A 243793-nucleotide genomic window follows, 5' to 3' on the forward strand; every position below is an offset into this window, starting at 1 on the left:
TTTCTTTTCCTCAAATGGTTGGAGGTGCAAGGGAGTTAACATGAGCCAATATAGGGCCTCCCTGGTGGGTTAGGGGTTAAGTCTCAGCACTATCACTGCTATGGCCTGAGTTCAATCCCTGACCAGGGAGCTAGCCCACATATGGCACAGCAGACCTCTCCTGTCTCTGGTGAATCCTCTCACACCCTGTACCTCTAGCCTACACCCCAGTTCTTCTAGGCGAAAAAAAAAAAAAAAGCCAATTTAGATCCATTCATGATACCCTCATGACAATCACATCTCAAAAGACCCAGCTCCTAATATTATCTTTTGAGATAATATTTCAACACATGAATTTTGGAGGCAGACAGTCTGTAAGCATGGTAGTCACTTTGTGGGTGTCAAACACTGGGCATATTACTTCAGGCTTGTCTCCTTATCTCTAAATTGTCTCCTTATCTCTCCTTATCTCTGAGAGAATATGTGGTCGGGATCAAATGAGATAGTTATATAAAAACACCTAGTACAGTGCCTACCTAGTAAAATGTTCAGTGATTCTTGATATTATGTTGTTAACTAAATGAATACTTTTCAAATTAAGTCGTTGTTTCATTATTAGGTAGGGACAATAAGATAGTTGTCCAAGATAAGATCCTTGAAAGAAATGAAATTATAATCTTGCTCAGAAAGAAATTTTTAGATTGAACTCCACTTGATACTAAGAAATGTCTATTTGACATTTGAAGTGGTAGGGATGAGGGTGGTTAATAAAAGAAATGTCTACTTGATACTTAGAAATGTTTTATCAGGGCCTCCCTGGAGGCGCAAAGGGTTAAGATGCAACCTATGAAACTATCCACAGCCACTGCAGCATGAGTTTGATCCCCTGGCCAGGGAGCTACCCACATGGCGCAGCAGACCTCTCCTGACTCACCCGCTGCTCCCCTCAGCGGTGTATTTCGGTCACTCTGCCTGTTCTGTTCCCCACTCTGTCTCTAGTGAATCCTCTCACGACCCCCACACCTCTGGCCTGTACCCCAGTTCTTATATGCATAAATAAATAAATCTTAAAAAAAAAAAGAGGGGCCTCCCTGGTGCCTGGTGGCACAAGGGGTTAAGATGCAACCTATGAAGCTGTCCGCAGCCTCTGCAGCACGAGTTCAATTCCCCCGCCTGCCAGCGAGCAACCTACATGGCGTAGCAGACCTCTCCTGACTCACCCGCTGCTCCCTTCAGCAGAGTACTTCGGTCAGTCTGTGTATTCTGTTCCCCGCTCTGTCTCTGGTGAATCCTTTCACCCCCCATACCTCTAGCCTGTACCCAGCTCTTGTATGCATAAATAAATAAATCCTTAAAAAAAAAAAAAGAAATGTTTTATCAGATTCATGACATCTACCATAATGACTTAAGGCAAAAGCAAAATTCTTCAAATGACTGGACAACACCTCTACTTTGATAAGATGGGGTTCCCAAGGTCTTCCCTACGCAATCCTGCATGTGGCCATTCCAGAAGCCTCCATGTTTAGGAACCTCTCTAGTTTCCAGACCCTCATACTCTGTTTTTTTCTGGTTTCTTTTCCTTCCTGCTCTCATTAAATGGTAGCAGTCATTATCATGTCAATTTAATTAGTCTTCCCTTGATTTTTTTTTTCTTTTTTTCCCCAGAGATTTATTTATTTATGCATACAAGAACTGGGGTACAGGCTAGAGGTGCGGGGGGGTGAGAGGACTCACTAGAGACAGAGTGGGGAACAGAACAGGCAGACCCACCGAAATACACTGCTGAGGATAGAAGCAGGCGAGACAGGAGAGGCCCACTGCGCCATGTGGGTAGCTCCCTGGTCAGGGATTGAACTCGCGCCTCAGCAGCTGTGGACAGCTTCATAGGCTGCGCCCCAACACCCTGTGCCACCAGGGAGGCCCTTCCCTTGATTTTTTTTAACACAACTTCATCTACCTTAGAACATTTTTGGGAGTATAGGCTATTACTCCACCTGACCTAGTTGCAAATTAAATGTCTGAGAAACACTTGGGAAGCAAGCTTCACTTTATTCCTAGAACTTAATTAATGTATTTCTGCAGTTTAAGCCTTAGCTAAAACTGCAGGTACTTTTTAGAGTTTATTTTATACCTCTAGGGTATAAAATATGTGCTGAGTAGACAGCCAAATCTGAACATACTTCTTTGTCCTGTGGGTCTTTTGTTGTCATTCTCTTAGATACTAAAAAAATAGGGAGCTGGATCTACATTTTCAAAGTTTGCTAGTCTTTGGAGTAAACATTGAAGGAAATATAAAACTTATAAGAGAGTCTGCCACTTTCAAATGTTCATGAGCTAAGAAAGATCTATTTATTGTTTGAGTTTAACAGTCATTCATTTGGGCCTCCCTAGTGGCACAAGGGGTTAAGTTTCAGCACTACAAAGAGTTCGATCCCCATCTTCTACAACAGTTAAATGCCTATAGAGAGCAAATCCATATGGCTCAGCAGACCTCACCTGTCTCTCCTGCTGCTCTGCTCAGCAGTGTATTTCAGTAGACCCCACTCTGTCTCTGGTGAATCTCTCACCCCCATACCTCTGGCCTACACCCCAGCTCTTATATGCATAAATAAATAAAAAATATTTTTTTTAAAAAATGTCATTCATTTGTACGAGATTGGTCATTTTTCATTTTCTTATTCTCTCACCAGGGCCTACATTCATCAGTACACAAAATTTGGAATTGAAGAAGAGGATTTTTTGGACAGTTTCACATTGTTAGAACAGGTGATTGCCAGTTACTACAACCTCTAATCCTAAACAAAGGCAGAAAACGACCTACAATCAACTTTTGGACTAAAATATTTACAATACTACATTTCTATAAAGTTTCCAAAGTCTCATTTATAAAAATAACCAAGTCAAATGCTGGTTTCTCCTGCATACTATACCCACAAAAATGGAGGAAAACCTTTTAAATGGAGAATAATATGTTTTCGATGAAAACATCTACTTGGTATTTTTGTAAGAAAAATCGGTGCTACTATATAAAGAACTTTAGAAACACTTTACTGAGATGTTGGCACTCTGGAACTATCAAAAAAAATTGCAAAATTCTGTTTTCTCTTTCCGTGTTCCTAAATCTCTCTTTATCCCATTCACTAAATATGAGCTAGACTATAACAGCATGATTTTAAGCTAAAAACCAGTTCTGTTTTTAAATGTATTCATCGTTGAAGTGAATGCATTGAACCACCAGAGGGAGCTATTATCAAATGCTACAATGTGAACATCTATTTTGAATATTTTATAAATGTAAAATTTTCCACTTTAATCAACTATTTAAAAAATTAATATCAGGGGCCTACCTGGTGGCCTAAGGGGTTAAGTCAGCATATCCATTGCAGTGGCCCACCACAATGACCTGCTTTCGATCCCTGGCCAGGGAGCTGACCCACATGGCACAGCAGACCTCTCCTGTCTCACCCACTGCTCTCCTCAGCAGTGGATTTCAGTAGATCCTCCATAAAAAAAAAAATAAAATCTTTAAAAAATTACCACCAGGATGTTGTTAATAAATACTATGTTCATATACAAAAGTAAATAAAAAATTTATCTTGTTTCCTTTTCTTAAATTTCCTAGGCATCAGAAAGTTGGGTCAGTTTTTCTTTTATATCTTGGGATGCCAGAGCACAAACTGATTTTACTCAACTAGTGTTTGAAAATTACTTATAGGCATTTAACTGTTGTAGAAGATGGCTATATGCTTTTCAGCAAAACGGGTGAGGGCTTTCAGCCCAATTTCACTAAGAAAATTATACCAAGGAAATACTGTGCTTCATGAAATTGACACACCGTGGGTTTCACACAGGACAAAACACTTAAAAATTGGCAACTGAATTTGAGAAGAATGGTGTACTACAATAAATCACATGTGTTATTATATTAACAAATGTAAAATGGGAAACAAAGAGGAAAGTTTGCCCTTTCTGCCAAATCTACCAGTGGTGATTTATTTTTATATGGAAACATGACAATTGAGTTTCACTGGTTTCTTCTTTTTCTTTGCATATGGTAATGATTACCTTTTTACTGTTGTTCTTATCAACTGTTGCTATGATTTAAAATACTGAACCATATCTTATTTCTAAGGAATGTAAAAAGTGGTCTGTTCAGCTCTTAAAAGGCACACCCCACTGCTGTATTTTGTTAACTCAAGTATACTTGAAAAATAATTAGATAATTTTTACAAAACAAAGTTGAAAGTAATTGTTTAGCATTAAAGAAACCAAAAAACTAAAATAATTTCCCCAAACTAAACCAACATTAATGTGAAGATCTGTAACTGAATTATCTCAGTAGGGGTTAAACTGATTCCGAAGAACACTGCTAGAAGTTAATCTTAAAGTCTTAAGGTGAGGGCCTCCCTGGTGGCGCAAAGGGTTAAGACGCAACCTATGAAGCTATCCACACATGGCACAGCAGACCTCTCCTGACTCGCCCACTGCTCCCCTCAGCAGTGTATTTTAGTCAGTCTGCCTGTTCTGTTCCCCACTCTGTCTCTGGTGAATCCTCTCACCCCCCCAACCCTGACCCCTCTGGCCTGTGCCCCAGTTCTTGTATGCGTAAATAAATCTTAAAAAAGAAAAAAAAAAAGAACCAGGATTCATGCCTGCTGGCTTTGAGTACAGTATAAATTCAAACTGCTTATTTTCAAGCTTTTTCATTCTCCCTCATTGGTGGTTTCAAGAGCTCTTTAAACTGTAGAATGTGTTTTTTCCTATTCATCCCCTCTTGCTTCTAGCTTTGCTCCTGCCCACCATCCCCTTGTTAGCCAGTCAATCTGCAGCATTTTGATCTTTTTAAAGAATCACCTAGAAGTCAGTGTACCCACAATTCACTGTGCTCAGTCAATTCATACATTCAATCAATATCTACTCAGGGTCAGGCACTGAATACGACTAAAGAGATAGGGTCAATATCACATAGTCTAGGGCCTCCCTGGTGCCACAGGGTTAAAGTCTCAGTGCTATCAAGTTATTGCCAGCCACTGTGACATGAGTTCAAACCCAGCCAGGGAGCTAATCCACATGGCTCAGCAGACCTCTTCTGTCTCTCCCACCGCTCCCCACTCTGCCTATGGTGAACCCTCTTACCCCTCCCAACCTCTCCCCCACACCTTTGGCCTATACCCCAGGTCTTCCATGCATAAATAAAAATAAACCTTTAAAAAAAAAAATCACAAAGGGCCTCCCTGGTGGCGCAAAGGGGTTAAGACGCAACCTATGAAGCGATCCACAGCCACTGCAGCAAGAGTTTGATCCCCAGCCAGGGAGCTGCCACATGGTGCAGCAGACCTCTCCTGAGTTGCCCGCTGCTCCCTTCACCAGTGTATTTCAGTCAATCTGCCGGTTCTGTTCCCCACTCTGTCTCTGGTGAATTCTCTTACCCCTATACCTCTGGCCTGCACCCAGTTCTGGTATGCATAAATAAATAAATCTTTATTTAAATAATCACATAGTGTAAATGAAGCTTACCATGTGATTAAGTTTGTTTGGCTATCTGGTGCTACAAGTATAGGTCCCCTGTGATGGCTTGTTAAACTTTCCTATTTCCATGTTCAACTTTTTACAGGTAAGATGTGGTCTAAGAGAAACAACAGCACTGGGAGCTTTAATTTAGATGTAAATTTGTCTGCAACATCTGACTAGACTCTTGTCTGCAGAGTACATACCACTGATTCTTCCCCTGACCACCATGTTTATCACATTTGAACTCCTGCCCCAAATTTTGTTTTAAAACATAGTTCAGGGCCTCCCTGGTGGCGCAAGGAGTTAAGTACCACACTATGAAGCAATCCGCAGCCTCTGCAGCCCGAGTTCGATCCCCGGCCGGCCAGGGAGCAACCCGCATGGCACAGTAGGCCTTTCCTGACTCGCCCACTGCTCCCCTCAGCAGTGTACTTTGGTCAATCTGCCTGTTCTGTTCCCCACTCTGTCTTTGGTGAATCCTCTCACCCCCCCCACCCACATCTCTGGCCTGTACCCCAGCTCTTGTATGCATTAATAAATAAACCTTGAAAAAAAAAACATAGTCCATGTTTCTATCTCACTAAACTCTCTCCATGAGCCCAAAGTTTGGTGGTCAACCCTTTCTTGTTCTTCAACCTACTTAACCACATATGACAATACTCGCTAACTTGTTTTTTTCTGGCAAACAATCGGTTATTTAAGAAATACTTGCTCATCTCCATCAATCACATTGTTTCATATGGGTTTTAGGAATGTGAGCTAAAAAATGTGGCTTTACATTTTTAACTAACTTCCTACTCCTACACTCTGAAATGTCTCAGAGGCTGCAATGTCAGCCTTATTAATAAATCCCATTTCAGTAAGCAGGAATGCTTCCACAAGATAAACAATGTAAATATTTCAAGTTTCTGGGGAACGCAGTGTCAAGTCGGCACTGGTGGATAAATGGAGAAACTATGTTGAAGAGAGAAAGGACAGAAAAAAATATAGGTTGGATTTTGAAGACAATATGAAAAAAAAAAGTAAAATATTAAGATGTTTAGTTGCTATATTATTTTGGACATTTTAAGTTAAATAAATTATTCAAATTGGTTATAACTGTTTTCCTTTGAACTTTTCAAGTATAACTCTTAAACCCGTTTAAACTAGATATATGGCTTATGTTTCCAGTGAACAGGGCTGTTCTAGACATTTCAGGAGCAAAGTCCTGAGAATTATAAAATTGGAGTTGAGCAAAGTTTGTCCTTACTAAGTGAGAGGTCATGGAAACATGATAGTAAGAAACATGACATAAGGCAAAAGATGGGAGTTCCCCTTTTGGAAAAGAAGTGGCCTTTGCTTAAGCTCAGCTCATGTGAACAATATGAAAGAAGCAGGATATGAGCTGAATTCAACAAACAATCCTTGAACACCTGCAAGGAAAGACACTGCCATGACAGGGAGACAAAAACAATGAGTGAAGCCTGGCCCCTGTCCTCAAGGAGTTCACCATTTGGTATATGTTTTACTGCAAAGCATATGCCTGAGTCATGGTAGGAAATCCATGTTTACTGAACAGATTGATAGAAATGTCTGAAAAACTATGGAAGGCATGTAAAACCACAAATCTACAGGTAAACAGTGAAATCCCTTAAGGTTCCCATAATTAGCAACAAATCTCATAACCATTAAATAAAAGCAAGGGCCTGAAAGTACAATTCAAAATATTTTGTTTCTGGTGGGGCCTCCCTGGTGGCCTAGGAGTTAGGTCTCAGCGCTATGTCTGCTATGGCCTGAGTTTGATCCCTGGCCAGGGAGCTGACCCACATGGCACAGCAGACTTTTCCTGTCTCATCCACTGCTCCCCTAGGCAGTGTGTTTCAGTAGACCTTCCTGTTCTGCTCCCCACTCTCTCAGGTGAATCTTCTCACCGCCCTTCACCCCTGGCATATACCCCAGTTCTTCTATTCATAAATACATATTTTTTATTTTTTTTAAAGATTTATTTATGCATACAAGAACTAGGGTGTAAGCCAGAGGTGCGGGACGGTGAGAGGATTCACCAGAGAGAGTGGGGAGCAGAACAGGCAGTGCTCCCAGTGCTGAGGGGAGCACTGGGAGAGACAAGAGAGGTCTGCTGTGCCATGTGGGTTGCTCCCTGGCTGGCAGGGGATTGAACTCGTGCTGCAGAGGCTAGTGATAGGTTGATGGCACTGTCTTAACCGCTGCGCCACTGGGGAGGCCCAAATATATACTTTAAGTGTTTATTAAAAAAAAATATTTTGGGCCTCCCGGGTGGCGCAGTGGTTGAGCGCTGGGTTGCGAAGCTGCCCGCAGCCTCTGCAGCGCCGGTTCGATCCCCGGCTGCTCCCCGGGCCACCGGAGAAGGGTCCCACATGGCGCGCAGACCTCTACTGCCGCCCGCTGCTCCCCTCAGCAGTGTACTTCGGCCCTTCTGCCTGCTCTGCTCCCCGCTCTGGCTCTGGTGAATTCTCTCATCTTCCAGCGCTTCTGACTGTACCCAGTGTTGTATAAATAAATAAATAAATCTTAAAAAAAAAAGTTCGAAGACTAGAGCGTAAGTCAAATGAAGTAGAAGGTAGTAACAAGGGGTGGAAGTAGGAAGCAGCGTCAGTGCTCAGTCAGCTTCACAAATAGGGGGTAGGAAGTGCAGGATGCTCCCGGTTTGTCCAGCGGCAGAGGAAGAAGGGGGACATGAAAGATGAACTTTGAGGGCCTGTTGTCTCAATCTATTCGAAAGGACGTTACCTGCTCCAGGGAAGACCAGTAAACACACATACAACCCCACACAGTCACAAAGTCTGGGGGACGCCTAAGAAGTCTCCAAAGTAGAAAAGCTTTTGTACAGGAAAGACCTTTTAACTTTCTCCTTACAGAGACATCAGGGGTATTTTTTATGCTCACATTAATTCTATACATTTGAAGAAAACACAGACCATCTGAGCTCTTCTTTGATCTCCACATTTTTCTAAAGACAGTATTTTCCAGCTTCCCCTTTTCTTCTAAAATTGTGCAAAGCCCTCCCACGCACATGCTTCTACCAGACAGGCATCTAATTATGTCTGATTCCCTCAGAAATTCAGGAAGAGCGACATCCCAGTTCTCCCAGCCTTCGAAAACTGCACCCAACCGAGTGGAATACTCAAGTTTTATACCTCTCGCCACCAAAGGCAATCTTTCCTTGTGAACTCTGGTGCTCCTGCAGAGTGGTAAAATTGTGGTCATAGGTCATTTATTCCGAATTCCTACCCAGCCAACTTCAATAAGCATAACTTGTCTACTGAAACATGTAAACAACCCCAGCACCAAAGCAGCCAAATGGAAAGCCGCCTTGACCACATGCTCGAAAAGGTGTCATGAAGCTGTGATTCTGCCTTTTGGCTTGGCAAAGGCAGTTGAGAGGATGCCCTGGCACTTAACTTAGGAATGTTTATGACATCTGGGTACTAGGTGACCGCCGCTGCTGTCTAAGCTAACGTTACTGGAATCTTGGACTCTAGGAGACGCATACAGGAAATCACATAGGCAAACTTTTCTCCTTATAAAGACAGACCATCTATCCAGGAATTACCATCCTCCCAGTTCTCAAAGGGAGGAGCCACTGGTTAAGCAAGCCGGATACAACTGGGGAGAGGAATTTTATAGCAGTTTCCTGTGGCCCCAAGGTCTAGTCACAGTGCCTCCTCTTTAAGAACAGTTCACAAAACAAGTTTCAGCTCAGATGATCACTTATGGAAAAGCACAGGCATGTTAAAGAATGCTCTGAAAAAGTCGTTTATTCTCTGATGGGGAGAAGTTACAGAGTGGATAGCATTCATATGCAATAGTTCAGGAATTAGACTTGTTATTCGGACCCACATGAGACCCGATGATTCTATGGGTAGCTCCCTTCACATATTCAAAACAGATAGTGTCTCCCTCAAGCTTGCTCCTCCTCCTGTATTCCTGCCCCAGGGAAGGACCACGCTGCTGTCTTCTCATGGTTATTTATTCCACCTTCTTATTACTGTCAAGTACCTTGAATTCTACTTAGGTAGCATTTCCTGCCTGCCTCTGAACCTCCATGCCTGCTGCACCCAAAGGATGGCTGTCTCCCTTCAGCAAATACTCTGAGAGCCTACCAAGTGCATGGCTCTGGGCGAACAATGGAGAGCATCACAGTGCCTGCCCTTTCTGGGCCTTACAGTTTTGTTTTGTTTTTAAAGTTTTATTTATGCATACAAGAGCTGGAGTGTAGGCCAGAGGTGTGAGAGTGTGTGTGTGTGAGAGAGGATTCACTAGAGACAGAGTGGGGAACAGAACAGGCAGATCGATTGAAATACACTGCTGAGGGGAGCAGCAGGCGAGACAGGAGAGGTCTGCTGCACCATGTGGGTAGCTTCCTGGCCCCAGATAGAACTCAGGCCACAGTGGCTGGTGATAGTTTCATAGTGTTGAGACTTAACCCATTGTGCCACCAGGGAGGCCCTCTGGGGCTTATGCTTTAGTGAAGAGAGGAAACAATAAAATAAATCAGTTGTGAATTATGTAGGAACTCTGAAGGAAACAAAATGGGCTAAGGCAAAATATAACAGAAGAGGTAGGTGGGAAGACTAATTTTAGATGGCTCATTGGTCTTGTCTCTTCTCCAGCTTCTAACTACCTACACATAGCTTTCTTGTGTCTCTCACTTTCTCAAGTTGGATTATCTTCCCTCGCCACACCCCTACCTGGCAATCCAAATGCCACATCATCACGAAAACTATTTACTTCAGAGTCAGCAACTCTCTTCCTCTTATCTTTTTTTTTTTTAATGTTTGCATAGAACTGGGGTGTAGGTCAGAGGTTCGGGGGTGGTGAGAGGATTCACCAGAGACAGAGTAGGGAGTGAACAGGCAGATTTTTACTGAAATACACTGTTAAGGGGAGCAGTGGGAGAGACAGGAGAGGTCTGCTGCACCAGGGGTGTTAGCTCCCTGGCCCCAGATAGAACTCAGGCCGCAGAGATGATAGTGCTGAGATTTAACCCTTAGGCCAATAGTGAGGCCACCTCAGTTCTTTTCTTATGGCAGCATCTCACTTTATACTGTAATTATCTGCAAATATGTATAATACCTGTAAGAAAACCACAATCTTCTAGAGGGAAGAGATCATTTATCAACAGTTTTGTCTCTTCCACACAGTACCTTAAATCAATAGATTTAAAAAGTGAATACAGGGCCTCCTTGGCGGCACAAGGGGTTAAGTCTCAGCACTATGAAGCTATTGCCAGCCACCACACACAGGAGTTTGATCCCTGGCCAGCCAGGGAGCAACCCACATGGCACAGCAGACCTCTGTCTGAACTGCTGCTCCCTTGAGCAGTATATATCAGACAGTCTGTCTGTTCTGTTCCCCACTCTATCTCTGGTGAATCCTCTCACAACTCACACCTTTGGCCTGTACCCCAGTTCTTGTACGCATAAATAAATAAAATCTCTAAAAATAAAAAAGTGAATACAAAACTCACCTCTCCCCACAACTCCACTCCACCCAGAGTGGCCAATGTCACTACTGGTCCTATTTCATAGGTTGTTATGAAGAGCAAATAAAATGGGAGATGTGAAAGTGCTTTAAAAAAGAAAAAGTTAAATAAGGGACCAGGAAAATGAATAACCATAAGAAAGTGAAAATCAAAATCAACAAAAAACTATGAACCAGAGACACATATAGGGAGTGGGGGGGCAGAGAGGGGAGGGATTGGGGTCAAAATAAGGGGATTGCAATTGTATGGGGAATATAAAAATAAAATTTATTTTAAAAAAAGAAATTAAAAAAAAATAAAAAGAAAAAAGAAAAAAGTCTGCACAAATAAAAATTGCTTTGTAATCACAATCACAGCAAACACCACTCCGGGAACCTGCCCACACAGAACAGCTAAGAATGAAGCTTGGCTTTTCCAACCCCGTGATACAGGCAAGCACAAAGGCTGCTCATGTATTTGAAAGGCACAACTTTTTAGGCTGTGGCCTTAATTTCCGTTGTCTCCTCCTCCATCACCTACCTTCTTTGTTATTGCAAGATGGGAAAAGTACGCAGAAGCTTGGACTTTTGCACTAGACTTTTCTGCAGAAATGACTGGCTAAGAGCCAAAATGGCTAGGCTTGAATCCTTGCTCTGCTATTTCCTTGTTTCCTCCAGCAAATTACTGAACCTCTCTTATTTCCTCATGGAGTTGTCGTAAGGATTTAATGATTAAATACAATACACGTAAAACAGCGCTGAAAACTGCCCAGCACAAAGCAAAGCAAGCAATCGTTATCAAGGTTATAGTAATCCACTGTTCTTCCTGGTTCAGGGCACATTAGAAGGGGTTCCTGGGAGCTAATCTTGACTTAGTGTTGTGTACAAGGCCCCAGACAAGGAAGAGGTTGGTACAATGGGCAGAATGGAGATGTCTGAAGAACTTCAACAGTGTGGCCAAAAAATGTGGGGCTATATAGAGAAAGTTTGACTGTTGTAATGGTTTAGGACTGTCACTCAAGTGAAACTGACTTTATAGAGGCTGTGATTTAAAGAATCAAAAGCAGAGAAAGGCCTCTTCTTGTTTCTTTTTGGCCTTCATCTTCATAACTAATGAAAAGAGGTTGAGAAAAACATGGTTCTTGGGTGACGTGGTGCTCTGGGCTTCAGTACTACTGCCAAGAGGAGTGAACCTGAGCTTCTCTTTTGTTTTCAACACAATCTGGTGAGGAGCCAGGGGAAGACAATAATCTGAAGAGTCATTCCCCACCTACAGAGAAAGGCGGGCCCATCCCTCTTTTCAAATCCCAAACTGCCACTTACCCTGAAGCACCCGTTACCACCACCACCACCATCGGAAGCAGACTGGGACACAATTAAGCAGTGCTGTCTGGTTGGTTCAATCAACAGTGGTCTGAAGGAAAAAGCTGCTAGTGCTGACCCCCAAAAGGAAGGGAGGGCAGCAACAAACTAAATGCCGCCCTTGAGATTAGGTGGAAGTGGAGAGGAAAGTGGTCTACAGAGGCCTCTTTGAATGAACAAGGCTTTTCCTCAGAGTTTTCAGTGGAAGGCCATCAAAGCAAGCTTCAGATACTCCTTCCTGGAAATGCACAAAAGTAGGTGCTCTGGGGTCCCTTTTAGTTAAAGAGGCCCAAAATGAGACAGAGCTTTTCCTTCAAGGATTCAGGAATGTGGTTTCCAATGCAAATAAAGACTACACTGTAGAGATCCCGCTGGAGTGTGTCCAAACCCTCCCTGGATGTCCTTTGAGTCATTTGGAAATGGTTAAACAAAAGGGTTGAACACCTGGGCTGATTACCCTGAAGGGGATTTCCAAACAAACTCTATACTGTAAAATCATCTTTTCCCTTCCCGACGCAATTCAGTCCCAAACTTTCTGAAGTGACCTAAAAATTCCACATTTTGTTTCCAGGCTTCCTAAGTTAGGGCAGCGACATGCTGCTGAGACAAAGAAAGAAGCAGCTAAGCAATTTTGTGCTTTTAAAAAAAGTTTATTTTAAATTAAGAGGAACAGATGTCCAATGTTTCAAAAAGCCACACATTTGTGGATTTGGCTGACAAACCCTCTAAGCTGGATTTCATTTCTGTTCCCATAGAGTCAGCCAGCCACTTACAACTGACTCACTCTCTCTGGGCCATACTTTGTTTGGGCCTGTCTCCCAACTACAGAATTAGAATCCCAGGTCTCAAATGAATCAAGGGTGTTTGGGTGGAGAACAGGGGCCATCTAAAACAATTTTTTTTTTCTTTTAGCTTACTAGTATCAACACCCACACAGCAAACTGCAAGGCTAGTAGGTCAGAGAATGAGCAAACAGTTGGCACCTGCCCATCCTAGCACCAGGCAATTCTAAAGGCAATGAGTAAGCAGCTGCCCAGAACAGGTTTTGTTCTAACCCCTTATGAGTACTAGTTAGATAGGCAAATACATGTAGGTTATTTGCTGCAATTCAAGGCCTCACCCCCAAGGCAAACACATTACCTGAGGTGAACTCTTGGCCTTGCTGGGAAGAGAGGGACAGGAACCACAGCCCAGGTCTATCAGAGACTAATGACTAAACTACTTCTAGAGTTTAAAAGTACATTATGTACTTTAAGAGAAAACAACCCTTAGAGAAAACAACCCTTTAGAGGCAACAGTTTTGCATAGAAATTAATTTTCTTGTTTAACTTTGATCAACATGTAGTAGAGACAGAATGCTACGTGGCTTTCAAAAATGGCTATTAGGGCCCTCCTGGTGGCACAGGGTTTAAGTCTCAGTGCTATCAAGCTATCGCCAGCCACTACGACATGCAACATATGTTCAATCCTCTGCAAGGGAGCTACCCACATGGCTCAGCAGACTTCTCCTGTGCCACCCGCAGCTCCCCTCAGCAGTGTATTTCAATAGATCTGCCTGCTCTGCTTTCCACTGTCCCTGGTGAATCCTCTCACCTCTGGCACTTCTGGCCTACACCCCAGATCTTGTATGCATAAATGAATAAAAATAAATCTTTAAAAAAATGACCATTAAACTGTTTGTGGTGGTGGAACTTTTTGCAAGGACATTAATAACTATTTATGAATAAACAAGTCTTTTCTTGTTTTTTTTTTTTTTTCCCCCTAACAGAAATAAGACTTAGGTCTATTGAGGAAAATCTTGCAGGCCATTAAATCAATTTTTTAAAAACATGTAAAACTTATTCGCATCCAGCAAATCTCACTGGACAGTTGTAATAGAACTTTCTTGCAAGGTCTTAAAAGTTGGTAATCCATTTCTCCCAACCAACCTTCCAGATTTCTTTTATTATCCATCTTTATAATAAAAAATTAGAAAATAACATTTTAAGGTGGAAAGATTAAAGTATCTTCAACAATTTCATAATAGAAGTAGTGTACTTGTGCTTTGTACTTTGAGTAGCATAAGGGCTTACTTTTAGATTTGTTTTGGTCTTATTAATCATTAGATCGTTATTTCCTGATTTCTCTTTATTAATTTGTATCTTGAATTTAACCTCTGCAGACAGAGCGCATCTGCTCTAAAATAAGAGCATATGTTGAGAGCACTTAGAAAGATTATTTTGCTTTTGGAGTGACAAGGCTGCAAGTTCTTGTAATTATATCAAATGTTACTGGTGTTTGATGAATTAAAAAATTGGGAATATAGGGCCTCCCTGGTGGCGCAAGGGGTTAAACACCGCATCATGAAGCAATCCACAGCCTCTGCAGCATGTGTTCGATCCCTGGCCGGACAGGGAACAACCTGGTGCAGCAGACCTCTCCTGACTCGCCCGCTGCTCCCCTCAACAGTGTATTTCAGTCAATCTGCCTGTTCTGTCCCCCACTCTGTCTCTGGTGAATCCTCTCACCCCCCGCATTTCTGGCCTGTACCCTAGCTCTTGTATGCATAAATAAATAAATCTTTTTTAAAAAAAATTGGGAATATACCAGCATTTATCACAGCACTTTACATTTTATCTGATTTAATCTAACCTAGCCACAGACTCAGAGTTAAAAACTGAGGGTCACATGTTACAGGGAGAAATCCAAAGCTTATTAATAGACTATTGCAAATGGTAGCAAGTGGGTTTCTATGGAAAGGCTTTTTGACACTTTGCCAGGAACTCCTATGGACTCTTTACTCATGGGCCAGTCAAAATTCACTACAGTGTACAGGAAGGTACTGGTTATTTTTACTTAGCTTACGCATTATTCATACTCAAGTTACCGCTGAGTGACTGGTTAAAGCAGTCAAGCCTCACGCTGTCTTAGTAAAACTACAGACCACACTGGTAATACAGGTTGAGCTCGTTTGTAGAGGCATAGCACGTTTCAGAAGCTTCACTCCAGCTCTCTTTTTTCATTTCTAGAGAATGGGATAATGGTATAGTGGTCAAAATCTCCCTTTCATCCAAACCCTACACTCCAGATTATGTAACAACTCAGAATATTGAAAACACTACATGATTTTTCATCCCATTTCTTTAAGGGAGGTGCTTCTCAGTGGTTAAGTGTATAAACTGTTGATGTATTGTACCGTACTGCTCGACGGTCAGTCACTGAGTTGTGACATAATAAAACACTGCAGATAATTAAAGTCACAAAATGAGACTCAAACAAAACAGATGGAATCAGAATTCCCAGCCCCCCCCTTTTTTATTTGCAGTAATATCAAAGCATCCATTTACAAATTTTCTGGTCTCCAATCAGCTGGAACTGACTGGGTCATGTCTTTGAGATCATGTAGCTGTGTTTGTGTCTACTTTGGTCAATACAAGAAAGGAACCAACCAACACTGGAATAGGCTAACACACAGCTCCAGCTGGAATTCAAGCAGGAACATCCAGGCACGCCACACCTGAATAGTGGAGGAAAGGACAGCTGCTTTTCCTTTTTAAAACAAATTCAATTGAAGAGGGAGCGGGAGCAAACACTCATCCAAAGTTAAAAGTACCAATCACTTAGAACTTCATTCTAAGATTTTCTTTTTCTAACACTACCCTGAAATAAACTTACTAATAAATCCCAAAGATTTAGTACGAAAAAGCAGAATTCATATTTCTTTTTTTCTTTCTTCAAACACCAAAATAAATTGCAGGTGAAGATGAAATACAACTGAAAGCTGACTTAAAAGTTTATAATTAATCCTAAAGAATCTAAAATATCATGGTGGTTAATATGAATCTATTTAAACTAAAACATTTGGGTACTGCTTTTCAAGTAAGAGAACAGTCAAACTGTTACAAAGTTCCTGGGTGGGAAAATGAAGGGAAAAAAAGAAAAGAAAAAAGAAAAAGGATTGTTACGGAAGCAGAACCTCTTCAGAAGCTGTGAGGCAGGATACTTGTCCTTTACTCAGTTGTGGCCATGGAGGCTATCCCAATTTTTTACAAAATCTTCTTAGTTCAATAGTGCTGCAACAGCATGGCATAAAAGAGTCAACATGCCACTAGACCTAAGGACCAGAATTTTTCATCATAAAACCATGATGCTAGGTAATGTTTGAATGGGAACATTTGATATGGATGGTCAGATGAAAGATACCAAAATGTCAGACAGCCCATCGACTGCTGTTGCCAGGAGATTCAACAGTCAACATCAGTCTGATAAGCTACCCGACAAGGTGGTACAGCCATGGAGATGTCACGACGGTAGGCAAACAAGCAGACATTCAGGAGGGATTTGATAAAACAAATCAGGCTTTTCTGGCCTGTTGAAATATAAACCCAATTCTACTCTCAACATGACAGTACTGATTTTCCTAAAGAAAAAAATGAAATTGTTTACTTTCTTCCCAATAAAAACAAAATGATCTAGTACAATTAGACACATCTCAAAAGAAAAATCATGTGAGAACAAAACACTTACTGAATAAAGGTTAAAAATCAGATTACATGTAAAAGTAAATTTCTGTTAAAACCAGAGTACATGCTGAGCTAGAATTAACAGACATGAGAAAGCATGGCTTTAGATGAGTTACTTCCTTCTAGAGTGTGTCCTTGACTTAGCATACTGTCATCTCTCCTGTTACCACAAACCAAGAAATTCCCTAGCTACCCCAATCCCTAAAGTACCATTTCAGCAGTGTAGCTAGCTGTTCAATTTCAGTACAACAAACAGAATGCCTTGGTGGTAGCTCTCATGCAGTTAAGTGCCAGTTTAAGAGATTATGGCTATAGGTGGATATGGCAACGCTGCCATTCAGTTGGTAGAAGCCAAAGCTAAAAAATCAAAGCGCTCAAGAAAACGGACACAATTTTGGAATGATCAAAGATGTCTTTATAAAGTTTTTTCATGACTTCATTCTAAATATACAGAATAAAAAATGGTGTCAGCTCATTCGTGAGACATCAACCAGATTCTCCTTATACTGTCATAAAATTTAAAGATCCGTTTCCCAAGAGGATGTGCAATGCATCATAAAATGGCCTTTTTTTGCAGGTAGGAGGAAGGGTTGGGCAGGATGGCATATTAAATTTTACCATGATAGACATGCAAAACTGTTATCCCAATCTAGTATAATTTATATACATTTTGATGACTTAGAAAAACAAAGTAGTCATTTGTGACAAACCTTAAAACCTTGACAAATTTAACATACTTAGGAACTATATTTTTTGTTGTCTGGAATTCTTTAATTGTACCATATGGGCCTCTTCAAAGCAATAAATTGAAGGCCGGTTTCTGCTAAGTTTGCTGCTGAACATCACATTCCACCCTAATAAAGTACAACTTGGGTTGAATCGAGGGTGGATACCTTACCTTAACACACAAAGGAAAAGTATGTGAGTGTGAAATAGGGACGAAACTTTGAGGGAAAAAAAAATTAAATTGATACAGCTTGGAAAAGGCAATTTTCCTTTCTGTTTCAGAGTCCTCCCAATTTAAGGGTAGAACTCGTTCATTCTACTTTTTCTGCTGTTAAAACCTTTTCCTGCTTATTTAGTTTTCTCCTCGGAGTTCAACCGCTGCTGGATTCGTTTGGCATAACTTTGTGCCATGGAGTTAATGATGGATAGGATGAAGTAAAACACCATTACAACCACCAACTTCTCAAACATCCAGGACAACCAGTTTTCTCCCTGCAGGAATAAATGCATAACAATCCACAAGACTTCATTAGTTCAGTAGCAAGACAGCAGATCATCTACAATGTTTTACGGGAAATAATGTGTTAACACAATTTAGAATGGGGAGAGGATGAGGTCATCTTGTGTCTTTTTACTACTTAGTAAAAAGTCTGATTGAAATTCTACTCTCTGAAGTCACCATGTAGATACTTGTATAGAGTACTGCCCACAGAGTCACACATTCTTGTTCCAGTAGTGGGAGCAGCTCTTATAAATGTTAGAGATTTCTGAAGTCGTGTTTGGTCAACTGAGGGCAGCAAAGGGCCATGTAAAGAGTGTAAGGCCATCAGAAAAAACCAACTGTGCTTCCTCCAAGTTTCTCATTTCAAGTTATTGCTTACTCATCCTCTTCTAGTCTTTCCCTTTGCCATAGAACTGTTTTACAGAAAGGGCAGGCTGGGTTTAAGTTAAAAACTTCAAGTTCAGCTAAAACGTCTATTTATTTCCCCACCTTCATATGAAAAAGAGTAAAAATGAAGGAGATAGTCAAATGACCTCAGTTCAAAACGTTATTATGTAAAGATCACTTTACATAACAATCAAATATTTCCTGTAAGTCCTACTTTTGTTTTTTTGGAAAAAGATGCTTGAAATAGAAGTTATATATTCTGATGTAGAAAAAGACAAATTTCCCAGCAGAGAGTAAAAAGCCTCAACGTTAGAAGGAAGAGAGCCTAGCACTTGTAATTTCAGTTTTAAGCAGTGCAGGTGGGGAAGGGGTGCAGGGGGGGCGGTGAAGAAGAAAACAGTAAAATCTCACCTGTGGTGCATCCATTTCACTTTTGTGATGAAGTTTCTGCCGCTGGGCCTCCAGGTATTCCTGGAATGGCTTCTGTAGAGACGGACCTATGCCGGGGACAGCACTGGAAGCAGGGTACAGTAGCCCAAGGGAAATGATACATTTGGGAAGAAAAGCAAGAAAGACATTAAAGATAATCCACTTACCACCAGGAATCAAAAAGCAGAGATTGAATAGGAAGAGGAAAAAAAAATACATCAGCAGAGCTGCTGAAATCCTTTGAATTTGTTTTAGTGAATAAAAATTCAGCCTTTAGAGCCCCTTAAAGGAGAAAAATCTCTCCTGTTAACATATTTGCGAGGCATTAGGAGCTGAGCCCTTCCTAGCATTTAGAGTTCGTTCTCAGAGTGAGGACAGCAGAGCTGATGCTGCGCACTGGTGTGGTACAAAGAATAAAATGAATGACTTCTGAGAAGTCCCACATTTATCACCACCAGTTCCTGTAAGAACTGGTTTGAACCGATTAATAAGGAAATGACTTATGCTTGTGTCATCCTTAGTTGAAAAAGAAACTGCCCGCCCTCTCTCAGACTTGTCCCATCTTCTCAGAGGGGGCGGTCCTTTCTCAATCTAAGTCCTTATTAGGACAATCTGTGCGTCATCCTTATCCAAAAAGAATGCATTAGCAAATTTGGGAGGCACCTCCCACTAGTCAGAAGTCAGTGATTAACAAAGGAACAAAGAAGGAACTATGAACCTTGAATCACTTTGTGGTTTATGGTAGATGATTTGCACAGAAACTACAGTACATTACTAAACAACTTGTTCTGAAATGACTGGGATAGTGATCTCTGATAAGTTTATGTACTTGTAGCTCCTTCTCAGCCAGAATACGTGGAGGCTGTGCTGTTAAACCGGTTTGGCAACTCTAGCTCCCAGGCTCCCGTTTTAGAAGTGATAGCAGGCGGTTTTTTTTTTTTTTTCTTTCTTCATTTAAATGGTAACTTGGGGGCAACTTAGAAAAAGCAAACACCTCATTTTCTGTACCCTTTATTATCTCATCTGTCATAACAGGGTTAAAAGGTGAGTGAACCCAGTCTCCCGAGGCTAGCTAAAGGCTTTTCAGTATGTATTTGTAGCAGTGCCTAATGCTCTCCCTATTAAATTAACTTCACTTCTTTTCTAGAACAATTTAGTTGCTGCTTTCTACAATAAAAAACAGAAGTGCAGAGGAAGAGAATTTTCTTCCTACTATATTTATCCTAAACTAACAAAATACCTAACTCCTGGTTGATATTTTTCTTTGACTCTATTAACGATCAGCCACACTGAATGAAGTCCTTCCTAACTTTGTGTTCAATGGGTAAAAGGCATGACGCGGGGGTGGGGAACTGCAAGAAAGTGTCCGCTCACAGGAACTTAACTTAAAATCGTTGCAGGGATTCAAAATATCAATATTTGCTTACAAAAGAATTTACAAATCAACACTAAAATTTCTGGTTCTGAAGATACACTGGAAGGAGAAAAACGAGATCAGTGTGAGATGAAGTTGTCAAAAGGTCCTTTTTATGAACAATGAAGGACATGAAAAACGGCCTGCATATGTAGTAGAGGAAGCAGCTACACTGATTACATACACCAGAAGACACACATGATATCAAAGATGGAGAAGCAGAAGTCTCAATCTGTCTTTTTCTCTCATTGACTTTTACCTGATCTTACAAGAGCTGTGTTGAGCTTTCAGGCTGTTTATCAGTAATGACTCTTTGACTACGTAGGTACAATAGTACAGACTTTTTCTCTTTAGAAAAGAGATTTTTTTCTTCTGGTAGTTCCTTATGTAAAACATATGAAAATGCAAATAGTATCTATTCACATTTGAAAAATCATATAAATATGAAAAAAGAAAAAACAATTCCAGCAAAATACATGGACAAAGACTGGCTTTGAAGAATGCAAATTTATCAGACCTTTCCTTCAGAAATTGATTCATTCACCCTTAAAAACAATACCTTATATGTCATTATCTCAAACTCTCAAGGATAGTCACAGACAAGCAATTTATTTCAAGAGGAAATTAAGAATCAAGATTCAAATGTAAGAAAGATCCTACTATTTTGTTGTTGGGTGGAATAAGGAAGGAATTGGGAACAATCATTCTAACCTCTGGTCAAAATAATTTGAAAAAGTAAGTATTTGCCATTGTAAGTCCACTGTGAGCTATATACTGTAGCTGATAGAGAATGTATATCATTATATATTTACATGATGTACAATTTTTAAATAATTATATTGGGCTAATGTTGAGATTAAATTTTCAAGGTGCTCTGGAGTTTTTAGTGGTGGGATGGGATCTATCTCTATGAAGTTTCCCATAAGAGAAAACAGTTGAAAATAGGCAAGTTAAAAGTTTTTATAGTAATATATTAACCCAAACTACTATGAACTACCTTCTCCAAAGGTAGATTGATCATTTCCTTATCAGATCCTCTTAATCTTTTTATAGTCATCAAAATTTTAGTTCTATTTTCATTTCTCTAGCTCCACAAATAATGTGTCAGTTTGTACAAAAGCATTCTCATTCTAGATCTTTCCATATGAACATTAAAGATGCTTTACCAATGGACTATAGAAAAACTGATATTACAGTTGTCTGTCTTAACTTGTATTTAAGGTAAACACAGCAGTCCATAACCTCGTCCCTCAAGTTATTTTCAAGCAGCAGACACAAGCTAGAGTCCATTTTGACATTTAAGATTAATTTAGGGTACATGAGGGGTAGGGATATGGGATTCTGGGAATAACGTGCCTCATAGTTCAGTGACTTTTTATAGTTAGCATAGCAAATAGCTTAAATACCATTCTCTAAAAGTCATTAAAATTCACAGTATCCTGTGCACCCGGATAAGAGTGTCATCTCAACCCATAGTGAGTGGGTGAAGTCCTCTGTGGAGGCAGTAGGTGCTAGGTATTAAATTCTAAGTGTTATAGTGTTGTGATATAGAAGAACATAAGGAGGACAACAAAGACATAGAATTATTTTTCATTCAACTGTTCCACTAAGACTTGTAAATAGTCACTTTCCTAGGTGAGAAAATATTAAATAAATAAAAAAAAAAAAGTTTGTGGATAGTAATACCTTGATCTGTTTTCCTGGCATATACATTTTCTAGCTTAACTAGAAAATACACATTTCTAGATAGTTTAACTCATTACAAACAAATTTTCAACAAATTACTTTTATTACAATTTTTGCACGTTGGCTCCAAATTTTAATAAAGGAAATAATCTCAGAAAATGCAAACAAAAGGAAAAATCAGTAATGAAAAAAAAAAGCACAAAAGTCCAAATCCACACAAAGTTCAAAAGTGGTTCATGGGAACAAAATTTGCCATGCTTACATACCTTATTAAAACAGAAACAAGCTAATCATCCTTGCAAGTTTCTGTCAACTGTTCTAAACAATTTGCAATCAATATCTGGTATTTTCCTATGGTTTTAAAAGTTACTTTTGCGTTGGAAATCACTTTTTTAATCGGGAATCTGTATTTTAAACCCTCTTTATATTTACTCATATAAATAAAGGTCTGCAATATTCTCTGTACCCACAAAAACCAGAAAATCTTCCAGAGGAAGCATCACAATTGGCAGAAGTTACATAGAGAGTGGGTGGAGGATTACTCCAGTTTTTCACAATGCTTAAAATTTCATTTGTTGTTTAGTCCCGAGTACACACCCAACCCAAAAATTCATCAGTCATTATATTCTTGTTTTCAAGGGAGTTCTTTTAAATTGTGTAAGTCTCAAACAATTTGGTTTTCCAGATAGAAAATATACACCATCTGATTTACTTTGAATTGCTTCTCATCATGGAGGTAATCATTAAATTAGGACTTGCTGTTAGAAGAACCGAAATTTTCCTGTTCATGAATCTGTTTGGATTTTTCCAATGAGGTGTGTGTTTTTTTGTTACTATCTACCATCACAAAACTGGGAGACAGTGCTTGCTTAATAACAGAAAAAAAAAAAAAACTTAAAAAAAATAGTTGATTTGTCTTGTATAGCACTTGTTTCACAGTGCGTATATTAATTCAAAACAGCTAAAATGTGCAAAAGGAATTAAATGGCTATTAAAAAAGTAAAACTTTGTGTTTAATATAATTTAGAAAGTATAACAAACAGCTTCTGAAATAAACTACTAGTAAACTAGTATTTTTTAATGGCAGAGCAGCTTAGACCAATGGTCAACAAGCATTTTTGATATATGTATAATCACATAAGTAGTACACAAATACAAATTGAAAAGGATTAAAATAAAGATGGAAGTTGAAAGTTAAAAATTTTTTAAATTTAAATGTTTTACTAATTATTATGGCCTTTGTGCTATCATTAGCAAACACTTCAAGGCATATATATGCTTGTCCTTTATTAAGATTGATAACTTCTAAAATTTTTGGTTAGTTTCTATAGACATATATTAGTAACAGATGAAACGTCAATGCTGCATCGTTTTTTGCTATTCCTTGTAAAGGTATTATCAGTATTATCTTCCTCCTACTGTCTTACTTTTTTATTTTTTTTGTTTTTTTTTTTTTGTTTTTTTTTTATAGAGGCATGCTTTATTTATTTATTTATTTGTTTGTTTGTTTTGTTTATACATGCACTGGGTACAGTCAGAAGCGCAGGAGGGTGAGAGAATTCACCAGAGCCAGAGCGGGGAGCAGAGCAGGCAGAAGGACCGAAGTACACTGCTGAGGGGAGCAGCGGGCGGCAGGAGAGGTCTGCGCGCCATGTGGGACCCTCCTCCAGTGGCCGGGGAGCAGCCGGGGATCGAACCGGCGCCACAGAGGCTGCGGGCAGCTTCGCAACCCAGTGCTCAACCGCTGCGCCACCGGGGAGGCCCCTGTCTTACTTTTTTAATAGGAATCTTTTATTTTTTTTTTTTTAAGAGAGGCATGTATTTTTATTTATTTATTTATGTATTCATTTGTTTGTTTTGTACATGCATTGGGTACAGTCAGAAGCGCGGGAGGGTGAGAGAATTCACCAGAGCCAGAGCGGGGAGCAGAGCAGGCAGAAGGATCGAAGTACACTGCTGAGGGGAGCAGCGGGCGGCAGGAGAGGTCTGCGCGCCATGTGGGACCCTCCTCCAGTGGCCGGGAGCAGCCGGGGATCGAACCGGCGCCACAAAGTCCGCAGGCAGCTTCGCAACCCAGTGCTCAACCGCTGCGCCACCGGGGAGGCCCCTGTCTTACTTTTTTAATAGGAATCTTTTAAAGCCAGTTATCTGATTTGTGAGAATTAGTTTGGTTAAAACTGGGAATTATAAGCTATAAATCTGATTAAAAGGCCATACAAAAAAAACCACAATACATTGTGCCATGCCCACTCTCTTTTGTACTGTGAAACGCTCACTGTTTTCTAGCCCCATTTTTTAAAAATTTATTTTATTTATTTATGCATACAAGAGCTGGGGTGTAGGCCAGAGGTGTGGGGGTTGAGAGGATTCACCAGAGACAGAGTGGGAAGCAGAATAGGTGGATCTACTGAAATACACTGCTAAGGGGAGCAGCAGGTGATACAGGAGAGGTCTGCTGCTCCATGTGGATCAGCTCCCTGGCTGGGGATTGAACTTATGCTGCAGTGGCTGCTGATAGCTTGATAGCGCTGAAACCTTAACCCCTGTGCTACTAGGGAGGCCCTCTTTAGAATCTTTTTGTTTGAGACAAAGTCACTGTATATAATTAATGAATTTATCCTCTGACTGCAGAGAATAATTCTTTCAGTTCAGACTTGGCTCAGGAACATAGGAATAGAGACCTAAACAGAAAATGGTCTTTCAGCTGAAGCTCAGAGACTTGCTGAAGAGAGTTTTACAATTAAGGTACTTGACATATTTTTAGGGATGATATAAAAACTCTTCCCCAACCCATCCCCATTACATGCTGACCTGTCTTCTGTACAAAGAGGCAATGACAGTATGATAAAGTTCAATAACAAGTTGGAATAACAACTCCCTTTCTCTGATCAAAGTCTTATAGATAGTTCTGTTTTCAGAAATGGGCACATTTTAGTTAAACATTGTAAAATTAAATTTCCCTCTGCTTCCTCCAGGCAGTGATCTAAACAGCCTTAACGGTTAATATTTTAATGAGTTGTCATTTCCTGTCTGATAAAGATTCTCACAGTATTTAACCACCAGTTTCCCTGGGTGCAACCAATACTAAATCTTTATTCACAGTGACTCAGAATGGATCTCTGACTCCTGGCCTGATGCAACAATGATAGATCGCCCTCCAAGTGAAACTGTCTTTTCTCCAAAGGTAGATTGCTCTGAAGAAAGGGGTTAGGGGGTAAGCTTATCATGAAATCTCTCTAAAGAAAGCAAAGACCATCATGCTGACTGCCATTAATATTTATAGCCTTACAGTATAGCAATTAGAGTGAGGATAAAGACAAAAAAGAGATACAAATTGATACCCAATTAACCAGGAATATGACAAGTAAATGAACTGACGGCTAATAACAAAACAATTTATATTTAATCTACTAAGAATGGGATCCAGTCATCCTGTGTAACTAGAATGAAAATATTATTAACTTTCCCATTTAATTAATGAATCTTCGAAGCTGATAGTCTAAGGAAAAAAACTGGTAACTGATATATTCTACTTGCTTTTGGCTCTCAAATGTGGTAGCCCATTCAAATCAAGTTCCTTTACATTTCAAGGATCTTGCAAGAGCACCCCAAATTAAAACAAATTCAAGATGAAAATTATGCTACTCTAAAAAGTTTACGACTCTCTCATACATACATGTTTGATTTGATAGTCTGGCATAGTCTAAAATTCTGTTGTGATTCAACCTCAGGATTTGGGATTAAAACAGCTTGAATTTCATTCACATCTGTGCCTCTTTCAAATGATTAAAACCTCTTTTGTATTCAGGTTAGTCCGTTGTGTGCTGAGTGGTATTATAAACACATGACACCATCCGTTTTTTACTGGCTGTGTAGAAGGAAGACCATTGCTTTATCCAGAAATGTCAGGTGTGTTGTTGCTATTGCCTCAGCGCCTATTTCTATCACAGGTTTCGTTCAGAAAAAGAATTCACAACTGCCCATACTTTTGAACATTTGGAATTGTTTTCTGTAAGAATCAGAATGGAAGTAAGACCTACTGGTAACTAGCAGCTACTCTTTTAAATGTACTATCAGTAAGGGAAGCTTTTGAAAACAAAGCCTCATTTAGAAAGTAGACTTGAGCCAAGCATGCATTTATGTTAATGAATGAGACTAGAGGGATCTAGAATTGAGTAAAAGTGATTGGCTGCCAAAACAAAACCCTCTTAAAAATCTACTGATTTCTGTTACAGAAAATGAGAGTGGTGTCATTTTAGATGACAAATCTGGGACTGGCCAACACCCACTGAGTTCTAAGAATAAAATCACTAACAGGAACCCAGACTCAAAAGTCAAGAATAAAGTGTAGTCTGCAGAATTTAAAATTTAAGGTAAAATAACATGGAATTTATTGGCCTTTAGATTATTCTCAATGGCTGATAACATGGGGATTAAAAAATATATTCATTGGAATGTAATCTCATATAAGAACAATCTAGTTATTCCAATCATTAGTTTAGGCAGAAAAATCATTAAATGCAGTAGATAGCTAAAATTAAAAATCTTTGCCCTCAATAAATTTAATCTTGAAGGGTGATGAGAGAGAAATAATGCATTTAAACCTACAGAACAAATCCAGAAGCTTTCTCACACACAGTAACATGGGCAAGAACTACTTACATAGCTGCACAAGGTAGATACAAGTATGAGGAGGAGAGTGGACAAAGCAATTCAGTCTGACTCCCCATGAAATTCACACAGCAGTGCCATTTGAAACTGGCATTTTTTCATCCAAACCTCCAACTCAAGCAGACTACCTCACTGCTTTTGACAGTGCTCCCACGTCCCTCTCTTTTCTACTTCTAAAGATCTTCACTCCAGTATTAAAGGAACATTTGATTAGGAGGATATCAACCTACTCAGGCTTTTGATCTTATTTCCTTTATCTCTTACCATTTATAAGAATTAACATTTTTTGTTTTGTTTTTCCAACTAGACAGTGATGACAGGTTTTGCTATGCATATTTAATAAAAATGTACAAAAAACATCTGGCACAGTGAATTCTTACGATTCGCGACTTTCCAACTCCCATACTTTCTTGTTTCCCTTTGTATTTTCCACTCTAGTTTTTGCTAGTCTTTCTCTCAGCCTACAATACACAAAGGTCTGTCCTAATAATGAATTAATGAAATAATGTAGCCAACAAATATATATAGAACACTTAAAATGTATTAGGCATGGGCCTCCCTGGAGGTGCAAGGGGTTAAGATGCAACGTATGAAGCAATCCGCACTCACTGCAGCACGAGTTCAATCCCCAGCCAGGGTGCTACCCACATGGCACAGCAGACCTCCTCCTGATTCACCTGCTGCTCTGCTCAGCAGTGTATTTCAGTCAATCTGCCCGTTCTGTTCCCCACTCTGTCTCTGGTGGATCCTCTCACCCCCCACACCTCTGGCCCCTCCCCCAGTTCTTGTATGCATAAATAAATAAATCTTTTAAAAAAAATGTATTAGGCATAACTTTGGCCTACTTTTCCTTTCCCTAACAATTCTATTATCTGATATAATCGGGTTTTGGTCTTCATTCGATGGAAATGCGCTAAATATTGTCAATGGTAACTTCTAATACAATGTCCACTCCTCATCTAACAGTCTAACTTGAGTTTCTGCTTTAAACCTTAATTATGCTGTCCCCAATATCTATAACAAAAATATACAAGTCAAGGGTCAAAGGAGAAGATAATATACTACATGATGACATGAAAAGAAAGGAGTTTTTCTGCCTACACTACAGAAGATTATGTTAAAATCAGCAGCTGGGGTCTCAAAATATCTACTTTCAGTTACTACAAATACTTGTGTTCCACATTTCTATAACCTTTTCTGATTTTACAATGATCACAGTCAAAGAGAATTAGTACATAAGCCATTTTATACTTTAAAGTGAAAGGACAGATTTTCTTTCTCTGGAAGAAAAAGTCAAGGCCAACATAGCTCATTCTGACCACTTGTCATAGAGCAAGGAACAAGAAACAACATTAAGATTCAAGCATTTAATTACTCACTGGTTAAAATGATCTCTCTTGCCACAGGCAAGTTCGACTCTGAGGTCAGATATCAAGTTAACTCAGAAACAGGAGACAGCAAAGAAGAGCATGGAACATTCTGTATCTGGTTAAAAAGTCCCTGTTCTAGCTAACCCCATCCCCCAAATTCAATGATTGAGTTATGGAAAATTTCTTGTGTGGTAAAACTGGGGACTTTGTCTTCCAATAAGGCCCTGGCAACCTGACAACAAGCCAACGTTCTGCATATGGTTTGTTACGAGTCATATGCTTAATTTTATTTTCTGGGAATTCTCATTCTGTGTTTGGTGGGAATACAGAACATGTCATTTTAATCATGATTTTAAAGTTAGACTTGGTCATGCTCTCTCATTGGAGAAAGTCTAAAATTAAATAAAAATTATTTTAAATTGTAATAATAGTAATAATAATAATAATGAAAGATTGCAACAAATGCGATGCCTCTGAAGCTCTAAAGTTCTGTGGTTCTTTGGTTCTGTTCCCTGGCTTATTTCAACTGAGGAGATGAAAAAGTAAAAAACTCCATTACATGCTTAATATTTTTTTTCAGAACCCTTTCTCTGTCTTACTGCCAAACATACCATAAACCAAAGGGCTTTTTCTCAAGGGTATTATTTGTATCCTAGCCTCTCTCAAAATATGTAATAGCTTCATTACATCTGTTCGAATGTCCATTTATTAGAGCTATATCAATCCTGATTTAGGAATAGAAAATAGGGATAAATTTCCTTAAACCTAATGAAACTGTCCAAAAGATAAATCTAATAATTATTATTTCTGGTTGAGGGAAGGAAATATTCTTCAAATTATAGTAAGTTTTGGAGGTAGGGCTTACATTCTCTATGGGACCTTGGGGCTGTCATACAAAAGACACACTGTACTAAAAATACGACAGGCCAAAAGCATACATAAAGTATCAAATTCAGCTTGGCTACTCCATAACTAAATTGAGATTAAAAGTCCTTTGAAAAGGGATATTTCCTTCAGTCATCAGTATACCATTCAAATTTGCGTAAAATTAACACTAAACCTCACCAGAGGTGTAACAGTCACCACTAACTCTCTTCCACTTGGGGATGAGAATTTGCCTGAATTTGGCTGTAGACAAGACTAAGAGTCGAGTTATCTTGCATATGTCTAATCTCCTTTTGATGCATCTTTCCTCTCTTTTATGTTAACCCTTACATCATACTTTTAGGGTTTTTATAATCCTTATCTATGTTACACTAAGAAATACAGTAGCGGGGCCTTCCCCGGTGGCCCAGCGGTTGAGCGCTGGGTTGTGAAGCTGCCTGCAGCCCCTGCAGCGCTGTTTCAATCCCCAGCTGCTCCCCGGCCACCGGAGGAGGGTCCCGCATGGCGCGCAGACCTCTCCTGCCGCCCGCTGCTCCCCTCAGCAGTGTACTTCGGTCCTTCTGCCTGCTCTGCTCCCCGCTCTGGCTCTGGTGAATTCACTCACCCTCCCGCGCTTCTGACTGTACCCAGTGCTTGTATAAATAAATAAATAAATAAATTAATTAATTAAATAAAAGAAAGAAAGAAATACAGTAGCATTGTTCAAAACAGCAAAACAAACAAGCAAAAACATGGAAACATTCCAAATGTGTTTCAATGGGACAGTGGATGAACAGACTACATAGTGAAAAAATATATAGCAGTCAAAATGAAAAATCTTTAGCAAAATACAGTAACAATAATATGATAAATGAAAAACCCCAAAAGACTTCATACAGTATGATGCTTTTCATGAAATAAAAACTAAAAAAGGGCCTCCCTGGTGGTGCAAGAGATTAAGTCTCAGCACTATGATGCTATTGGCAGCCACTGCAGTACAAGTTCCATCCAGGGCCAGGGAACTAACCAAATGATGCAGCAGATCTCTCCTGTCTTGCCCGCTACTCCCCTTGGCAGTGTATTTCAATAGATTCACCTATTCTGCTCCCTACTCTGTCTCTGGTAAATCCTTTCACTCTCCCCCCTACGTCTGCCCTATACCCCAGGCTCTTGTATGCATAAACTAAATAAAGCTTTAAACAAAAATCACTGATGAGCCAGTTTTAATTAAACTGTAAAATAATTTCATACAGGACATTTCACATCTTGGCTGGAAATTAGAAAGGTTAACAGTGGCTTCCTGAGGGGCACAGCAGGCGAGACAGGAGAGATCTGCTGTGCCATATAGGTTAGCTCCCTGGCCGGGGATCAAACTAGTGCTGCAGTGGCTGCTGATAGCTTCATAGTGCTGAGACTTAACCCCTTGTACCACCAAGTAGGCCCCTAACACATTTTTTAGATAAAGGGAATTTTTTACTTCTTTGGAGGAGTTATAGTCTCAAACTCCAAAGCTTCTTATAAATCAAGATTATATGACATGATGTATGACTGACTTAAAATTAAAGAAGCATAACCTGAGCTTAACCTTCCTTGCTATAGGTTAAGAAGGGAAAAGATTTTATCTTTCAAATTCTATCCCAATAAAGTCTTTTATATATTTCCTCCCATTCAAACAGTGACAAAATTAATATCAGTCCTGAAAGAATTACTTACCCAATGAAAGCCACCATCTGCTCCACTATGTGTTTGCTGAATGTTATTATAACGAAGATTTTCTGTAAAGAAAATACCAGTTAAAATATTTTCTTTTTCACAAAAGCCAATTTAAATGTACAATTCTGATAACAGTAAAAAAAAAAAAATGAGGTTCTGATTGTTACCATAATGTTCAAAATTCTTAAAAAACAAAAACTCTGGTGTTTCACAGGCAGTTGTCACCTACTTAGTATTTTGAAGATGTTTTTCCCTAGGCACTAGGAAAGATGAGGCTCAAGTCTTACTAGGATATATGATTATCTAAAAATTATTATCATGAAACCCAAGACCGGGTAGATATTCCCCGTGTCTTAGGGATCTTAGAATTGTGGTTACAACCAAAGTCCTAGGTTCCAAGATAATCTCCACCACTGAAATAAAAGCTAATGACAGGGATCTGGCTATGGTTAATCTAAAAGATCTTGATAAGACTGTCATTTAGGAAAAGTTTTTATAGATGTATCATGCAAGTTCCATTCTCAGATTCCAAATGAGCTTGGACTTTCAGGCTTGGAGTACAAGTAAAGGCATCAACAGGTTATTGAGGATCTTTATCAACTGGGGCATTTTCTTTTCATTTTTTTAAAATTTAAATTTTATTTTTATATTCCCCATACAATTGCAACCCCCTTATTTTGACCCCAAATCTCCTTTCCCCGCCCCGCCCCCCCACATAGTGTCTCTGGTTCATAGTTGTTTGTTGATTTTGATTTTTACTTTCTTATAGTTATTCTTTTTCCTGGTCTCTAAGTTTTCTAGATTCCTGCTATGAGTGAGACCATCCGGTATTTTTCTTTTTCTTTCTGGCTTATTTCGCTGAGCATGATCCCTTCCAGCTCCATCCATGTTGCTACAAATTGCATGTGTTTATCTTTTTTGAATGCCAAGTAATATTCCATGGTGTATATGTACCACATCTTCTTGATCCAGTCATCTATTTTTGGGCATTTGGGTTGTTTCCAAAGCTTAGCTATTGTAAATAGTGCTGCTATAAACATAGGGGTGCAGGTGCTCTTTGGAATTGATGTTTCTGTGTCTTTTGGGTAAATAACTAGGAGTGCAACTGATGGATTATGTGGAAGCTCTATGTTTAGTAGGTCCAGAAATCTCCACACAGCTCTCCATAGTGGTTGGACCAGTTTGCACTCCCACCAGCAGTCCAGGAGAGTTCCTTTTTCTCCACAACCTCGCCAACATTCGTTGCTGCTAGTTTTTTTAATATGTGCCATTCTCACTGGTGTCAGATTGTAGTTTTGATTTGCATTTCCCTGATTACAAGTGATGTTGAACATTTTTTCATATGCCTGTTGGCCATTTGCATTTCCTCTTCAGAGAAGTATCTTTTTAGCTCTTCTGCCCATTTTTTGACTGGATTATTTTTTTTGTTGAGTTTCATCAGCTCTTTGTAAATTTTTGTGATCAGTCCTTTATCATTAGTGTTGTGTGCAAAAATGTTCTCCCAGTCGGTGGGGTTTCTCTTTGTTTTTGTTATTGTCTCTTTTGCTGTGCAGAAGCTCTTTAATTTGATGTAGACTCAACTGGGGCATTTTCAATTTGTTCTTACAGAGTTACTCTCCATTAACTAAAAATGTTGATATCTTACTTTACACATAATGTGCCTTTAGGACTAACAAGTAATAGATATTCTCAACTGAATTCAACAAATACTATAAAAAGTACTTAATAATTAATAATATAAGGAATTAATAAAGATTTTTTTTTTTTGGTGGGACCCTCACTGGTGGCTGGGGATCGAACTGGCATTGCAGAGGCTGCGGGCAGCCTCGCAACCCAGCGCTCAACCGCTGAGCCACCAGGGGAGGCCCAGGAATTAATAAGATTTTTAGGGAACACAAAGATGAGGATACTTCTTCAATACCCTGAAGAAATTTACAAAATTTCCTATACATAAGTAGAAAGATGGTAAGTACCTACATATGAATAAAGATAAAACTATAAATGCCATTTAGTGATGAAGACAGTGTGCTATAAAAGTTCAGAGAAAGGGGGCCTCCCTGGTGGCACAGTGGTTGAGCGCTGGGTAGCAAAGCTGCCTGCAGCCTCTGCAGCACCGGTATGATCCCTGGCCACCGGGCAAGGGTCCCACATGGCATGCAGACCTCTCCTGCCGCCCGCTGCTCCCCTCAGCAGTGTATTTCGTCAGTCTGCCTGTTCTGTTCTCTGCTCTGGCTCTGGTGAATTCTCTCACCCTCCTGCGCTTCTGACTATACCCAGTGCTTGTATAAATAAATAAATAAATAAATAAATCTTTAAAAAAAAAAAAAAAGTTCAGAGAAAGGAAAGCCATAAAAATTCAACTAGAGTTCAAAAAAGCAATATTAAATTTATTTTCAATGAACTAATAATACTTTGATTAAATATGAGTAATTCTAGATTCTTTCTCCAAACACTTTAATGCTTTTTAAAAGATTTTTATTTATTCATTTATTTATTTATGCATAGAAGAACTGGAGACCAGGCCAGAGGTGAGGGAGGTGGGGGTGTATGTGTGAGAGGATTCCCTAGAGACACAGTGGGGAGCAGAACAGGTGGATCTACTGAAATACACTGCTGAGGGGAGCAGCAGGCAAGACAGGAGCGGTCTGCTATATCATATGTGGGTTAGCTCCCTGGCTGGGGATTGAACTCAGGCTGTAGAGTGAAAGTGCTGAGTATCCTAGGCTACTAGAAAGGCCTTACTTTAATGCTTTTTATTTTTAAAGATTTATTTTACTGGGCCTCCCCGGTGGCGCATCGGTTGAGCGCTGGGTTGCGAAGCTGCCCACGGCCTCTGCGGTGCCGGTTCGATCCCCGGCTGCTCCCCGGCCACTAGAGGAGGGTCCCACATGGCACGCAGATCTCTCCTGCCGCCCGCTGCTCCCCTCAGCAGTGTACTTCAGTCCTTCTGCCTGTTCTGCTCCCCACTCTGGCTCTGGTGAATTCTGTCACCCTCCTGCGCTTCTGACTGTACCCAGTGCATGTATAAACAAACAAACAAATAAATCATAAATTAAAAAAAAAAAATCTTTAAAAGATTTATTTTACTTACACAAGAGCTGGGGTATAGGCCAGAGTCGCGGGAGGGTGTGAGGATTCACCAGAGACAGCAGGGAGCAGAACAGGCAGATGGGCCGACAACACTGCTGAGGGGAGCAGTGGGCGAGACAGGAGAGGTTCTGCTGCGCCATGTCGGAATCTCCCTGGTTGGCAGGGAATCGAACTGGTGCTGCAGAGGCTGCAGACAGCTTCACAGTGCTGCGCTCAACATGATGAGCCACCAGGGAGGCCCTTTAATGGTTTTTAATTGTTAAATAACTTTAGTCCATGTACCAAAGGGGAGGGAAGGAAATAACAATATTTAAGAGTCCTCACAGTATCCATACAAAAAGCCAGTTACATGATTGGAGCTGTAAATGTTTTTACTAAGAAACAGGCTAATGGTTTTGGTCCCTGGTGATTTCACCTCCCTGAGCTCTCCTTACCATCATTTCCTAACATTCAAAATGAGCCAATGCGTAGATAATTACACAATTTCATTGCTTGAAAACAAAATAAGACTTTTTTTTTAAATATGTAACAGCTTGAAAATTCACTGTGGAGTTAAGACATAAACCTGTCAGACACAGAAGAACATATGTCTCAGATCCCTGAAGCTTGCGGTCTGAGTGAGGATTCTACCAAATAAACAAATGGCACAACCCACTCAACAATGTATACAGAGGAAACAAAAGAGTAGAGTAGGAAGGAAAAAAAAGATGGATTGTGGGAACTACTGATGGCAGAAAGAACAAAGAAACTATCTATAAAAGAAGGATCCTTCAATGGAAAAAAGAATCTTAGATTCATTTATTAAATTAGATTTATCTACTGAGTGAGCACTACATTCAAGATGTGATTCTAGGTACTTTAATACCTCAGTAAGCCTACAAAATCTGTTCTTTTTTTTTTTTTTTTTTTAAAGATTTATTTATTTATTTATACAAGCACTGGGTACAGTCAAAAGTGCGGGAGGGTGAGAGAATTCACCAGAACCAGAGCGGGGAACAGAACAGGCAGACTGATGAAATACACTGCTGAGGGGAGCAGTGGGCGCAGCAGGAGAGGCCTGCATGCCATATGGGACCCTCGCTGGAGGCCAGGGATAGAACCGGTGCTGTAGAGGCTGCGGGCAGCTTTGCAGCCCAGCGATCAATCGCTGCGCCACCAGGGAAGGCCCAATCTCTGTCCTCTTGAAGCATATATATTCCAGTGTGTTCATGTGGTTGTGGGTGGGAAGTTAGAGAAGCAATAAAGAATATACATGATAATTATATGGCATATTAAGAGTAAAAGTGAGTATTGCTGATTTTTCATTATTTCTTCATTATTCGGGAGAAAGGCAATGTCTTTAAGTGTCTTTCTACAGGTACTGGACTTGAACTTATCCAATGCAAGGGGAAATCGCAATCTACTATTATTAGTTTGGCTGATTTGGATTTTTTAGGGGAAGTTTAATAGATAGCAAGATATCAACATATTTTCACCAAGGAAGGTTGTCTAGTTTAAGTTGTGAAAAATGAGGAGATAAGTTCAGAAAAATCTGTGTGTGGGTTTCCCCCTTGTTATTTCAGAAATAGCTAAAATGTTTTTATTACTCATTAATACTGCTTACCCAAGGGCTGAGAAATGTTTGTTACCCCAAGCTACATCTGGATGTACATCAAGTGACATGCTTTTAGAAAGAACGTCTCTATGATACAATGCAACATAACAAACATCTAGGTTCAGTGATGGAACTCAGATGCTTTCCTTTCAGTAACATAGATGGATTTTAGCTTTATTTATATTTTTTTCATCTACAGACATACGGGATGAGTTTCAACATTTTAGAGCTTGGTTTGCATTGCAGGGCTTTAGGTAAGTGTTTTATCTTCCTAACATTCATTTCCACCATTTATGAAACTTCGATAGTTACCACCTCACAACACTGTTCTGAGATAACCAATGCAAACTGCCTGGCACGTCTTTATAAATAGCAGGCATTAAACAATTCAGTTTCTTAATCATATAAATAACTTATAGTTCAGAAGGGTGGGTAAAAGAATGGAAAGAACACTGAACTTGAAGCTGAAAGACTTGGGATCAAATTCCAGCTGTCCTTTCTTAGGCAACTATTACTGATTAACTTCTCTAAATTGGCAGTTACAAAATGGGAGTAGCAATTTATATATCCCAGGATTACAGTAACTAAATCAGATCACATACAATAAATGCTTTAAGGTGTGAAGTGCTAAATAAAAAATTAACATTACTGTAACTTGAAAATATCTTCTGAAACAGTTTAAAAATAGATTAGTTTTGAATATTCTGTAATGAAAGGCTCAGTAAGTACACAACCATTACAGAGTACTTTCAGCAGAATAAATTTCACTATTAAAGTATAATATATAGAAAGTTACTACATAGAGCAGATGCTATGTAGAGAAGCTTATGAACTCCTAGAGAAGATGCTATCAGTAATAACCTGCTATTGTTCCTTAGCTATTAATAGTTTCAAAGTACTGCAGGAAAGTTAAATGGTAACTTCCCCTTTCCCTCAAAAAGAACAAGAATGATTAAAAGAAAAAAATGACCTCAGGTACCCTGCAAAATAATTTATTTACTCACCACAATATTTTATTATTTAAAAAATCTTGTTATAGTGTTTTACATCTTTACCAAAGTGATTAGCACCATTAACATTAAAAAAACCTATGCTCACTGAATAAACTTACTGTATGGGGAAGGAAATATATTCCTTGAAGGGAGAAAAACACATCCTTAAAATTCTGAATGATTAACATGGCAGGAGAGTAGTCTCAATAAATTCATCCCTGGAGGTAGAAGAAACTTGGGAAATCGATGTGCTTTTTATTATTAAAGAATCATACCAGGGCATAGATACCACTAATTAGGTTCTTACTTTTCCAAAGAGGCCAATGTCTCTTTGTTGCAAACTTCACTGATTAAAATTCATTCCTGGTTAATTTAATTTACTCCAGTGACATTTGTCCTTAGAAGAAATAATTCACAGAATAGTCCTGGAAGCATGTATTCATCTCCTCTCATTTCAGTGCTCAGCCTCTTTCCTATACACATACATGAGCACACACACATGTGCACTATTAAAGATTTCGTGAAGTCTTTGAAGGCTAGCAGGCTCTTACATCTCTAATAACATCACTATAGTGTAAAACAACAACAACAACAGAATTAATGAAAGGCAGTGGTCAGTAAAGAAATATTTTTCTATCGTGTGTGAAAATAATGGGCATTTTCCTATATAGGAACATTATTTTTGTTGGGTAAGTCTTGAATAAACACTTTCATAAGGCAAAGAGTGAAATTAAGAAAGAACAAAAGGAAAGGAAAGAAAGAATAAAGAAAACAATGAGAAAAATAAAGGGGAGGCCACAATTTTTTAATAGGGATGGAGAAAACTGCCTGAAATTTACTAACCTCCAAATGATGTTCATGGCTGAATACCTAAGCAACCTACCAACCAAATGAAACAGAGGCAAAATCTTTACAACTTGCTTTAGAATAAACAAGAGAAATATGTTTTAAAGGACTCATCATCATTAGGTAAGGAATTAGAGGGTATAATTACCTGGATATGCATTTTAATTATTGCTTTTCCAATCAGGGTTGCACCAAAGAAAGTCCAAAAAGGTACAAGAAAGTGTCCACAAGTTATTCCAGCCAGATCAAACAGTGGATTTGGAATCTATAAAAGAAGAAATTTCTTTTGATGAGACTTCCATATACAATCCAAAGAACACTTTAGTTTTAGCACAAATAAATAAATACATGCAGAATTCTGTTTTATGCCTGCTTACACTGGAAAGAGATAAGCGTTCCTTGATCAGCACTAGACAGCTCATGTTAGGCAAGTATTTTAAAATGTCTATAAATTGAGTCTGATATTGAATCTGTGCTTTTATTTCTCAACATAATCAAGTGTGGACACATCAGAACACAGATTCACATGCTTTGAATACTCAATCCCAGATAACAGTTTTACAACAAATACCTTTTCAAAACATACCCACATTTCAGGAATGCTAAAGACAATTTCATGTAAAAATACAAAGAAACCACGGTTTTTGAGCACTTCACCAATTTTTCTCCCTTATGGCTGTTGGCTGAACCACTTAAGCCAATTAAATTTAATCATTTATGTCAATTTCACATTCAAAATTTCAAAGTTCAGTTGTTTAAAAAATATTTGTCAATATGTTCTTTTAAAAATAATTCCATGACTGGGCCTCCCCTGGTGGTGCAGCGGTTGAGCGCTGGGCTGCGAAGCTGCCTGCAGCCTCTGCAGGGCAGGTTCAATCCCCGGCTGCCGGGCAAGGGTCCCACATGGTGCGCACACCTCTCCTGCCGCCCACTGTTCCCCTCAGCAGTGTACTTCGGTCCTTCTGCCTGTTCTACTCCCCGCTCTGGCTCTGGTGAATCCTCTCACCCTCCTGCACTTCTGACTATACCCAGTGCTTGTATAAATAAATCTTTAAAAAAAAAAAAATAATGCCATGACTAAATTAGAATTCAAATGTGCTTTTGTAAATAACACTTGAATTCAATAACTCAGTTTTGTTTTTCTCATCTAAATTCAAATGTTTTATGTAACTTCATTTCGGTTATTTACATGGTTATCACAACCATATAATAACAATATCACCTGCACAGACTTAGATCTGTCAGTTCTTGAATTTTCTCATGTGACCCTCACAACCCCATACATTACAATTCTAATTGTTTTATTTTATTATCATACTTCAATTCATGTCGAAATGTAAATTAATTTAACATATATAAGATATTTAAGTCAGAATAGAAAATAATTAGAATTTTATAATATTTTGGACATCTCAGTCTATGTTGGATACTCTAAGAAGAGCACAATCAATGACTATTGTTACAGGTGCTTTTCACTAATTATTTTATCAACTACTAATTAAGTACATAAAAATAAGATTAGAATTAAAATAACTCTTAAGAAATTTTGAGATTTTTTTCCCTCACTAAGTTTTATCTTAGTTTTTGTGTTAACAACAAAATAAATAACAAGCTTCTTTTTACCTTACATAAAGTATGCATAAATATGTGTTAAAAATCTCTAGAAAAGTTTTAGAAGCCCAAATTGATCTGTCAATTTATATTAATACTGATTATGCCTACTCAAATATAAAGAAGACCAGTTGGTATAAAAATGAATTTTTCCAGAAAACAATGATGGGATAATTTCCAAGCATATATCTGATAATTCCATGTGGAATTCAACTATGAGTCTCCTGAACAAAGATAAAAATATTTCTTCAAAAAAAAAAAGTGAATTCTTAGTAGTTAGGACATAAGCATAGATGTGTCCAAGAATATAATTTAAAAAACAATAAATCAAAAGTATTTGTATTTCTTCCAGGAATACTGAAAGCTAACTTTTATTGAAGCTTTGATCTGTAGGTACTTTTCGAAGATTTCAACATCAGCTTACTCAATCCCTAAAACAACGCTATACAATGTTATTATAACCATTTCACAGATGAAAAATATGAGACAGACAGGGTAAGCAACTTCTTCAGTATAAATAACATAAAACCCCGAATTTAACCCAGAACATAAACTAAGGACATTATTGCTCAGTAACTCTTTCGGCTTAATTTCATTCTTCTGGACTTCACAGCACCTTTTATTTATCTCCTTCACTAGACTTCAAAATTCTTAAGGAAAAGGAACATATGCCTCACTTCTTTACTCCAAGTGTGTAGTAGTGGATACAAAGCTGATGAGAAACAAGAAATGGTTGAGCTTTAATGTTGTAGGCATTGTGTTATCAGTTTATCATCTTAAATATATCAGCCTTTTCGTGAGGATCTTATTGCCCCATTTTAAAAATTAGAAAGTGACAATGTTGTAAAAGTACCTCAATAAAAACTAAATAAAACCTTAAAAAAATTGTAAGAATAGGGCTCAAAGATGGTAACTTGACTGAGATTACACTGCTACTAGGCAAATATTGGCAAAAACAGGTAAAACTGGTTTAGAAGTCCCAGTAAGCTATTTTCTTTCCATTATATCATACTATATACATACAGCACCAATAAATTGCTCAAATAGTTGAGATCAACATTGCAAAAAATAACTTCTATATTAAAGAGGAAAGTTAATTATAAAAATTTCTAGAATAGCCAGGCTCAACAGATAGTAATTTCAGGCTTATTTTAGATGGCTGAACATCTTATTTTATTTATTTATTAATTTAATATTTATTTATTTATTTATTTATTTATTTATTTATTTATTTATTTATGCACGCACTGGGTACAGTCAGAAGCATGGGAGGGTAAGAGAATTCACCAGAGCCAGAGCGGGGAACAGAACAGACAGGCTGATGAAATACACTGCTGAGGGTAACAGCGGGCGGCAGGAGAGGTCTGCGTGCCATGTGGGACCCTCGCCGGTGGCCGGGGATCGAACTAGCGCTGCAGAGGATCTGGGGCAGCTTTGCAGCCCAGCGCTCAACCGCTGCACCACCAGGGGAGGCCCTGAATATCTTATTTTAGAATAGCTCTAGAATGTTGACATCATATTTGAAATTTTGGCACCAACATCCTATTTTGGCCATATGCTAAATGGTGAGAAGGGGTATCTTCATGTTCTAGTACACAGTAGATAAAACAGTAATGTATCTGTAAAAGATCATCTTGTGAATTTTAGTTATAATGACTACTTGTATCATATCAACAAGGTGCTTAATAATTCTCATCAAAAATACTATCAAATTACCAATAATTGTGTATAGGTTTTCAGTAAAAACTTCCATCATAATACTCTCTCTCAAATATATGTGGGTCTACTAAATTAGAAAAGGATTAGGATAAATAACTTATCAAGAACTGTCAATTTCACAAATTCTACAAGTTGAGACATTAACTAAGTTTTCGACCTAAATGGGTTCTTAGTTCCCTGTAGTCAAAGATGTCCCTAACTTTGCCATCTTCCTAGATTAATGTCACTTACACAGGGGTTTATATGAATTCTTCCTTGTAACCAAAGCTTGAAACTTTGGAAAACACTACCTGTCTATAATTCTGTAAAGAATGAAGTCATTGTTACTTGTTAAATAACACTACATTATAAATCCTTTACAAGAAGGATGGATTTTTGTCTCTTATTGTTCCTATGGAATCAAGTCATTTCGATCTGAAGTCATCAATGCACGATGAAATGTCTAGAAATCAATAAACAAGATATGAACACATCTAACAGAAAACAGCTCAACTGATTAGTAAGATCAATGTTTAATAAAATCAGATACCCCTTAAAAGTGGTATCACTTTTGTTCATTTGGGAGTGTATCTTTAAAAACAATCAATCAAAATATAAGTCTACCATTTATTGGAATGTCTCACTTTTAACATACTTACTGAAGCACAGGCCAAAATTCCAAAAAATCCAACCTTCTGTACTAGGTTTTGAACTGCCAGTTTAGCTCGAGAGGCAAAGTCCTGTAAAAAAGAAGGATATCAAAAGATTAATGAAAAGTACAATGAAGAAGGAAGTATGGCTCTTTACAGAATTAAAACATCTCACAATCTAAGAGCATGGATTCACAAATGACTTTTAAAAATCGGCAGTCTGTACTAGAAAACATGCAAATAAAATCTTCACAGAACATTACATCCTTAAAGGTAAACTTTCACATTCCAAGAATAAACCAAAACATTGTTACTTTGTTTTTTGAATTCTATTTGGATGATCTCTAAGGATTAAAAAAAAGTTATAAACGAGCCATGAACCAACTCATTCTTTTGGAAATACTGGTTAACTTACATCTATCTCTTTCTCTTTCCTTCTATAACTTGTCAGATGTCTTCTTTGATTAGTATTAGGGTAGGAAATTATTATGTGCCAATAACCAAGCATTTATTACTCCCCAAAGCAAAATAATACAATGCTTGTACAATTTAAGCTGGCTTTATATTTGAGACTTTCAATAACCCTGAGGTATAGGTGGAAGAGCTTCTTCAGACTGTGAAACCAGTGCTTTTTAAAAAAAACAAAAAGATTTATTTATTTATGCATAAAAGAGCTGGGATACAGGCCAGAGGTGTGGGGCGGGGAGTGAGAGGATTCACCAGAGACAGAGTGGGGAACAGAACAGGCAGATTGACTGAAGTACACTGCTGAGGGGAGCAGCAGGCGAGTCAGGGGAGGTCTGCTGTGCCACGTGGGTTGCTCTCTGGCCTTCCGGGTGATCGAACTCGTGCTGCAGAGGCTATGGACAGCTATATAGGTTGCATCCTTTTTTTTTTTTTTTTAAGACTTATTTATTTATACATACAAGAACTGGGGCACAGGCCAGAGGCGTGGGAGGTGGGAGGATCCACCAGAGACAGACTGGGGAACAAAACAGGCAGATTGACTGAAACACACTGCTGAGCGGAGCAGCAGGCAAGTTAGGAGAGGTCTGCTGCACCATGTGGGTTACTCCATGGCTGGGGATTGAACTCGTGCTGCACTGGCTGCGGATTGCTTCATAGGTTGCGTCTTAACCCCTTGTGCCACCAGGGAGGCCCGAAAACCAGTGCTCTTTTTATTTCACTGTGTTGCCTCCTGAACTGAAACATGCATTTGGCTGCTAGCTAATTTCTATTGTTTCATTCTTCTGGCATGTTGATGCTACTATTATATATATGTATATATACTTTTTCTTAAAATTCCTAATTTGAAATTTGACTTGTAATTTTCCAGTTTAAAACAATGTGTACTCTAATCAAATTTCAATGAAAACTGATACAATTTTACAGTATTAGCTGATGTGCCTTTTCAAAACTTCACATCAAAGAAACTCCATTTCTCTCTTTAGTTCAACATTCTAATAGGCAACAACGTTATTGGAAGTTGAGAACATAAAAGATAGAAGATTCCTTCATGAAATAGGAAAGGAATTAAAGCATTTTCTAATTGATAAGAGAATTTGTGTATTCTTACTGAAATAACAACAAATCACATAGTGAATACTGAAATTAAAATTAAAAAACTAAAACAAAACCATAAAATTCCCCCTACTCACATGCTGAGGATGGTAAATAAAAGGAATTAAACCAGAGAGGCATTTTTATTTTATTTTATTTATTTTTTAAAGATTTATTTATTTCTTTATACAAGCACTGGGTATAGTCAGAAGCGCGGGAGGGTGAGAGAATTCACCAGAGCCAGAGCGGGGAGCAGAGCAGGCAGAAGGACCGAAGTACACTGCTGAGGGGAGCAGCGGGCGGCAGGAGAGGTCTGCGCGCCATGCGGGACCCTCCTCCAGTGGCCGGGGAGCAGCCGAGGATCGAACCAGCACCGCAGAGGCTGCGGGCAGCTTTGCAACTCAGCGCTCAACCGCTGCACCACCGGGGCATATTTTAAAAGATATTAATCAATCAATAGAAACACTTCAAAGTTCAAATATATAGTTTCTAAAAGTTAATCATTAAATTCTGTGGTGCAATTGTGTGACTTATTTGCAAAAAAAGTTTTCCTTATGTATTTATTAAGTCAACTATGTCAGATTTAATATTTTATTTATTTATTTATTTATTAAAGATTTATTTATTTATTTATTTATACAGGCACTGGGTACAAAGTCAGAAGCGTGGGAGGGTGAGAAAATTCACCAGAGTCAGAGCAGAGAGCAGAGCAGGCAGACTGACAAAGTACACTGCTGAGGGGAGCAACAGGTGGCAGGAGAGGTCTGTGCGCCATGTGGGACCCTCACCCCGTGGGGGGCCGGAGATTGAACCCGCGCAGCAGAGGCTGCGGCAGCTTTGCAACCCAGCGCTCAACCTCTGTGCCACCAGGGAGGCCCAGATTTAATATTTTTAAAACAACTGAACTACTGCAGCAAATGGGCATGCACATTTTAGTTTTTATTCATATTTCTAATTAAAGATTTAATTTTTTTCTTGAATAACATCTATTGCATTAGGTGTGAAATACTTATTTTGATTTCAAACTTTAAGAATAATGAAATAAATACTTCTACACTTTAAAACAAATTATTTTTAAAAGTTCCAATTATTTTTAACAATTTATACAAATAATCCCTAAATTACTAAATCATTAACTCATTATAAACACTAGATAAAAACTAGTAAGCCAAGGGCCTCCCCCGTGGCGCAGAGGTTGAGCGCTGGGTTGTGAAGCTGCCCGCGGCCTTTGCGACGCCGGTTCGATTCCCCAGCTGCTCTCCGGCCACCGGAGGAGGATCCCACATGGCGTGCAGACCTCTCCTGCCGCCCGCTGCTCCCCTCAGCAGTGTACTTAGGTCCTTCTGCCTGCTCTGCTCTCTGCTCTGGCTCTGGTGAATTCTCTCACCCTCCGGCGCTTCTGACTGTACCCAGTGCATGTATAAACCAAAACAAAACAAACAAACAAATAAATAAAACATGCCTCTATTTAAAAAAAAAAAAAAAAAAAAAAAAAAACTAGTAAGCCAAAATGAAGAGCAATGTTCATTTTGAGTTTTTAAATATCAACTTATTAGATTAGAAACTTAAAAGAGTCTTTTTTTTTTTATAAATTTTATTTATTTTTGCACAGATGAAGTAGGTTGTAGGCCAGGGATATGGGGCGGTAAGAGGATTCATCAGAGACAAGAGTCAAGAGAAAACAGGTGGATTTACTTAACCACACTACTGAGGGCAGCAGTGGATGAGACAGGAGAGGTCTGCTGCACCATATGTGGGCCAGCTCCCTGGCTGGGGATATAAGCATAGAGGTGATAGTGCTGAGACTTAACCCCTAGGCCACCAGGGAGGCCCCAGGTTTTAATTAATATAGCCCAGGAAAATGCCTCCCTTTACACTTCTGACATCTTCACAGCATTTCCACTTTAATGAGAGGTAAGATGGTACTTAATTGCCAAGAAAAAGTAAAACAAAGGAAAAAAACACCTATCCTAATCTAATTTTAAAGACCACACATGCTATATATATATTCAAGTCAGACATAGGAACATTTTCCTATCACAGCATTTAGGTAGTCCTCTATATATAAATTAAATAAAATCAGGGTTTTTTTTTTTTTTTTCCATAAAATGGTGCAGACAAGATCAAAAGTGATTAGAAGGTTTGGTCTCCTGTTTTCCTTTTTCTTAATTTCAAGACTTTAGAATCTTATATTAATTTAACCAAGTTACTATGATAGTGCCATCATTTCAAAATAATGGTATTTTTCTAGTATAGATACACAAACACAAATTGGAAAAGAACGATGATTATACCAACTGGTTTCTATCAAGAAAAAGTGATTAAACATTATCCAGATCAACTGAAGATATTTAAGTTTACAGAGGTCCAAGGAATGTTTTTTAAGACATCCCGAAAGTAAGGAGCCATTTCAATCCCTTTGGGGCAGAACTTCTTAACAAAAACTAGACAAGAACAAAGGAAAATAAACTCCTTGTTCTTTCAGATGCCTGGGTGCCCATCATCAATTACCCTTAAGGGTGCTTCAAGATCTTTGAGTGAAAGGAGTTACTCTAGCCAAATAAGTGAAGTAGAACCCTCTTACCATTTTTTAAAAATTAATTTTTAGCTGGGATGACTAACAAGGAAAACAGGTTAAGTATCTTTTTTAGTGGGGAATTTTACTTTTTTAAAAAGTCTGCAACTAATATTGAAAAATGGATTTCATAAATCTTATTGTGTGCTTTAACACACTCACAATGACCATGCTACTTTCAGTTCCTATAATTTATTTTCCAGGTCTTTCACAACACTCTTGGAATTAAAATGACATTTGATATATTAAGAAATCCATGAACTTTTATTTAACAATAGTAAAATAACTCATATCCAGATTTCATAAACACAAATATATTTTGTTTAAGCTTATTCACTTTTAAAGTCATATTTTCAAAACTTATTGATATGATTTTAAAGATTTATTAACATATTGAAAACATTATTTGTATGACTTGACAGTTCTATCATACGCTGATTTTAAAGTAATATTATCTGGGATCTCCATGGTGGCGCAAGGGGTTAAGATACAGCACTATGAAGCTATTGCCAGCCACTGCAGCACGAGTTTGATTCTCGGCCAGGGAGGTGACCCACATGATGAAGCAGACCTCTCTTGTCCCGCCTGCCCCTCAGCAGTGTATTTTAGTAGATCCGCCTGTTCTGCTCCCTACTGTCTCTGGTGAATCCTCTCACCCCCTATCTCCCCTGTCTCGCCTGCTGCTCCCCTAAACAGTTTATTTCAATAGACCCACCTATTCTGCTTTGCACTCTATCTCTGGTGAATCCTCTCACCCCCAGCACCTCTGGCCTACACCCCAGCTCTTGTAAGCATAAATAAATAAATCTTTAAAAAAAAGTAATATTATCTTATCATAGAAATATTTATATTTCTGCTGGTTTTTAAAAGAGAAAATGGTATAGTATTATATTATTTGACAACAAACCTAACTTAAATAGATACACCAGAAAACAAAAAACACCTTTTAGTAAAGTTTAAAAGAACCATTTTAAACAAAATTTATTGTTCTTTTTAGACCATAAAATAAGTCAAGAAAAGATGTACAACAATAATAAACATTATAAAGAGACAGTTTAACAAACCAGTGCAAAAGGCATTCAATATTCAGGTTAAACATGCAAGAAAATTAGTATTTCGTTGAATGGTTCTTACATATTTGTATATACCGTATGGCAGTTTAAATGTGATTACTTCCTCAATTATTACTTTCATTTTTTTTTTTCAAAAAAGTCATACAACTAAAACCAAATTCCTTTTCATAGTTTCATTTCTCTGCATTCACATTTCATGTTAATCTATTTCTGAATTTAAGAGCCTGAGAGCAATGTTTCATTCAATGTTTCATTCTCTAGTTCTATCTACAGAAGTAGTATGCATTTACAATTAGTAATCATATCACATATATATCATTTATAATCATTTCACATATATAAACAAGATACAAGTAATTAAAATTATCTTCCTCATTCCCACCAAAAGTGATTATGCATGTAACCAATCATTCTTCTGAAAGTATGAGACATTAGGAACATTTTCCTAAAAAAAGACAGATGAAGAATTTCAAGGATCAATAAAGACAAAACATAAAGAGCCTTAAAGTATAAATATTCCTCTTTCCTAAGAAAGAGATTTATGATTAAGGGAGAAAAGAAAATGTAATGATAATTATAATGAGCTTGCAAACTACTAACTTTTGAGATTGAAAATGTTAACTTGGAAGGAAGTATTGTGAAATAACATTTATCTTCAAATGGCAACAGTAAATTTTTTTCATTTTTATGAGAAGTGACCATATTAAAAGACCGCTTTAAAAGTAACAGAAAGTGTCTAGGCATGTTTAAGTGAATGCATTATTACTGAAGAGAAATATATATTTAGTTGAAATCTTATGTTACTTTGCGCTGACCAATTACCATCAATGTGATGGCAACTGGTCAGCAATTTCACAAACTAACCCATTTGATGTTAAAACTTATGCTGAGCTAAGTTCTTTTGGGTTTGCAATGAAGTGACTCCACAGTCAATATTAAAAACCAGATAGCAACTATTTCAAATAATAGTTCCTTGTGTATAAGGGGAATTTATGTTAAAACAAAGTTCTTGTACTATCTTAAATTGACTTAAATTGACTTGCTAGTTCCTGTGTCCTAGTTAAGAAAGTTTTCTCAAGCAAATAAAAGTCTATTAACAAGAAATGATATTAAATAGTAATAAGTGATTTATAATATTATAAGCTACTTCAGGAACTTTGATGATTACTCTGAAATAACTTGTTCTAAATATCCTAATAACCATGTAATTAAATATTTTCTTTTTTTAAAAAAGATGTTATTCATTCATTCATTCATTCATTTATACAAGCACTGGGTACAATCAGAAGCACGGGAGGGTGAGAGAATTCACCAGAGCCAGAGCAGAGAGCAGAACAGGCAGACTGACAAAATACACTGCTGAGGGGAGCAGTGGACAGCAGGAGAGGTCTGCGCGCCATATGGGACCCTCGCTGGCAGCTGGGGATCGAACCAGCACTGCAGAGGCTGCGGGCAGCTTCGCAACCCAGCACTCAACCACTGTGCCACCAGGGAGGCCCTAATTAAATATTTTCTATAATGAATTATTACACAGTAACACAATTAAAGAGTACAATTAGCTTAATAGGAACTGTAGTCTTTTTCCCTTTAAAGACAACAAAAAAAGTTCTTAAATGTAATCTATCTGTTTTCAAGGCCCTTTATTAATTATTTTCAATAAAACCACAGAGCATGAATTCAAAGTGAATAAAATGTTTTATCTTTCTATTGATTTCAACATAATTAATAAAACTGCAATTTTTGATATTGCACATTTGAAGTCTTTTAAATAACATGTATATTTTCAAGAGACATATATCATCTATTCTGTTCTTTAATGCACTCAAACATATTTATGAGATGAAGATTGTGGTTATTAGGAAATGAACTCAGGCATACATGAAAATGTAGGTATTAACTTGATGGAATAAAGGATTGTGACAAAGCAATACACAAAAATCAGTAATCTTCCTGTCTACAAACAATCAATCTGAAGAAGAAGAAATCAAGAAAGCCATCTCTTTTATAATTGAAACAAACAAACAAAAATCAAATACTTGGGAATAAACCAAACAAAAGAGGTGAAGGCCCCATTGTTAAAAGAAATAGAAGGCACAAAGAAATGGAAAGACATCCATCCCCTGCTCATGGATTGAAAGAATTAACATGATCAAAATGGCCAGTCTACCAAAAGCAATTTACAGATTTAATGCTATTCCAATAAAAAATCTCAATGATTCTTCAGAGAAATAGAATAAATATTGATGAAATTCATATGGACCCACAAAAAAAACCCCAAATAGCCAAAGCTCTCCTGACTAAAACAAAGTAGAATGGAGGTATCACACTCCCAGACTTCAAACTATACTACAAAGCCATAATAATTAAAACAGTATGGAACTGGAACAAAAACAGACATATAGACCAATGGAACCAAATAAAAAGTCCAGAAATAAAGCCACACATATATGGACAATAATCTTTGACAAAGGAGCAAAGAATATGCAATAGAACAAGGACAGTTTGTTCAATAAGGGTGCTGAGAAAACTGGACCACTATAAGCAAAAGAACACAACTAGACCACTACCTCACATCATGCACAGAAATCAACTCAAAATGGATAAAAGAACTGAACATAAGACCTGAAACCATAAAATAGAAGAAAATATAGGGGGCCTCCTTGGTGGTGCAAGGGGTTAAGTCTTAGCAGTATGAAGCTATCAGCAGCCACTGCAACATGAGTTCGATTCCCAGCCAGGGAGCTGACCCACATGGCACGGCAGACTTCTCCTATCTCGCCAGCTGTTCCCCTCAGCAGTGTATCTGCCCATCCTGTTCCCCACTCTGACTCTGGTGAATCCTCTTAACGCCCACACCTCCTGTCTGTACCCCAGTTCCCGTATGCATATTGTAATGAGAACTTTAAAGATATACTCTTAGCAACTTTTCAAATACAGAATACAGTGTTGTAAACATTTCATAAAATCACTAAGATTTGGGCCTCCCTGGAGGCCTAGGGGTTAAGTCTCTGAGTTGTCATCACTATAGCCTGAGTTCCATCTTGATCAGGGAGCTGACTCATGTATGGTTCAGCAAACCTCTCCTGTCTTGCCTGCTGCTCTCCTTAGCAATGTATTTCAGTAAATCCACCTGTTCTGCTCCCCGCTCGGTCTCTAGTGAATGCTCTCACCCACTCTGCCCTCCGTACCTGTAACCTACACCCCATTTCTACAAGAAAAAAAAAAATCACCAGGACTTTCTTCTAACCACTTGACCCATTTCATACATCCTCCCCACCTCTACCAACCAATCTGATCTCTGTATCTGTGAAATCATTCCTTATTTAAATTCCATATACTGTTTTGATTACTATAATTTTGTATTATTGCTTAAAATCAGGAAGTATGATGCCTCCCACTTTGTTCTTCTTATTCAAGATTCCCTTTGTTTCCATACAAATTTAAGGATTGAACTATGTGAAAAATGGCATTAGAATTCTGATAAGGATTGCATTGAATCTGTAGATTGTTTTGGGCACTTGAACATTTTTATATTATCAGTTCTTCTAATCCATGAGCACAGAATATCTTTCCATTTATTTGTGACTTTAATTTCTTATCAGTGTCTTACAGTTTTCAGTGTACATATCTTTTGTTTCCTAAATATTTTTCTAGGTATTCATCTTTTTGCTCCAAATGTAAATGGAATTGCTTTCAAAATTTCTTCGATATTTTGCTATTGGCATATTTAAACAACTGATTTTTGTTTTTTGATTTTGTATACTACAACTTTGCTAAATTTACTTATTAGTTCAAACAGTTTTTTGGTGGATTCATTAGGGCTTTTTATATATAATATTTCACCTGCAGAAACAGATTTGCTTCTTTCCAATTTGGATGTATTTTATCTCTATTTTGAGAACTTTGTTGTGAATGGGTGTTGAATTTTATGAAATGTTTTTCTACAGCTATTGAAATTATCTTTTGATGTTCATACTTCATTTTATTGTGGTGTATCACATTTGATTTGTAGGTGTTGAACCATTCTTATATTCCTGGAATATATCCCACTTACGATAATGTATGATCCTTTTAATGTACTGTTGGATTTAGCTTGTAATATTTTGTCAAGAATTTTTGCATTTTTTTCATCAGGGTTATTGGTCTATAATTTTGTTTCTTGTTATTGAGATAGCATTGGTTTACAGCACTACATAATATTTAGGGGAACAGTTTCAAACCTTTTAGATGTTTGTCACTACACCACCCTCAACACCAATTAATCATCTTTTCTTATAGTGTCTTTGTCTAGATTTGGCATCAGGATAATGCTCCTCTCATTAAATGAGTTTAGAAGTATTGTCTCCTCTTGAGCATTTTGGAAGAGTTTGAGAAGGTTTGGTATTAAATCTTATTTAATATTTGGTGAAATTCAGCTGTGAACCCATCTGGTCATGGGTTTTCCCAGTTGAGAAGTTTTTGATTCCTGCTTCAATATTATAACTCATCTGTTCAGATTATATATGCATGAATCAGTTTGATGTGTTGTATATTTCATGGAATTTATACATTTCTTCTAGGTTGTACAATTTGTTGACATTTAATTGTTCAAAGCAGTCTTACAATTCTTTGTATTTCTTTGTAGTATCAGTATAATATCTCCTTTCTTTTCCAATTTAATTTATTTGCATTTTGTTCTTGGTAAATCTAGATGAATGTTTGTTTATATTGCCTTTTTAGTGTTTATTTCATTTATTTCTGCTCTGATATTTGTTAGGTCCTTTCTTCTATTAACTTTGGTCTTAATTTGTTCTTTTCCTTTTCCACTCTCCTTGGTGTGGAGTTAGGTTATTTGAAATCTTTCCTGTTTCTTAATGTATGTGTTTACCTTTATAACCTGTCTCTTCATACTGCTTTTGCAGTATGCAAAATATACAAAACTTACGCATCCCAAAGTTCTGGTATGCTGTTTTCCATTTTTATTTGTCTCAAGATGTGTTTTGATTTCTCTTTTGATTACTTCTTTGACCTGTTGGTTGTTCAATAGCATAGTTTAATCCCAATAAACTTGTAAGTTTTCTAGTTATCTTCATATAATAATTTGTGATTTCATGCCATTGGGATCAAATAGCACCTGATATAACTTTACACTTCTTAAATTTATTGAGACTTGTTTTTGGACCAATCCTATGATCTGACTTGGAGAATCTTCCTGTGTCCCTGAGAAGAATGTGTATGCTGCTGATGTTAGGTAGAATGTTCTGTAAATATTTGTTAAGTCCATCTGCTCTAATGTGTCATTTACATTTTATACTTCACAGATTCTCTGTCTAGATAATCTATTGATGAAAATGTGGTATCAAAGCCTCTTATAATTATGATATTGCTGTCTATTTGTCCTTTTTGATTTGTTAAAATTTGCTTTATATATTTTAAGGGCTCTGTGTTGGGTGCAGAAATATTCATAAATGTTATATTCCCTGCTTGGCCCTTTTATCACATCATTATAATGACCTTATTTGTCTTTTATTACACTTTTTGTGTGATATAACTATCCCACCTTGCTTTTGGTTTCCATTTGCCTGGTATTTCTTTTTCCATTCCATCACTTCCAGTTTTTGTGAGTGTTGAAAGCTGAAATGAATCTCTTAGAGACAGCACGTAATATGGTCTTGCTTTTTTTTTTTCCTTCAGCCTATTCTATGTCTTTTGATTGGAAAATTTAGTTCATTTACATTTAAAGCAATTATTGATAGGGATGTACTTATGGCCACTTTGCCTCTACCAGGGGGGCCCAATTATATATCAGGTTTTTGAAAAAAATTCAGCAATTGAAATTTAAAAAAATTAAGTAAAGGTATGACTGGCAAAAATGACGACTGCAATTGACAAGTGAGAAATTTGCATACTCCAATGTGTAATGTGCAAACAGTTCTATTATTATTATTCTCATATTTAACTTTAGTAGATAGTGACAATTTTCCAAAGAAGTTGTGACATAAATTACTTTTAATATTGCTTCCATGTTATCAACTGGTAATACTTCTAAACTGAAAAAAAAAATCTAAAAGCTTTCTTTCTTTTACAGATGTTTCAAATGCAAGTGTTTGTGGCAAGTGGCAGATCTGTTATTTCAAAAATATGAATATTGAAAATACTGAAAAATATGAGTAAGTTTAAGAAAAAAATTGTACGAAAATAAAAGTTGTGGGGCCTCCCTAGTGGTTCAAGGGGTTAAGTCACAGCACTATGAAGCTATCGACAGCCACAGTAGCATGAGTTCAATCCCTGGCCAGGGAGCTAAATATGGTGCAGCAGAACTTTCCTGTCTCGCCTGCTGCTCTCCTCAGCAGTGTATTTCAGTAGATCTGCCTGTTTTGCTCCCTACTCCCTCTGGTGAATCCTTTCACCCCCCTACCCCCACATGTCTGGCCTAAATACCAGCTCTTGTATGCATAAATAAATCTTAATAAATAAAAGTTGTATATTAAAAAGTTGTATAATGCTTAATTTTTGGGGGCCTCCCCTGGTGGCGCAGCGGTTGAGTGCTGGGCTGCGAAGCTGCCCGGAGCCTCTGCAGTGCCGGTTTGATCCCCGGCCCCTGGAGAGGGTCCCACATGGTGCGACAAACCTCTCCTGCCGTGCCCGCTGCTCCCCTCAGCAGTGTAGTTCGTCAGTCTGCCTGTTCTGTTCCCCGCTCTGGCTCTGGTGAATTCTCTCACCCTCCCGCGCTTCTGACTGTACCCAGTGCTAGTATAAAGAAAGAAAGAAATCTTTAAAAAAAAAAAAAAAAGCTTAATTTTTTAAAACAATGTATCTTTCGCTTACACAAAATATTAAAGACAAATTCATAATATTTTCCAAAGATCAGAATTCTTATTTAAAAGCAACTAAATTCAACCAAATAAATCTGGTAATTACCATAATCAAGGTAATGAAGAACACAAAGATAAGAACATTGTGGGTCATTTGTTCAATTATTCAAGAAACAGTTACTACCTATTTACTACATGGCAAACACCATTGTAGGAATAAAGAATACAACAGTGAATCAAACTGATAATATTCTGGACTCTCATTAAGCTCATATTCCAATGGGAGGAGACAAAAACTATACAATAGGGGTGGTAGTAAAGGTGTAATTTTGAATAGGATGGTCAGATGGAGATGACCTAAGAAATCCACAATTGAAGGGAAAGCATGAAAAACATGATAAAAAATGCCAGAGAGAATAGAATATAAACATTTCAATATGATAGAGCACCCAGCATGTTACTAAGTCTTTAAACTTATCCAAGTCATAGTTTTCTTCATTTTTTTCTGTAAAATGGTGAAAATAAAATCTATCACCATGATAAATATGAGATAAAACTGATTATGGGACAAAATTGTTTAGACTGAAGTTATAATATTTAGTACCTGTCAGAAAATGAAAAACCTGGAACCTAATGAAATAACTTGTTAGAATTATTAGTTAGACATTCTGATGAGCTCAAGTTCTACAGCAACTCAAACTAAGGAAATAAAGGGCTCTGCTTTGTTTCAAATTTCAAAAAGAGAAAAGAAATATGCTACTATCTAGGAAGGAAGAGGGTTGTGAAACAGGAAGATGAGAAGGAAGGAAATGGATTAAGACTTGAAAACTTGAGCCACCAATTAGTATAGCAAATCTTCTGTCAAAAGAAAGTAGAAGTTGATGAGATGACTCATCTTGAATGCTAGTTCTTAACATATGCTTGTCTCTGGAAATTAAAAGGGAATTATTTAGTTATACAGAACTTGTAATGGTCATCTCATTACAATCTTAAAATTCACAAATAATTAGATATAAGACATCTCTTGTGTACTCTAGGAGGAAAGAAGAGATGGAAGAAGTTTCAGAAAACTATCTTAGGGGCTGACCATGAGCATCTGTTAACTTTTTCTTATTAGTAGAGAAGTTTTTGGAAGTTTGGGTAAACAGTGTTTTTCTCTTCCTATTCATTGTACACTAGTTAAAATTAAGTACAAATTACCAGCACTAAACTGGAATCTACTGCTTCCTTTTCATTTGACCCTCACCCTGCCTGTTTAGGTTTCTGTTGAAAAGAAACTATAAGCAATTCTTAGGAATATTACAGGCAGGCAGATATTTGCTTCTATCAGTGACTGCCAAGCCTCTACTTGGATTAAAATGAACTATTTGCCCAAAACAACAATAGTCTAGATACTCAGGGAAAAAAGATTTATTAGAAAGAACACATTATACAAGTAATGCATCTTTCTTGTCTTTTTTTTTTCCTGTCTGAAGCCAATAGTTCCTCATGTGATCTCATGTCTCATCTGAAAGGATGAGTTGATACTAGGGGTGGGGGGAAAATCACCTTTCATTTTTAGCAGTTTATTTTATTTTATTTTTTTAAAGATTTATTTATTTATTTATACAAGCACTGGGTACAGTCAGAAGCACAGGAGGGTGAGAGAATTCACCAGAGCCAGAGTGGGGAGCAGATCAGGCAGAAGGACCGAAGTACACTGCTGAGGGGAGCAGCGGGCGCGGCAGGAGAGGTCTGCGTGCCATGTGGGACCCTGGCCGGTGGCCAGGGATCAAACCTAGCGCCGTAGAGGCTGCAGGCAGCTTAGCAGCCCAGCACTCAACCGCTGCGCCACCGGGGAGGCCCTCATTTTAAGCAGTTTATAACTGATTGTATTTCAGTTGTAAGTAACTAATGAATAACGTTTTTCCAGATTCAAACTGAAATTAAAACAAGCATATGACAATATGCTATATGTGAAGTCAACAACAACAACAGTCTGTGGGAGAAAAAGTAAAAATGGTTGAAATGAATCTAGTTTAGATATTCAAAGCTGTAAAGAATAAATCAATGTAGGCAGATCTTGCTCTAAGACTACCCACCTGCATCTATGCAGATGTTGCTTTTTCTTAATAACCCGGTCCTGTAACAATGCAACTCTTTATCTGTCTGCGTCTATGTAGACGTCTTTTTCCTAATAAGTCTGACCTTTAAAAATGCAATAAATAAATATATAAATCAGCATGGAATTCACAAAACTGTCAGGGACAGGAAACTTAAGAGACTGAAAACAAAGGATAAAGATAAATGGAAAATTCTTTGAGAAATGTAAATAGTGAGATTTTTTTTTTCAACCAAAATTATAAATGCCCCTAGAAAAAGGAACAGAGAGTTTAAGTTCAAAATCTACAAATGAAATTAAAATTTCAAAGTAGGAAGTGCCAAATTCATCACAATAAATTGAAAGATTATGCAAATTTGAGTAAGCAGGAAAGTTGCAGGTAAGTTTCAAAGTAGGTAAATAAAATATAAAATAAAATGGATTATAAAAGTTGTAAATTATGAACAAAGCAAAGGGAATTGGGAGTAGTCTCTCAAGTAAACAGATATAAAAGAATTAAATAAGGAGCCTTAAAAAAAAAAAACAAAGTGACCAAAACTTTAGGGGCTCTTAGACATAAAAAGTAAATAAGGGCCTCCCAGGTGGTGCAGCGGTTGAGCGCTGGGTTGCGAAGCTGCCCGCGGCTGAGCGCTGGGTTGTGAAGCTGCCAGTGGCTGCGGCGCCGGTTCGATCCCCGGCTGCTCCTCGGCCACCAGAGGAGGGTCCCACATGGCGCGCAGACCTCTCCTGCCGCCCGCTGCTCCCCTCAGCAGTGTACTTCGGTCCTTCTGCCTGCTCTGCTCCCCGCTCTGGCTCTGGTGAATTCTCTCACCCTCCTGCGCTTCTGACTGTACCCAGTGCATGTATAAACAAAACAAACAAACAAACAAACTAAATAAATAAAAAACATGCCTCTATAAAAAAAAAAAAAAGTAAATAATTGCATTCTCTAGAAAGGATAACAAGGGAATGGACTGAAAACAATAAAGTTATGAAAAAATTTGGAAAGAGGAAAGGGAAGTGTTTAACATATCTTACAACACAAGAATGGGGGTGGTACCCTTTATAATTTGAGAGGTAAATTTAAAACAAGTGAATGGAACCACAGGCTATGTACTTACTAAAATCTTTAGCTCAAGAAGTAGTGAAAAAAGGGTCTCCCTGAAGGCGCAGGGGTAAAGTCTCAGCACTATCTGAGCACTCTCTCTGGTGAATCTTTTTACCCCCTTTACCACTGGCCTCCACCCTAGCTCCTGTATGCATAAATAAAATAAGAATAAATCTAAAAATAAGAATAAATCTAAATAAAATAAGAATAAATCTAAAAAATAAGAATAAATCTAAAAAAATAAATCTAGTAAAATATAAATTTTTTACAAATTTTGATAAATTAATGCAGATGCATATTAGGGAAAGAAGTCTAGAGTACAAGCCTATTTTTGAAGGGAACAATGGAATAATTATCAAGCTTATTTCCTGACAGCACTACATGGTGCTATAATTTAAAAGTAGGGTAGTTAGAAGGAAACATGGGAAGAAAACTCTACCAAGAGAAATTTCCTTAAATACTCAGCAAGAGAAAACTACACATCTATTATGTCAAACCAAGCACCTTGGCTAATTATAATCAAAAACACCTTTTGTGATAGAAAATGATCAAAATAATGACTCTGCCATCTATGTCTTGCATTAACTCTGATCTTGAGCCAGGACCCCTGGAAACACCCAGCAGTTAAAATAGAGAGCGGGGATGTACTTAGTGTATTACTGATTTGCAAACTCAAGAGCAAAAAACACCGAATACATATTCTGTTGGTCCAACTTTCAAAGAAAGGGGCCTAGAATTTCTAAAGACTTCTTACAAAAGGTGTTTGAAACACAAACCTGGAAAAAAATCTTTAAATTAGTTTAACAAAGGTAACCTAACACCTACCCAACTGCTTATTTTTCTTCCATATCTGTAAACAGGTGTACAAATGAAAAGAACAAAGCAAACATTAAACAAAACTATATTCTACTCCAATATCTAAAGCAAACTAACAAGAAAAAATCTTACATATTTATTATTTACTGTGCTTTGTTAATGACTAAGCTGCATTAATCTCTTATTTTTGTTTTATAATCACTGAGTTGCAATTAGAATTGCTTCTTCATTGAAACAAAATGTTTTTTCCGCTTTAATTTGATCATTGAGAGTTAGTGAACACAGCTAGGATAGAATTTTAAACTTCCATTATTCTGTATTCTTTCATGTGTGGAGTAACTAGCTGAAAAATTTTCTAGCATTTTCTCCCATAAATTATGCCACCAAAAAAAAAGTAAGCATAATAACAAACCTTTAGGAAGTCTGATTTAAATCTTCTCACTAAACTTATCTTTTAAATAAAATCTGGCAAAGTGACAAAGTTAATGCACACATAAAAAGAAATGGATTCAGGAATGCAAATGAGCAGACAAGTTTCCCAGTGGCCATTCATTCAGCAACTTACATCAGTAACCAACCACCAGCTTTCCTGTTCAGTTAGTTAATACTACTATAGGACTAGGCTAATGAAATATGATTCAGAAAAGGAAGACGTATTAAAAATTAGGGGCTGGAGTGGTCATGAAGAGTTCAAAATACAGTAAAAATTTCCTAAGAAAGCATGTGAAATAAGGTATTATGAATTCCACATAAATATTGCTAAACATACTTTAGAAACTATAACTACAGAGCTATTTTAAGTGCTAACTTTTCTTTTTGAACCTAAAGCAAGTAAGTGACCTCTGGTACCAAAGCTAACTGTGCTAGTAGTTGCAATATCCTGCAACAGAATCCTTTAAGAGACCACTTAAAATTGCTTAATCTTGATGGTGCTTTGTGGTAAAATCATGAGCCAGCTCTGAAGGATCTAGCAGGACTGCTTTTACAAAAACTAAATGTTGATGGGTGTGGTTGGCTGATTCTGAAAAGAGAAACTACAAGAAGTCTTGGTAGTTCTGATTAGGCCTTTAAAATGATAAAGAAATGTGTGAATAATGTTTTTCACATAAAGTTTATCAGTTTAACCCTTTGCAAACAAGCAAGAAATCGTGAGCAGAAAGCTTTTCCATGGAACTCCTGACACAACACAAACCATAGCAGTTATTGCAAAGCTTAATGCAAACTCTCTAGAGTCCACGTTGACAAATTCTTTAACAAGCCCTGTGGTTACAGGGAAGCTAGTTTCACTCTGACTCACTCCTGCTCAAACAGTTTACTGGAAATGAAGGGGAGGGGGAATTTTCAGAGAAGTCATGTGATGACCAGACAAACCACAGCCAGTAAAGGTTCAACGGAGTCAAAAACAGGTCCTAGCACAGCTGACACCCAGTTGTGTTAAATGGCACTAAATTGTATAAAAATGGGTCCTGTTAGGTTTCAGATTATCTACACCATGAATGCTTTCATAAATCTCTGTATGTAAAGAAACCGATATTTAACAGGGGAAAAAAACTAGCAGGCATAGACTGCTAGCACTTTTAGGAAAAAGTGCTTAGCAGAATAGCAGCAAAGGAATTTTAGCACTTCAGTAAGTCTAAATAATCATCATTAAATACTTTCCTATAGTCTCTAAATGATCTTAAATGATCAAACACGTATTTTATCATTATCAAAACAAAGTCAAATGAAACTTTTTACATTGCCACCTTGTACTCTGGAGCAATGTTCATTGACTATACTATTCTACTGCATAAAATAACAAAGCAATATGAATAACCCGAAATTTATGAATAGCACGGGATCCTATTAAGCAAAAAAGAAAAAAAAAGGTTTAAAAAATTTAACACAAACTGGAAGGTAAGAGAGATTATTAGCATTTAAACTTAATTGGGGGAATCTAGCATCAATAAACCAGATTAAGTGGTAAGTATTAATTAACCTGAATACTAAAAAACAAGGCAAAAATGCTCCCTTAAAATAAAGTTAAATCCAGAAACTATAAGGTAGCCCTTCAGGAAATACATAACCTATGATGGTACAATGACTCATGAGTTATACTCAATAGAAATACAAGATAATTGATACAAATATGGATGGGAAAATGCATTTGAAAAAAAGACAAAGTTTACAGCAATTAAAATTTCTTATTTTTTACATTCCTATGTTGATAGAAATAATGAGAAACAGTAAATTTCACATTGTCAGCAACATAACATTTTGTGAAAATGAATCTAAGTAGCTAGGTTACTTGGAGAGATGGCATTTAGGAAAGCAAACTTATTCAAACCATATCCTTCCAAGTAAATATGTACAACATTCCTCCTCTGTTGTGTAAGCTTTAAACACAAAAATACCACAACCACCCCCATACTCCCCATTCCCTATTCCCTAAATAATACTGGCTGCCCTAATCTTTTAGGACACATTAAACAAATAAGTTAATTTTTCAAACTTTTATTCCTAACATGTCTTTAATTTTCCTTTTATTTATGGCTTTGCAACTTGTAAACAAGTTACTGCAAGAAACTTTCATTTGTTTCTAAAGTATGAAATTTTAGAAATACTCTCCTACTCAATGTGAATTAAAAGTAAATTGTTTAGCTTAATGGTATTTTCTATATACCTTGCTCTCAGATGACTAATAAAATTCAGATGCAAAATCAGTTCAATCTTTGGTACTTAAAATGATTTCTGGGCATCCCTGGTGGGGCAGGGGTTAAAGACACAGCATTTATCAAGCTATCTATCACCAGCCACTGCAACATGAGTTCAATTCCCAGCCAGGGAGATAACCCACATGGCTCAACAGACTCTCCTGTCTCATCCGCTGCTTCCCTCAGCAGCGTATTTCATAGCTCTGCCTGTTCTGCTCCCCACTGTGTCTCTGATGATTCTTCTCACCACCAACACCTCTGGCCTACACCCCAGTTCTTGTATGCATAATAAATAAATCTTTAAAAAAAAGATTTCTGCATTTTACATTTTATGCAGTGGAGAAGCACTGATAATTAAGTGAACACACTTCAGGTAATGCTACATTTTCTCTCTTAATTGGTATTCCTTAATTTATTTGAAGTATCTACCTCATGAGTAGTATGTTCAAGACCAGGCAGGTGCAGAAAATATACACATTTTTTTATGGACTTTTCTCAAGGAGTTTACAGACTCCTGGGAGAGACAAGGAAAGTCCATAAATAGTTTTAAAAGATGGTAGAAAGTGACAAATGATACAAGAAAGATACTGCAAAAGACAATTTCCGGGGATTGGAAGATTTTTGAGCAGCGAAGTCCCATGACCAGGGATACTTTTCAAAACAGTAATTTTTTTTTTTTTTTAGAACTCAGTAATGCATAAAATACTACTTTTGTTGCTTTGTGTGGGAACAGATTGTGTGGGAAAAGGCTAGTAAAGAGAATATCTATTAGGAAGTCACTGAAAGTTTTCAGGGGATAGTTGATAAACGTCTGAGTTAGTAGAGGGAAGAGAGTGGAGAGGGAAAATACTCAGACAGTAGAATCAATAGGCCTTGAAAAAGGACTGAATATGGCAGGCAAAGAGGGAGTCAGATGACTCAGATTTCGACTAAATGTGATTGTAAAGATGATATCATTAATGGAAATCAGGAACAAAGGCGAAAAAGAAGATCATAAAGAGAATAATTAAACCTGGCATGAAAGAGTCCACAAAAAAGTCCATATAAACAGCTATCTAGAACTAACTTTTATAAACGTTAGAATTGTTCAAGGTCATAGGAAGCTACATTCATTCATGTCTACCTCCCACAGACATCTAGTGAAAACATGACAGAAAGCCAAGAGTAAAAGGAAGTCAGCTTAGTGGAAAAATACTGCCTAATTCAATAATATACTCACAAAAATAAATGAGGCACCATAAGGAACCATAATTTAAACAAATGCATTAATAATCTTTTTTTTTGCTTAAAATATCTATACTATGAAATTTAACCATCAGTCAAAACTAGAATTTAAGCAAATACTTAGCTTTAAAATTGTAACCTAGTAACATTTTTCCTAGCAAAAAGCATATACACCCTTTAACCTAGTTGGACAGCACATATAAAGCAAATGAGAGCCAAGTAATTTTTTCACTCTTCCTGCTGATAAACTGCTACCAAAGAGCTTTACCTTCAAGAATATAAAACACACTTTCTACTTTAGTCTTAGCAATCCAAAATTTTAAATACCCACTCATGATGATTTATTTTCCTTAATTTGCTGTTTTGGCTACAGCTGATCCAAGTATTCTGCATTTTACTGCTCCTATCAAATTAGAGGAAATATAAAATACACATATCTATGAAGAAATTCCAGCAGCAAAGTCAGATAAACTTTTGGATCCCTGTGAAACCAACTACTATAAGAACTTTTATTTTTTTCTTTTAAAGATTTATTTAGTTACACAAGAGCTGGGGTACAGGCAAAAGGCGTGCGAGGGTGAGAGGATTCACCAGAGACAGAGCAGGGAGCAGAACAGGCAGACAGACCGAAAGCACTGCTGAGGGGAGCAGCTGGCGAGACAGGAGAGGTCTGCCGTGCCATGTAGGCATCTCCCTGGCCGACAGGGAATTGAACCCCTGCTGCAGAAGCTGTGGACAGCTCCACAGCACAGTGCTCAACCGGCTGCGCTGCCAGGGAGGCCCTATAAGAACTTCTAAATAATCATTGAGAAGATATAATTAAAAAGATGTCAGTGAGGGCCTCCCTGGTGGCGCAGCGGTTGAGCGCTGGGCTGCGAAGCTGCCCGCAGACTCTGCGGTACCGGTTCGATCCCCGGCTGCTCCCCGGCCACCGGAGGAGGGTCCCACATGGTGCGCAGACCTCTCCTGCCGCCCACTGCTCCCCTCAGCAGTGTACTTCGGTCCTTCTGCCTGCTCTGCTCCCCACTCTGGCTCTGGTGAATTCTCTCACCCTCCCGCGCTTCTGACTGTACCCAGTGCATGTAATAAACAAAAAACAAACAAATAAATAAATAAAAAATGCATGCCTCTTAAAAAAATAAATAAATAAAAATAAAATAAAAAGATGTCAGTGAACTTTTAGCTAAATGAAAACCCACTATTTTTTAATAAGCCATAGTAACTATTTACAAAAATATAACATCCAATTTGTAACAAAATATTAATACAAAACTAACATATGAGACTCATTGGGAAAATAGTGTTAGAACAAGTCACAAATTGCAAATTAATGGAAAAAGAGAAAGTCAGATTCCTACATATAGGCAAGAATATTTCAATATATTAAATATGTAAAGGGAAAAGAGTAAAAACCATAAAAAAATCTATAAGAAAATACAGATGAACATTTAAAAGGGCTCAGAAAAATAATTTCAGACATCGCTCCAAAAGGAAAAGTCCAAGATATTAGAATAGTGGGGGGAAAAATTTAACACCTTTAACCAAACAGTAAAGTAAAACACACAATAAACAAAATAAACATACTGGCAGCATATGACAAAGGACTGTCCTTAAAAATGTCAATCAACAGGAAAATGAAAAATATTACATATAGAAAGCACATGAAGCAGTTAAATGTTTTCATTTTCTTTGTTCATCTACATCTTCAACACTTTATACAATATACTTTGTAATCAGAAAGAAAGCTGTTACAAAAGCAAAGATATGGAAAATATTTGATGACACTGAAAAATGTTCACAATATGGTTTTATGGTCAAAACAAGTCACAGAACAATACAGAGTGTGATTCACTGTTATAAATATTTATAGAGGAAATGACTGAAGGATGGATGGATTATTTTTCTACAGCGAACTGTATCACTTTGTAATAAGGACATAACAAAAAAGTCAGTATCAAATGTCTAGAATATATGTGGAAAAGGAACTTGAGACAAGTATGTATAGTATTAATCTAGTTTTTATTTTAAAGAGTTACTCATACAAAGAAAATTCTATAATATGGTGATTATTATTCTACTTTAGGGAGTAGGTATGTGAGTGTTCACTTTTTACTTTTAATACTTCTGGAATATTTGAATACTAGAAGTACTTATATAATAAAAATATGCATTTCTGGAAAAAAAAAGCAAAGAGTCTAAGGCAAATTTGTTACTGAAAACATTAAAAAGTATTTTTAAGATAGCAGATTTAAAAAAAAAGCCAAAAAACTCTCTTAAATGGCTATTATTTGCTAAATTAAAACCTTAAAACAAAACCAAGAGTGTATCATAACAGTGTGTCAAAATAGCTTTGGCATTATAGATATTTACATTATATCCATTACTTGGGTATAGTAATAACCTTTAGTCTTAGCAAAAACAAACAAAACCAAAAAAAAAAAAAAAAAAAAAAAGCGATTTTGTCAAGCCCCAGCAAAAGACTCCTCTTTGAAAAATGAATTACAACATTAGTACTCTCAGGTAATTATATTGTAACATGGAATACTGACAACAGTTCCCTCTCATTATTCTCCCACCCTCTTCAACCACAAAATGAATAAATAAATGTAAAAAAAGAAAAAAAAAAAAAGTCTCATCACCCCTTGTCTAAACCTAGGAAATAGTAGGTAGAGATAATTATGAACATATATAATGAAATCTATCTCTAAAATGTGACAAAACTGATAGAAACTGGTGAATAAATCATGAGAGGCAAGTAAGAAATATTCCTATATTTCCTAATCAAATATAGGAAAAAGAAAAATACTTTAATCAATTATTTATTTTAAAAAACCTGAACAAGAAATGTTGTTGTGTTATGGTAGTTACCCTAAGCAGAGCACTAATTTCAAAGTCTGAAAATTCGATTGGGTGTTGGCTCTGAGATGTCAATGATGAATTTCTGAGTGTATTTTCTACTCAAATCGGGGAAAATACCTTTTACTTGACTGTTGTACTGAGGCACTTCATTCAAGTGCCTTACACATAATTTTACTGACCTTGAGAAAGAAAGCTGCAATGTGGGATGAAACTTTTAAAGGAAATGTTCATAAATAGTACATAATTTTTAACTAAAGGAGGTAAAACAAAATATGCACATTTTGCTTACATTTTTCAATATAAGGAAATATGAAATTAGAGATTAAGAAATATAGTTTTGGGCCTCCCTGGTGGCGCTGCGGTTGAGCACTGGGTTGAGAAGCTGCCCGCAGCCTCTGCAGCGCCGATTCGATCCCCAGCCGCTGGCGAGGGTCCCACATGGCGTGCAGACCTCTCCTGCCGCCCGCTGCTCCCCTCAGCAGTGTATTTCGTCAGTCTGCCTGTTCTGTTCCCCGCTCTGTCTCTGGTGAATTCTCTCACCCTCCCGAGCTTCTGACTGTACCCAGTGCTTGTATAAATAATTAAATAAATAAATCTTTACATTAAAAAAAAAAGAAATATAGTTTTATCCTACAATAGTGACACAATTATTGGCTTGATAAGGTGAATACAGCCAAACCTATAACCTCAGAAGTATTGTGTGCAATTTGGTTTCCGCGACTCAAAACAGACAAAATAGAATGAGAAAATATAGTCAAAAAGTAACCAATAATCAGGGTCATAAAAGATGAACAAAAAAGATTATTATTCAAATGGGAGATAAAGACTAAGCGTCTTTAAGGCCTCAAATTATATAGATTAATATAATTTACTACTTCATCAAATTCTAGAAGATCTGAGTTGATGGAAGTTCAGCTTTTAGATGGTAACAAGTTCACGAAATGTACTATTTCTAATCCTAGAATAAAAAAATTGTAAAGAATGAAATGACTCATCCAGCTAATATTCTACCCAAAAGAGAGAGTAATATACATGAAGGCATGAATAACATCGGAGTCAAGGAACTCATTCTTTTTGAAAGAATCATTTCATTTGTACAAAATTAAAATAGGATTTGAAAAAATACTAAACCAAGGTGGGCCTCAGAAAACTTCTGTTGACTAATTCTAAGACAACGTTTACCTCTGTAGTTTCTCAGCATGAGTATATCCTCTTGCTACAGGAAAGACAATTTTTGGCATAGTTGACAAGTTCATCATTTCCCCCTTTCAAGGAAATATGTTCTATCCTATTAAAGGAAATTTCCTCCTATTACAGAAAGTTTCCCACTTCAAGATAACTAAATAAGACCTCTGTCCTGTGGCAGATTAGAGGTAGTTACAAATTTTTAGCTACACCTCAGAGAGGTAGAGTTTAATGTCCCTCTCTAAATCTGGACCTTCGTTGGTGAGGGACATGACCAATATAAAGTAGCAAAATTGGCTGGGATTGCATAAGTTATGTCACAAGACACCTTGGAGTTTCAGAAGTTCTTTTGGAACTCAGGTGCCATGACATGAGGAAGCCCATGAATAGTAACTTGAGGACCAACTTCAGCTGAACTCCATGTCAACAACCAGAATCAAATTGCCAGTCATATGAGTTATCTTGGAAGTAGATCCTCCAATTTACAATTAAGTTATTCCACACAAACTGCCTTTCTGTGAGCATTGTAAGTGACTATTCTTGCTTTAAACCACCAAATATTGGGGTTGTTCGTTAACTAGCAAAGATAACTGAAACACCCATTTTATTATTTTTTAAAGATTTATTTATTTATGCATACAAGAGTGGGGGTACAGGCCATACATGTAGGGGGTGAGAGGATCCACCAGAGAGAGAGTGGGGAACAGAACAGGCAGACGGACTGAAATACACTGCTGGGGGAGCAGCGGGCGAGACAGGAGAGGACTGCCTCGCCATGTGGGTTTCTCCCTGGCTGGCCGGGGATCGAACTCGTGTTGCAGAGGCTGTGGATTGCTTTGTAGTGCGGTCCTGAACCCCTTGCGCCACCAGGGAGACCCAAAACACCCCATTTTAAAAATAAACTCCATATATAAAGAAAATAGAAATATGAATTCTTTCATTGATGAAAACTAACATTACTAAATAAAGAAGGGCAGACAGAGGGAAAGCATATACCTAAAAGCCTGCAAAAGAGGCTGAGATAGAGGTGAAAACAAAGAAACTGTGTAAGAAATAAATTCCCAGAACCCACTCCTACTTAGCACAGACAGAAAACTTCCTCCCCCACCCTCACAGAAGTACAATCTCCAGAGAAAGTCAACCAAAGGCTTGGGAAGTATCTGCGCAGGTATTCACAGACTGGATATAAAGTGGGTTAAGTGAAAGTCTACATGGTAAATGGTGATCTCTAATTCTCCTTCTACAGCCTAGCTTTATGTTAGCAGCAAGGCTTATTACCAGGCAAGACACTGGAGGATTCACCACTGCAGAAAAGAAACTATCCCAAAGGAAAGATCCATGGTACTGCTATCTGGTGAAAATAAGGCAGACCACCACCTGTATACTCTGCCTCAACATACACAGCTTCCGTTCAGCTTTTAAGAGTTTAGTTCTTTTTTTTCCTTTTCATTATATGGATATAACTTTATTTAAAGCAGATACAGATAACAAAACCTTCCACATAGCAAAACCAGTAAACTAAAGGCTCACCAACTACCAATAAACTTGCCTATGCCCACACAATGTGATCAGGGATCCAGAATCAGTGCCTCTTATATGTAAACAGAGACATATGATCACCAATCTTTAAGGAAAGTGTGCAACAGGAAAGAGGACAAAAGAAATAATGCCTGGAGCAACAGAAAACTTAAAGAAACCCTAACCTTCAAAAAGAAGATAAACTTTTTATTAGAAATATAAAGCAAATTGCTTTTGGAAAAACAAAACAAAAAAACCTGCTTATAAAGGACTCAGGAGGATATTAATCCTATCAATATCAACACCAAAAGCTAAGACAATTGAGCGTTGCCTTCCAAATACTAAGCTGAAAAAATCATTTTTATCTTAGAATTCTAGAGTAGCTAATTAAGTGTGAATGAAGAGCACAACATTTTCAGAATTTTCCATCTACTTATCCTTTATCAGGAAGCTACCGCAGAACATGATGAACCAAAATGAGGGAGTAACTCAAGAGAGAAGAAAAGGGATTCAAACCAAAAGAGGAGAAACTATGTACAGTGCCAAGAGAACACCAAGTCTAGATGGGAGTGGAAGAATGGAGGGTTCCCGAGTGATGATTCTAAGAAAAATAAAAATTGATATATTTTATAGGTGTAGCCAAGTAAAAAGTGATATGGAGAGGTTTCAGAGGTGGAAGGGAGAAGAGTTTTGCAAAGAAATTATACAAATGAAAAATTGTTAATTACAAACCAAAAAGCTTAATAAAAAAGGAAAATAATCATACTATATTAATTGGCTTAACAGTGGGCCTCCCTGGTGGCGCAAGGGTTCGGATGCAACCTATGAAGCTATCTGCAGCCACTGCAGCACGAGTTTGATCCCCAGCCAGGGAACAACTCACATGGTGCAGCAGACCTTTTCTGTCTCGCCCGCTGCTCCCCTCAGCAGTGTATTTCAGTAAGTCTGCCTGTTCTGTTCCCCACTCTGTCTCTGGTGAATCCTCTCACTCCCCACACCTCTAGCCTGTAACCAAGATCTTGTATGCATAAATAAATAAATCTTTTTAAAAAAATAATTGGCTTAACAGAGAATAATATTTATCCATGTTTGGCATCCAAGCCACAATGTAACAATTTAAAGTTATAAACTATGTTACACTTTATACTATTTCAACTTGCTGATTTTTTTTTTTTTTTAAAGAATTGGCCACTTTATTTTTTGCGTAGAAAAATTAGGATGCTGGTGAGAAGACAGGGGGTGAGAGGTCTGCTGTGCCATATGTGGGTTAGCTCCCTGGCTGGGGATTGAATTTAGACCATAGCAGTGATAATGCTGAGACTCAAACACTAGGCCACCAAGGAGGCCCACTTGCTGATTTATGTACACGGGAAAGGTTTTTGAGATGCTCAATGATATATAGTAATTAGTACCACAGATGACAGAGGTATCAGTTGTTAACAGTGGGGTTATTCAGTTACATCTATGGGTGGATGTGGTTTCAGTAACTGGAAATCACTAGTGATGCTGCCATTCTAGGTTTTGGTTCTAGCTCTACTTCTAACCATGTAAAATTAGGTAGGTAAGAAATTCTACATCTGAAATTTTCTATAAAATTAGAATGTACCTTCTATACCCTCAGTGTTAATATAATTATCAAATTAGATACTAGATTTTAAAAAGCACTAAAAAGAATTTAAAAGTTGCTTATACTAATAACAATGATTAGCATTAATATAAATATTATGTGAGGAAGGGGAGGCATAATATGTGGCTGATAGGTAAGACAAGGACAACTTGCTTCTTTCTATGCAGAGCAGATGTTTTTAGCTTGTTGATTCATTTGTTTTATATTTGGCTATGTGATGTCCGTATTTTAAAGTTTTGTTTTCAACTAAAAATTATAACTATGTTTAGTTGATTTCCACTTAATAATACTTTTCTAAAAATGCCATCTGTATGTTTTTTTTCCCTCTTTACGGTAATAGTTTTTTGAGTCTTAATTATACTGAGAAGCAAATTATGAATTCATTCCTCAAAAAAAAAAAAAAAGTGTGCATTTATGGGGCACAAGTACTTATAAACACACAACAATAAATCAAATTTTCAAACAGATTCCATAGGTTAATGAACAAATCTGGGAAGGGATATGAATTTTATACATAATCTTTTAAATTATTTTTTACATCCTTTTTATTTATGTCTATGTTGATTTCTACTATCATCCCTAAAATGGACACTCAGTCAGTTAATAATGTTCTTAGAAATTTTCCCCAAAGAATAAGTCATCTATTTTGTAACATTAGATACAGGATGATATGCAGTTTGTGCTCAGGTGTAAAAGGCCATAGCCAATTACACTGTAGCTTGCCTAAGCTCAGAATTTAGTTGTCGTGTATTCTAGTCGTTTATCGTGACCATTTTGAGGATACCCTTTAGGGTTAATTTGACTGAAGGAAAGGCTAGTTGACTTGCAGAAAAATCTGGATTGCTAAATATTATTTAAACAGAACAATCTACTATTGCCAAGTATAATGCTACATATTGCTTAGTAGTTTAAAGTGTTAAAGGATGTGATATAATTAGTATATTCACTCATGAACCATTTTAGCAGCCTGATCACTATGGGACAGAAAATGAGGATGAAATCACAATGTTGCTTTTAGGGAAAAAAATTGACCCTATAGAAATAACTATGTTACAAGATTTTATAAGAGAGCTATGAATCTTTGTATGATATTCAGAGAAAAGATAATTTTAGATGAGGTAAATAGGAGTCTTGTTTCTTTCTGAAGGCACCTGAAAAATGCAGCTTTTTTTTTTAAATGTTGAAGAATAGGTAGACTCTATATTTCTGCATATGATTACTTATTTATATATGTCTCATTTACAATTTCCTGTGAGGAAAAATGACTTCTTGCAATTGACTTATGCTACTTTTTTTTTAAAGATTTATTTATTTATGATATAAGAACTGGGGTACAGGCCAGAGGTGCAGGGGGTGAGAGGATTCACCAGAGACAGAGCGGGGAGCAGAACAGGCAGATCTACTGAAATATACTGCTGAGGGGAGCAGTGGGCAAGACAGGAGAGGTCTGCTGTGCCATGTGTGTTAGCTCCCTGGCCAGGGATCAAACTATGCAGCAGTGGCTGCCGACAGCTTCATAGTGCTGCTACTTAACCCCTTGAACCACCAGGGAGGCCTCTTTAAAAAATTTTTTTTTTAATAGGAGAGAATTTTATTTTAATTAAGTGTCATCTAATACTTCGAGGATTTCCATTAAACACGATTAAACATGTCAAAGAGAGAAAGTCATGTTGTCAAAACACCCACTTTAACACATCCAAACATCTCCAATCCAACCTTTTGCTGATCTACTATACCCCCATTGAAAAAATTTATCCTTCTCTTTTCAAACAAGAGAGAGTAGACAGATGTATGTTGTCCATCTTCACATAGAGACATAGTACACTCTCTGAGCCCAATATACAGATAAAGAAGGGAAAAAAACTTAGAATTTTAAGCACTACTGCACAGGGACTAGCACACTCCAGCTTCCAGCAGAGCTAAGGGAGCAGAAGGCTTTTCTTTTTTTCTCACAGAGAATGGTGGTTTTGATTCCATAAAGTTTTTGCTGAGACAAAAAGTGATAAAAATGAATTTGGGCAGAAAGGTGTAGAGATTCTTTCCCACTGTATTGTGCTTATTTCTTCCCCAAATATGTTGAGAATCATGGTATAAAGGAGAGAAAAGAGACCTCAATAACAGGGTGACTGAGCACAAGAGGGAAAAAGAAAGGACTGAAACTTGCTCTTAGGGATTGAAGAAAATTTAAGAAGGTTGGAATCCGTCCATTTTCCATTAGTCAACTTCTCCTTTATCCCCTCGCTTTCTTCCCCCCTCATCACCATCTTCACCTTCATCCTCATCCCTTTCATCAACAGCTTCTAGTCCTTCATCATCATCATCTTCTTCATCATCCATGCCTGGAACCAAGTGGTACTGTAATGGATTTGGCCAAATACCATTTCTGATGAGCTCTCTTAACTCATCTGCAGCAGAAGGTCGGCCAACCAGATAAAGCAGCTCTGTGGTACCTGGTGCCCTCTCTTCCTGTTGGCTTTATTCTGCATTTGACTTGAATATATTGTCAGATCCTTTTCAGATTTCCATTTCATTACAGTGGATGCTGAAGATGGATCATACTCTCATTCAGATGAAATTCTTTGGACATAACTTTATTTTCAAATAAAAATTTCAAAGAAAAATTTTTATTTTCAAACAAAAATTTCACCAAATAAAAATTTATTCTGTAACCTGATGAAACAGGTTCAAATCTGTCACTTCAACTCTTGTCAAATAATGCAGCGCCTCTTCATTCTCCTGCAGCAGAGCACACACTCGGGGATGGCTGACAATTGTTACCCCAAAAGGTGGGATTTTGGTGATCCACTTCAACTTTCTCTGAAAAAGTGGTTGGCTGAATCTGTTGTCTTTCTGTTTTACTTTCAAAATCTCCTCACTGGCTTGTTCATTAAGTCTGTTTCATTTTGTACTTTATCAGTATGTTCGATTGCTTTTTGATGCTCTTTTTTTCCTCATCTGCTTACCCAGGGAGTTTGACATCATCTCTGGCCTGGCCTCAGCAGGAAGTGTTGGTTTTTCACTTGAAACTGGAGTAGAGATTGGTGTTTGGGGCCCATGCTCTGAGGAAAGCTGCAGAACCAGACCCAAGGGAACCAGACTCTGGAAGAGGCTGAGGACTGTCCTTTCTTAGTCACTTGCCCAAATAATTTTCTCTGAACATGGTAAACTATATTTGCTATTATTTCTAAAAAAATAATTTGGAAGTTCTGCTTCTTTGGGCTCTAGCCTGGTTCACCTATTTGTCCACCTTACTTATTCAATAATGTTCTAGGTAGCACTTATCAACACAAAACAGACACAAACGTTTCAGTTCCTTTACCTCATCAGCAATGTGATCTTATCTCATTTCTGGCAAGGTGTTTTAGTGTAGTGTGAGTTGTTCTGTCAACTCTTTTCTGTACTACTCTATTCTAAAATCAAGATTCTAATCACGTACATATTTTACTTTTCTGAATATTCTATCCCAATCATGTATCATTTTGTTTTTACCATGGCAGTTTTCTTCTTCAGAGTAGCTATTAACAATTTTACCTTAATCATAACCTCTTTAGACATAATTAAAGTGTCCTATTTCTTTTTCCCCATTGTTCTTACCTGTGCAGTCTGTGCATGTTCCAGCATCTCTTCAAATTCCTGATACTCTTCATCATCTGGTTCAGCACCTGAGAGTCGAGCTGCCCTGGCCATGAAATACGGAGGCAGTTCTCCGATTGCTGTACCGATACCCTATGTAAAAAACCAAAATATTCACATGAGATTCTGTTCTCAACACAATGATACTGAACAGATCAAATCTATGTTTCTTTGTCACCAAAACCAAGCTGGTTACACAGAATGTGTTAGTGTACATAATGAGGAGCACCTGAGTTTGCATTCTGACAACACTGACCTATGCAATTCTAGGCAAGAAAATATACATAAAACCCTTAGATTATCCTTCTGCATTTCAGACATTAAAGTTAACGTTCAGTCTCTCACACCTTTATGTAGACTATTTTATCTTTGCCAGTTTTCTGCCTTTCTAATATCCAAATAATTTGGTAATGAGAATTCATTCAGTATAGCTGTAAGATAAATATTTTCTAGGAAACCTTCTGGTATTTAGGATGTTGCTTTAATCCCAATAAAGCTTTTTTTTTTTTTTTTTTTGCGTGTGTATTGTTAAAACTTTTAACAAATTGTGGTCAGGAAGTCCCTTGGGAACTCAACATTAGGATGGATAAATTTTCACCACAGGAAAAATGTTTATTTCCTCAGGACATTGAGTGACTCATGTTTCAGTCACTTTTGGATTCTTGTTTTTGAAGAGAATTTTTTTCCCCCTATCAACTTAGAACATAAGGACGAAAACAAAGGTAAAAGAGTCAGGAACATGGTTTGAACTTAAAAGACCTAAACACAGGATAGGTAATGATGAAAGAAGCACATAATCTCTAGGAAAATGTCTCAACTTTGATCCATCCTTCTTGTCCTGAGTTACAGTGAATGAAAAGGTACTGTTAGTTCTCAGAAGCAACTTTAGGCCTGTTTGCTCTGTCCTATGGCTTTGCCTATAACCACCTTGAAATGAATCCTCAAGGAACATTATCAAATTCAAACATTTTGTGTTCACAGTGCTATAATTTAATGTGTGGAACCAGTGATCTGCAAGTGAAACTACATCTTCCCTATGTGAAGTAAAAGTACTGAAAAAAAGGTATATAAATGTCAAAAGAATAAGACTATGTTTAAAGAACAGAGAGTGGATAGACACATACATGGAAGGATATATGGGAATAAAACACAAATCATAATTTGCTGACAAGAAGTTAATGTTAGTTAACTTTGGAGGATGTTAAGAAATCAACTTACTATTTAAAAATTTGGTAAACGAAGGGAAAAATCAAGTAATTGCCTTCCTTATATACACTATAAATTTAAGGGTAACCAAATTGGTGACAAGGAGTGGTTTCTCCTTATAAAAGTATTCTTATCAAGAGCTAAAGAAAAAAAATTATGTAGCTGGAATACCACTGTTTTTAACACCTAATAAAACAATGGACTTTTACAGATGAAAAGTGATATGCTACAGGAATATCAGAAAACTGATAGCAAAGCGGGGTGGGATATAGGTAAAACAATGTTAGTCAGCAGTTACTACTAGCCAAAGTTGGGTGACAATGTAATGAATTATATAATTCTTTATATTTAAAAAATATTTTTTCCAAATGAAAAGTAGGAAGAAAGTTAATTGCAAGATTTTATTCAAATCATGAACTTCTGTGCAGTGTTGGTGGTATAGTGGTGAGCATAGCTGCCTTTCAAAACATGAACTTCTCTAAAACCTGTTAAGTAACTGTTGGAAGCAATCATAAGATTCAAACTCATGACAAGTTTCCTTAAAGTTAAAAAGGAAGTAAGGGATTGAAACGAAATAAAGAGCTGCATACAGTCATACACTTAGCTGACCATATTCTTAGTTACATTTTAATTCTGTTCTAATACATTTAATTTGGTATTAGCAAGAATGGTGATCACAAATCAAGATTCTATTTGTTATGCAAATATATAAAAAGAATACAGTCGGGCCTCCCTGGTGGCGCAGCGGTTGAGCGCTGGGTTGCGAAGCTGCCCGCAGCCTCTGCAGCGCTGGTTCGATCCCCGGCTGCTCCCCGGCCACCGGAGGAGGGTCCCGCATGGCGCGCAGACCTCTCCTGCCGCCCACTGCTCCCCTCAGCAGTGTACTTCGGTCCTTCTGCCTGCTCTGCTCCCCGCTCTGGCTCTGGTGAATTCTCTCACCCTCCTGCGCTTCTGACTGTACCCAGTGCATGTATAAATAAATAAATAAATAAAATATAAATAAATAAATCTAAAAAAAAAAAAAAAAAAAGAATACAGTCATCCAGGCAGGTTCTCTAAAACACATTATGATCCAGACACAGAGGTTTATTTAGTCAATTATCTCAAATTAAGTACAATTTTATAATTCTTACAAAATCAGAACAGAAGACCTAAAACACTAAAAACTGTCAGTCTAGGTTAATTAAGGAGAAGGAATGACTAGTTTCCTTATTGTAAAAGAAAGACAAATAGTATGTGGTCAAGCAAACATTCAGAAAGTTCTACGAAAAAGCATCTATTATCAATATCTTAACCTGAAGTCTCTGCTTCTTGAATTGGAGAATTTTAATATGTGTGTCAATTTTATTAAAAAATGTTGGACTTTTGGAACTTTTTTTGAATTTTGGGACTTTTTTTAAAAAATATTTATTTATGTATACAAGAACTGGGATACAGACCAGAGGTGTGGAGGGTGAGAGGATTTACCAGAGACAGAGTGGGGAACAGAACAGGCAGAATGACTGAAATACACTGCTAAGGGGAGCAGCGGGCGAGTCAGGAGAGGTCTGCTGCGCCATGTGGGTAGCTCCCTGGCCGGGATTGATCTTGTGCTGCAGAGATGGCGGAGAGCTTCATAGGTTGCATCTTAACCCCTTGCGCCACCAGGGAGGCCTAAATTTTGGGACTTTTAAAGAGCTTTGTCAAGTATATTTTCAAACAAATCAGCAATATTTATTTTTCTAGGTTGGAAGTCATCAATTTAATGGTAAATATCTACAGAGTAGAAATTTTTATATATGTTGACTATTCAGAAATTATGGTAGTTTCTGTGTTATCATTGTGTTAATCTTTTATAAGAAAATAATTTTTCTACTAAATTTCCCATTTACAATGTTTAAAAAATGACTATATCAATTGTTTTCAGATTGCTTTGCAAATAAAAAAGAAAATTTGCTTCCAGTTTCCCTTGTGGTTATTTTAAAAAATGGTCTTAGAAAAGAATGAAGTTTTGGGAAGCAAATATTATTTAAAAATGAACAATGCTGTAAAAAAAATAAAAATAATTTAAAAAAAGAAAAAAAAAAGAAAGTAAGTTTGGATACAAGCTACAAAATGGATGAAACTTGAAAGCATGCTGAATGAAATAACTCAGACCCAGAAAGCCAGATACTGCATGATTCCATTTATATGCATTATCTAGAATAAGCAAATTCACTGAGGCAGAAAGTAAAAAAAGGTTACTAGAGGCTGGAGAGAGGAGAGAACAAGGAGTTAATGTTTAAAGGGTATAGTTTTTAGTTGATGACAAAAATTCTGGAAGTAGATATTGGTAATGGTTACACAACACTGTGAATGTACTTAATGCCAGTAAACTGTGCGTGTTAATCTGGTAAACTATGTGCTATGTAAATTTTACCACAATAAAAATTAAGCACAAAACAAAATCATGAATCTGACATATAAATGAGCTTAAAAGGTTATGCTCTCTGAAAATTATCACACATACTCTTCTCTACCCTGCTGTGCTTCTTCTTCCCTTCTTCCCTCTTGTTATCCTTAACACTCAACTTAAGCATTGCTTCTCCAAGGAAATCTTCCCTGAATCAGAGCAGGGAAAAAATGAGTTATACACTAAATTTCTCCTTTACAGCACTCATCTCCATAGGTACTTATAAATACATTTTTCCTTAATAATTATTTCCCTCACTAGAATGTAAAGCTACAAGAGGGTAGAGACTGGTAAGTTCTGCTCATTCTTGAATCTCTTGTGCTTGGATATTTTATAACTAGAATTGAAATTCATGATGGAAACAAAATCTGTGAAGCCTTGCACTGGTGATCTAATCAAACCAGAGAAGATCAAAACAATGCGAACCATAAAAAGATACTCTACTGGTCCATAATATCAAACAATTCATTTTAACATGTGTTAGAGACCTATATAAATAAGCTAAAACTGAGGTTGATCCTATTCTTTATCTTATAATTGAAGTACCATGTATTTTAATGATTCAATATATTTATAATAGTGAAGTCTTTAAAGATATTTTACTTTGCAAAGTACAAATTGTTAGAATATTTAAAAAAGATATCAGTTTTAAACTCTTGAAATATGATTGCAGAACGGAGGCTACCAGAAGGGTAGGACAGAGTAGGATAGGGTGCGGGGAACAAAGATGGAAGGTACACATTTGTAGAGGTGTGAGTGTTCCAGGCTTAAAACATACTGCTATAAATCAGCATTACCTCAATAAGCATAACATATATGTACACACACGCACAATACATAACATAAATATGTAATTATAATTATCTGTCTTTCACTAATTTCACTAAACATTTTTCAAGGTTTTGTTAATGTAATTATCATAGCTTCCTTGCCTTTCATGGTTGAGCAATATTACATTGTAGGTATATACTACACCCTTTTTATCCATTTATCTGTTAAGGGATTCTTTGGGATGCATTTTCCTAATGACCGATTATAGTGAGCATCTTTCTATGTGATTATAGGCCATTTATCTATCTTATTTATAGAAATGTGTACTCAAGTTCTTTGCCCTTTTTTTAAATTTTTTTATTTATTTATTTATTTATTTTTTTTTTGTGGGAACCTTGCCGGTGGCCGGGGATCGAACCGGCGTTGCAGAGGCTACGGGCAGCCTCGCAATCCAGGGCTCACCCACTGCACCACCAGGGGAGGCCCAAAGATATTTTTTAAAAAAAGATTTTATTTACTTTTGCTTAGAAGAACTAGGGTGTAGGCCAAAGATGAGGGGGGTGAGAAGATTCACCAGAGACAGAGTGGGGAGCAGAATAGGGGGATCTACTGAAATACACTGCTGAAGGGAGCAGCAGGCGAGACATAAGAGGTCTGCTGAGCCATGTGGATTAAATCCATGGACAGGGATCAAACTCGTACTGCAGTAGCATGGGACAGCTTGATAGCACTGAGACTTTAATCCCTGTGCCACCAGGGAGGCCCCTTTTGCCCATTTTTAAATTGGGTTGCTTGTCTCTTCATTGTTGAGTTGCAAGAGCTCTTTGAACATTCTTGACTTAATACCCTTATCAGACATATGATCTATAAACATTTTCTCCCATAATGTGGGTTGTCTTTTCACTCCCTAGGCTGCATTGATGTATAAGAATTTTTATATTGGGCCTCCCTGGTGGCGTAGCCATTGAGCGCCACACTGTGAAGCTGTCCGCAGCCTCTGCAGTGCAGGTTCGATCCTGGCCAGCCAGTGAGGATCCCACATGGCGCAGCAGACCTCTCCTGCCTTGCCCGCTGCTGCCCTCAGCAGTGTATTTTGTCAGTCTGCCTGTTCTGTTCTCCACTCTGTCTCTGGTGAATCTTTTCACCCTCCTGAGCATCTGGCCTGTATCCTGGTTCTTGTATAAATAAACAAATCTTTAAAATAAAGTTTAAAAAAAAATTTTTTTGTATTAGTGAAGTTCAATTTATCTGTTTCTTTCCTCTATTGCCTATGCTTTTGGTGTGCTATTTAAGAAACACTGCTGCATCCAAAATTAAGCAGACAAGCAGACTTGTCTATTTTCTTTTTTTTTTAAGATTTATTTTATTTATTTATGCATATAAGAGCTGGGGTGTAGGCCAGAGGTGGGGTGGTGAGAGGATTCACCAGAGACAGAGTGGGAAGCAGAACAGGCAAAATGACTGAAATACACTGCTGAGGGGAGCAGCAGGTGAGACAGGAGAGGGCTGCTGCGCCATAGGGTTTAGCTCCCTGGTAGGGGATCAAACTTGTGCTACAGTGGCTGTGGATAGCTTCATAGTACTAAGACTTAACCCCTTGTACCATCAGAGAGGCCCAGTCTCTATATTTTCTTCTAAAAGTTTTATGGTTTTTGCTTTTCAGTTTAGGTCTTTAAGGCATCTGGAGTTAATTTTTATATATGGTGTGGGGTTAAGGTCCAACTTCAAAATTTTGGATGTGAGTATTCAGTACTCTTAGTACCCTTTGTTGAAAACAACAGGAACTAATTTAAACACTTGATATATATTAAGTTTTTTACTAACAAAGATAATTCCAGGGAAAAAATATGAAGAACAAACAGTCAATATCTATCAACATTCTTATAATGTGCAAAGCCTAGTGCTGATTGTTAGAAAGGTAAATTTAAGGGACAGTGTGTATTTTTTAGGAGCTTAAAATTTATTTGGGGAAGTAAGTTACTAAGTCAGCCAAGTTAACTAATTTAGGGCATGTTTGGAGAAAGGCCAAATGTGCGGCTACAGACAATACGCACTCTGGAGTTTAGAAGAGGCAGTTATCACTGCCAGTTGGGATGGAAATTTTTCTTTGTTGCCATTAGTGCTAATTCAGCCATGTAAATCATTTTTGAAAGGACAAACAGAAAAATAGAAAACCAAAGTGTATATACATATAGCTCTTTTTGAGCATGTTCCAAGAATCTTCTGTTATTTTAATAATTTTTCATCAAAAGACAAATGTGATCAAATTTATAAAACATATGCAACTAGTACAATGAACTTGTTTCCAGTGTTTATAAATGAGTAGCAGGAAACATGACAATTTTTCCTGTCTTTCATATTCAACAAATTTGATGTATGGCATTTCCCTTATAATTCTTTTAAAAACACAACATAATTGCTAAAACTTAAACATGTCTGAAAACTCTGTCCCTTCTGTGGACACAGTCACTCTGTTCATTTTATTTTTTAAAAGATTTATTTGTTTATACAAGAACTGGGGTACAGACCAGAGGTGTGGGAGGGTGAGAAAATTCACCAGAGACAAAGCGGGGAGCAGAACAAGCAGACAGATCGAAGATACTGCTGAGGGGAGTAGCGGGCAAGGCAGGAGAGGTCTGCTGCGCCATGTGGGAATCTCCCTGGCCGGCCAGGAGTCTGATTCGTGCTGCAGAGGCCTCGGGCAGCTTCACAGTGCAGCGATCAACCCGCTGCGCCACTGGGGAGGCCCACTCTGTTCATTTTAGTTAAGATTTTTATGTGATCTATTTCACATTTTTATTTGATCACAAACTAAAAAAAAAAAAAAAAAAAAAAAAACTGGAAAAAAACCATAGGGAATTCGAGAGAACACACAAAAGTATTATAGGGAAAAAAATACAACAATTCAAATAATGAACTAGAAAATAATTTAAATAGTAACAGAAGCCTTTGTCAAAAGAACTATTCCTAAGCGACAGACATTTGAATGAATTTAGGCCAACAAAAAAGGAAAAAGAATATTTCATGTGTATTAAAATAACGTGCCTTTGAACATGTCTAAAACCTTCCCAAAATATACTTAAGCAAACCATAAAAATAATTTGTACGACTATGCACAAATACAAAAGTAAATATTTGTATATGTATTTGATCACCATGTACAATCACAGTCTGATACCTCTATTACAGTAAAACTTGCTTTATTAAGAAATATCCAACCTTGTTTTATTATAATAATAATTCAAAATGTGAAATGAGTCCTCTAAGAATAAACACAGTATTTCAATTTAGGAATTGAGACATATAACATTTACCAATCTGGACCAAGATATAACTACCTGTCATGTGCTTTTCAAATATATAGGCATTGGTGAAATGTTGTAGAGTAGTTCAGTTGCATCATCTATACTCCTTTTCCCTATTGTTGTCTACTTGGGATCAGCTGCTTCATGTTACCTATAATTTCATGCCTACCTTCTAAATACCATTCACAAACAGGGAAAGTTTTCTAAGAGTTATCTTTTTATTGGAAGTAGGTAGCTAGTGATGTCATAAATAATCTACTTAGTATTTATCTGAATTCAATTTCTTTTTTTTTTTGTCTGAATTCAATTTCAATGAAGTAAAATGTTTCAAGATAGGGAGGGTCAATTTTAGACAAAAATGAAAATGAGTATCTTACCCACATGCAGGCCTCAGTTCTAACTTTTGAGATGATGCTCCACAAAGAAATGGCTCCTTCAGTGCTTTCTTCATTTGGACAAATAATCTGATCAGGATAGGGTGGTTCAGGGAAATTAACTGAATTGCATTCATAAGCAGCTAATGTAACTGAAGCTATATGTGGACCCTATAAAACAAATGAGAAACTTTTGATGAGAAAGGAATTATCAATATAGTTATTTTCACAGTACCTGAATTCTACATTAATAGAAAAATGTTAGCTTTTAAAGAATGATACAACAAAATATTTCAAGATGCAATTAGAAATTTGATTTAAAAAAACCCTTCCCAGAATCTCCTGTCTGCTTTAAAAAAAAATTCAGATTTATTGAGGCATAATTTACGCTAAGAATCACTTTTTTTAGGTCTAGAGTTCAATGAGGTATGACGAATGTATTCAGCCTTATAACTTCAACCAATGAAAATACAGGCCATTTCTATCACCACAAAAAGTTCCCTTGTGCCCTTTTGTAGTAATTTCCTTTGCCCAACACCAGCCTCTGGAAACCATAAGATTTCTAGCTTGATTCTTATTTTATTTAGCCCTATTTCTCATTCGTAATTATATCATTCCCTGTGATAAAAACTCGGTGTCCGTTATTCCTTTAGGTTTGATTTAAGAATACCACTTTTGCCCTTCCTTAAAAACAGTTAATGAATTAACCTTATTTCTCCCACTGAGATTCTGAAACAAAAATAAAACTGTGGAACCAGTACCAGGGAGTTTGCTCTTAAAGCTGTTTTTTTTATGGAAGGCTTTGTGCTGCTTTGTACCTTTATTTTGAAAATATTACAATTTAATAATAATCACACATTAAAGAAGATTAAAATTTATATATGTAATAAAGGTTTATACACAGTGCACATTATGCCAACATGGAAGGGAGGGGTCTGTATAAGAATATACTCAGAAGAGAATTTGTTAAAAGTATAAATTCCTGGGTCCCCAACACAGGTTGATTCAATAGGTAGAGGTGGAAAACTGTGTTTTAAACATGCTCCTTCAGTTTCAAATAACTTAGGTCATAATAGACTAGGTTAAGAATCAATGGGAAGGCCCCCTTAGTGGCTCAAGGGGTAAAGAGGCAGCTATATGACGCTATCTGCAGCCACTGCAGCATGAGTTCGATCCCTGCCAGGGAGGTGACTCACATGGCGCAGCAGACCTCTCCTAACTCACCCATTGTTCCCCTCAACAGTGTATTTCAGTCAGTTCCCCTGTTCTGCTCCCACTCTGTCTCTGGTGAATCCTTCACCCCCTGCACCTCTGGCCTGTACCCGAGTTCTTGTATGCATAAATAAATAAATCTTTAAAAAAAGTCAAAGGGAGAATGCTAAAGTTTATGACCCTTTTCTATGGGGACACCCTGATATAAAAGGATCATAAAAAAGGCAATCTCAGCCAAGTTACTTAACTTTCTGGGCCTCAGTTAAACTCATGGTTTTATTTTGCACAAAGTTCAAAAACTCCAAATATAACTAAATGTCAGTAAAACATAATGCCAATTTCCAAAATTCTCATGAGGTGTGAGAGCTGAAATTTGGACATTCTTAATATGCTGCTCTAACACATACGATAAATATTCATTTAAATACATCCTGTAGGGGCCTCCCGGTTGGCGCAGCAGTTGAGCACTGGGTTGTGAAACTGCCCGAAGCCCCCGGAGGAGGGTCCCACATGGCACGCAGACCTCTCCTGCCGCCCGCTGCTCCCCTCAGCAGTGTACTTTGGTCCTTCTGCCTGCTCTGCTCCCCGCTCTGGTTCTGGTGAATTTTCTCACCCTCCCACACTTCTGACTGTACCCAGTGCTTGTATAAATAAATAAATAAATCTTTAAAAAAAAAAATACATCCTGCAGACAAAATTTATCAGAGAGTGATAAGCCATAAGTATAACTTCTAGAGCACATTTGTTCTGATTCAGGTTCTGGCCTTTGCCACTTAACTTCTGAGTCTTACTTTCCTCTTCGGTAAAATGGGAATAATAAAATACCCTCAGGGCCTACATTCTGGGGATATTGTGAAGTTTAAATTAGTTTATATTAAGTGCTTAGCATCTAGTGTAAGTCCTCAAGAAGTACTAGTTACTAGCTGCATAGAAAAAGATTTCATTTGTAGGATAAAATTATACAGTTAATGTATAAAATTATACAGTTACTAGTTGTATAGAAAAAGATTTTATTTGTAGGGCCTCCCTGGTGGCGCAGCGGTTGAGTGCTGGGTTGCAAAGCTGCCTGCGGCCTCTGCGGCGCCGGTTCGATCCCCAGCCACCGGAGGAGGGTCCCACATGGTGCGCAGACCTCTCCTGCCGCCCGCTGCTGCCCTCAGCAGTGTACCTCGGTCCTTCTGCCTGCTCTGCTCCCCGCTCTGGCTCTGGTGAATTCTCTCACCCTCCCTCGCTTCTGACTGTACCCAGTGCATGTATAAACAAACAAACAAACAAACAAATAAATAAATAAAAACATGCCTCTATAAAAAAAAAAATTAAAAAAAAAAAAGATTTTATTTGTAGGATAAAATTATACATACAACAAATGTTTTTTACATATAAATCTTTTAAAATCACATATTGAAAATCTGTAGTTCAAAGATAAAGTGCATAAGATGCAGTGATGAAAGCAAAATATTAATAACCATTGCTATCAAGATAAATGGTGATACAAAACATATTTTGTTACATGTTAATATGAAAGATACTCATAAATCTAAGCTATATTTCTCCCAAAATGTGACAGGCATTTTGTGCTCAAATAAAATCTAAGAAATGAAATTCTGTACTTGGCCCTGAATCAATTATTAGGTTTTTAAAAAAAAAAATTAATTAATAAAAAATAATATTATTAGGTTTCTTCTGGACAGATGAGTCTATACAAATTGTATACTTACATTTATCAGGTACAATTAAAAATATTTGAAACCACATGTAATATTCGAAACCACAAAATGAAAATGTGGTATAAATAAAACAGAAGAAATTCAACAGTTTGTCTATGATATAAACACATAGCTGTCCCCCTATCGGCTATAGGGACACTCTACCCCTGAGCTCTCGAAGCAAATTCTAAGTGAACAAAAATCAAACTGTTTTGGGTCCGAAATAATGAGATTTCTGATATGCACAAAATAGGAAAAAACTACATTTCTATTCCAGAAATACAGACATGCACCCATTAGCTTAATTATTCAACATGATAAAAGACTTATTCTTATTCACAGTTTTAATTGTTTTTTTTTGTTTTTTTTTTTTTTTCAATAGCTGAAATTACTCTTTATTTATTTATTTATTTTTTTTAATCACCACAGAATAGGTTTATTCAGGTAATAATGATACATATTCCTTAGAAATTATATTGAAAATAGAACTTGGATGTTGATTGAACATCTCATTTAATTCATATTCAGCGAATAACTCAAGTATTTATATGTGTTGGACTCTGATGTAATATATGTTTAAAGGGGTACAATGTCACAAAGTCAGAATATTTTGTGAAGAAAAAAAATAGTCTCTTCGGAAAGTGAAATTTTCTTAGGCTGTGAATGGAAATAATATGCATGGTTCAGTGGCTCAAATCTGCTGGAAAATATTTATCTTTTTCCCTCTTTTTTTTTTTTGTCATTTCAATTTCCTTTTTTTTTTTCTTAATATTAAATTTTATTTTTATATTCCCCCATACAATTGCAAACGCCCCATTCTGACCCCAATCCTTCCCCTCCCGCCCCCCACCCCCCAAAAAGTGTCTCTGGTTCATAGTTTTTTGTTGATTTTGATTTTCACTTTCTTATATTCATTTTCCTGGTCCCTTATTTAAGTTTTCTAGATTCCTGCTATGAGTGAGACCATCCGGTATTTTTCTTTTTCTTTTTGGCTTATTTCGCTGAGCAGCATTCAAAAAAGATAAACACATGCAATTTGCAGCAACATGGATGGCGCTGGAAGGGATCATGTTCACAGTTTTAATTGTAACTGATTCTTAAAAAGGAAATTTTCAGCACTCTGATGAGAATTTTTTCCCTAAAGAAAGGACTGTTCGAAAACACAACTGATACATACTTTCCATAACCACACTAATAAGTCATAATTACTCAGCCTTAAAGGCAGATGTGGTGGTTCCCAGACAGAATGAACATGAATAACTCAGCTTCTTGTTCTTTGTTCATTTTCAAAGAGTCCCTTTAACCTGTACCTTGACATTTTAGTTTAAACTCTGGTTAATGATAGGAAACCTCACAAGTTCTTTTCAATGTTATAGGTTAATATTAACCTAAATATAATTCACTTGTCTAAAATAAATATTAGTTTATATGAAAATTCCCAACACAAAAAGTAAAAAAAAAAAATAATTCTGATTAGAAGAATTTAAAGTTATAGTCATTTTAAGAGTGTTTTTTAAAAACTATGAATTGTACCACATCTATCAAACAGGGAGAAGTCCATTTTAAAAATATTAAATGAAGAAATACGGGATAAAGACAAACAGCTATGGTGTAAACAGAAAAAAGTGTGAACTACCATAAAACATAAGAATGTACTGAGTAGGCTCCAACTCTATGGGGTCATGGCTGGTATTAATATGTGTATACCTAAAGATCCTGGCCTATGAATGAAGTTCTACCTCAGATCATGAAGTAACTGGTAACTAACTACAAAATTGGCAATATATACAGAACAATTATTTTCAGACATTGTACCACAGGAATTATAGGACTTCTAGAAATATGCATGGGCATCCCCTTTAGACTTTGGCAAACAAAGTTGCATGTAGGTAACGATAAGCTATCGTGTCCTTGAATTCACACAGGGCTAGAACATTTTAGTTTCAGCCAGTTATATTACAGATTCAGCACTCATGGAAGACGCTGAAAAGAGCCTAGACTACAATCTATTCTTGAAAGGCCATAACAGGTATTTTTTAAGTCTTAGATTAAGCTGATTCACAGGTAACTGTCTACTAAAACAAAGAAAACTGATGCTCTATAAGGAAAGACAACAAAATTTTAACAGTTAACAATTTAATACCCAACATAAAATAACTAGGTATATGAAGCAGGAAAATATGGCCTAGCCCGAAGAAACTAAATTACTCAATAGAGACAAACTTAGAAATGCCAGAGACAGTGGAATTAGCAGACATGGACTTAAAAAATAGTGAATATATATACGCTCAAAAGGATTTAAAATAGCAGTTGGTAAACTTCAGTCCATGGATCTACCACCTGTTTTATAAACTTTCAAAGAATACAGTCATGTACCACAATGGCAAAATTCAAAGGTTCTGATAGAGACTCTAATGGCCCACAAAGTCAAAAATATTTATAATCTGGCCTTTTACAAAAAAAATTTGTTAATCCCTGATTCAAAGGAAAATATAAACATAATGAAGAAAGAAATGGAGAGAGAGAGAGAGAGAGAGAGAAAGAGAGAGAGAGTGTGTGTATAATCCAAAATAGAACTTCTGGAACTGAAAATAAAATACCTGAATAGAAAAATTCATTGTATAAATTATCAACAAATTAAATACAGCAGTAGAAAAATATTCAAGAACTTGAAGAAAGGACAAATAAAGTATTTAAGCTAAAGGACAGAGAAAAATAAAAGCTATGAAAGAAATAATACCAGCATTTTTAAATTCTGGTTTTCTAACCATGTAACTGGAATCCCAGAAAGAGAGGGAAAGAGGAGAAGGGTTTATACAGAAAAATACTAGAAGAAATAATGGTAACTGTTTCAAGATTTGGCAAAAAATATCTATCAATCTAAAGATACAAGAAACTCAATAAACCATGAACCTATATCCTGAAAACATACAGTGCTGTAAACCAATGTTACCTCAACAAAATAAATAATTAAATTTAAAAGAAAGAAAACAATCAGGAGTAACTCAAAGAAAATAAAATACATGGTCAAGTTGCTGAAAATCATCATAATCAAAATTGCTATAACTCAGTAATGATGACAAAATCTTAAAAGTAATCAGAGTGGATAAAGATATACATTATCTATCAGAAAGTATAAATGAGACTTCTCATCAGAAATAATACAAATTGAAATGGAATTACTTCTCTAATGGGTTGAAAGGAAAAAAATCTTTAAATATAGAATCCAGGGAAAATATACTGAAATGTATTTGAAGACTAAAAACATTTTCAGACAAACAAAAGTTAAAAAAAATTTGTTCCAACAAATTTGCAAAACAAATGAAAGAGGTTTTCAAATTGAAAAGTGATAGCAGATAGAAACTTTAATGTGCACAAAGGAATGAAGAAGAATGGAAATGTTCTTCCTTAAAAACTCTCCAAAAAAATAACTGGTTATTTAAAGCAAAAAGTTAGACAACTGGGGCCTCCCTGGTGGCACAAGGGACTAAGTCTCAGCACTGTGAAACAATCCACAGCCACTGCAGCGGGAGGTCGATCCCCTGCCAGGGAGCTAACTCACACAGCACAGCAGACCTCTCCTGTGTGCGCTGGCCCCCTCAGCAGTGTAGTTCAGTCAATAGGCCTGTTCTGCGCTTCACTCTGTCTCTGGTGAATCCTCCCCCACACTCTTGGCAACTCTGGCCTACACCCCAGCTCTTGTATGCATAAATAAATCAATCTAAAAAAGTTAAACAACAACATAAAGCATGGGGAGAAGAAAACAGAATATATTATTGTAAGGCATTATATTGTATGTACTAAAAAAAAAAAGTTCAATCCAAAGAAAGTAGGAAGAGGAAAAAAATAGGTGGGACAAAACAATTTTGAGGGCAGACTTTAATCCAACCATACTAATTGTAAATGAAGGCAGAGAGTGTCAGACTGTATTAAAAAGCAAGAAGTACATGTTGCCTATAAAAAGTCTATTCTAAGCATGAAGTTCTAAAAGTAATAGCCTGAGGGCCTCCCCGGTGGCGCAGCGGTTGAGTGCTGGGTTGCGAAGCTGCCCGAAGCCTCTACGGCGCCGGTTCGATCCCCGGCTGCTCCCCGGCCACTAGAAGAGGGTCCGGCATGGCGCGCAGACCTCTCCTGCCGCCCGCTGCTCCCCTCAGCAATGTACTTCGGTCCTTCTGCCTGCTCTGCTCCCTGCTCTGGCTCGGTGAATTCTCTCACCCTCCCGTGCTTCTGACTGTACCCAGTGCTTGTATAAATAAATAAATAAATCTTTAAAAAAAAAAATAAAATAAAAGTAATAGCCTGAAAAAAAGATAAGGCATTTAAAAACAATCATAAAAAAGATGGAGTTACTATATTAATATCACATAGTGTAGACTTCGGGATAAGGACTATTATTAGAAATGAATAGGGTATGTCATATGATAAAAGAGCTAACTCTCAGGAAGACAGAACACACTTGAATGTGTAAGCACCTAATAGGAGTATCAAACACATAGAAGGCCTCCCCGGTGGCGCAGTGGTTGAGCGCTGGGCTGCAAAGCTGCCCCACAGCCTCTGAAGCGCTGGTTCGATCCCCCAGCCACGGGCAAGGGTCCCACATGGCGCGCAGACCTCTCCTGCCTGCCACGCCCGCTGCCCCCCTCAGCAGTGTACTTTGTCAGTCTGCCTGTTCTGCTCCCTGCTCTGGCTCTGGTGAATTCTCTCACCCTCCTGCGTTTCTGACTGTACCCAGTGCTTGTATAAATAAATAAATAAATCTTTAAAAAAATAAAAAACAAAAAAACACATATAACAAAACCTGAACAACTCAAAGGAGAAATAAACAAATTCACAATTACATTTGTAAAGTTCAAAACCCTTCTCTTGCTCTTTTTTTTTTTTAAAGATTTATTTATATTTGCATACAAGGGCTGGGGTACAGGCCAGAGATGCAGGGGGTGAGAGGATTCACCAGAGACAGAGTGGGGAACAGAACAGGCAGACTGACTGAAATACACTGCTGAGGGGAGCAGTGGGCGAGACAGGAGAGGTCTGCTACACCATGTGGGTTGCTCCCTGGATGGCTGGGGATTGAACTCGTGCTGCAGAGGTTGCGGATTGCTTCATAGTGCGGTGTTTAAGCCCTTGCGCCACCAGGGAGGCCCCAAAACCCTTCTCTTATTAGTTGGTAGAACAATAGGTGAAAAACTGTATGACTACAGAAGACTTGAACGTACAGAACAGTCCACTGAAAAGTAACATACATATTGTTTTCAATTACATGTGGAACAGTCACCAAGATAGACTATATGCTGTAATATCAAATAAGTCTCAGTACCTTTCAAAGATATGCCATATGGAAAGGTAAAGTTCAATATGAAGATTACTATTTAAGGAAAAATGGCAAATGTGTGATCTAAAAGGTTAATGATCCTTACAGGACAGTGTTCTTCAGTATTTGTGGTGGTAATCAAGGGGAGTCAAACAGCTGTATATAGCCATATTGTTATTTCCCTGCATAGGAAGCTCTAGCCAAGAGATGACAAATTAACACTCAAGAACTGCACACTTAGCTCCTGAGCAGTCCTAATTAATGGCAGTGGAAAATCCGTTTAATGACAAGGAGGTTAAACTGTATGATTGTGATGAAATGTTATAGTCGCATCAAAATGATGGGTTTTAGGGACATTTTTAAAGAGTCAGTATAGTCATTCTAAGTGAAGGCAACTCAATAAGATAGTCGGGTATTTGTGACATACTGGACATCTGGTTTTGCTTCAGTTTAAAGCCCATATATCGAGTCTCAGGAGCTGTATTAAATTATACTTTCCAAGATTTTGATAATAGAATAATTTTGCCTTGTCCAGGATAATAGATGTAGTGGTTGGCTATGCAAAAGCATGTCTGGGTGAGAGGCAAAACCATAGTCAGATCACAGGGCAAGATTTCTAATAAAAGCAAATGTAGGTTTCTGTCTGTGGAGAAGTATTTTAACTCTTAAAATATTCTTGCAGAGGGCCTCCCCGGTGGCGCAGCAGTTGAGCGCTGGGTTGCGAAGCTGCCCGCAGCCTCTGCAGCACCGGTTCAATCCCCTGCTGCTCCCCGGCCACAGAAGGAGGGTCCCACAAGGTGCGCAGACCTCTCCTGCCTACCGCCCGCTGCTCCCCACAGCAGTGTACTTCGGTCCTTCTGCCTGCTCTGCTCCCCGCTCTGGCTCTGGTGAATTCTCTTACCCTCCCGCGCTTCTGACTATACCCAGTGCTTGTATACATAAATAAATAAATCTTTAAAAAAAAAAAAAAGTCAAGTTAAGATGTCAAATAGACTATTTAAAAAAAAAATTCTTGCAGATAAATTTTATAAGTTTTATTCCTATAATTTATATTCTTTCATGAAGAGTATGAAAGGAAGGTTTAGTAATAGAAAAACATTAACAGAGACAATTCTAGCTTTGGGAGTAGTAATATACTACTATTAAGAGAAATTTAGAATTTAAAAGTTGTCTTAAAAGATCTAAAATTATCATTCCTAAAATTATATCACACAAAATTTGGAAATCTGGTAGTGAAGAGAATTTCTAAGCAGTGCCCTGATAATGATGTAGTGCATATAGAAGCCCTGAGAAAAGAAGTTCTGGTACCACAAACACAAATTAGGACTTTGTAAGGAGGGTGTAGTATATTCATACCTTAATCTCCCCACCCCCCAAAAAAACCCTTTATAAATGACAAACTATTTGTGTACTGCTGCCTCATTTTTTTCTGGATCTTGAACTTTACCATTGGGTTTATTTTAGGGCCCTTTCTTCTAGAGATAATATCTTAAAAACTAAGTATCTAAGAAGGTCATATTAATCATGAATCTAATTTAGCCAAGTCTCTTATCAACCAAAATGAAGAATATGATATTACACTAAGAGTACAGTATGTGTATGTATGAGTTTCTGTAAGGAAGATGAGCAGACAGACATTCCTCTACCATAGGCGGTTCTCTCAGAACTGATAAAACATTCCTAAAGACTGACGTTGTTAGCACAACATCTGTAATGTCAATTCATAGCCTAGCCCATCATCCATAAACAGAAGTCAAGTGAGATCCCAAAGGCAAAATTTCCAATTAGTTCTGTCTGGAAAGTTTAGAGCAAAGGTAATAAAATCAAGAATTCTATGCTGGGAAAACATTTGTTTGCCACACTCCTTAACTGAGGAAAAAAAGGAGTCAGTGGTTAGTCTGGAATGTGATTCATTAGGAATATCTGGGTGATAAATAAAGGAAAGAAGATGAGAAATTGTTGTCTGTACAACTTGCAAAACCTTTTTCTTAATATCTAATTGTTAGGGGAATTCAGAAATGCTTTTCAAACAAGAATTCTACTTCTCAAATTCTTTAATCATTGTTTTTCTCGTTATAGTCAGAAAACAACTTACCTAAGGTTATGGTGTACAGCAAGTAATTCTAGAAAGCTGAAGCACCAAACTATTGATTCCAAATGGACACTTTTAGTTAATATTTATATCCTGGTCCCTCTCTATAAAATATAGTACAATATGTCAAAAGACAGTAAGGTAGGCATTAGTTAATGAGGGTTTCAATTTTTTCAATCTGTTAATAATTTACAAGGTATAATTAGACTTCTATCTCACATTCCTCAATTGATGAAAAGTCTAGTAATACTGATGATAATGCCTAGACAACCTAGGTAACTGGGCAAAAAATACATGACTTACAAGGTAAAAAGTGTTATAAGAATAAAAAGGCTGGGCCTCCCCGGTGGCGCAGAGGTTGAGCGCTGGGTTGCGAAGCTGCCCACAGCCTCTGCAGCGCCGGTTCGATCCCCGGCAGCTCCCCGGCCATCGGAGGAGGGTCCCACATGGCGCGCAGACCTCTCCTGCCGCCTGCTGCTCCCCTCAGCAGTGTACTTCGGTCCTTCTGCCTGCTCTGCTCCCTGCTCTGGCTCTGGTGAATTCTCTCACCCTCCCTCGCTTCTGACTGTACCCAGTGCTTGTATAAATAAATAAATAAATCTTTAAAAAAAATAAAAATAAAAAGGCTAATCCAAGCAAACAAACAAACAAACAAAAAAAAAACAACTATCAACTTTATGGTTTATGTTCAAATTATAAGAACCTGAGTTTGAAGTAATTTTTATTATACTGAATTAATCCACTCATAAAGACACGTTTCACTTTTCCTCTCTAAACCTAAGCAACTTTTAATCATAAAGTTGATTTAGTGTTTAGGAGAAATAGGCCACATATTTAGAGAGAGCTGGAAAAAAGACTAATCTAAATTGTTTAAAATTTATCCCCAACAGATGAGATTTCAGCTAAACTGAATCTTCTCAGCTTTTATTTAAGTACACTTTAATAAATAGTTGACTTAAAGGCAGGAAGTTATCCAGTCTGTGCATATTCCTTTTGTTTGGCAAAATCCCAGCCTCATGTCCAGGAGACCATAGTTTCCTTCTTTTGATGTGGTGATGCTCATAAGAGTTACCAAATGAGTCATTCCTTGGGGAAAGACAGGGAGAAGGGCTTATCATGCCCTCATCAAAAGAAAAAGAAAAAAAAAGGCAGACTTTTTTTTAAGAAGAGCCTGTTGGTCTTCCTGCAAGAACCCTGAGTCACACTGCATGTCTATATCCACCGTCATTATACGCAGCAATATCAAGTCACACCAGAACCTTACTTTTGGCAACTTCTCTTTTTTGTCTTAAGAGAGGAACAGACAGGTGAGCAATTAATAATAAGCAGGAAAAAAGTGAAGAGGTTGGTTAGGTTTTTAAAAATAATTATTCCACCTCATGACATTAAACAGTCATGACAATATTTCTCTTAATGAATCTACTATTTCATTTCAATCCATATCCAACCAGCTTCTCAAATAACATTTACTTAAGGCAATAAATAGCCAAGAGTCAAAAAAATAAGTGTCTGCAACTCATGAAAAAAATTTTATAATAGCAAATTGTAAAACTACTATAGACATAGTATAATGCTCTTGTTCATTAAAGGAAATCGCTACATACAGAAGTATTTTGTAAATATCTGACAGCAATCATGATGTCAGACTTTTTAAATGTACTTTTTTTTACTACCTGTTTTAGGGATGACATAATCCTAAACCTTAAAGCAGAAATAGACCTCTGAATCTAACACAGGTGCAAATATCTCAAAACTAACCTCCTTTATATTTATAACAAATATTCTGTTAAAATGATTATGTTAAACAAATGACTGATAAATACCTCTCAGAGGATAATACATTGATGGTATAGCTTCTAATAATATCTTATCTATTCTACAATAAAATTAAATAGCTTCAAAACTTTTCCATATCCCACTGCCTTTAGATGTGACAAATTTAAGGATCCCCTCCCCTCTTAAGGCTCAAAGGTTAGGATATCAGTGGTTAAAATATAGGACAGAGAAAACATATCTGCAAAATATACTCAGCTTTCTATCAATATCTGGATGCCTTTTAAAACTGTAAAATGATTGTTGCTAGTTTTTGTTCTTAGACTTCTTTGTCCAAGAGTTGGGCTTATCTGAAAGGGAAAGAAGACTTACATCTTTCTCCAGGAAACTGCTCCACCTAGTGTCCAAAATTGTTCATATCTAATGTCATGTGGAACTTCCAAATTCTTGCCAAGGGACCCATTGTCCTTGTTATTGTTTAACAGTATAGTCTATAAATCTTCAATGGCACATACAGTTTAAAAATGGCTCTTTAGTCATCTGCTTGTCCTGTAATTTGATGAGTAATAATGTGCGTGCATATAAGGAGCAGGTCTGAGATATATTTCTCACTATCAAGTACCAAAGTTCCTGTTTTTGTTAATCTTATTGTTTACAGATTATGAATCATATTTTTCTAAAATGGCAATAATTCTAAGGTGGCTTCTGAAATCCAAGTTTATAACAATCTAAACTAAATCCATAGATTATTTTCAAAATGATTGCATTGTTGTAAAAATTGGTATCTTATAACGGTATACATCAATGGTTAAAACATGAAATTAGAACTGCTGTCATCAAGCAGTTTTTCTGAAAGAAATTCTTCCCCTTCTTTCTTCATAAAAAGTTTTTTCTCTTGATGGTTTTCTGGACTACTCAAGCATATTCTTTTCTAAAACATCATAGTAAGTCTAATATTACCTGGAAGAGAAAAATGATAATCCTCTTTTGGCAGACCAATGAATCAAATGTACAAGAGTCATGTAAAAAATCCTTAGAGGCTGGCTAGCTCACTAAGTCTTGACGGCTCAATATGATTCTTTTGGAGTACTATTGTCATTCCATAAATTAGAGAAAGAGTTAGCACACTACAGCCTACAGATCAGATCCAGTCGGCACACTACCCTTGGATGTTTTCTCATTACAATGACAAATCAGAGGAGTTGCAAGAGATGCCAGAAGACTTAAAATATTTACTCTCTTGCTCTTTAACAGAAAAAGTGATGACTTCTAGCCCTTGGTCAGACCACTCCTAAAATGGAAATTTTTATTCATCCAAAAACACTGTACCTTGATTTCAATACAGCTGCATAAGCCTTCTGTTGCTTGACACTGAATGGTTTATTTTTTCCATATTTTCACTCTTAATCTTTCTGTAAATTCATGTTCTAGGTATCTATCTTATATAGAGCAAATAGTTGAAATTTTTTACATTTGGGTTAGAAGGAATATTTATTTCATTTAGATTTACATAATTGTTGATATATTTGAAGTTAAATCTACCATTTTAGGCTTACTGTTCTGTGTCCCTTTTGTCTCCTTCCTTACCCTCTTTTGGCTTAACTTTTAAAAGTTTACTAAACTTTTACCTCTGCCTACTAGTTTAAGAGTTAATATTACAACAGTGCTTACCCTAAAGATTATAAACTTTTGTTTCTTAAAGTTTTGGTAAATTAGTATCTTACCTTTTCCAGGATAATGCTAAGGTCTTAGAATAACTAATTTCAATTATCCCACATATGATTTGTAGGTTATATATTTTAATTCTCTCTCTACATTGTAAATCTCTCAAGACATTATATTGACATTACTGTTTTAATACTAATATTAATAAAAATTTACCTTTTCTTACTCTATTTGTACTTGAATCTACAGGTTTCCATCTAGAATCACTTTCCTTCTGTTCAAAGAACACCTTTAGTATTTCCTTTAGAGCATGTTTGCTGGTGACAAACTTTGTTTTTCTGACAGTAACTTTCTTTAATTTACTGTTCACAGGTTACTCTGAATGCTCAGTTGGCAGCTATTTTCTTTCAGTTCTTTAAAAATCCATTACAGGGCCTCCCCAGTGGCGCAGCGGTTGAGCGCTGGGTTGCGAAGCTGCCCGCGGCCTCTGCGGTGCCGGTTCGATCCCCAGCTGCTCCCCGGCCACCGAAGGAGGGTCCCACATGGCGCGCAGACCTCTCCTGCCACCCGCTGCTCCCCTCAGCAGTGTACTTCGGTCCTTCTGCCTGCTCTGCTCCCCGCTCTGGCTCTGGTGAATTCTCTCACCCTCCCACGCTTCTGACTGTACCCAGTGCATGTATAAACAAAAACGAACAAACAAACAAACAAATAAATAAACATGCCTCTATAAAAAAAAAATAAAAATAAAAATCCATTACACTGTCAGAAGACTTCTCAACAAAATCAGTGAGAGCAAGAAATCAGTCTTATTGCAGTTTGTTCAAAGATACGTCTTTTTCTCCATCTCTCTTTTTTTGCTTTAGATTCTTTGCACTGGACTAGTTTGCAGTTTACCAGTCCTCTGGTATCTGTGCCAAATAAAGTCCATTGATTAAGCTCATAATTTCAGTTAAATGTGTTTTTCTATTCTAGAATTTCCATTTGGCTCTCCTTTATAGTTTCTAATTCTCTGCCAAAATACTCAAAAATTGCTTTTTATTTCCTGGAACACATTGATTTTGGATTAAAGTAAATGTTTAATAACTTCATTAAATGGATCCTGTGTAGGTCTTTTTTTTTTTTTTTAAAGATTTATTTATTTAAGCACACAAGAGTTGGGGTACAGGCCAGAAGTGTTGAGGGGGGTGAGAGGATTCACTAGAGATAGAGTGGGGAACAGAACAGGCAGACTGAAGTATACTGCTGAGGGGAGCAGCAGGCGAGTCAGGAGAGGTCTGTTGCGCCATGTGGGAAGCTCCCTGGCTGGGATCGACCTTGTGCTGCGGTGGCTGCAGAAAGCTTCACAGGTTGCGTCTTAACCCCTTGCGCCACCAGGGAGGCCCAATTTTATAAACTTTTTAAAGATACTTTCATGAGAAAGTTGATCTAAGTTGCCTAATCTAACACCACTGGAAATGGAACAATGATCAGTGATTTGCAACTATATTATGACATACTATCACATTAAAATGAATTGTGGGAAATGCTGCTTATAATTTCTTAAGAATAGTGTTTAGATGGAGAGTCTCTGGTCATTGAGTACATCAAGATAAGCAAAGCCACCAAGATGTTTTGTAGAACTTACAGAACTCATGGATGAATTAACACTTAATAAGCGTTCTCGGCCACATTGAGGTGATCTCTACTGAAAAAGAGCAGACTATTCCTAAACCAGAAGAGGAGGATGCACAGAAAAAAATAAAACAGGGCCTCCCTGGTGGCGCAGTGGGTTGAACGCAGCTCTGTGAAGCTGTCAGCAGCCTCTGCAGCACGGGTTCGATTCCCGGCTAGCCAGAGAGATTCCCACATGACCCAGCAGACTTCCCCTGTCGTGCCCGCTGCTCCCCTCAGCAGTGTATTTCAGTCGTCTGCCTGTTCTGCTCCCTGCTCTGTCTGTCTCTGGTGAATCCTCTCGCCCTCCCACACCTCTGGCCTATAACCCAGCTCATCTATAAAAATAAATAAATCTTTAAAAAAAAGAAAACAAAATTTATGGCCTGGTAATAAATTCAGTATGAAATAAATGGAAACAAAAGGGAAAAAAGGGTAACAGCTAAAGCATATAAATTAAAAAAAGTCTTCTTTAAAAAAAACTAGAGCATAAATTATGATAATGATGAAAGCAGCTATCATTTACTGAGCACCTAATATACACTAGCCACTGAACTGAAAAGTGCAGGTGTTATTTCACTTAATCCTCAGAACTGCCTTATGAGAGAGGTACTAATAATATCATTCTTACTTATAGCTGAATAAATGAGGTATAAAAGTTAAGAAATTTTCCAAATACCCTACAGTTAAACCCAGCTGTTGGAATCAGAATATATCCTGTTATCTTCCCCCATAGGAATGAAAGATTTTAGTTCCAAACATTTTCGATCACTTGCATATTTTTGAATATTATAGAATAGAATATTTATGGCATTCTATCTGAAATGAGGCATGAAATGGGAGTATGTCTCATATGTAAATATACATGTTACAATGGAGAGAAAGGGTCACTGACAACTGTTAACCTAGTTCATGAATGAGAGATTATTAAGAAAACTCATTTCACTCACATGCATCAGCTGAATATAGATAAACAGACAAATCAGACATGAATATAAATAATAGGACATCCCTCTAATTTAAGGAGAGCTATTTTGTTAATTTCAAAGCCCTCCAGACATACTACAGCACATTGGTTGTCTTAGCAATGCCACCTAGTGGCAGCCAAATATAGACAAACTCAAACAAATAGTCTAAGAGAGTGGGTATTAGGCTTTTAATGAGTTAGAGTCTTTGGAGAATCTGATGAACACTTACAGGTAGTTCTGACAGAAAAATGCATATTTGCAAAGACACATAATAACACATAAGCATTTCAGAGGATTAACATACCTCCTGGAGCCAGTATCTGTTGACTATTAAAAGTTAATGGAATAGGGTGGGTGGCGGGGAAAGGAGGAGTTGGGGTCAAAATAAGGGGGTTGTAATTGTATGGGGAATATAAAAATAAAATTTAAATTAAAAAAAAGTTAATGGAATAAATCAACTAAACTAGAAGTCTAACTAACTCAAGTCTTTAGAAGGAATCCATTCACTTTCCCTTTCCTTTTTTTTAATTTTTAAAAGTTATTTATTTTTGCATAGAATTGGAGTGTAGGCCAGAGGTGCAGTGGGGTGAGAGGATTCACCAGAGACAGTGGGGAACAGGACAGGTGGATTTACTGAAATACACTGCTAAGGGGAGCAGAGGGTGAGACAAGAAAGGTTTGCTGTGCCATATGTGGGTTAGCTCCCTGGCCAGGGATTGAACTCAGGCCGAAGCGGTGATGGCGCTCACATATAACTCCGAGGCCATCAAAGAGGACCTCACGTTTCCCTTCATCTCTTCTGCTTTTGCTAGAATCACTGTTCGTGCATAAACAGTATTTGGCTTTTCATTTGTGACTAGCTATGTCATTTTTCCCTATTAATTTTTTAAACTAATGCAGATTAAACAACTACTCTTCCAATGCTTAAAAAAGTGATGAAGGGCCTCTCTGGTGGTGCAGGGGTTAAACTCTCAGTTCTATCAAGCTATCACCAGCTGCTGCAGCAAGAGTTCAATCCCCATCTACAGAGCTAACCCACATGGCACAGCAGACCTCTCCTATCTCGCCCGCTGCTCCCCTCAGGAGTATATTTCAGTAGATTCTCCTGTTCTGCTCCCCATTCTATCGCTGGTGAATCCTCTCACCAACCCCCTCCCCTCAGCACCTCTGGCCTATACCCCAGTTCTTGTATGCATAAATAAATCTTAAAAAAAAAAGATAATGAGGACTTAACTGAACTGTTATCGATTCTCAATTATATCTGAAAATAAAAATTAAATTATTTACTCATAAACAAACGTCAAGGCAATTTTTCCATTTTAAAGACAGATATGTCTTTTTTTAAGATTTATTTTTATTTATTTATGCATACAAGAACTGGGGTGTAGGCCAGAGGTGCGGAGGGTGAGAATATTCACCAAAGACAGAGTGGGGAGAACAGGCAAAACTACTGAAGCACACTGCTGAGGGGAGCAGCGGGCGAGGCAGGAGAGGTCTGCTGTCTGCTATGCCATGTGGGTAAGCTTCCTATTCCTAGCTCTGGATCGAACTTGTGCTGCAGTGGCTGCAGATAGCTTCATAGTGAAAAGACTTAACCCCTGTGCCACCAGGAAGGCCCCAGACAGATAGATTTTATCTAATAATTTAGGAAATATAGTAACACTTTTGGATTACCACTTAATGAGTTATAATTAACTAAATGAACACTTCCATAAGAGGTAACTTTCATATAGAGAAAAACTTATTTGGGTGTGGGTCTGCTACTCCTAAGCGGCCTGTTTGGCCACCACTTTGTTAAATCCTAAACAAGGTCAACCCTGCAAGGTCCCTTTCAAATCAAACAAGAGCACAAAGCTGGATCATGCTGAGAAGGCTATGCATCACAAGGCATGACCAGGAACGCTGGGGGTGTGCCCCCCCCCGCCCCCCCCCCCCAGGCACGCTGTGCCTGCTGAGGACCATACTCCTCATTTATACATCAGAGGTAAGACCCTGAGGACCCATGTATAACAAAGAACCCCAGAAGCAGATCAGTGGAATGCCTTGTTGATAAGATTAAAATCTTGGCTAGGGAATTAGGGCATGATATCAATGACAATACCTAGTCATCAAGCAGATAAGAAGTGCCTGGAGGGCAGACTCACAATCCCTGATTTTCTACATTCTTCCCCTTTCTTTAATCTCCTTCCTCCTTAATTTCCTTCCCCTTTCCATTGGCTCCACCCCCTTACAGCAGATGCTGTGTATCAACAAAAAGGCCAGGATCTTGCTCTTCAGCAGCATCCTGCATTATGTAGCCTGTGATGTTGCCTGATGCAACATTTGGGCAATTTTGCCTATTTAGGAAAACCTCTGTTATTTCACTATAGAAAGAACATCCCTTGCTCTTGCAAAATGCAGCGCTTGTCTTTTAAGACTGCCTACCTGTGTCTTTTTTCTTTTCCTCAATAAACTTCCCCTGTGTCGATGAATGGGAACCTCTGACTTCTTTCTCAGAGAGACCTAAGAGCCCCATGAACCTAACCCCATCATCTGAACCCCAAACATGGTTTAAGAAAGGACTTAGTTCCACAGATGTAATGCTTCATCAAGTATATGCAACAAGAGTATGTGTGCACAGTGTCTGAGGATCGAAGGGCAGACTTTCTCATTTGCTCATTAATGGAGAAAGCAAATTACCCATATTCATTCTAAGCTTCAAGCAGAATTTTGTACACTTATATAACCTCAACTATTAAAATGACAACTGTACAAGCAAGAGAACTGCTATTCAAATATTTGAAAAGAAAAAAACTTCCTGGCTGAATTAAGTAACAATCTCATATTTGCCTAAGGGATTTTCCCTTTCTTTTTTAAATCTTCAACCCGAAAGGAAAGAAAAACACAGAATTTTAAATTAAAGCACTGAGAGGATAAGCATGCTTATAAAATGCAAAGGATAAATTAAAAAATTCAAAATTTAATTTCTGAAGGAAAATCACCAATTAAAATATAATCTTTTAATCCTGCTTATTAAAAGAAAGATATTCTTACCAGATAAAGCAGAAAGGTGTGCAGCCCTGTTCCAAGTCCAACAGAAGACAAAATTCCTAAGCCTATCCAGTAGGCATACAAAAGGAACTGCTTCTCTATACGTCGCACATACTGAAACACAAAAGTAATCAGGTGAAATAACAAGAAAGAATTCTTAAACAGAAATGTTGCATTTTAAACTAGAATCAAAATAAAGCAAATCAAAGTAAGTTTTTAATAGGAAGCAACTATTAAGATCAAAAACCCTTTGAGGAGGCATAATTTCTCTAATATGTGGTAAAGATGGGGAAAAAAATCTAATTGGAGTAAAATTCTTTAATTCTAAAATTTAAACTGTAAATACCATTCTTATTGGAATACATTAATGATTTGCTATTTTTAACAAAATTTATGAACAAATGTCTTATTTTCCCTTTATTAATGTACTTAACAGACTACAGGACATGAAGTTCCCTTTTTATACACAAAAACCTAACCTTCAATGTACGATGAGCACATTTGTTTGGCTGGATCACAGGAGAATACTGTAGAAGCTATGAAGACTTTCGTAGTGATTAAAGGTAGCTATTTTGATTAAACACCATCAGATAGTTACATTTAAATCCTTGAAGTTAAAAAGTAATGATACAGACCAAAATAAATTTGAGCAACCAAGAACTACAAAAGGATATTTTCATTAGTTTTAAAACACATAAAAGATACCAGTTATGAGATAAATTTAACAACAAAAAAAATAAGCTTAAAAATTTTGAAGGCAGGGCCTCCCCGGTGGCACAGCGGTTGAGCACTGGGTTTCGAAGCTGCCCACAGCCTCTGCAGCACTGGTTCAATCCCCGGCTGCTGGGCGAGGGTCCCACATGGCACGCAGACCTCTCCTGCTGCCTGCTGCTCCCCTCAGCAGTGTACTTTGTCAGTCTGCCTGCTCTGCTCTCCCCTTTGGCTCTGGTGAATTCTCTCACCCTCCCGCGTTTCTGACTGTACCCAGTGCTTGTATAAATAAATAAATAAATCTTAAAAAAAAATGTTGAAGGCAGAAATTCTCTGAAACCCAAAATAGTCCCATTTTCAAACTGAGATTAGGGAAGGTGCAAGATTGGAAACATTGCTGAACTACTTACCTGTTGATGAGCTCCTTCAACATAATACGTAGCTATAAGCACAGCAAGCAGCAGTAAAAAAGACAACACAATGCTTTGACGATGCCATAATCTTAAAAAAATTAAAAAACAAAAAGAAATATCAATCTCATTTTTATGATTCATCACTCTCAAAGCAATATACTGCTGAAGTAGCTATTTACTTCAATATAGAATCAACTCTTTCCAGGTTCAGCTCTCCTGTCCTTAAATACTATGGTGCTTTGAAGTGTAGAAGGGAGATTAAATGGGCACAGAACCCAATTTCTTATCATAAACCCATTGCTACCTTTCTTTTAGCCAAAGACTATCTTTTTTACACCCCAGCTTCTAATTGGGAGAAGCATATAATGGAAAGAACCTTGAAGTCAGAGTACATGGGTCAGAGATCCTTAGGAATTAAATCTTAGCAACACTCATAACCAACCTAATTCTGTTTTTTTGTCTTAAAAATCATAATAATCATACGCTTCCTTTACAGTGTTTGTGGAGTTGCTTTAGTAATCAAATAAACTGAAAAATGTTACAAAATACTATATAAACTCTAAGTACAATATACATGTCAGCTATTATTACAGATAATAACTTGGAAAGGCAATACCGAAAATGATAAGGCATATAAAAGTTCAACTTGCTCTTTATGAGGTTTGAAATAGGGTTTATAAGTACTAAATTTAAAGACAACATATTTCCTTGGCAGAGTCATTTTCCATTGGTTCAAACTATCAGTAAAAGTGCCACGTATCCTGAACCTTGTCCTACTAAAGAATCAGAGTATTAATATGCATTGGTTTGATTTTTCCCTGCAGGTATAGCCAGAAGGAAAAAAAAAATCTCATTTTTAGTCATTGTTAATAACCCAAAGAGCAAAGAGCAATATGTTCTCCTAATCTTTTTTTATCAAACTATAGAAAGGAAAATAAATATTCCTATAACATCCTAAATTTACTTAATCCATTTTGAGAGGGCACATGGCTAAAATTAGTTTCTAAAATTTCTATAATTAGTAAATAAAGTTTGTATAAAAGATTATGGAATGAGCCTCCCCAGTGGCTTAGGGGTTAAGTCTCAGAGCTTCCACCACAAAGGCCTGAATTCAATCCCCAGCCAGGGAGCTAAACCACATGGCACAGCAGACCTCTCCTGTCTGGCCCACTGCTCCCCTTAGCAGTATATTTCAGTAGATCTGCCTGTTCTGTCCCCGCTGTCTCTAGTAAATCCTCTCAGCTCCTCCAACTCTGGCCTACACCCCAGTTCTTCTACGCAAAAATAAATAAAATCTTTTTTAAAAAAAAGATTATGGAAGACTCTTTACTTTGAGGTCCACTCCTTCAAGATTACTAGGATTTCCAGAGAAAAATACTGCAAGGTAATAAGTGGCTGTCTCCACAGGACGATATTTTGCCTTTCTTCTCGATCCCTCCTCTTCTTTTCATTCATTGAAGAGGGGTCTGAAAAACATTAAAAGATATAAAAAAATTTTTCTGACATATATGCTCACTCTTCCCAATCACTTTCAAAATTCATCTCCTTTCCAGTTCCACATTTTGAAAGACTATACATATACCTCAATGTAAAAATGTGGCTCACATATGACAGGTATGGGATAGGTGCTTTTGCTCCACTTTTGCAAGTATTTTATTGTTAGGACATAAGTTTCTATTCTTGTACACCATTGGAATGCTAAATTGGCCCACCTTCAATAAAGTACCATTTTGCAAGTATTTTATTGTTAGGACATAAGTTTCTATTCTTGTACACCATTGGAATGCTAAATTGGCCCACCTTCTATAAAGTACCATTTTGTATCAGATCATAAAGTGGTTTAAAGCTTAAAATATAAAGGTGAACTACTTGGATCATAAAGTGGTTTAAAGCTTAAAATATAAAGGTAAACTACTTGGTTCTAGGGCCTCCTGGAGTTAAAGTCTCAGCAGTATGAAGTTAATAGCAGCCGTGGCAGCATGAGTTCAATCCCTAGCCAGGCAGCAAACCCACGTAGTGCAGCAGATCTCTCCTGTCTCACTCACTGCTCCCCTCAGCAGTGTATTTCAGTGGATCCACCTGCTCTGCTCCCCACTCTGTCTCTGGTGAATCCTCTCACCTGCCACATCTCTGTCCTATACCCCAGCTCTTATATGCATAAATAAAATAAATCTTTAAAAAAAAGAAAAGACTACTTGGTTTTATTTATTTATTAAAAGATTTTATTTATTTATACATACAAGAACTGGGGTACAGGCCAGAGGTGTGGGGGGATGAGAGGATTCACGAGAGACAGACTAGGGAACAGAACAGGCAGATTGACTGAAATACAATGCTGAGGAGAGCAGCGGGCTAATCAGGAGAGGTCTGCTATACCATGTGGGTAGCTCCATGGCAGGGGATCAAACTCGTGCCACAGGGATAGCTTCATAGGTTGCATCTTAACCCCATGCACCACCAGGGAGGCCCAAGACTACTTGGTTTTATTTTTATTTTTTTATTTTTTTTTTTTTATTTTTTTTTTTTTTTTTTTTTTATAGAGGCATGTTTATTTCTTTATTTATTCGTCTTGTTTATTTGTTCTGTTTACACATGCACTGGGTACAGTCAGAAGCACGGGAGGGTGAGGGAATTCACCAGAGCCAGAGCAGGGAGCAGAGCAGACAGAAGGACTGAAGTACACTGCTGAGGGGAGCAGCGGGCGGCAGGAGAGGCCTGCGCGCCATGTGGGACCCTCCTCAGGTGGCCGGGGAGCAGCCGGGGATCGAACCGGCACCGCAGAGGCCGCGGGCAGCTTCGCAACCCAGCGCTCAACCGCTGCGCCACCGGGGAGGCCCAAGACTACTTGGTTTTAAATCCTGTTTCTGACACCTACTAGTCATGTGACATTGGGCACGTTAGATACTTTTCTATGCCTTAGTTTTCTCTAAAATGAAGATAAAAATAGTACTTACTTTTTAGGGTCATTGTAAAGATTAAATGAGTTAATAAAGATAAAAATAGTACTTACTTTTTAGGGTCATTGTAAAGATTAAATGAGTTAATAAAGGTAAAGTCTTAGGAGAGTTTGACACTGCATGTAATTAAGTCATTATCTACTGAAATTACATATGCATATATAGTGTAACCCAGTAACTTCACTTCTAAGAATAATTAGGTGTAAAGAGAGATGACTTCTGTATAAGTTTATTCAATGCAGCATTAAACTTCCTAGCAAAAGTTTATGAAGAACCAATAGAAGACTAAGAAGTGATTAAAATGATGTACTCGTACAGTGATTACTAAACACCCATAATAAAGAAATCCTTTCGACTGTTCTAAAAATGCAGGGGAAAATAATGGCAAAGAGTATGTTATCCTAACATTAATTTTAAATTGGAAGGGGGTGGTCAGTGGGGAAAGAATATATAAATGCATGTGGTTGCTGAACAAAAGGAAAGAAAAATAACACTCAAAAGCTGTTAATGGGAAAAGATTATGATATATGCAATGTCAAGCTCTGAATCCTGAATCTCAATGCAGTGATATAAAATTTAAGTAAGCCAAGTCAGATCAATGCTGCAAAATGTTTTCTGCAAGGCAGTGTAATAAACAAAATAAAAGGAAATTACTATTTAAAATAGCTTACACTTCTAACAGAAGGTAATTTCTATGTTGTAAAGTTATCATGCTGGGGATATTTGCAATGCACTTGAGCTGCCAAGTAATTTAAAAGTTAAAGAAAATTGTTATTATTAACAGAAAAGAAAAAAACCTTGCACTTTCCTTTAAACACAAAGTTCCTCCTTATAGCACCTCTATAAACTAGAGGAGTAATTTTTCGGGTAACTGTATGTATAATTTATGTATGTGTGCATGTATATATGCATGTATGTATAGTATATTTAGTCAGCTATACTAAATATACTAGAATTTACCACAAATTAAAATTTAAGTTTATTTTTTGCACACCCCCCTCTCAAATATAAATGTATTCATCTCAAACCAAATTTTGAAACAAATCTACAACAAACACATTCTGACTTTTTGGATAATTGTCTATTTAGTGTGATATGTAAAATTATAAATATTTCTAAAGTTATATAATAGCATGATAAGGTTGTGCATCAAACAAAACCAAATTAATTAATCATATGTAAGATTCATAAAGCTTAAATAATTATAAGATTATTTTATTAACAAGATAATATTGTATATATTTCTATTTTATTTCAATGAAAAGGATATCATTTAAACCTGTACATTTTCTCCCTCCAAACTATTATACTTTACCTGTGAAGTTTCCATTATATTGTTCCTTATTCATTGCTACACGTCTCTGGTCACAATTTTTTCCATTCTCTGCCATTTCATAGATCAACAACTCTTGAGGAGCTAATACAAGCAAAATAAAATCCAGTGATATGTTATACACTTCTTTGCATCTATGACAGAATATAACTGAATACAAAAATAACAAGATAGTGATACCCCCCATGCTATTAGAATAATGTTTAGAAATCCTAACAGAAGTAGTAAGAATATAAAATACTTTTCCAGTTATTTCAGTGATGTTCCAGATAAAAATTTGTCCATTAATACTAGATATCAAATACAAGAGTAGTAACCTCAAATATTAATAAGTTATAAAGTGTAAGATATCTTGCACTTCTACCAGATGGGAATTTCTGTGATGTAATTCTGTGATGTAACTGCCATGTTGGGGTGTTATTTGCAAAGTCCACTGCACAATTTAATATATGCACTTCTGCTCTAATTTGACCAATCTTTCACAGTCCTTTTAGCATTAGAAGAAAATGGACTGTATTATCAAACATGTCAAAAAATTTCAAATACTAGCTAATAGAATTCAACAGTGCATCACAAGGATTATACACCATGATCAAGTGTGATTCATGCCATGGAAGCAAGGATGGTTTAATATACATAAATCAATTAATGTAACATACTGTACCATGTCAACAAAAAGATAAAAATCATGATAATATCAACAGATGCAGAGAAAATATTTGCTAAGATTCAACACCCATTTATGATAAAAACTGTAAACAAGATGGGAATAGAAGGAAACTATCTCAATATAATAAAGGCCATATATCTCAAACCAAGAGTTAATAGAATATTAAGTGGTGAAAAATTGAATGTTTTCAGCTTTGAAATAAGAAAGATCTGGCAGAAGACAAGGATGCCCACTGTCATCACTTCTGTTTAATTTGGTAATAGAGGTTTTGACCAGCACTAATGAGGCACACATAGGAAGTAAAGGGAATCTAAGTTTAAAAGAAGTGAAACTATCACTATTCACGGACAATATATTATATACAGAAGATCTTAAAGACTCCATCAAAAAGTTATTAGGAACAATAAATAAATACAGCTGGGCCTCCCCTGGTGGCACAGTGGTTGAGTGCTGAGCTGCAAAGCTGCCTGAAGCCTTGCAGCGCCAGTTCGATCCCTAGCTGCTGGCGAGGATCCCACATGGTGCGCAGACCTCTCCTGCTGCCCGCTGCTCCCCTGAGCAGTGTATTTCGTTAGTCTGCCTGTTCTGCTCCCCATTCTGGCTCTGGTGAATCCTCTCACCTTCCCACGCTTCTGACTGTACCCAGTGCTTGTATAAATAAAATAATTTAAAAAAAAAAACAAAAAAAAAATACAGCAAAAAGTGTCACTCACCTCTGAAATATATGACCAATCAAACGGTCATATTAGCCAAGTTAACAATAAACCCTAGAAAGCTGATTATATAACTAAGGCTATATCCTCCCACTTAGCTGTAAATGGCAACATTTTGTCTTTCCTTATGGCTGAAGAGTATTTGATGGTGTGACTATACAGCTTCTTAACCCAATCTTCCATCTATGATCATTTATGTTATTTCCATGTGCTAGCTAACTTCTGTAAATACTGCTGCAATATTATAAAGGATATATTTTTTGAACTAATGGTTTTCAAGTTCTTTGGATAGATGCCAGTGTGTGGGACTGCTGGGACATATGGCATTTCCATTTTTAGTTTTTAAAGATAAATCCAGATCACTTTTCAAAATGGCTGTAAGTTTACATTCCCACACACAGTAGTTCTTCCACTCTTCAGCATCTGTTGTTGGGAGTAGGATGGGTCTTTTTAATATGTACCATTCTGAAAGGCTTGAGGTGATATCTCATTGTAATTTGAACCTACATCTCCCTTATTAGAAGAGATAATGAGCATTTTTCCATGTATCCACTGACCTTTTGGATATCCTCCTTAGTGAACTTTGGGTTTTTTGTTGTTGTTGGACTAGGTTTTTTATGTATCTTGAATATTAACCCCTTGACAAGTTGTGCAATGTGTATTTCCTCCACTTAGTAGAATGTCTCCATTTAGTAGGATGTCTATCTAATCTCCAGATAGATAGATAGATAGATAGATAGATAGATAGACAGATATAGACAGACAAGATTTTTTTGGCTTACATTTTCTTCCATGTTGTAAATACTTTTAAATTTGAGGTAATTCCAGTATTTATGCTTGTTTTTAATTTCCCTTCCCGTAGGAGTCAAGTCTCCAAAAACGTCTTCATCATTGATGTCCTGGATCATATTACCAGTTTTCTTATATATATTTTGCCATTACAGGTCTTATGCATTTGGAACTTATATTTGTGCACTGAGTTAGAAAGTGACCCAATCTTATACTTTTACACATGACAGTCCAGCTTTCCCAGCATTATTTGTTAAAGACACTCTCCCTGCCCCATTAAGGATTGATATGCATCTGGACTCATTTCTGAGCTTTCAATTCTTTTCCATTGATATACTAAATGATCTATGTGTCTATCTTTATACCAATACCATATTGTTTTAAATAGTACAGTGTAAGATCAGATAACATGATGCCCGTGTTTCCTATTTTTCAGGACTGCTTTTGCTTTTTGAGACCCTTATGGTTCCATATACATTTCAATATTTTTTGTTAAATTTCTTTTAAAAACACTGTATTTTGGGATCTCCCTCCTGATGCAAAGTGTTAAGTCTCAGCACTATGAAGCTATCAGCAGGCACTTCAGCACAAGTTCAATCCCCAGCCAGGAAGCTAAACCACAATGTGCAGCAGACCTCTCCTGTCTGGCCAACTATTCCCCTCAGCAGTATATTTTAGTAAATCCATCTGTTCTGCTCCTCCCTCTGTCTCTGGTGAATCCTCTCACCTCCCCCCCTCCCCAACCACCGGCCTACACCTCAGCTCTTGTATGCATAAACAAATAAAATAAATCTTAAAAATACTGTAGTTTGATAGGGATTGCATTAAATTTATATGTTGCCTTAGGTAGAACAGTCATTTTTTATTATATTAATTCTCTCCAGCCATGAGCAGGGGATGTCTTCCCATCTCCTTTGTCATTATCAAACTCCTTTAAATTTTTGTAGTTCTCATTGTATCTGTCCTTTACTGACTTGGTTAGATTAATTCTGAGGTACTTAATTCATTTTGGGAGAGTGTGAATGGAATTATCTTCTTGATTTCTTTTTCTCCTCATTTGTTGTTAGTATATAAAACTGCAACAGATTTTTCTATGTTGATTCTTTAACCTGCCATTTCACTATATTCATTCATTGTCTCTAACAGCTCCCTGGTGAAGTCTTTAGGGTTTTCCATATATAGTATAATATAATAATATATATAATACAACATATAACATATATAATATGACATTGTCTGCAAACAGTGATAGCTTTACTTCTTTTTTGACTCATATTCCTTTTATTTCCTGTTGGTGTCTGATTGCTTTTGTTAAAACCTCTAATTCTAAATTAAACAAAAGTAGTGATAGTGGGCATCTTTTTCTTGCTTCTAATCTTAAAGGGAAAAGCTTTCAGTTTTTCACTATTATCTATGATATTGGCTGCTTGCTTGTAATACATGGTTATCTTTATATTGTTATCGTAAGAGCAAAGATCTAAACTGATAGGCCTGATACCCTACCAGACACTTCTCTACCTACATAGTGAAGAAAGGTCATGTGAGGCCACAGCAAGAAGATGGAAGCCTCTAAGTCAGGGACAGAGATAAATTATCAAAGAAACCAGTAGGCATCTTGACTTTGGACTTCCAGTCTCCATAATTTGAGAAAATAAATTTCTGTTGTTTAAGTCAGCCAGACGTGGTACTCCGTTATGGCAAATAAGTCTCAGCAAACTAAAATAATGCTGATTAGTATAAATAAGGGGAACTGGATTACAAGATAACAATATTTCTCTTGCAAAGATTAATAATCGTTATTCTTATTTATGAATTTGGTTACAATAATTCTAACCCCTGGAGTCCATTCAGGCATAAGTTTACTACTCAAAATTTCTAACTATAAAGCTAAGGACTACACATTTATACCAAGGATCCTGAAGCCCTGTGAGGATTTAACAGCATAGCTAGTCCATCTTTATCCAGGGTATTTCCTGTGAAATTGACCACATTTGTTTGAAACTGCAACTGTGACAACTTAATCTAGCATCAAAACTTAATTTACTCATGATCACCTTCATCGTTATAAAATGACCCATTTTATAGCAAATTTTGGGGACAGCCATCTATACAACCTGTGTGATTTGAAACCCTATTAGATCAAGTAGCATCTGGACTATGTATTTTACCACTACTACTCCATACCCCAAGATTGACTGTATCCATCCTATTCTAATTCAGTTCTCCATCTCAACTGAAGTAGTTTTATTTCTCTGCAGCTAAAATAATCCTACCACCATGACTTACTAGTTGTGTGACCTTGAGTAATTTAAGCCTTTGCATTTGAGTTTATCTGTAAAATATATTGATTTCTATAACCCTTAAATGATTTTTTTGTTGTTGCTTTGGGGACTCTCAGCAAGTTAGTTTCTCTACTTAAAGAGAAATTATATAATCATCCTGCAAAGGGACTGGCACATAACGGGCACTTAATGTTAGTGTCTCCCTGCCCTTTTCTTTTTTTTTTTTTTATAGAGGCATGTTTTTATTTATTTATTTGTTTGTTCGTTTGTTTTGTTTGTACATGCACTGGGTACAGTCAGAAGCGCGGGAGGGTGAGAGAACTCACCAGAGTCAGAGCAGGGAGCAGAGCAGGCAGAAGGACCGAGGCACACTGCTGAGGGGAGCAGCGGGCGGCAGGAGAGGTCTGCACGCCATGTGGGACCCTCCTCCGGTGGCCGGGGAGCAGCCGGGAATCGAACCGGCGCCGCAGAGGCAGCGGGCAGCCTCGCAACCCAGCGCTCAACCGCTGCGCCACCGGGGAGGCCCTCCCTGCCCTTTTCAATGTTACAATTTTCCAAAATAATCATCGTGACTACAACCCAAATATTCACTTACAGACATGTTTCCATATTTCTATATTATACAAGAGCCTGCATAACTAGTTTCCACAGAAGCAGACACAGAATCAGAAAAATCTTAGTCTGCTATGTTGGATAAGAAAAATGAATTTCAACATTTTCAAAAGTACTAAAAAGAACAATCTGTTAAAAATTATTATATGTCTTGCTTCGGCAGCACATATACTAAAACTGGAACGATACAGAGAAGATTAGCATCCCCTGCGCAAGGATGACACGCAAATTCGTAAAGCAATCCATATTTTTCAAACAACTATGAACCAGAGACACTCTATGGGGGGTGAGGGGCAGGGAAAGGAGGGATTGGGGTCAAAATAAGGGGGTTGTAATTGTATGAGGAATATAAAAATAAAATTTAAATTAAAAAAACAGGATATGCAAGATTGAAAAAAAATTATTATATGGTAAAAGGGCTCCAATCTATGTAACCAGGATAAGATGAATTAATCATTTTTAATGAGAGCAACTTTTCATAGTTCAAGGAAGTAGTATTGAATTTGGAAATTTTCTTAAGGTTTATTTGTTAATGCATACAAGAACTGTGTTGTAGGCCAGAGATGCGGGGTGGTAAAAAGATTCACCAGAGACAAAGTAGGGAGCAGAAAAGGAGGATCTACTGAAATACACTGCTGAGGGGAACAGCAGGCAAGACAAGAGAGGTCTGCTGCACCATGTGGGTCAGCTCCCTGGCTAGGGATGGAACTAATGCTGCAGTGGCTGATAATAGCTTGAAAGTGCTGAGACTTAACCCCTGTGCCACCAGGGAGGCTCTGAATTTGGAAATTTATGATGAAAAGGTATCATTCAGATCCCTGGATGTGGAAGTAAATCCAAAATATTCCTTGGTTGTTGAAAGAAATCTCCTCAAATAGGGATTTAGTACATATTCTTGACGTTCAATGGAGCTTCCTTGCAGTGAGAGTGGTGTAATATCAATTTTAACAACGTACATTTTAATATTAGTCTTCTTTCTAAGACAGGCTGTTGAAATAAACTGTATGTCTGTAAAGGAAATAAGATTACAGAAATAGGATAGAAAAGTAACAGATATCAAATAATAATTTTCATTGTTGAGATATATTTAAATATAAGAAATGTTTAAAAGGCTGTAACCAGCAAATTTTAAATGCAGCTGAAACATTTAAAATGAAAGGTTGATATTTAAATATGTGGTGGGGGGGTTGCTTGTTCCTGGCAGAAGTGCTTAGAAAACACTGCTAAAAACAGTTTACAAAAGGCCTTTGTAGGCTGTACATGTAGTGCTAAAATTACAATAGTTCATTCATTTTAAACATTAGCTACGTTTGTAAGGCAAAATCAATATAAAATTCAATTATGTGAGTCTCCTCCCCCCAAAGCAAGACAAAAAATTTAAGGATAACACAACAATAGCAACTCCCTGAGTAATATCAGTTACTGGAAAATTTAACAGATTAAAAGGAAAACAAAGTATGAGCATAAAGCCATTAGTATGAGTTTTCTTTGGTCACTGAATTCTAAAGTAAAATGAATATACTTCCTGTTAAGAAAATCATTTAAGTGGGGCACTTGCTGTAAGAAAATTGGAAAAAAAAAGTAAATCATATATTCAGATGAATTCTACTTTCTCACAAAATATTAAATCAACCTTCTTCACAGAACACACTTTTCATCAAACAAGGTATAAAAAGACAGCCAAAGCCAACTTAAATGTACCTTCAGTAATCTTTCTTGTTTCCCTAAGTGTGCATACTTAATGGAATTATTTAGTATTCAGTCACAGATTATTCCAAAATAGCTGCAGATTTCCCTAAAACTGTTAAGATTAAGAAATTGCAATTTACTCTTGGAAACAGAATCAGTAATCTAAGAGTAATACATAGTCTTCACAAGTGAGGCTTTGACAAGTTTTCCAGTTGTACAGGGATGTAAAGTCAAAGATAATTCAAACACAATTGCTGATAGCAGAGCAACTGTCAGGTCACCTGACTCTGAGCCAGACAGAAACTGGCACATGTTCCTGGTACCTTAAGAATGTGTTCTCTGAAAATTCATGATTTGAATAAGAATACCTGACAAAATTTTTTGAATCTTTTTAAACCTTCTAAGGTTTGGGAGAATTAGTTAAAATCCCAAGGTAGTCTATAATTTAAAAACATTCAAAATCTCAGTAAATCTCCCCAAAAACTGATTTGGCAGGTTATAATTACATATTTCTGGCCTAAAATGTCCACTAATTTAATTTAGCAAAGAGTAAAATATATTCATCAGTTTTCTGATTGTTGTAAAGGCTACTGCTTCAGATTGAATTATTAATTAAAGAAAACTCTAAGCAAACCTCCTCTCCCCCCACTCAGTCCCCCGCCACCAAAAAAAAAAAACAACCCATTACCCTGAAAGATATTTTAAGGACTTCCTTTTTGATACTCTCAAAGGTTGAGGGGAAGGTTTGCTCATCTCTAACATCCAGCACATAAAGGTATCATTTGTTTCTTCTGAGGGCTGGACAGGTTGGGACACAGACATTTTGTTTATGAAATCTACAGCTAACCCTGGGTTTCAACAAACTCTGGCGTCACTGACCTGGAGGCTTCAGGAACCCTCTACGTTACTAATGCTGGCTGCTTATATGCTTATGCTAATTTTTGCAGCACTGTGTTTTCAAGGTATCTTCACAGAACATCAGGACTCTTTGGTCACCAAAGGAGGAAGGAGCAGACCTCAAAGTCAAGCCAGTTAAGATCAGATTAAAGAGTATGCCCAGGGAAGGAAAGTGACCAAAAGTACCAAACAGCTCATACTGTTAATATCCCCACTACTTGGTGGGACTTAGCTGCCGCTTTCTGTACAGTGATGTATACTAATGCATGATCACCACCATGCCAAGAGAGGAATGCCCAAGATCACCACCATGCCAAGAGAGGAATGCCAAGAGAGGAACGTCACAACCAAGGACACCATGCTGTCACAACCATGCTGTCCCCTACTACCCCAAGCACAACTCAATATATCCATCTCCTCTGGTGCCAAATTGGGAGCCTCTTCTGCACAGAGAGGTCTCCCTGGGACTCTGTCTCATGCTTTTTAGCCTTCAAACAAACCTCAGCCCCTCCCCCCATGTCTGGAGTCCTCATTTCATTTCGCACTAGGGTTCTCAAAAGCTGGACAGGTTGGTCTGGTGTCTGGTAATATATGCCTTAACCCATAACCATTGGCTCCCAAGGAGCCAAGGTTCCAAGCAGTCGACAGGCCCAAAGTGCAAATGCTTTTCAAGTCTTTGATTGAGTAACTCTTGCTAAAAGCAAGTCACATAGTCAAGTACAGTGTCAAGGGGTTGAGAAACAAACTCTAAAAGTAAAATCACATTGCAAAGAGGTATGCATACACTGACAAGAAGAATTTGTAACCATTTTGCAAATCAACACTTGATTTTACAATCTGTCACTCCATTCTTTACATACATTCCTTTGGAAAAATTAGGAAGAATGACAACAGCAAAGTATGGGAAACAAAGTATGAAAACAAACAAAGTATAGGAAACAACAAAGTATGGGAAACAAAGTCAAATATTGGCACACCCTATGTTAGCAAGTCTATGCTTTATTATATAGGTTAAAAAAAATCTCTTGCACATGTGCTATAAACAAATCAAATGTCCTTTGTTAGGAGAATAGTTAAGTAAATTGGGGTGTAGTTACCTAAGAAAGTAATACACAGTAGTAAAAATGAAATTTTCATTTACTCATTTAACAAATATTTATTGAGTGCCAGGTATAGCTTGAGATTCTAGAGAACAGCAGTGGAGAGACAAAATTCAAACATGTCAAACAGTGTCAAGTGCTACAGTAAGAAATAATGTATGCATATATACGTGCTTATACATAATTTTTAAAAATATTTTATTTATTTATGCATACAAGAACTGGGGTGTAGACCAGAGGGGGTGGGTGGGAAAGGATTCACCAGAGACAGAGTAGGGAGTAGAACAGGCAGATCTACTAAAATATACTGCCCATGGAGCAGTGGGCCAAACAGGAGAGGTGTGCTGTGCCATGTGGGTAACCTCCCTGGCTGGGGATTAAATTCATGCTGCAATGGCGTCGATAGCTTGATAGCACTGAGACTTTAACCCCTGAACCACCAGGGAGGCCTGCCTATACATAATTTTTAACGGAGTACATAGAGAAGTTTTCTCTGAGAATTTGACATTAGAGTAGAGCCATGAAAAAATATGGGCAAATAACACTGTAGGGAAGAGAAAAAGCAGTGCATGCTTTATCTAGCACATTTGACAAATTAATAGTTACTAAGGATACTGGTAAATTCAAATATTCAAAATTTTTAAAATGGGGTTTGTAGATACAGAGAACCTAGTGATAATTCCATGATTATTTAAAAAAGGTTAAAGGAAATTCCTCTGCTCTATAGAAGCAGTACAAAAGAATCTTTTTTAAAATTTTTAATGAGAACCTTGTATATTTTCCAGAGATGAAAATTTCTGAAAGGAATCAGACTCAACAATGAGGAAAGAATTAGCTCAGCCAATTCAACTTTACTGGACTTTTTTCTGCTTTCATTTCGATCACAGAGATGATCATTTCTTAAAAGAATTCTGAATAAGTAAAAACTTACCTATGCTGAAGAAAATAAGAAAAGTGGAAAATCTTGTCCCCCACTGTCCCTCATTTATCTAGTATTCTTCCAGCTAGATGTCCTTCTGTGTATATGATCATTCTTTCCTCAAATTCTCCTTAGCTTCTTTGCCATCTCTCTTTTCATGACCTGAGCTAGTTCTTCTTTCCAGTCTCTCCTTAAGACTTAACCTGGTTTACCGTTTAAAATACTAACCTGAATTTGTATTCCCACTCCTGATCTCTAGATTTGTATACTTAAGAATACCACTTGCATGATTCCTAAGCATCTCAAATTCAACAGTCCTTTCTTCCCCATCTCCCTTCTAGAAACAAACCAACCTGGTCCTCCCCCAACATTCCCACTCCCAGTACTTGGCACAACCATACATACACCCAGTTACTAAATCCAGAAACCTAGTCATCCTAGAGTCTTCTTGTTTCCTTACTCCTCACATCTAATCCAGGACTCACTTCTATTCCAAATATATTTAGTAGCCACCCACTGCTCTCCACTTCTTTTTTTTTTTTTTTTGCCACCATCCAAGTCCAGAGAGATTCTGTCTTTAGTTCTCAGTTGGACTATTACAATAGACTCCTAACTTGTCTCCATTTCTATTTTTGTCCCTTTAACTCATCCTTTACATAAGAGCAAGAGTGAACTTAATATAAATCATATTGCCCCTCTACTTGAAATGGTATAACAACTTCCCTATCATACTCAAAATCATATATACTCAAAATCATACTCATTTCCATGGCCTGCAAAGTTCTACATAACCTGGACCATAGTGTGAATCCCATCTCATCTCGGGTCACTGTATTCCAGGTATACTCTACTAGTAAAGTCTCAAACATATACATATCCAGCATTTACTCTCTTAGACCCTTGTATGTTTCTTTCGTAACATTTATTACACTGTGTATTCTTTCATTTTATATTTATTTTTTCTCTATCAGTCTCCACTAGCGTGATTGTCTCTATTTCCCACTGTTTTCCCCAGAACCTAGTAAGGGAAACAAGATGTCTGCTCAGTGATTAGATGAATGAACAGTTACGACAAAAGATCGCACTGCAATGTGGTCTTCCCATCAAAGAAAGAAGACATCATTGAATACTAAACCCCACAGTGAAATTCTGTGTTAATGGCATACACAGGTAATGCAAACCAATAACAATCATTCAAAAAAGTTTGAGAGAATGGTCTACATGAATTCCTCATTTGGTTAAGACTCCCACATAGGTTAAAAAAATTCACAATTTATTTATTTATTTGTTGAATCTTCATTAATAAAGACTGAACAATATCAAGCAACATAAAGACATGTTTTCAAAAGAAGGTTGGGAAAGAGTTTTTAACAGGCCTCATGATGATAAGGATTAATCATGATTAAGGAAATGCCAGGCACTGTTCTAAATGCTTTAGTTAAATCTATTCATTTAGACCACATAAAGTCAGAGACTTCACTGCTTAGGAGGAAACTAAGATAGCAAGATGTTTAGCAACTAGCACAAGGGTTGCACAGTAGCAGACCTGGAATTTGAACCAATGTAATCTAACTTCATAGCGCAGGCTCTAAACAATATCTTACCTAGTCTTTACAGAAAAATCTAAAAGACCAATGTTATTGCATACTAAAGAACCTCAGGAACAAGAGAAAAAAATCACAATGAACTACTGAAAAGTTTATGTATTTCTGGAAAACAGACAAACTCTTTAGCAACTGTAATTGGATTAGCTGGGATAAAATTACTCAATGGACTGACCTTGCTTACTTTAAAAATGCCTTAAGCTATCACCTTTTATATGACATAAAAAAGTAACTCCTGTTTAAATATCCTTCAAGAACATTTTAAAAATTGTTTTACATAGGGTCTACATAATACATAACATCAGTTCAGTAAACTATACAAACTTGCTTTCTCAGGGGGAAAAAAAAGGATTTTCTTGAAATAGGTTTTAAAAACTTTATCCCCCAAAATATTTGCAAGCCTCTGTGAAAACACATTATCAACTAACACAACAAACAAGTTATCACTTCAATCCATCCAGTTTGTTTCTGTGGTTAGTCAGGATTGTCTAACCTGAAGTTCATTTCCAAACCAAAAAGACAGAAACAAAGAGCACTTGGGCATAAACAGCAGTGTCAATAGAACCTGGCGCTATCATCTCCAAGAAAGGACAGAGAGCCAACATGTTTTGTAAAATCAATGTAAACAAAAATGGTTCCCAAAGACAAAGAACTCTTCCACAGTGGTTACTGACCTAGAATAAATAACTAGAGAAATTACTCCATATATTAACAAATGGTTTAAAAAAACAGAACATTAAAATTACAAATAGTTTGGGAAACTTTTTCAACAGGGGCAAAGAAATTAACACAGCTTCCTTTATCATTAGCAATTACAACACTCAGCAGAAGTGTACAAAGATCCTGTCTTTTCCACTTGTCGGAAAGAAGACACCTTGGTGGTAACTGAAAGCAATGAAGCAGGAACTCAAAGTAACTGTTCTGAAGCAAAGAAACTAGTTTTTCCTTTCCTTATTCCATTCTACAGTGAGTATTACCAAACACTGTATTTTTGTTTTCCTAGAATTTACAAGACTAAATCTGCTAACAAGGCAGAAAAGAGAACACAAACATGCCTTTGAAACATAAAACATTTTCGTGCAAACCAGGAAATATCAATGCATATAAAGATGTTAAACCTTAGCAAAACAGAAAGAGCACTTGTGATCTTAGTTCCATTTCTGACACATTACTGCCTAAGCCTCTTGAACTCTAGCAAGCAAACACATTGTTTCTGGATCCCAATTTTCTGTTAAATGCAAAGATTTAATATATGTTCACAGAGGTTGCTATAATTAAAAATATTGCTTTCAGTAGGTTTCAGTGAAATGACAAAGTTTCTTACTTTAGTAAAGCTACTTTTAATAGCCTTCAGTTAACAATTTTAAGTACCAAAACTGTAGTTTCTTCTGCACTTGGAAATTCTTAAGTGACAATAATAGATGGTGACCAATTTAAACTCCCAAATGAAAAACTCATTTTACAGTCACCTACTTATTAACCACGGTGACTAATTCAATGGATCACAGTACCAAACTTTTATTATGTTCAAAAGTAGGACAAAGCTCATCTCAGAAAAGTGATAATATTTTCACATAAAAGAACACACTTAAATATCAAATTTTGGAATAATGAAAATAGTTTCACTCTGATAACATTTCCAGCCCTCAGAGTAAAATGACAATATCACAACATTTTATTTATATGGTGATTTCACATATTCTATTTCAAACATTGTGATAACCTATGAAGTGAGTGTATTTTTATCAACACAATTTAGTCCAGCTCGGAATTATGTAGGCTGTCACCCTGCACTGATTAAGTACTGAAACCAACTACAGTCCAGCTCTTCTGATTTAAAGTTTAATAATCTGGGCCTCCCCGGTGGCGCAGTGATTTGAGCGCTGGGTTGCGAAGCTGCCCCCAGCCTCTGCAGCGCCGGTTCAATCCTCGGCCGCCTGCGAGGGTCCCACACGGTGCACAGACTTTTCCCGCCACCCGCTGCTCCCCTCAGCAATGTACTTCGGTCCTTCTGCCTGTTCTGCTCCCTGCTATGGCTCTGATGAATTCTCTCATCCTCCCGCGTTTCTGACTGTACCCAGTGCTTGTATAAATAAATAAATAAATATTTAAAAAATAAAAAAATAAAAATAAATAAAGTTTAATAATCTTCATAATCTTAAAAAGTGGAAATTCAATTAAAGGGCAGGAAGAAGTTGAAAAAGGAAAAAACTGGGCCTCCCTGGTGGCACAAGTGGTTAAGCACAGCACTATGAAGCAATCTGCAGCTCCTGCAGCATGAATTCGATTCCCGGCCCACCAGAGAGAAACCCACATGGTGAAGCAGACCTCTCCTGTCTCGCCCGCTGCTCCCCTCAGCAGTGTATTTCAGTCAATCTGCCTGTTCTGTTCCCTGCTTTGTCTCTGGTGAATCCTCTCACTGCCCCCCTGCATCTCTGGTCTGTACCCCAGTGCTTGTATGCATAAATAAATCTTTAAAAAAAGAAAAAGGAAAAAACTGGGTAATCAGTCCCTGAATAACATCATCAACAACAAACATATATATATATATATATATATATATATATTATAAATATATAATATATGAGATCAGGTTTGGCTATCACAAAGTTAATAAGCAAATTTACCAGATGCCAAAGTAATGATGACACTCAAAACATTTATTTCCACATCTGAAATATCCTATCACTGTTTCAAAGATAAATGTGAAACGTTTTTCTAACTCAAAATACAATATGTAAGTTAAACAACAAGCCGATTAAACTAGCTATAGGTAAACTGATAAAAGGCATCAAAGTACTTATTAAAGTATATCAGAAACTTGGCAATGTTATTTTATTCTGGAATGCAAATCACAGGAGGTAAACTAATTAATGTCATACAAATAGAGTATGTCTATTAAAGAAAAAGCTGTCTTGGTATATTAAAATAATATAAGCAAAGATTTCTATTGTACATTCACACCTACATAAATTGGTCACATTTGGCTGGGCACCATCATTCCTCTTCCGAAGATCAATAAAAAACAACCTATAATCATAAAATGTTGCCTAGAAAAATAACAGTTTCTCATTATCATCTTTTATGCTAAGAATAATTAACTGAAATCAGAGTCAATGAAACACTAAATTCTCTATCGTTATAAAACTAAAAATACTTGCATTAATTTCTCCAAAAGATCAAAGCAATCTAAGAAGCCCCAAAGAAGAAATGAAAGATGCTAAAGTTAGGAAAAGGAGCTATGTTGCCAAGAGAGGTAAACAATGCCAAGGTGATTTTTGCAAGGTGTTTTAGGAAATGAAAGTCAATAGTGTAAAATCTATTAAAGGATTCATAACTAATTTTAGCAGTGGGATACATGGTTTCACTGATTTTAGAAATTTAGACAACCGCTGAGTTTTATTGCAAATACCTCCACTGTAATGAAATACGGAGGTTGGAGGGGTCAGTAGCTTGGAAAAGGCAGAGAACTCCATTCTTTATCACAGTAATAGGAAATGAATGTAGGTCCTCTGCAGGAGATCAGAGGGGCAAAGGCCTCATTCCCTCGGCCACCAAAGCTTTTAAATGGCACTTGCACGCCTGAATTTTGTATATAAGCGGATGCATTTAACATCATGCGCTAGTGGTTGGGGTGGGCAAGAATCCGAACTGACAGATACAGAGAAACAGCCAGGTCATCAGCAAGAAAGACCTTCTCCGTTTACTCCAAGCTCCTAGTCATCACAGGAGAATGAAATGGGTGCTTTGTAATAATCTAGAACGGCTTCCAAGTCCGCGGCGAAAAGACTGAATAGTCGGGAGTCCAGTGGACGGTGACCAACTGTGGAGAGGTGTCCCAAATAACCTGGCTACCGCCAGACTGAGACATCCAGAGTCAGCAGAGCCCTAAAACACAGCTTTAAGTAGAAATCACGATGCCCCAGATCTGTCCGGTGTGGGCGAGCTGCGGAAGCAGCCAAGCTCTGAGGCCAGTCTCAGGCTTTCCAACCCCAGATCCCAGAGCCCGCTTACCTACCGGATCCGACCCCGGCTTCTCCGGATCTCAGGACCGTGTAAGCAGCTCCTGACCGACTCTTCCACCAGCCGCTGGGCTCCGGCCAACCGGAACTAGCATACGTCACTTCCGGTCCGCTTTCCCCCGGGGAGACAGGCTCCTGAAGAGAAACGTTCCGCCTCCTTTCGGCAACTTCGGTTTTAACGTCGCGGCGTTTCCGTTCGAGTCGGCTCGGCCCCCTGTGGGCGGAGCGAAAGGAAGATGACTGTCCCAGCCGCGGTTCCTGACCCGGAACTTGTCCAGGAATCCCGGAAGAGGTTGCTCACGCGCGAGAAGTGTGTTGAGTACACCGTCGTGAAGAGCACAAAGGCGTGAGGAAGGCGGAGGAGGGGTACCCTAGGTAGGTCTGCTCCTCCCACGGCGCTGGAGAGGGATATTTTCCATACTCCAGCTGAAATGTTTCTTCCCACCTCACTGCATAAAACTCTCACCCTTTCATCTCCTTTGTTAACTGTCTTCCGCCCAGGGGCCTTTGGAGCCACTGTTCCTGTTCTACTTGCCCTTCGGTAGGGGGACCAAGCTGATGGGGAGAAGGAGGATCTAGAATTTTTAATTCTTAGGCAAAGCCACCAATCAGGAGTATCCATGCGCCTTCTCCGAATTCAGAAAATACTGAACAGGCGTCACTGCCTTTTTGCTGTGTATTATTGAGTACCCGCATGTATCAAGTTATTGATAGAGATATGGGCAACTTATTGATAGAAGTATGGACAAAGTCGTATGGACAACTAACCAGCCACAATGAAACTTTTGGGTCGGCTCTCCCTCGCCCGTACTCCACCCAATATACATTGTTGACGAGTTCTTTATCTAGTTTGCGTGGGTTTTTAGTGACCCTGATTAAATTTGAAAATGTAAGGCTTTCAATTCTGTCGTTCTTTATCACACAGACCTAACGTCTAGAGAGGTAGTTAATCCTTTAACATTCTCCAGGCTCTGTACTAGACGCTAAGAATGTGATGTATGTACAGTAGTTATGTTTAAGTGCTACAGCAGCTCAGAGGCAGTCTAATTAAGACTGGGGAATGCTGACTACTTAAGAGATAATTGTCATTTGAACTTAAGCTTTTATAAGTTAAGAGGATGTTTTTGTTTGTGTAAGTGGTGAAAAATAGAATTTTGGGGAGCGATTGCTATAGAAAAGGACCATGAAATTTAGTGTGGTTGAATAGTACAGTATGCGGCAGGAGAGGAAATTTAAAGGACAAAGTAAGTTGTTAGTAGACTGTGTAGTGCTTTGAATCCGAGCCAGAATATCTGTTTTATTCTTTTTTTTTTTTTAAGATTTATTTATTTAAGCACTGGGTACAGTCAAAAGCGCGGGAGGGTGAGAGAATTCACCAGAGCCAGAGCGAAGAGCAGACTGACGAAGTACACTGCTGGGGGGAGCAGTGGGCGGCTGGAGATCTGCGCGCCATGTGGGGCCCTCGCCCTGTGGTGGGGATGGAACCGGCGCTGTAGAGGCTGCGGGCAGCTTCGCAACCCAGCGCTCAGCCGCTGCGCCACCGGGGAGGCCCATTTTATTCTTTAGGTCTTTACTCAGTGATAGTTGAGCAGGGAAATTATGTGATCAGATTTGTGTTTTGGAAATATAATTGTAATGGCAGATGGATCAGGGTGAGCTATGTTGTAAGTGAACAAATGTGTAAAGGTTGGAGGTAGAGGAGTTAATTTTGGAGACTTGGCAAGAGATAATTAGGGCATTGGTACTTAGAGAAATTTAAGACTTAATTGAAACAGATAAACTCAACAAGGTTAACTGGTTATGGTAGTATAGAGAAGGAAAAGGTCAGAAACCACAAATGCAGAAACAGTTTGAGAAGGAAGGCAAGGTGCTGGTTTCACTTCGGGACACAGTGTAGATTATGTTCTAGACATTGAAATGGTCAAATCTAGCAGAAATGAGAAATTCAAGTTTGGAGCCTAGGAGAAGCTTTAGGAGTTCTCTGTTTATTATGATTTGGGAGTAAGTGACTTTGTTCATCTGATAAACTATTTGTCTCCTCTCACTAGAATGTTAGCTCAAAACAATACCTTGTTTTGTTCAGTGCTCTCTACCCAGGGTCCAGAACAGTGCCTGCTGCATAATAGGCCACTAATAAATATGAATTGATTGAATGATTGGAAAGAGTATATAACCAGAACTGTCCAATAGAACTTACTGCAATGATGGAAATAAATGTTCTCTCATTTTCTAATGGGTGGCCACTAGTCACTTTTAATATATTGAGCTGTTGAGCACTTGCAATGTAGCTAAATGCAATTGAAGAATTGAATTTTATTTAGTTTTAATTAAAGGTTAAATGTCCTGGGTAATGTCTACTATATTGTACAGTGTATGTATAGACTGAAAAGAGGGCCAAATATGTAAGCTTGGTTAATGCATAAATCAGAGGCAAACAGAAGACAGAAAAGAGGACTGGAAAAAAGCCACCAGAGAGTTAGAATGATAATGTGAAAATTAGGTTAGAGAATTCAAGGGAGGAAAATTAAAAGGAAAGTTACAGTGAATGGTGCAGTAAATTCAGGATAAGGCCTAAAAAGAGCAAACTACCTTTGGCAATTAGCAGGTGTCTTGATTCCTTAGCAATTTCAGTTGAGTGGGTGAGGGAGTGATTGAAGAATTTTAGAGGTAAAGGGTAGGGGAAACTGGTGTCAGTGGCTTAAGGGACAAAGGATTTCAGAAAGTTGGTTTTTTATTTAGATTAGAAAATGTCAACAGAGCACTAGCTCAAGAGGTAAGTCTATTGGGTGGAGCATGGTTCAGACAGTAATGGGATCAAGAGTATTCCTGAAAGAGGTTTAGCCTGAGAGAAATTAAAAAGTACTAAGAGGAAAGGTTTATTGGATTATCTATGAGACTGAGTATTTTATTTATTTATTTTTAACCATCGTCTCAAACAAGGGGCTTTTAGATAGGGTTATAGTAAATACAGCAGGAAAAAGGGACAGGCTGAAATACCTTTTAGAGGAGTGAGATGATAATCTGATAAGGATAATAAAAGATTAGAACAGCCTAAAGACCAAAGATGTGATGTTAGTATTAACTTAACATTTTAGAATTAGAGACTTCATGAGATATGAGACACAAGTGATAAACTTGGTGATTTTTGGAATTTTCTCTACTGACTTACTGGTATGTTTTTAGGTAAATTTGAGAAGTTTTCTGTCATGACCTTTAGATGAGCATATTTTTTGCTGTTATGTTACTGTGGATACACAGCTTCTCTTGTTAGATACCTATTTTTGTTATCTTTAAAATGAGCCTAATAATATCTTTTATTTTCATGGCAACAATAATGGGAGTAAAGGGTTTAGCATGTTATCCAACTTGTAATAAGTCCTCTGTATGTTGTTTCCTTCTCCAGTTAGTATGTGGATCTAGTGTGTGCAATATATGCTTACTTTGCAACCTAGAAATTGGTTAATGGATTAATTTACTTCTTTATATAATTACTGTTTAATTCGGAGTCTGGTTATTAGATTATCAGAAGTTCTACTGATATGTGAGCATCATGCAGTAATTAAATGATAAATGCATTAAGAGATAATGTGAGGTCTAATAAAAATTTAGTTTTTTCTGGCTGCAGACATCTAAAGCCATAAATACTGTATCGGTACAAACCTGTCACAGTATTAGACACACAGTGAAAAAAACCTGAAATGAAGTACTGTGGTATTTATCATTTGTGACTCTCCTACCTCTGGCTACTCCATCTCACTTCTTAGCACCCTTTCTTCATTTCATCTGCTTTATTTCCTTCACTCCATACTTTTCCTAGTGTCCTTACTTTCATCACTTCAAAAATCTTAGTTATGGATTAAGATTTCTAAGATCTGTATTTCTAGCTCTATTTCTTGTTTTATTCTCTGCTACTCTTCCCCACTATCTCTCAACTCTCTGGACTGCTGTTAGGTCATTTGACATAGACTGTCTCTCTCCTGGCTCTCCCACTCGGTATTATTTCTGTCTAAAATCATCTTTCCTCTTCTTACCTTCTTACTCACCCTTTGTCACAGTTTAAATATTTCCTCAAGGATGCCTTCCCTGACCTTCTAAACTGAGCTAAAGCCTTTTTTGTACTCCCCTCATTCACCTCCCTTCTTTCATAACATTCACCACCTTGTAATTATCTCCCTCTTAGAATACGAACAACTATAGTGGCCTTTATTATTCATCACTATATTCTCAGTGCCCCATCAGGAGCCAGCAAACATTTGTTTTATTGAACATGACTTCATTTGACCTTCATTTCTTCATTTTCAATATAGAAATAATCCTGACTTCTCCCTATGATGTGGGTCCATTGATATAGTACAAAGTATCATTGAAACTTTGATACAAAAAAAAATCCCAGGCATGTCTCCTCGGCCATTTGACAGTCCAACTTATTTCCATCACACCTGCTTTTTTTTTTTTTTTTTTTGCACAACGTATGCATTTTTTTTTTTAATAATAAATTTTATTTTTATATTCCCCCATACAATTGGAAACGCCCCATTCTGACCCCAATCCTTCCCCTCCCGCCCCCCACCCCCCAAAAAGTGTCTCTGGTTCATAGTTTTTTGTTGATTTTGATTTTCACTTTCTTATATTCATTTTCCTGGTCCCTTATTTAAGTTTTCTAGATTCCTGCTATGAGTGAGACCATCCGGTATTTTTCTTTTTCTTTTTGGCTTATTTCGCTGAGCATGATCCCTTCCAGTGCCATCCATGTTGCTGCAAATTGCATGTGTTTATCTTTTTTGAATGCTGAGTAATATTCCATGGTATATATGTACCACATCTTCTTGATCCAGTCATCTATTTTTGGGCATTTGGGTTGTTTCCAAAGCTTAGCTATTGTAAACAGTGCTGCTATAAACATAGGGGTGCAGGTGCTCTTTGGAATTGATGTTTCTGTTTCCTTTGGGTAAATACCTAGGAGTGGAATTGCTGGATCATATGGAAGCTCTATGTTTAGTAGGTCCAGAAATCTCCACACAGCTCTCCATAGTGGTTGGACCAGTTTGCACTCCCACCAACAGTGCAGAAGAGTTCCTTTTTCTCCACACCCTCGCCAACATTTGTTGTTGCTAGTTTTTTTAATATGTGCCATTCTCACTGGTGCATCACACCTGCTTTTGTATAACCTTCCTATCCTTCAAATTGTTCTCTGAGACTATGCATTTCATAGTCCTGTTATTTCATTCTTGCCCTTACCCTAAATTCCCTTACTCTTGGCACAGTTAAAACCTGAATATATTCAACTATCCATTGTATTGGGAGTGGAGGATGAAGGAAGACTGTAGATGCAATAGGTTATTTTGTATGTTTGGAGATGGTAATTAGATGTTCATCATTTGGCTTCCATTCTTCTCTCTGAAGTATAAAATTATCTTTTCTATAATTGTCCGTACCTATACTTAGGCTGCTAAGTACTGCAGGAGGAAATCAACTGGTCAGTATGGTGCCACTGTAAAATCATCATCAACCTTAGCCATGTTTTCCAGTCCTCTGTAATCCTGTTGTATTTTGCCACTTTTATTTTAGTCTTCCTCTTCTGACCTCCAGGTTGACTTGTACAAACTACTAGCAACGACTTCCCACATTCAATTTTACAGAGGTGACTGCAGCTAAAACTGTCACATTGAGAAAGGTACTTCATTCCCTGATCAAATCCCTTCATAAGGACTTTAGGTTCCCTCCTCCCTACTGCTTTGTATTGTTCATTTTTCCTCCTATTTTGAACATCTACCTATCTAATTCTAGCTCTATCCATTGATGTTGAAATTATGCTCAATGTTTAAAATATGCTTATCTTTTTATCTTAGCAGAAAAAAAAATAGCTTTCCATTTCTCCATGTCTCCTAATAACCATAGCTTTTTTTCTTGGCTGCTCTTTTGTTTGCCTCTATTTCTTGACATCCAGCTCAAACTAGCTCCTTCCCTTGCCTCTGCAACTACCACACATTAGTTTTGGGTTTTTTTCTTTGCAAAAACTAATGCACAACACATGTTAGACATTGTTCTGGTCTTCCTGCTCTGTGATTGCAAAAGTTGAGACTTTAAGAAGGAAGATCCAGAAAATATAAGGGATGCATGAGCTATAAATGCAGAGTAGGGGGTTGGTAGTGTCTCAGAAACTATCTGAATAGTAAAGGATTCTAATGGACTTCAAGGAAGTGAAAATACTTACAGGTTTTATAATATTAAGGCATTTAAACAATTCCAGGGAAATAATTCTGTTGCAGAGAGGGCAGTGTTTGGATTTGAGATAGACAGCTTGAGAATATTGGGTTGGTTCACTTCTTCTTTATTAACTGCATTTTTGACTTAGGTCCAGCTTTTTTATTAAAAAGCAGTATGTTAAGTACACCAGTATGTTAAATTATACTTTTATAGTTTGGGTACAAATGAATTTAGTTTTTTTTTTTTCCCCCTTTAGATATTGAGTATACTCCATTCCTCTCTGATGATTACTAAAGATATATTGACTCAATTTATTTCAACTTGTTGATATAATCGTACCAATCCTTGACTTCTGGAGATAACCATGACTTCTGTGAAGATGTTTGCAAAGCAATTGTTTTATGTTTACTTTATTTCTAAATTAAGACACTTGAGTCATAAGGCATTAGAGCAGTGGTTCTCAACCCTATCACACCTAATATATACTTTTTACAATAAATCACTTATAGCTAATGTGAAGCAATACAGCAACTTTAGGAAATAGTTAACCAGTTCCTCAAAAAGTTGCAGTGTGCCTTATGACTGAGCAATACACCTCCTAGGAATATGCCCAAGAGAAATGAAAACATTCATGCAGAAACTTGTACTCGTGGCAGAATTATTCATGATAACCAAAAGGTGGAAACACCCCAAATGACCATCAACTGATGGATAAATAAAATGTATGTATCTCTACAATAGAACATTAATCAACAAAGGGGAATGAAGTACTGAGACATGCTATAACACCAACCTTGACCACATTATACTGACAGACACCTGAAATAAAATGCCATGTCCTGGTTTGACTTGTATGAAATGTGCAGAATAAGCAAACCTTTAAAGATTAGTGGTTGCCAGGGCCTCCCTGGTGGTACAAAGAGTTAAGACACAACCTATGAAGCTATAGGCAGCCACTGCAGCAGGGAGCTACCCACATGGCACAGCAGACCTCTCCTGACTCAACTGCTGCTCCCCTCAGCAGTGTATTTCAGTACAGTACATCTGCCTGTTCTGCTCCCCACTGTCTCTGGTGAATCCTCTCACCCCCCCACCATACATCTGGCCTGTACCCCAGTTCTTGTATGCATAAATAAATATTTTAAAAAAGATTAGTGGTTGCCAGGGATGGGGGAGGGGAAAATGGGAAGTGATTGAGCACAGGAGTTTGATAGTGGTGATGGTTACACAACCTTATGGATATATTAGAAAACTGAATTATATCTCAAAAAGTTTAACATCACCTGTAGTATTCTAACATTAACATATTTGATAGTAGCCTACATGCCATAATTAAAATCATTAATGTTCTAATTTTAACAAAAGAAATTTGATACAATATGTACTTCCAAGGTGATTATCTGTGCTGAATTATGTACTGCAAAATTCCAGGGACATCATTTATAAGCATTTACAAATATGGTGACCCATGTATTTCAGCATGTTTGGATACTACTCCTCTGGTGATGGTTATGCCTAAACATAGCATTGAGACCCAGTGCAGACTCGAATGTAGACTGATAGACTCAAATCCATTGAACACCTTCACTAGGAAAATAGGAATTTCTAAAATAATAAAGGATAAAGGATATCTTTGTTTTATACGATAGTTACAATTCTGGTTAATTCAGTGTATATTGAAACTATGCAAAAAACTGTTCCTATGTAAAATGAAATTATTTCACTTGTACTCTTTGCTAGTAAACATCAGAGAAAAAACAACAAATGTATAAGATCCAGAATATATTTTGCGTTTTTTTCTGGATGACTTCATATAGTTCTAAAATACGGCTGCTTATATGCTGTCCAGATACTTTATCTGATAAAGCCTATAACTCCTCACTGCTAGGTAATAATGTTTTTTCTTTCCTTTAAAGATGCTCTCCAAATCCTTGGTTATGGAATATTTGGCTTATCCTGGTGCGCTCAGCTTGGCTGCTGGAGTTGCTTGTGGCATGTGCTTGGGCTGGGGCCTCCGTGTACGCTTTGGGATGATCCCTAAAAGTTCTGTGAACAAGACAGACACAGAGACCGGAACCGAAGCAAGCATCTTAGGAGAGAATGGGGAGTATAAAATGATTCTTGTGGTCCGAAACGACTTAAAGATGGGAAAAGGGAAAGTGGCTGCCCAGTGCTCACATGCTGCTGTTTCTGCCTACAAGCAGATTCAAAGGAGAAACCCTGAACTGCTCAAACAGTGGGAATACTGTGGCCAGCCCAAAGTGGTGGTCAAAGCCCCGGATGAAGAAACTCTGGTTGCACTACTGACGCATGCGAAAATGCTGGGACTGACCGTAAGTTTGATCCAAGATGCTGGACGTACTCAGATTGCACCAGGCTCTCGAACTGTCCTAGGAATTGGACCAGGACCAGCAGACCTAATTGACAAAGTCACTGGTCACCTAAAACTTTACTAGGTCGAATTTTGTATGATGATGGTCCCATTACCATGTGTTTAACAATAAAGGCTGAATTTCTCCCAATTTATGTATTTTTGAGATGAAAAGCCATTCCCGTGTCCTCTCATGTACTTGGCAGTTATCTTGGGCTTTCAGAAGAAAAAGTTGGTTAAATGGTCCTGGTGGTTCAAGTGATATGCACTGAGACAAAAAATATTTGACAGGTCATGACAAAACTGAATTCTTTTTCTTCAAGACCATGTTGCTGTGCTTCTCTTCAAGGATCAGGGGTTTAGAGTATTCCCATTGGGCATAAACTGCAGTTTGCTTTCTTGTCACTTTTTGGATGACTGATAACCTACTTTATAAAATAGATATTTTATATATGTTTCAAAGATGAGGTTTTATAGCATTAATGTAACCTACCTGAATATTGTTTCATGTTCAGTTATCCTAACCCACATTGGGCCAGTATTCTCACAGTGGTTCTATATCAGCACCTAGAAAAAAATTCTTTACTTCCCTTTTCCCAACAATGAGGCGTACTGAAACTTAGGATGTGACTGTATGTATGTAATACCAACATCTCACTGTTTCTTTACCTAGAACTTAAAGAACTATGCGATTCAATTACTTAAGGACACCTTCGTTCCCTTTTGATCTGTATACTTAGTATGATATAATTCCAGTAATTAGTATGCTACATGCGCTGCCCACAACAAGAAGCTGCCCAATTGCTACCTGATCTTAACATTTTCTTGAAAGCTTTCTTTTAGGAAAGATCTCTAAAATATTTCTAAACCCAGTATATCTCTAAGAACTGTGATAATGCTAGGGAAAATATTAACAGGCACATGCTAAGTGGTTAACTTAAACAAGTAGCATGACACAGTAACTTCAGGGTAAGTAGAGTCTGTGGGTAGAACACTATTGAGCCAGGTTCTAATATTTGGTCAGTGTTTATTATATAGTTTTCAGTGGCATTTGACAGCCCAAGAGAAACTGCAACTGTGAATGATGCCACAATAGCAACTGTTTCTACTAAATAGAATGTTTATATTGGACTCAAAAATGATGCAACAACATGTAACTGCTTTGAAGAGAACTCAATGCTAAATGTGAGGCTTGTCACAGAGACTGAGGGCTCCAAGTTCAAAGACTGCATTCCCAACAGGTTGGCCTGCTGTGGCTGATTCAAGCAGTTGTAGTAAGTCATGGCAAATTGACTAGAATGACTAGTATACAAATTCTGATAATTCCTGAACTATATTGTTTTGCACCTGTATTTAGTATTTATAAAGTTCTTAATATTATAGTTCTAAAAGTATCCTTTTTGCAGAGTCTATAGAGTCCTGTAAGACACTTTCAGGGAGTCAAAACTATTCTAAATACTAGGACATTTTTCACCATGTTGAAAGGGCACTGATAGAAAAGCCATGTTCAATAATACGGCTTATACTTCTCACAATCAAGGCAGGGGCAACTATCTACACAAATAGTCATTGATCTTCATGGTCCTACACTCGTGGTAAAACCAAGTTTCATTTAATGCCCTTAATAAAGCAGAAAAAAACCTGATTATTAAATTTAACCTTCAATTATTTTTCTTAATATCCTGTGCCACACTAAATACTTCTGGTACATACTGAAATATGATTGTTGGCTTGAGGGGCAAAGACATTACACGGCTGAATTCTGAGCTAAACTGTTTTTGTCGTGGAACATTTTTACTTACAAGAATGGTAGACAAACTGGTCATCTAGACCGGGTGTTTAGCGGATTACTTCCTCACAAATTAAATAAACTGCCAGGAAAAAAAACTGGCAATATTTTAGAAAACTTGCATCCGCCTCTCCACCAAGCTCCCCCAAATTTAAGATTTCTGATGAGATTGGTGTACCTCATAAATATGATTTTTAAAAATATAGAAAAGATGTGTTGACATTTTGAAGGAAATATGTAACAGTATAATCAGTATTTTCCACCTAACCAGTGCGGGTAAAAGATCCATTGAAAGTAAAGGACATACCAATGGAGTTTACTCTTAACGGTACAAAAAGCTCACTTTCATGGTGTCAGATTGCACATCTCAACTAAGCACAGATACCTGAAAAAGATTAAAAAATACTCCCTTTTCCAAATACCTATCTTTATGAGGCCAGATTTTCTTCATAAACTTAAATTAAAAAAAAAAAACATAACATTAAATATAGAAGCCGATATAAGAATCCAATAGTTTGCTCAGATGAACTTTAAACAAACGTTAAAAAAAAAAAAAAAACATGAGAACTACAATGCTGTTCTTCACTCACCTGACTTTTTTGGGGGAAATAAGGTCAGCACATGATTGCCTGTTAATATGTAATGAGATAATTACTAGCAAATTCAAACAGCCCTACGTGAAAATCTTGTCTTTTGCTATCTTACTAATAATGTCTATGGTGAAGTATCTGTCAATGAATACCACAGATTTTATTTGGACATTAGGAAGGAAGTTAAGTGAAAGCATGTTTATTCCCTAAAAAGGTTCCTATTAATCTCTTCTTATTCCCATTTTAGTTATATTTAGATGCAGTAAGAACTCTTTGTATCATTTTCTGTTTTTAACTCCTTCTGCTAGACTTCCCTCCTATTCAGAGTAATGTTAGGAAAGATAACTTAAAATATAGCTTATTACCAATTATTATACAACATTTAATACTACCCAGTCTTGAACTAGCCCATTTTATGATTTAAACACTCCTGCAAATAATTCAGAAAAGTATGAGTGTTAATATACACACATGAGAAAACAAGCTCAGTTAAGCTTGCTCAGAATTTGAACCTAAGTCACACTATAGCAGTTTCTCTTTCTATTGTAGCCCATTATGGATATTTTAAGTGTCAACACAGTATCACAGAACATACAAAGCACCAATTTGGAAAATGCTTTTTTGTTTAAAAAGTTTACCATAAGATCGCTTCTCGGCCTTTTGGCTAAGATCAAGTGTAAAAAGTTTACCATAAGAGTACCTTCACTAAAACATTCTGGCATGTTTCTACTAGGGCAGAGAAAAGAAAAGAAACATTCCACTAATAAGATGAAAACAGTTAATTCAAATTATGGAAAAAGCCCAAGAGAACAAATCTTGACTCTGAATGAGCTCCAAGGGACCACTACTATTCTCACCTCTTAGTTTTCATAATGATGAAGAGATGGGGTAGATACCCAGTAGGAACACAAATAAAGTCAGGGCTTTGAACAGCAAGATGCTTTCACTATGAGAAATCAAGAGATTTTCCAGCTAAAAAATAAGGGGGAGGTGAACTAGGTAGGTTAAAGGTAGGGGGTTCTAAGTTTTCAAAGTTCTTAAAAATATGGAATTTATGGTGATTTCCCTGACTATTCCCTGAGGAATACTATGTAGCATGCTAACTACATGCTTAATACACTTTTAAATTAACATAACTAAACACCCATAATCTCTTCATTTACATAAAAACCTGAGGTGCCACTTGGTTATAATGGTACAGCTGCATTGTAACCCACCATAGTACTGAGTAGTTCTCTAAACTACTGCTTGTTCCTAATTAAACATAGTGTAATAGTGTTTTCACATGTCCTCTTTCTACTTCTGCCTCAGTAACTAATATGAAACTAAAACCATATTCTTTTGCTTTACGTTTGTGAGGTGTTCTCATTAAAACTGCCATTCTATATGTTATTTCCACAGTCCAGTAATTTATTTTAAATTTGAGTAATTTCAAATTCCACAAACAAAACTGAAGAACAGCCATATTTTGTTTGAGTTCTTTCTTCTGTACACTCAGTGATCTAAAACACCACAATATCCAACATACACAAACCTCAGGGAAGGGTTAGTAAATACACACAGATTGGAATCATGGTGCTCTTAGTTCCTGAACGGAATGGTCCCACAGAAAAAGCACAGGATACAGCACAACATAAGGGCACCTGTTACATATGAAGTGAGCAAAAACACACTAGCATTTTCTTCTATATGCATAATGAGGAAACCTGCATAGGTTAGAGGGTCTTTTATGCTCGTTTAAAAATCAGGCAAGTTGTCTGTAATGCATTTTTCAAATAATTTGGAGAGCACTGCAATCCAAGTTAGGATATGCTAATTAGTGTTCTTTGTTGGCATTGACAAGTCTTACAAAGTCATATCAATATTTTGCCGTAGCTTTTCTTTGAATAAAAGATTTAAATGCATTTAGACAATACATACTGTAAGCTGTTTACATACACTAAATTTAAGAGATTCAATATTAGAGTTTTTTTTTTTTTCTTTAAACACTACAGAGTGCAAATCAGGTTCTTCACAACAGATTGAATATTAAGCAGTTCGTCAAAGAATGGGGAGGAGGGAGAAGAAAGAAAAGCCCAAGTGAATAAAACATTTGAAACTATTCCCCCTTGAAAATAAATTCTAAAATGATGCGGAATGTGAAATAAGCTTTTAACACAGGTGATCCAAGTTTATAGTTAGAAACAAAAAATAGTCCTTCATGAAATAAAGGTTACAAGAACATGTGCCTGTTTTCCCCCATTATAAATTGAGAAGCAGGTAGAGACGATGTTTCTGTACGAAAATAGGCGACTCAGGAGGATCAGCTTTCCATCTCACATGCTGTACCCAAAGCCAGGTTGTGGCTGCCCATAGGGTGGTGCAGAGTAACCATAGCCAAAAGGTGCCTGCGGAGGAACTGCAACACTGGGTCCCGCTGTCAGCATTAATTGGGGCTGACCTAAAGGAGGGAAAAAAAAAAAAAGAGGAGGGGCAGGGATAAGGAGGTGGGAGAAACTGTTAGCACCACAGGATAATAACCCTCTGATCTCCATTATCTGAGCAACAACCACAACTCAACTTAGAATGAGTTATGTGTGGGGCACTTTTGACTATCACAATTTTAGCATGAGTCACCTTAACAAGCCAATTTAAATGCAGGGTCCAGGGGCAGAACTGAAATGGCTATGTTACTTCGTGTCATTTGAAAATGCACGCTTCACATGATGGGGCCCATAAATCTGTCCGTAATTCCATCACCACATGGTATCTGCACATTCTATTTGATGACAATAAACATCAAAGACAGAGTGAGGAACAGAACAAGACAGACTGACTGAAATACACTGCTGAGGGGGAGCAGCGGGCAAGCGAGGAGAGGTGCGCTGCGCCATGTGGGCAGGTCCCCAGCTGGGGATCAAACTCGTGCTACAGTGGCTGTGGACAGCTTCGTAAGTTATGTACCAACCCCTTGCGCCACCAGGGAGGCCCCAAATTCAATGTTTAAATAAATGTTCACCCAACAGTGAAATGGGAAGAGGATGTCAAGTTCAGACATCCATGTGTAAGAAATTAAATTGCCTTAAATATTCACATTAAAAAAAGACATTAGAGGGCTTCCCCGGTGGCACAGCGGTTGAGCGCTGGGTTGCGAAGCTGCGCGCGGCCTCTGCCGCGCCGGTTCGATCCTCGGCTGCTCCCCGGCCACCGGAGGAGGGTCCCGCATGGCGAGCAGACCTCTCCTGCCGCCCGCTGCTCCCCTCAGCAGTGTACTTCGGTCCTTCTGCCTGCTCTGCTCCCTGCTCTGGCTCTGGTGAATTCTCTCACTCTCCCGCGCTTCTGACTGTACCCAGTGCATGTATAAACAAACAAACAAACAAATAAATAAATAAAACATGCCTCTATTTAAAAAAAAAAAAAAAAAAAAAAAAAAGACATTAGAAGACAAAATTCACGTAAGAATTTGAGGATCCAATCTTTCCAGAAAGTTCTCAAATGGAAACTACCCAGTTCTCTGTCCCAGTTAGAATTTAAAGAGAACATGTACTTTTTATGTAAAACATACTATAGGTAGCTGGGTATGTTCTCTCATGTTTCACACGTCTGCAAATTGAATTCACCAATACTTTCTCAGTAACTTGTAAGTAATCAATCAGTGACCAGGCAATAGGAAAACTTAGGTTATCTTCTTAAGTGATGTTTTTAAGATTATCTTTGTATTTAAGTTTATCTTACTGAATGTCAATTCCTACTTTAAGACTATTTCCTGTGTGTGGGGGGGGGAGGGTTGATGGTAGAATTATTCCTCAATTCAGCAAGCATTTTGTACTTGAGAAGTACATATTACATTTCAATTTTGTAATAGAATCCCTAAAGAATGAAATGTTTCATCTACTATGTATCTGTGAGGTTAAAGAGAGAGATTACCATAAACAATAGGTTGTGTCTCTGTAGCTTGTTCTTCTTCTTTTCTCAGTGATTCTGAAGCATCTAATTTATCCACCTGGAGAAAAACAGGTAATGTTAATTAGCACCCCAAAAGTATTATAAACCTAGATTTATGGCAGAAAGTGGAAAAGCCTTAGTATGTTAAATTTTGTCAAATTAAACACACTAGAAAGAACATTCTCAGGCCCCCTCAAATTCAATGGCAATGATCATACTTCAGTCAAGGTGGTTTTTAGCACTGTCATTATAAACCCTCAGGAAGGAGGGATTTATAAATGCCATAAAAGCTCACGCCAGGCTAAAACTGGGCATGCTAGGATGCAGCCAGCCTGAGGGAAGGAGATCACAAGAAGGAACCACTTTTTCAAATGACGTTTAAACCCCATCAAAGATAATAACAATGAACTCATGACCCGGCAAGACTTCCCTCCCAAAAGGAAATGGTATTCAAAAAAGTGAAATGAAGTCTAATGACCGGAAAAGTTCTTGTGCAGTCTAAGCCATCTTTTGCCAATTGCGCATAGCTTTTACAGATATTGGTAACAGATGTGGACTTAAGTTTAAGGCTGAAGTGGCTCCATATTTGGTATTTTAAAAATAAAGACAGGCTGCATGTTTTAATGTTCTACTTTTTATAAAATGACTAGGAATGACTGATTTTTTCCCCAACTCACTGAGGAAGAAATTTTTGCTTTTAATTAAGCTAAATAAGTAAATGGCTATTATATACTAGTTACTCTAAATAAAGTAGATAGCATCAGACAGAAATAATACTGCACAGGAGTCCAAATGTATTAGTAAAAGAAAGGAGCTGGAATACATAGTTCTGTCCACTAATTAGTTGTGTGACTTGGGTAAACCATTGCACTGACCCTCAAATTTCCTTGTCTATATAATGAGATGACTGAAAAAGATAATCTGCAATGTTTCTTCTAGGACTAACATGATTTGATTCTGTAATTCTGTGAAAAAACAGGAGAAGTAACATTAGGATACTGGGACAGGCAATCTCCATGGTGTAGCTTCCATTTGCCTTTTAAACTATAGTTGATCTTTCAACCAAAACCTTACAATTAATCTATCATTATACTTGAAGTAAAACTAAACTTCAACACTCAATGTTTTCTATTAGTGGTTTCAAAGTCAAGTGTTGTGCGTGAGATGGGGGGCAGAGTGCAGGAAGGTAATTTTTATGAATGTTATGTTTACTGCATGTTCTTCAAAAAGGCAACTAGTTGAGAAAAAAATTAGAAAAAAAGACGTGCACTTCAGGGGAAAAGCTATGAAAAGTGGGCCCTAAAAAGGTTAAAACAGTTCCTAGGTTCTACTTGAAATTAATTTTTAAAATGTGTGTTTAAGTCTTTACATACACCATTAAGGTTAGGCAATATTTTTAACACATATATTGTTTCATATTAAATATCATGAATATGGATCAATCCATACTAATTTGTCAGGGAACAAAATTTGAGAAAAGCTGAGGTAGACTCTAGACACCTTCAGATAAAAGTGTTTGCACCACTTTAGGAATATGGGTTAGTTTGCTTTTGCACACTATTTTCCTATTTCATAGCCTAAGTACTCATGTGTTACAAATTACCCCAATATTAAAAGATTACTATGGCATATAAGACCATGAAAAACACTCATGGTTTGGCACCCAAATTTAAAAATTATTATAGCTATAGAATTTAAAGCAGTCTATAGCATCAAGGTTCAGATAGGGTTTTTCCTAGCCTAACCAATATCCAAAAATGAGTTAAGAAGGTTATACAATTAAAAAAAAAATTACATGGATGAGTGTACATTAATAACATCTCAGAAGAAAAATGAAACAACAAAAAACCACAACTGCATAATACATTTCCAGACTTTCAAGAAAAATAATCTACAGTGAACGTGTTTTAAAGTTAATGTCTGAGTTTTAATGTCTGAATCAGATATTAATACAGAAGTGCTTAAAATATAGCAATATCACAATGCCCAGGCATAGACACAGGTTAGACACAGGGAAAAAACAAAAACTCTGAAGGAGAGGCATTGAGTAAAAATCTTTTGATTTTTTTGTATAATGGGACAGCCTCTGGCATAGCAACATCCAATTTTTGTGTCCACTGGACCCAATTTAGGTTGCTCCCCCCACCCCCCCCAAAAAAAAAAAAAAAAAAGGCAGAAGGATTTTATGAACACAAGCTTTTGTTAAGAGCTGTAACAAAAGTTTCTGATCCTTGGATTTAAAAAGAAAAATTACAGGTAAACATGTCACTGAGTTCAGTTTCATCTATGCTATTGAAAATTCACTAAAATGTAAAAGGCTTTTCCACAAAGACTGCAATATGCTGCAGAGGAAAAGTTAACATGCAGTCAGTTATTTTGGTGTATGTGTGCATGAAAAAAAGGCAAAAGTACTGAAGCAAGAAGTGAGGTCTGAAGATGACTGTTGGTATACAGGCTCTCAAGAAACACACACAGCCCACAGCAATGCTTTAAGAGTTTCAAAAGTAGTATGATGTAATTGCAATGACTGTTGTACATGCTTGATTTAAAAACAATGCATAACACTGCAGTTCAATTACCTGTTTTTCACACACACGCTTTCTAACTGCCTTGCTTACTAGCTGCTGAAGGGCCTCACACACAATGCATTTTACTCAGGTTTGCCCTAAGTTCCAATGGTGACTCCAGTTTGGTTCAACAATTCCAAGGCATTTGTCCCCCACCCAAATTCTTTTAAATTTGTTTCAGCTCTCCTTTACCATCCCACCCTTTTCTAACCACAATTGTATGACAGACAAAAGTATATAATACCAGACATAAGTTTCTAAGTTTGTTTCATTTCTACTGGGATGGAGAAAATCCAATGAAGGAAGCAGCAACCAAATAGTGCCTAAATTTGACCTTGGACAAGCCAACAGATGAATAAAGAGGGCAAATTTTAGGTAGCTTCAGAGGTGTGCCTTATTACAGAAAGAAGTTAATATTACTTTGTTACATACAGAAATAATCCATGTTGCTTAGCAACAGTTATAGCAAGCTACTCTTTATGATTAAAAAAGTTTTGATTTCTCTTGAAAATGGACTAGCACCATAAGAACTGGACACCTGGAGAAACATGAGGAAAGTCTCTTCGGAAGCAGCTAGTATCTCTTGTATCTACTTTCAGCAAAAAATTAGTAAGAATCAAGAGATCAGAAACTGGATCACAGTCCTTCAATACCAAAAAAACCCCAAAAAAGCCTTTTAGGGCATATATATATATATACATATATAAATTCAACAACTGTCAGGCAAGCTCACAAATTAAAACCAGAGGCTGTTTTAATTTATTTAGAGTATTAAGAAAATCCTATTATGGTCCAGATACCCTGACAGGGAAGAGAAATTTCCTGAAACTTTGGAATTAATATGGAAACTCACCATGCTCAGTTTTTAATAATATATTTAAGAGAGACTGTGAACCAACTACTGATTTGCCTCCTGCCCTTCCTAAAGCCTATTAGCCGATTAGTAGCAAACATCTACTAATGTCCTACAGCTCTATTATAGTTATGTTTCAAGGGACTTGCAGAGGCTTTAGTGAAAATTTATTGGGGGGAAAAAGCAGCAGCAGCAGTGTAGAAAAGGAAGGAAAAAAAATCATGCAAATTCCTTAGACTTAGTCCTCCAGACTTAAAGATGGAAAAGAATCAACCTTCACCTTTTCCTTTATTGCATCAACCTGCAAAGGAATTCAGAAGGTGCAGCTTAGAAAAAAATCAAATTCCATAATGAGCATAAAAAGGTAGAATCAGCAACAAAGGTTTAGGGGAGAAACATCTAACCACTGAAAAAGGTATAAGAAAAGTGAAAATAAAGGGCATACTGAAAGCAAAATTTAGAATATTTTTCTTAAACTTCAGAGCTTATTGCAGAAGAATTTATGCTAGAATCAGTGTGAAAGAAAGCAGGTAGTAAATATCGCTAGTAAAATTTACAGCACTTTGGTTAACAGCAGCTTAGAGCCAGGTCTCACAAATTGGCATTATGCATAAGAAAAGAAGCTATTCTCATCTATGGCTAAGATCAGACAACTTTTTTTTTCCTCTTGTACTGGACTTTAAGCATTTTATACAAAGGAAATACTAATTCTTAAAAAATTATAACTGAGTACAATGGTACCTAATTAGACAGTAATCTAAAGAAATATTTGATATATAGGGGGTTGGGCTGTTAGTAATTCTGTTTTCCCCCATTATGTAGGAATGCTCGAGATCAGAGGTGAAAACTATGATTTTAATAAGCATGTATTACTTTGACAATGGATCCTTTAAGAACCATTTTTAAATGTTCTATAGCAAGAAAGCTAGTAACTATTGAGAATAGGGTGAGTAAAAAATTTTCTAACATCAAAAAGGATACTGAAATGTGAGTTTTATAAGATGATTATACCCCCAGCTTGTTTAATGTGCTTTTAGAAAATGTGTCGTTAATTGTTAACTTCTTGTATTTTTTTAAATTAGGGGTTAATGTCAAAATATTGTGAAGATTAACAGTGTATTAAGAATATACACATAGCTCCCCCAGGGGAAACAGGGATATATATTAAAGAACTAATCAGAAAAAAGGGTATCTAGTTACACTTATTTAAGGAAGAAATCTTTAAAACAAAGTTTTTTTATCAATTTTTTTAAAAACATACAATATAAAATATTATTCACCTTTAGAAATAGATTGAGGATAAACATTCTGACAACTAATGTTTGAGTTCCCTTTCCATAGAATATCATTTGTCAAATATTCAAAATTTTCTGGAGAACAGGAATTTTTATGATCAGCAAAATTATTTCTAATAGACAAGAAACATTTGAAAAAAATAAATCTTCAAGTGGAATTTTACATATCAAGAAAACTAGTTTTGAATATACTCAGAAGTGCCATTACCTTTGTCAAGTATTCCTTCATGACCTGGATGAAATAGGGCATGGCAAAATCCATGATATTGTGCCTCCATGCAGTTTCCAGGACAACATCTGGCCTTAAAAGATCATAACAAGTAAAGAGACAAGCTCCAAAGCACTCTCTTTTTTCTTCCTGCAAAAACCACTGTAGGAGTTCTTCAGCCAACTCAGTATCTTTTGATTCAGAGGCATACTGCATTGCATCCTATTCAAAACAAAGAATAAAGGGCAAACCTTATAAAATCAAACATAACCAAGAATTGCTAAAACAAATAATAGGCGTGAGGGGGAACACACCTCCCATTTGTATGTTAATTAAAATTTTCAAAGAAAAAGGCAGGGTAAAGGATTATTTTTAAACAGAGGACTTTGACATAGATATAACACAGTCCCTAGATTCAAGAAACTGATGTAATTATCATCTCCAAATGGGGGTTTAAAGGGAATTCTAATATTCACAAAACTAATACTTTATAGAGCATAATCACTTCCAATAAACCATTTTAGGGTTAACACAGATTATTAAGCACATGGTTTAAACGTGCCACCCCCACCAATTTTACCCACCTTGTACAGGCTATCTTTCTTGCACAGCTCTACACTCTGTTTCCAGCGATTGTTGCCTTTGAAGAGATAAGCAGCAATTCTTCTGAACTCAATAAGTTCATGTTTTTCCAAACGCTGGGCAAGCGATATATTGTCAAAGTTGTCATAAGCATCTATTGATGTTCGCAGAGCCTTAAAAAAAAATCCAAATGCCAAAGCAATGTTTCAGTTTAGTTTAAATTTATGTTCTACCTTCTTGATTAATATACTTAATATACTTAATATCCAAGTATCAATATACTTAATATCCAAGTCATTACTGTATATGACTTGGTCAATATACTATGCATGCATGCATACTTCATCAGTGAGTCATTATTGTAACATGATGACCTGGATATTAAGATCATGCTATCAATGCTATCAATAAAATACTCAAAAGTACTGTAAAATTTCTAAATGTGCGATACTTTCCAAGGTTAGTCTTCAAGGACTAATTTCAACGGTTGTAAGATTGTGGGATATGTAATTTGGAAAGTAAGATTTTATGCTCTAGGAAAACTTCTGATACCACTAAACGTGATATTCATTTATAAAAATCAGCATGAAATCGGACCCAAAAAGAAAATTATGTTGACAGTAAGGGAAAGAAAAACAAAGCAGTTTGACCTTAACTCTTATTTCTGTTTTCACATAATCCTTTCACAAGGAAACTGTATTAAAAGACAGATACTACTATAGTAGGCAAGAAAATAGTGAATACAGTTAATACTAAAATTTTGTGTTATTTTTTTCCTACAGAATTCTCTTAAGATCTTAGCAAAATTCTGTGAACTTGGCATTTAATTAGGAGAAATTAAATTCATTAATCCTGAAAAACTCACTAATTTAGATACAAGGAATATTAAATACCAAGAATAATGGGCTTTTTTTTTAACTGCAAAAAAAAAAAAAAAACCACAAACAAACGAAAAAAAAAACCACACACCAACATTAGAACATAATCACAACCTGAGTTTTGAGAATATGTGCAACAAGAGTACCTGATAATCTTCTTCTGTAATAAAGAGGTTGTTCAGCGATTCATTCACAGATTTGTTGTTGTGGTTCTGAACTGAACGCAAATATGGTTTCACCAGTGGTAGCTGTTCAACCTATAACATAAAGAGTTTGTTATAATGGTAGCACATTGTTGAAGTTCCAGGGACAAATATCCAAGTATGTTTTAACTCCTTGATAAGAAATTTTGGTTAAAAATTACCTTGCTGAAATAATTGACTGCACGAGTATGATCCAACCGTGGAGACAGCACCATTAGCAAATCATTTAACAACAGAGGCTTGAATTCTAAGTAGAACTGTATTGCTTTATAGTACAGTTCCACATTGGCAACCTAAAATGGGGAAAAAAGATATTTTAGTTATTTTCTAATGAGCATTCTCCTTCTGAAGGAGTTTTTACCTTCTGAAGATGGTACACACCTTGGTAATGATATCTTTGAACTGCCCCTCTTTCCATGCATCAGTTGGATGATTCATCATGGTAATTATGGCATTATCGTACTCTTCATATTTGTCATACAAAAAGACCAATTCTGCCCAAAGATGAGCTTGTTCTGCAGCTCTTAGCACCTGTATAAGGAAGATTTAATTGCTTTAGATATGGGTCTCCAATTCTACCCAAAGGCCTTAAAAAAGAAAGATATTTTAAGTATTAGTTTTAGCCATAGCATTACCTCACAAATGTTAAAAGGTTAGTTACCTTAGGAATATTCACTCTGGACCAGAACAGTTCCAGGTGCTCTCTCATTTTCTGTGGCTTAAATTTAGAATATAGAATAGCTAATTCGGTAAACATTCCCATATGAGCTCGTTCAAGTCCCAATGCTGCTTCCAACATGGTTATTAGTTCTTCAAAATATCCACGGTCCTAAACAGGATAAATGTACAATTAGAGAGATAAGAATATCTGTGGCAAAAGATCTCAATTAAAATAAAAGACTCATTTTCATTACCTGATAGTAGTTGATAAGCTCCTCCAATTCATCTGCATGTACTACAATATGAAGCCCACACATCTGAGCAAGACGGAACTCTTTCCCATCTACACAGGCAAAGCAGACCTACAATAAAACATTTCAATTATGTGAGCTCAAATGTAAACATGGCTGGTTAATTCAATGCTTCAATTCAAAGACTTTCTAAATAGTATCTTAATTCTTCACTCAAAACTGTGGTGTAAATTACCTCTTTCCATGTTCGAGTACTGTTAGCTTTCCTAGCTCCATCAACAGCTGCCTGATATTCACCCAGATGAACCAGGGTAGAGGCCAAGCGTCCAAAATTAGAAACATTATTGTACAACAACTTAGCAGCGTCATACATTTTTTCATCATAACAACGGTCACCAACCTGAAAAGAAAAGGCAATATATTTTCAGTATGGTATTAGTCTAAGCTCAGTCCTCTTTGCAAAGCCGTAACTCAATTTAATATTGGGAAACAATATTTTTACTGTAAGATTTTCCTTGGTTATCTTCAGCTGTTAAGTGCTGAACCTTTTACAAAGCTAATAACGTTACTCAAGATTTTTTAAAGTGTGGAATAATAGTTAACAGGAAACCCACTTGTTGGATATGAGCATTATTTGGTCCATTGATGAATTCTTCTAACTCTGCAAGGCGATTTGTTTTAGCCAGTGCGAATATCAACTCTGTCTCCACATAGGACTCTCGAGCCTTCTTACGAGCCATCTGCAAGTACTTTACCAATTCTTCCCAGTTTCCTAAGTATGAAGGAAAAACTAAATTCAAACACTAACATCCTAACATTCATCAATTTTCACCCTAGTTAATCAGAATTGCTAATTTTCCTTTTCAAGCTATCATTGTACAAAATAAACACTGAAATGAATCTAAAACAGCAAAACTACTGATTCCATATACTCAATGATCAAATGAATAATTGAATTTCCCCATTCCCTAAAGATAAAAAACTAGAGTGCTATCGGAATATTATGAAATATGAAAACAAAATTAATCTTCCTTATATTTAAATGTTCACAAAAACCACTCTATCTGAACTAAGATGGAGGGCTTAATGTTTTCACAAGTACTAATGGCAGCAACTATTACATAATTCAGAACAGCTAACTTAATGCTTAATTAACCAAATCTTAGGCAGATTTTCAGAGGACACAAACATTTAAAAGATGTCATACCACTAGTATTGGCAGCCTGAACAACTTCCATGTAGGATGAAGGATCATCAGCTTTGATGTAAGAATCAATGGCTTCTTTCACCATTCCTTTCTGCAACTGGGCTTTCGCAAGCTGACTCCAGACTGCTGGTTCATTGCAGCGTTCAGCAAATTCATATGCCCGATCCAAATTTCCAATATGTTCAATCAAGACCTAAGCAACCAATTTTTGAATCAAGGTTACAGTACAATGACTCTCATCACATTTACATTAAAGTTAGGACTTCACGGCTATTCTATTGCCATATAATCAATTATGCCCACCTGCACAAGACAATTCATGCATACAGGGAATCAAGAGAAGGCATTACAAATTATATAATCTGAAGAATTACCTGCACTGCTGAAGTATTGACATCAAATTTCCGGAAGATAGCAAATGCTTCTTCAAATAGCTCATTGCTGATGGCGATATTGGCAATATCTGGAGCATCATAATTATCCAGACGGTTAATATATTCCATAACACGTGTACGGTCAGCCTTAATTGCAGTGAGGATGAGAAGGTTTTGAAGATTCCTTGGGAAAAAAAGGGGGGATAAATGAGAATTTTGAAAGCTCAATGTAAAAAAATAACAACAGTACAAAGCACAACAAAGCAAAAACAGACAATTATGTATCAGACACATACTGCAAGGGAGGAGGAAGGAGAGGGATCAGAGGAAGGGAAAGAGGAGCACAGGGGACTGAGGTGATAGTGCATGGGTGCACTGGTGAAGGAAACTCTATGGGACTACACCTGAGGGGGTGGGGGGAAGCAAATATTGTTTAAAAATGAACAATGATGATGTAAAAAAATAAAAAAAATTAATTACAAACTATTAAGATAGAAAATAAAAAAAGAGTAAATGTTGCAGTTACAAAATGTTCTTTCCATAGTAGGTAGTGTGAGAAGAGGAGGCTAATAGAAGAATAAGAATTCAGACAATATTCTCTAATCTTTGTCTTTGTTCCTTTGGAAAAAGGACAGGCCATAACTAAAGACTGAATAGAAATAGTCAACAGAGCCCCTCTCATATCATACCTGTGTTCACTGAATACAGAGTTATCAAGGACAATTTTCTCCAGCAGTTCAATGAGTTCGTTAGGAAGGTCTGCAGTCATAAAAGCCTTGACAGTTACTGACACTTCTTCAGGGTCCTGAGTCTCAGACAACGCTGTCTGTACAACCTACAGTAGATATGTAGGAAGTAAGTTCTGAGACTTAAGGTGGTCTTGAAGATATTATCTATTAAGAGTAAGTTGGCATCTCAATAAAAAAACTTGAAATAGGCAGACTTATTCCCTAGGCCATCAGGGAGGCCCCTTAAGAATCATTTATAACAATTCCACATTCAGGGTTTTAAAATAAGTCCTTCTGAAAAATGAGTCAATAAAATACATACTTTTTATGTTATAGTACATATCATATTTGCAGTACTATGCTTTGTAGGGAAATTTAACATTTACCCACTTGTCTTTTTGTATTTTCTCTAATCCTTATTCTCTGCCAACTTACCATTACTTTGAATGCTGTCAAACAGCTTAGTCCCTTCTCAGGTACTAATAACAATCCTTACCCATTAACTGCTTAATTTGCTGTTTCCCTTTTAACAATGATGAACCGAGAGGTCTTTATATAATTAAATAATCTCTTTAGCTACATTTCTTTAGGAGGATATAATTTAAACATTCATTTATTTAGTATTTTTTTATCAGCCTTCTCAAAGTTAAATAATTCATTTGCGTATACAGCAAGGGAAAAGTTTTAGTTAAAAAGACAAGCCTTAAACACATTTGCCAATCTTACCTGATCAATTAAGGGTCTCCTGTAAGGATTGCTTTCCAGCAGCACACTACCCCACAATTCTGGATCCTTACGGCGTACCAGATAGCGGGAAAGACTTTTGAAGAGGGAATTCTCATTACAAACCTAAATAAGACATTGAAGATTAACTTCAAGACAAAAAGTAAAGGTATTTTATAGACTGACATTACTTTTAAAGGTTATTTCCTATCATTTATATCTCCTTTTTTTTTATAGGGGAAAAAAATCTATACTTTTACATAGGATCTCAATTAGGTTACAACCAGGTTTTTCTTATTAAAATTCAACTAAAAACAGTTATTAATTTCTGGAGGTTATTATAAAATGCTTATTTTGGACTTTGTATTCTATTTTAGTGCATGTATATTCATGCACTAGTATTATGTATTAATTATAGAGGCTTTATAATGTGCTTCAATATCTGGCATGGGTTATGCCAGATATTAGTGTTTTACTAGTTATTCTTGTCTGCTGATTATTCCATGTGAATATGTCAGTATATGGTCATATACATATGTGAATGTGTAATGTGTATTATACACATATATAATATACACACATACATTACACTATACATATACATACACATATGCATATATTTCCAATTCTAACCAATGAAAAATTCTAGAAGCAAATATACTTAGAGAACATTCATGGGTTTCTAATGGTATTCCCCACTGTAAAGGATCATATTTTCTAGGGAAATGACTGATATCAGTGTTGGGGGAGGTGCAAAATGAGCCTGGCACAATTTATGCCAGAAAATAAGGAAGTGCTCAAAAGAACAATGAGACTATGACACTAAGACTTACGAGGCTGGCTGAAGGGGTTTCTATCAGTCAAAACTAGTCAATTTTAGCATCAAAACAAGTGACTGTAGTAGAATCATGAGTGCTGAGTGATAAACATGGAGAAAGTTTTAAAGCTGGAAAATCATTTTGCAACTAACACATTAAGATTGTTATAATATTAATTCTAAATTGGGGAAGAGAAGGAAACAAGAAAATATCCACATAGTCTTACATGTTTTCTCAATCTACTTAATATCTACAAGAGGAAATACAATAAACAGCTTTGCAAAAAGTGACTCCACGAAGAGCATCAGGTACTTCTGCATGAAATAGCATGAAAAACAAGTATCACCTAAGCAGTATTTTGGATGAAAATGTACAATTAAATCTAATCAGCGGGAACCATCAGAGAAACTCAAAACCAAGAAAGTTCTACTATTAAAAAGACTTGGCATTTTTTAAATACACAGAACAGGACAATCTATAGAGAAAGAGGCAGTTTTAGAGATATTAGGGACTGCAAAGAAAAGGGGAATATGGAGCAATGCTTAAAGAGTACCAGGTTTCCTTATGTGGAAATGAAAACCTGGAACTAGACATACATGATAATTACACAACACTGCAAATAAACTGACTGCCACTGAATTGTTCACTTTCAAATTGTTAATTCTGTTTTGTGAATTTCATCTCAATAAAAAAAGTTACAAATAGGTAAAAAGAGACTAGTTTTACAACAATGTCAGTGTCTTTTATAAAAGAAAAAAGCTGAAGAATTGTTTCAGAGTAAAGGAGACTAAAGCACTACAACTACACGCAACTATGTGCCACACGGGCCAGATACGGATCTAAACCGGTGGGGAAAAACTGCTATAAAGAACACCACTGAGGGCCTCCCCTGGTGGCGCAGCGGTTGAGCACTGGGCTGCGAGGCTGCCCGCAGCCTCTGCAGCGCTGGTTCGATTCCGGGCCACCAGCATGGGTCCCACCCAAAAAAATAAAAAAAAGAAAGAAAGAAAAAGAACATCACTGAATCAACTGACAAAACTGGAATAAAGTAGGTTTTAAAAAGTATTCTATCAATATTAAACTGACTGATGATGTTATCTATACCATGCTCATAAAAAAGAAAATATCCTTATTTTTAGGAAATACACATTGAATAGGTAGAAGATCATGATATATGCAACTTATGGTCAGAAAATTATGTGAGTGTATACATACAAACACATGTGTTTAAAGTGTGTAGGTTTGTGTATATATTATGAGAACACAAATGATAAGACTAGTACGGTTTAATTTTTAATAGTAAATATAGACAACTATTTCAGCTACTTTAGGGACAAAGTTTTTAAAAAGTATGTGTCTTCTAAAAATATTTATTACCTAAAGCCACTCTGAAACTCAAAATTCAATAATCTAACATTATTTAACAATTTTTAAAGAATTTGTTACATTTATTGATCAGTACTCACATTAATAAGTTCCAGATCACACTGACCACGTTCATAAGCAACACATGCCAGATGTGGATCTCTCTTCTCACAATACTTTCCAACAACACGACTGTCATAATAAGGATTTTCACGAAGAAATCTCTCTGGGTTGTTATTACTATCTATGTAGATTTTGGCTAGTGCATTATGAGTAGCAGGCTCCTCACAACCCTCATGAATTCTGGCCTCTAGCCAAGGCAGAAGCAGTTTCAATCTATTAAAAAAAACAAACAGGCAACACATAATGTATTATAAATAACAGCTTTTTTTTTTTTTTAAAGATTTATTTATTTATTTATACAAGCACTGGGTACAGTCAGAAGCGCGGGAGGGTGAGAGGATTCACCAGAGCCAGAGCGGGGAGCAGAACAGGCAGACCAAGGAAGTACACTGCTGAGGGGAGCAGCGGGCGGCAGGAGAGGTCTGCGCGCCATGTGGGACCCTCGACCGGTGGCTAGGGATTGAACTGGCGCTGCGGAGGCTGTGGGCAGCTTCGCAGCCCAGCGTTCAACCGCTGCGCCACCAGGCGAGGCCCTAAATAACAGCTTTTGACATCTAACTACATAAGGACCTTATGGTCTAAAGAGTGCTTTCCCATACATTGACTTTAATTCACATGAACCCTATAGAAAACTGGGAAATAAGACTCAGATGGTTAAATGATTTGTTTAAAATTACACAACACAAGGCATATAAGACTATCTTATCTCCACTCTCCTAAAACCTATTTCCTGCATTACCTAGATAGACTACAAAAGAGGAGACTAGATTCATGTATTTATAGATCCTTTTTTTGAAAACAGATTTATTTATTTATACAAGAACCGGGGTACAGGCCAGACGCATGGGAGGGTGAGAGGATTCACCAGGGACAGAGTGGGGAACAGAACAGGAATATCTATTGAAATGCACTTCTGAGGGGAACAGTGGGAAAGACAGGAGAGGTCTGCTGTGCCATGTGGATTAGCTTCCTGACCAGCCGGGGATCGAATTCCCTCTGTAGCATGCAGAAGCTGCGGACAGCTTCACAACCCAGCGCTCAACCACTGCGCCACTGGGGAGGCCCTAGAAAGTAGATTTCTAACAATACTCTAACTAGGTTATCATTTCTAAATTAGATCTCTGCAGGAAATGTTACTGAGTAGCTTTTAGGCAATTGATGGGTTATATTTTAATCCTAATTCATTACCATGCTAAATGAAACTCATTTATCTGAGTTGTGAAGGTTAAAATGGTACTACACCTGTTTCTTTTTTCAACCTCTGCAACAAGTTCATCTGTAGAGAATTGACCTCTCACAACAAGAATCAAGTTTTTAATGACATCTTCAGAGCAATCAACATCAAGTAATCCTCCAATAACTACAGGAAGTCGACTTGGATTCACCTATGGTAATTAAAAAAAAAAAGAATGCCACTATGTTAGCAATAAGCAAAATAGTATAAACTCAGTTTTAAAACTCAGTGAAAAACTGAAAGTTTAAATTTGTAACTAGAGGAATTTAGCAGGAAGCCTGGCTTGGTTAATTGATTACCTCAGTACTGCTTCAAAGAGTCTCAGGAAGCTAAAGTCAGAGAATGACTATGGAAGACTGTCTAATAAACAGGCCTCCATTATGGTAAAACTTTCTATTTCTGAAGGTAGTAGAAGGTTAAGTTTCTAATTATCTACAATGAAATATTTTTGAATGGTTTTTAGTATCTGTGGCCTCCACAAAGGTACTGCAGGGACTATTAATTAAACAGGGATTAGAATACCCAACTTTTTTTAATTATAGCAGTTCTGTTTTACACAAAATTTTAATCAGAGAAAGGAGTCTGCTAGGAAAAAAAGTTGAAGGTCACTGTAGCAGACTACTCTTATTGGGCAGTTTCAAATGAAGACATTCTGAGAATAAGTAGTAAAATACACAATAAAGATACATAAGTTATTTAAGTGTTACTTACCTTCTGTACATATATCTCAATATACTTTTGAAGATTATTTCTATATAAATACAGCACCAAATCATGGACAAAGTCGAATCGATCACACACAATGATAAGTGGTAACTGATCTGTCAGCTTTGCTTCCTGAAAAAATAACAAAAAGAAGCCTTAACTTTCTCCTTATGTAAAGTATCAGATCTATATTGAATATCAGAATCTGTTCTACAATGGTGGGAGAGGCTCACATAAACTTGGCAATTCACTTAAAGAAATGGCCCAATACCTGGAGACTATCCATCCCAGTTTCAATTAATTTATCTAGGCAATATTTATATTCACAACAAAATACCACATCCTTCCCACACATACCCTTTACCATAAAAGGTTACACATTCAGTAATTTGTGAGCCACCAGTGACACTCAGAATATAAAATCACCACACAGGGACTTTCACTAATAGTAATATTTCAATTGCTATGGAATTGATTTATGAACTACAGTCACATTGACAAAGAAAAATATTAAAACCAAAAAAAGCACTTAAAGAACAGTATCTTGAAATTGCCCACCGCTTTTACCAATATAAATACCAAGCTCATATCCTACTTATGTAGATTGATATAGATGTTACAAGACAGGTAGCAAAGACCTGTGCTGGGCATTACCTGATACATGTCCTGTTACATTCCACAGACATAAGGTACAGCACAAAAAACAACAGTTTCCATCAGGAATTCATTTATACACAGTGAAACATTCTTCAATAAGTGATTTCTCTATGATAATTTACTAAGGTAGGAGAAGTAAGCAGGACAGGATCTTCCCCAATAACAGCTACTAAACAAGGTTAGAATAAAATGATTCCTAAATCTAGCACATATCAGTCACCCAACTGTAAATAATTTGAAGGAGTAGTCTCTGAAATGTTCAGAGACCACCAAACTAAATGTAGAAGTCAAGAGAATTCCTGAATTAAAAAAAAATGACTATAAATCTGAAGTGCAATTCCAGCTGCAGATTTTCAGACCAACAAAAAAGTCTAAAACTGTATTTTTAGCACCTATACAAAGGATTTCAATAGACCAAGTTTTTCCTATTAAATGAACATCAAAAAGTTAGTGGAACAACACACCACTCACCTTCTTTATCCTGTTACATATACATATAAAATATTATAGTCTTCATTTTACTACTTAGGGAGAAAACAAATTTTCAAGTGATCTAAGATTATTTAGGTATCCTCACGCATAGATGTTTAAGATTTGTACTGGCAAAGAAAATTATACTGTATTCCAAAAGACAATATGAGACTGAAAGGGTAGACAAAAACTAGGATACTTTGTTTTAATTTACACGATTATAAATGGAAGTCATGCTATTAATATTTTTAATAATTTCCTGAAAAGTTATCTTCTAGTTATTTTAGTTAGATTTTGTGATCAAAACAGCAATTAAATAAACACATTCAGAGGTTTTCCTAAAAATGAAATTATTTAATTAATATTTTCTGATGGTGTACATACACTGTTCTTACACAGTAAAGATATAGGAGATAGCAATGTAAGCATTTCCTCAAGGAATTTACATTCTAGTCGGAAGAGACAAGTCTCATACCATTAAGTGTTATAAAAAAAATTAGACTATATATACACACACATATATTTATATAGGGGAGGTAGGAATGAAACAGAAAGGTTTCATTGATAGGGTAATTTGAGATTCCATATGATCCAGCAATTCCACTCCTAGGTATTTACCCAAAGGACACAGAAACATCAATTCCAAAGAACACCTGCACCCCTATGTTTATAGCAGCACTGTTTACAATAGCTAAGCTTTGGAAACAACCCAAATGCCCAAAAATAGATGACTGGATCAAGAAGATGTGGTACATATATACCATGGAATATTACTCAGCATTCAAAAAAGATAAACACATGCAATTTGCAGCAACATGGATGGCGCTGGAAGGGATCATGCTCAGTGAAATAAGCCAAAAAGAAAAAGAAAAATACCGGATGGTCTCACTCATAGCAGGAATCTAGAAAACTTAAATAAGGGACCAGGAAAATGAATAACTATAAGAAAGTGAAAATCAAAATCAACAAAAAACTATGAACCAGAGACACTTTTAGGGGGGTGGGAGGGGAGGGATTGGGGTCAGAATGGGGGGGCTGCAATTGTATGGGGAATATAACAATAAAATTTATTAAAAAAAAAAAAAATCTGAAGGAAAGTTAAAAGAGTAAGTCATGAAGGTCTGAGAGAAAAGTGAAAGAGAGCACAAGCAAAGGTCCTGAAGCAGGAGAGAGTTGGGGGAGCTCCAGGAAGAGCAAAACAGGTGAGTATGGTTGCTGGAAAGCCAGGACAGGAAAAATGATTAAAAATAAGATCAAAGGCATTAAGAAAAGCCTGGGTCTCAGGAACATTTTCATGCTTTCCAGAGAGGGCATTAAGTCAAATCATTTGAATGAGACTACTGATCCTGTTTATAGGCTAATTTAAAGGAAAAACTATATTCTACCAACCTCTGTATTCTTAGTGTTTCATATGTAATTGGTACCTGAATGTTCAAGATCAGATTTAGAGAAGTATTTTTCTTATTATTGCACAGCTTACATATAATTCACTGCTGTGAATTATGCAGCTCGTACCTCCAAAATGTAGTAATAATGATATGAGATACAGCATTTAGGCTATACACTACAAATGAATAAGGAGAGTTTAATATATTCATTCTTGGTACTGGGATGAGAAGCTGAACATAGTAGCTGTATATTAGTACTGAGTTTCCAGCTCAGGTTATTTAAAGACACATTAGATATACCTCTAACTCAGGCTGGAATTAAAGTTTCTTCATGGAGTCACAAACTCAAAAAGAAACTTGCTTGATAGAAATCAGATGTAGACTGACTCTACCTTACTTCCAGGGCCAACTAAGAGCTTAATAACTATGGTTATCACTGGAATACTAACTGTATGCAAGGTACTTGATAAATACTGTTTGTAGTTGAAGAAATCAAGGCTGAAGCATATCAGTTAAATTGCCTAAGGTAACAGCTAAGCATATATTCAATGAACAAACAGTAGATAATAATTGAAAGAAATGGAATTTGAACCAGGTTTGAAGACATCTACTTCCCTACTCTATCAGGCTTGTACTTAATTCACATCTAATTAGGGCTCATGGGCTGAGCAACCCTACGGCTGCTAAATACTGTAATTAGATTTTTTTTTAAGTTCAAGAAAATCCTAATTAAATGAAAACAGTTTAGAGTATTGCTTTACAAATATATGACAACTAACAAATGCTAAAGAAATTACAATTGAAGCATAAAAGCTGAGAACTTAATGAAAACATAAGAAATCAGTATTAAGAATCTTGGTACTATTTTTTAAAAAGGGGGAAGCAGTACTGATACTTAAAAGAAGGAACTGAACTAGTATTATGGGTCCACTAGTCAAGCATAGAGCATGAAATCTTTCTCATCTGCTAGGGTTTTGAGAAACAAGTTAAGTCTCGGGTTCAAACTAGCTAGGCAAATGAGACTATTCCTCATACCCAAGATATCATAAAATTACATGCTTTGGGTAGTAGTTTATCTTTTAATCTAATATATAGGACAATATATAATATATCTTTTAATCTAATATATTAATCTAATATATAGTCAGTAACTGACTACCTCATCACACAAAGCCCCTTAAGAATTTAGCTGTTGGGGCCTCCCCGGTGGCGCAGCGGTTGAGCGCTGGGTTGCGAAGCTGCCCGTGACCTCTGCGGCGCCGGTTCGATCCCCGGCTGCTCCCCGGCCACCGGAGGAGGGTCCCACATGGCGCGCAGACCTCTCCTGCCGCCCGCTGCTCCCCTCAGCAGTGTACTTCGGTCCTTCTGCCTGCTCTGCACCCCGCTCTGGCTCTGGTGAATTCTCTCACCCTCCTGCGCTTCTGACTGTACCCAGTGCATGTATAAACAAACAAACAAACAAGTAAAATAAATAAATAAAGCATGCCTCTATAAAAAAAAAAAAAAAAAAAAAAAAGAATTTAGCTGTTTAGTCTAAAGCCCCAGTCCTAAATTCTTCAAAAGAACAACCTGCTAATACAACAACTGTATAAAAGTAGGAAAATGTTTTCTACTGAATTATACAATGATTATTTTGGCTTCAGTTTCAATCTAAAATTTCTCTAGAAGAGAAAAAATACTTAAGAACTTTATATGCTGTCTCTCTGGGATCATTTCACATATATATGCAAAATATCAAAATATGTTTTGGGGATAATCTACATGTTCTATAGTTTTGATTTTTGTAGACAACTCTCAATTTTTTTTAACTGAATTAACACTGCAATAAAACATTATGTAAAGTTCAGGTTTGTATCATTAAACATTAACATGTATCTATACAATGTTAAAATTCATTCTTTGCCAGAAAACTACCCATTCTAAAATTTTATTTTCCTCACAAATTAGTAGGTATGAGAAAACTAAAATTAAACACGAAACAAAAAAACCTGTCCTTAGGTATGTTATAAAGTGCTAGGAATCATTAGACCATTACTTCATTCGAATACAGAGATCTTACTTCTCTACAGACTTGTGCATTACAAAGTGGAGCTTTTGTTATCTGATTTGATCTTCAATTTACGTATATTACAGGATTTAAATTTAGTTTCTAATGAGGCTAGTTTGATGACAGAGATGAAAAACTATTTGCATACAACAGAGGCTGTTCAAAATAACAGTGGGATAAGGTGATCTTAATATTCACAGGGAATCTAAATGATATTCTAAAATGACTTTGAGAGTCTACAACCACTTTTCAAAACTTTTTCTTCCAAAGTTAAAATGAAAGAGAGTAATTTCCCTTCAAATAGTGCTATTTTTTTCTTTTAAACAGATGGCCATTCTTAAGTATTACTTACCAATTTCCTTCCCTATTTCAAAGGAAACCACAGAGTATTTTCTTTAGAAGAAATAATTCAGAACACGATTTTTGAATGCTAAGAATTTCACATTTAGGGAAAAAACATTTTAAAATTATGACCAAAACTTTGTAGAGAATCTGATCTTTAAGCCAACCAGAAAATACATAACTCAAGACCAATTACCTTGAGAAAATTCTTGACACGCTCAGGATCATAGCAGTTGCTTTCTCTACAGATTCTTTCTACTTCTTTGATCTGTCCAGTCTTGCAAGCTGCCTGAATATATTTAAAGTGCACGTCTGGGTCCTGACTAAAGTTGACAATGGATCCCAGAAAATAAAAGAGACCTTAAAAGAAACAAATAATTGAAATTAATCATAGGTGTCACCATAGGTGCCAAAACTGAAAAATAATTAAAAAAAAAAACTGTTATACTCCCCAATAAAAATTGGTAGCTCATAAAGCTACCAATTAATGAATCCAATAAATAAAGAAATGGATTTTCACTTTAATCTATAAAACGGAAAATATCACCCAATGTTTTCTAACAATTGAGAAATAGGAGGCAACTATTTACTATCAAAGCTAAACATAATACCATATTCCAAATGGAACATTTTAAATGAAGTCCCTTAACAACAGGTGTTTTTCCATATACAGTTAATAGGAAACATACTAAAACAGTTTGAAAAGAATTTAATGTAGTGATGTCCCACAGAACTTTCTGCAATGATGAGCATCTTCTGTATCTGCACTGTCTAACAGTGTCTACGTACAGTGGCTACTAAAACCTGAAATGTGGCTAGTGTGACAGAACTGAAATTTAATTTAAATCAATTTTAATTACTTTGTATCTACACACTTACTACATGTGGCTAGTGGCTACTATACTGAAGAGCTAGTAAAAATTTAGTACATGGTGGATATGGAGAAACTCAGAAAATTAAGAAAACCAGTAGAAATCTTTTATTCCTTCTACCCAAGGCAAAATTACAAAAACAGGGCAGAAAAGGTAACTGAGGACCAATTTAGCTAAAGAAATGAAGAATCATTCAATAGTGATTTACATGAATACAGTAGTGATGTGCAAGTGAAGGTAATTTTCTTCCCAGGAGATATTTGGCAATTTCTGGAAACATTTTTGTTGATCACAACTGGTGGAACTGATGCTAGTAGCAATCACTAGGTATAGTCAGGAATGCTGCTAACTAACCTGCACGAACCTTGATATTCTAGCACATCTAACCCTAACAAATTATCCAGCCCAAAATGTCTGTAGTGTTGAGGTTAAGAAAACCTGCTCTATAAAACAAGTTCCAAAATGTCCTTGGCTAGAAACATTTGCCATTTTAAGAGTCACAATACAAGCATGAAATCTTATTATAGCCAATCATCAGTTATTTACTTGCATCTTACACAATTATGACAGAACTGCTACATATAGTTGTTAAAATTCTGCCTCTCACTTATAAAACATTAATCATGTACATCACAGATCCCTAGGATCTGACATAAAAGATGCTTGACAACATTTACTGATTTATAAAACTTAATTTGTCCCATAAAACTGAGCTCATAGACAGTATTTCCAATAGGCTGTAACCATAACAAAACTCCTCTTGACTACCTTAACTAGTTAAAAACAACTCAAAAGCTCCTTATTACCTTCAAAACTCTTGAAAGATTCAAAAAGTTCAATCAGAGACTGAGTTGACAGTTGTTCATGATACTTAGAAGCCACTTGAACACAGATCTGCAGATTCTGACGAATGTTGGCAGAAAGCATAGCCCGGAGGCATTCCAGGGAGTCTTCTACTGATAAGGACCCAAAGTAATTCACTAACCACTACAGGACAAAATAAGTAAATAAGTAAATAATGTTGACCTTAATAGAGATATGAAATTACTATCTTTCAGTATCACATTTTCAATAAACTAATTTATTATAGCACCACCTTATTAGGTAAGAGACTGAAATACCTCGGGGTTAAGAAGATGAGTGTGAACAACCGCACGCTTTATATCATACAAGTCAGTAAAGTGTTCTAATGCACGCTGCAGGAGGCCAGCCTTTTCGCACAGCTGAGCAATATGAGCCCGGTCATAATGCGTGAACATCTGGTTCCCTAAAATAGCATCTGCAACCTATAAAATCACAAATAACAAAATCAAAATAGGATGAGTTGATTTACCACGTCATTTATATCCATAACTCTATATCCAGGTTACATATTAAGATTCAATAGTGAGTTGACAAAGGAGAGACCACACAAAGGGATGTTAGCTAAATTTTCATAAACAGACATCTTCATAAGTACAAATAACTTAAGCTAGGAAGCTCGGAGTAACTATAAAGACAGTATTGGAAAATGCCCAAAAAGCATAAACACAAACCTGAGGTGCATGGATAAGGTTCATTTCAAGCAATCGTGTCTGTAAAGGACCTTCAGAAGGGCGATTATTCTTCAGGGCATCAAGCAAGAATGCAGTACATTGCTGGATTAGATTGTATTCCATAAAGACATCCACAAGCTACCAAAAAAAAAAAAAAAAAGAGAAAGATTTAAAAGAAATAAATTGTTTTTCTTTTCTTTTTATTGAGGTAACATTAATTTACAACACAGTATAGGTTTCAGGAATAAATTATTTTAAGATGGGCCTCTCCAGTGGCACACTGGGTTGAGTGCAGTGCTGTGAAGCTGTCCACAGCCTCTGCAGAGAGGGTTCGATTCCCGGCCGGCCAGGGAGATTCCCATATGGCGTGGCAGACCTCTCCTGCCACGCTGCTCCTCTCGTGCCCGCTGCTCCCCTCAGCAGTGCTTTCCGTCTGTCTGCCTGTTCTGCTCCCCACTCTGTCTCTGGTGAACCCTCTCACCCTCCTGTGCCTCTGGCCTGTACCCCAGCTCTTATATAAAAATAAATAAATCTTAAAAAAAATTTATTTTAAGATATCTAAAAACTGCTTTATACTGTTGACAATGTGTAAATAGAATTAAACATTATCCTTCTTTTCATATAAAAAATTGCCAGAACAAATTCAAAATTAAAAGAATATTATTTAGAAAAGTTAATGTCATTAACTTATAAATAAATTAGTCTACTGGAGTAATCTTTAGCTCTGGGGAAAAATAAATACAGAATATTTCAAAATATCAAAAAGTAGAATAAAACCAAACTCAGTTTTAAAGGTTTAATTTTGATGAAGTGGTTAAAATACATAACAGTATGAATGATTGTGACTCCTACTTCCTATATATAGCTTTTCCCTCTCCCTTCACTTAACAGTAGCAACTAGTTTGTTTTTTATCATTTCCATATATATTTTAATAAATATGTAACTAGGGCCTCCCCAATGGTGCAGCGGGTTGAGCGCAGCGGGTTGAGTACAGCACTATGAAGCTGTTCGCAGCCTCTGCAGCACAGGTTCGATTGCCGGCCGGACGGGAAGATTCCCACATGGCGCCAGACCTCAACTGTCGCGCCCACTGCTCCCCTCAGCAGTGCTTTCCATCTGTCTGCCTGTTCTGCTCCCTGCTCTGCCTCTGGTGAAATCCTGTCACCCTCCCACACCTCTAGCCTGTGCCCCAGTTCTTGTATAAATAAAAATAAATCTTAAAAAAATAAAATAAATATGTATCTAAGATGGCATAAAAGTGCATATAGATGGGGCCTCCCCGGTGGCGCAGCGGTTGAGCACTGGGTTGCGGAGCTGCTCGCGGCCTCTGCGGCGCCAGTTCGATCCCCGGCTGCTCCCAGGCCACCGGAGGAGGATCCCACATGGTGCGCAGACCTCTCCTGCCGCCCGCTGCTCCCCTCAGCAGTGTACTTTGGTCCTTCTGCCTGCTCTGCTCCCCGCTCTGGCTCTGGTGAATTCTCTCGCCCTCCCGCGCTTCTGACTGTACCCAGTGCATGCACAAACAAAAACGAACAAACGAATAAATAAATAAATAAAACATGCCTCTATTAAAAAAAAAAAAAAGTGCATATAGATGGTATGTTAGATGGTATGTCCATTTTGCATCTTTTTTTAAAGACACTTGAGGATAATCCATGCAGCCAGACATAGCTTCTACAAATCGAAAGGTTAACTCTTTCTTCTCCAAAGATGTTTAAATTCAGGTCCTACCATACTCCACCTATATTAACTTCTACAGAATACATTTTACGGCCTTTACCTGTGTGGTATCAGCAAGGGGCTCTTCATCCTGAACTAACATTTGAGCAAACTGTTGTCCCTGATCTGGACTGATACGCATGACATTTCTCAGCAGAAAGATCCAGTCTGGAGTATATCCAACCTACAAATAGACAAAAACTTAAACATTGATGCAAAGTTTTCACTTTTATCACTTAAAGACTTTTCTATAATACAGCCTTGCTAATATAGGTTTAGTGGTAAAGTTACAAATTGAATTTTAACTTAAGTAGTTCAATTTGACCTTAGTTTATATTAGCCAAATGAATACTGGTAATGACATATTTGAATAAACAGCTGTTAAGTTTTAAAAACTAAGCATATTCATTTTCAGTGAATGACCATTTCAAAAGTTTATTCTAAACAGGTAAAACATGCCTAACATCTTAAATTTTAATAAGCCATGCAAGAGTAACTATCTCCATTTTTAAGTAAATGTGAATTCTTTATGTGAGAACTAAAAAGGGGTTTAAAAAGTAATTCACAATATAAGGAAATTCACTATTAAAATTATAAAGATTTACTATATAATTTCTCTCAATGTTTTAATGAATTTATAGAGAAATTTATTTCATTGAACTTACTTTTTTAGCATATAAAACAATCTTCTGGACTTGACCTGTTTCTGCAAAGCACTGAATGACTTTATTTGGGACATTAGCCCTCAGGTACACACTAAGTGCCAAAGTAGGATCCACAGATTTTACAAGGTCACCCAGTTCTTCAGAACATTCCAGCTGTTCAAAGAAAAACAAATTGCTCGGTAATCCACAGCTATTTTATAAATGAGCAGTTGATACTACTTCCACTATAAATAATAACTAATATGATACTAGGCACTTTGCTACTCAATTTTTTCCAGACTATATTATAAATATGCAAGGGTTGTGGTTAGTATAGACTCCTGATCTTATAGCCACAGTAATGTTTCAGTAGAATTCTTCATACACTCTACTTAAACAAGGATAAAAAGTCTACCCAAATATCACATTTACAGGTATTACCAACTACTTTGTTAGGATGCAATTACTAAAAAAGAACGGAATCCTGTACTTCTAGAAATATTGAGAGTTGGAACGCAAATGGTCCCAATTTTTCAAAAATAATAGAGCTTTCCATTGATATTTAAGGGGCCAAATGAGGCTTGCCATAAGGACCATGACTAAAATTAGGTACCTGAAAGATTTAAACTCCACTATCTTCTTGACTTAAAGATTTAAGGTAGTAAATGAGGACACTAATTACACAAAATTAAACAGAGAAGTTTTAGAATTTTTTGTGATATATAAGCAGGTACCTTCCTCTATACTGTTTAATCTGACTTAGCCATCCTATCTGGAAAGTAGCTTCCCTAAAAAGTTTGATTTACATACTATGTTTTGATTTTCTATTATTCATGGTATGACAGAGAAAAACCCTTATCACTGATACTGAGTACTAAGAAGAAACAAGTTCTATCAGAGTCTGTATCTCTTAACTGAACATGCTAACTAATGAAGAGTTGACCACTAACCCTTTTACCACAAGTAGATCCCATATGATCACTCACATAAAAAAGGTAGTGGTACCCAAAAAGCTTTCAGTTACATAGGTCAACTCAGTTACCTTGACTGTTCCCATCCTCCATTATCTTAAGCAATTAGAACAGACCTCAAATACTCGCTAGTGTGGCTAGTAACTATTCTTCAGCAGAGACTCCTGTCCAAGCATCTCAACTCTGAAGTACTATTCTCCAGTATCCTATAAGATTGCCAGAAGCTAGGTCAAGAAACAAGGACTCAGAATTAGTAATGTAAAAACACTATCAATATACACTAAAGCTGAAAGGTATAATAACATTAAATGTTACACACTATTCAAAGTGCTTTAAGCTATACCACCTCAGTTCTTGACTGAAACATGGTAATCCAGTGCCATAAGACAATGCAATTCAATACTGCTACTTTGTAGAGTAAGCCTTTGTATGGTGGCATAAAAGAAATAACACTGATGAACTGTTTAAATCTGTTAGATGCCTTATAAATAAGCAACATTTTCCATATTGTGGTCGAGAAAACAGTACCATTAAAGAAAAATAGTGAGTAGTGAATGTATATAAAAGGTACAAAGAAACCCACCATAAGAAAGTTAGTTAACAACAATTCTTAAAGATTTGTATTTAAATAAACTGAGTTAAATATTTTTCCACAAAATGCCAATTAAATTCTGTGAAGTCATTTTGTTAAACTATTATCACTGCTAATTAACAGACTTACTATGTTGTTAACATATCTACAATCCCACATTTTATATGACATGCTTCCTTACACACCCAAACATGATTACTAGCAGCAAAGACCTCAATCTTGGTAACACCTAGGCAGTTCTAAAGAAAAAGATGATATTTGTATGACTGAAACTACTGTGCATATAAAGTGTAGTGTATGGGAGGGTAAGAATATACTCCTAAGTCCACTTGAATGTTACAAATGTTGACAAATAGAAATGCATACTGCAGTTAAGTGTCCCACACTAAGCTTTTCCTAAAAATAAAGAGCAAAATTGTTTTCAGGCTAGTAGTTTTAAACACTAAGCAAAAATCCTGCATTCCATTTAAAAAACTAAAAAAATGACATCTCACATCAACATGTCTTAAAAATATATTTTAAAAAAGGATATAAGTATATGCATTTTATGTAGTATCTGTTCTTGTGTTTTAGATCCTACAAGCAGTAAATAATGGCTGCAGACGTTTTGGACAGCCTAGAGGTTTCTCATTTGCTAATGTAACATTTAATGCAATCTAAGCAAAAGTATGCTATCCTAAGTTACCATACCTTATCTTCTTTCAACCATTTCTCCAACAGCTGTTTCCGTCCTTGCTGAAGTACAGGCCTACACAGTTCTAAGGACTCATATTTGTTTAGTTGGCCCTGGTCCAAAAGGATTCCAAAGTACTGAAGGAGAGGAGAAGTTTGGCCTGGCTGGGCTGGGACACTCTGGAACCGACGGATGGTGTCTGGAGTACGAAGGATTCCCTTTAGGAATGAAAAGTGGTAAAGACTCCTTAAAAGGTGATTCAGCATCACATTAATTACTCCATAGGTTTCTTAAATCAATCTTAAAACCCTGATCCATCTAATAGCAAATTTCAAATCTTTAATATGTTAAATAATAAAAATGACTCAACATCTGTTACAGTGTTATGAAATTACTCAGAATCAGAAATACATCAGTGACATTGCCTATTACAATGCCAATGTAAAGAGAATAATATAATCATTAAGTAGTATGGCTAGCTATTATTCCAGGTTCACATTAAATTAAGTGCAGATTTTGTAATATTGGTCAAAATGAAAGGTGTCAGTCCAATGTAAGACATGAGAATAAATTCAGCCCAATTTCAGACAATCCTTCCTACCATAAATTGACCAGGATCTGTCTACAATGATTGGAAACAAAATCAGTAGCTATCGCTGGTATTTTAACTAACTAAACACATTATCATATCTACATAAATAGTTCCATGCTAGATCTACATTTTCTTCTAATAGTTTTGAGTTTTAAAAAGCTAACTAAGGGGTCTCCTTGGTGGCGCAAGGGGTTAAGATGCAACCCAATGAAGCTATCCGCAGCTACTGCAGCATGTGTTTGATCCCTGGCCAAGCAGGTGACCCACATGGTGCAGCAGACCTCTCCTGATTCCCCTGCTGCTCCCTTAAGCAGTGTATTTCAGTCAATCCACCTGCCCTGCTCCCCCCCACTCTGTGTCTGGTGAATCCACTCATCCCCCACACCGCTGGTCTGTACCCCAGTTCTTACATGCATAAATAAAAAAATCTGTAAAAATAAAAAATAAAAAGCTAACTAAATCTAGAGCACAAAAAAGCAACCAAATCTCTAGCAGTGATGGGTAAGTTATATTCTATTACAGGAAAAGTGTAAACCAAAAAAGATTAGAAATAGAGCATAAAAGAAAAAATAATAATAATAAAGAAATAGGACATACATCATGAATTCAACCATGTAACTTCATTTTCACAACCATTTACCTTTGGTGCATTAGCAGCCACCTTTGCTGCCTCTGAGTAATTCCCCTGGGCAAAAAGAGCATTAAATTTCCGGGCAAAGAGTTCTTCAGCACCAGCTAAGTTGTTACGTACAGCCATTCTCAGAGCCAAATCAGGATTTTGTAAAGCATTAGTGATATAAGAAATTATGTTTTCTTCTTCCACACACACTGATAGAACCTGCAATTTAAAGATTAATGAATAGCTACAGCATGTTCATTTGGATGTCAATGACACCCAATTTATTTGAGCCAATTACTCCTGAATTACAAAGATAATGAAATGACAACTGTTTTCTTCTTTCCATTAAAAAAAAAATTAAAATAAAAAAATGGGAGTTAGCAGAGAAGGTGAAGGGGTACTATCATTTAAGAGTTCCTAAAATATGGCTGACTCTGATTCTAATTCCTTTGTTACCAAAGTAATTTTTTGGACAGATTCCACTAAATCCTCAGGCATCTAATTATAACACAAGGTATACAGTACATGCTTAATAAATATGACACTAGTAAAAAGCAATTTCCAATTGCTTCTATCTGGAGAATAACAAACCACCCTAATCCTCCTAAAAAGTCACGAATGTTCCCTCCTATTTGGCTAAAAGTTGAACTATTGGGCCTCCCCGGTGGCGCAGAGGTTGAGTGCTGGGTTGCGAAGCTGCCCGTAGCCTCTGCAGTGCCGGTTCAATCCCTGGCCACATAGCGCGCAGACCTCTCCTGCCGCCCGCTGCTCCCCTCAGCAGTGTACTTTGCCAGTCTGCCTGCTCTGCTCCCCGCTCTGGCTCTGGTGAATTCTCTCACCCTCCCGCATTTCTGACTGTACCCAGTGCTTGTATTAAAAAAAAAAAAAAAAAAAAAAGTTGAACTATTAACAATCACAGGGAAAGGGAGTCCTTCATTAAGGTGTGCATTACTCCCCCCAACACCATAGTTTATTACATACCCCATCTTATTACCCCCAACAGTCCAACAGTACTACTCGTACTATTAGCAGTGTTTTACAAAAACACATGTTTAATATTAAATAAATTAAATGGGAAATTTCTATTTCAAGATCAGAAAGAATTGACTACAAGTTGAGAACACAATAACCAAATTGATAATCAATGGTTTATGCTGCCTGTACTATTCTTTTTGAAGAAAACTAAAAATTTTAATCTCCAAAACATTTTCATTTCTACATTTGAGACCCCAATCTGAAAGTTTCAGACCATCATGTATATTTAATGTGTCATTCTACTCCATATTGAGGCATACCTTTTTAAAGGTTGGAAGTAATTACTTTCTTTACTAGTCATTTTCATTCTTGACTTCTTCTATCCTTAATTTAATGCTTACCTCCTAGGAAAAATAAGATGAGCAAATCCACTTCCAACTACACTTTCTAAAGCTTCCTACCGTACTACTTTAGTCTTCCCCAAAGACCTAATCCACAGTTTCATCTTTATCCTACTTTTAGACAGTTTTAACACATTACTAATAACCAGTACTTAAGATCTATAGAGGACAGAGAAGGTTCCTATAGCTTCTAAAGTACTCAATTCACCACAGTTCAGAATTTAAGCTAAATACTGGCAAAATGTCATTTAAGCCATTCACACTCATTCCTCAAGGCTTATGTCCAACTGTAACCTGCTTTGGTCAAAAGAGCAAAGTCAGAGCCTCCACAGTAGTGCAGCAATTGAGCACTGGGCTGCGTAGCTGCCCGCAGCCTCTGCAGCACCAGTTTGATCCCTGGCCGCCGCCGGCGAGGGTCCCACATGGCGCGCCCTCTCCTGCCGCACCCACTGCTCCCCTCAGCAGTGTACTTCCATCCTTCTGCTCCCCGCTCTGGCTCTGGTGAATTCTCTCACCTCCCGCGCTTCTGACTGTACCCAGTGCTTGCATAAATAAATCTTTAAAAAAAAAAAAAGAGCAAAGTCCTGAAACCTAAAGTCATTATAAACACCCATGCTCCTTACTCAAGCTGCTGCACATAAAATTTAGTGGGGGAGAACAATCAACATGCTCCCAAAATCAGTTATGAATATGAAATAGATATGGTAAAAATTTTCAAAGATACTTTAAGCATTCTCTTCAAAACATCAACACAGAAGTAAAAATAAAAAGGTATTTATTTGGCTTAATAACTTCATGATTATTAAATTATCACTAACCTAGATCATCATGATACATGCAACTGAATAAATGAAAGCTACTGAATTTTTAAAGTCGCTTTTGTGCCAGAGACTCACCAGTGTCAAAATACAATTAAAGAGAGAAAAGCAAGTTCCTTTTCTAATGAAGAATGGTGACTGAGGCTGTTAAGCAAGAAAATTCATTGTGATAAATGCTATTAGGAGGACTACATAAATTCTAGGGGCATAAAGCAGAAGTACCTAACCAGGTGTGTAGCTAACAGAATAAAGGGGAGTGGGAACCTATTTACTTCCTTTGCTTACTATCTGCGAAAAATACTTAATATTAGGCGGAAAACTAGAAAAAAAGGCAAGAGCGTAACATACTGTTTTGAAATTTTGATAATTTTTTAGAAAATAAGATACCTCCTGGTAGAATATTTTAAGTTACATTAAAATACTAACAACACAGAAAAAGGACCACTTAGTAGGTGATGTGAAGAGGTTTGTCAAATATGATCGATTCAGAAAATTTCCCTATCTCATTGGGTAACTTTCCAGGTACCCCAGAATAGTTACTGTAACCTATCACCTTCCAACATTAACTATTTAACAATAGTTAGGGAAATAGATGTAGGAAGAATTTGTTCTCTTATAGTTGATAATGTCTTAGAGATTGTAGAAAGAAAATCTCTATTAATAAGTTTATAGTCTGTCAAATGTAGACCTAGTAGTTTCTTTGCATGGAAGTTACTTTTTTGACAATGAAGACAAATAAACAAAATCCTAGGTAGCTACATGCTGAACAATTTCTATTAGGATTAAAGAGAGATTTTACATCATATTTCTCTGTATTTTTAGATATATATTATTTTCTGACAACCAAAATTATATACATCGTGGGAAAAAAAGTAATGATATTATTTTTCTCTTAATTTAATTTTTAAGGTTTCCTTACTTGTCCCTTTCTGTTCACTCCAATGATTCCAGCAGTGGCTTCATGAGGTGCAGTAACGAAGATTGTTTCTCCACTGATTCTGTTCATATAGATGCAGGTACCAGTCTCAAGATCATAGAGGTGGATGTAACCATACTTAGTAATTAAGAATACAACATCATGCTTTTCACTGATCTGTTGAAAGAAAATCATCACATCAGTAAAATAATGAATTTATAAACCAAAAATTTACTCCAATTCCATTTGAGAGATGGTGAAATTCTAAAACTGATAAGAAGGCTTCTATGAAAAATTGAAAACTACCGCTTATGGTTTCCATCATTTATATAGTACATTTAAATACAGGATATCACAACCTTTCATAAAACACAAGAATATGAATGTATGAATGAAATCTATAACAGAAATAATTTTGAACAACTTGGGATAATCCAGTCTATACATTACATAAAAACTAGAGCATAACTTTACAAAGTTCCACTAATAAGCTTTATTTTAAATAAGCTTACTCTTTCAAGCACCACCTATTTTATTGATTGTGAGCAGTTTTTAGATTATATTAACTAAGGTAAGAGAATTTTAAAGTCCATTTATTTTGCTCAAAATACCTGCATTGCAACAGGAAAGTCGTTCTGTGCTTCAGGAGGAAAGAAAACATCCACTGCCTTCTTTGGAAAAGGCTGATTCCCTGTAGGCGGTGTGCCAACTTCAATGATATGTAACTGTTCAAAAGGAAATCAAACTTACATGAACCTAAATCTTTTAGCAGTTAACCAAAACAGCTTTATTTATAGCCCCAACCTGAAAACAACCAAAATATCCTATAGTAGGTGAATATTTTTTTTTTAATTTATTTATTTATATAAGCACTGGGTAGTCAGAAGCGTGGGAGGGTGAGAGAATTCACCAGAGTCAGAGCAGGGAGCAGAGCAGGCAGAAGGACCAAGGCACACTGCTGAGGGGAGCAGCGGGCGGCAGGAGAGGTCTGCGCGCCATGTGGGACCCTCCTCCGGTAGCCGGGGAGCAGCCAGAGATCGAACCGGTGCTGCAGAGGCTGCGGGCAGCCTCGCAACCCAGCGCTCAACCACTGCGCCACCGGGGAGGCCCAGTAGGTGAATATTGAAATATTGTATATCCATACCATGGAATACAGTTTTTACTGAATTTTTAATTTATGCTTTTCAGTAATAAAAAGGACTCTCATGTACATAATAGTGATTTTAAAAAAAATTCAATCTCAAAGGGTCACATACTGTATGTTTCTATTTACCCAGAAGTAAAAAAATTATATAAAATGGAGAATTAGTAGTGGTCAGGTGTTAGGGATGTTCGGGAAGAGGAACCACAGGAGTAGCATAAGGGAAATCTTTATGGAGACAGAATAGTAAGTATCTTGTAGTTTTGTTTTTGTTTTTTCAAGATTTTTTTTTTAAAGATTTATTTATTTATTTATTTATACAAGCACTGGGTACAGTCAGAAGTGCAGAAGGGTGAGAGAATTCACCAGAGCCAGGATGGGGAGCAGAGCAGGCAGAAGGACCAAAGTACACTGCTGAGGGGAGCAGCGGGCGGCAGGAGAGGTCTGCGCACCATGTGGGGCCCTCCTCCGGTGCCCAGGGAGCAGCCGGGGATCAAACCGGTGCTGCAGAGGCTGCAGACAGCTTTGCAACCCAGCGCTCAACTGCTGCGCCACCGGATAGGCCCTGAATAGTATCTTGAATCTACTCATAAAATGACATGGAAGTGTACTAATGTCAATTTCTTGTTTTTCTACTGTAGGATATCTAAGTAAGATGTAACCATGGGGGTAAAGAGAGAAGCTATGTGAAGGACACAAGGATTTCTCTGTACTGTCTTTTGAAGGTTCCCATGAGTAAATATTTCAAAGTAAAAACTTTAATAACTAGTTGAATAAGTGAAACAATCACATCTCAAGTAATCTATCTCAAGAGCAAAGAATGGTATATATTACCACACAGGTACTTTCTCATGGCTTTCAATTATAACTTATTATTTCCAAATATTAATCTAACTTAAGTTACTAAACTCCTCTCTGCCCATATATCAATGGGCAGTTCTTTTCCAGCAGAATTTCACAAATAAAATTTTAAAATATTAAGGAATTGGCCTTCCATCCAATTCCTAAAATCTATTTGCTTAAAGTCCATCAATTCAAGTCTAAATATCAGTGTTTTTCAATCCTTATTATATTGAGAAGTTGGCAGGTCCATTCCTGATTCAGGAATTCTTACTCTGAAATTGTAGGCAGAATGGTTAACTCTCTTTGCATGCTTCCCCCCGCTTAAAGGATATAATTATATATTTAAGCGATCTCAATTTTATTTTTAACTACTCAGAATGGAGAAACATGAAGACTTCAGAGACTACTCTGACGTGATGACGGCAGTGACACCAAGTTTCCTGCGGTGCCACCACAGCAGCAGCAGAACCTGAGCTCTTTGGTTGGAATTCTGGCCTTGGCCCTGGCTGGTGCCCATTTCCCCTCCTCCTTCTCCATTTTCCAAGCATGACTGCAGGCCTTCCCAGCTATTGTAAATTATTCATTGTGTTTTCACTAAATTGTTTTTGCTCTAAATCAACCAGAATTTGTCTCTGTTATCTGCAACTAAGAACCCTTTCCTACAAAGCACTTCAATTTCTGCAGGTGATTCCGTGACACAGGCAGGGTTGAGACTGCAGGCTACAGGCCCATCTATATCAAGTAACTTAGGACATTTAAAGTACAATTTGGGAGCCACTTGCTGAATCAGACCCTTCAGATGTAAGGCATACAAACATGTTTTAGTTAGTCTACTGATTCCTATACACTGTAAATTTGAAAAACAAATGAATACAATGTCTTTGGTAAGGACAATCTGAAAGTTTTACTGTAAACAGCTTATACCAAAAAGTGGTTAAAGAACATTATTCATTTTATTTATTTTTATTTTTTTTTTATAGAGGCACATATTTTATTTATTTATTTATTTGTTTGTTTGTTTATACATGCACTGGGTACAGTCAGAAGTGCGGGAGGGTGAGAGAACTCACCAGAGCCAGAGCGGGGAGCAGAGCAGGCAGAAGGACCGAAGCACACTGCTGAGGGGAGCAGTGGGCGGCAGGAGAGGTCTGCGCGCCATGTGGGACCCTCCTCCGGTGGCCGGGGAGCAGCCGGGGATTGAACCAGCGCCGTGGAGGTCGCGGGGAGCTTCGCAACCCAGCGCTCAACCGCTGCGCCACCAGGGTGGCCCCATTATTCATTTTAGATAGAAATCACCAGACACAGACTTTAAACAGTCATAAATTTGAATGTTGAAACAAATTAACAAGGGAGAAGACTATTTTGAAATTAGATTAATTAGCAGCAGAAAAAGACAAGTTCTCATTAAAATAATTTCCAAAGTCAAAGCTTACCTTCCCTCCAGCTTGCCCCCGTACTGCAAAACAAAATAATGTTGATTCTTCTGCATTTCCTTCCATCTTAAACTGTGCAAAGCTAGCCGCATGTCCTTCAATAGGTTGAGACACTTTCCTATCCACAGAATATAACTGCATAGCTCCCACCACACGATTTTGCTATAAAGAATCAAAGAGAATATATTTATGGGAACCAATAACTCCCAGATTCATCAACCAGTGGAATAATTATAATGTTTTATCATCCGTAGCAGAATTCATAAATTCTTTGTTATTTAATCTTTCAAAGTAGACTTGCTAACTCTTAACTTAAAGTTTAGCTTCAAACATCATCCTATTAAAGTGTTATCTGGCCAATGGCTCAGGGTAAGAGACTTTCCATCCTAGAACCAGGGCACAATTTCTCTGTAACTGCATAAATAAGGACCTTGTGCTGGTGAACACCGCTTTGACTTCCTCAAAGCCTCTAGAAGTCACATTTGCACTAGGCCAGGGTTGAGAAGGATCTTCCAAACCCTGCTGAGATCTCTATAACTATTCAGAGCATGGAAAAGAAAAAAAAGTCAACCATGCTAAAACTGGTAGCTTCAAATAGCCCATAATTAAGGAAGCTCTGCTTAAGTTTGGTGACCACTGAGGTATATATGTTGGCAAGATCACAGCAAGTATGGCATCACTGGCTATAATGTTTGAAGGCCAATATTTTAACATTGGATAATGTTTTTTGGTTTATTATTTGAGTATTCTTGGACCACCTATGATCAGCCTGCCATTTGAATTAAGGGTTAAAAAAAAACTAACATGAATATTAAGATGTGCCATATGTATAACCATCTCTTTACACTAAACTTAAAAAATAGAGAGTAAACATGGTACAGTTGGTACAATCACTATCCATGATAAATTTCAAATCATTCACACATGAACTTACTCTGCAAGATCTAGAAACACTCAGTAAAAGTACTCTGTAATTGTAAGTATAACTGCAAGTAAGCCAACAATCTTTGTTTAAAAGATAAAGTCTTCCAAAAATATATCAGAATCAACAGGATTCAGTACAGAAGACCTAATTTCAAAAGAACTGTATTCTGAGATGTTAGTTTTCTATATTTTTTTCTTTAATAAAAACTGTAAATGTTACCTGTGCAGATATGCCAGTCAGAAGTAACCATTTTTGCTTTGCATCTGTGCGATAATTGATAATCTGGCACCCTGCAAGGCTAGAATGGCGATCAAACATTTTCACTGGCTGAGACTCTCCTTCCATACTCCAATGATAAACTGCATTATCCGTAACAAGAGCAACAGTATTCAAAGAGATCCATTTCCAGAAGGTGACATCATCAGTCATGGTATGTGCTTTCATTTTACTTTTCATTTCAATGTTAAATATCTGAAGAGTTTTCCCAGCTAGAAAGAAAATTAAGAATTACTAATCACCAAGAAAGCAAAATTCAAGATAAATTAGAATCTAGCTAGATTCGCTCTGTAACAAGCTTTTTAACTTCCAAATAAAATGGTTCTACAGAGCAGCCACCATTGGAAGAGATAGCTGAGACTGAACAATCCATATCTGAAGCAAAAACTGTTTCTAATAAGGACATTTTAATGACTTTCATCTAATTCTAAATTCCAACTAAAAACGAGTCTACAGATGTTAGTTTAACAATGGTGGAAAACAGGGTTGCAATAGTCATACTTATAATTAAGTATGCTTTATTCATGAACTTAGTTAGTTGTAGGTACACAGGACAAGGCAAATCCGATACAAATACATGGGGGAAATGTCTACTTTTTAAAAGGCAATCACCCCTCCCCTCCCATTTAACCTAATCTGGTGGAAACAGCTTTTTAAAAGAGATTTACTTGAACCACTATCACATAAGAGAAGTGCATGCTACATTTAATTGGCTTAAGATACAAAAGGAAAGGTAGAGGTAGTGGAGGAAAGGAGAGCGAGACAAAGGACAGTTTTAGATGCTGCTAATATACTGGAGATAAAAACAAAGTTCAAGCATCATCCAATGAAGACATCAAACAGTAAAAGGATGAAATTTGCCTTGAGTGTTAAGAGTTCACTAAGTCAGATGGAAAGCCTTGTATTTGTAATTTGAAATCTACCACAACCCAAAAAAATGATTTGGTTTAAATTAAGAGAGATCAAAGCTACAGCTATCAGACTATCAAGAATAGTCCTTAAAGACTAAGGGAACTACATTCCTGAGCCACAGGAAACCCAGCTCCTAAAGAACAAAAATTTTAAGATAGTATGGGGAAGAGGAATGGGATGGGACACAAAACATACAGCTTTATGCCAATGACCCTTCTTACCACATATGTAAAAACTTCTTCCATAAAACAAAGAAAGTTATTCCCATCCCACACAATATAAACCACAACTGGACTCAAACAATTGTGAGAGTTATAATCCTGTTTATAAAAAGAAGCCAAGGTGTTTAAAATTGGCTTAAGAGGGAAGTAATATTTGGGAATGATTTACTTTTCCTTCGCTGCCTTCCCTAACCCACAATCAGTCTTTTATTCTTTATAATATATATATATATTTTTTTTTTTAACATGAAGTGGGTTGGAATATATGTGGAGTGGTTTGGGGAGAAGAGCAAGGAATGACAGCTTAACTCTAGTATAGACATAAAGGCACAAATCTATAAAGCTATTGTACAATACTTTGGAAATCTCTTCAATTTATTCTTTTTATAAAACAGGACAATAACTAATACAATCTAATTTAAGATAACTCACCATCTGCACACATAAGAAAGCATTAAGAAATGTGATAAGATAACAATAACATTACAAATAGAAAAGAATTGTGAGAAAATTAAAACGATGGCCTTTTACTAGCGAGGTGTGAAAGTTGCTAAGCAGTTGAATTTAATTCTTTAAGGAGGCTGATGGAAGCTCCGTATCTTACAGTATGTTAACAGAAGCAAAAGGCTTACTGTCATAAAACACATGGTCCTAGATGTAAGCTGAACTACTATCTTGGGTACATAATGGTGACGTTTATATGAATATGCTTGTCTCCCAACCCCCATTTTATCTTCAACCAATATTACTACTATGTACAAATTTTAATTATGTAAAAAAAAATCTGTTAAAATTCACCACTTCTAACAACTCACACACAAATTTATCAAGAAATTACTAGTAACCTGAACTCTTCCTACTTTTGAAAGAAAAAAAAAAAAGTAAAAAATAGGCAATTAAATGTCTTTTTAATTAGTCAGTTGGTCTCCCAGTCCTCTTTAAGGATCAATTAGATTTTCACTCTGAAGTTCAAAGGGAAAAAATTAATATAGCATTCCAGATAGTATGCAGTTCTCATGAACCCTGTTTAGGTCAAAATAAACTCCAACACCCTTGATTCTAAAGCTTTAACATCCACCTATACATACACATACTTTTAACAATCAGTGTAAATTCAAGCCATTTTTAGAGTTTTATAATCTAAATAAAATACAAGCCTGCTATAAAAAAAGACACATCATGAACAGTAAGTTTAGCATCACAACAAAATTGCACAGTGTTTCGGTAGTAATATTAGTGAACTGTATTTGACTTCAGGAAATGAATCACTAATTTTTACTGCTTCTATATAGAGTTATATTTTATCAGTCTTACCAAACCAAAGATACAAAATTTAAATTCGTTTAATCAAAAACTTCAGTTTTTCTACACTGAGTAGAATTTCATAGAAACAGCCCAGTAAAAGAAATAAAAATTAAATTTATGCTAGATTTAATTTTGCAAATCTATTTAACCAAATTTAATCAATGTATTGAAAAGGGTAGATCATAATTATTATATTTCAATAAATTATACATAAGAAGAGTTTTAAGAAAAAAAGTCCACAATCTTTCATACCTTTTAGTGCAATTACTTTGCTAGCTGGATTCATGATGGCACTGTCTGCTGAAATGGGTCTTCGAATTGGAATACTTGGATCATTCATATCAATGATTACCACCTGGGCCTGCTCTCCCACTTTCTCTCTAATACAGATGAATTTGTCTGACTCCATAGTCAGGGTACTGAAGCCAATGTTTCCTGGGTTTATACCTAGGTTCTGGAGCTGGGGGGAGAGAGGGGAACAAAATAACATTAATAAACCATGTTACAAAAAGTGAATCAAAAAAATCTGATATTGGGCCTCCCCTGGTGGCGCAGCGGTTGAACGCTGGGCTGTGAAGCTGCCCGCAGCCTCTGCAGCGCCAGTTCGATCCCCAGCCACAGGCAAGGGCCCCACATGGCAAGACAGACCTCTCCCGCCGCGCCCGCTGCTCCCCTCAGCAGTGTATTTCGCAAGTATGCCTGTTCTGCTCCCTGTTCTGGCTCTGGTGAACTCTCTCACCCTTCTGCACTTCTGACTGTACCCAGTGCTTGTATAATAATAAAATCTTTGAAAAAAAAAAATCTGATATTCACATATTGTTATCATTACAAATTCTCATTTAACTATTAATTCTTCAAAGTCAACAGTGATAACGCCATCACATTTACTCAAGTGATGCAATTAGTAACTAAATAATGGATTGTGCAGTCTTCCAACAAATAGGGTCTTCAATTGTTGTGTTATAACTTTGTAGCTATAATTGTAATTATAAATGTATAACCCTATACAAAAGTATAACCCTAAGGTAGACTAGAGATGAAAGTAATGAAAAGTTACATCTAAAAATAAGCAGTTATGGTTCAAAGGATTTGCAATCATTGATGTTCCTGATTTAAGATCTGTGAACAACTGGATCTGTCCTCTCTTACCCCCTTCTCTTTAACATTTAGCAGTTACTTCTTCATGGGCAATGGATTCAGAAATCTGAAAATTAAGTTAACACCAAAAAAAGAGATATTTAAAATTTATGGAGTCCATGAGCTAAAGGCACTTGGACTAATGAGCAGACAAAGCCAAAACAATCCTTTTTAAAAAGTGCCAAAACAAATACAATTTCTTCAAGGGACCTTGAAGAAAATGAGTTCAAGGGAAGCAGACTAGAGATTTCTCAACAGAAGGAAGAACAGATGGGCTAAGGCCCAGATATAGGAAAGTGTAGTATATGAAGGGAACTACAAGTACTTTTGGAAGTTGGAAGTCTAGACTACAAAAAAAGCTCAAGCAGTAGAAAATCTGGTTATAAAGACAAGCAAGAGGGACCTCCTGGTGGCGCAGGGGTTTAAGTCAGTGCTATTCATTCATAGCAACATGGACAGCGCTTGAAGGGATCATGCTCAGTGAAATAAGCCAGAAGGATAAAGAAAAATATCGAATGGTTTCACTTATAGGAGGAATACAGGGAAGCCAAATAAGGGATCAGGAAAAAAATAATAATAAAACAACAACACCAGCAGGCAACCGTGAGAAAGAGACATTCTGTGAGAGAAGGGGAGGAAAAGGGATCAAAATGGGAGAGAAAAGCACAAGGAACTATGATGATGGTTCATGGGTGAACTGATGGTGGGAATTTTACGGGGAATACACAATGATATAAAAGATATAAATAAAAATAAATTAAAAAAATTTATTTCACACACAAAAAATAAATAAACTCATGCAGCCACTGCAGCATGAGTTTGAACCCTGGCCAGGAAGTCAATCCACATGGCGAGGCAGACCTCTTCTGTCCTGCCCACTGCTCCCCTCAGCAGTGTATTTCAGTAGATCCTCCTATTCTGCTCCCCACTCTGTCTCTGGTGAATCCTCTCACCTACTGCACCTCTGGCCTACAACCCAGTTCTTGTATGCATAAATAAAAACAAATCTTTAATAAAACAAAGACAAGCAAGATCAAGACTGATTAAGTTGTACCCCAGGTAAGAATCCTGAATTTGTTCTACATGCAAAGAAAGTCGTATAAGGACTTTTAACAAGGAAAAACTGGGCCCTCCCTGGTAGCGCAAGGGGTTAAGATACAACCCCAGTTCTTGTATGCATAAATAAATAAATAAATAATTTAATTTTAAAAAAGGAAAAATAATGGAAACAGATTTGCTAGCTAAACAAATATAGAGGGCCTCCCCTGGTGGCGCAGCGGTTGAGCACTGGGCTGCAAAGCTGCCTGCAGCCTCTGCAGCACCGGTTCAATCCCCGGCCACCGGTAAGGGTCCCACATGGCGCGCAGACCTCTCCTGCCGCCCGCTGCTCCACTCAGCAGTGTATTTCATCAGTCTTCCTGTTCTGCTCCCCGCTCTGACTCTGGTGAATTCTCTCACCCTCCCATGCTTCTGACTGTACCCGGTGCTTGTATAATGAAATTAATTAATAAAAAAAAAAAAAATAAAATAAACAAATATAGAGGACTCGAAGAGGGTAGGTCTTTGAAAACTAGTATGTAAGAGCCAAAGTTACTTGCTAGAAGGATCTTTACTAGCATGGGTCATTAAATACTCTGGGTGACTAAATGTAGTGTAACAGATTAAGTTGCACTAAAGAGCTATACGTGAAGTCTGAAGGCTTTACTAGCCTTAACCAGACTACATGTTTTTTCCTTTCTGTCAGTAAATAACAAATTCACACGGAATAAAATACAAACAAAAATAGAAAGCAAAGGAAAAAAAAAAAAAATCAAGGTCTTCTCCTGCCCATGTTCCTCAGATTTTTCCCTCCCCAGAGATGACCGATATCACTACTCATTCTCAAACTGGCTGAGCCATGTTAACTGTATTTGAACTTACTCTGTCCAATTCTTCTGCTAATAGTATTTAACTATGTGGTTAGGCCAGGAGCAACACAAAATTAAGAGACTGTATTTTACTCTCACTTCCCTCATACCTCAATAATTTTAAGCATAACCAGTTAAAAAGTGTAGTTACAGTAGCTTAGTTTCTGAATACCAGGACAAGGAGTCAAGCATTAACACAGTCATCATAATAAAGCTGATGATTAACTAACTTTACAATAATATGCTGCATTGCAAAGCAAGCACATAAGCTATGAGATATATAACACAATGAATTAATTACATTAAAACTGTGAATTATTAATTTTCACTTCCTCCTATCTGTAAGTTTTACAATGAATGTTAATGGAGGAAAATAAAATAAGTGGTCCCCAACAACACACACAGAGACTGTGGGAAGGCATAAAGAAAGCCTTACACAAAGTTGTCTGTCCAGTTTCAGAAGTGTATACACCTATTTTTATGAGTAAATGATTCTTATAGTTACCTTTCCATTAACTGGAAAAAATATTCTGGTGGCTCATTAGAACGATATATGTAAAAGCAACGTGTGATCTGATCTACTCTGTAAAATAAGAATTCTGTTTCTAAGTCATAGTCAAACATTTACCTAAAAGAATTTTGAGTTTCAATTGTCACAGCTTAAGTCCTATAGCGTTTAAAAAATGAGGTAAATTTTAAAAAAAAAATTATGGAGGAAAATAATGTTAGTCGAATAGGAAAACTAAAGTAAACAAGGATGCAAAATGTCAAATTATAAGGCAATACACCTGAAACCTATATAATGCTAAAAACCAGCTACTTCAATGAAAATTTTAAGGATGCAAACCACAAACACAACTAACTGAACACACATGAGTGTATTTTCCTTTTCACTGTCCTCTTTAGAGGACAGTGAAAGGCAACTTTAAGACACTTAAAAGATAGTACTAAGAGGAAAAAGGAAAGTCTAGAAATGTGTTCCTAAATTTCTAGATAAATCCAGTAAGAAAACCGTATTGTCAACAGCATTTTCCTTCAGCCCCAGATCTGTTTTACAGAAAAAGCGATGATCTGGTTACAAGAGTGTGGTTTCTCAAATTCCTTGTAACCTATGTAAACCTTGTATTCTTTTCTTATTAAACACATTCTACCAAGAAAAAAACGTACTATACATATTTCATTTGTATTAACAATGTACTAGTATTATTCCAAATACTGCATGTCAAACAGATATACATTCTTCATCTAAAAAACAAAATTAGGGCCTCCCTGGAGGCGCAGGGTTTAGTCTCAGCATTATCAAGCTATTGCCAGCCACTGTGGCATGAGTTGGATCCCAGGTCAGGGAGGCCAGGGAGCTAACCCACATGGCACAGCAGGCCTCTCCTGTCTCACCCGCTGCTCCTCTAAACAGTTTACCTCTAAACAGTTTACTTCTGTAGACCCACCTATTCTGCTTCGCACTCTATCTCTGGTGAATCCTCTCACCCCCAGCACCTCTGGCCTACACCCCAGATCTTGTATGTATAAATAAAAATAAATCTTAAAAAAAAATAAACAAGAGGCAAGTAGCAAACTTATCAATCCTACAAGATTAAATATTAAAAAAAAAGCACTTAAGTGATGCCCATGTACACAACTAAGCAGGAGACTACTTCCTAAGAAGTTTTTCCCAGTTCTAAGGGTGACAACTTCAAGCAAGCAATTTTTATCAATTAACAGAAAGTTACATTTGCATCCACCCATTGGAATAAGGTAAGATTTTTTTTTTCCTTTCTGATGATACACTTCAGTGAGAATGCCAGAGTATCCACCTACTATTCCCACAACACATTCAATAGGAAAGCACACCGAAACAGAGAACTAGGACAAGTCACCATCATTAATTACAATTCTAGTTTAGATGTATTTTTTTTGAAGATTTATTGATTGATTGATTGATTGATTGACTGATTTATACATACAAGCACTGGGTACAGTCAGAAGCGCGGGAGGGTGAGAGAATTCACCAGAGCCAGAGCGGGGAGCAGAGCAGGCAGAGGGACTGAAGCACACTGCTGAGGGGAGCAGCGGGGGGCAGGAGAGGTCCAGGCGCCATGTGGGACCCTCCTCTGGTGGCCAGGGAGCAGCCAGGGATCGAGCCGGCGCTGCAGAGGCAACCCAGCGCTCAATGGCTGCGCCACCGGGGAGGCCCTAGATGTATTCTTAAAACAGGATCATATGAAAAGGTTGTCATACTCGATAAATGACTATTAATATTTATATAGATTAAAAATATTGTTGCATTTTAAAGGTTTTAAACAGGTATTCTTTTCTTTTTTTAAAAAAGATTTATTTATTCATGCATACAAGAATTGGGGTACAGGCTAGATGCACAGGAGGGTGAGAGGATTCACCAGAGACAGAGCGGGGAGCAGAACAGGCGGATGGACTGATACACACTGCTGAGGGGAGCAGCGGGTTAGACAGAAGAGGTCTGCCACGCCATATGGGATTTTCGCCAGTGCAGACATCTTCACCGCGCTGCGCTCAACTGCCTGCGCCACCAGGGGAGGCCCTAAACAGATTTTATGTTCAAAACAGCCCATACTAGCCATAAAATATTCTTAGTCAATTATAAAGCAATGGTATATGAGTTACCTCCCACAGAAACTGAATTATTGACTGTAGAACAAACCACTAATAAATTCAGAGAACATAAACATCTCAGAACTTGCAACTGTTTTTAGAGACTATACAATAATATCCAAATTTCAAAGAAATTCTTTGTTCTGTCAATTGACAAAATATGACCATTATTAAAGCAGAAGATAGCCTACTTTGAGATATGTTTGGAAGCTTCTATAATAAAGGGTACCTTTTTCTTTTTACTTCAAAGAACTTTTTTAAAGTAACAAGAATAGGCAGTCAAACTTAGGTAGGAGAAAAGGGGTTACTTTTGTTTATTAATAGTTATTATGCACATTTAGCAAAGTATTCAAACTTTACAAGAGCTGACTATGAAGTCACCAGGTCCATGTTTCCAGCAATACCTCTCTATACCCCACAGCAATTAGAGATCGTTTTCCATTTCACATAACTATGCCTATGAAAGTATGTATTTCCATCTTGCCTTTATAGGAAAAACATTAATGGAACTTGCACAGAAGCATATATTATCAACTGCTCCCTTTTTAATAAAAGGCCACGCAAGCATTGTAATTTTAGTTTCCAGGTTAGATTTGGGACTTTGGTCTGTCTGCAGTAGCTACATTCCAGGACTTGACACTTTAGCTTAAATTCCAAAAGCTAAGTGAAAAAGTTTACTGTAATCAGGCAACCCAAAACTCTTAGTACCCTCGAGTTACGTGTCACAAATGATTAAAGAATGTTTCCTTTTGCTTCTCCCTAGCCCCTGACATCTAATTTGGACTAATATGCCTGGAGAGAAAAGTAAGACACTACATTCTAAGTTTTTGAGAAATGGTATTTCAGATTCCCCATAATCTAGAGAACACTGTAGGTTCTTCATTCAAGTATACAATTATTATATAAATATTAACCTCGAGTATATCTGTATATACTTGACTATAAGTTTATAGATATTAATTATAAGTAAATATAGATACATACACACACACACACACACACACACACACACACACTTGATTATAATTGTGCCATGCACAATTAGTTGTTTTTGTGGATTCCTCCTCAGAGCCCAAATAGCTGGGCTTATTTCCAGTAATCTGTGTATCTGCTTCCTCATTTGAAACATCTGAGATAATAGTACCTAACCCAGAGTTGTGAGGATTTACTGTGAAGTACTTACAACAATGCCTAACACATAGTAAATATTAGTAACTACAACACATCTGTAATTAGGCCAACTCAAGGATAGCTTTTTTTTTATCAGTATCTTACTATCTGCTTAATTCAGCTGTCCTGAAAGTTGGCTAAAATGCTGGGTGTAAATTTCTTTTGAGTACTGATAACAAATTAGTAGTCTCTGGGTGCTTAACTTACTTAGACACTAATGAAACCCTTTTTTTAATACATGAAAGGAAAATATGCTTAAAAACTTCCAATTCTGCTCTTTAATTTGCCTAAATAAAGTTAGAGACCAGAATTTTCAAAACCATGTACATGAACCATGTTCATCTTAAGTAACACTAATATAAGTAACAATATAAATAAAAAAGGGAAAATCTTTCTTTACATAAAAAAGCTAACTTAAAAAGGTGAAGGCTGATGGAATTTCTTTAGTTACTACTTATTTTTTTAAAGATTTAATTAATTAATTAATTAATTAATTTATACAGGCACTGGGTACAGTCAGAAGCACGGGAGGGTGCAAGAATTCACCAGAGCCAGAGCGGGGAGCAGAGCAGGCAGAAGGACCGAAGTACACTGCTGAGGGGAGCAGCGGGGGGCAGGAGAGGTCTGCGCACCATGTGGGACCCTCCTCTGGTGGCCGGGGAACAGCCGGCTATCGAACCAGTGCTCCAGAGGCTGCGGGCAGCTTCACAACCCAGCGCTCAACCGCTGTGCCACCAGGGAGGCCCTTTAGTCACTACTTGGTAACCACTACAATTAACTCAGACAAGAATTACTACTGGGAACTGAAATTAATGAATGAAATTTAGAGGAATAACATATTTATATTGTATACTCTAAAAGTATTTTAACCACAAGATACTTATTACAAAGGAAAAAAGATTCATAGTAAAGAAATCTGTCAGACAACCTTCATCAAGTGATCAAAGTTTATATAACTAGCGATGGGTCAAATTGACAGCATGTGCTTCCCAATGAGATGCACTACGAAGAACAAATCACTTTTGTGGTAATCCTGCCCAAATACATATTAAAGTAAGCAGTGGTAAAGAGGTATCATATTATTATCATGTCTGCAAATTATTACTAACAGTTTGGTACAAAATAGTGACAAGATAAATCAGACATATTAAAAAATGTTAACAGCTGATGAATCTGGGTAAAAAGGTATATATGGGAATTCTCCGCACTGTTCTCACAAAAATTCTAAAAATGTTGTTTTAAACAAATTTAAAAGATGTAACTAAAAGCAACATGCAGACCTAGCTTGGATCCTGATTTAAACAAATCAAGTAACATTTGTAACAATTAGAGACACATGACTGTAAGCCTGGTTTTTAGACACTGAGGGACTATTATATATTAGGAAGCTATTAATATCATGATTACAAGAGAATTCTCTTATTTTCTAAAGATCATTGTTCAAGTATTTAGAGGTGAAATGTCATGGTAGTGTGAATTGTCATGATAGTCTGAATTTCTTAAAAATGCTTAAGCAAAACCAAAAAAAAAAAATATAACAAAATAGTACTAAAAATCTAGATGGTGGATATATAACTCTCCCCAGCCTCATGAAAAGCATGCAAGTTTTTGCTTTTAAGATAAGAAAGGAATTTATCTCTACATTTCTGTAGATTACAGAATTTGAAAAGTAATTTGTAAGCATTACTTTAATTATTAATTTACCTATAGGCAAGAAGGCTACAACATCAAAAGGTAAATATGGAAATCAAACCAACAGAGACATAATTACAAGATTTTATACTCTGTGTGCCTCCCTGGTGACACAAGGGGTTAAGTCTCAGCACTATCAAGCTATTGCCAGCTACTGTAGCACGTGTTTGATCCTGTACCAAGGAGCAACCCACATGGCTCAACAGACTTCTCCTGTCTCACTGCTGCTCCCCTCAGCAGTGTATTTCAGTAGATCTGCCCGTTCTGCTCCCCACTCTGTCTCTGGTGAATCCTCTCACTTCTCCCCCACACACCTCTGGCCTACTATCCAGCTCTTGTATGCATAAATAAATAAATCTTTAAAAAAAAAAAAAGACTAGAATATTCATCCTATGTCAAGGAATCAGGAAACCCAAGGATGGTGACTCAGTAACATATTAGTGATCAACACTACTTATGGGAATAAGTGGAACATGCCTATACTGAATCCAATTTATTAAAAAGGGCAGAAAATGCTAGAATAAAGCCAACAAGACCATACTATTTTCCAAAAGCCTAACTCCATGACTAGTAAAGATGAGTAAAACCTTTAGGAATTAAATGCGTTTGTGCCTAAAAATATCACAATTATAAAGAGCAATAGGGGCCTTCCCGGTGGTGTAGCAGTTGAGCGCTGGGTTGCGAAGCTGCCGGCGGCCTCTGCGGCGCCTGTTCGATCCCCAGCTGCTCCCTGGCCACTGGAGAAGGGTCCCACATGGCGTGCAGACCTCTCCTGTCGCCCGCTGCTCCCCTCAGCAGTGTACTTCAGTCCTTCTGCCTGCTCTGCTCCCCGCTCTGGCTCTGGTGAATTCTCTCACCCACCCGCACTTCTGACTGTACCCAGTGCATGTATAAACAAAACAAACAAACAAATAAATAAATAAAATATGCCTCTATAAAAAAAAAATAAAGAGCAATAGGTTTGTTTTGAGCCTATTAATTTCAACTAGCAGTTCACATTTGATCATCTAGGAATACTCACTAGAATCAAAGTCCTTTATAAGCACACCCAGAGTTTCCTTTCTAATGAACAACTAGTAAATTCAGAACTCATTTATCAGCTGTATCAGCAGAAATTTAAATACATTAAAACTTGTGTTTATGACAGCATTACAAAGTACTTATGTTTCACAATTAGTGCCTGACTTTACACTTTCCAGATCCTTCCTTGTTTCATTGGAATAGCTAGAATGTAAAGGAAGTATAATACAAGCTATTGCATTTAGATGAGGCTATTTTGTAAGTGTTCTAGGTATAATACTATTTTGAAATATTTACTTTTTCTGGAAATGAAACTTGTATATTGATAAAGATTTAATAGCCTGTTACCACTGCAGAGTTTAGAAATCAACAATATTAGAGAGATAGTTGGATGTCATTATGACACTTCACCAAGTATGAGCCTGAAGATTTGGTTACCTTCCTACCCCAAGTATTTCACTCAGTTAATTTTCTATTAAAGTTCCAAACACCCTCTACCTTCACTAGTATCAATCACTGTAAAAAATAATGCTTACTGAAGTCATTTCATTGAGTCCTTCCAGGAAATTAGCAGAATGTCAAAAACTGGCAGTTGCTGTCTTCTACAGGAAATGAAGAAAAATGCTGAGAATGCAACATTCCTTTAGTTTGTCCATCAACAGGATACCAGCCATTGTTTTCTGTATACTCTGCACATTTCAAGCATCAAATAAAAATGCCTTTAACCCTTGCTGCCCCACACTTAACACAGATATTTGTTTCTTCTCCATGTTAAGTCTTAGAGGCAATCGCTGTCTCTTAAAATTTTTTTAACTCTGGTCACTCACTCCAAATGATAACACATTCAGCAAGAAACCACAATTAGAGGCAGGAACGATAAGACTATTAGCTTTGATAAGCTACTAGGAAACTCAAAGAGAATTTTCCCTAATGGTAGCTAACTGCTGACTGGAAAAAAATTAAAACTCTACATCTGACTCATTCTTAAATAACAACCTAATTAGATGAAATATTACACATCAACTTTGACAACCTGCATAAGAATACAGTTTTTTTAAAGATTTATTTTTATGTATTTATGCATACAAGACCTGGGGTGTAGGCCAGAGGTGTGGGGTGGGTGAGAGGACTCACCAGAGACAGAGTGAGGAGCTGAACAGGCAGATCTACTGAAATACACTGCTGAGGGGAGCAGCAGGCCAGACAGGAGCTGTCTGCTGCACCATATGTGGGTTAGCTCCCTGGCTGGGCGGGGGCGATAGCTTGATAGTGCTGAGACTTTAACCCCTGAGCTACCACAGAAGCCCCAGAATACAGAGAAGTTTTTACATTCCAAATCTTGCAGATAGGTATGGCTCTCCAAGGTTATGTTCTTTCCAGTATAAATGTCATTCATTTGACAAAAAAAAAAAAAAAAAAACAAAAAACGCTACCAAAGCTATGACTGAGATTATAGGTGTGTTAGAGGGGAATGACAGAACTTATTCAGACATACCTTTCAGAGAACCAAAAAACAGATTTTCTTTGTAAGTAAGATTATAATAAGTACTTTTGTGCTGACTTAAAATACCTGGTCGGTGTTCTTACTATTTAAAGCTATAGTATGTCTGGCACAAATTTCTAATGACTTCAGAAAATATGTTTTTAAGTGGGAGCCTAGTAATTCAACTCAACTCCATCACTTTTGTACATATTCATATGTTTGTCTCCTACATGACAGACCTGTTAGGAAATTGTGTATTATATTGCATCACTCATTTTTCTAGGTGGGTCAATCATTTGTAGTATGATCAGCACCCACATGCTACAAGTTACGAGATCATAACTATTTTCCAGCTGACTCTGGTACATTTCCTTATAAATCAAAATGTCACAAGTTTCAGTTCAGTTGAGTGAATGAAATTACTAACACCCAGCAGTGTATTTCAGTAAATCTGCCTGTTCTGCTCCCCATTCTCTATGGTGAATCTTCTCACCCCCACCCCCGCACCTCTGGCCTGCACCCCAGCTCTTGCATGCATAAATAAATTTTTCCAAAAAAATAAAGGAGGGCAGGGCTACAAAGCTTAAGAGAGAACACACAGAACTAAAAATACCATATATGCCTAAAATAGGGTACTCATTTTCCTAATTCAACAAAAATGTTTTCCCCATTCACTAAATAATGTTTTTTATATGTGTTGGAGAGAATACTGAAAGAGGGAATGTAAAACTGCTACATGTGAAATGGTGTAGTTGCTGTGGAAAACAGGCAATTTCTCAAAAAGTTAAAATTCTCCCTATGATATACCAATTCCACTCCCAGCAGGTATCTAAAAAACTTAAAACTGGTATTCAAACAAAAACACAGACATGAAATGTTCATAGTAGTACTATTCACAACAGCCCAAAAATGGAAACAACCCAAATTCCATCAACTGATAAAAGGGAAGATAAAATGTGGCACTATCCGGGCCTCCCCAGTGGCGCAGCGGTTGAGCGCTGGGTTGCGAAGCTGCCCGCGGCCTCTGCGGCGCCGGTTCGATCCCCGGCTGCTCCCCGGCCACCAGAGGAGGGTCCCACATGGCGCGCAGACCTCTCCTGCCGCCCGCTGCTCCCTTCGGTCCTTCTGCCTGCTCTGCTCCCCGCTCTGGCTCTGGTGGGTTCTCTCACCCTCCCGCGCTTCTGACTGTGCCCAGTGCATGTATAAACAAAACAAACAAACAAACCAGCAAACAAATAAATAAAGCATGCCTCTATTAAAAAAAAAAAAAAAAAATGTGGCACTATCCATTTAATAGAGTATTATTCAGCGACAAAGGAATGAAATACCAATATATATCATGTAAGTGAATCTCAAATATTATGCTTAGTGAAAGAAGTTAGACTCAAAAACTCCTATCCTCAATGACTCTACTTCTGTGAAACATCCAGAATAGGTAAATCTATAGGGACAAAAAAAAAAGCACATTAGTGGTTGCCCGGGGAAGTGGGAAGTATGGAATCTCCCTTTGAGGTGATGAAAATGTTTTGGAAGGGACACGGGTGATGATTGCACAGCATTGTGAACACACTAAATACCACTAAATTGTCACTTTGAGAGGTTTGTTTTAAGGTACATGAATTCTTTTTTTTTTTTTAAAGATTTATTTATTTATACAAGAACCGGGGTACAGGTCAGAAGCGTAAGAGGGTGAGAGAATTCACCAGAGACAGAGCGGGGAGCAGAACAGGCAGATGGACCAAAGACACTTCTGAGGGGAGCAGCGGGCAACGTAGGAGAGGTCTGCCACACCATGTGGGTTTCTCCCTGGCCGGCTGAGAAACGAACCAGCACTGCAGAGGGGGCAGACAGCTTTGCAGCACAGCGCTCAACCCACTGCGCCACCAGGAAGGCCTTAAGTTACATGAATTCTATCTCAATTTTAAAAAGGCCTTTTGGGCCTATTAAAATATGAACTTTTAGGGATTAGATATGCTTAATATGTAATTCAAGTAGTCATTTGACTTAACTTATGGAGACATTTAAAATTATGACATTGTGCCCCCCTGGTGGCACAAGGGGTTAAGCACAGCACTGTGAGCAATCTGCAGCCTCTGCAGCACAAGTTCCATCCCCAGTCAGCCATGGAGCAACGCACATGGCAAAATAGATCTCTCCTGTCTTGCCCACTGCTCCCCTCAGCAGTGTGTTTCAGTCAGTCTGCCTGTTCTGCTCCCCACTCTGTCTCTGGTGAATCATCACCCCTGCACCTCTGGCCTGTACCCCAACTCTTGTGTGCGGAATAAATAAATCTTTAAAAAAATAATAAGGCCTCCCTGGTGGCACAAGGGGTTAAGCACCGCACTATGAAGCAATCAACAGCCTCTGCAGCTCGAGTTAGATCCCCAGCCAGCCAGGGGGAAACCCACAAGGCGAAGCAGACCTCTCCTGTCTCGCCTGCTGCTCCCCTCAGCAGTGTATTTCAGTCAGTCGGCCTGTGCCCCACTCTGTCTCTGGGGAATCCTCTCACTCCCCTGCATCTCTGGCCTGTACCCCAGTTCTTGTATGCCTAAATAATCTTTAAATAATGTCATAATTTTATGACATTAGTAACTCAGAAATGTTTTTCCATTCATCATATTTTAGATGCCATTTTAAACTCTTCATATGTGTATCATATGCATATCTTCATATCAGTATCTTTATTAGCACTGGAAAGTCATCTCCAGTCAATCACAGTACTCTTAAAAAATCCATTATGATACAATCGTTCTTTTAATTATATGCCTCAAATTTCCATTTGCACAAGAATAAGAGTTGATGTTGCTAATGTGTTAAATTTGCCTCTTACCAATTCTGGTGATTTCAATTCCATGGTAGCCTTTACTAAACAGAGTTTTAGTATTCAAAATAGAAGTACATTAGGTACTTGAAAAAGTTTCATTACATTTTAACATTGATGAGAAAAAATAATTCCAATCAATTTTTTAAAAAATGAAGTTATTAGGGGAGGTGGTTTCATTATATATCATTTTGCTTAAAGTCATAGTTTCCAAGACCTATTACTGATGTTAAAAAGACCTATTACTGATGTTATTACTGACCTTATTCCAAGACCTATTACTGATGTTATTACTGACTTACTGCAACTGCAAGAAGACACAATAATATTTAAAGAGGGTAAGTCTTTTAATGTATGGAAACTCTCTGTGGGATATTTTATAATTAAAAAAACCACCTTGGATTTACGTAGCTCAATAGAGACACATACAGAAATATTCAGAAGTAGATACATTTTGTAAACCATTTTCTCCTTATAGGTTTTTTTTTTCCCACATTCATCTTCAAATAATGAAATCTACCCAAAGTCAGATGTTTGCCAAGCTTAGCGTATATGGACAGTCTTTGGCTTAAAAAAAAAAAAAGATTTATTTATTTATGCATACAAGAACTGGGATACGGGCCCGTGGGGGGCGGGGAGATGAGAGGATTCACCAGAGACAGAGTGGGGAACAGAACAGGCAGATCGACAGAAATACAATGCTGAGGGGGGCAGTGGGTGAGTCAGGAGAGGTCTGCTGGGCCATGTGGGTTGGCCCCTGGCCAGGGATCGAACTTATCTGCAGTGGCTGCGGATAGCTTCATAGGTTGCGTCTTAACCCCTTGCACCACCAGGGAGGCCCGTCTTTGGCTTTTACGCTATGCTTCTAGGTGGTGTTTTAATGACTCTGTTCAACCCAATTCCCATTTTTCATCGACTATGATTTCCATTTTTAACAGATGAGGGTCATCACAAATTGCATATCCCCAGGACACTGGATATACATCACCGGGAGCATTAATTCTCTTCCCCACAACAGAAATGTACTGGATGTAGCAAATGATAAAGAGCAAAGAGTGTGGTGTAATTCCAATATCTTGGCTTCACTAACTGGGCAGGTGGCAGTTTTTTCCTAATATATAGTATGGACTATATGTTAAGCTCAACTGGATAAAGGGAGACTCCCCTCCAGCAGAGGCAAAGAACTAATATTTGAATGCCTACATATGCTAAATATTATGATATAAATGCAAATACACACTGAGAGGTCGAATTTTACAATTGCTAGAAAGAATAATTTACTATATGAAGAAGTTGAGATAAACTAAAAACCTGAAATCAAACAGAGGTCAATTAAATCTGACATTTTCAACAACACTCAGCAGTTCCTTCAGAAATAAGCTTAACAACTGCTTTACTTCAGAATTTTAAAAGTCCTTATTGGGCCTCCGTGGTGGTACAAAGTTAAGAGTCTCAGCCTATCAAGCTATATCTAGCCAGCCACTGCAGCTTGAGTTCAATCCCCAGCTAGGGAGCTAACCTACAAATGGTGCAGCAGACCTCTCCTATCTGGCCTGCTGCTTCCCTCAGCAGTGTATTTCAGGACATCCTCCCGTTCTGCTCCCCACTCTGTCTCTGGTGAATCCTCTCACCCACCCTGCACCTCTGGCCTACATCCCAGTTCTTGTATGCATAAATAAAAATCTTTTAATAAAGTCCTTATTTATCAATAAAATAATTCAATGATTCAGAATAGGAAGCAATTTTACTGGTAGTTCTGCCTTTAAAGCTCAGCCCTACAAAGTTTTAATCTTCTATGGCTATGCTATTCAAACTGAGGAAGCATGTTCTACTGCCAGTTCCTAGACTTAAAGCACAACTGCAGTTCTTGAGTTCTATTCAAGTTTTAAATTAGCAAAACAAAACAAACAAACCCATGGATATAAAAAAGAAAGCAGAAGTTTATTGCTTTCACAAGTGGTTCAGACTGGCACACATCCTTGTCACTAAGGAAACAAAAGTTTGAGAAGTTCAAACTTAGAAAAAGGGGCCTCCCTGGTGGTGCAGTGGGTGGAGCACAGCGTTGTGAAGCTGTCTGCAGCCTCTGCAGTGCGGGATCGATTCCTGGCCAGCCAGGGAGATTCCCACATGGCGCAGCAGACCTCTCCTGTGCCCACTGCTCCCCTCAGCAGTGCCTTCGGTCCATCTACCTGTTCTGCTCCCCGCTCTGTCTCTGGTGAATTCTCTCACCCTCCCACGCCTCTGACCTGTACCCCAGTTCTTATATAAAAATAAATAAATCTTAAAAAAAAAAAAAAACTTAGAAAAGGAATATAAATTATCCTGGTAACAAATTATCCTGGTCCCAATTATTCTGCACAATTTTCCCAAGTGGAACTTGGATAAACGTTTTTTAAAAGTATATTACCTAAATAATTGTTTAAGTTATAGGAAATCTTATGTTGGTTCATTGGCACCTCGTATTTCATAACATAAAAGCTACTGCACTTAAAAAAAAGTGAGAATGTGTGCAAAGAACAGAGTATATACAAACTATGGTATACTTTGCAGTTCAAATTATACAGATTGTTCACCAAATGAAGCAATATACAAAGTATTAAAATTTCAAAACCCACTTGCTGTGAGACTCTACAACTTAACTACTATGAACTTCAGTTTTCCAATCCGTACATAAGGCTAACCCCACTACCTGAAATGATTCTATTGCTAATTAATAAAATTGAGAACATAAAATATTCATCACAATTCTTGGTAAACAACAGCTGCTCATGTAGCTATAACTGTCAATTTGTTATGGTCTTGAACACTTCATGTCAATTAAGATTTAATGAAGCTGGGTCCTCCCCTGGTGGCGCAGCGGTTGAGCACTGGCTTGCGAAGCTGCCTGCAGCCTCTGCAGCGCCGGTTCGTTCCCCGGCCACTGGACGAGGGTCCCACATGGCGCGCAGACCTCTCCTGCCGCCCGCTGCTCCCCTCAGCAGTGTGCTTCGGTCCTTCTGCCTGTTCTGCTCCCTGCTCTGGCTCTGGTGAATTCTCTCACCCCCCGCACTTCTGACTGTACCCAGTGCTTGTATAAATAAATAAATAAATCTTTAAAAAAAAAAAAAGATTTAATGAAGTTATACCCCCAAATCAGGACAAAATATCTTAAACTGTCCTTCATAACACAAAAGAGACACAAAAATCCAAGTTTGACAGATGGTTTTTGCATAATACATTCAGATCCAAGCTTCCATCCGTTCCTTCGAGTTAAGAGCACTAGCCACAGACATTTGGCCAAAAGGTGGAAAAAAACACACCTAAAGCTATAATCTGCTATGGTTTACAAGAAAAGTTTACTTTACGAACTAGCTTTAGCACAGTATATATTTAAGTGAATTTAGAGAAATAGCCTCTTTCTAACATAAAGGACTAAATAAAATATCAGTCATGAACTTATTTCCCTTGATCATTTTAATAACACCATCTTACAGAAAGACATCTACAAAGGCCTGACTGACATTCCATGTGGGCAATTTATCAGTAAGAAATACCTCTGACTGAGAAAATTCATTTACAATGTGCCAATGGGGCCTCCCTGGTGGCACAAGGGGTTAAGACGCAACCTATGAAGATATCTGCAGCCATTGCAGCACTGAGTTCCATCCCTGCCCAGGGACCTACCCACATGGCGAAACAGACCTCTCCTGCCCACGGCTCCCCTCAGCAGTGTATTTCAGTCAATCCGCCTGTTCCGTTCCTCATTCTGTCTCTGGTGAATCCTCTCACCCCCCCATACCTCGGGCCTGTACCCCAGTTTTTGCATGCATAAATAATCTTTAAAAAATAAAAAATATAAATAAAATGTGCCAATGGCACACAATGAATGTTTAAGGGATATAATCAAAGATTAGTAAATATTTCTTTGGGACAGTTTCAGAGCAGGATCAATTTTGTATTAAATGAGTCTGTGTAGGGCCTCCCAGATAGCCTAGAGGTTAAGTCTCAGTGCTATCACCCTAAGGGTCAAAGTTCCATCCCCCACCAGAGAGCTGACCCACATTGTGCAGCAGACCTCTCCTGTCTCACCCACTGATCCCCTTAGCAGTGTATTTCAATAAATTTGCCTGTCCTGCTCCCCCCCACTGTCTCTGGTGAATCCTGTCAACCTCTCACCCCCGCCCCACACCTCTGGCCTACACCCCAGTTCTTCTATGCAAAAATAAATAAATAAAAATATTTTTTAATGAATGTGTATATTAAATCAGGTAATTAAATAACACTCATGGTTGCAATTATCTGCGGATTATCTTTCCCAAGTAATCAATGCAAGCATGAATGCAAACTGCAGGTCTGTTTAGCACTTTGTCCCTAGTTCCTAATATGTACTAACTACTAGATCATAGCTGAGTAGCAAATATTTATAAACCATAAAAATCTACATATGCAAATAAAACACTGTGTCATTGTTGATATCTGAACAAAATGTACTAGACAGGGGCTTCCCTAGTGGTGCAAGGAGTTAAGTCTCAGCACTATTAAGATATGCATGAGCTCAATCCCTGGCCAGCAAGCTAACCCACATGGTGCAGCAGACCTCCCTGTCTCACCTGCTGCTCCCCTATTTCAATAGATCTGCCTAGTTTTCTCCCCACTCTGTCTCTGGTGAGTCCTCTCACCCCTTTACCCTGCATCTCTGGCCTACATCCCAGTTCTTGTATGCATAAATAAATAAGTCTAAAAAAATTAATAAAAAAATGTACTAGACAGTAATTACATAACCAACAATTTTACTACATTTTTATACCAAGTACTTTCACATTAATGATCTCAGGTTCACAAAGACAGTTATCTTAACTGCATTGTCCAATACAGGGGCAATGTCATATACCGAGCACTTGAAATGTGGTTATTATGACTGAATTTATTTTAAAATTTAAACTAATTAAAATTAAATGGCAAGTGATAATTCAATTATGGAAAACCTGCATACATTAGATATAATGTGGGTCTGCAAATCTGCTTTTCTAATTACTTATTTCATAAACACTAAACACAGATAAATATTTCCAATAAAAAAATTTGAACTGAAATATACTCTAAGTATACCCAAGCATGATTTTGAAAATTTAGTACTCAAAAGGGAATACAGTATCTCACTTGTAAATTTCAAAATTGATTATATATTGAAATTATAACATTTTGGGTACACTGAATTAAAACTAATTTCACTTTTTTTTTTTTTTAAGTTTTAATAGGACAACAAGGAAACGTAATCTCACATACAGGGTTTACATTGGAAAGCACTCATCTTAAGATTTCCCAAGTCCCTTGATCCGTCTACTGTAACACATCAATAATTATATTTTAAACCAGTAGAAAAGCTGCCACTCTGGGCAAAGTCCAATAGAAGAAAATGCACACCCAGATACTGTATAACTTCTCTTAAAGCCAATCATGCTTTTCTTTTAAAGATTTGTATCAGAAGACCTGGTTTAAATACCATTCTGACACTATTCTTGTGGAAACTACTTTGAGTCTCACTTTTTTCCATTGTTTAGGAAGGCTCTCAGTGAATTATGTGAAAAGTGGGAGAACCCAGCCTCATTCATAGGGAATAATAGGCTCTCACAAGATGTCTGCTTTTCATCCCAGTCACTGGTCAATGTTCGTCATCACCAATTCCCCAAACAGACAGTATTCAACTAATTTATTTTTCACATAAAGTTTTGATTTTAGTTAGTAAAATATTGTAAATATATAAATATGAATGGTCAGACAAATCTACACTCTTACAAAGCCCACCATTATGGCCTGTAATTGTGCTGTCCAATACCATAGTCAACAGCTTCATGTGGTTATTTAAATTATAAAGAAATAAAAGTGAAAACTTGAGTTCCTCTAATGGACAGTAACTCAAAAAAGTGAAAACCACATCAATATTAGTGACAGAAAAAAAATCTTGTTAAATATAACTCAAATAATCTTAGTTATAAGGTTACCAAAATCATGTATTTCACTGCACACTACAATGAAAATAATTATGGCTCTACACATACACAGTCATGTCATTCCAAATCTTAAATTATTTCCTCAATGGCATGAAAACACATTCACTTAGAATTAGGCAAACCCCTTTATGCTGAGTAAATTCACCATTAGGAAAATCCTGAAAAACATGACACATTTTAAGCTTGTAAACTACTCCCAGGGTAGACTGCAGCATAATTCCAGGCAGTAGGCCTCTTTCTAGCCTCAGAGTCAAACAGACAGCATATCCTAGTAATAATTAGCATTGCTTTGTCCTTCAAAACCAAAACAACTATATCAAAACCACTACCACAGAACTCATAATACATTCCTACATACATTCCTACATTTTTGCATCAAAGGAGAAAGAAGAAGATGGGGAGACTTTAATTGCACACCCAATGAACCTGGGAATACAGTGGGATGTGTCAACTATCAATAAAAATAATTAATATGCCAAGAATTGAGAATTGCAGACATTTTGTATGCAGCCTAGGATTTTTTTCAGAACCTGCAACTTCAGCAATGTCTTAAAGATAACACTCATCTAGTGAGTGTTATCACCCTAACCATCCTACAAAATTAAAAAATACTTCACAATTTAAAATATATTCATTTGGTGTAGTTCCAAGCCTGATGACAGACCCTTCAGTTACATGGTATTAAAAAAAATAGCTATATGGTACCGCCAAAAATTCATTTACAGTTTACCTTTTAAAGTTTTCATAAGCATACTCTACAATTAAGTTCCTCAATTCTTGTTCCCAGTTTTTACTCTAAGTGTTTCCAAAAGTTTTCCACTACTTAGCAAACTGGCAGAGGCTCTGTGGTCAAAAACCCAAGATACCAATTAAATGACCCTTATTAATTTTTAAAACAAAAAGTGATAAAAATGAGAAGTCAGGGGATTATCCTGGAAGTTTGGTGACTGAGGCTGTCAGCCCAATTACCCTTTATCAACTGAAATATACAAACACAATATACCAAGTTTAAGTTTAGAGAAGGCATAATACTTAAAAAAAGACCTAGCTCACATACTTGCTTTATATTCAAATTTTCAGACTATTCGAGAAGAAATGGCTTCACTCACACTATGTGCAAAAACTTCAAGCCACTTAGAAATCAGACCTATATTAAATCTGTCTTCCAGCAAGGTTGGACATGAGTCTTTGGTATTATTTAACAATTGTCTCCTCTTTAACAGAAATGAAAAGCAATTAACTCAAGCCAACATTAACCAAGAAGTAAGTTACACCGGCAGACTATACCTGTCATGTAAACAGCAACTACAACTGCCTCTCCTGTGTATGATTTTACAAATACCTGTCTGTAGAAAGATATTGCAGATGCACTTTAGTGTAAGAATGAGCCTATGTTTTCCCCTCACACCCATGAACATTATTTTCCTAATACTTCACATTCATTTACACTTCACTTTAATAGAAGAAACCACAGCAATTAAAACTTGGATTATGCAGATAACTCTGTCCATTCTATCAGTTAACTTTTTTTAAACTTTTGTAAAATAGCATTTTTACTGAGAAGGTATAATCCATCATTTCAGAGGAGTTCACCTGAAAACCATGAATGACAAAAAAAGTGCATTAACTCATTTTTAGTAAAGATTTATTATTCATTACATTTCAAGACTTAAAGAATTTCTTGCTGATGCAAGTAAAAGTGATAGTATCTGTACAAAATAAGAAATGTTATGACAGCATAAAAATTAAACTTTTTCATTAACAAGAGTCCTTTATATATACCAATGTGAGAAAGTAAATAAAATAGCTTTCAATGGAAAAGGATCCAATAGGTCACTAACTGTGACATGTCAAAGCACTGCATCTCTATTACTATGAAATTAGCCTTTCAGGAGGTTGATCTGAGGCAGGTCTCTTTAAAGCGATATTTGGGAAAGAAGAAAAAAAAAAAAAAAACATGAACAAATTATGTCAACCGAAATAAAACCTGGATTGGTGAACTAAGAAAATCAGAAGCTCAGACAAGGCTTAGCTCAGCCAAGCCCTCCATTTAGCACCTGCCTGGGCCAGTGTTGGGCAGGTTGCCAGATAAGACAGTATGTTGCCTACAGGATCATGCACCATAGAGAAGAACTCCAGAATCTACTAAAAGGAAGTCATTTATAGACCGAATAACCTCGCATATTTTAGAGCAGGTGTGCTCTATCCCCAGGGCTCTGTTCAATTCCATGCAATCCTAAGGGAGGTAATCACGTCAAGCCCACAACTACCTGCTGGACTCCAGCAGACCCCAAGATAATCTCTGGATAACTCTTATTATCTTCTAGAATCAGAGGGGATGAGAGCCATACCATTCCAGGAGAAATCAAGAAAGAAAGGGGGGGGGTTAATAAGGCGACTTCTAGGGACCTTGACCCCACGCACTGAGACCGACACCGCCCTGAGAAATACGCTCCCCCATTCTATCCTCCTGTTCCTTCAGTGACCTTCTGTTCCTACTGCTTCGGGGAAAGCAAAAGACAAGTCACCGCCGTTCCCCCACCCCCAAGGGAAGGTGCCTTTCTCAGCTGAGAGCCGCAGAGGGAAGAAGAATAAAGGTTGCTTCTCCTCAACCCACCCGACCCGCCCCGTAACTCCTGGGTACAGACACATTGGGGGTATGGGAAGAGGAGAGGTGACAGCCCCGTACTAGCCTAGGGGGTGAGAAACCTTGCTTCAGAGGAAACGTGGGAGAATTTCCCCCCTCCGCCCCCCAATGAATGAGCTGATTAAAACAGGGAAGGGGTGGGGGAGTTAGCGTGCGCGATTCTGGCTATCCAGGAAGCGAAGAGAGGCCTTCAAACCCAGGCCTGGCCTCGCTGCCCGCTGCCCCCCAGCTCTCGTCCTTTCCATCCAAGCCCCACATCATTTAACCCTTCAGCTTCCCAAGACAGCGGTCCCACCCGCCAACTACTCCAAGCACCGACCCCAGCCCCCAACTCTCTCTGCTTGGGCCCAGAACTCTAGCTTTTCCCTTCAAACCACCCTCGCCACAGCCCTCACCAGCCGGGGCCCAGCCGCACCTGGAGATGCTCCTGAAAGCGAATTGGCAGAATCTGGGCCATGGCGCTGTCGGGGAGTATGGGCTCCTCCTGTCACTTGGGCTGCGGGGCAGTGGCTGCCCGGGCTCTCCAAAGGAGAGGAGAAGGGGAGGGGGGGAGGCTGGGCTCAGCAGGATAATCTCGGGGGACGCAGGAAACTGGCAGGCAGACGAAAGAGCTTGGGTCGGGGGCGGAGGCTCCAGGGGCCGGGAGAGCCGCAATGGCGGAACCGGGCGCAACGCAGACTCCGGAAACGGCTGAACCCTGCGGAGGGATCCCGGCGACAGAACTCCGCCCAAGTCACCTCACGCCCTCCGCCTTATGTACCCCTCCACGGAGCGCCGCGGCGCTGCGGTGCGCAGGAATTCGAAGCGCAGTGCGCTGTGGGACTCGCTTACTGCTGCGACCCGGGGGCAAATAGAGGAATCGAAGGACTACTTTTTTAGACTCATCACTTTCTCCGGCCTCCGGCTTTTCTCTCCCCCACCCCCCCCTTTTTTTTTGCATTTTGCCACATCATGCGACTAGGGCGACCGACGTCATTTCCGTGGGCGCCTAGGTCCCACCCACATACTTCCGGGTGCACGTGATACTGGCTGGGAAGGGCCGGCTGGTTGCTGCCAGAATGCCGAGCGCGTTCTGAGGACTACGGCGTCTCCTGGGAATGAGCTGGCTTTTGGGCCGCCGTGAGGAATGGCGGTGCTCCTCCGTCTCACTGTGGCTGCTGCCTGTTTAAACTGAGTCTCTTACAAAGAGGATGAGGCGTGGGCAAATGGGCCCAACCTCCCGCCCTCTCCGTGACTCAGGGAATCGGCCTCCCTGCAGAGCGCTCGCCTGGCGGCAGGCTGCAGCACTCCGCCCCCGCCTCGTTTCAGCAGTGGGTGGTTTCCTACACGCCAGCGAGGAGGGAATGAAAAGGGGTTTAAAATCCTCTCTGCCCTTATGCACGCCCTTCTAAGGGCTAGAGAACCTCACGCTTGGATTCTAATTAGAATCAGCCTTCTCGTAGGGTTTTACCTGACTAATAATGTCAAAGGACCGTGATGGCCAATTGTGAGGTATCTCAAGCTGGCTTTGTGATCTCTTAACGTTTCTGCGGACATTTTGGCGGACATGTGTATTTGGCCTGTGTTGCTAATTTGTCTGACACCAGACATGCTAAGCATGCTAAAGAATTGTACCAAGAGGATTTTTAAGACATAATTTGAATCTCAAAACTATAAAGGTGGCTGATGGAACTATGAGGTTCCTTCCTTGGTGTGGTTAACGTATTTCAGTAGGACCACCCCAATATTGACTGTTAAGTTAGCAGGTTTTGGGAATATAAGCGCTTCAAAGCTGGAGGGCCTTGGCTGTAACAGCATTAAGGTGTCTACGGTATTATCTATTAATGATCTTCCCGTTATTTTCTTGACAAAGTATATGCTGTAGTGCTTAATACGAATACAATAAAGGATAAAAGAATTTAGTTCTGTGCCTTTTACCTTTATAAGGTGATTGTTTTTCTAGAAAGATCTTCAGGGAAAAGTCAAGTACATAGACTTTCTGCCCTTTTCAGTTAAACAAAACCCTACGTATACAGTGATTTTGTATTAAGCAGTTTTGCTTACAAGTTTGCTTAATCATTTTAATTAATTTTAATGTTTTTCCCAAAATAAATCTCACTGAGGATGAGAGAAGAATCTTTGGCAAGTAGGAACAGACAGAGACTGTTCAAAGAAAAGTCTCCGCATCATGTCATAGTGAATATAGGTTGGCAAAATTTCCTTTTGTTTTGGAAAGCCCAAAGCTTGCAGGTGTTGTGTATGCTGCAGTATTTAAAATGACCTAATACCAGTTTAAAAGTATCTGCTTTCCTTAATTGTTGGGAGTAAACAAATTTTAAAATAGAACTCTAAAGGAGTTATTAATCAAGTTACATTTTCAGTCTCATAATCTGGAATAGAAGAGCTATCTCAATAGCCACTAAAACTTAACTTATTAATAACTCTTGAATTTTTATACAGACCTATAATTTTAACTACATTCAGAATCTGAAAGCAATTGATTTTGTACTTGGATATTTGGTAGGAATATCTAACAAAAAGTCCACTGAGGTTCTGATGTTGAAGTGATTGCTGTGTCATCACACATAGAAATCTAATGTTAATGCATTGTTTTCAGAAATCATTTAGGAGAAGAAAAATAGATTACAATAGAATACCTCCTCTTCAACACTATCCTTCAAATCAATAAATCCAAAATTTTTCAAAAGAAAAAAATCCCGAAATATTTAAAAACAAAACCAAAAAAAAAAAACCCTGTGCCTTTAAAGATCAATCTTGACTGAGGTAATAAGTTTTTTATGGCAGTATGCTGTCAATCCTTGATTTAGAAACCCCAAAAGCTGAGTCCCTATTAAGTTTCCTGGGCAGTAACTGACTTTGTTTTTAGGCACTACCCTTAAAATTAGAAAAGAGGATAGATAACCTAATAAACTAGAAAACAAATGCTGGAATTATCTGTGTCCTTTAATAAGAGTACTGATATAAATGTATCATCATTCTGGCTGTTAGTTTCAGAAAATGTTTTAGTAAGGTAGACATGTTAATGTATTCAAATTATTTCAATTTGAAGTTATTTTTATCAAAATGTTCAATAGTAGGTCCTTGCTCTGAGTCACAGCAAGAACCATTAGCAAAAACTGCATTACTTCCCTGCTATTTTCGGGAGTGCCAGTTTACTGAAACTTACACGAAACCTTTATTGTGCCCCAAATTATATATATTGATGTTGGGTGGGAGGGATGGATATATGTGTATTGCTCCAATGAGAAAGACACCTCAAAAAAGAACCACTCCATTGTAGGATTTTTCTGTAGTTGTTCATCTTCAGGCAGCCCCCAAATTATGGCCCCTACCTTTTGACCAATTAGAAACACCTTGAGCTGTGTTACAAAAGCCACAAAGTAATGGCATTTCTCAAATATTGAGTTTAATTTTGAAGAACTTTAAAACCGAATCCTGGGGCCTCCCTGGTGGCACAAGGAGTTAAGTCACAGCACTATGAAGCTATCCGCAGCTACTGCATCACAAGTTCGATCCCCCGCCAGGAAGCTGACCTACATGTTGTACCAGACCTCTCCTGCCCCCACTCCTGCTCCCCTCAGCAGTGTATTTCAGTCAGTCTGTCTGTTGTGCTCTCCACTCTGTCTCTGGTGAATCCTCTCACCCCCCACCCCCACCCCTGCACCTCTGGCCTACACCCAGTTACTGTATGTATAAATAAATAAATCTTAAAAAAAAAAATAAAACCTAATCCACTGTACCAAATAATTAAAATTCTAATGAAACAAATGATATACTTTAACATCTCAGGGTCACTGATATCCCAGGATTAGATAAAAAGCAGCATATAAAACACCAGTAAGTAGTTCAGATATTATTCAATATACCATGCTCACTTTATTTTAGTGCCCTGTACAGGGAACTGATTGTAGGCAAGGCTTAAACAAAAATGTTTACAAAGCCAAAAAAAAATTTTTTTTTCATGGCCTTTTTAGCACATGTGCTGCTGAAGGTATGACACACAAACCTGTTCCTTCAACAATCTTAAAATTCTGCTATACTCCAGGGTCAGTTCTACCAGTAGCAATGCACAAATGCAGCCTTCTTATGGCGGCAAACTTGTCCTCAGAACAGGACTAAGTTTTAGTTAACTCAGTTAACAACAAAGTTTCAGTGACATATAATCAGTTTACTTCTCAACACTTTTCAGCACAATGAAAACTTAAAAAATTGACATGGGGAAAATGATTCTGAACCTTTGACTCAGGTTCATGAAATTTTTGTATAGTACTCCTGCAAATGTAGCCCAGTCTGAATATGTACCAAATTTAAGACACACTAGAAATATTTTTTTTCAACGATTTATTTATTTATGCATACAAGAACGGGTGTACAGGCCAGAGGTGCGGGGGGGGTGAGAGGATTCACCAGAGACAGAAGGGAACAGAACAGGCAGATTGACTGAAATACACTGCTGAGGGGAGCAGCAAGTGAGAGAGGAGAGGTCTGCTGCACCATGTGGATTGCTCCCTGGCTGGGGATTGAACTCATGCTGCAGCGGCTGCAATTAGCTTCATAGGTTGTGTCTTAACACCTTACACCACCAGGGAGGCCCTGGAAATATTTTTCAAAAAAATTATAACTGTTGTGACTGGTAAGAGTGGATTATATAAAACAAGCCAAAAGCCTGGTTCCTTTTCCTGGTTGCCTATATTCTAAATAATTGAGTTTAGTATACAAGCACACAACTATTCATTCCACTCTTAGTCACAAAAAATACAGCACTCCTATTCACTTAAGTCATATTGATTTTTTTTTTTTTTTTGAGCCTGCCCTGATAGCAACAAGAGACTGAAGATCTCATCAGATCTACTTGAGCACTCAAAATAGAAAGCTTTCCACAGGCTGAAAATAAAAGCTAACCTAATAAAGACAGCCCCTTACTTTCTGTATATTTGCATCGCTACTTAGCTAAATCCTCAGATAAAATGAGATAAGACTGTACTCATTACTGAAGAGGGTTTAGAAATTCCATTTATTAAAGGCAACTAAATGGAATAGCAGACTGGCACACAATGGCAGTCTCTAAGTGCTACATACTGTAAAAGGAAAATCCCAATCTAAAATGACTTTTTAAAAAAGATTTATTTATTTATGCATACCAGAGCTGGGGTACAGACCAGAGGTATGGGGGAAAGAGGATTCACCAGAGACAGAGTGGGGAACAGAACAGGCAGACTGATTGAAATACGCTGCTGAGGGAAGCAGCGAGCAGGCAAGACAGGAGAGGTCTGCTGCGCCATGTGGCCCTGTGGTCTCCCTGGCTCCCCGTGGATAGAACTCATGCAGTGGCTGCAGATAGGTCACAGTGCTGTGCTTAAACCCTGGTGCCACCAGGGGGGCCCTAAAGTGAATTTCATCTATCTGCAAGAAATTCCTTTACTTTTTTTTATTTATTTATTCATACAAGCACTGGGTACAGTCAGAAGCGAGGGAGAGTGAGAGAATTCACCAGAGCCAGAGCGGAGAGCAGAACAGGCAGAGTGACAAAGTACACTGCTGAGGGGAGCAGCGGGCAGCAGGAGAGGTCTGCGAGCCTCTGGGACCCTCGCCCGGTTGCCGCGGATCGAACTGGCGCTGCTGAGGCTGCGCGCAGCTTCGCAGCCCAGCGCTCAACCACCGCGCCACCAGGGGAGGCCCAAGAAATTCCTTTACTTTTAATCCAAGTTGCAGACTGAAAATTGCAAAACCTTTCTCAAGGTGATACCAATTACCTTCCATTGTTTAACAGATTCCTTTCCCAAACCATACATACTCTTTATAGTCATAGTCATTCGTAAAATCTCAGCTTAAAATCTATTTACTCTGTAAATTATACCATTTACTGAATATACCATCTAATTAAAAACCTCAGCTAACTTTTATTATTAGTTATACCTGGAGTTAGTACGGTCATTTATAAATATCTACTATTCACAGAGTACCAAACTGAGTTGCTAGACTACATTCCCGGTTTAACTCATCTTTTTTCCTGTGTTTTAGCTAAGTTTGAAGTAGTACTAGGCTAAGAAATATGTCGGTTTAATTTGGACAAGCATTCTTTTCTTTGAAAGAAAAATAATGTCATAGAAGGTTTATATTACTCATGTTTTAAGGTTAAAGAAACGCTAACAAGAGTTAAGGATTATTTTGAGAATCTTTGGGAAAGTAAGAGATTACAATTTGATTCTTCACATTATGCCCAATCCATTGGCTCTGCTTGAAGAAAAGGAAAAACAGAAAAATCTCAATATATTTCATGAAATTAAGATACTTGCTTCCAAATGAAATCACAGAAAAGAATGAACACATGAAAAGTAATTTTGCTGGATTCAAGTGTAAGTGGTTAAAAAAATGAAATCAGAGTATTTGCTTACATGTAAAAATTGTATGAAATTTCATTGTCCTTAAATAAAGTTCTACTGACATATAGCCATATCCATTTATTTATGTACTGTCTATGCCTGTTTTTATACCAAAACAGAGTAGCTGCAACAGAGACCTTATATCCTGAAAACCTAAAATATTTACTATCTGGCCTTATCAAATTAAAATTAGATTTCCTGTAGTCAATTTGAATATAAGGAAAAAATGCTGACTAAATATGTTAATGAGATACTCTTTTGGTCTATAATTTGAAAAATATTTTTGAGTGAACCTAAGGCCGCAGTAAGACAGGCTACTTTACTACACTTCTGATAGGAATATAAACTGGTTCATCTGTTCCACAAAGCAATTTGGAAGTAGGCATCAGATGTCTCAAAAATCATTTTCACTGCTATAAAAAATTCAACCAGAACATATCACAATTTATTCAACCATTTCCCCATCTTCAACTTTGCTAGATATTGCCAAAATATTATCTAATTAAGAGCAACTTTTTCTATGACAACAGTTTCCAGGCATGTTGTTTGCCAATTTAATGGATAAGAATGGCACCTCTGTTATTTTCAACTGTTATTTTCCCCCTAATTACTAATAAGTTCAGTATCTCCTTATTTATTGGCCATTCATGTTTCCTTTGCCCATTTTCCTATGGTAAAATTTGTCTGATTTTTGTGTGTGGTTTCATCTAGTAATTTGAAAGTAAATGCTCATTCTTTCACGAACTCCATAACCACCACTGTTTCTCCAAGAATCCTTTTAGCTTCTTAACTTGATTCAATATTTGTTTTACAGCTCTCAATGGAAATCAATTCTTACTGAATCAATTTCACAATTACCTCAAAACCATGATGACATCATCCCCCTGTCAATAATCCATACATAGTACAAAATATTATAAAGCAGTTTGGCATTCAATGCCTTTTATGCATAATCTGTCCTCAACCAACATTTTCAGTCTATTACTCTCCTATAGGTACTCTAGGCACCAACTCAACTCTTTACCACCCCTTCCAAATACTCCTGGGTTTTCTAATCCTCTGATTTGAATTATGGTATTCCTAGCACCCAACAGTTTATTGGAAATTCTTCTCCAAGGAAAACTTCCTTAAGGTATAATGTCAACAAATAAATTAGGAAAGAGTTAGGAAAAAGTCACCATTTTGCAGCCATAAGAATTAAATTGATTCAGGGATAATTCAGCAGCTGAAAAACCCAGAGGGTGGTAATTTATGAAGAACAGGCTATTTCACATTACCTCAAAGTATCCCTCCCCCTAAATTAATTAGCTTTTTAAAGATTTATTTATTTATGCATACAGAGGTGCAGGGAGGTGAGAGGATTCACCAGAGACAGAGTGGGGAGCAGAACAGGCGGACTGACTGAAATACACTGCTGAGGGGAGCAGTGGGCGAAACAGGAGAGGTCTGCTATGCTATTAAGTGGGTTAACTCCCTAGCTGGGGTACAAACTCAGGCCACAGAGGTGACGGAACTGAGACTTAACCCCTAAGTCACCAGGGAAGCCCAATTTACTAATTCTAAGAGTAACTCAACTGAGGAAATAAAACCAACAAACAAGTAACCAAATTATCACTAACAAGGGGTAAATACTATGTACTTCCAGATTTGATGCCTTAGAAAAGAAGATATATACAATATTCCAGTCAAAAATATAAAGCCATGAAGAAACATTAGAGATGCTCAAATTAAGGACATCCTATAACTATCCAACATGTTTCAAAATTTTTAATGTAGTGAAAAAGTCTGGGACATTTTCCCAATTAAAGGAGATTAAACGCATGATCCATGACCGGATTCTGAACATGGGGGAAATGCTGTAAAGGACATTATTGGGACAATTAGTAAAATTTGAATATGGACTACAGGTTTAGAATGTGTGCCTTATAAATATTTTACTGAAATAAAAGAACTTTCATTCCTAGAATTCACATACACTGCACTACATCTAGAAATGCATGATAGTCACCTAAAAAACAAAGGACTAAGTAGCTAATGTGCTGAAATAGTGTACAGAGCTCTGAAGATTAAAATGAACATATTGATAATGTTGGAAATATTCAGAGAAACCATTACCACTCACCTTATTTCAAGAACAAACACATAGATTTGGATCCCTCTGTAATTTTTCAATAAAGGCTTCAAGTTTCTAATATTGAATAACTATTTAGATGCCAAAGGAAGTAACTGTACAAGTTAGTTTATCTAAAAAAATTTAGATTCTTAATTTTTTATAAAAAATATCTAAAAACACACATTATACTGCCTTTTGAGTTTTAATGACACTAATAGCTTTATTTAACAAACACTGAGTGACTACTATGTGCAAAGCACTGTGCTAGGTGCCATGAAAAGATACAAAGATGAAAAACACATAGTCCCTGCCCACAAGGAGCGTATAATCTAGTGGGGGGAGACAGACAAATACACAAATAACTAGAATACATGGCAGTAAACAACAGAGTGGGTAAGTGCTGAGTGTGGCCTGAGTGTGATACTAACTGGCCTCAAGGTTCCAATTTGAAACACTGGTGATAAAAGTGTTGGCTGCTTTGAAAATTCCATCTCAAGATCGGTATAACAGATGTTTAAATGATGATACCCAAGCAGCTGGAGGCAAGAGAGTAGGTGGAGGGGCTGTCTGAAATACTGTCACACCTACATACATGGTGCTGATACAAGTATGTAGGGACAGCTAAAAAAAGAACATATATATAATAATCTGTCCTTTGGTTAATGGCTATAGCTACTGTTTTAAACAATATATTTTCATATAAAAAGGAATTTGTATAACCCCAGAAAAATCAATTTAAGGATTAATATTAATTCAACAAAGAATCTTGCCATAGGCAATTTTCTTATTTACTAATTCTTTTCTCTAAATATCTATAAAGCTCTGTAGCAATTAAATGGTTAGACATCTAAGTATTGCTGAGTAAAAACCTCTTATGTCCAGCCTTCTGAAGGAAATGGTCACATACCTGATAGAATACTATTCTAATAGCAACAAGAAGGCCTTAAAGAGATTTAAGGAAAATAATTTTTAATGCTTCAATGCAAATGGAACACACGTTGACTAAATACAATTCAATGTTCTTTGAAACTATCTCAATGACAGCATTTGATACCAGTTAAGGCCAGCAAAATTGAAGTGAGGAAAATATCATGTGTATTGTCTCTCATTGGTTTCATACCATTACCTAGACTATGGTAACCCAATCGTTTCTTTGAAAATTCCATTTATTAGTACTGAAGAGCTTTGATTTGTTTTTAGCTCACATGCTAATAACAGCTGCTGACTACTTCCTCTTGTTAGTGCTGTCTGACATCAATGGCAAAGTAGAAGCACATTTTCTGGCTGCTTTTCCTACTTCCTGAATTGGAGGGTTCATTGCTTAGCTGGTTTCCTTCAGTGTGTCACTGTGGTCCTGTGACCTCTGCTGCTTTCTCTCAAGGAAACGAGCACGTGCATCTGATATGGATTTGTCATCATTTCTTCTTTGCATTTTCTTTAGAACTTCTTTTGATATTCCATCTGAAAACATTACAAATTCATCCAGTAAAACTTCAATAAATTTAGTAAAATGCAGTACTAGAAATGTTAAGAGAAAGAGATGCCCTGATTTTTTTGTTAAGGGGAAATAAAAGAAAATTGAATTGTGCCCATTCAAAGAAAAGGATGTAGTCTGTTGGATTTTTTTTTTTAAAGATATATTTTTTGATTTACTTATGCATAGAACTGGGGTGTAAGCAAGAGGTGCGGGGTGGTGAGAAGATTCACCAGAGACAGAGCAGAGAGCAGAACAGGCAGATCTACGTAAATACACTGTGAGGGGAGCAGCTGGCGAGACAAGAGAGGTCTGCTGTGCCATGTGAGTTAGCTCCTTGGCCAGGGATCGAACTCATGCCTCAGTGGTTGGCAATGGCTTGATAGCATTGAGACTTTAACCCCTGTGCCACCATGGAGGCCAGGATGTAGTCTATTGTTAAAAAAATAATAGAATGGAGGCCTAAGGAGTCAGAAAAATTGACACTAATTCAAGCATATGGTACAAATTATATACTTCTCCAAGACTTTTCAAAGGCAAATTTCCTCACTGTTCTATTTCTCAGCTTTCACTGTAAAGCTTTTTGTTTGTGAGAGTTAAGAGAATTAAGAATTAAGCTTTCAGGGCCTCCCCTGTGGCGCAGTGGTTGAGCGCTGGGTTGCGAAGCTGCCTGCGGCCTCTGCGGCGCCGGTTCGATCCCCGGCTGCTCCCCGGCCACCGGAGGAGGGTCCCACATGGCGCACAGACCTCTCCTGCCGCCCGCTGCTCCCCTCAGCAGTGTACTTTGGTCCTTCTGTCTGCTCTGCTCCCCGCTCTGGCTCTGGTGAATTCTCTCGCCCTCCCACGCTTCTGACTGTACCCAGTGCATGTATAAACAAAACAAACAAATAAATAAATAAAACATGCCTCTAGAAAAATTAAAAAAAAAAAAAAAAAAGAATTAAGCTTTCAGTCCTAGTTACCACAATTATTTAAGCCTCCCAAGTAGGGACCTAACATTTCATGGAAGCAGTACGGCATAAAGGCTGAGACTATAGGCTCGAGAGCCAGCCTCCTTAGCTTTAAAATGCAGATGCATGTAGATGCTGTGGGATTTTTGCAAATTATTATATATTGCTATTTCCTCATCTATAAGATGAGGTTATGTACTTACTTCACAGGGTTATTGTGAAAATTCAATAAGGTAATAAGGCAAGTGGTTAGCACATGATGAAAGTTCAATATATAATATATAATATTGTCATTAACAATGCTTTTGGACAGAGGGGTTAGGGAAAACATAATTAATTAGAAAAAAAGAAGGAAGTCAAAATTACGCTGAGACTCATGACAACTATGCTTTCTGAGGAGTCAGAATCTAAGCCCTGTATCAATATTTCTGTAATTACATGAGAATTTGGACATTCATGCTCCCTAGACTTACATCAGTAGAAGATGTGATTCACTCACCCTTTAGATGCTTTACATTTTCCTTATTTGTCCATCTCCTCCTTGCATCTTCTCTCATTTCACGTCGGGCCACACTGCTCAAATCATGTGCATTAAATTCATGCAACTTGGGTAACAAGTCTCTCACCCATTCATAACGAATTGGACACACTATTCTTGCGTAGACTTTGGTGGTAACTAATACTTCATGAAAAATGATCCATTCAAGTTTGGTTTCCTGTTCATGAAGCTATACAAAACAACTCATTTAAGGATGGAAACTCAAAAATAAACATTATTCCACATTAGATCAACCAAATAATAATAGCCAAATTCCTGTGAATGAATTCCCATAATCTTTAATCAAACAAGGAAGCATGGACCATCTGATACCCTTTAAAGCTTTAATATAGATATATACTTTAAGCTTAACCTCAAGGTGAAAAGTAGAAGAAATGTGTATATTATTTATTCCTACACCTCTACAAATGTCTTCCTTTTATTAAAAATAAGGTACTTACTGCTGAGGAAGGATGAATGTGAACTGGGCTCCCACGCCCATCCATTGTGCAAAATGTTCTCCCAACAGATCTAAAAACCAAAAAACCAAAGGATAAAGACAAGAAAAGTAAAACAATGAAATAAGTAGAGCATTAAATCTAACCATGAACAATTACAATGGGAATTATATGTCCTACCACAAAGACTACTATCAGCAGAGGTTTAAATTTATTTAGCAGTCCTAACTTCTCTACCAATTTATCTTAAACTAGTGATACAAGTTAGATAGTCATTTTAGTTAAGTATAAGCATCTGGTCAATAAGGAGTAATATCAGCAATAATACTGTATTTATGTTTTCAGTTTCCAAAATACTTTCATAATAAAACCTCAAACAACTTATGAGTTCCAAATAATAATAGTAATAATAAAAAATTAGCAAGCCTTCTCAAGGTCACAGAGCTAATGCATGGTGAAACCAAATTCCAAACACAGTGCTCTGACTTCAATACAGAGTCTTTATATTATGCCTTGCTGTATCTCTTTTTAGAGCTTTAATTGATTTTTCCTTTTCTAAAATATGCCAATTAGAATATTTCAATCTATATTTTTCTAATTCATGTTCTTAGTTAAAATTCTTGTCTTTTCTACACTTCCTTTTACAAATGTTATCCCCAAAATCTGTCAAAATAAAAGCTTTTGTTCAATTACAATTGATTTCCTATAGTGCTTTATATATATATATATCTGTGTGTATTTATACATATATATGTTTGTGTATGTATTCCTATTACAGCCCATGTAAGGCTAGATTATAATTATTTTTTATATATCTATATTCACCACTAGACTTATATATCATAAAAAATGAAGTCAAGACTAACACATTATTCCACTTTTTTTATCTTCAGTATCTGTTCAGTATTTAGTACATGGCAAGACATGTTACCTTATTTTTAATATTCTGAAACCATCTCACCTACACAGAAAAGTAAGTAGTACAAAAGTCTCTTTGAACCATAAGAGTTAAGCTGCCCACCTTTATGACCCATAATCCCTAAATGCTAAAGTGTACATTTCTAAAATTAAGACCATTGGCATTTTACTCATAACCATGATACAACCACAAAACCAGGGAATTAATACTAGTTCATTATTAACATCTGATTGTCAGACTCCACTGAAATTTTACCAATGTCCTGATAATATTCTTTATAGCAAAAGGATCCCCTTCAGAATCAGGCATTGCCTTTAATTTCCATGTCCCCTTCATCTCCTACATTCTGGAATACTTCCCCAGTCGTTCTCTGCCCTTCATGATCTTGACACCTTTAAAGTTTATAAGGATAGTTATTTTGTAGTGTGCCCCTCAATCTGAGTTTGTTTCAGGATGTTTAGATTCAGATTATGCATCTTTGGCAAGAATATCACAGAATGATGCTGTGTTTTTCTAATTTTTCTAATCAGAAAGAACATAATTTCAATTTATTTCATTACTAATGATGTTCATGTTGATTACTTCGTTTAGGTGGCACCTCCCTGACTTCTCCACTGTAAAGTTACTTTTTCCCATTTTGTTAACAAGAATTTTGTAGAGAGGTGTTGAACTATGTAAATGATTACACATCATAATTATCATATAACAATTATATCATAAAACCTTTAATTTACTTATTCATTAATTGATATGATTTTAGACTCGATTTCACATTTTGCTCAGTGGGTTATATTTCTTTACTATCATCACTTATTTTGATTCTCAAAATGTTCCATATTTGATAATATTTGATCAAATCTCAGATTTAGGGTATCTGTGCATACAAATATTTATACACATACAAACACATCTATTTTCACTCTGTTTAAAATCTTTTTTTTTTTTTAAAGATTTTATTTATTTATTTATTTATTTATTTATTTATTTATTTATTTATTTATTTATTTATTTATACATACAAGCACTGGGTACAGCCAGAAGCGCGGGAGGGTGAGAGAATTCACCAGAGCCAGAGCGGGGAGCAGAACAGGCAGAAAGACCGAAGTACAATGCTGAGGGGAGCAGTGGGCGGCAGGAGAGGTCTGCGCGCCATGTGGGACCCTCCTCCTGTGGCCGGTGAGCAGCCGGGGATCGAACCGGCGCGTGCAGCTTCGCAGCCCAGCGCTCAACAGCTGCGCCACCTGGGAGGCCCTCTGTTTAAAATCTTATAAGCAAGACCCACAAGGATCTACGTACCATCCATTTAGCTATATTAAAAAACACAAATTCACAATGATACACTGAAATCACAATCATATACCACAGGGATCATTATTATTTTCTATTTTTTTTTTTAAAGATTTATTTATTGGGCCTCCCCTGGTGGCACAGGCGGCTGAGCACAGTACTGTGAAGCTGTCCGCAGCCTCTGCAGCACAGGTTTGATCCCAGCTGGCCGGTGAGAATCCCACATGGTGCAGCAGACCTCTCCTGTCTCGCCCGCTGCTCCCCCAAGCAGTGTATTTCGGTCAGTCTGCCTGTTCTGCTCCCCACTCTGTCTCTGGTGAATCCTCTCACCCTCGCACATCTGGCCTGTACCCCAGTTCTTGTATGCATGCATAAATAAATCTTTAAAAATAAATAAAAGTTTTTAAAAAAGATTTAATTATTTATGCATACATACAAGAACCGGGGTACAGGCCAGAGGTTGGGGGGTGAGAAGATTCACCAGAGACAGAGTGGGGAGCAGAACAGGCAGACTGACCAAAATACACTGCTGCAGAGAGGTTTGCTGTGCCATGTGGGTAGCTCCCTGGCCAGCCGGGGATCGAACTCGTGTTGCAGAGGCTGCGGATACCTTCATAGTGCAGTGCTTAACCCCTTGCGCCACCAGGGAGGACCTTATTTTTTGTCTTTCAATATTTCTTATTCCCTTCACCATCATCCTTAATATATTTAATTATGTGATCAATTCTTACATATCTAACAAATCTTCCATAACCACTACTGTTACTATCCTTGCCTACAAAGATGCCTTCTTCACTGACCATTCAGGTTCTTTTGTCAACACCCGATAGCGTGTCTTTTGACACGCTACACCAAGCTACCTATCCTCAATTTTTTTTTTTTTTTATTTCACACTCCACTCAGGGTCACCCCTATGCAGGAAAACCTTCATCACTCAGCTTAAACACTGATACTCCATGCGGGACAGCCAGCCTGCATAGATTTCCCTCCGAGACAACCTGAGCTTTAATATTCCACACTCTTGAGTCAATATGCTCTCCCTACAGAAGCGACAATTATGAAAAGGGTCATTTTAACTGGTCATGATTATCAGAGTTTAACCTGATAATTTATAATTCTACAATTCTTAATATTAAATAGGTTAATAATGTAATCAAATTATCCATCTCTCAAGATCATATTGCTTACCTTCGAGCTACATTTTTGAAATAGCCCGCACAAAGACACCTTCTCAGTACTTCATGTTTAGGTCCTTCAAAGGTCTCTCTTGGGAAATCACTTTGCTGTGGAGAGAATTTATTTAAAGTGGTATATCTCACAGAACAATTTGATTTAATCTTTTATTTTCAAAACTCCACATTTCTAAAAACTTCCATTTCTGACCAATAGCATGAGAGGGGCCAGATTTACCCTTCTGTCCAAAAAGCGAACAAAATATATGAAATAATGACTTCCAAAACACTTAATATCAAGAAATAAAATTGTGATCTCTGATGAGTAAATGAAGTAAGAAATAAATGAAGTGAGTTGAACACCTGCCTCAGCTTAATCAACCTTGAGAAATTCCAGACCGAAGCACAAGGGAAGGAAAAATCCAAGTATAAGTCACAGACTTTCCTGAGTTAAAGAAACAGATCTGAAAGTCCCAGAAGATCAAGGTGGCTAGAGTTCACCAGTCAGAGTTCAGGAGAGAAGAGAATTTCAGAGATCTACAGAAGATCCTCTTCAAGTGTTCTGCTAATTACTGATATCATGCAAATGTGAGGAAACTACTCAAAATCAGGAAAAGAACCTCTGGAAAAGGTAAGAGAAAATAAGTGCTTGGTACTCACAAAGGGTTAGGAATTGTGCCTGTTCCTATAAGGCATGCTAGAATATCTCATAATATACATGGCTTTGCAGAGAACTCAGAAGAGTCTTGCCTCCGTGATGGAGAATAAGTAGTCCTAAACTGAACACAGCTTTGATATAGTCTAGTAAATCTTACAAGCCAGACCCAAGGATCAAGCAGTTTCCCAATTAACTGAGATACGAAAATATCCAGCACCCAGCAAGGTGAAATTCACATTTGGCATCCATTCAAAAATAATCAGGCATGCAAAGAAGCAAGAAAATACAATCCACAGGGACAAAATTCAATTATAATTAACTAAGAACTGACACAGATGTTAATTATATATATATCCATAATTATTCATGAATTATAATTGGATTATATATGTTCGAAAAGTTAAGTGAAGATACAGAAAATTGAAAAAAAAAAAGACTCAAATCCAACAACTGGGGGAGGCTCATCCTGGGAGATACAATGATGATGGATACGAAAGAGTATGTGGAATTTAGGAGGTGACAGATTTGTTACCTTGATCATGATGATGGTTTCACAGGTAAAAATAGATGTCAAAACCCACCAATTGTACACTTCAAATATTTGCAGTGTATTGTATGTCAATTACATCAGTAAAGCTATTTCTAAAAAATCCCCAATTATGCAGGAAAAAAGTTCTTTTACTACCACTAGGAATCTTTCATAGGTTCAAGATAGCTATACACAGTAGCAAGTAGAAAAGTGCTGTAGAGTAGAACAGGTGGAAAAAGTAATTGTACATCAATGAAAATTCAATATGAAATGTTAAAATGTTACTCAAGAAGAAAACCATAAAATCCATCACCTGTTTAAGCTTCCTGATTAGTTCTCGAAGTTGAGCTTCCACACGAAATGCAGAAAACAAGCACCTCCAATGAATCCAATGTTTTTGGCACCATGAAGCTGGAGCTCCACTGCAAAACAAAAACACTAGTATCTAAAAAATATCTTTTCTGAGAGAGTCTAACATTCTCATTTCTATTACAAAACTAGAAACGCGTAACTGTTAGCTCTTAAATAAGTTCAATTAATGAAAAATTACTTTTAAGAAATTTAAAAAGAACAATGTAGGAGCCTGAGTAAATTTAAAAGAATTTGTAAATACTACATACATTTATATATACACACACACACACACTCTTAAACAACTGTCCAATCATTTTCTACTCTAAGCTACCTATATAAAACCAAAATTCTACAAGGTCATTTTCAGGAAAATGTTCTGGGAGAGAACAAAGATAACTAATATAATAAATGCCTACTAAATCACCTGACATATACAAATCTCACTAATGTTCACAAAAACACCTTGTCGTTATCATCCCCACTGAATCTTACTATCTAAAGTCACATAATCATAATTTGAGCCATATTTCAAACAGACACTTTCTAGTACGTAAGACTATCTCGCATACCTTGATTTGCATTGTTCAAAGATGACAGCTAAAGTTGCAAAGTCATTAAATCCTCCAGCTTTAGCTGCCAATTCTCTATGTCTTAGTTCTGCTTCCTTCTGATACTCTGGATCAACTGAAATGACAAATGGAGAAGTAATTTAATTCTACTTTACATCAAGTACCTACCTACATTTACCGTTTATTCCAGCCTATTAAAGTCTGTCTCATTCTCTGTGGTGAAATAAGGTGGAACCATATTAACTTCTGGGGGAGAGGGGATATTAATTATCTCCACAACTCTTTTTTATTTAACCATACTTCAGAATTTATTAGAATTGCAACACAATTTTTCACAGTTCATATGCCTTTAAAAAATTATTTGGATTTTCACAGTTTCTTATTACAAGCTTTTTATGCTCACAGTAAAAATAAAAATTATGTAATAAAAGTTCAGTATTACCCACTTTGTCACATTACTCATAATCAGGCTAAAAAGTGTTAAAATTTTCTATGTGTGTCTGTATGTATGTACATATGTATATGGTGTGTCATTTTTACATGTTCTGAAACTTTATTTATTTAAACCAGTTCCATGTCAGTACATACAGAATTATTCTCAGAAATAGATGCACTGTATTCCCCAAGGGATATAAGGAACATAAAACAATTTAACCAGTCCCTATTTATCCAATTTGTAATTATGAGCAATTAGACAGGATGCCCTGTATGCAGAGCCAAACTACTATTTTTTTTTTAAATTAAATATCATGTACAGGGCCTCCCTGGTGGTGCAAGGGGTTAAGCACCACACTATGAAGCAATCCGCAGCCTCTGCAGCACGAGTTTGATCCCCTGCCGGCCAGGGAGCAACCCACATGGCGAAGCAGACCACTCCTGTCTTGCCCACTGCTCCCCTCAGCAGTGTATTTCAGTCAGTCTGCCTGTTCTGCTCCCTATTCTGTCTCTGGTGAATCCTCTCACCCCCCTGAATCTCTGGCCTGCACCCCAGCTCTCGCATGCATAAATAAAGAAATCTTTAAAATAAATAAATAAATATCAAGTATAACCTGCATACATAAAACCACACAGGACTAAGTGTGTAAATCAATGAATGCTCACATACATAACATATCAAAGTACCCAACACCCAGGTCAACAAAAAGTCTATGTGTATGGACACACACACACACACAACCAGCATCACAGCATCTCTACTTCCAATTACTACCCATTCCCCTCCATAAGAACAACTATACCCTGGCTTCTAACTCCAGAGCAGTTTTTGCCTTATCTCTAAATTTTGTACAGATGGAATCATACAGTGTCTGGTTTCATTTGCCCAACATTGTTTTTGAGATTTCTCTGTTACTGACTTTCACCTGACTGATGGGCTTGTTTCTCTGCCCAAGTTCATCAAGTACCATTTCACCCAACTTAAAATTTCAGAGTCCTAAGATTTTCAAAACTTCCTACCTATTTCAAAGCTTCCTTTCAAAGCAACTACTATTCCTTTAATAAACACTTGAGCGCTAGATACAACAGATGCACCATGTTCCCCGATTCCAGGGGACAGCACTTACATATACCACATTGTGACTCAAAGTGGCAGCTCCTGGTATTAGGAAAAAGTGATCTGTTAATGAAAACACTCATGAAGGTAAAAAGTCTTCCATTCCAGGCTTTACACAGCTTCCACCTATGTTACCTAGGTAACAACTGAAGGAAGCAGATAGAGGCAAAAGATGAATGATTTATACAAAGGAAACTATTAAGGTGAAGATACAATGCCCATCTCTTGAACACTCAAGGATACTGATTTTTAAGCCCAGACATCTAATTTCAAATGACTAATCACTACTGTTCAATGGTATTGGGCTAAAAGTAAACCTGTACAGGAGTACCCATCCTGGCTCCCAACACTAGGAGACAAATCTACCTATTAGCTAGGAACTTCTGGATCCCTGAATTGTGTTCTCTGTTTTAGAAATAAAGAGTTCCAGATGCCTCAATCCCCTAGGCCAGGAAGCTTTAGAGAAGCTTCTTACTATAGTTTAGTTTTTCCTTTCTCTGCCTCCAGTTAAACCTAGAAATCTTCAATTTGGCTGTAATACCTACTATAATTATTTATACTGGTGGCTTACCATCTCCTATTAAAATGTCAGAAGAACTAGGTGGATTACAATTTTATTTTATTTTTTTTAAAGACCTATTTATTTATGCATATAGGAACTGGGGTATAGGCCAGAGGTGTGGGGTATGAGAGGATTCACCAGAGACAGAGTGGGGAGCAGAACAGGCATATTGACTGAAATACACTGCTGAGGGGAGCAGCAGGCAAGACAGGAGAGGTCTGCTGCACCATGTAGGTCACCTCCCTGGCTGGGGATGGAACTTGTGCTGCAACAGTTGCAAACAGCTTTATAGTGCTGATGCTAAACACCTTGCACCATTAGGGAGGTTCAGGCCATATTTTCTGAAGATTAACTCTGCATGGTTAGTGTTAGATATCTGTTACAGAGAGTGCTTACCAGCTCACACTTTTTAAAATGTAGAGAGCACACTGGTTTTCTTGCTGTCCTTCCCATGCTGCTACCTTCTCTCTTTGTCTCTCTCCCATTATATTGAAAGTCAGCAGAAAAGACAGAACATAATTGTGCTTCTTTTCTCTACTTCTTCCCTTAAAAATAAACCTAATTAGGGCCTCCCCGTTGGCGCAGTGGTTGAGCGCTGGGTTGCGAAGCTGCCCGCGGCCTCTGCAGCGCCGGTTCGATCCCCGGCTGCTCCCCGGCCACCAGAGGAGGGTCCCACATGGCGCGCAGACCTCTCCTGCCGCCCGCTGCTCCCCTCAGCAGTGTACTTCGGTCCCTCTGCCTGCTCTGCTCCCCGCTCTGGCTCGGTGAATTCTCTCACCCTCCCGCGCTTCTGACTGTACCCAGTGCATGTATAAACAAAACAAACAAACAAACAAATAAATAAATAAAACATGCCTCTATTAAAAAAAAATAAGAGTTTAAAAAAAAAAAAATAAAATAAACCTAATTAACTGAAATTGAAACTGGCAGAAGTCCCACAGTAAATTCAGAGTATGTACGGGAAAGTCTAAAATTGTATCACAGTGTCTATAATCTCAGCAAGTTTATACTCTGACTAAACAGTTTGATTATACATCTTTAATTTTTTTTCCAGTAGATTTCTCATTGTCATTATTATCTTTTCCTGGATGAGATTCTATCATCAGTTTTAACTCATGCAAATAGTTAAAACTATTGAGACAATAGGGGCCTCCCAGGTGGCACAGGAATTTGAGCGCAGTGCTGTAGAGCTGTCCACAGTGGTCCGATCCCAGCCAGCCAGGGAGATACCCACATGGTGTGGCAGACCTCTCCTGTCACCCGCTGCCCGCCTCAGCAGTGTATTTCGGTCAGTCTGCCTGTTCTATTCCCCGCTCTGTCTCTGGTGAATCCTCTCACCCTTGCGCACATCTGGCCTGTACCCCAGTTCTTGTATAAATAAATAAATCTTAAGAAAAAAAGAAAACAGAATAGCAAAGACTCCAAGCAAGGCCGTATCAGCTGAACTTCTCTTTTTGGGATGGTAGCTCAATATCTATCTTTATAGTATCAATTAGAAAACAAAACTATTGGGCCTCCCTGGTGGTGCAAGGAGTTAAGACACAACCTATGAAGCTGCCTGCATCCACTGCAGCACGAGTTCTGGCCAGCCAGGGAGCTACTCACATGGCGCAGCAGACCTCTCCTGACTTGCCTGCTGCTCACCTCAGCAGTGTACGTTAGTCAATCTGCCTGTTCTGTTCCCCACTCTGTCTCTGGTGAATCCTCTCACCCCCCCTGCATCTCTGGCCTGTACCCCAGTTCTTGTATGCATAAATAAATAAATCTTAAAAAAAAAAAACTATTATAAAGAAAGAGTTCAATAACAGTAATACTAGTGCTCAAAACTGAAGCAGAGGAATGAGGCTAATAGATGTGATATACACATAAAATACCCTTTATTTCTAAATATATCAGTTAAAATATTTAAAATAGAAATTTTAGAACCAACCCGATGATTTTATTTAAATTTGGTCCATTTTAAGGCAATGTTCTTTTTTTTTTTAAGCTTTATTTATTTTTATACAAGAGCTGGGGTACAGGCCAGAGGTGCAGGAGGGTGAGAGGATTCACCAGAGGAGACAGGAGAGGTCTGCTGCGCCGCGGGAGTCTCGCCGGATGGCCGGGATTGAACCCGCGCTGCAGAGGCTGCGGACAGCTTCACAGCGTTGTGCTCAGTGCTGAGCCACTGGGAAGGCCCGGCAATGTTCTTTATTACTTGAACAATATTTAAGAGCCCCCATCACTCTCTGACTTGTAAAACAGATAATCTATGCTAGCATATAAGCTTTGGAAACAGCCCAAATGCCCAAAAATAGATGATTGGATCAAGAAGATGTGGTACATATATACCATGGAATATTACTCAGCATTCAAAAAAGATAAACACACGCAATTTGCAGCGACATGGATGGCACTGGAAGAGATCATGCTCAGCGAAATAAGCCAGAAAGAAAAAGAAAAATACCGGATGGTCTCACTCATAGCAGGAATCTAGAAAACTTAAATAAGGGACCAGGAAAATGAAAAACTATAAGAAAGTGAAAATCAAAATCAACAAAAATCTATGAACCAGAGACACTTTTGGGGGGGGTGGGTGGTGGGAGGGGAGGGATTGGGGTCAAAATGGTGGGGTTGCAATTGTATGGGGAATATAAAAATAAAATTTATTATTAAAAAAAAGAAAAAAAAATTAATGTATTAAAAAAAAATCTATGCTAGCATATATATTGTGTACAGTTTACTACCTTAAGAGATTACTGAAGTGTTGATAGACTCATTATGTTTAAATCTTTATTCAATAATGTATCAGAGAATACTAGCCAGTTTTACCAATTAGTATATAATAAACTAAATTAGTTGCTGTATAATGACTAAGACCCAAGTCAGAAAAGACTGTATAACATATGAAGTTTATGTATATACTCAGAAGACAAACAGGGTGTAACAAGATCTCAGCAAATGATATGTTCAAAAACTAGTGCTGTACTTGTAGCAACTTTCAAGTTCTCAACAGAGGTTTAAAAATTTAAGCCTATGACTGCTAAGTGAAACAAGTCAGAAGAAGAAAGACAACACCGGATGATCTTATTCATGTGGAATACAGAGAAACAAAAAAAAAGGAACTAATAAAACCAAACTAAAACAAATCCTAGAAATATGACTACAGAGTTGAAGTTTCTAGAGAAGGAGGAAGGGTGGGATGAGAACAAAGACAGGAGGGGGCTGAGTATTCTGTGGTGAAAGACTATAGGTGATTTGGTGGTGGGTACTGGTGTGATGACATGCATCTTGGGAGGTGTGAAGCTAGCCCCTGAATCATATACAGTGTTGTATCACTGTTAACTCAATTAAAATAAATAAATAAATGAATGAAATAAAAATTAAGCCTATGTCATTATTATACAACAACAGCATCTGAAAAATATGAAAAAGAAACTGATTACAGTTGTTTACTCTAGGACTTGGCTCAGGGGGCATGTTTAAGAAAAGGAATCTTGGGCCTCCCCTGGTGGCACAGGAGTTGAGCGCTGGGCTGCGAAGCTGCCCGCAGCCTCTGCAGCACCGGTTCAATCCCCGGCCACCCGAGAGGGTCCCACATGGCTCGCAGACCTCTCCTGCTGTGCCCGCTGCTCCCCTCAGCAGTGTATTTCGTCAGTCTGCCTGTTCTGCTCCCAGCTCTGGCTCTGGTGAATTCTCTCACCCTCCCACGCTTCTGACTCTACCTAGGGCTTGTATAAATAAATAAATCTTAAAAAAAAAAAAAAAAGAAAAGAAAAGAAAAGGAATATTATGGTTTATTTTTAAACTACGCTTTTCAATTTAAATTATACTTAACTCCTTTTGTCGTATTTGAACTTTTAACTAGTTATATACATATATTGGGAATGACAATGTGAGGGGTTACGCAAAACCTCTCTACCTAATGAAAAGCAGTCAATTTTATATATTGCATTTTATTAGAAAAAAAGTAAAATTAGGGATAATTATGATTATTGCAATAGTAAACAGATCTGGATACAACATTTATAGCCTACAAAGAGATGTAGCCAGTGAGAAAGCACACATTTTATTTTTATTCTTGCCTATAGGTATATACTATCTACTCATAAGCACCTTGGAAAAACAGTTTTGAACCCACTAGAAGAAAGCAAAGCTGATATGTGACAAACTATAAATTTAAAACATGGTAATTTCAGAACAATTCTCTAAGGGTACATGGACCAAACTATCTTTTTTTTTCATTCTAGAAAAAAAAGAAGTTAATATATTACTAATACATTATAACAGGGCAAAGGTTCAACATACTATCTTCCCTTACCAGTGAAAGGCAATAAACTCTCAGATAGGAAAATTATATACTTTTTATTTCAAACAAGTTAAAGTTAATAATAAATGTGAAAATTGTTTATCCTCAGTTTCAAGTCTCATGGGGCTACTAGGTATATGGTAAACTTTCAAAAAAAACAAACAAACACTCAATGAGGGCCTCCCTGGTGGCGCAGGGGCTAAAGAAACAGTGCTATCAAGCTATGCCCAGCCACTGCAGCAGGAGTTCGATCCCCGGGGGCCAGGGAGCTAAACCACATGGTGCATCAGACTTCTCCTGTCTCACCTGCTGCTCTCCTCAGCAGTGTATGCAGTGTATTTCAGTAGATCTGCCTGTTCTGCTCTCCACTTTCTCCAGTGAATCTTCTCATCCCCGGCACTTCTGGCCAATACCCCAGTTATTATATCCATAAATAAATTTATGAAAAATAAATCTTTAAAAAAACAAAAAAAGAAATCATCATACTCAAGGTTATCTAGATTTTTTACTGTGTTATCTTTTAGGCATTGAACAGCCATTTCTTTGAGCCCCATTTGTTCAAAACTGGACAGAGTCACTTCTTTTACTTTGTCCTGGCTCTTCCACAATATTTTAGCTATTCTGTGTCATTTCCCTTTCTATATGAACTTTAGAATTAGTGTGTTTCTATTCTCAAAGTAACTTGCTGGGACTTTAATTGGGATTGCCTTGAATCCGCAGATCAATTTGGGAAGATCTGGCATCTTGACAGTATTGAATCTTCTATCCTGTACAGAATCTTTCTCCATTTATTTAGATCACCCGTAATTCATTGCGTGTTTTTTTTTAAGATTTATTTATTTATGCATACAAAAACTGGGGTGTAAGCCAGAAGTGCAGGGGGGTGAGAAGATCCACCAGAGAGAGTGAGGAGCCAAACAGGCAGATCTACTGAAATACACTGCCAAGGGGAGCAGTAGGTGAGACAGGAAAGGTCTGCTGCACCATGTGAGTAAGCTGCCTGGCTGGGGATACAAATCATGAGACAGTGGCTGGCCAGTTGCTGGTGATAGCTTGATAGCACTGAGACTTTAACCCCTTTAATCCCTGCACCACCAGGGAGGCCTGATGATGACTTTTCTGATGCAATACCAAAAGAATGACCCATGAAAGAAATAAACTTGACTTTATTAAAACTAAAAACTGTTCTATGAAAGACAATGTCAAAAGAATGAGAAGACACATCATAGACAGGGAGAAAATGTTTGCAAAAACATATCTGATAAAGAATTGTTATCCAAATACACAAAGAACTTCTTAAAACTCAACAATAAGTAAACAATACAATAAAAAAAGACCTAACAAACACTTCATTGAAAAAGATATGAGAGAAGAAAGGAAGAGGGAAGACTACAAATGGCAGGTAAGCATATGAAAAGACATTAAAACATCAAGTCATCAGGGAACTACAAAATAAAAAAACAATGAAATGCCAATGTACTCCTATGAAAATGGTCCAAAACAGTGACAACACCAAAATCTGAATAGGATGTGGAAAATGAGGAATTCTCAGATTAATGGAAGGAATGTAAAACCTGCAGACATTCTGGAAGATATTTTTACCATACTATTCAGCAGTAAGCAGAAAACCTACATCCACACAAAAATATCTGCTCACGGACTTTCATGGCAGCTGTACTCATAATTGCCAAAACTTGAAAGTAACCAATATGACTGTCAATGGGTGAGTGGATAAACAAATTCCATTCAGTAGATAATTAAGCATTAGGAAAAAAAGAACTATCATGTCACAAAAATATATGGAAGAACCTTAAGTGCATATTGCTAAGTTAAAGACACTAATATGAAAAGTCTACAATACTGTATGATTCCACATTCTGGGAAAAGCAAAACTATGGTAATAATAAACAGATAAGATAATAAACAGATCAGGGGGCTTGAGGGAAGGGATACAGAAGTTGATATGTAGAGACACAGGTCACTACAGATTTCTAAAATCCCACAGAATATACAACACAAAGAGTGACCCTTTCAGCTAATAACAGTAATATATCAATGTTGGCTCACTGATAGCAAGAAATGTACCATAGTAGTGAAAGCTGTTAATAATATGGAAAACAGTATCTATCCGCAGAGGGTTGAGGAGATATGAGCCCCTCTGTACTTTCCCCTCAATTTTTCCACAAACCTAAAACTATTCTAAAAATAAAGCCTAATGAAGCAAATTGCAGAGAGGACTCAACAGATTATGGTGGAGGACTCAGGGTACCTGGTGGTAGGTGTGGCGCAGTTAGCCTACATCTGCAGAGGTATGATCTCTGAATCATATACAGAGTTGCAAATCCATGTTACCTCAATTAAAAGAAGAAAGTCTATTAATTAAAACAAAAACTCATTAATAAATGTATTACCAGGTCTAATGAAGACATTTTCCACAGACAACATTGCTGCTATTGGAAGTAGTAGATCTTCACAATCCAGAGAAGCTGCCTTTATTACTGCACATGTAAGATGTGGAGGGAGAGGAAATTCCACCATAGACAAACCCAATCTGGTTACATGGCCACTCCTTAATATAAAAAAAAAAATTCTTAAGTCTTTCCTACTTTGAAAGAGTACAAATGAAACATTCATTATTCAGAATAAATTAGATATAATTTATATTATCTGAATCACCTTCACAAATTCAGCTCAATTTAAGAAACAAGACACACTGTGTTTGTTGATAAGAGAAACATAGGGGTGATAAATTCCCTGCTATGAAGGGCCAATACCTTCAAAAAACTAAACAATGAGCTAGAATAAATTAGTAAGATAAAAATACAAAATGCTCAGAAGCATGGAGATGTCCTTGAAGAAATGAGAGAATAATAATTACCAAATCTTTCTCCCTTCTATAATCATGAAAACAAGGACTCTGGCTCTCTTATTACTTTTAAGAACATAGAGTAATGTTTGGCATTGAAACAGTTTTCAGAAATTACTTGTTAAACAATACTAATATTAAATAAAAGCAGCTTTATATTACAATTTTTAAATTAAGAATAGTGATAAAGAAAGACTAAGCACAACTCCTAACTTCAAGTAAAATAATCTATGCAATTCAAACAAATTATTTTCTACTGATTAAAAAAAGTGTTAAGAATCCTGTTTAAAATATAGCCAATCTCTGTTGTGGTGGGGAGTTTTCTCTGGTTGCTTTTTAAATTTTTACCTGTCAATAGCATCACACTGGTAAAGTTGTTTAAGAGCTTCCAAAATAAGCCTCTCATTTGGGGGATCCAAATAGGGAAACCTGTATGTTTAAAGGAAATATAAATGAGATTCCATTTTCTGAACATAAACTTTACAGAGGTTTTTAAATTTCTTTAAAAGGTTTTACTTCTATTTTTCAAGTCCTTTTATTTTTTTTTAAACACTCTAACTATGTTCAGCATTCAGCAAGAAGAAATTATTTTTTTCTCAAACACTTTTCTATTTAATTAAAAATAAACCTAGGAGACTCTCACCATTCCTACTTATCTTAATCCTACCCCATCCTCCAAAGCCAGTGTCAAGTTTACTCTGTTCTATAGTCCACAGTACATTTTTATAAAATAGTGAAAATAAAAGTGGTCAAAAATTAGAAGTTATTTAATAGTACCTCAAAATTGTTTTAGATAAAAGGTTAAGTATACTCATTTTGTCATATTTATTTTAAATATGTGTGTGTACTTTTTTTTCTCTTGAGCAGCTGAAAATAGTGGTAAACACAATGCCAATTCATTCCTAAGATAATTCAGCCTTCAGTCCCTGAAAAAAGGGTACAGCTTACATAACCACAATATCATTGATGAACATAAAGACTATTAACAGTAATATTCTCAAAGGATAGCAGAATAGCATATAGCCAACCATGAAAATACATATTTAAATAGGAACAATAACTACTTAAATTTATCTGCACTGGATTATTTTTTCTACCATAAATATCAAAATGCCAAATCAAATCACATATTCTAGTTTCTCACCTTGAAAAAGGTCCAAAAATGAACAAAAGTATCAATAGTTTACACAAAAACCCATTCCTATTTAAAAATAACAAAAAATTTGTAGACATTGCTAAAGTCAGCCTTCCTACAACTTCTTCCAACAAGTCCTGATATCTTTAAGAGCAAGAATCTCAAGTACATTCCATAAAAGGCCAGACAGTAACAATTTTGGGTTTTTCAGACCATGTGATCTATCACACAACTCTGCTGTTGCAGCAAAAGCAGTCATACATAAATGAAGGGGTGTGACTGTGTTCCAATAAAATTTTAAGTACAAAAAAATGGCCAGTAAGTCTAGACCATAGTTTGTGACTCTGAGTCTAGAGCAGTACCAAAACAGTCAGCTTCCTCTTCTATGTGAAAGTCCTACCTTAATTATACAAACTACCAATTCTGGCAAGCACTCCTTTTATTATTTGGTTTCTAAAAGATCTAATTATACCTAATTATCGTCTTTTAGAAAAACTCTATTTTGTGAAGCTCCTCAAAAAAGGTGATATTGAAAACTGATCTCCAAATGCTGAGTGACAAACACAGAACTAGAATTCCTAGTCATGTAGACATAGCAGTCTAGCAATATAACCAAAGTCTATGCCGGTAGAATTTTAAAATCCAAACACGTATTAAGTTTGTGGTGATCTGGTAATTTCTGATCTTTTCCAAATGAATTTCCATAAAGTGCAACCAAAACACAGTATACTTATATAAGACACATCTTAATGTATCTTTTCAGACTCTTACCTTTTCACATTTTACCTTGTTGATTTTTGCCCACAGGTCTGACCTGTTGAGATCATTCTAAATTTTGGTTTTAACCAGTATCATTCGATATCAGTATCAAACCACTCTCTAGATTCTGATAATCATGACTTTGCTTTTATTAAATATTTTTACTGAATAATAAAGTGAAGTTCAGCACACTATCAATAAAACCTCCATCTAGGCTCCACTAAGCAATTAATCAATACTTTCTGGATTTGGCTACTTGGCATTTACACTCTATTCTGCAGTATTACCATCTCAAATCAAAAGTATCAAAAAAAAAAATCAAAGCTATCAAAAGTAATTCTGTCAAATATTGTGTTGAAAACGAGACATCAAGTTATCATTAATAAATTCTTGTGGAGATCCCATTATATGGATGGTCCTGACCAAACTGAAACGGAAATTTTTTGTAATGACATTCTTTGTGAACCATTTTGATTCATGCTAATTATTATAAATCACCATTGAATTCTGTCAAACCATTTCCTAATAAACAACACCAGAAATTCCTAGGAACCAATGTTAAAGCTTACTAGGCAGCTGTCACCACAATCCATCCTTTTTCCTGAATGGAAAAATCAAGACATTCAACTTCCCCATAATTTTCTAATAACCTGTTGAGTCTAATTTCTCACAGGTGACCCATAATACCTAATATTAATTCCGACTACTATTAAAGTCATTATGTATCTTTCACTACAAATAAACAGTGGTCATTTTAGTGATACCAATAGACATTAGTACAAGGTACCTCATTAAGCCACAGTTAAAATATGAGCAAGGGATCAAATCCCAGTAAAGCTATGTAGAAAAATCTTTTATTTGAGTTTAATTGAACTTTGAAAAGAGGTTAGCATCAACTTTCCAGGGATGTCTGAATCAAATACTTCAAAAGAATTTCTGAAGCATAACCTAGCTGCACCCAAATCAATTTTCCTTTCTTCCAAGTTGTCTACATACCTTATGACATCGTGTATGGCAAGGCACTTTAAGGTCAGAACTACAGATGTCAAACTAGTTCTCTTAATCTCAGGGATCACATGGTCAGGCATACACTGGTTCCAAAAATCTTTACTATAGATCCGAAAGCATTTTCCTGAGGAAGTTCTGCCAGCTCGGCCACTTCGCTGTAACGCCTCACTCCTTTAGGAGAAAAAAAAAAATCAAAGTCCTCAAAATGTTTTCTGAAGTAATTAACTTCCTACTCCTAGAGACTATCTAATCGACTGTTCTGTTGGGTGGGTGAGGGGACAGGGGACAGGGACTTGACAGAGAAACTTACTTTGAAATTGGAACCACCTCCAGGATGTCCAACCCTAATCTCGGGTTATGATTTAACTGTTTCACAAAACCACCATCTACCACGTATCTAGGGAAAATGAAAACAAGTTAAGTTTCTAAAAAAATAAGGAAAGACTTGTTAATTTTTAACCACTTTAAGTTCTCCTTTTCTACCACACTAACCACTACACAATAACTTCACTTGGAAGCCAAGAAATTAGAACTTTCATACATTGCTGGTTGAAATATAAAATGGTGGCACACAGTTTGGTGGTTCCAAAAAAGTCAAACACAAAATGACCCAGAAATTACATTCCTAAGTATATACCCAAAAGAACTAAAAACAAGTACTTAAATATAGATGGATGAATGTCCATAATAGCATTATTCATACAAGTAAAACCATGTAAATGTCCATCATGAAGGGATGAATGGATGGACAAATTATGATATTTACACATAGTAGAATATCATTAAACCATAAAAAGGAATGACGTACTGATCCATACTACAAAGAGGACAAACCTCAAAAAAACATGTTAAGTGAGAGAAACTAGACATAAACATCACATGGTATGAGTCTGTATATTTATAAAATATCTCAAATAAGATGGTCAAAGAAACAGAAAGCAGGCTGGTAGTTGCCAGGGGCTGGGATGGAAGAGGGAATGTAAAGTAACTGCTTAAAGTGCTTGGGGTCTTATCTTGGTATGATAAAAATGTTTTAGAACTAGACAGAGGTGGAGATTGCACAACATTGTAAATGTAATAAATAGCATATAGTTGTTCCCTTTTTTTTTTTTTAAAGATTTATTTAAACATACAAGAACTGGGGTACAGACCAGATGTGTGGGGGCTAAGAGGATTCACCAGAGACAGAGTAGGGAACAGAACAGGCAGACTAACTGAAATACACTGCTGAGGGGAGGAGCAGGCGAGACAGGAGAGGTCTGCTGCACCACGTGGGTTGCTCCCTGGCCACGGATTGAACTTGGGGCTGCAGTGGCTGCGGACAGCTTCATACATTGCGTCTTAACCCCTTGCGCCACCAGGGGGTCCTGTTCCCTTTTTTTAAAAGATTTATTTTATTTATGCATGCAAGACCTGGGGTGTAGGTCAGAGGTGCAGGGGGTGAGAGGATTCACCAGAGACAGAGTTGGGAGCAGAACAGGCAGACTGACTGAAATACACTGCTGAGGGAAGCAGTGGGTGAGACAGGAGAGGTCTGCTGCACCATGTGGGTAGCTCCCTGGCTGGGACTGAACTCTGCTTCAGTGGCTGCTGACCCTAGATAGTGCTGAGACTTAACGCCTTGGGCCAGCAGGGAGGCCAGTAGTTCACTTTTAATTGTTATGTAAATTTTGTACTTTATGTAAATTATGTAAATTTCACTTCTAAAGTAACAAACCTGAAAGTTAGTTCTAACCATTTAAGAGGTTACCAAGTAACAAGTTTGGAACCTAATTTCAGCTACCATTTTACAATACCATTTTAAGCCAATTAAAAAATTAAGTCAGGTAAAAACTAAGTTAGAAATAGCAGTAAATATTATTCTCTAGGGGAACGTTCTGAAACATGCCATTTAATGACTTTTGCCTTTGCTGAAAACAGAAAATTACAAAGGTTAACTTACTTAGGAGAGTTGTTCCCCTAAACTCATAGTGAAACTATTATTTTTAAAGTAAAAGAGAAAAGCAGAAGAAATTAAACTTCCTCTCAGATCTAGCAGATCACTTTACCCAGAAAAAATAAATAGGAGTTTTGGGACTCATGCCCCCCCTTCCTGTGGCAGGGAGACAGACTTTAGCTAAGGATAATAAATGTAAAAAACAGGGCCTCCCCGGTGGCGCAGCGGTTGAGCGCTGGGTTGCAAAGCTGCCCACAGCCTCCGTAGCGCCGGTTCGATCCCCGGCTGCTCCCCGGCCACCGGAGGAGGGTCCCACATGGCCCGCAGACCTCTCCTGCCGCACAAAGCTCCCCTCAGCAGTGTACTTCAGTCCTTCTGCCTGCTCTGCTCCCTGCTCTGGCGCTGGTGAATTCTCTCACCCTCCCGCACTTCTGACTGTACCCAGTGCTTGTATAAATAAATAAATAAATAAATCTTTTAAAAAAAAAAAAAATGTAAAAAACAAATATCTAAATTAAAGAATGTAGCTTAACGGTTTAAAAAAACTTCACATCAGCTATCAGACTAGACTGAAAATTTCCAAATGTTTCTCTACTAAATTTACTCAAAATTTTGATGGCATTTTGATTACACTAAAAAATAAAAGCTTTAGAGCATAGCTCATTTTCACAATGAATTAAAAAGGTAAAAAGTGGTAAACAATATCGCCAGGTAAACACTTAAGATATATAAAACTTACTCAACCAAAGTGGAGCTACTAGAGCATATCTTATCAGTGCAGGTATATGCTGCTAACAGGAATACAGAAAAACAGGTTTGGCTTCTTTTCAAATGAAAGTCATGAAGTATTATGCATATTCTTTAATTTGGGAAGAGAAAGCTACAAGTTGTCAAGTACAATTTATAAGTATGAACAGGAATACTATGTGTACCCCCTACACCATTTTCTGTTTTCAACAATCAATAATAAAAAATGATAGTTGACGACAAGTAGACAAGAAGGCAATTAGTGAAGGGCACAGAAAAGCAAACTCAGTAATGTTTTATGATAGCTTCCTTGGCTTTAAGAAAAATTTGAAAGTTGTGCTACCTGATTCCATCTATTGTCAAAGATGTTGCAGAAATATTGGTGGATATGACACATTTTCTAATTCCAGGTGGAGGTGGCAAAAATATTCGCCTCTGTTGATCTGAAATATATATAAAGAGAAAATACTAATTTACAATGTGCATTTGTCAAACTCAAGTTTTGAAGAACTCAGTTCTTTTCATTATAAATTATATTCTCTTCAAAAATTATTTTTTTCTTCACCTTCTACTTAAAAGATTTTGAGATCCATGGAATCAGATTATTATTGCTAACATAAGCCCTAATAGAGTCTTTTAAATCTAGATCATAAATATCTCCTTTGATAATATTTAAGACCTGTGGGTCTCTTCTCCATCAAAAAGCACATATGTACACAGATACACACAATTTCAAACAATTTTAGGGTGTTCAGTAACTCTGAAACCCATCCACAGACTCTAGATTGAGGGAGTGTATGCCAATTCGTGACTACCACATTCATTTTCCATTACCCAACACATTCTGAAGGTTAGGCCCCAGCAGCAATGCTTGTAATATGACATCTTGCCCCTCTGGCCTTAGTTTATGGCACCAAGGATAAACATCTCACCCAAGCTGGGTCAATTTGATACTCCAATCAATTTGGGATAAAATCCAAGAAATGATAAAACTGATTAGGTTAATTTCTTGCAAAGAGGAAAAATAAACTGTAAACCACAGGAAAATGACTAACATACATGGAGTGAAAGTTCATCTAAAGAGAGAAAATAAAGACTAATCTAGGAGAATTATAAGAGAACTTACTTCACAGTTCCTGGAATTTCCTAGGTTTTAGGAGGCCTAGCTGTAGCATAAGAAGAAAGATGGATTTGGCCAGACTTGCTCTCTTGCCAGGTTAAGCACAGAGTAAAACAAGAGAGTTAAGAATGTCTATAAGGATATGATTACAGTATGAGTGAGAGGAGATATGTGAAGGATGCTTTAGGACAGGTCTCTTGTATTCCAAAAATTGAATTAGAAACAACAGAGTGAGTTGGCAGAACCAGAAAGAAATCAGCAGAAAGATGTTTAAAATTGACATAAAAAATGATGGTAGAGACAAATTCTAAGATGTAAGCTTAAGCTTTTAAATGAGTGGTTGAAGTGAATGAAGTAAAAGATCACTTAAAGAAGTCAACGTACTTCAAAGCGAAGTCCTTGGTGAATCACCTCTTTCTATTATCTCAAAAAATATAAGAGTAATCACTCGATGTAGTAACAAATCAGTATATTGGGATATAAAAAGCACTTCTATTTATATTTTTCATAAATTCCTATGAACTTTTAACTTTGTATTTATTATGGCACATTACAAGTTAGAACAGTAGTGTGTGTGTATATTTTTTTTTAAATGCCTGGTTGCATTTGATTTCCATACGATATGCTGATATTTGTTTAGAATAGTCATTTTTGCTACCTGAGCAATCTAGTTTTATTTTCAGCAGTCAAATAATATCTTATAAAGATCCATGTGTTCCCAACATATAAAACAGACAAAAATTTAACTGTTACAAGGGAGAAAAGGAGTGGCAGAAATAAACACAATTTCAAAATAAAGAACTAGGCCAAACATCTCATTTTATATATGAAAGAACTAAAGCCCAGAGAGGTCGGGTAGCTTGCCCAAAATTTACACAGTGACAGGCAAATTTAAACCAAGTTTAGTAATGTTGCTATTCTTCCATTTAATTCACAAGGAAAGAGGTGCTAGGAAGCACTTTATTAAGATACCTGTAGAGAAGTTCTGATGTAAATCCAAAAATAATTCCAGAAAGGCCTACTTCCTTCAGATTTGAAGAGTCTGATGAAAAACATTAAGTGCTAAAAATTATTTTTTAGGTATTTCTTAGATTTAGACAGCTCATTTCTTCTAGATGGTTTAAAGATATCATCTACAACTTTGCAATTCCAACTTTATACATTTATTATTTACATATTCTATTATAATGTAGCTCCATGAAAACAAGGATTTTCTTTAACTCAAGATAAAGCTCTAGTACCTAGAACAGTGCCTGGCCATAGAAAGCTATTCAATAAATAGTTGTTGAATAAATTGATAAATAAAAAATGCATTGTAGAAATAATATGTAAGATCCCTCTACCTTCAAAATTCAACTTTAGTCTAAAAATTTACATAAATTAGCAATGTCCTTTCTTAACATATTTATCTATAATCCAATCTTCTTTCCAATCAATCCATCTCAAAAGTACCTTATTTGTTTTAGTCTTCAATTGCCGAAAAATTTGTTTCATTTACCATTTTGCTCACCATAGTCAATTAAAAGTCCTGAAACTGATGTTTTGACAAGGCTCACATTCATTTCACATTTACATTTTCACCAACACACTTTAACACTATATTCTACAGGTATAAATACATGCTAATTTTATTTATAAAGATGTGGAAAAAAATTAAACACATATCCTAGAGCAAGATCTCATTCTCCAGGAAGGAAAAGAGAAATTGAACACTTTCATTAAGATGCAGAAATTGTCCTGATTACCTCCTACAAAAGATTATCCTACTTATAAAAGATTCTGATATAACCTATCCCACCTATCCCAGTGTACCTCATAAGATACTAGGATAGCTTAACAACAGAGGGAGGAGAAAATCAGCATGGAAGCAGAAGGATGCTCCAAAGTACACCAAGAAATCAGAGCACTGAGGAAACACCATTCAACAGTCTTAATGGAGCAATGCTCCTAAGACAGATGTGTATGACATATTATATGCTAAGGTCCACTACCTCTTAAAATTTCTTGTCCCAAATTCTTCCAAATAGATCCCAAGGCAGAAATAAATCAAAGATAGAGATAGAGATGGAGAAGGAGTGAGGGAGAGGTAGGAGAAAAACTTGGCTGACTCAACTCTGACTCTTGAGAACATGCATGTAAATGCAGGTTAACTTGAAGCAATAAACAAATACTGTTAATCAAAGGGGCAGAATAAAGGGTACAAAACTGCTCAGCTCAAACTCTACTCCATTACTGAAGTTATTTGTTGAGTCAAAAATATCTTGAGAACTCTCACTAACACAAGTGAAAATCAAACTCTTTACATAGAGAAAAGGCCAACGATAATGAATACATGTAGTGAAAAAGAAGCTAAGAAACATGGACGGTACAAGCCAACACAGTAAGCAGAAAAACCATGAAATGAACATACATTATATTAAAAAATATACCACAAGGGAATTTCCCTAAATTAAAAAATTGGACTTGCAGAACAAAAGAGAACATCAGAAAAGTTCTTAATCTAGTTTGTGGTGGTGGTTACCCAAGTATGTACATTTTGTCAAAACTCAGTGAACTGTATACTTAAAACAGGTACATTATAATTAAATTATATGTCATAAAGTTGATTTTTACAAGAGCACATCAAATTCCAGGAAATTTTAACACTCCCAACACCAAAAAATATTCTAATTAAAATACTGAACTTTGAGGATAATAATAGAAAATTTTAGGCAATCAGACAGAAAAAAAAACAAATCACTTACAAGGAAGGGGAAAAAAATCAGGCTGGCCTCAGACTTCTCCGCAGCAATATTCAATGCCAGAAGACAACTGGACAACGTCTACCAAGTTCTAAGGAAAAGAAAGTATGACCCAAGAACATAAAACCCAGCCAAGATGTAGTTCAAGTATAAAGGCAAAAGCCAGACATTCTCAAACATGGAAGAGAAAATAGCACAAGAATCCTACTTTAAAAAAAAGTTAAAATCCAATCAATCTAAGTAATTTAGGAATGGAAAACCAAAATGTAATCTAGGAATGGGAAAAACCATGGTAAAAGGATTGATGGAGAACACTGAATTTATCTGAACAATGTAAAAAATAACAACAACAAAAAAAAACACAGAAGGGAAGGATTAGAAGAGTAAAAGTACTTAATGTCCTCAGATTAGATCTCTAATCAAATGTATTTATAAAGATATTAACTTCAGCTTCTTAATTATTTTTCATTGTTTTAAACCTAAAGCAATCTTTCATACAATATTATTTCATGTTGTAAAGATTCTACTTGAGGAGCAAAAATTCCTTGAGGTAACTTCAAGTAAAATTACTTTTTAAAATAAGTAGTATCATAATCTCACATTTTAAAAAGTATTTCTACTTTTTGGTTGATAGAAATACTAACCCACCCACCTACTTACTTATCACTCTTTATGTAAACATGCACCCCCACCACACACACACACACACACACACACACAGGTAAGTAGTGCTTTTTCCAAATGTTAACAGATGATTATTTCTGGATGAAGAAATTTGAGGTGATTTCTTTACTTTTACCTTCACAATTTTATACACAGCTTAAATTATTTATAAATGAACTTTACCATTTTCCCTCAATTGAGGAATTTTTCTTAAAAGGAAAGTGGAGCAAATATGCTGAGACACTGACTGTGTTAATTCCTACATAGTGAGAAGTTAAATTTTTTATACTTCTAAAATTTCTACAAAGAGCAGAAAAGAAAAACATAAAAGCATATATAACATAATTCCACTTTTTGTTAAAAAAGAAAACTAAACAAAAAAATATTTAAATGTGTAAAGAAAGAGTTCTGAACAAAATAACTCAAAATAATATCAAATAATATCTTAAAAAGATCCTGTTGGAACATCTGAGTAATTTTAATTATTTTTCTTACCTTATGGACTTTTTAAAAAGTATTATTTCTTTATAAGACTAAGGAGACATTTTCTCACTTGGGGAGACTCCACATAGAGAAAAAGTGTTCATGCGAAGCTTCCTCTTCTTATTCCCCCACATCTCCCCCCCCATCTTTAATCTTAACATTTAAGGAAAATACCATTGACAAAAATCAAAGTCTAGGTACTTGCCACACTGAGATAGTATCTGTGTTTTGCAAGTAGAAGGGAAGGTAAAAAACCTTTTTTTGGGTTTATGCTATTATCTAAATGAGCAGTTTTTCTTCTTTTAAAACACTGTACATTAATGTGAGTTCTTCTCCTTTTCTTCATTCATACTGAAAACTCATAAACTGTTATAGCCCTACTACTGGACAAATAACCAATCACCAAATGCAGATTGACCATGTTAACGCAATCATTTAGCCTCTATCATAAAGTTAAAAGTCCAATTATGCAAATATATATGTGTGGTGTGTATGTGTATACACACTATTTCTAGAGAAAGAAGCTGTCTTTCTCATTATCTTTTTAAAAGAATCTGAGATACTGCCACCCCAAAAAGGCTAAAAGAAAGCAATGAATTAGCTAATCACCATCAGTACTAAAATTGTCTGATTCCATGCAAATATTTGTCACTTATGAAGTAACATATATTTCAGTTCACAAATTTCTGTGGGGTTCTCCTTTCCCTAGATGCATGAGAAACTTGAAAAATCGCCATGCCATGAACAAGGAAGTCAGAAGATGGAAAAGTTGGGCCTCCCCGGTGGCGCAGCGGTTGAGCGCTGGGTTGCGAAGCTGCTCGCGGCCTCTGCGGCGCCAGTTCGATCCCTGGCTGCTCCCCGGCCACCGGAGGAGGGTCCCGCATGGCGCGCAGACCTCTCCTGCCGCCCGCTGCTCCCCTCAGCAGTGTACTTCGGTCCTTCTGCCTGCTCTGCTCCCCGCTCTGGCTCTGGTGAATTCTCTCACCCTCCCGCGCTTCTGACTGTACCCAGTGCATGTATAAACAAAAAACAAACAAACAAATAAATAAATAAAAACATGCCTCTATAAAATAAATAAATAAAATAAAAAAAAAAAAAGAAGATGGAAAAGTTTGAGAGAAACTGGAATAAAGTTCTAGACAAGCTTTTGATGAAGATATTAACAAACTTTTTAACACAAAGTATATGTCAAACTCAGTTTGACAAATATTTAATCAGGATTTCTTCGACACATAGTACTTGCCCTCAAGAAGTTTACAACCTCACAGATGGGGTGAGAAAACTGTAACACAGGGTAGAATGGGTTAAGTGCCCCAAGAGGTACAGCAAAGCACAACATAGTTCAAATGTAGAAGAGAATGAAGTCAATATTAAGGAGGGAAATCGGGTACGATTTTTATGTAGTAGTTTGCAAAATATCAGGATTTCAGTCAGCAGAGAGTAAGAGAAAAGAGAAGTTTAAGGAAATAAAAAAAAAAAAAAAAAAAAAACAGAATCACAGAAAGAAGAAAGTGGAAAGATAAAAGTTCCCCTGTATTTGGAGTGACACAAACGGCAGAGTTAGAGGAGTTCAGTGCAGGGAGCAGATTCATGTAACCTTTAACCTTGGCATTAGAAGAGATATCTTGGCACTTCTCCACATCTGACACATGAGAACTTTTTGTCAATCAGGGAATGTTTAAGATGTCCCTTTAAAAACAGTCAACTACCCTAATGGGTAGCCAGAAATAAAAACAATTAAAATATCCACTCAACGATTTTTTTACTTGTTCACTAAATGTACAAATGGGTCATTTTGAGCCCTCTTCTTACAAGTCTTCAAGTAGGAAACCCTTTTTTCCCTCTTATTCCCAATGGAAGGTTTCTGTTCTTAATAATAGGAAGTAAAGGAAACATAATGCTGTCTCTCCCACTACCTAAAGTAACAATATTAAGCACTATATTGTATTGTATTAAGCAGCTTAAAAAGAAAGCCTCAGATCCCAAGAGCCTGCCACTCTCCCCCTATTTCATCCAAGTCCTCCTCACCATTACAAAGTACCTCATGAACGCCATCTGAAAGTCTCTTTACACTGTAACAAACTGCTGCAATATTATTATGTTCTTAATGGATTACAGTAGCTCACCCTTAAAGAGTCCTTAGAACTAGAAGGGAAACTAAGATGAATTAACAAAACCCTTCAGTAATGGCTCTACTCATACCAGTCTCACATCCTTACACACATATGCCAACACAGAAAATTAAGGTTGAAAGCAGGAAGGATAATAAATGCCAAGTTATTAAGTTGGCATTTAAATTCAGTTGGCAATAGGAAATGCTTGATGCTACCCATTAGGAGACTGACACAATCAGAGCGGTGTTTTTTGGGAAAACTCTGTTTATCACTGCAGATAGGATAAAAGAGCAAATCAAAGAATATAGGATATACATAAAATACAGGATACACAAAAAATATAAACAACTCAGGGAAGCAAATTGAGGATTCTAACTCTTAACAATGACATTTTTACTGTCTAACATGACAATGAAAAAAGGGAAAAGAATGAATGATCTGGGCAAGGCAAAAGTAAAAGAAAGCCTGTATCAGGTGCCACTAGTGTGGCATGAATGATCTAGGGTATGATGTACCGACTAAACAGCCATGTGAGGAGACCCAGGAGGTCTACAGTGCAAGAGTGAGACTGAACTATAGACAGCTCTCAGGAGTCATCCATACAGAAGTGAGAGATGAGTCCTAGGCCAACCACTCTAAAACAGAATTCTAAGAAAACAGCAAATTAAAGATGAAACCTTAGCAAAGAGTCATTAAGAGGGAAACAAAATCTAGGGTGAGCAGCTTCAGACAGAGTCATCAGGAGCAGCAGATAATACATTCCAGACAACAGCATTTCAAGGATACTTATTAATATCACAAAATCAAAATATAAACTAATGAGGAAAAAAAGCCATGAGATTTAAAAAATAAAAGGAAACTAGCAGTCTTAAATAGTATAAAAACTGTATTTCAGGAATTTAAACAAGAAGAGTTAGCAGATAAAGAACACTATTTTCAATGTGGCAGTAGAAAAGAATGAAATTACTAATTCCTTGAGTAGGAAAAAAATATATACATAGTTGGTAGTTATAAAAAAGTAAACATAATTGGTTTTATAGTTCAATATCAGTTACAAAGTAAATTATAAAAGTCAGTGGGTCATATCTCCAGTAAACAATGAAAATCTTAAACATCTAATAATGACCCTAACGATTATTTACTCATAGTTTTGAATTGTTTGTGTCAATATAAGGATACAAGCCACTTACTCAACAAAAAATGATATACATAAAATATAAAAACATTTAAATCTTTTTCACATTACATTAAATGCCAGTCCCACTAAGCTCCAACTAAGAAGCTAAGGTTAATTCCCTTTGAGTTTTACAAGTTAAATTCCATAATAAAACAGCTTTACAAGACAAATTCTAAACCTCATTCAATCAAATTTACTATGAATAGCAGAAAAGAGTTTCCTTTTGTTCTTTGAATTGACAAAAAAAGTGCAAATCTTAGAAAGTAGATAATGTGTGGCTATTTGAAAAAACACACCATATTTAGTCTCAGATATATCTGGATATATGATTTCTAGAAACTCTGTGGCCGTGGCAAATTAGTTTGACTTACAGTACCACTATCAAGAAATTATAGTTCTTTTTACAAAAAATTACCAACAATATTTTTGTTCTGCTGGGAAAGTACACAGCCCACTCTTCTAATACTATAGGAGTTATTCAAGGCTCCTGAAAAAATGAATGTGAAAAACACCAAGAAAATAAATCAGTTCTCTCAGAGGATGTTGACTCTTTTAATAGTGTTTCATGATCTGGGTGCTAGTTACAAAGGTGAGTTATTTGTGAAATTCATTGACCTAAACACATGATTTGGACAATTTTCTGTACACATGTGATTGACTAATAAAAAGTTACCTGTTGTCATAGATCCATAACATGGCAGTATTAACAAGCCATCTAGGGTGGTATCTTGAACATCATAATCATAGTCAACAGATTCTGCCATCTGGAAAAGTAACTCACAACTTTTTTCTATTTCAAACTGACCTAAAATGAGGGAGGAAAGAAACATCCACAACCAAACAGCAAAATTAATTTAAAAATGAAAAAAAAAAGGCTTCTAAATTAAAATGAGTTTTACATAATTACATTACAGCTATTTTAAATCTGTGATTTGATCTAAAGGAAGTAAACACATGGGTTATACCAAATCTCAGTAATAAAATTCAAGATAGAAGAAACACCTGTTCCCAAATAATTTAAATCTTTAAGGGAATAAAAATGCATACCACCTTTAAGAATTTCATCTTGCTATATGAGAAAGATCCAGTAAAGTTAATCATTAACACAAAGGAAGTTAGTCTGGAAGATACTGCATTTCAGTATATTCCAAAATACTTAAGCATCTACAAAAAGGCAAAGAGATTGTTATAATGTCTCACTTGTGACATAAGTACAAGGCAGAGTAGGAGGTGAGCAATGAAATGACTCACTTCTGTTAGATGCTGCTATGTGAAGATCATGCTAGTTTAGGATATAACTATTTTTTTTAACTATTCTATTTTTGACCCCCAAAAAGACTTGTCTATGAGATGTGGATTTCACACCTTATGTACTGCTATCACACAGTATCATCCCACAACTCAAAGAAAGAAGCTGATAGAAATGTCTTTTGAAATAACAGAATTACTATTCAGATACAGGACTCTTTGTTAGGCTAACAGCTCTATATAAAATAAATTATTAAAAAAATTTATACTTTACCATCTATTATTTTTCGACTAATAGGTCATTATAGTTTACATGTTTACTAATGTGGCTAGCTTTTTTTAATAGCAATGAAACAATTATATCATATCTTATTTATGATATAATATCTGAAACTACAGATAATCATAAAAAACTAAGGCAACATGAGTAGAGTCCAGAATTCCTAACAGACACAAGTCTATCCTGGTGCCATGTACCCATTTTATAAATAACAAATATTTTTAAACCTGATACTGAATACTCACCAGTCAGAAAAACCAAGATATCTCCAGCCATTTCATTTAAGTGGATATCCATGGTCACTTTCACAATCTAAAGCAAGAAAGACAGCATAATATTCTAGTGGAAATATAGCTCTCTCCTTTCCCTGCCAACCACCACACCCCGTTCTATAGAAAATCAAATTTATTTTTAATAGTAGTGGTATCTATTATCAAACTGCCAAACCAACTGGAATCATAAACATAAAAAAGACATAAAAAGAATGTCAAGTAATACCGCCTGAATATATGCTGTATTTTCTCTGTCTCGTGGGCCAATCAAATTGCAGAATTTTTCTCTGACTGGATAAAGTCTTCCAGGTATATCAAATATTGGACAATTTCCAAAGAAAGCAGAAAGCTTGGCTAATTCCATAGTTGCTGACATCACCACGACCTTTAAATGTTCCTTCCTGTTGGGAGACTTTTCCTGAAATAACTTCTTTAATAAACCAAATAAGATGTCCTGAAAGAAAAGTAAATTTTAATAAGTCACAAGTGTACCTAACAATCAACTTACATTAAATATTTTACTATCTTAGCAAAGATTATAGATTAAAATATAAGTGAAAAGAGGCAATTATCTATACTGTAAAAAGCTACTCCAAAGAATTAAACTGTCTAATTAAAAACCAATATATTAAAATACTGTATCACTTCTTGGCCATCTGGCTAAGATCAATTGTAAAATACTTACTGTAGTTAGAGTTCTCTCATGGGCTTCATCCAAAATGATAACACTGAATTTGGTAAGATTTGGATCTCCCAGAATATGTTTCAATAAACATCCATCAGTCATGTATTTGATTGCTGTTTCCTAATGTTTGAAAAAGCAGGGTTTATGAACTTAAAATAGCACAGAATTTCAACTCTGTGAGCTTTATTTTCCCCCAAAATGTATAAACCATTAAATGATCAAACTAATCTGACTATATAAAAGAGTAGATAAAGTAGTCTAACAAGGATGGTAAATTAAGAAACCTGTGACCTATACAGAAACAGAGATAAGAAACCGATAAGATGGATGTTCTGGGATAAAAGTAATAACAATACATAATAGGGGCCTCCCTGGTGGCACAAGGGGTTAAGCACTGCACAAGGAAGCAATCCGCAGCCACTGTAGCATGAGTTGATCCCCGGGCCAGCCACAGAGAAACCCACATGGCAAGGCAGACCTCTACTGGCTCGCACATTGCTCCCCTCAGCAGTGTATTTCAGTCAGTCTGATTGTTCTGCTCCCCACTCTGTCTCTGGTGAATCCTCTCACCACCCTCCCACTTCTGGCCTGTACCACCCAGCTCCTGTATGCATAAATAAATAAATCTTTAAAAAAAATTGAGTGGTCAACTAATATAATGGTTTCAAGTGAGCAATGGGCAAATGTATAGTGACAAAGTAGAAGAGATGTTACATGGGACTGCAGGAAGGAGGGAAAGAGGGGATACTGTTTAACAGTTTCTGTTTGGAATGATGAAAAAACCTATGAAAGCAGTGGTGATAGCTACATAAACATTGTGAATGTATTTACTGCCAAAGAACTGTACACTTAAATGTGGTTAAAATGGTATATGTTATTTATATTTTACTAATTTTTTTTTAAAGAATACAAATGTTACACGTCAAGGATCAAAACAGCTTAAAAAAGAGCATAATTGTCACATAAGAACTGAGGAGGGAAAAAAAAAATGTCTTCTACTTTCCATCACAATGCATTTGCACATTGTAAGTATCTCATGTAAGTGGAATCATACAACATTTTGTCCTTTTATTTCATGTAGAATCTACTTTATTTCACTTAGTATAATGTTTTAAGATTCATCCATGTTGTATGTTTGTATTTTTGAAGTGAGTGGGTTAGACACTTCAGTGTCAAAGTATTAACAATAGGCAACAAAATTAATTCTAATCTGAGGCTTCATTTCTTTAAAATATAAAGGAAATTTCAAGTTTAAAATCTTTCAGAACTTCCTCTACTCTTCATGTAAGTTCACGTGAATGAATACCGGCAAATACCTTAGAACTGCAATCATCAAAACGAACTTGGTATCCTACTTTGGATCCCAAAGTGCATTTCATTTCTTCAGCCACCCTCTGAGCAACTGATATAGCAGCTACTTTTCGTGGTTGAGTCACACCAATCATACCATGTTGCGAAAACCCTATCAAAACCAGAGATGAAAACACAATAATGTTAACAATTTTTCCTTCATATTAGGCCTAAATTGTTTCTGGTCAATGAGTACAAAAGTTCAAAAGTTTCCAAGAAAAAACTCTGCAAATTAACAATATAACTTCTTATATTTGTACCTTGTAGATTTCAGTATTAATTAAAAGAAAGAACACATGCCAATAGTCATTCAAACGTAAATAAGTAGGTTGGTTTTCCCAATTTTAATCTAAAGATTTACTCCCTAAAACTATTGCAAGAATTTTTAATCTCCAGTAATTCATAAAATTCCACATAATTCCTAAAATAGATTACCTTTGCCACAAAAGTAAAACTGGATTTAAATATACCACCTTGAATGGAGTCTACTATTATTTTTCACCATTTTAGTATCTTTAAAAGGAAGATGGACATTACAATAGATAGCATTTTTCATTTACTAGTTACATATAAAATATTCTTATATGTGGTTTCTTAGATTTGATGCACATATTAATTTAATATAGGCTGAGACATTTTTGTTATTTTATATGAATAACATCCAATATAATTCTGCTCTGTACCAAGTTTATGACAGAAAGTTTACTGTACTGGAAGGAATGGCACTTTAAGAGTAATTTTATAGCTTTCCTGATATTTGTAGAGTCAGGGAATAAATATTTACCTGATAATGCTCTGAAGAAAGAACCAAGAAATACTGTCAGTGACAGATATGAATATATCCCTTCCCCCTGAAAATTATTTCAATAACCAATGGTTAACAGTCTACAGCAAAACAATCTCAGGGCAAAGAATAATCGCCTAAATTTTTATTTGGATTATTGTAATTTTTTTTTTTTTTTTTGGTGGGACCCTCGCCGGCGGCTGGGGAATGAACCGGCTCTGCAGAGGTTGCGGGCAGCCTCGCGGCCCAGAGCTCAACCGCTGCACCACCAGGGGAGGCCCTGGATTATTGTAATTTAAAATGGAAAAACTGCCATTTCAATCTGAGTAAGACCATAAAGAAATACAGAAGACGTAGGGAGGCTGTGCAAAGAGAAGAAATGAGACTGTAAAACAAATGGGTAGTCATTTATGCAATACAGAAGTCCTATTAATCTTCAAGAGGGAAAAAGAAAAACAGAAAGGAAAAAAAACCTTTAAGAAGATACTTTTTAAATACTCCCAAAATTACCTGCTTCATATAGATATTTTGGGAGTTGAGTTGTTTTACCACTTCCTGTATTTCCAGTAACAATAAGGAATGAATTGTCCCTCACAGCTTGAATGAGTTTTTTTCTTTGTTTTTGAATAGGAAACGTTGGAGTAGTTCCTCCCTCCTGTGATGTGCATCCTTTCTCTTCTGTAATAACAGAAAAACAATTTTACAATTAAAAGACCTGTAAGGTTCTCTGTGACTCAATTTCCCAGAACCGAAAAGAGAAAAACAATGAAATTTTAGGGCTGAAAGGGCTCAATCCACAAATTCTCATTAAATCACCTATACTCTATTTGGAAGCCCAGACAACTTTTTAGTGAAAATTAACAACTTGGGCATTTGCTAAGCACTTGACAAAGCCGGCCTACCATAAGGCAATGTATATGCAAGAATACCTACAAAGAAGTAAAAAACCCAAATTTATTAAACAATAGACCAAAAACTGGAACCCGGCGGAAAATTCTCAGCTAAATTAAAAGCCACCTGTGTTTGCTTCTGATTCATGGTTCAAGTTAGGTCCCTGTTCAGAGTGACTGATATCCCAGAAGGCCAAGTGGTGGGTAACCATGGAAACTGGCTCCCTTCATACCGTACCCAAAGGCAGGCTGCCTGCCCGACGAAGGGGGGGTTGGGGGGGGGGAATAGATGGGTAGAGAACAAAGGCTTTATGAGCCTGTTTAAGAGCAGTGCGCGTCTTGGCGTTGGGGTTCACTTTTTTGTCCCCCAGCAGGTTTCTCACCTAACTTGGGTCTGGGACCGCCCCCCTCTAGACCAAAGTGCTCATTGGACGCTAAGTTCGCCTCAGGCTTGGAGGGAGAAGAGAATTCTGAGACCTCCTTCCCACTCTTCTCTGGCCACAGAGAACGGACTTTTATCCCCCCAAAGCCCCCCACAGGGTAACTCCCAAGGGCCTCCGTGGCGTCCGGCGGACCGCACCTCTATCAGCGATGGAAACAGCCGAGGGCCGCTCTTCCTGGAGGTCTCTTGACCGTTCTCCCTCCTCCTGCCGCCTTGGCGCCCTGCCCGCGACGGCGGGAAACCGGGACATAGACCTGGCCCGGAGCGGAGGTGAGCACGTCCACCGATCTAGGGAGATGGGAGGGGAAAGGAGAAGACGCGCCCTGATGACGTTGAGGTGTTTACTTCCGCGCGTGCGACCCAAAGCGAGGGGAGGGGGGGGTTATTCGATGACGTGGCGCGCGGCGGCGAGAAAGTGCCCCCATCACCGATACCAGTCGGGCTTTAAGCCAAGGGCCACCCACGAAGGTTTCCCAGCATCTGCCATTAATCGCCGCCCCTTGGACGAAGAGGGCATCCCCAAGACCCCTTAGAGACCCTCCTTTTTCTCCTCGTGCACACAACCAGTCGACACCTCTTGTCAATGCTACCCTAGTTCACCGCAAGTTTATTCTGCATGCACACTTAATGTGGTGTGAACATTTGTGAAGAACTGTAGCCGTCCTAAAGTGCGGAGTTTCACAACACGTACTCACATTGTTCATCCTCAAATGACCTGTTCAAGGCATATATTTACTGAATTGTAGAGCCCAACTTCAAGATTTGTAGAGTCCAGAACTAGGTTTCCCCAACCTGCCCTTTCCTTCATAGAACCCTACTTTTTATTTCCATACACCTTTTCTTTCTGTTTCTTCCACTCAGAACCCAGCAAAGTAATTCAAAGTGGGCCTTCGTATTTGTTGAATTTGCTGGATGAATGAATGAATGAAGCTCGTTTTTAATGGATGTGGATTCTTAGGAAAGATCAATAGCTGAAAAGTTAAAACATGTAGAAAATCAGGTGGGCGAGTTTTTCAGTAAAGGTGGGAGGGGTAGATCTTCCTGTTATAGAATCTTCCAATTTTGTAAATAGAGCCCTTTGTAAAAAAATCAATTTAAAGAAATTGCTTCTTGGACTTTTCTATAAGAGTTCTTGCTGTTAAAATGAAATAAGACTTAACTGGGCCTCCCTGGTGGCGCAGCCGATGGAGCGCAGGGCTGTGAAGCTGTCCGCGGCCTTTGCTGCGCGGGTTCATTCCTGGCCAGCGGGAGAGATAACCACATGACGCAGCTGACCGCTCCTGTCTCGCCCGCTGCTCCCGTTAGCAGTGTATTTCAGTTGGTCTGCCTGTTCTGTTCCCCACTCTGTCTCTGATGAAACTTCTCAGCCTTCCGCTCATCTGGCCTGTACCCGGGTTCTTGTATGCATGAATAAATCTTAAAACAACAACACTTAATTGCCAAAGAAGACAACTCATTTATCACATTCATCATCATCTCCTATCTGACCAAGCTTCCAAAGATGTAATTGGACCCCAGGATTTTTGTGCTCCTTCTTTTAAAAGATACTTATGCTACCTCCTTTTAAATCAGTATGTTAGGGCCTCCCCGGTGGCGCAGCAGGTTGAGCGCCGCCCCACGCTATGAAGCAGTTCGCAGCCTCTGCAGGACGGATTCCATCCCCACTGGCGAGAATTCCGCATGGCGCAGCAGACCTCTCCTGCTACTCCTGCTGCTCCCCTCAGCAGTGTCTTTGGTCAGTCTGCCTGTTCTGCTCCCCGCTCTGTTTCTGGTGAATCCTCTCACCCTCCAGGGCCTCTGGCTGTACCCCAGTTCTTGTA

General features: G+C 37.2%; 5 protein-coding genes, 1 non-coding gene and 2 pseudogenes across 14 annotated transcripts in view; 4 read left to right on the forward strand and 4 right to left on the reverse strand.

Moving 5' to 3' along the window:
• The window catches only part of TUBD1 (tubulin delta 1), a 23286-nt gene extending 19103 nt beyond the window's left edge, over positions 1-4183 (forward strand). For all 6 annotated transcript variants that reach the window (XM_037494580.2, XM_054689487.1, XM_054689488.1 and 3 more), the window contains one exon: positions 2670-4183. In XM_037494580.2, the coding sequence (XP_037350477.1) occupies positions 2670-2772 (103 nt within the window). In that variant the 3' untranslated portion in view covers positions 2773-4183. The remainder of the gene's footprint in view (positions 1-2669) is intronic.
• A 13044-nt stretch (positions 4184-17227) lies between these two features.
• VMP1 (vacuole membrane protein 1) lies at positions 17228-120149 on the reverse strand. 2 transcript variants are annotated; one of them, XM_037491873.2, is made up of 12 exons: positions 120021-120149; positions 104714-104815; positions 101772-101907; positions 100439-100529; positions 99321-99431; positions 79914-80081; positions 71785-71916; positions 41088-41168; positions 37268-37384; positions 30598-30659; positions 18862-18964; positions 17228-18053 (listed from the first exon to the last, which is right to left on the reverse strand). In XM_037491873.2, the coding sequence occupies exons 2-12, from the start codon at positions 104787-104789 to the stop codon at positions 17910-17912; spliced, it is 1221 nt and encodes a 406-aa protein (XP_037347770.1). In that variant the 5' UTR covers positions 104790-104815; positions 120021-120149; the 3' UTR covers positions 17228-17909. The 2 variants fall into 2 exon arrangements, with proteins under 2 accessions (XP_037347770.1, XP_037347769.1); XM_037491872.2 differs by having other exon boundaries at positions 120025-120148.
• Positions 38881-38960, forward strand: LOC119233190 (small nucleolar RNA SNORD121A). The gene has a single exon (XR_005122338.1). It is a non-coding gene; the product is annotated as a small nucleolar RNA SNORD121A (small nucleolar RNA).
• On the reverse strand, positions 69739-71156 carry LOC119230598 (protein SET-like; annotated as a pseudogene).
• Positions 109949-110049, forward strand: LOC119233085 (U6 spliceosomal RNA; annotated as a pseudogene).
• Positions 120150-120160: 11 nt separating the features above from the next.
• PTRH2 (peptidyl-tRNA hydrolase 2) lies at positions 120161-133993 on the forward strand. 2 transcript variants are annotated; one of them, XM_037491875.2, is made up of 3 exons: positions 120161-120403; positions 125618-125702; positions 128152-133993. In XM_037491875.2, the coding sequence occupies exon 3, from the start codon at positions 128152-128154 to the stop codon at positions 128689-128691; it is 540 nt and encodes a 179-aa protein (XP_037347772.1). In that variant the 5' UTR covers positions 120161-120403; positions 125618-125702; the 3' UTR covers positions 128692-133993. The 2 variants fall into 2 exon arrangements, with proteins under 2 accessions (XP_037347772.1, XP_037347771.1); XM_037491874.2 differs by lacking the exon at positions 125618-125702 and having other exon boundaries at positions 120162-120403.
• Positions 132090-196191, reverse strand: CLTC (clathrin heavy chain). Of its 2 annotated transcripts, XM_054689008.1 has the most exons (33): positions 195883-196191; positions 173225-173432; positions 170478-170746; positions 169334-169495; positions 166528-166641; positions 165920-166093; positions 162828-163025; positions 161613-161813; positions 159381-159533; positions 158777-158899; positions 156996-157133; positions 156582-156746; positions 156267-156447; positions 154785-154948; positions 149690-149815; positions 148987-149129; positions 147723-147957; positions 145442-145564; positions 144677-144822; positions 143988-144171; positions 143614-143806; positions 143021-143178; positions 142642-142806; positions 142410-142517; positions 142157-142324; positions 141877-142026; positions 141657-141788; positions 141439-141549; positions 140417-140587; positions 139833-140054; positions 138610-138630; positions 134892-134967; positions 132090-133425 (listed from the first exon to the last, which is right to left on the reverse strand). In XM_054689008.1, the coding sequence occupies exons 1-33, from the start codon at positions 195922-195924 to the stop codon at positions 133301-133303; spliced, it is 5049 nt and encodes a 1682-aa protein (XP_054544983.1). In that variant the 5' UTR covers positions 195925-196191; the 3' UTR covers positions 132090-133300. The 2 variants fall into 2 exon arrangements, with proteins under 2 accessions (XP_054544983.1, XP_037347773.1); XM_037491876.2 differs by lacking the exon at positions 138610-138630.
• A 7965-nt stretch (positions 196192-204156) lies between these two features.
• Positions 204157-242371, reverse strand: DHX40 (DEAH-box helicase 40). The gene is made up of 18 exons (XM_037492321.1): positions 242112-242371; positions 241152-241319; positions 239824-239969; positions 238508-238627; positions 238049-238276; positions 237796-237862; positions 236696-236827; positions 228068-228167; positions 225352-225438; positions 225030-225212; positions 222488-222568; positions 221685-221842; positions 212872-212986; positions 212262-212370; positions 210778-210872; positions 207387-207456; positions 206887-207115; positions 204157-205424 (listed from the first exon to the last, which is right to left on the reverse strand). The coding sequence occupies exons 1-18, from the start codon at positions 242221-242223 to the stop codon at positions 205285-205287; spliced, it is 2340 nt and encodes a 779-aa protein (XP_037348218.1). The 5' UTR covers positions 242224-242371; the 3' UTR covers positions 204157-205284.
• Between the last annotated feature and the right edge of the window lie 1422 nt (positions 242372-243793).

This window comes from Talpa occidentalis, unplaced genomic scaffold (genome assembly GCF_014898055.3).
Source record: "Talpa occidentalis isolate TD23 unplaced genomic scaffold, MPIMG_talOcc4v2.1 talOcc4.7, whole genome shotgun sequence".
Lineage (NCBI taxonomy): Eukaryota > Metazoa > Chordata > Mammalia > Eulipotyphla > Talpidae > Talpa > Talpa occidentalis.

Bases quoted from the DNA above. Each gene is read 5' to 3' on its own strand.
- CLTC (XM_054689008.1), bottom strand. From the start codon at position 195,924: ATGGCCCAGATTCTGCCAATTCGCTTTCAGGAGCATCTCCAG. The intron at 142,027-142,156 runs GTAACTAACCTT...TTCCTTATACAG, and splicing joins CCAGAGTGAATATTCCTAAG to GTGCTAAGAGCTGCAGAACA. The intron at 140,588-141,438 runs GTACTCTTGTTG...TTTTTTTTTAAG, and splicing joins TTACAGAAGAAGATTATCAG to GCTCTGCGAACATCAATAGA.
- VMP1 (XM_037491873.2), bottom strand. From the start codon at position 104,789: ATGGCAGAGAATGGAAAAAATTGTGACCAGAGACGTGTAGCAATGAAT. The intron at 80,082-99,320 runs GTAAGAATATCT...TTTGTTTTATAG, and splicing joins ACACCTTTCTGCTTTATCTG to GGTCCACATATAGCTTCAGT. The intron at 37,385-41,087 runs GTAAGTATGTTA...CTTCTTTTATAG, and splicing joins GAATTTTGGCCTGTGCTTCA to ATTCCAAATCCACTGTTTGA.
- DHX40 (XM_037492321.1), bottom strand. From the start codon at position 242,223: ATGTCCCGGTTTCCCGCCGTCGCGGGCAGGGCGCCAAGGCGGCAGGAG. The intron at 238,277-238,507 runs GTAAGTATTTTA...CTTTTCTTTCAG, and splicing joins ATGAGAGAACTCTAACTACA to GACATCTTATTTGGTTTATT. The intron at 225,439-228,067 runs GTAGCACAACTT...CATTTTCCCTAG, and splicing joins TTGACAATAGATGGAATCAG to ATACGTGGTAGATGGTGGTT.
- PTRH2 (XM_037491875.2), top strand. From the start codon at position 128,152: ATGCTCTCCAAATCCTTGGTTATGGAATATTTGGCTTATCCTGGTGCG.